Here is a 288,358-nt window from a genome sequence, read left to right on the forward strand (position 1 = left end):
GCATCCCATTGTTAAAGCGACACATGACTACGATTTGCCACAGCAGCAACAGGGAACGGATAGAGCTCTCTGATATTCCCCCAAAATGCCACCCTGTCACTCATAAAAAACATAAATGTCCCTTTTCCCATCTTCCCAATATAGGGTAACACAGAGGGGCTATCCCTCCAGAATTGTTTCTGGAATCCTTTCTATACATGTTACTTTACATCTTACCTTTTGACTCAATGCCATATCCAGGACCTCTTTACGGGCCAGAAGTTTTAGGTTGATTTCACTCTTTTTAAATCTGGCTTTCCCTTTGGGAGAACATTATGATTTCTTCAACCTATTTTTGATCCTTTTATAATGACCAAACACTAGCAGTGGCAGAGCTGGTTCCTACTTCCCTAAAAGGACTCTGAGGTCCCCTGAGAGGAGCCACTGCCCCCAAGCCCACTGTGTGTCCTATGGGGCTCTTGAGCCTTGGCACCCTTAAACACCCTCAAACAGGACTCAGATGACTGTTCTCTGACTTCCTTCTTGGCAAAAGAGACTGGAGACCAGCCATTCATGGCAGAATCACCATGATGGAGTAGGAGGCTCTGGGCCTGGGCCTGTCAGAGAGATACAAGGAGAGTGAGATGTGGTTTCATGAAAGTAAAGGTGGCAAGAGAACCAGAAAAGGACCCGCGTCATTCCTAGAGGCCCACTTCTGAAGATGACTTGATGGACTGCACCCTCTTCAGGGCCACCTTGGAAGGCTTGTGCTGAAGATGGCAGGGCCACTCAAGGAAAGAAGCCCTGATCACTATGTCAACCCAAGATACTCCCTCCTACCACCAGGAACAGTTGGATTGAACAGGAACATGTTGGCTCCACCAAAATCCATAACATTTTAGACTGACAGTTCTGATTGATTTCTTCTGGGTTGTGATGATTAGAATCCCACTCTTAGTTAGTACCTTTGGGAACACTCTTCAGTCTTGTGTTCCTGCTTGTCCTCAGTGACCAAACACAAGGAGAGAAAGAACTTTAGATTAGGAAGTTCCCTGGGAGCTTTGTAGGCAGTGCCAGGTGTCCCTGCAGAGAAGGGAAATTTAAAACAAGAGAATAGGCTTCACCCAGGGATGCTGCCTACCACTCTGCCTTGACTTGGTCTTTTGCACAGGAAGTGATATGGCCTGGCCCAGCTATGATCTCCTAGGTTGGCTGCAGGGCCAGGTTGGCCTAGAGTGGCAGAGCTCCAGGCTGCCATCAGCCCTGTCCACCTCCCCCAGTGCCTGGAAAAGTGAGATCCCTTTCTACTTTCAGAGCTCACTTAGAGCTCAGTTTCCTAGAACATGGCTGGCCTCCCTTCCCCCAACCAACTGATCAGCTCTGGTTGCTGGGCACCTGTTTACTTTCGAGATGGAACACTCCTCAGGGTTATGAGCAGTTGGTTGTGGCCCACAGGACACCAGCAGTTGGAGACAGAGCTATGGAGCCTTCCCAACCATGGAAGGCCTACTGCCTGACATCAGATTCACTTTCCAGCTGATCCTGGAGCACCTGTGGGGTGCTCTGCTGGTGATTTCTGAAAGCTTCAGACAAGTGCCAGCTCTCCCTGTGTTTGTCTGGGTGACCCTGGCATGTACTCTGGTGGTGATCATGATTTTGACAGTAAAGAGAGGACACATTTTAAGAAGTGGGAATGCCCTAGCCGAAAGGTGTTCTGCCTACAAAGAAGTCAGTGGAAAATGCTGTGAGAATCTTGTACCAGTGATACAAGACGATGAAGCCCTTGGGTCACCTGTGGTGGCGGCCAGTCCTCTCCCATTACAAACCTTGTGCTTGTCAGTGATGAATAGACACCTGAGCATCTTATCACTTCGGGACACTGTGGACTTTCTGTGAAAGGCATTGAAGAGCCAGCCTCCTAAAATTTCCCAACTGACTGATGAAAAACCTATCTTAAAAACATCAGAGAAGAATTAAGAACAACTTCAGAAAAACATAGCAAATGAATTGAATGAAAACGATAATGTTGCCAAAAGTCCACAAGTGCTCTGCCAAGAAATGTTGAGATGGAAGAAGAGAACACAGGAAAAGGAGGAGGAGAAAGAATGCCTGGAGCAGTTGAACTCAGGGATGCAGCAGATCCTGGAAGATAAGCTCAGTCAAACGCTATGAGTGATTGCAGACGTGCTGCAGACCATCTCTTTGCCTGACCTCCTTGGCAACCAGGCGGATGATGGGAATGTGGAAAGCCAGCAAAAGAGGGAAGCAGAAAACAGCAAGCACCCCATCCGTAGGTCAGAAGTAGATCTGAAGCGTGTCGCAGATGATGCTGACTTCAATGTGTCCCTTCAACATCAAGAAAGAGCCAGACAACGGTGGAAATTAGAGCAAATGAGGAGTTTACAGTAAAATTAGCTGGTCTCCAAACTGAGGAAGCATCTCTGCAGCAGGAAAACACAGAGCTTGAAAGTGAGATTCAGCAGCTGAAGCTGGAACTTCAAAATCTACCTGATCTACAAGACGAATGTGTCATGCAACTTCACAGAATATTGTTTGAGGAGGAAAGTCTCTGCTCTGAATTGGAGGAGAAACTCCTCAACGTGGGTGGTGATGTGAACTCCACATGTCTGCTTTGCAACCTCTACAAGAAGATGGCCGAAGACAGGAGCAAAGAAGTGGAGAGAAACACTTCCTGCTATTGCAAGGAGACCCTCTGCCACAAGAAAAGAGCTGAAGAAAGACGGAGGGTAGCTGTGGTGACTAAGAGAAAGCTCAAGGAGCTAAGGAAAGAAAATGAGCACAACAGGCAAAGGCTGGCCATGGTCAAAGCCAGGTTCTGGTCTTTTCCAAGAAGCCCTTTTGCTCCAGCTGCTCCATACAGAGCCCCCGGGGGTCCAGATATGTGGGGGATCCCCTGGGTCATCAGGTCCCCCCAGGAAGAAGGTGAGTCCAACCCTGAGAGCTCGGCGATCGAAGGTCACCTTCAGGTTTGACCCAGCTTCCACAACAGCTGGGGCCTCAGGACCCCAACCACAGCAGAACATCTGTATGTGTGTTCTCTTTTTAAAGATTGTTTATTTTTCTCTTTTAATTTAGCTACATTTACTTAATTGTTTTTATTCAAATTGATAAAGCATTTAATTTGTAAGATTTTATTTCAAATAAAGTTTCATTTACTGCAATTCTTATCAGTCATTTATTTCTTAGTCCTAGATCGTCTAGAATAAGATAGTATAAGATAGATTGAAATCAAAAGTTCCTATTACTTAAGCCGTCATTGAAGTTTGACATATAGCTGTATAAAAAAATAGAGACAATTTCTGTATTCTATGAGCTGTTATTAGAATTCTGTAAAATAATATTTGCCTGAATAAGTTAGATTGATTTTTAAGAAACAATGCAAAAAAAAAAAAAAAGGGAAACTTCAGCATTCCACCACTCCTACTGCATAATGCTTTTCTTTACTCCTAAATTCATAGGTTAATTTAGAGGAGTTGACATTTTCCACTCCTTTGTTTTCTGATTTGTAATGTTTTTTAATGTATGTTGTTTTGTTTAAGATCATGTTTGTTGTTTAAACATTTCTAAATCTATGAAGTCAAAATAAAAGTTTTCTCTTGTGGATATCACATGCACACAAACACACACACACACATACACACACACACTCACAAACCACAGTACAGACTTAGAGCACTTTGTTATTTTAGTACCTAAGTAAAATGAGAAATTAAGAAAGTCATATCTGAAAACATTTTTTAAATTTTTAATGAAGGACAAAAACTGTGAACACACCAACTGTATGTACAGAAAAGAATCCTAAATCATATACACAGAAAAGGAGCGTTGCCTGGTGTATCAGACAAAATTCCAGCTAGAAACATTTCACCCAAATGGTGCAGATGAAGAGACTGAAATGGAGTAGTTTCGAGAACTGAGACAGGGAGAAGGGAAGGACCAAGGTTGGGGGGCTCCCAGGTGCCAGGAGGAGGGAAGCTGTTCCCAGCTCTGCTTTGGAGGGAGCAGGGGGAGGTGGTGTCCTCTGGGCCCAGTGAGGGGCTGCCAGGGCAACAGAGAAAACTGCCCCCACTCTCTTTCCTCCTGTCCTCCCATTTCCTGCTGGAGCTTGGGGCAGCCCCCAGAGACCTGGGTAGTACAGGCAGAGGAGTCAGCCCTGGCCACAGAGCAGGCCAGGAAAGGGCCCAGAAGTAACCTGGAGAATGACTAGCACACTTGGCTCTGTTTGATCCAAATTGTGTGCATTTTATTGCCTTCATTCCCATTCACTCATTTAGCAGACATGGAGCTTCTACATCATCTTCAGCACTGGTCCGGGTGTCTGGGAAGAAGTGATGGACTAAACAGCTGAATGAGGACTGTGGACCCCAGAGCTTACATTCTGGGGGCAAGGTCAGGTAATAAAGAGAAAGAGACGGAGGATGGAAATATGTTCTCTATAGAGAATTCCTACAGAGGGATGCTAAGGCGGGGTGGGGAGGGGAAGGGTGGCACGGGAGTGACAGGGTAACACCCAGCTGGTGACATTTGTGCTGAAATGAAAGGTGAGAGGAATTAGCCTAGGGGGTCAGCAGCACAATGTTCCAGGCAGAGGGAACAAGAAGTATAGAGGCCTGAGCGGTGGGCTTCCGAGGCAGAGGAACAGGGACTAGGATGACAGGGAGGGGGAGGTGGGCAGGAAGCAAGGCCCATTGCACAGACCTCACTCTAGAGCAGGGTGGTGACACCAGGGGAGGGTGTAGACCTGGACGGGAGAAGGTGGGTGGCTGGGGACATAGTGTGATGTGTATGCTGCAGAGATCTCTGTGGCTGTGGAAAGAGTGGAAGCTGGAGTAGGGGGAGAGGGGAGGGGGGGGAGATTTGGGTGAGGGGGTCTCACAGGGGCCTGCAGGGAGCACTGGAGCTGGCACTGGGGTGTCATCAAAGAGATGGAGGAGGGAGAGAGATTGGGGCTGTGTATGGCTGCTGGGGGGTCAGAAAAGAGGAATGAAGAAAGACTCTTCAACGTTTCTGATAACCTTGTGTACTGTTTGCACTATAGTAAGTAAACCTTTGTGAAATTTCTGCAGAGAAACCTAAAAAAAAGCAGCGAGTTGTTGATCTATTACGACCAGTGAAAAGCCTGTTTTTCTATGGAGTAGAGCATGGCGCAGGTATGTCCATTTGGACATCCATGTGGTTTCTACCATCCCTGAAGGCCCTTAGGATCAGGTAGTCTCACTCTCACTTGCTCCCACCACAGGGACTCCAAGGGCAGCTCCAAGAGGGCTCAAGGGCAAGGTGAGAATTCCCCAGTGTGATGCACTTACTATCTCAGTTTAGCCGACGTGATGCTACTCTTGGAGATGCCAAGAGGAATACTAAGTGGACTCCAGCAGAGTGCAGAGCCAGGGGAAGAGAAAGACTCCTGGATTAGAACTGCTCATGAATGTGGAGTGTGTACCCATTGCTGGTGCTGTGCTGTGCTCTCTAACTGTCCCTGCAGCAGGCTGGGCGGTGGGTGGGAGGTCAGGGAGAGCTCTCTGGAGGAGGTGGTCCTGAACTGAATGCTGAAGGAGAAGGAGGAGTTATCCTCAGTGTTTTATACACTTTCAGGGGCATATGGATCACTTGGAGCTGTTGCTACGAAGCATATTCTAACTTGTCAGGTCTTGGGTGGCCCTGAGACCCACCAGAAGTGGAAAATAAAGGATATTTAGATGACGAGGAGGAAGGAGCATGGGAAAGATAAAGGGGACAGGGGTATTTCTGGTCCAGGTTCAGCCCAGGCACAAACACAAAGGCACAAACAGCCTGGCAGAGCTGAAGTTTAACTTGTGCAGGGGACCAGCTCCCAATTATCTTCTCAAATACCCCTATCTACCAGGAATGGATATTGTCCCGGGGACATGTCCTGTTTCAGAGGAGCATGATGAACCAGAGACTTGAGCTGTCCTGAGGAGGCCCACCACGGAGGACCCGCTTTATCTCCAGAATGCCCTTATCAGTCGATAGCCCCACATCCCCTCGCTTGCTCAGCCCACAAACAAAGGAACAGTTCCCGAACTGTCCTTGTCCTTCACTCTTTACATCAAATACATTGGGCAGTCCATAGATTATTTCTTCAAACTCCATCTGTTCTGTTCTCTCCATCTCTGCCAACACCCTCCATTGCACACCACCACTCTCTCTTCCCTGTGTCACTGTCACTCTGCTGACTGTCCTGCCTACTGGGCCCAGCTCACCATGCTTCCTCCCGTCGACCTCCTCTCAGCAGAGGCAGACTCTTTAACCCACAACCTGGGTATGGCCAGAACGAAGCTGGGCTTTGACGTGAGTGATGAAGGTGCAGCTGACTCCGGCTCTTTGCTATGTGATGCATTTTCAAGCTAAGGAATGCCAAGAACTGTTAGCAAGCACTAAAACCTAGAAAAAGTAAAGAGGTAGTCTCCCCTAGAGCCATTAGAAAGAGCATGACCTTGCTGAAACTCTGTCTCAGACTTCTAGCGTCCAGAGCTATAAGGCAATAAATTTCTGTTGTTTTAAGTCACCATGTTTCTGGTTCTTTTTTATGAATATCTAGAAAACTAGAAACAGTGCATTTTATCAAGGACTATTACGTATATTCTCATGATATAAAATGGTTTACACGTCTTGATAATTTGTTTTTTTTTGAAGATTAGCCCTGAGCTAACTACTGCCAATCCTCCTCTTTTTGCTGAGGAAGACTGGCCCTGAGCTAACATCCATGCCCATCTTCCTCTACTTTATATGTGGGACGCCTACCACAGCATGGCTTGCCAAGTGGTGCCATGTCCGCACCCGGGATCTGAACCGGTGAACCCAGGGCCACTGAGAAGGGGAATGTGCAAACTTAACCGCTGTGCCACTGGGCCAGCTCCTATAATGTGTTTTAAACTAATGTGAATGTTTGTGAAGTGTTTCTGAATTTGTGTGCATGCGTGTGTGTGAGCGGAAGATTGACCCTGAGCTAACATCTGTTCCTTATCTTCCTCTTTTTGCTTGAGGAAGATTGTTGCTGAGCTAACATCTGTGCCAATCTTCCTTTATTTCATGTGGGATGCCACCACAGTGTGGCTTGATGAGCACTGCTAGGTCCATGCCTGGGATCTGAACCTGGGAGCTCCGGGCCGCTTATATGGAGCATGTGAATTTCACCACTACATCACTGGGCTGGCCCCTATTTCTGATTTTTTTTTGTTTTTTTTAGGAAGATGAGCCCTGAGCTAAGGTCAGCTGCCAATTCTTTTTTTTTTTTTTTTTTGCTGAAGAAGATTGGCCCTGAGCTAACATCCATGCCCATCTTCCTCTATTTTATATGTGGGACACCTGCCACAGCATGGTTTGATGAGCAGTGCGTAGGTCTTCACCCGGGATCCAAACCAGCAAACTCTGGGCTGCCAAAGCGGAACATGCGAACTTAACTTCTGCACCACCAGGCTGGCCCCACTGTTTCTGAATTTTTTAATGATTGGTTGTTAAAATATTGCATGACTCATTCTTGAAAAACAGGAAGAATATTACCGGGATTTTCAAAGTTTTTTTTACCATTAATAACATTAATAATATTATCCTCACTTTCACTGCAAGTCCAGATAATACAGTGATAATTGAATTGAGGACTGAATTGATGAAATAAAAGAGCAGGTCTTCTCATGTAATATTTATGTAGTGAAGCAAATAATGAGAGACTGATTGATGTTAAAAGTCAACCTATATTTCATAAGATATATTTAACATGGTGGAATGTTTAGCATGTTTAATAAATATTTTTATAAAGTACTGTTTTTTCACATGATTTGCTTTTTTTTTTGTTTTTTTTTAGTCTTATATTTACCACATAGACAATTTATTTGCAGATGTTTTGGAAATCCCATTGTTTAATCTTATGATGCTTGTATGTCTAGGTTAATAAAAATGGGTTCATTGACATACACTAGCTGCAAATTTCTTGCCAACGTAATATATTAGGCATCAAATCATATTGGAAGCAACTATTAGAGATGAATAAGAGTCAGTTCTTTTTAGAGTTATGAATTTGCTATTTTTAAGATTTTTGCACAATTAAACCAAATTCCAATGTCATTAGCTACACTTGGCTTTTTGACTGATAATGGTTTCAAGTGTTAAATGATGGCTTTCATATTGTGATCCTTAATGTTAACTTGATTTTGGATAATTAATAAAATATGTTCTAGCCATATAAAAAAGAAGCAAATTGAATTTGTGCCATTTTTTTCTACCCAATCTATGTTGTGTTCCAACAAGACTATGTTGATTGTAGGAGTTTTGATGATGTTAAAAGTATTCTTTTGTCAATCATTTTTTCTCTCTTTTTACATCCAATTTTTAAACTTTATTTTTAATTTTGGTAACAAGCACATAACACTAAATTTGCCACCTTAAACATTTTTAAGTGTACAGATAAGTAGTGCTTAGTGTATTCACAATACTGTGCAATAGATCTCTAGAAATTGGTCAACTTACAAACTCTGTACTCATTAAACATTAATTCTTCCTCATAGCTCCCCTAGTCCTTGGGATCTTTCTATTTTATTTTCTATGGTTTTTATTACTTTAGATACCTCATAGGAGTAGAATCATACAATGAGTGTCCTTTGTAACTGGCTTGTTTTACATAGCATAGTGTCCTTGAGGTTCATTCATGTTATAGCATGTGATAAGATTTCCTCCTTTCTGTGGCCGAATAATATTCCATTGCATGCATATACCACATTTTCTTTATTTTCTATCCAATTTTTAAAAGTTTATTTCCATCAAATATGACACTGCTGTTTTTGAGTCTAGGAATCTTATGCAACGATTCTAGGGGCAAGCCTAGTGGCACAGCAGTTAAGTTTGCATGTTCCCCTTCAGCAGCCCAGGGTTCGCAGGTTTGAATCCTGGGTGCTGACATATGCACCACTTGTCAAGCCATGTTCTGGCAGGCATCCCACATACAATAGAGGAAGATGGCCATAGATGTTGGCTCAGGGCCAGTCTTCCTCTGCAAAAAGAGGAGAACTGGTGGCAGATGTTAGCTCGGGGCCAATCTTTCTCAAAAAAAAAAAAGAATTCTATTAGATTGTTTAATGAAATTCCTTCCAGCTTCCCTATATTTATTTATACAATTTTGCCATAAAATTCTTACCATACTCCTTAACTATCAACTTCACCTTGATAGTCTAGATAAAAGTACAATATAGGAATCTCCGTCCTGTATTGTCTGTCCTACAATCCCCCTAAAATACTAAGGAGCAGTGAAGATTTCCAAATTTAGAAAGAAAAATGTTCTAGAACCAGATATGAGCAAACCCAACGCTGAAATTTGCAGTGGGTGAGTGGTAAGCCATAAAACTATTAGGCACTGAGTCAGGCAAAAGTTATATACCCAAAACACTCTGAGGTTCACTCATATAAGTTGTCCCTAAGAGCAACCTGTATTAGTTAGGGTTCTGCAGAGGAACAGAACTAGTAGGATATAAATAAAACCAGTAGCATATATATAAAAGAAGATTTACTATGAGTAATTAGCTCACATGACTATAGAGGCCAAGAAGTCCCATGACCTGCTCTCTGAAAGCTGAAGACCCAGGAAAGCTGGTGGCATAATTCAGTCTGAGTCCAAAGGCTTGAGAACCAGGGGAGCTGATGGTTTATATCGCAGTCCAAGGTCCAGTGAAGATGAGATGAGATGTTTCATCCCAAGCAGGAAGAAGAAAGGGGACAAAGTCCTCCTTTCTCTGCCCATGTTCTATTCACACCCTCAAGGATTGGATGATGCCCACCCACATTGGAGAGCGCAGTGTGCTTTACTGAGTCTACCAGTTCAAATGATAATCTCATCTAGAAACAGCCTCACAGACACTTCAAAATGTTTAATCTGGGTACCCTACGGCAAGTCAAGCTGACACATAAAATTAACCATCACAAGGCCACTTCTTATTAACTTGGTAATCCTATGCATGACCTAAACCATACTTAATCTCCAAATAAAGACACTAACGAGGTCATAATTCTGCCTAACATGACACAGCTATCCTCTAGTAAAAAGGCCATAAGTATGTATACAAAAGTGTTGTTGTGAGGATTAGGTAAGACTCTGGTCGGAACGTAGAACAGTACCTGTCATAAACTAAAAATTAAGTAAGTATAAGTTATTTATTATTATTATCATTTAGTACAAAGGAAAGGTGTACGTTTTTTCTTAAACACTTAAAAAATGTCAATTGTCTGTGAATGATTATGCACAAGCTGAATCTGTAAAACATGATTTTCTATACTATGGAGAGGTTTTGAGAATCAGACTACACAAGATGAGAAAGGGCATTATAAACTACTGTATAACATATGGTTTTATTGCATTATTATCATTATCATGCAAGAATTTAAATAGGATTGCTTATACATTTCTTAGTGCATTTTATACTTCTTTCCTTCAAAGTTGCCTTTGGCATTCATTTGAGACTGTTCTCTCCTCATGAAAGTCTTCAGGAGCAAAAGAAAACTTCAGTGTAATTTGTTCTTGATCCCTTTGGCCCTCAGAAAACTCCCCAAGGAATGTAGAGATAAAACTTGAAATTTTCTTAGATACTACTGCACCCTGTTTTCATTCCACTGTAAAATGCTTATGGGTACAGCTTAAATTCTAGCTCATAAGCAGTGAGGATAATTCAAGATTTTGATATTTTCATGCCAAATATGCATGAGGTTTATGTTTTGGACCACAGGGACATATGGCTTAACTTTCATCCATGTTTTCTGGGGTCTCTCCCAAGGGTTAGAAAGTCTTGTTTTGGACACATCTATGTTTGGTAAATTATTTGTCATATTGGATTACTCACGTTGAATTAATAACATTAAAATCATAATTACAAATGGTTGCTGAAGTTAAAATACTTTAAAACTTTTAACTATAAAGTTAGTGCTTCCTGTTAACAAGTTGACAAATACTGGTCAAATAGCAACATTTCTCAAGACCCCTTTTTATGTAAAAAATAAGAGTAATTAAATAGTTAATATCTGAGCTTTACAGATAATGATATTCTTTCTTCCAAAAGCAAGACAAATATCGAAAAGAGGAATTTTTTTTGTTTTTATTTTTAAAACTAAATCACTTTGTTCTGTTACCCTTTGTAAGAGATTTGTTTATTTATAGATTTTAAAATATGCAGTGATACCTAAGATTATTTTATCTTTTTCCTTAGCATTATGGAAATATCTCTGTCTGCTCCTCATGCCCACACTCACCTCCAGTTGTTTACAAGAATCATCAACAGTGAGCCATTATGTCAAGCTCAACCAACCCTGTTCTTAAAAAGTTGAGAGGAGCGAAAAGTCCCCATAGTACTCAATGCTTTTATATGAAGCCTTTGCTTCTGAAGCTGAGCTACGGACTCTTGTCTGCTCTATCCTATCTTTTTGTTTCATGTGAACTTTTCTGGTTCCATGACCAAATGGAATCTCTTCTATCATTGCTAAATCATCTATATATGTTTAGGGGAGGGGAGACGACTTGTATTATACTCATCCCATCTTATTTGGTTCTCTGGTTATACTATTTTGCAAAAGGTCACTGCTTATTTAGCTCCTGAGTCTCATTTCCTTGGCATCTAGTGAAAATAGTTATAGGTTCTGGCAGCTGATGAAGACAGGCTCCTATGCCAGTTCTGCTACTTACAAACTCTGTGCCATTTGGCAAGTCCCTTAAAATCTCTGGCCCTTAATTTATTCCCTTATTAAGTGATTATATCAATCCAAAAATACCCAGGGTTGCTGTGAGGACTGCACTGGATACTACACATGAAATTGTGTATACTCTAGTAGGTCCTCAACAAATATTAAGACAGAAAAGGAGGAAGGTATCTTTTTTCCCAGTCCCAGATTTTTGGCAAATTCTCTTAGCCACTATAAGCCAGCGAGTTGCAGGCCACTAAACTCTTGTTAAATGTTTATATACAATATCAAACTAAAAAGACATAAATATACTAGGCCAAGTACTTTGTGATGAATCAATTATAAAGTTGGTAATCAATTTTTAATTGATATGTTTGTGTAAGTTTAGGTATTTTAAATCCAAGCAAGCGTTTGTTCATATAGAAACAAATCTCACCATCATGCAATTATGCCAAAAATCAGGAGTAAAATCTGAATGATAATTATATTGTGTGAAATAATTCTCATTATCCAAACTAGAAATTTGAATTTCTAGTTAAAAAGTCTCTCAGAGCAGCCCTTTTTCCCGTGGTCTAGTACTCACTTCTCCACTACTGTACGTCATGAATGTGACTCTCAGTTGTATGAAGGCCAGTTTTGCTCTCCCTCCCCCGCAACCCTGACATACATGCTGTCCTAACAATTGACTTTCAGCAATGGATCAATATCCTCTAGTCCATTCAATGCAATCACTAAGAGCAACTAGAGTAACACAGCTGGATCACCCAGTGGCTCTCAATGATCTAATGCTACACTGAGATTGACCACTGGATGGCTGTGTGGTATGCTCTATTCATCATGACTGAAGATGTACACATGGCTTCATGTCTCTTTTGTACCATTTCTAGACCCAAGAAATTCTCAGATTATTACTTTTCTTTTAGTCTGCCAAAAATTAAATTGATATGATTGGATGTTATCTAAACTGCTATTTAGAGTTTGCTGCATTTTAGATATGGTTAGTGTGTTCCATGTGAAAGTGTATGCCATAGTTATATAATTTAATCTATATTAATTAGAAAAATAAGGACTAAGAGATGGGATTTTAGATTGTCTTGTGCTGAAGAGGTAGTGTAATTTTAAAATACTAAACTAGGTTGATATCTGGAGTTGTGTGTTGTATTAATCATTTACCTCAGCACAATTGTTCAGATTTGTATATATGTCTCAAATATCCATATCCTATGAGACATTATCACTTATCAGATTTGAAAGCTGAATAAGAACCTAAGGGGAAAACAACTATAAAGAAACATAGATTTATAAAGACTTGGAACCTTCAAGTTGTAACAAATCTTTCTATAGAGAATTTGTAAACAGTGCTTAAGGCACTTTCCAAAAGTAGAGAGACTATAGAAACATACTAAATACAAAAGTTAGGGTTATATTTATTTTTCAGGAATAAAATTCTAGCTTTAATAAAATCTAATAAACAAAAAGAAATAACCTATAAAATTAAGATTCTGAAGTTTTAAAGTTTATTTTCAGATATCTCAGCAATTCTGAATTAATATAGGAGTGGCATCACCAATAACATCCTTACCACTTACATAGGACTAGAAGAAAAAAATGAGATACTTTCAAGTACAAAAGTCTATGTTAGCTAATAAATCCTACTTAGCTTTTCAATACCACTGTGTTAGATACTATTGGATGGTTATCAAGAAAGCCCTGTATTTCAATTTTCTCATCTCTTCCTCACCTCCACTATGAGGACTGTAAAAGCTAAGTATGCATGTTGTCAATCACTATTTGCAGGTAGCAGTTGCCATATAACACAAGTAGGAGTTATGTGTTATAAGGGGAAATATGATGGGGGGGCTTCTGGGAAAGATGCATTTCTGATAAAAGAAGTTTCTTCCTGTCTTAAATGATGGTTACAAAGTGTGAAGTCTCAAGGACTATTTTGTGACCATGAGAGACAGCTAAGGACGTCTTCTGAAATCTTGAGCTACTGAACTAACATCAGTAGCTACCTACCTTCCCTTCTTCTATTATCTTAAGAGAGTAATAATCCTCACTTTTTTAAAACCAATGTTAGACTTACTTTCTGTTATTTACTGCAGAAAAAAATTCTGGATTTCTGAATCTTCTTATCCTTGTGTACTAATTGTGATGAATAAGCATTGCTAATTTTTAATACATTACATTTATAATGAGCATAACTTGAAAACTCCTCCTACTTAAATTGTCAACCTGGCAAAATAAAATGTTTTGAAAGTTCTCCGCAAGCCCAAGGGATCTCCAGATACCACAAAACAAATGTTGTGGATATGTGGAAAGAACAGGAAGAATGATAGGTTATTTTGATTTTAATTAGAATAGTTCTACTTTTATTTATTAGGCTCCTATATTAATGTTCTTTTGAGAAAACAGTTATGTGGTTGAAACACTTCTGAAAACCACTAGTAGAAGGAAAAGAAACTGTCAGACTAAGAGTTGAAAATCCTGGGTTCCGCCCCCACTCCACTTTGTGACTTCTTAGCCATGTTGTCTCTGATGAAACAATTTTTCATCACTCAGATACACCCTACATTTATATGCAAAATTTCATTTAATGATTTGCTGAATCTAACAGAAATATTTACAGCAATGACTCACAAACTTTTAGGCACTGTTTCATTGTATTATTTTGGAGGATTTCTGTGTATGTGTAGGGGATTTAAAATTTGACTGGTGAGTTGCCTAATATTTATAATAAGTGATTACTCATTGAAGTAGGATTGCAGACAGACAGAAATGTCAACAGATGGATATTTTTGTGCAACACCACCTACCTCACATATAAACTGAAAACTGCATAAAGAGGATGATTCCCTACCTTAAAGTCAGGATTATATAGTGACATAATTTCACAAAGTAATGTTTTCTATTTATCTTTGTTTTAATAACAATTTCATGTTCTTTTATGTTCACATGACACTGGTACCCTTAAATAAACTCTAGTAAATACATATCAAAAAATAGAAGTTAGAAATAAATAATGAATATATATGAAAATAACAAAAAGTCATTCATTTGAGCACTAACAATATCTAATTGCTTCTTACACACTTTACTTGAACCTTAAAAGGATATGAAATTCAAAACAATCTTTTTCATATAATCAGTTTTAAAATCTTTCTTTAAATTACTTCTTGTCAATTTTAAACTAAAATTAAGTTGAAAACGGTAGGAAGATATAAAATTACCATAGTAACTGAAAATTTGAAAATGAAAACTTTAATAAGGAAGACTTTTATTTCTCCAGACAGAAAGAAAATATTTCCCCAAGATTAAACAATACTTATGCCATTACCACTAATTCTCATGGTAGGAAATGGGTGGAAATGTCAGTGCCTAATCTTTTGCTCATTCCATGACTAGATCTCAAATGATGGCTAGTGGGTGAGTACCTGTCCTGACAAAATAAGTCACCTTGGGATGATAACAGGAGGAACAGTCATCTTAGCTTCAAGATGAGTCTCATAATTTACAGTTCACTAAATATGGGATTGTACCAAATTTGACCTTTAAAAGGAAAAAAAATGCATTAGATGTAATCCATCCAAAATCTCTCTGTGCATTGTTAGTTTCTCCTTCATGTATCTGTGCCAGTTGCTGATAATGGCTCCTCCCACTACTATTCTCTTCCTCCTCCTCCTTTTTTTTTCTTAACAGTGTATAACATCTGAAGTCTTTAAGCAATCAAGTGTCCTAGAGCTGTAGTTTATCTGCCACTCCTTCTGGGTCTTTCCAGACATAATAACCACGGCATTGCTAGCATTGGCATTGCTTGAAATGATGCATTCTTAAACTGTTTCCTTTTGACTTTTTTTTTCACTCTGACATTTTCTCCTGTCAAGAATAGATCTTTCTAGTTAGCAAAGTTAACCAAGTGTTACAATGATCTCTGCTAGTGGTGACCATCAGTTACCATTTTGTTGGCACTTAAATTAAGTCTTGAATCTTCAAGAGTCTTTCGACCAAACTCTCTGGACTTAGGGAGGTCCTAAATGACATGGCACCAGTCATGACTCTTAAAGGTATCCATGTCTAAGCCCTTTACTAGAAATATTCAAATAATAATTAGCATGCATAAAATGCTTGTTTTCGTTTGGTACCTGCAAAACACCTTATGCCAATTGTCTCACTCACCTCTCAAAACAACATTTTGTTTAAAGAAAGCACCTCTAAGGAATTTGTTCAAAAGCCACTAGAACTGTTGTAGTGGAACAAATCTATGTAATTCCACGATCTCTCTTTCTTGGTTAGCTTACAGGTAAGCATAGTGCACTGACTCCCCTGGGCTTGGAGTCTTCATGTTTTGGAAGTAGGCATCAGGGACTCATTACATCTTCTGAGTACCATTGTAGCTGGAAGATTTCTATGAAAGCTCATATCCCTCTTCTCATGTTCTTTCTAAAAAAGGCACAGGCGTTTTTGCTCACCAAAAGAGATCTCAATACAGTAGATATCCAGGGTAGATTTATAGAGTATAGCATAGTGGATAGGTGGCTAGATAGATATTAATACACATATATAAATTTCTAAATTTAGAAATTTACAAATATATGGAAATTAAAATACATAACAAGAAATCACAAAGAAAATTAGAAATACTTTGAGATGAATGAAAATGAATACAATACATACCAAAATTTTGGGGATATTGCTAATACAGTGGTTAGAGGGAAGTTTATACCTGTAAACACTTATATTAAAAAAAAAGAAACATCTCAAATTAGCATGTTAATCTTCCACTGCAGAATCTCAAAAAAAGAAGAGCAAATTAAAAACAAAACAAATAGAAGAAAGGGAATAGTAAAGGTCAGAGATAAGTTAAAATGGAGAATTGAAAAACAAAAGAAAAATCAGCTGGACCAAATGTTGGTGTTTTAGAAAGATCAACCAATTTCACAAAAATATAGCTTGATTTGCCAAGAAAAATAAGAGAGAAGATCAGATTTCTAAAAAAGTGGATGAAAGAGGAGACACTACTACAGAGATGACAGAAATAAGAAAGGATTATAAGGGAATAATATGAACAATTCTATGACAAAAAATTAGATAACTTAGATAAAATAGACAAATTCCTTTAAAACTGCAAACTACTAAAACTGACTTAAGAAGAAATAAAAAATCTGAGGAGACTTTATGTAACAAGTAAAGAGACTGAATTCATAATTTAAACACTTCCCCCAAAAGAACCACCCAGCTCAGATGGCTTCACTGGTGAATTCTACCAAACATTCAAAAAGAATTAATACTAATTCTTTAGAAACACAAAGTCTTTCCAAAATTGGAAGAGGAAAGAACAGTTCCTAACTCCATATATAAGGCCTCTCAACAAAATTCAACATCTCTTCATGATAAAAATGCTCATCAAAATAAATATAAAAGGAAATTTCCTCAACCTTAAATAAGACAGCTATGGAAAACTTACAGGTAACGTCATATGTTATGGTAAATGCTTTAATGTTTTCTCCCTAACATGGAACAAAAGAAGGATGTCCACTCTTACCACTTCTCATGGCATTGTACTGGAATATTTAGCCAAGGAAATTGCTCAAGAAAAAGAAATGAAAGCATTCAAATGGGAAAGGATAAGTAAAATAATCTCTATTTGCTGGTATTATAATCTTGTGTATAGAAAATTCTGATGAATCCACTAAAATATTTTAGAACTAATAAATGAGTTCAGCAAGTTTGAAGGACGTAAGATCAATATAAAAATTAATTGTGCTTCTATACACTAGCAAGTGATAATCTAAAAATGAAATTAAAATCAATTCTATTTACAATAAAATCAAAAGAACAAAATACTCAGGAATAAATATAACACAACTTAATGTTGTTCGGATGACAGTACTCCCCAAACTGATCCACAGATTCAATGCATTCCCTATTAAAATTCCAGGTAGATTCTTTGCAGAAATTGGCAAGCTGATCTTAAAATTCATATGAAAATGTTAGAGACCCAGAAGAGCCAAATAATCTTGAAAAAATAACAAATTTGGAAGACTCACACATCCCAATTTCCAAATTTACTACATTGTTATGGTAACCAAGAGAGTGTGTTACTGGTATGATGATAAAATATAGTTAAATGGAATGGGATTGAGATTCCAGAAATAAGCCCATATATTTATGGACAATTGATATTTTTCATTTTTCTTGTGAGGAAGATTGGCCCTGAGCTAACATGCATTGCCAGTCTTCCTGTTTTTGCTTTAAGAAAATTGTCACTGAGCTAACATCTGTGCCAAACCCCCTCTATTTTATGTGGGGTGCCACCACAGTGTGGCTTAATGAGCAGTACTAGGTCTGCACCCAGGATTCAAAAGTGTGAGGCCTAGGCTGCAGAAGTGGAGTGCATGAACTCAACCACTACACCCCCAGGCTGGCCCCTGTGGACAACTGATGTTTGACAAGCATGTCCTGATAAAGCAATAGGGAAAAAATAGTCTTGTTAACAAATAGTGCTGGGACAGGTTGATATCCATATGCATAGGACTAAAATTGGACCCCCACCTCACAACTTACACAAATATGACCTCAAAATGGATCACAATCTATATATAAAGATAAAAATATATAATGTTTAGAGGAAAATATAGGAGTAAATCTTCATGTCTTTGGGTTAGGCAAAGCCTTAAAGGCTTAGATACCATACCAAATGCATAAGACAAAAGAAATCATAGATACATTGGACATTATGAAAATTAAACACTCCTGTGTTTCAAAGACTACCATCAAGAAAGTGAAAAGACAGCCTACAGAATGGGAGAAAATATTTGGAAATCATGCATCTGATAAGAGGCTTATATCTGGAATATATAAAGAACTCTTACAATTCAATAATAGAAAGATAAAATAACTGAATTTAAAATTTGTCAATGCATCTGAAGACATTTTTCAAAAGAATATATAAAAGTGGCCATAAGCACATGCCAAAAACCCTAAGATTATTAGCCATCAGGAAAATCAAAATCAAAATCACAATGAGAGAGGCTGGCACAGTGGCATAGCGGTTAATTTTCTGCACTCAACTTTAGTGGCCTGGGGTTCACAGGTTTGGGTCCTGGATGCAGACTACATGCCTCTTATCAAGCCATGCTGTGGCAGCACCCAAATACAAAATAGAGGAAGATTGGCATAGATATTAGCTCAGGGACATCCTTCCTCAAGCAAAAAGAGGAAAATTGACAACAGATGTTAGCTCAGGGACAATCTTCCTCACCAAAACAGATCGCAATGAGGTACCACTTCACGTCCACTAAGGAGGGTGTAATCAAAGAGACTTTAGTGTCTAGTTTTGTCAGGGATGTGGGGAAATGGTAATACTCATACATTGCTGGTTGGAATGTAAGTTGATGCAGTCAGTTCGGAACACAGTCTAGCAGTCTCTCAAAATATTAAACATAGAGTAACTAGGAATTGCACTCCTTAGATAAAAGCCCAAGAGAGATAAAAACATACAACTACACAAAAAAGTTGTATACACAGACAATGGAATTACTCAGTAATAAAAAGGTGTGAAGTACTGATACATGTTACAATGTGAATGAACCTTGAAAAAGTTCTAAGAGAAAGAAGTCAATCACTAAAGACCAATATTGTATGATTCCGCTTTTTTTTAACTGTTCAGACCAGCAAATCTATAGAGACAGAAAGTAGACTGGGGCTTGCCCAGGACTGGAGGATTGGGAGAAATTTGGAGTAACTGTTAATGGGTATGAGGTTTTATTTTAGGGTGATGAAAATGTTCAAAAAGTGATTGTTGTGGTGGTTGCAAAGGTCTGAAACCTTGATAAAAACCGTTAAATTGTATACCATAGGTGGGTATTCGCATGTTAATTGTATCTCAAGAGGTTGTATACATTTCAAAAATTTCATAATGACGTACCCAAGGTGTCAGCGACATTTATTCTCTCTCTCTCTCTGTCTAGCTCTCTGTCAATTTCTATCTTTTCTTTTCGGATATCTTGTGCAGTCTGAGGACTGATTAACTTCTGGAAGCATAATGTGCATCTTTGATATCTATCTCTGTGGTTTAGCAGTTTTCTTCCTAAAATTTACCTTTTCTAAATTCTATTAATTTTTACATTTTTATATTCATTTTTTAATTAACATCCTGTCCTTGTTTCATTGTAATAAATTTTTTTTCAAATCCCTCATTTCCTTTGCTCCTCAAGTTATCTCTTTCTCCTTGTTTTTTGTTTGGTTTTAGTTTTTTTCAGCTTGAATATACTGGCCTTTGTCTTCCATACTGCTATTTTCTTCAAATATCAGGCAAGCAACACAAAGTCTGTTCCCTTGAAGCTCTTCTTACTAGTGGGCTACTTTTAGGATGATGAAATGTGCATCGCTTTTTTTGCTGGAGCTTCTACAAATGCTAACGTGAACAAAATTTTATTCTGGAATCCAGTTCCTATATTTTCTCTTCAGTTCTCTTCAAAGAGATTATTGCTCAATTTCAATTTATTCAGAGGACTTTTATTTTTGGTGGCATTGTTAGTGAAGATATTCGTGATGTTTTGAATACAACCTTGGGATAAGGACAGCGGCTGACTTCCATACACGTCAATCTTCAATTAAACCTCAGCATTAAGTTTCACTTAATATTCCCAACCACAATTGGCCCAATCCGCTCTGAGAACAGATTCTCTCTTAAATTCTGTGGGTAGATTGTATTCCTCCTCCTTTAAATCCCTTCCACATGTGCTCGGGAAAACATATGGTCTTTTTCATCTCTCAATGTTTTTGCATCATCTTTAAGTCTTCAAAAGTGTACTTCAGTCTTTCCCTATTGATGTCCCCCATTTACTTTTTTATTTTATGAGTTTAAATATTGAATTTTCATAAATGAATTTGGGATTTTAGAAAATCATGGAAACTAGTATGTGTGTTCTCGCCACAGTATTAACTCATAGGTTTCTTCAGTTTTTCATCATAAAACAGGTCAATTGTTATGATCAAATTTATTTTGAAGTGGTTACTTTATGAGACTGAGAATTCTTATACTGGGCAAAAATAGGAATTGTCTTAATGTAAATTTCATAGCTATATATATCACAAGCAAGAAACTAAATTGGGGTAGACAATTGTATTTATCAATGCTGTTCCATAAATAGTAATCAATTGATATGACTGAATCAAAATTTTAGAAACATCTCTTAATAAAAATTTGCCATGACTTGGCTTTAATCAACACTTTAAATTTCAGACCTTGGGCACAAACCTGCACACTGCTCATCAAGCCATGTGGCGGTGTCCCATATACAAAAAATAGAGGACGGTTGGCACAGATGTTATCTCAGCAATAATCTTCCTCAAGCAAAAAGAGGAGGATTGGCAATGGATGTTATCTCAGGGACAATCTTTCTCACACACAAAAAAAGCGATATTTGTACAAGACAATTATCACACTCAGGTTAACACTTATTCTTATAATTACAACTGCCGATTAGAAAAGCATTACAAAGGAGGTGAACCAAGCCTTCTTTCAAACATTTTTCTCCCATATGGCACTCTTATGGAAAACAAGAAGCTTTAAAACAGAACAATTAAGGCAATATCAATTGTGGACTAGAAGAGGACCAGGTACCCATTATGTGTATTCCAACATCATAAGCATGCTCAACAAATATGAAGTAATGAAGATTTTCATTGAAGAACGGAAGCAGCAAATAGACCAGATTTTCTCCTGAGAAATGCTTGGAAACATTCTGTCCAACGTAGGCTTCCAGACCATCTGGGACTTGATGCCAGTATATAGGATCTCTTGAGGAATCTCTAGAAAATTCCATGGTAAAATAAAAATTGACAGTAAAAGTAGCTTATCACTTATTTTGAAATGATTGTATACTCATTTCACATAAAATAAGGCATTCATGCTGTTGTATCACATCTGGTTGCATGTTGTAAAACTATATTACTAACTGTTGAAATAATTTATTTGATCTTTCAGTCTATAATATAAATACCATAACATAAAAAAAAATTACTAAGTGAGTAGAGGGAAGAATTATATCTTTGGTAGTAATCTGAAAAATTATGACACAATTTACATTGTATAATTTACTATCAAACAATGCATTAGAATTATTTTTTAAAATAAGAAAATCTAGGGCTGGCCAGGTAGTGCAGCAGTTAAGTTTGCACATTCTGCTTCGGTGGTCCAGGGTTCGCTGGTTCAGATCTCTGTTGCGGACATGGCACTGCTTGGCAAGCCATGCTGTGGTAGGCATCCAACATATAAAGGAGAGGAAGATGAGCATGGATGTTAGCTCAGAGAAAGTCTTCCTCAGCAAAAAGAGGAGGATTGGCAGCAGTTAACTCAGGGCTAATCTTCCTCTAGAAGAAAAAAAAGAAAATATGAAGGAATAGGAAGATAATGATACTGTCAATGTTTTTTGATTTTTGGTTTATTATTGTTGTTTTAGAATTACACACTCATTTAACTTTATTGAACTGCAATTTTCCAATATTATTTGATCATAGAATCCTTTATAGGAATAAGTCACTAAATATAATATGAAAATGGAAACATATAAAATTATACCATGAACAACAATGGTTTAAAGGAATAAACCTCCTTTTCTATGTAATGTGCTTTTTATTGTGGTAAAATATATATAAAATTTTCCATTAGTAATTTCTAGTACATTCACAATATTGTTCAACCATCACAATTATCTAGTTTCAGACCACTTTCATTACTCCAAAAGGAAACTCTGTCCCCATTAAGCAGTCAGTCAATCCACATTCCTTGCTCCACCAAGTACAGAAAACTACTAATTTGTGTTCTGTCTCTATGGATTTGCCCATTCTGAATATTTCATATAAATTGAATCAGGCAATATATGTTTTTGCTGTTTTTCTATTTTTAAATATATTATTGCATTTTGTAATTATTCTGTTTTCAAATAAATATTTAGTTCAAGTCCTCTGAGAGGTAGAAATCTCTAAGATGAGATTAGATGTGCAATAGGTTTATCGGAGGAAACTCCTCTGGGGGCAGGGAGGGTGGCAGGAGAAAAGGAGAGCCAGGGACTGAGATGCCGTTCTGAACCTTGTGAAAGAAAGAGGGAGCAAAGGAGGGTTACATAGTTCGAGGTTGACCACAGTGCAGTTAGAATATTTTGGCTAGGCTGCTGGCGAGTCCTTAAAGCAGTCACCCATCAGAGGAGTCCTGCCTCTGGCAGGATTGAGCTGCCTTAATGCTTCTTTTTTGTAACTTCGGTGGAAAAGAAGCACCAAGGGATATAGTTAACAATATTTCATGAAAAAAAAACACTCTGGTTAAATTATTTCCCCATAATTGTCCTAAATACTCAAATAAAGGTAACCTACAATCAATGCTCTTGACCACAAGAAAGCAGTGCATTATAGGAAATTCCTCTTGAAAGCTGGCCTTTCACAACCAGGAGGAATGTCTCTGTCTTGATCATATTAATTGAAACTAGTAGGCTAAACAAAACATCTTTCATATCAAATGACACTATTTTTTACCTTTCTTAATATATGAGATTATAAAAGTGGGAGTAAGTTGAATATTTCAATCAAACATAATAAATATCTATAAAGAAAGGATAAGGCTACATTTACTGTAATGATACTTGCTGAGGGCATTACATTTTTCCTTCAAAAATGAGAAAGCTGCGGGTGTACTAATTAAAATCTGTTTGTCAAAATCTTATTGTGTGAAATATTTAGGAGATATGTTTTCACTTTCTGTCTAACACAGTCACAACCTTTTGAAAACACAAATGGTTGTGTGACGATTTGGATTTTGAGGGTATAGTTACCATTCCATGATGAAAAATATGCCATCTGAATCTGAGTACATGCTACCAACTGGCTTTCTATAATTTTTGGAAGGAAGTACTTGACTACATTAAGTAAATATTAAATTATTTTGTGATTAATATTGTTCATTTGTCCCAAAGATACAGTCTTGTATTAGTGCCCTTTATATTATATTTAATCATTTCTAAAATGCACATTTATTCTCATTTTAATATAGGTGAAATCATAATGTATTTTTATTGAATGGTATCCTAGATTTGATAAAATAGGGATATATTCTCATGAAGAAAAACAGCAAAGAGGTTTCCTTGGATCAAGAGACACTTTTCTCATCACATATGGATTCTATCTTCCAAGCTCTTGGTGAAGAATTAATCACAGAGCTGCTTTCTCAGGTGAATATAGCATCATGTCTTAAGGTAGCACATAAATGTTATTTTACTTTAGATTATACCATATTTTTCCTACTAGGGTAGGGAAAGGCCATGTTTCTAAAGATAGCAATCTATCCTAAAAGTACTTTCAATCCTCCAGCTGCAAAATATTTCAGATTTAAACTCTTTAAAGAATATTTATTTTCCAAAAAGACAAAATCAATTATACACTATATTTTTCTTTTAACAAAAAGTGACCATGTGAAGTGAACTTTGTCATTCTAGTAACATCATTTCTGTATGATCATAAAAATACCATTACTATTTTAACAATTTGTATTTTACAAAATTCTATACTGTACATATTAAAACCATTTTGTTTTGCAACTAATTTGTCAAAAGTCATTTTGACTGGTATATCTCAATTTGAGTATTGGATCTATCAAGTAAGTGGTATAAATTAGAGTTAAAGTGAGTGGGTTTGACATATATATCAAATCTTTTTAATGGGAAATGGAAAAGAGTGCTGTCTGCTTTAAGAAAATCTTCTCCATCAAATGTGTTGTTACCTAACTTGCATCCTCTAACTTAACTTCATGTTAGGGGATTTTTTCTAAAAGGAATCACTAAAGTTTTGAAATGTTTGAAAGCTCATGTTTTTATTGCATGTTGTTTTATGCGACTGATGACAAACTCTGCAGCTGGTATAGTAAATCAGTGAGAGAGAGAACAAGGATCTATTAAATCAAGGATTCTTCATCTTTTGTACATAGAAGATACCAGAATGACACATAGATGTAAAGTTAAAAATAAAAAAAAATATTTCCTAGATTATCACATTTTTAGCAGATTCTAAGTTGATAATATGGACTATCTCATGAGGCATACTACATACATTTTTTTCCTGAATTTTCTTTTACTGAGGTATAACAATACCTCAATAACTGAGATATGACATTATATTGATTTCGTGTATAATGTAATGATTTGATATTTGTATATATTGTGAAATGACCACCATAATAAGTCTAGTTAACATTTGTCACCATACATAGTTACAGAAATTTTTTCTTGTAATAAGAGCTTTTAAGATCTACTCTCATAGCAATTTTCAAATATGCAATACAATATTATTTACTATAGTCTCCATGATGTGCATTACATTCCCATGACTTATTTATTCTATAACTGGAAGTTTATACCTTTTGACTCCCTTCACCAATTTCTGCCCCCCACCAACAACTACCAATCTGTTCTCTGTTTTGCTTGGGTTTTCTTGTTGTTGTTGTTTTTAGATTTCACAAATAGGTTATATCATACAGTATTTATCTTTTTCTGTCTAACTTATTTTACTTAGCTTAAAGCCTTCAAGGTTCATCTCTGTTGCCTCAAATTGCAAGATTTAATTCTTTTTTATAGATAAATAATATTTAATTGAATATGAATCCCATAATTTCTTTAGCCCCTCATCCATTGACAGTCACTTAGGTTGTTTCCATATCTTGGCTACTGGAAACAATGCTTCAATGAACGTTAGGGTGCATATATCTTTTCCAGTTAGTCTTTTCATTTCTTTGGATAAATACTCAGAAGTGGAATTGCTGGATTATATGATAGTTGAATTTTTAATTTTTTGAGGAACTGCCGTACTGTTTTCCATAGTGGCTGCACCAAATTACATTCCCAACAACAGTGCACGAGTGTTCCCCTTTCTCCGCATGGGTTCCCTTTTCTCCACATCTTTGCCAACACTTCTTATTTCTTGCATTTTTCATAATAGCTGTTGTAACAGGTGATATTTCATTGTGGTTTTGACTTGCATTTCCATGATGATTAGGGATGCTGAGTATCTTTTCATGCACCTGCTGGCCATCTGTATGTCTGCTTTGGAAAATTGTCTATACAGATCCTCTGTCAATTGTTTAGTCAGATTGTTTTTTTGCTATTGAGTTTCATGAGTTCTTTATATATTTTGGATATTAACCCTTTATCAGATATAGTTTACAAATGTCTGTTATCAGTTGCTAGGCTGTCTTTTCATTTCCTTTATGGTTTCTTTTGCTGTGCAGAAGCTTTTTAGTGTGATGTAGTCCCACTTGTTTATTTTTGATTTTGTTGCCTTTGCTTTTGGAGTCATGTCCAAAAGCTCATTGCCAAGACTGATGTCAAGGAGGTTACTGCCTCTGTTTTCTTCTAGAAGTTTTATCATTTCACATCTTGTATTCAAGCCTTTAATCCATTTTGAGTTAATTTTTGTGTATAGTATAAGACAGTCTAGTTTCATTTTTTTCCACATGGCTATCAAGTTTTCACAGCATAGTTTATTGAATAGATTATGTTTGCCTCATTGTATATTCTTGACTTTTTTGTCATAAATTAATCAACAATATATGCATGGGTTTATCTCTGGGCTCTCCATTCTTTTCTATTGATGCATGTGTCTATTTTTATGTCAATACCATACTGTTTTGATTACTACATCTTTGTAATATAGTTTGAAATCAGGGAACATGATGACTCCAGTTTTGTTCTTCTTTCTCAAGATTGTTTTGGCTATTCAGTGTCTTTTGTAGTTCCATACACATTTTAGGATTATTTGTTCTGTTCCTGCAAAAAAATGCCATTGAAATTTTGATAAGGATTGTATTGAATCTGCAGATTGCTTAGGGTAGTATAGATATTTTAACAATATTAATTCTTCCAATCCTTGAGCATGGAATATCTTTCCATTTCTTTGTGTCTTCTTCAGTTTCTTTCATTTATGTCTTATAGATTTTAGTGTAAAGGGCTTTCACCTCCTTGGTTAAATTTATGCCTAGGTATTTATTCTGTTTGATGCAATTGTAAATGAGATTGTTTTTCTAATTTCTCTTTCTGATAGTTCATTATTTGTATAAAGAAATGCAGCAGATTTCTGTATATTGATTTTTTGTCCTACTATTTTACTAAATTCTTTATTAGTTTAACATTTTTTGCTGGAATCTTTAGGATTTTCTGCATGTAATATTATGTCATCTGCAAATAGTGACAGTTTTACTTCTTCTTTTCCAATGTGGATGACTCTGATTTCCTTTTCTTGCCTGATTGATCAGACTAGGACCCACAATACTATGTTGAATAAAAGTCATGAGAACTGGCATCCTTGCCAGGATCCCGATCTTAGAGGAAAAGCTTTCAGCTATTCACAATTGAGTATGATGTTAGCTGTGAGCTTGTCTTATATGGCCTTTATTTTGTTGAGGTACATTTCCTCTATACCCACTTTGTTAAAAGTTTTTATCATCCATAGATATAGAGTATCGTCAAATACTCTTTCTGCACCTATTGACATGATCATATACTTTTCCCCTTTATTTTGTTAATGTGATATATCACATATTTTTAGTCTCTATTTCATTTATTTGTGCTCTGATCTTTGTTATTTCCTTCCTTCTACTAACTGGGCTTCATTAGTTCTTTTTATATTTCCTGTAAGTGTAAAGTTAGTTTTTTTAATTTGAGATTTTGTTTTGTGCATTTGTCACTAAGAACTCTCTTAGAACTGCTTTTGCTGCATCCCATAAATTTTAGTATGTTGCACTTTAATTTGTCTCAAGGTCTGTTGTTTCTTTATAGGCCCATTATATGTTCAGTAGCATGTTGTTTAATCCCGACATATTTGTGAGTTTCCCAATTTTATTCTTGTTATTGATTTCTAGTTTCATACCATTGTAGTCGAAAAAGATGCCTGAAGTGATTTCAATCTTCGTAAATTTAAGACATATTTTCTGGCCTAACATATGATCTATCTTGGAGAATGTTCCATGAGTACTTGATAAGAATGTGTATTCTGTTGCTTTTGGAATGTTCTGTGTATGTCTAAGCCCATCTGCTTGAATGTGTCATTAAGGCTGTTGTTTTCTTATTGATTTTCCATCTGGATAATCTAACCATTAATGTAAGTGATCTATCCCTTACTTTAATTATATCATTATCTATGTCTCCCTTTAAATCTGTTATTATTTGCTTTATACATTTAGGTGCTCCTATGTTAGGTGCATAAATATTTGCAAATGTCATACCACTTGTTGGGTTGACCTATTTGTCCTTTTGTAACATCTCTTATTACAGTCTTTGTCTTAAAGTCTATTTTATCTAATATAAGTGTAGCTATCCCAGCTTTCTTTTGGTTTCCATTTGCATGGAAGAACTTTTTCCATCCTGTGACTTTCAGTCTGTATATGTCCTTATGTCTGAAGTGAGTCTCTTGTAGGCAGAATATAGATAAATCCTGTTTTTATATTCATTTGTCCACTCTATGTCTCTTGATTGGAGAATTTAGTCCATTTACATTTAAAGTAATTATTGATAGATATTTACGCATTGCCATTTTGTTAATTCTTCTCTAGCTGTTTTGTAGAAACAGATTTCTACAATCTTTCTTCTTTTCTTGCTTTCTTCCCTTGTGATTTGATGACTGTCTTTAGTGGTATGATTTACATTCCACCCTGATTATCTTTTGTATATCTACTATAGATTTTTGTTTTGTGGTTACCATGAGGCTTACATATAACTACTTGTATGTATAAAAGTCTGTTTTAAGTTGATAACAACTTAAGTTTAAATGCATTCTAAAACTGAACATTTTTACTCTTCTCACCATGCTTTGTTTTCAATGTCACATTTTACATCTTTTTCTCCTGAATGTTTCTTAAATAATTATTGAAGTTATAGTTATTTTTATTACTTTTGTCTTTTAACCTTTATAATAGCTTTATAAGTGATTAGTCAACTACTTTTACTATATATTTGCCTTTACAACTGAGATATATACTTTCATAAGTTTTCTTATTACTAATTAGTGCCCTTTCTTATCAGCTTAAAAAAAGTCCCTTTCACATTTTTTAAGGGCTGTTTAGTGGTGATGAACTTCTTTAGTTTTTGCTTGTCTAGAAAACTCTTTATACCTTTTTTGATTCTGAATTACAACCTTGCTAAATAGAATATTCTTTGTTGAATTTTTTTCCTTTTAGTATTTTGAATATATTGTGGCATTTCCTTCTGGCTTGCAAAGCTTCTGCTGAAAAATCTGCTGATGGTCTTATAGGGTTTCTCTTGTATGTAATAAGTTGCTTTCTGCTTGCTGCTTTTAGGATTCTCTCCTTGTCTTTAAACTTTTATGATTTTAATTTAATACGTCTTGGTGTGGGTCTCTTTGCTTCCTCTTGTTTGGAACTCTGTGGGTTTCCTGGATCTGGATACATGTTTCTTACTCCAGGTTAGGGAAGTTTGCAGTCATTATTTCTTCAAATAAGTTTTGTCCCCCTTTCTCTCTCTCCTCCATCTGGAATTCTATAATGTGAATTTTAGTCCACTTGATATTATTCCATACATCCCTTAAAGTATCTTCATTTATTTCATTCTTTCTTTCTGTCTGTCTTTTTTTGCTGCTCTGATTTAGTGAGTCCCTCTGCCCTTTTTTTGAGTTCACTAATTCTTTCTTCTGCTTCCTCTATTCTGCTGTTCAACCCCTCTAGCATATTTTTCTCTTCTCTTATTGTATTCTTCATCAGTGTGATTTCTGTTGGAACTTTCTTATCTTTTCTATCTCTTTGTTGAAGTTCTCACTGCATTTATCCATTCTTCTCCTGAGTTTGGTGAGCATCTTGATTACCATCACTTTGAACTCTTTATCAGGTAAATTACTTATCTCTGTTTCATTAATTATTTTTTTCTGAAATTTTATCTTCTTCTTTTATTTGAAACATTTCCCTTTGTTTCTTCATTTTGCTTGACTCTCTGTGTTGGTTTCTATGCTTTAGATGAAACAGCTACCTCTCCTAATCTTGAAGGGTTGGTCTTGTGTAGGATGTGAAGCTTGTTGCTCTACTATGCCCTAGCACTTGGTTGTCTATCAAACTTTTGTAATTGTCCAAGTAGCCTATTTTATTTTTAATATCTCACAGTAGTTGAGGGTTTGCCAAGACCAGTCAGTGTCCCAAAGGGGAAGATCTTAGCACCTTGATTCAGTCTGATTGGAAGCTAGACTCTCAGGCAGCAGCTTTAAAAGAATGCAAATATATCCACTCCTCTGGGACTGCAAGTGTAAACCCTGCTGGCCCCCAGAAGCAGGTGATCTAGAGGTATCTCATGAGCAGGAGTTGGAAAAATTGAGGCTCCAGACTAGTGCCTAAGCTCCTTTATGGGAGATATCAGTGAGGCAAAGGGAGCATGCAAACATGCTGATCCCAAGCCTACCTTCCCTGAGAGCACCTGAGAGTATTTGATGGACACTAATTATGTTTCTGAACTATAAATTACATTTCTGAATTATAAATCTTCTCATTTTATAAGATGAATTATGGTAGTAATGAGATGGTTAAAAATCATCTGCTTCTCTGACCACAATCCTCCTTTACCAGATTTCCAATTGTAAATATCAGATGAGGCAAAAACAGAGAATATGAGAGTATTTGGTAAGCTGGGTAAAGAGAATTGTCTGTAAAGACAACTTTGTAAATAGTTTAACATTTTACTAGTTTAGGACTGACACTTTTATTGACTTGTAAAATGGAAAACAACCAAACAAAAACCAATAAACTGAAAAACCAAAGTTGATAAAACTTAGACTTATTTTGGGACCTCAAAGTCATTTTCAACGAGGCAGAATTATTGAAAATAGCCATTGCCCATCAAGTGTGATAACTGTGCTATAAGGAAATGACTTCTAACTTAAAATTATATCTACAATTACAAATTACATAGTCTCAGAATCAAACCCAAATCAAAAGCTTGTACTCATTTAAAATGTATACAAGATAACCTGTTTGGTTTTACTGCCATCACCATGAAAGTTTATCTTGTAGACTGGAAGTTCTCAGAGGCCAAAGCTAGAACCTTCTACAAGTTTCATGTAATGGAACTTTTAGCATAGTATTACAGATAATTAGATAAATCAATGCCTTAATATCCTAGTAAGTTCTTATATTGCTGTTACATTACATAACATAAACTCATGGATCACAATTAAGATTCAAGAAATTTTGAGGAAGTGCATTTCTGCACAAAATAGAAAATCATTTAACTTGAAAGAATGGAAGGAAGAGCAGGGGAGGATGAGGTAAATAGTGTCAGCTAATTCCCACCTTTTGTACAGAAAGTCAATAGATAATGTCTATAGCAGATACATTAAAAATAGTGGTGATATAAATATAATTTAGATGTCTGGATGTAACTTTCAAAGAAGCCTCTTGAGAAACAGTTGAAAATAATTTTCTACAGAGTGGATTAGAGGGTGTGGAAGAGAGGATGTGAGGTCTGTCACATTTCACTAAAACCATTTTAACGTTATTTAGTTTTAGCAGCTGCATGTATTTCTTTGTTGAAAAACATAGTCTAAAAAATAAAGAAACAAGCAGGCAAACTAAAACACAGAAGATATTGCTAACACACATCTGGGAGATATAGAAATAAATATACCTTATGTAGCTGTGAACTGAAATCTAGTGAAATTTTAGATAGGAATGTTGAAATTATCTAATTAAAAATATAGTTAAAGAAGGGGTTGGCCCAGTGGGGCAGTGGTTAAGTTCGCATGTTCCACTTTGGAGGCCTGGGGTTCAGCAGTTTGGATCCCAGGAGGAAGATAGGCATGGATGGTAGCTCATGGCCAGTATTACTCAAAATAAAAATGTTTAAAAATATATATATTCAAAGAATATATGAGTAAATACTATATTTTAATACATCACCAGGTACTGATGATATAAAATGAAGTTTAATAGATAAAACAGAACATAGATGTAGAGAATAGCACACTTAAAGGCTATTGCAAGTTGTAACATATTAAGTTATCAAAGGAATTTTGGCATATGTCTGATTGGAGTAAGGAGTTGTTAGTAAATGAAGGAAGAGAAGGTTGGGAGGCAAAATTAAGATGAGGCCTGGGGTATTTCCAGGTTGTTCCAGGAAAGGGAGATGGGCAGAGAGAGGTGGAGTCCATACCAAGCTAGACAAAAATGGGTAACTCAAGAAAAAGTAGACCAGCTTACAACTATTCTTGGAAAAAGTACCCTGGAAATAAAACTGAAAACTGGATAAAAAGAACCCCCACAACAAGGCTCAGTCTTAACTGAGAGGGAAGAGGCAGCAATTCCTTCTGGAGAGAAAGAAAGCCACCTCTGTGAGGAGAGGAGCTTCACAACCAGCTGGGCAGGAGATGCCCTAAGGTATGCAGCCCACCCTGGAGAAGTGGGGGAACATTACCACTCTAAGCTTCCTTCAGACTAAGCACAACTGAGATAAGTGTCTTACTATCTGGCTTCACTGGCTATTAAGGACAACAGGGATTACTCCCAGAAAAGATATGGGATGAAAGCTGAAAAAACCCAGCTCTTAAAGGGTCTATGCACAAATTCACTTGTCTCAGAGAGAAACTTAAAATCACCAGAAAGGAGACTTCACAGGCTTTTGGTGAAAAGAGACTCACTTGGTAGGCTTGGGTGCATCTTTCTGAGAGGTAAGACCTTTCCAGAGACTGAGACATTGGTGGCCACCATTGTTGGGACCTAGTAAAGGCATGCTGACACAGACACTGACAGATGCCATTGAAATTCTCCCCCTGGCCTGTTAGTGCAGGGCCTACGACAGCCACTAGAGCCCAGATTTAATCTAGTTCAGCCAGGGCAGGCAGCATACCCTAGGGACCAGACCTACCCAACAGAAAGGGCTGAGGCTACTTGCCAGCTGTCATAGACTGGGTGCCTTTATCCTCTACAGGCAGGCAAGTGTGTCTGACTCTGTGGGGCAGGGCCTGTGTGAGGACCAGGTGAACTGTGGGGGTTGTTCATGAAGAAGTGGAGACCTCTGCAGTGGGGTGATGGTTCATGTTCTAGGGTTCAGGAAGTGTGCATGGACCAGGACCATGTTGATAGTGTGTATGGACCTGTGAGGGGTGGGGTTTATCAGCAGCAGAAGGAAATTGAAGGAGTTTATCTGTGGCAGAAGACCTGTGCTTCACAACCAGCCACAAAGAGGATTGACTCAACCTTCCAAAGCCTTAAACAATTTGGTGCTCCCATGCCGGGGGCCAGCCCCACTCAGCTGCTATCCTAAGAGAGCTGACAAGAGCCTTGCAGGCCTGAGGCTTACAGCAATTGTAAACTCTGGAACCTAGCAATCAGCTACATGGAATACTTGCCTAATTAACAGAAAAACTGCAACAGAAGTGTGCTATTAGACCTTGTAGCCAATGGCAGTGGGGTTCTCCAAAACCAATTTACAAACAGCTGGCCAGGGAGGAAAGACTAGACTCCCTGGGTACCTCCAATAATAGCAACCCTTACATAGCAGAGGTACACAAGTAGCCCACACAGGAGTCACTCCTGGATCATTTGTACTGGTGATGAGAAGGAAGCACACTACTGGACCTCAAAAGACATCTCTTATATAAGGCCACTTCTCCAAGGTCAGGAGACATAGCTGACTCAACTACTACATAGATATAAGCACAGAGAAAGAGGCATAATGAGGAAATAAAGGAATACATTCTAAGCAAGAGAACAGGAGAAAAACCCAGAATAAGAACTAAATGAAACAGAAATAAGCAATCTACCCAACAAAGAGTTCAAACAAAAAGTCATAAGGATGATCACTGATATTGGGGGAAGACTGGATGAACACAGTGAGCATATCAGCAAAGAATTGGAAAATATAAAAAAGAACCAATCGTAAATGTAGAATACAATACTGGAAATGAAAATTTCACTAGAGGGACTCAATAGCAGAGTAGATGATACAGAAGAAGGGATCAAAGAGCTGGAAGAAATACTAGTGTAAATCACCCAAGCTGAACAGATAAAAGAAAAAAAAAAACACTAGACAAAATGAGAACAGCCTAAGGGAACTCTTGGACAACATCAAGCACACTGACATTCATATTATAGATGTCCTGGAAGGAGAAGAGAAGGACAAAGGGGCAGAGGAATCTATTTGAAGAAATAATAGCTGAAAACTTTCCTAACCTAAGCAAGGAAACATCCAAGTACAGGAAGCACAGAGAGCACCAAACAAGATAAACCCAAAGAGACCCATAGCAAGAGACATTATAATTAAAATGTCCAAAATTAAAGACAAAGAGAACTCCAACAGTGGCAAGAGAAAGACAACAAGTGATATTCAAAGGAAAGTCCTTAAGGCTATCAACGGACTTCTCAGCTGAAATGCTGCAGGCTAGAAGAGAGTGATGTGACATATTTAAAATGCTGAGAGGAAAAAATCTACAGCCAAGAATACTCTATTCAGCAAGGTTATAATTCAGAATAGAATGAGAGGTAAGGAGCTTCCCAGACAAGCAAAGTTTAGAGGAGTTTATCACCAAGAAACCAGTTCTACAAGAAATGCTGAAGGGACGTTTTTAAGTATGAAAGAGGATACCCCAAATAGAGATAAGAAAATTATCCAAAAAAAACCAGGCAATAAAATCACTGGTAAGGCAAAAATTAAGTAAAAGTAGCAGGTCAACCGCCTATGAAGATAATATGAGGGTTAAGAGACGAAAATGTTAAAATTACCTATTTCAATGATGAGAAGATAATGGACAGACAAACAAAAAACAAGAGATTAGATATGATTTCAAAAACATAAAATGTGGGAGGAGGGGAGTGAAAAAGTAGAGCTTTTAGAAAGAGGTCAAGCTAAAGAGTCTACCAACTCAATATAGATTGCTATATATGTGTAATATTATATAGGAACCTCATGGTAATCACAGACCAGAAACCTATAATAAATAAACAAATAAGTAAGAAGAAAGAAATCAAACATATTACTGAAGAAAGCCATCAAACCACAAGGGAAGTGAGCAAGAGAAGAAGAAAGGAAAAGAGAAGAACTACTAATACACCCTGAAAATAAGAAGTAATAAAATGGCAAAAAATACATGTTTATCAATAGCTACTTAATTGTCAATGAACTAAATACTCCAAACAAAAGGCATAGAGTGGCCAATTGAATAAAAAAAACAAGACCCATGTATATAGTGCATACAAGAGACACACTTCAGACCTAAAGACAGTCACAAACTGAAAGTGAAAGGATTGAAAAAGATGCTGCATGCAAAGGGCAAAGAAAAGAAAGCAGGGTTAGCAATACTTATGTCAGACAAAATAGACTTTAAAACAAAAACTGTAACAGAGACAAAGAAGGACACAACATATTGATAAAAGGAACAATCTAACAAGGGAATATAACACTTGTAAATATCTATGCACCCAACAAAAAAGCATCCGAATATATAAAGCAATTATTAACGGACATAAAAGGAGAAATAGACGGTAACACAATAATAGTAGGGGACTTTAACACTCCACTTACATCAATGGATAGATCATCCAAACAGAATATCAACAAGGAAACATTGGCCTTAAACAACACATTAGACCAGATGGACTTAGTAGATACATATAGAACATGCCATCTAAAAACTACAGAATACACATCCTTTACAAATGCACATGGAACATTCTCCAGGATAGACTACATATTAAGCCACAAAACAAGTCTCAGTAAATTTAAAAATATTGAAATAATACCAAGCAACTTTTCTGAACATAAAGGTATGAAACTAGAAATCAACTACAGAAAGAAAATCAGAAAATTCACAAGTATGCGGAGATTAAACAAAATGCTACTGAACAACGATCAGGTCAATAAGAAATCAAAGAAGAAATAAAAAATTACCTGGAGACAACTGAGAATGAAAATATGACATGCCAAAATCTATATGATAGAACAAAAGTGACTCTAAGAGGGAAGTTTATAGCAGTTCATGCCTACCTCCACAAACAGGAAAAATCCCAAATAATAATCTAACAGTGCACCTAAATCAACTGGAAAAAGAAGGACAAACAAAGCCCCAAATCAGCAGATGGAAGGAAATAATAAAAATAACAAAAATAAATGAAATAGAGACTGAAGAAAGTAGAAACAATTAATGAAACCAAGAGCTGGTTCTTTGAAAATGTAAACAAAATTGACAAACCTTTAGGTAGACTTACAAAGTAAAAAGAGAGAAGGCTCAAATAAATAAAATCAGAAATGAAAGAGGGGAAATTACAACAGTCACCTCAGAAAAGCAAAAGATTATAATAGAATACTATGAAAAGCTATGCATCAAGAAATTGGATGATCTAGAACAAAGGGATAAACTCTTAGAAACAGACAACCTTCAAAAACTGGATCAAGAATGACTAGAGAATTTTAATAGACCAATCACCAGTAAGGAGACCAAAACTGTAATCAAAAACCTCCCCCAAAATAAAAGTCCAGAGCCAGACGGCTTCCCTGGTGAATTCTACCAAACAGTCAACGAAGACTTAATACCTATCCTTCTCAAACTATTCCAAAAAGTTGAAGAGGAGAGGAAGCTTCCTAAGTCATTCTACAAAGCCAAGATTATCCTGATACCAAAACCAGACAAGGACAACACAATAAAGGGAAAATTACAGGCCAATATCACTGATGAACATCTATGCAAAAATCCTCAACAAAATACTAGCAACTCAAATACAACAATACATTAAAAAGATCATACATCATGATCAATTGGGATTTATTCCAGGGATGCAGGGATTGTTCAACATGCGCAAATCAATCACCATGATACAACACATTGACAAAATGAAGAATAAAAATCACATGATCATCTCAATAAGTGCGAAGAAATCAATTGGCAAGATACAGCATGAATTTATCATAAAACTGTAAATAAAATGGTTATGGATGCAAAATACCTCAATATAATAAAGGCCATATATGACAAACCCATAGCTGATATCATTTTCAGTGAAGGAAAACTGAAAGCTATCTCTCTAAGAACAGAAACCAGACAAGAAAGCCTGCTTTCACCACTCTTATTTAACATAGTATTGGAAGTCATAAGCAGAGCAGTCAGGCTAGAAAAGGAAATAAAATGAATGAAAATTGGAAAAGAATAAGTGAAGCTGTCACTATTTGCAGATGACATGATTTTATATAGAGAAAGCCCTAAATAATCCACTAAAAAAATTTAGAAATAATAAATCGATACAGTCAAAATGCAGGATACAAAATCACCATACAAAAATCAGTTGTGTTTCTATACAATTACAATGAAGTAGCAAAAAGAGAAATTAAGAATATAATCCCATTTACAATTGCAACAAAAAGAATAAAAAAACTAGGAATAGACTTAACTAGAGAGATGAAAGATCTGTACACCAAAATCTATAAAACATTGTTGAAAGAAACTGAAGAAGACACAAAGAATTCAAAAGATATTCCATGCTCTTGGATTGGAAGAATTCATGTAGTTGAAATGTCCGGACTTCCTAAACCAATATATACATTCAATGCAATTCCTATCAAAATTCCAACAACACTTTTCACAGAAATAGAACAAAGAATCCTAAAATTTATATGGAAAAACAAAAGACCCCAAATAGCCAAAGTAATCTTGAGGAAAAAGCACAAAGCTGTAGATATCACACCCCCTGATTTCAAAATATACTACAAAGTTATAGTAACCAAAACAGCATGATACTGGCACAAAAACAGACACACAGACCAGTGGAACAGAATGGAGAGACCAGAAATAAACCCACACATATATGAACAGCTACTTTTGACAAGGGAGCCAAGCACATACAATGGGGAAAGGAGAGTCTCTTCCATAAATGGTTTTGGGAATACTGGAAAGCCACATGCAAAAGAATGAAAATAGACCTATATCTTACACCACACACAAAAATCCACTCAAAGTGGGTTAAAGACTTGAATGTAAGACGTGAAACTATGAATCTTCCACAAGTAAACATAGCCAGTATGCTCTTTGACATCAGTCTTAGCAGCATATTTTCAAGACCCATGTCTGACCAAGCAAGCAAAACTAAAGCAATGGGACTACATCAAACTAAAAAGCTTCTACACAGCAAAGGAAACCATCAACAAAATGAAAAGATAACCTAACAATTGGGAGAAGATATTTGCAAACCATATGTCAGGTAAAGGATTAATATCCAAAATATAAAAATAACTCATACATCTCAACAATAAAAAAACCCAACAACCCAATTAAAAAATAGGTTAAACATCTGAACAGACATTTCTCCGAAGAAGATATATGGACGGCCAACAAGCACATGAAAAGATGTTCAACATCATTACCTATCAGGGAAATCCAATGCAAAACTACAATGAGATAGCACCTCATTCTGGTCAAAAGGGCTATAATTAACAAGGCTGGAAGCTAGTTTTGGAGAGGATGTGGAGAGAAGGGAACGCTTGTACATTGGTGGTGGGAGTGCAAATGGGGCAGCCACTATGGAAAGCAGTATGAGGTTTCCTAAGAAAATTAAGAATAGATCTACCATATGATCCAGCTATTACACTGCTGGGTATTAATCCAAAGAACTTGAAAACACAAGTGCATAAAGATACCTGTACCCCTATGTTCACTGCAGCCTTATTCGCAACAGCCAAGACTTAGAAGCAACTTAGGTGCCCATCAAGGGATGAATGGATAAAGAAGATGTGGTATGTATATACAATGTAACACTACTCAGTCATAAGAAATGATGAAATCCAACTATTTGTGGCAACATGGATGGACCTTGAGGGTATTATGCTAAGTGAAATAAATCAGAAGAAGAAAATCAAATATCATAGGATCTCACTCATAAGTAGAAGATAAAAGCCAGGACAAACAAACACATAGCAACAGATATTGGATTGGTGGTTCCCAGAGGGGAAGGGGGGATGGAGGGGGGCAAAAGGGGGATTAGGGACACATGTGTGGTGACGGATTGTAATTAGTCTTTGGCTGGTGATCATGATGTAATCTACACAAAATTTGAAATATATTATGATGTACAACTGAAAGTTATATAATGTTATAATCCAATGTTACTGCAACAAAATAAATAATTAATTAGTTAATTACAATAAATAAATTTTAAAAGATTAAAAAATAGATGAGGCCCGATCATTAAGACTATTTTATGCCAGAATAAGGAGTTTAAACTATTTTTCTGGTGATGTATAATTGTCAAATGTATTTAAGATGGAGGAGTATGTGATCAGATTTGAATTACAGAAAGATAACTGTTGGTGCTGTATGTCAATGGAACAAATGCACTCAGGCCAATTAAAAAGCCATTGATGCCATTGCCCGCCCCGTGGGACTAGGGATAGCCGGAGATCTCAGAGAGGACTGGGGCTGGGGTGAGTTCCAGAGTCCCAGCTTCGTAGCCTAGGGGGAAACCCTACAGGCTCACAGCAGCCTTAGGGAAAGCCTCTGCACAGCACCAGTAGAAGGCACCCAGCCGCCAGCCACAAGGCTGGAAGACCCCAGGGCAAAACCAGCATAGCTAGGTGAACTAACCACAGACTGTAGAAGATGCCAATAGCTCTCCTGCGACCCATAAAGGACAAGTGAGATTTTGTGGGTGCCGACAGCAACGGAGTGACAAATATAAGTTATCCCACCCCTGGCCGCTGGAAAAGCCCATAACACCGTTGCAGACCCTAAGGAGAGAGCACATCTAGGTGGGCTGCAACAGTAGGCACCAGCAGCCTGAAGCCCCCCTGTGACAGCCCCCACGGAAGAGGAGGGAATCCAAAGGGCCACTGTGGCTACGAGGAGGGGCCCAGGCCCAGTTAGCAACTGCGGACAGGGTTCCTGGTTGGTGCAGTATAAACAGCTGCTCCCCCACCGCAGCAGCTGAAACAAGTGAAAGGAGCAACTAAACTCTATCTCCATGCGGAGGCACAAATCAACAACATCAAGCAATATGAAAAAATACATTAAATCTCCAGAACAGAAAGAAAGTAACAAATACACAGAAAACAATCCCAAAGAAAATGAGATATATAACCTAAATGATGATGACTTCAAAACAGCCATCATTAAAATTCTCAATGAGTTAAGAGAGAATTCTGACTGACAACTCAACGAGTTCAGGAGCTATGTCACAAAAGAGTTTGATACGATAAAGAAGAACCAAACAGAAATATTGGAAATGAAGAACACAATAGAGGAGATTAAGAAAAATCTAGATGCTCTGAACAGTAGGGCCGATAATATGGAGGAAAGAATTAGCAATTTGGAAGATGGAAATATAGAATTGCTGCAGGCAGAGGAGGAGAGAGAAGCAAGACTAAAAAGAAAAGAAGAAACTCTCTGAGAATTATCAGACACAATTAGGAGATGCAACGTAAGGATTATAGGTATACCAGAGGGAGAAGAGAAGGAGAAAGGGGCAGAAAGCCTATTCAAAGAAATAATGGCTGAGAACTTCCCAAATCTGGTGAGAGAGATGGATCTTCAGGTGACAGAAGCCAATAGATCTCCAAACTTTATCAATGCAAGAAGACCAACTCCACGGCATATAGTAGTGAAGCTAGCAAAAGTCAATGACAAGGAGAAAATACTAAGGACAGCCAGGCAAAAGAAACTAACCTACAAAGGAACCCCCATCAGGCTATCAGCAGATTTCTCAGCAGAAACTTTACAGGCTAGAAGAGAGTGGAATAATATATTCAAAAATCTGAAGGACAAAAATCTACAGCCGAGAATTCTCTACCCAGCGAAAATATCCTTCAAATACGATGGAGAAATAAAAATTTCCCCAGATAAACAAAAATTAACGGAGTTCATTGCCACAAAACATCCTCTTCAGGAAATCCTCAGGAAAACCCTCATTCCTGAAAAATCCAAAAAAGGAAAGGGGCTACAAAACCAAGAGCAGAGGAGATAAGTAGAAGGACAACAACAGAGAGTAGCAGCTCTACATCAGAACAGATTAAACCATGGGACGAGAAACAAAGGAAACTGAAGAAAACCGGAAAACAAGACACAAAATGGTAGTGGTAGGCCCCCACATCTCAATAATCACTCTAAATGTAAATGGATTGAACTCCCCAATCAAAAGACACAGAGTGGCAGGATGGATCAAAGAACAAGATCCAACAATATGCTGCCTCCAGGAAACACACCTCAGCCCCAAAGACAAACACAGATTCAGAGTGAAGGGATGGAGAACAATACTCCAAGCTAATAATGAACAAAAGAAAGCAGGTGTCGCTATACTAATATCAGACAAGGTAGATTTCAAAGCAAAACAGATAAAGAAAGATAAAGAGGGACAGTATATAATGATAAAAGGGACTCTCCACCAAGAAGACATAACACTTATAAATATATACGCACCCAACACAGGAGCACCAAAATTTGTAAAGCAACTCTTAATAGAACTAAAAGAAGACATCAACAACAATACAATAATAGTAGGGGACCTCAACACACCATTAACACCAATGGACAGAACATCCAGACAGAAAATCAACAAGGAAATAATAGAATTAAATGAAAAATTAGACCAGATGGACTTAATAGATATATATAGAACACTTCATCCAAAAACAGCAGGTTACACATTCTTCTCAAGTGCACATGGAACATTCTCAAGGATTGACCATATTTTGGGAACCAAAGCAAACATCAATAAATACAAGAGAGTTGAAATAATATCAAGCATCTTTTCTGATCACAAAGCTATTAAACTAGAAATCAACTACAAGAGAAAAGCAGAGAAAGGTGCAAAAATGTGGAGACTAAACAACACGCTTCTCAACAAACAATGGATCATTGAAGAAATTAAAGAAGAAATCAAATTTTATCTGGAGACTAATGAAAATGAGAACACGACATACCAAACCATTTGGAATGCAGCACAAGCAGTCCTAAGAGGGAAATTCATCGCAATACAGGCTCACCTCACTAAACAAGAAAAAGCTCACATAAGCAACCTCAAACGACACCTAACAGAATTAGAAAAAGAAGAACAAACAAAGCCCAGAGTCAGTAGAAGGAGGGAAATAATAAAAATAAGAGCAGAAATAAACGATATTGAAACAAAAAAGACAATAGAAAGGGTCAATGAAACAAACAGTTGGTTCTTCGAAAGAATTAACAAAATTGACAAACCCCTAGCCAGACTCACCAAGAAAAGAAGAGAGAAATCGCAAATTAATAAAATTAGGAATGACAGAGGAGAAATCAAAACAGATACCAATGAAATACAAGAGATCATAAGAGAATACTATGAAAAACTATATGCCAACAAATTGAACAACCTGGAAGAAATGGACAAATTCCTAGACTCCTACAATCTCCCCAAACTGAATCAGGAAGAAATGGAGAATCTGAATAGGCCAATCACAGGTAAGGAAATAGAAACGGTAATCAAAAACCTCCCCAAAGATAAGAGTCCAGGACCAGACGGCTTCTCTGGAGAATTCTACCAAACATTCAAAGAAGACTTAATACCTATTCTCCTCAAACTGTTCCAGAAAATTGAGAAAGATGGAGAACTCCCTAACACATTCCCCAACATCACTCTGATCCCCAAACCTGACAAGGACAACACAAAGAAGGAGAACTACAGGCCGATATCACTGATGAACATAGATGCAAAAATCCTCAACAAAATTTTGGCAAACCGAATACACCAATACATCAAAAAGATCATACACCATGATCAAGTGGGATTTATACCAGGGACACAGGGATGGTTCAACATCTGCAAGTCAATCAACGTGATACACTACATCAACAAAATGAAAAACAAAAACCACATGATCATCTCAATAGATGCAGAGAAAGCATTCGACAAGATCCAACACCCATTTATGATAAAAACCCTCAGTAAAATGGGTATAGAAGGAAAGTACCTCAACATAATAAAGGCCATATATGATAGACCCACAGCCAACATCATACTCAATGGACAAAAACTGAAAGCCATCCCTCTGAGGACAGGAACAAGACAAGGGTGCCCACTTTCACCACTCCTATTCAACATAGTACTGGAGGTGCTGGCCAGAGCAATTCAGCAGGAAAAAGAAATAAAAGGAATCCAAGTACGTAACGAAGAAGTAAAACTCTCGTTGTTTGCAGACGACATGATCTTATATATAGAAAACCCCAAAGAATCCACAGAAAAACTATTAGAAATAATCAACAACTACAGCAAAGTAGCAGGGTATAAAATTAACGTGCATAAATCAGTAGCATTTCTATACACTAACAATGAACTAACAGAAAAAGAACTCAAGAACTCAATCCCATTCACAATCGCAACGAAAAGAATAAAATACCTTGGGATAAACTTAACCAAGGAAGTGAAGGATCTATACAATGAAAACTACAAGACTTTCTTGAAAGAAATTGACGATGACATAAAGAGGTGGAAAGACATTCCTTGCACATGGATTGGAAGAATAAACATAGTTAAAATGTCCATACTACCTAAAGCAATATACAGATTCAATGCTATCCCAATCAGAATCCCAAGAACATTCTTCACAGAAATTGAACAAAGAATCCTAAAATTCATATGGGGCAACAAAAGACTGCGAATTGCTAAAGCAATCCTGAGCAAGAAAAACAAAGCCGGCGGAATCACAATCCCCGATTTCAAAACATACTACAAAGCTACAGTGATCAAAACAGCATGGTACTGGTACAAAAACAGGTCCACAGATCAATGGAACAGAATTGAAAGCCCAGAGATAAAACCACACATCTATGGACAGCTAATCTTCGACAAAGGAGCAGAGGGCCTACAATGGAGAAAAGAAAGTCTCTTCAACAAACGGTGCTGGGAAAACTGGACAGCTACATGCAAAAGATTGAAAATTGACCATTCTTTTTCACCACACACCAAAATAAACTCAAAATGGATCAAAGACCTAAAGATTAGGCCTGAGACAATAAGTCTTTTGGAAGAGAATATAGGCAGTACACTCTTGGACATCAGTTTCAAAAGAATCTTTTCGGACACTATAACTCCTCAGTTGAGGGAAACAATAGAAAGAATAAACAAATGGGACTTCATCAGACTAAAGAGCTTCTTCAAGGCAAGGGAAAACAGGATTGAAACAAAAAAACAGCTCACTAATTGGGAAAAAATATTTACAAGCCACTTATCCGACAAAGGGTTAATCTCCATAATATACAAAGAACTCACACTGCTTAACAACAAAAAAACAAACAACCCCATCAAAAAATGGGCAGAGGACATGAACAGACATTTCTCAAAAGAAGATATGAATATGGCCAATAGACACATGAAAAGATGTTCATCATCGCTAATCATCAGGGAAATGCAAATCAAAACTACACTAAGATATCATCTTACACCCGTTAGATTGGCAAAAACATCCAAAACCAAGAGCAACAAATGTTGGAGAGGTTGTGGAGAAAAAGGAACCCTCATACACTGTTGGTGGGAATGCAAACTGGTACAGCCACTATGGAAAACAGTATGGAGATTTCTCAAAAAGTTAAAAATAGAAATACCCTATGACCCAGCCATCCCATTACTGGGTATCTATCCTAAGAACCTGATATCAGAAATCTCAAGAGTCCGTTGCACCCCTATGTTCATCGCAGCATTATTTACAATAGCCAAGATGTGGAACCAGACTACATGCCCAGAAACTGATGATTGGATAAAGAAGATGTGGTATATATACACAGTGGAATACTACTCAGCCATAAAAAAAGACAAAATCGGCCCATTCACAACAACGTGGATGGACCTCGAGGGTATTATGTTAAGCGAAATAAGCCAGTCAGAGAAAGATGAACTCTATATGACTCCACTCATAGGTGGAAATTAGCATATTGATAAGGAGATCTGATCAGTGGTTACCAGGGAAAAGGGGGGGTTGGGGGGAGGGCACAGAGGGGGAAGTGGTGTACCCACAACATGACTAACAAAAATGTACAACTGAAATCTCACAAGGTTGTAATCTATCATAACATTAATAAAAAAAAAAAGCCATTGAAATAGAAGAGGTGAAATGAGGACTTGTGTTGTACATAGTGGCAGTAGAGATTGATCAGGAAGGAAGGATGGATATAAGGTAAGGAGGTAGAAATTAAGGACTTACCACTGAATAGTTACTATAGAGGAGAAAGAGGAAGATGTGGTAAACAGTTTAAGAGTTTCCAATTTCATAGTTGTGCAAAAGTGAACATCAATTGCTTTATTTAAAAACAAAGAAGCTAAAGACATTTCCAAGTTCCAAATATGAGATAATTATTTTACATAAAGTCCAAACAAGTAAACCTAAAATAAAAATTCCTTCAAATGGAATTATTGACATAGATGAAGTACTGTCAGTCTCTAAGAAAATATGTCTCTCAGATTTAAAAATTGGGCTACATGGATTATCACTTGAGCTGTTTTTATCCAAGGGTTGTCTGTATAGATGACGCCTTTGTTAAATGTTAGCGGGATTGCAAGAAACATCTATCAATACATTAAATCATCATGAAAGATCAGCTTGATTCTTCCTGAATGCAGATTGGATCACTTTTGTCAAGCCAATTCTCATAAAAGAGATACATCATAGCATAAAAAATGCATATTTATTATACACAAAAATGTAATAGAAAATGTTGTATATTCAAATGATAAGATTAGACTGGGTTTTGCCATATGGTTATACATTTTTTACTATTTAAAATGTTTTGATGGATAATTTAAAAAGTTAGTGTTATGGCGTATAATGTCTCTTAGTTTCAAAGAGACACAATTGTAAAATTCATCAATTACTGATATGAGGTCATGTTTACAACTTTAGTTGTATATGCATATTTTGCTTTTATTTTTATTGAAAAACTTGTGATTGCAATTAAAAATGTTTTGTAACTGCTTTATGTAATTAAGTATAAGATTTGTATGTATACCGTCAAGCTTAGATTTTTTAAAAAATGAAAAATTAAAATCTGATATGAAGCAAAACCTAGCTTGCATATTATTGAGGAGATTACCAGGCTCTTAAAGGGAAACTGAAGTGAATTTGGCTTCTTATTCCACATCCAATAGACATATTTTCTAAAAGAAGATTGTAGCAGGCGAAGGGGTACTTCAGTTAGACATTTTCGAGGTGAAGCAGTTACTAAACCTCAGAGTAGAAACCTGGCGGCTGGTTCTAGACATGGATTAGGAAAGTTCATTAGCAATGAAGAGGGCAAAAAGGATTGAAAATCAAGAATCACGGTGTTGGATGGAACATTAACATGGACTTTGGAATCACCCAATTTGCGAAGGCAGGGATTGGAAAGAAAGACAGTGAGCTAGTGACAAAAAACAAATAAATGAGGAGAAATGGTTGGAAGTTTAGACAAGTAGATGACAAATAGATGATTCTGCCAGACCTTCATTAATGAATAAGTATAATTTGTATTTTGCTCCTGTGCTATAAAAATAAATGCCACTCGATGTGTTCTATTACATATTATTAATAACGCTCATACAATTTTCACAACAAAACTTATTTTCTTAGGTTATAGAAGGTAATCTTTATTTGGCCCTTGTTTACAGTAAGATAAAACAAATATTTGTAAGGCCTGATATCAAGGAAATCCTTGAAAAACAAATCTAAGGCTTGAGATGGAGGTTATGATTTCAAACTTTCAAAACTCTTACAAAGGCCAGAGAAGGAGATGGCAGAGGCAGCTATTTTAAGAATGAGAAATTTTCTAGCCCCAAACTGTTGCAATGTGTGCTTGACACCATTTCAGAGAGCTACGTCCTAACTTCAGCAAGCTAGTGCATTTCAAAGGCGATATTAGAGAAGTTTAGTTAAATGGATTTTTAAAACTAAATAAGATTATAAAAATATTTGGCAAGATTAAGGATTGTACATGATGATGGTAAAGTGAATAATAATAATAATTTGGGACCCCCCTTAATGAAGACATTGCCCAAATCATTAAAGATTTTTTAGCAAGCAAGAAGAAACCCATATCTGTATGTGCTCTTGAAATGAACAATGATACAACAGAAGAGACTAGTAATTGTATTAAAATTTGATTTCAACACAAAATTGTTTTTCATTTAAATTTTGTTTATTGAAATCTATTCTAGCTCAGCTATGTACCAGGGAGAGTTTTGTGCTAGTTTCATCCTATTTCATTGTCTGCTCATAAAGACACTAAATATTTAGTATTTTCTTCTATAGAAGAGTTTAAATGAGACAAAGAGATTTAACATATTGCCTAAGGTTACACACCTAGTAAATAGTGGAGTCAGGAATCTTCCCCAAGAGTACAGCTTGCTTTCTGCTTAGATCATGGTGACCCAAAATGAGGTTGATGAATCCAGTGAAGTCATCTTTTTATTTGAGATTTATAAATTACATGACAGAAGCCTTCCTGAAGCAAATATGTTTTCAGGTATCTCAATAATTTTGTATTTCATCTTACAACATTTCATTATCATTTTAGCCTAGAGGTGAAAGATAATTTATGGAAATAGCCATGTGTGGACACTTTATGCAGGAAATTAAAAATGTTATCTTTGATATTTGGCATTTTTATGTTAATTTTATTGGTGAATGTTATTGGCAATAAGTATACTATAGTGATCTTTTTATTGTTGATTTTTACTCATTGATAAGAAGGTAAGTAAATATTTTAAGAATAATGTAAGTTGTTTGGGCTTTTTATAGTTGTTTGTTTTTGTGTAGGATTTTCTAAAACAGAATATGTCAAAGTACTTTTAGCTTCTCTCTTGAGAAGAAGCATCTTTATCCTTAATCCAAGTTTGATATGGAATTCTTTTACTATGTTTTGGGAATGTATAAGATTTTCATTCATTATTATAATATAGATAAGAAAATATATCTTTGTTAATAAATTAATTTAGATATTGTTGTTCAAATACTTAGGTTTTCTCTATGTACATTAAACTCATAGCCAATTACTTACATCAGTGTAAAAGATGGACTGACATGAAATTGTCATGTTTAGTGTATTTTTTAATCTAAAGTTATCAAACATTTGTTATGTGACAGGAGCTATGATAACTGCTGGGGATATAAAGGTAAATAACTCACATCTCTGTCCCCAATTAAGAGCTCACAATCTAGAGAGTGTTGCCAGAAATATACAATACCACACATGAGAAATTGAATCAAATGTTCTGAGAGCTCCAAGCATAGAAAAGCTGAATTCCTGGAGATATTAGGCAAAGCACACAGAGAGTGTTTTAAGCCTGGACTTGAAGAAAGAGGGGCCATTGCCTTGGGCATTCCAGGCAGAGGATGATATAGTCACAGAAGATGTGATTTTCGGTGACAACTTCAAGCTTATTGTGACTCTAATATTAAGTGGTGTAGTTAAGTTTGAGATATATATTAAGTTCTGTAGCTGCCAGTTAGCACAGATAACTGAATAAGAACGAAGAGGACAAAGAAAAGAGGAGAAGGAAAAAATGGTGGTGATGATTTTAAAAAACTATATGAGCATCATATTCTAATCTTTATTTTATTCAAATACCAATATTCTTTCCTGTATTTGATTGAAGTGAATGGATATACAGTCACGTGTCACTTAGCGATGGGATATGTTATGAGAAATGCATCGTTTAATCAGAAACCTAGATGGTACAGCCTACTAGACACCTAGGCTATATGGTACTAATCTCATAGGACCACCATCATACATGCAATTCATCATTGACCAAAATGTTATTATGAGGCACACGACTGTACTTTAAATATCTAGAAAGTTACTGTGTTCTTTTTAAGAGTTAAATGTATAAATTTAACAGTGTAAATCCTATTATCCTTCAGATTTCAAAAGAGGCTTCTTTATAAAAGGAAGTAAAAACAATGTGAAATAGTATCTCGATCTTTATTTAAAAATATTTCTGGAAGTTTTGTATTAATATCAGTATTTAATTATTATTATTGTACAAAGTAATGCCCTTTTATGGATATCTAAAAGTGTTCAGATAGGTGATAATTTTACCAATATTCTCTGTGCTTTTCTCATATGTGCTTTTGATTTATGGATACACAGTAAAGGCAGCATTTTTTTGTGTGTGAGGAAGATTTGCCCTGAGCTAACATCCACTGCCAATCCTCCTCTTCTTTTGCTTAAGGAAGACCAGCATTGAGTTAACATCTGTGCCACTCTTCCTCTATTTTTTGTACAAGGGATGCCTCCACAGCATGGCTGATGAGTAGAGTAGGCCTACACTCAGGGTCCAAACCCGCAACCCCGGCAACCAAAGCAGAGTGTGTGGAATTTTAATCACGTGGCCACACGCTGGCCCCTAGAATTTTTATTCTTAGTGATTGTTTATTATAAGTAATAATGAGAAACATAAGGTAGAACGTTGGAATATGAAGTTCACAGATCATTACAAGTCTATACATTTTAAAAATTTTAATGCATGATTAGTATGATTTAAATGTATGTGGAGACTAATTATACAAAAACATATAATTTTAAAATTGTTTAAATCCAAACAAGATAAATATGGCAAGTAATTGGAATATTATAATCACTTTCAGCTAACTTGCAAGTTTTAGGAAAAGTAATGATCCACATTAAATTCGAGTCAATTATAGATATCGCGAATGACAGCTAAAGCAAATAAGTTTTATTGGGTATTTATTGTATTTTGTATTCTTTAAATAAAAGCACAAAATTTGACTTTTAAGGCCTATAGGTCATAGATTAACCACATACTTCAGAGTGCCAAAAAATTGTTCTAAGAACTTTGCAAACCTTACCCTTTTAATTCTCATGTCTTAGTTCATTTGGATGGCTATAAAAAAATACGATAGACTGAGTGGCATATACACCACAGAAATATCTCAGTTCTGGAGCTTGGGAAGTCCAAGGTCAAGGCACCAGCAGATTCAGTGTGAAGACCTGCTTCTTGGTTCATAGACAACCTTCTTGCTCTGTCCTCATATGGCAGGAGGGGTAAGGGAGCTCTCTGGGGTCTCTTTTATAAGGGCATTAATCCCATTAATGAGAGCTCCACCCTCATGACTTAATCACCTACCAAACTCCAAATGCCATCACATTGCAGATTAGGTTTCAGTATATGAATTTTGCTGCCCAAACATTCAGTCTGCGGCACCTGCTACTAACACTATGAGGTAGTCCTCATTATCTCCATTTAATGATGAAGCGCACAGCACAAATAACTCTCTCGAGCTAGCATGTAACAGAGTCAGGATTTGAAACCAGACAGTATGATTCTAGATTAAGAGGTATCTTCGACCCTAGCTTATACATTTTCTTAACATACATTAAATCATTGTGTATTCACATGTAATAATAGATTAATAATACACATCATCACCTGCAGGTAAAGTAAGTATTTGCAATTTAGATTTCTTCCTTATCCTCCTTTCTCTTCATCCTTTTGACCCTGTCCTAGTCCCCAACATTAACCAAACACAGTTTACATTGTGTAGACAGAAAAATGCAAAATCAAAATACCCTTCAAGTTAATGCAATAGACTCAATGTAGCTGATCTGAAAAGTCCATGATTTCTTTATTAGAGGAAATGAATAGGAACTACAGAGAGAGTGAGAGGACAGCGTATCAACATACAGTGTATAATACAGTCTATTAAATGGTACAGAATGCTAAATAAGATTTATTAATTATTTTTATTTATAGAAACTTTAACTTCTTACTGTCTGAATAGGCTCTTAACATTTTCTGTTATTTTAAAACTACAAATATAATCCTAGGACTATCTTAGACTCTTGTTTATAAAAATCTTTTCAAATAATATGTGCCTGGAAAACTAGAAAACTTGCTTCTGATTTGCCATTCTTCTGTTTCTCTGTGTAGTATTGGGGCTTTATTAGCACCAGTAGCATTGTTCTCTTCACTCACCTGTAATCTAACTTATCTTTAATTTTCGTTTCCTCACTTTCACTTTCAAGATTCAAATCTTTATCTTGCTACCTTTCTTATTTTTTCCTGCCTAGGTCACAGAACTAGATTTACCTTGCCCCACACATGTCAACATCAGCGTACGTTTTCTTTTAACAAGTTGGCTTCTGCAGAGGATCGTCCTGTATTTTGCTTAGCAGGAAAATGCTGGGCATTCTCTGGAAACCACAGAGGAAAGGGTACGGGAGGTGCCCAGGTCCAGAATGCAGGCTTTGATCTAAAGTCCTGGACTTTTTGCTGCACCTCTCTCCCGCACTCGATGGAGCCTTGTGCCACCAAACGGTGTGGACTGTTTGGTTGTGTGGGCTGCAGGATTCTAATGACTCCTTTTATAATCATTCTATCTAGCTGACTTCCCTTACATAACAAAATTATTTCATATACTCTGCTTCATTTATTTTTTGTGTGTTTGAGGAAGATTGGCCCTGAGCTAACACCTGTTATCAATCTTCCTTTTTTTACTTGAGGAAGACTGTCCTTGAGCTAACATCCATGCCAATCTTCCTCTGTTTTATGTGGAACACCACCACAGCGTGGCTGATGAGTGGTGGTAGGTTTGTGCCCAGGATCTGAATCTGCAAACTCTTGTCTTCTGAAGTGGAACATGTGAAGTAGAGCATATGCCACCAGGCCAGCCCAAATCTGTTTATTTTTTAAATGTAAATAACATTTTTTCCTCATTGTATCAACTCTGATGAAGAAGCTCCTTTTTCTTCAACTATCCTTTTCTCCTGCTGTATGATAACTCAGATCTTACAAAGGCAAATCCTGAGTCTTCAGGTGACTTTTCAGGAGTAGTTGTGGGTGCTTTGTTTCTATTTTTATTTTTCTTAAGAATCACTACTCCCAATGCTCCTTTTCCCCATCAGTCAGCAGCTCACCCTTAGGCTGTAACACAGCAACGTCTCTCTAACTGCTCCCTGTTGAGGGCAAGCATGGTAGGCTGGGGCTCTTCTCTGATAAGTCTCAGCAAATGGCTTAACTGTTGGCAAATTTATTTTCAAGCCTCCATAACTTCTCGTAAGAGAAAGCCAACGCAGATAATATTTGTCTTTTTATCTTGTTCAGTGAGAAAACAAGAGTTTTAAGCTCCTAATTTCAGAAAGTACATATGGGATAATCGCTGAGCCTGTCGTACTTCGATCCCTTACAGTAGAAATGTCTGTCTGTAGTTCCCAGGGGATAGGCAGTCCTAGAAGCCACATTTGCATGTAAATTCTCCACTCCTTTAGTCCAACTGGATGTAGCTGGACCACTAGGAGATATCTGAGATAAAGATGCCATTCAATAGGCTTGCCAGATCCCTGGAGGGCACAGTGTGGAAATGTCTATTCCCAATTTGACTTAAGTTTCACTTTTCAGAACACTGTATTAGGAAATAAAGAGAGAAACATGTAGGTACAAAATAATGAATGGACAGATTGAAAACATAAATTAGATCATGTGCTCTGAGTAAACCAAAGTTTAAAGAGGCATAATCAATGATTTAGAAAATGCTATGACAAATAAATAAGCTATGTGGAATAGAAGCAAGGGGAAAAAATTTCAGAGGGGAGACCTGACCAGAAACAGGGGCCAAAACATGGTTGAATCTCTTTAATGAAGCAATACTATTACAATGATCCCAAAACACCTGCCCCTGATATTCTTCAAATGTGCAGTTTTCTCCTTTCATTTTCCTGAGATAGGCCACAGGATGATTTCAGCTTCAGCTTGTTGCTGTGGCTTACTGAATTGCTTTTGGACTAACCAGCTCACACAGAGGCATTTGCCTAAACTATTCTGAATGAGTGTCTGGCTCTTTCAATTCACTGGGAATGCTGTAACAAAAACTCATGAATTATGGACCTCAGTAGGGCCAGCCAGAAAATATATTCACACACACACACACACGTACACACACACACACTCCTGAGATTTATGTATGTATGTATGTAATAGGTATACATATTTTCCTTTTCCTATTCTTGCATTTTGAAATGCTCTACCTGATGAACAATTTAAAGCAAAAGATAAATTAACTTGATACCATAGGTGTATGAAATCCTGGTAAGTTTCACACATAGTATTTTTCTGTTTTTGGTTTATAAACATTTTAGAATCTTTAATGACAACATTATTAAATATGGTAGGAATGGTTATATATTTTTTAAAAATCCTACAAATGCATTTTATCCATAAGACATAAAATATTATCTCAAATACCCTTAAAATGTTTCTTTCCTTAAATTGAACTTATATGTAAAGTACCAAAATTTAGAATTCAGGATGATCCCCTAGAAAAGGCACTTGGGTTCCCCATGAGGCTGACTAATTTGAACAACAGCAGCTTTGGAAAGACAGCCACTGCATTTCTCTATGACCTCTGAACCAGGCACTGAATCTTGCCCGTGGCTATATTAGAGCAATTATGGAGAATTGAATCAGGGAAGGCAATGTCGCATATTTCAGGATTTAGTTTATTCTTATTAGACAAAATTCCTCTCCTCCCCAACCACCCACTGGAATTATTCTTTAAAACTGTAACTACTGTATGAAGAAATCACTTTTATTTACATGTTAAATTCTTATGAAATGTGTATTTATGCATATTAGGTATGCCTCAAATGAGCTGCTATTTTATAAGGTTGGAAAATCACCTGATTAAAATTGGACAAGTGTAGGAGGACTGGGATATTCATGCTTAAAAGAGATTGAGTTACACTGATATCATAATTTGACACAGAATAAACTTAATCACTAAAGAAAACTATTTTCTTTTTGGAAAACTTCATAGGTCAGTGCTCTTTATCTATTTTCCTTGTTAAATGATTGTAGGGAATCTGTAAATAGATATATTTTCTCCCACCAGTGCTAAATTCGCTTTATTTTTATGGTACATTGAGATATTTTCCTCGTGTCAGCTTTGATTTGGTTTTTGCCTTTCCTCAGAACATTTTGTAAAAGTGTAAGTTAAACTAAAAGGATAGACCTAAAGGTAGGACTTGTAGCGTAATTTCAAAAATTCATGTGATTTCATATATTTGGTATTGCAAAACCATGTGTTGAGAATTGATCTTGCTATTTAAATTAATTCATGGAACAAAATAAAGCATAAACTAAAAAATAAAAAACTTTTGTTTCACTAGAAAAATTTCGAGTAATCTATTGCATAAAATTAACAAAATGGCTAAGTTCAAATGATTTTAAGTGTAACAATTAAAAAAATGTGATACATTTCTAAGTTTCTGACTTCAGTGGCTGAAATAGCCTAAAGTGAAATAGAAATGTTAACTAATTCTTCAGTTTAAGAAATCTCTACAATTACGGTAAAATACTTTAAAATTTCAAATTCTCTTGATTGACTATTTCATATTGATCGATATGTTATTAATTTCAATAGCTTGCAATACATTTCTTACTTCATTTATTTGACATAGTTCCTGATCTTTAAATTTAAAATTTCCAGAGCGTTACTTGTGTACTTCAATCACTGTTGACAACATATGTATAAATTATCATGTAATTTGAGGCTACCACTATCAGGTTCAGCTGACAAACTGTAGGAAATAATTAGATTGGCAATGAACTGCTACATTTTAGTTGCTGCAAATCAATGTTTTAGATATAGAATTAACGCCTTAATTCTATATAATACATGTATACATATATATATATTCCTGGTACATTTTTGCCACAAAGTTAAAGCCATTATACCAGAAAAATTTAGAATCAAAACTCAGCCTTACTAGGGGCCGGCTCCTAGCAGTGGTGAAGTTTATACACTCCGCTTTGGCAGCACGGAGTTCCCAGGTTTGGATCCTGGACACCACTCCTAAGCCATGCTGTTGGCAGCATCCCTCATAAAATAGAGGAAGATTGACACAAACGTTAGCCCAAGGCCAATCTCCCTCACCAAAAAAAAAAAAAAAAAAAAAAACACAGCCCCTACTCATCCTTACTAAGGTCATGAAATAAACAGACATGTTTTTATTATTTAAAAAGGCAAAAAAAAAAGCACAAAATCTCATTTGCTGTGCTTGTGACAGCTACTAAACAAATACTGTCATATTTTATATCTTGCTGTATTTATCTTAAAATATATGTCAGAAGAAATCCAGGATACTATGGAATAAAAAATAAATCATACTTCAATCCTAGGATTTTAAAAACGAACAAATGGAAAGATACGGGTGAATTTTACTAACTTTCTTTTAAAAAGTAAATAAATTATAATGCCTTTATAGCACTAGCTCTGCTTTCAAGTATATAAGAAATAGTGCTCCCCAGTCTTTAAGGTAAATATATATAAATTGCAGTTATGCTATTTACTGTAGGGGAAAAAGTTTGAAGGAAATTTATCATTTATTGTGCCCAGAAATAATCTTTTCTTCACTACTGCTGATAAATGTTCTTCTGCAATTTTCCTAAAGCTTAACATGACAGAAGGTACAATATGTCATAAAGTGCCTATATCTTTTGAAGAGTAGCAGAATATACCACCCACCTATAATATGCTACTTTGGCATAAGGATTATTTTGAGCTGAAAGCAATCAAGAGGAAGCAGATACAGGAAAAGCTCTCTGCCCTCACCCATTTACCTAAAAGTAGTACATAAATTTGCCTAAGAACAGGACATAAATTTCCCCTCTCTACCAGGAAGGACAGAAGTTAATCACTAGAGATGACTCTAGACTCTTATCAGCTAGCTTGGAGATGTTACCACAGGAATCTACACAACAAATCTTGTTAAACCAGCCCTTATCTACCATTAGTTTCTCCAATATATTTGCCTTCCAACAATTTGCTGACCCTTGAAGCTGAAAGTCTTTTTGCTCTGTCTTTTTGCTTCTCTAAACACGTACTGTTCTTTTGTTAAGATGCTATATAAGCCCAAATCCTAACCATCCCTTTGAATTACTCATCTCTGAGTTCTCCCATATGAATGTAGGATGATGCATATGTTAACAAACTTGTTTATTTTTCTCTTGTTAACCTACCTTTTGGTAGTCTAATTGACAGGACCCCAGCTGGAGAACCCAAATGAGTAGATAATAAAGATTCTTTTCCTCCTCTACACTTTCATAAAGCGTTGTGTATTTCATGCACCATAGATGATGATATATACATATTATCAGACCTATCCCTCTTAAAACCTCAACTCAAATATAGAGAAAGGTTCTTGTTCCTTGATCAGGTCTTGGGCTGTCCTATTTCTTGGAGAATAACTAAGAGGAAAGTAAATACATCCACCTACTTAATGAAGAACAAATCCAAGGTGCGAAAACAGCTAGCACTGTCTAACAAGAGTGGGCATCTCCAGGGCAGCTTGTAGGAGTAAACAATCAGAAATTAGGGAAAAAGGAATTTTAAGTGTTAATCAGAATTATAAATTGAATCATTTTTAGTATTTTTCAAGTAATATAAGGAATCATTTAAAATTTTATTTGATACTAATTTTTTTTAAAACAAATTCAGCCTTACACCAAGGCTGGAAACAGTGGCCTATTTTTTTTTTAATTCAGCTTAAATGTTTCCTTTAAAATCTACGTCTATAGGAAATATTAATGTCTATTTTCTCACAATAGTTATTCAAATATTTGAACCCAGCTTTCACGCCCTTCAGACCTCTACTTCTCCGGCATAGTTTCCCTTCTCCTATTTAACATGTCTATCTTCTGAACTGCCCCACACACACATTGTTTTTCTAAGACTTTCATATCCATTTTCACCCCTTCTGAAAATACTCTAACGTGACTAAGACCCTCTCATAGCCCCATAACTGGAAGTGATTTCCAAATATCATCAGTCCTACATAGGCTCATTCCTTGTCTTGCCTGGGACACGCTGTACTACTTAATATATTCTGTACTAATAAACTCTGATTATACCATCAACAAACTACAGCACAGCAACTCCAACTATCTCATAAGGTGCTAGAGGTCAATTAAAATCCTCATTTTGTACAAACTGCTGTCAAACAAAATGTCCTCCATCCCATTTAATTACATCTTTAATTTATATGCAAGGACTTTACATTAATTCATGTTAAATCATTTAACTTGCCAAAATGATATTATATTATTTAAAAGATTTGGAAAATGAGCCATCAATTCCATTTGTGTCATCTGCCATTTCTATCATATTAGTCAAGTTTTATCTCTCAAGATGAAACAGATTTTCCATTTCCTCTACATTACCCAGCTCAGTTAATAGCACCACAATTCACATAATTTGCTAATTCCACACAATAGCACATAACCAAAATCTGGTTATACAATCTATAACCAGGATATAACCACTTCAAGTCATTTGAAGGAGGAGCTGAGTAAATTGAAATGTATAAAATGCTCTAGATGGGAAAATTTAGTATAATAAACATTTGATTCTCCTTATACTAATACAAGCATTTAATGCAAATTCTATTGGAAACTGAACTTTTTTTTAATTTGGACAAAATGAAATTTAAACTTTGAACAAAGGCCAAATACTAAAAAAGATAACTATAAAAACAGCAGTAATGAAAGACTTCCATATATCAGTGCACACTCAAATCCCATAAATGTAATTTTAGTATACCATACTAAATTTAGTATATTGTACTATACAGAGTCACAGAAAAGAGAAGTTAGATTAGATTCCCATGTGTAGGGCAAACTAATATATGGTAAAGCGATAGTTCAATTTCATCAGAAACATAATTTTTTAATAAGATATGCTGGCACAACTGACTATATAATGAAAATTTATAACATCCTATACCATTTTACACTTAAAAATGTATAATTGTCTTAATATTTCCTCTACATACATTGAGCATCACTTCAGATGCTGCTGTAATGTTTCTTACAATCATGAAATATAATTTGCAATTCTCATGAGACGTAAGATAGACTGTTCTATATACTACTATATATACTTATTCTGAACCTCCTTTAGCCAGTCATTAAAAATAAGTTTGGGACCAGCCCCCTGGTGAGTGGTTAAGTTCACACACTCCGGTTTGGCGGCCCTGGGTTCACCGGTTCGGATCCTGGGTGCAGACATGGCACCACTCATCAAGCGACATTAGCTTGCGTCCCACATGCCACAACTAGAAGGACCCACAACTAAAATATATAGCTATGTACTGGGGGGATTTGAGCAGAAAAAGCAGAAAAGAAAAAAAAAAAAAAGATTGGCAACAGTTGTTAGCTCAGGTGCCAATCTTTAAATAAAAAAAGAAAAAGATGAGTTTGCTAACACCAAATTCCCTAGCTTTCTTTCACCTGAGAATGTCTTTATTTGGCTTCATTCCTGAAGAGTACTTTTTCTAGATATAGAATTCATGTTTGGGAATTCTTTTCTTTTAGCACTTGAAAAATGTCGTGCTGCTTGCTTCCATCCTCCATGGTTCCAGAAGAGTAATTCATTGTCTTCCAAATGCGTCTTTCCCTACAAGTAATATTTAATTTCTGTCTGGTTGCTTTAAATTTATGATTTTGATTTTTCAGAAATTTAATTTTGATGTGTCTTGGAGTAGATTTCCCTGGTTCTATCCTATTTGGAGTTTACTAGGCTTCTTTAACTGTAGGTTTCGATCACTTGGCACATTTGGGAAGTTTTTAGCTGTTATTTTCTTTGTACTTTTTCAGCCCCACTCTCTTTCTGAGATCATGACTATTTAAATCTTAGCTTTTTTGTTATTGTCGCACAGTTTCCTGAGATTCTGTTTTGTTTTGTTTTTGTTTGTCTATTTTCCCTCTGTTCAGTTTGAGTAAATTCTATGGGTCCATCCTCAAGTTCAAAGATTTTATCTTCTGTCCTTTCCACCGTGCTATTGAGTCCATCCAGTGAGGTTTGTTACATCTTTTAGGTTATTGCATTTCTCAGTTCTTTGTGTCCATTAGTTCTTTTTATAACCTCTATTTCTTTCCTTATATTTTCCCATTTTTTCCCCATAATCATTTCAGATCTAGTCATTTTAAAATTTTTGTTATGTTTTCTCCTTAAACCACAACATATGTATTAGTATATCTTTTTGCATATGTATGCCTTCATTTCAAGGAAGTAGGGATTTTTGACTTGTTATTAATTTCTAACTTTACTGTTCTCAGATATCATGATGTATGATACTTATTTTAGAATTTTCTGAGTTTCTTTTTGGCATAATTTATGAATCTTTTGTATTATTTCTATGCACATAAAATATATATTTTTTAATTTATGGATGAGAACTCCCTTTATATCTAAAGGGAAAACTTGTTTATAATGTTGGTTATTTCAACTACATCATTGCTAATATTTAATCTACTCTACCTATCAATAATCAAGAGATACACACAGAAAATTCTTACTTTATGGGTTTATTACTTTTTATGTAATTATGTTAGTTTTCATTTATGTTACTGATTGTATTATTTTATTTTTGCATATTTTATATAAAATATTTTATGCTTCAATAAGGTAGTATTTTATTTTTTTGTACTTTGAAATTATTTATTTTCATCTGGCACCCACATATTTTAAAGAGTTACATCTTTTTGACAAATTGAAACTTTTAACATTTATTATTATGCAGTAACACTTTTAGCCTATAATTTTAATATTTTTCTTAAGGTATATTTTATCACATATTAAAATAGCTGTGCAGTGCAATAATGTTAGTTATTGTTTGGTGTGCTTTTCCCCCCTCATTTTTATTTTCAATCTTTTTATGTCCTTACAATTTTCATGTTTGTATCATAAACAACACATATCTGGATTTTGTTTTTTATGCAATCGCTGGCCCATTAATTTTAATTTGTGATATGTTTTTTTCCTTTCTAGCCTAATTATTCTTTCAGGTTGCCCCACTTATTTTTAGATTATTTTTTTGTTTCTATCACAAATTTTAAAAATTGAATGCTATTTTCTTTGTAAGGAAAGAAAAAGTTTATCTTAACCCACTTAGGTCCCTGGCTGAATCTGAAAACTTAACTGAGAAATATTAACAGGAGACAAGCATAAATTTATTTAACATAAATTCTAAGTGACACAGGAGCCTTCATAAAGAAATGAAAAGCCAAGGAAACACTTAGAACTGTGCATTTTTATGCTTGGTTTGATGAAAATGGTCAGTCGTGGTGGAATATAATAGGTTAAGGAATATGAGATAATCACAGTAAACTGGGGGAACTCAGAGAGGCCTGTTTGTTAGGATTCTTCTTGGGGTCCTTTTGCCTTTGGAGACGTGAGTGTTCCTTTCCTCCGGGTGTAGGGAGGGCCTCTCTCACATGAGGATTTTATGACCTGGTTCAGGGAAGAATGTGTCGGGGAGAGGAGGTCAGAGTGACCTTCATGCTTCTGCTGGTTTCTCAAATTTGGTCAGCTTAAAATATTCAACATGCCAAGGTGCCATATTTTGGGGTAGTGTGTCCTGAACCCAGTATCTTCCATCATGAGAAAAGAACTGAAGTCCACTTTTGCATTCCTTGGTTTCCCTTCTCTACAAAACTTCTCACATTGATAATATCTTGCCTTTAAATTTGGGGTTATAATGGACGTATTCTCTCTTGCTTTTTATTTTTATCTCTGTCTCATTTGTTCTAGCTATTTTATAAGCAGTAAGAATTGTATCAATATACATGATGCCTTTTACTTCATATATCTCACGTAACACATCCTGGATTTGTCTCACTTCTACTTTAAATATTTAAGTCCTGCTTTTGAAAGTTGTCTTTTGAGAGTTAATTCATATGAGACTTACTATGCCTGAGAATATTTTGATCATTCTCGCATATTTGAATTACTGGATACCAAATTGTAAGTTATGTGTGCTTCACTTCAATAACAAAAGCATTACTTGATTGGCCACCACACCCAATATTATGATTGAAAAATCAGATATCAGTGTAATTCTTGCTAGTTTATAAACGTATTTGCTTTGTATGTTTTCTTTTGGTACAATTTCACAGTTTTCATTTTAAATTTTTAAATAGTTCAATGTCATTACAATTATCTACATGGATTTTTTTCTTTCTTTCTCATATTGTGGCTTTTGCACTCTGCAAGATCTTTCTACATGCAATTTTTTTTTAAGTAGATGTCTAATGGTGGTCAGAGAAAAAGAAATACAAAGGAAAGGAATATTTGAAGGAAAATGGAAACAGTTTCCAATAAATTAAAACAAAAAGAATCATTACCATATTGGACCATAATTGCTGTATTTTCTGGTATATATCTTTTGCAAAGAATCCCAAGCCCAATCATAATTGAGCAGTATTTCTCAAACTCTTAGCCCCAATAGTTAGGCAGCTCTGACTGCGAATTTGGACTGAATAATAAAGCCATTTAAGCTTTCATTCATTGGTGTGCAGATATTTCTGAATGTTTATTCATGTAGTTGACATTGCTTTGGACCTTGGCTCTGCTTAGTAGCAAGGTCCCAGCCCCTCACCTAGACTTTTAGTCTCATTTCAGTTCTATCTTATTCCTTTGAGATGCAATTTTACTCATTATCATGAGTTTTCTTTTACTCTTTTTCTATTTCTCTTATGCAAAGTTTTCCTTTCCTAGTTTTTGAACATAGTTTTCTCATATGTATATGTATATATTTTTCCCCTATCTTTTTTAGGTATTTAGGGTAGAAAATATGGGTTTCACCATGAACTCAGTTCACTATCTTGATGTGTAAATCTTCTCTATATTTATATCTGATAAATTATATTTTGGACAGACCAAAAATGAGAGAATCAAGAACAAACCTTTGTGGCAAGAGAAAAGCAGGCTTTATCAATTGAGGTTACAGTTCTAGAAGGTCAAATTTAACATGACTAATTCTTTTTTTTTTTAAATTTGATTTCTTTCTTTCTTTCTTCTTCTTTTTTTTGGTGAGGAAGATTGACCCTGAGGTAACATTTGTTGCCAATCCTCCCCTTTTTGGCTTGAGGAGGATTATACCTGAGCTAACATCCATGCCAATCTTCCTCTACTTTGTATGTGCAACGTCTCCACAGAATGGCTCGATAAGCAGCGTATAGGTCCACATCTGGGATTGGACCCCATGATCGCCAGGCTGCTGAAGTGGAGCATATGAACTTAACCGCTACACCACTGGGTCAGTCCCTAACATGACTTACTGTTGATTAGGCGTTATAATCATTCTTGGAGCGTTAGAACCAGCATTTCCAAAGCTCAGAGTGAAGAAACTAACTTACAGAAATTTGGGGGTTTGGGTGAGGAGCAATTCTTCAGGACATTTTACATCATATACAGTTATCTCTGTACACAGGAACTAAGAATTTGAATGGATAACAGATCAATAATGATTGTGGAAAATGTACATGATGTTACACTTTTGAGAGTGAAGAGTCAAAGATCTTGTTCATGCAAATTTTACACTCTTGCTTAAGGCTTTTGATAATTTCACTGTCAACTTCTTTCTTTCAGGAAGCAAAAATGAAAGTAAACCTAAGTGAGATTTCTACTAGGAAGTTTATTAATAATAAAAATTATTTGATGTTTAAAATTATATTCTTTAAATATTTCATCAAGGGGGCTTTTGAATATGTATTCTCATATAACTCATATTTAGAAATCACTATGTTTAACTAAGATAACACACCCATATAAAGTTCCTACCCTGCCAAAGCCATTTTTTTCCTTTTTTTGGTTACATTACGTCTTATGCATTTTCTATATACTGATTTTTCTTGGTGTTAATGAATGTCATGCAAGATTTAGCACAAGTGTATTATAATGATATTGAGTGATGAAAAAAGAAAATATGAAGTTCAATTAAACATTTTCTTGTCTCCCAGTCTAGTACAAAAGTGTTCAGTTCTCTTAGTACACAATTATATTTGAAGATAGTGATATTTTGTAATTGTGTGCATAAAATATTCTAGGATAATTGGTTATTTGAAGCAAAAGACTTTATACCAAAATGGGACATTTTTGAGGCAAGCCCTAATGAATATGCTATAAAAAGTTGACAGAAGTTATTTCATTTAGAGAAAAGATGTCAACAAAGACTGAAAAAGAGTAGAAGTGCAATAAACTGTTGAATTTTATTGTATCTGATGGTGAACAAAGGAAACTAACAGTGAAGTAACTTTAAATGGTGGAAGACCTTAACTCTCAGGATAAGAATTTTTTATTTCTTTCTGAGGGTGGAGAGGCATTAACATTTCATCAAAACATGGCCTATTCCAACCTGGGTCTGAATAATAATTTGGCACTAGTTTATAAGATTAGTTGGCAGAAAAGGAAGGAGATTAGAAATAGAGATACTAGATACCATATATTACAATAGTCTACACACATGTGATTTGTGTTTTCACTAAAATAGCTGAGGTGAGAATGAGAATGGGCCAATATTTTCTCCTTTGCAATTTCTAAGAAACAAAAAAACTCATCAGAGATGAGTATTACTGTCCTGTTTTCACTAACATCAAGACAAAGACATAGACCTAGAGGCCTTGAGAGTGGTGGTAACATGCTCTAGTTAACATAGTCACTGCAAGAGCTGACAAGTAAACGCTTATCTGAATTGTCTTAAAAGCCATGCTTTTTTAGTATAGTAAGATACTACAAGAAAGAAATGGTTTGGGTGATATATTTACAGATATCCAAATTACATGTATGTTTTCTTCAAATATTCATGCATTTTATCTCATATCAATGATATCAAAATTGTGACATTATAGAAGTATATTAAGCCAAAATATTTGAGACATTTTACTAAAATATTTTATTAACAAAAGCTTGTCTTCTCCTTAAAGATATTATGAGGATTTTATAAATAATGTTTTGCTTTATATACTGAAAGCATTACGTTTACAAATGATTTTTGCAAATTGAATGGTTTTTCTGTTAGTGGCTTTTAATATCAATTATATTTCCCTTTGAAGTTATATTAATATTTCATTTTAAGTCACTGTTAACAACATTTGAAGGCAAGAACCTCTAATAATCATTTTGTCAACAGTTGAACATCTCTCAATCAACAATGTATAACTGCATTATCAAAGAGAATTGTGGAGAACACGTTTTGTAAAGGAATAATTGTAGACTCCAGCAATAATGGAATTGGTTAAGGGCCTCAGTGGTTATTTTCCCTAAGTATTTCATATTACAGCAAAGTAGCATCAATGGAACTAAGAAATGAAAGATTTTCTGAAGTGACAAATACCAGATCTAGAATCTCAGGTTTTGCCTTCTGTCTCAGTATGTTTTTTAACTACATTTCATCGCCTTCCTCAGTAACATAAATAAATGCATAGTATATACTGCACAATGAAAAATCTAAAGGCCATAAACATTATATTGGAAGTTTGAATTTTTGAATAGATTTTCATACAATAAAGCAAACTCAAAGAAACCCATCCTTACTACTTATGGCAAATACCTTTTATATATTTAACGTATGAGATGGGTTCCTGCTGGCTTATATATCAAGTAAATATCAAAATACCACATTTGTGAATCTAATTGTCAAAATTTAAAGGAAGATGCTTTAACTGAGAAATGGTTTTTTATTCAGCATTTTTCCTTATGTGTTATAATTAGTAACCCCAACACAAACTTAAGGCAACATTTTAAATATTTTTGAATTCTTAAAGAAATATTGCCATATGTACTGATGGAGTGCTAAGCATCAAATTTAAATTTTCACTTAAATTATTAAAATATTCTGAATTAACGAAGCTCATTTTTCATGTATTTTTTAAAACTTCTTATTCTCATTCTCTTTTATTTTTTATTTTTATTTCTTTGAGGAAGATTAGCCCTGAGCTAACATTCACTGCAAATCCTCCTCTTTTTACTGAGGAAAAGTGGCCCTGAGCTAACTTCTGTGCCAATATTCTTCTATTTTATATGCGAGACACTGGCCACAGCATGGCTTGATAAGCAATGCATAGGTCTGTGCCCAGGATCCAAGCTGGCAAACCCCAGGTCGTCAATGCAGAGCATGTGAACTTAACTGCTACACTACCAAGTCGACCCCTCTTATGGTGTCTTATATAATAGCTGTATCTCTATCACGGGACCCAACAAATAATTCGTTTGATAATTGTGCTCTGATATGGCCACAATGATAAATGGTTGATATGATCTTTGCTTATATTTAGTTTACCTCATCGTGATTACTTATGAACTTAATGAATAATATTATTTATCTATCTGAATCTACTTAACTAGATTGCTGTAACAAATACATTAAGAAATAAAATAAATTAATCTTTTGCACTAAAACAAACATTATCATTTTGGAGTCTTTTATAGATTCATCAACTTTTATGATTTATTTATATAGTTTATTTTCATCATAAATAAATTTCAAACTGTCTTTTCATATACCATGAGTTATAATAATGCTTGGTTTATTTAATAATCTAAACTTGTTTTAAACATTTATTTTGCCAACAGAATAATCCATTTATTGATTCTTTACAGATCCATTTTTTAAATATATAAAACATAACTCTAATTTCAAATATATCATTTAGCATATCACTTAACAAAATCAAATATCTATCTATACTTTACTTTACAAAGTATTAGACAAATCAGTGCACTTCACTTCATTTTTTGTGATGATTTCATTACTAGACTTCAAGATTGAACTCATTAGAGAAATAGGACTGTTTACAAGGAAAATTTCACACACATATCAGATCATTATCAGGATCATATAATTGTTAATATATTTAATACATACTTTGTCTAGCTTTCTTTTGAAAATTTAAATTAATATAAACCGTCTCACATTAATGTCCTTGACTTGGTTTTCCAAACAAATGTTTTTTAAATACCTACTGTTCTTATTCTAGCTCTTGACAAAATAGAAATGGCAAGCAATGGAGATATTGGAGTATATGAGAAAGCCATTTGGTATAAACCTAATCTGGCCTGACTTTGTTTTTTCCAAAAGGGTCTGACTGTGGCTGTTGAGCACTCATTGTATATCTGCTTTAGATATTCCCTATTCCAAGAACAAAGGCCCTTGAGATAAAGGTGAAACTTCCCTCCCCCTCCCAACGGTGGCATTTCCTTAAGGATTAAGCATCTTTCTTTAGGCTAGGAACTGGTTGCTGTGCTTACCTGTGACCACGCAGCTCAAAATGGCAGACCTGCCACCCTGCTGTGTTCACCAAGACAGCAGACCTACCCGCTGTTTCCATCAATCGCTGTGCCAACAGAGCAGTCTCGCGACTATTGTAAAAGGGACATTTCAATAATATGGGAAACATACTTTTGGGGGGTATATAACCATTCTGTGCACCCTAATTCTTCGGTGCCCTTTCTTCCTTTGGGAAGAAAGGCCCCCAGCCATGGTCTTCAGATTTCAGCTCAGAATAAACTCTCCCAAATTCTCATTTATAGATTGGTTATGGATTATTTTCATTGACACTCTGGTCATGATCCATTCAAATTAGTCATTTTCCTGTGATGCTTTGTCCTACTGTTTTAAATCCTCAAATAAAAAATAAAAGGGTATACATTGATTTTATTTAGGGATCACATTTTGAGTGGCACCAAATTTGGGCATAGTTAATTTAAAAAAAACTTGAAATTCTTTATCTTAATATTTTATCCTTACTCTTTAAAATGAAGATAAAATAGTATTAAACACTTTCATTATGTGAAAAGGAAAAAAATCAGATAAAAATTTAAACATGGATATTTTCCAATATTAGCATTTCCTCTTTAAAAAGTATATTAAATTATTCATGCTGATTTTATTAAAATTGTCTTCCAGGGTAATAAATCATTATGGCTTTGATTTTTCTGTTCATGATCATAGTGATCCTGGTGAAGACATAAAGGGACAAATAATGAAGGTTGTCATTTTAAATCAATCAGTAACTAGGTGTACATTCAGGGTAGACAAATATCTTCTCTTCTACAAAATAAAACATAAAAACCTTCTGTTGCTTGTTGTGTGACAATAAAAGGAGATAATAAAGAAAGAGCTCTTTGAAGTTAAAAGATTTTTCTGGATGCAGGATATGAGAAGACATGTATTTACAGAAGTAAATGCAGATGACTCAGACTCTAGATTTTAGAAATTGGTGAGAGAAGAAGCCAGAAAATCCAGCAGATGCCAGAATCTTGTAGTAGCTGCTAAGAAATTTGAACTTAGTCTTGTGAGTGAAGGGGCTGATTAAAGGCTTTTAAGCAGGGGAGTACGTTGGTCAGATTTGTATTTATGATAGATCATTCTGGCAGCAGTGTGGAAAATGGATCGGTTGTGGGCGTGACTGGAGACAGGAAAATTCATTAAGAAGCATTTGCAAAGACACCACTGACATGACACTGGGAATACAAAGCCCCCTTTCCAGCTTAGCCACTCATTGATGGTATTGACCTCCAGTAAGTCACTGAGCCTCGCTGAAGCACACAGATGCCCAGGGAAAGCGAGAGGTTGGACGGGATGGTCTCTAAGGTCCTTCCCACTCTGATGGTGAAAGGTTACAAAAGCTTCCACAGTATAATCCATACAGTATGAGGAAGAACCTACTTACTCAGTGGGCATTTGTGTCTTTTTCAAGATGATTGACATTATCAGCATTTGTACCATAAGCAGAACACAAGTTTTCATGTAGAAACGCGAAAGTCATTAATATGTGAGCAATATATCTGTATTGAATAACTAATTTGTTAGTAATCCCCTTTTGAGCCCCTGTTCGGCTCTTGTAATAAAATCTGGGGAAGAAAGATCTCGGTCTAAGATGGTAAAGCACAGTTAGTATTTCTTAGTTTTTAAGACAAGACAGAGAACGTCACTTATAATCTAACCCTTGTAATTCTTTAAGCATTATGTATTCATAGAACATAGTGATAGAGTGATATAATGCTCCTATTTATAAAACTACCAGGAAACATGTTGATAATAAGTTTTCAAACTCATCTCTGAATTTGAGTGATTTATCTTTAGCAGTTTACATTTTGAATCATATGGGCATATTCATTTTAACTTATTTCTCTTAAGTATGAAGTTTCCCTGTTGGAGGAGGTTAATGTACATAAATTAAATTCAGAATAATAAGACCTTAGACACCGTAGAACAGTTTTAGTAACAGTTGTCATTATCCTCATTAAAGTCACAGATACCAGTATAATGCATTCTTTGCTCATCTGTAAAGATTTGCTCATTAATATTTGTTCAATAAAAATGACTGTACGTATAATACTTGTTTTGAAAATATCCACAATTGTCTTGAATCACATTCTATGACTATTACACAAATTTGCATGCTGCTGATAAACTACTTTTAATTGTAACCACAATGTTAAACATGGCAGAATTTGATGCTATTTTTGTTTTATATTAGCTTTGATAGTCTTTGATATTTTTAACCTGGAACATTCTGTAGGAAAATTGTAACTGTTTCAAAATTTTGACTTTATTTTCTTGAGAATGTACATATTCCTCTTTATAATGCAACATATGCTTTCAAGGGCACAGTTTTTAAGGATTATATCTCCGCCAAGCTTAGAACAGCATCTTCTCTTGGTCTTGGGGTGTTTCTGGCTCTTCAGCGTTATTGGTTCTAGTTTCCCTTCACTGCCTGCCTCAGTTTCCTGTGGGAGCTACTTTAGGGCTGGTCTCAGCAGCTTTGGCTTATTATGGATTCTTTTAACTCCTGTTATTTTTTATTGTAATATTTGACCAGAATTAATGTGGTATACCATAAATTATATTCCACATATTAAAGTATGAGAAAATGAGTAAATATCTTTCGTATATCTTACATTTCTAATATATATAGCATATTCAATATCCTATGCCTGTAAAAATAGTTCTACCAGACTTGGGGACTATTTAGGGAGAACTATTACTGTGAAATGAATGGGGCTCTGGGAATCCAACTTTAGCCACCACTCTAGCATTAATGATCTGGAGAATCTCGGATGAATCTGTTCACTTCTCTGAGAGTGTGCTTGTCTTTAAAATACATAGGTTGGGCTAAATTTTTATTTTTCCTTCCATCTCTAAATATTTGATTCTGAGCACTTATATTCTAAAGCATAATATTTTCTCAGAAATTTACATTGGTAATTATAGTCATATATATTACAATTCAAATAAAGCATCTATAAGTCTCTTCATGTGTGCTAAATTTGAAATTTGGTTTACCGTAAGATCAATATTTAACTAAACAGTGTGGTGTGACTCCAAAAAGACCTAATGAGGTCCTTAGTTGCAGAGATGGTCTAGTAACTATCCTTTCGTCACTTCAAGTACTTCCTTCTTCTCCAACACCCCGACATTGCTTTAAATCAAGTCTCTACTTTTCTCAAAACTTTTGCTATTGCCCCTTAGCTCCTCTACTGCGCCCAGATTTGCTTCCTTCCAATCCTCTATGCTGGCAGTCATCCTCCTAAAAATAACTGCTCTTTTGCCACTAAAAATAATAAACCAACTTCTTTCAACCCTAAAGATTAAAGTCCAAGTGCAGTGGTCTCATGTGTAGGGTCCCGTTTGCTTGGATGGTCAGATTTCCCGTACGCCCTCCTGCCTATGGTCTGGTATAGTTCAATAGACACTTCACTACCCACCCCCTAAAATTCATCCTAAGTTTTACCACATCTAGGAAACAATTGTGAATCTTCTCTCCATCCAAAAAATATATGTATTTATGTCCTTTTAAGGTACACACGTATCCCTTATCAATATCTTCCTTAGACCAAGTCAGAAGAGGCTTGTGATATTGGCCAGTACATTAGAAGACCCACAGTTCATAAATGCATAGAAAAAATTAATTTAATAAAGTACGCTCGGGCACCTCTGTCACTCTGGATCCAATGTTCAGGGTTGGCACACAGTGACCATAACCCTGAATGTCTGCTCCTGTGAGTAATGCTATTCTGAACCTGGGATAACGCTTCACCACATCACTTGCACTTGTCCTTGAAATAATGGATGTCTGAATATTGAGAACATTTGTGGATTATTCTGCTGCCTACACTACAAAATGCACTGTGACAGAGTGTGGAGATGATTTGAGCAGTAGAAGCATTTAGGTAAGAGAAAAGACAAATTAATTAACTTGTCAAATCTTTCCTCTCAGCGTGAATGCAATAGATTCCTGCATAACCGAGTATCATTTCCCAGTAGCACTGTGTGACCTTTTATTCTCTCTTCACTTTTGTTTCAATTTGTGGTTCCAGAGATACTCTAGAATTACACGGTATTCAGAAGACCTGCATGTGGTGACTGAAGAATATATTGAAGTATTAAAGAATCTCTCTTGTTGTAAATATAAATATCATTCTAGATTAACTATATGTATAGCATGATATCAATTTTCTACAATAGTAACAAGATGAAAATTGACCATTAGAATTTTTAATAATTTTTAATAAAAATTAATGATTTAATTAATTTTTAAAAATTTAAATTACTAACTTGATATTTATATCCTTTTGAATTCAAAATGTTAGTTTTCTTTAATTCTAATTTTAGCCAATAACTATTTCTGTTTGAAAAGAAATTTTTTTTATTTTTTATTTCTTTATTGTGGTGACATTGGTTTATAACATTATATAAATATCAGGTTATATATATAAATATATATAAATATTATATAAATGTCAAGTGTAATCATTATATTTTGATTTCTGTGTAGATTGCAAAATATTCACCACCAAAAGACTAATTACCGTTCGTCCCCACACACATGTGCCTAATCACCCCTTTCGCCCTCCTCCCTCTTCTTTTCCCCTCTGTTAACCACCAATCCAATCTCTGTTTCTATGTGTTTGTTTGTCATTGTTTTATCTTCTACTTATGAATTAGATCATATGGTATTTTACTTTCTCTCTCTGACTTACTTCACTTAGCAATATGCCCTCAAGTTCCACCCATGTTGTCACAAATGGCCGAATTTCATCATTTCTTATGGCCAAGTAGTATTCCATTGTGCATGTATACCACATCTTCTTTATCCCTTCACCTCTTCATGGGCATCTAGCTTGCTTCCAAGTCTTGACTACTGTGAATAATGCTGCAATCAACATAGGGTGCATATATCTTTATGCATTCATAAGAACTATTTTTGAAAAGAATAAAATGTTTGAATTTTATATTTGAATTTTAATTTTGGAAAAATATATACAGATTGTACATTTAAGTACCTTATTTTTGATTCTTAGAACATTAATATCAATAGGATACAAATTTTGTGAAAATCATTATTATACCAAAAGAAGAGATTTTGCTACTGTGACATCAAAAAATAAATTTTATAAAATCATTATATACAGTAGTTCCCCTTTATTCTCAGTTTCACTTTCCATGGATTCAGTTAATTGTAGTCAACCTCAGTCTGAAAATATTTAATGGAAAATTCTAGAAATAAACAATTCATAAGTTTTAAATTGCACGCACTTCTGAGTAGTGTGATGAAAAATCATGCCATCCGACTCAGAAAGTGAATCATCGCTTCATCCAGGGTATCCACTCTGTATATGCTACCAGCCCATTAGTCATTCAGTAGCCCTCTTGGTTATTCAATTGACTGTCATGATATCCCAGTGCTTGAGTTTAAATAATCTTTATTTTACTTAATAATGGCCCTAAAGTGCAAGAGTAGTGATGCCAGCAATTCAGATATGCCAAAGAGAAACCATAAAATGCTTCCTTTAAGTGAAAAGATGAAAGTTCTGTACTTAATAAGGAAAGAAAAAAATTCATATACTGAAGTTGCTAAGATCTCTGGTAACTTTTATTGAGTATATAGCTATAATTGTCATATTTTATTATTAATGTTGTTGTTAATCTCCTACTGTGCCTAAATAGTAAATTAAACTGTGTCATAGGTATGTATGTATAGGAAAAAGCATAGTATATATAGAGTTCAGTACTATCCGCAGTTTCAAGCATCGACTAGTGGTCTTAGAAAGTATCCCCCGTGGATAAGTGGGGAACTAATGTAGTAATTTATTAATTATCTTTAAATTACTATTCATCCAAACTCTATCAATTAAACAATCAAACATGGAACATAAATAAATGGTCTCTGGTATTTTGCTGATTTTTCAGTCATATAAAATCACAGATTTTCATTCAATTTATTGGGCTTAAAGTATAATTATGACAGTAGGAGAGGAGAGAATATTTTAATAATTTTTATATGTATTTCTATCTCAAACATGTTTCATCCTCTTGACTTTGGCCCCATAAATGTAGTGAATAAGCATCTTCATTTACATTGAAATTATGTGTCCTTTCTTTTCCGTGTCCATTTCAATAGTGAACCAAATATGATCCCTGTCCCTGGTCAGCATTGGGAATGGAACATTCAAACAAAATGAGTTTTTCTAGGCAACTGACCAGCCCCAGGCCAAAGCTAGTTTACATGGAAACCTTTAATCTCATGTAGTTGGTTATCCTCTAGAATCCTACAGTCTAAACCCAGGTTTAATAACAATTTATACAGAAAAACCTCAAGATCTGCTTTTGCCTCACTGAACCTCAGCTCCCAGTGTTGAGGTTACTGTTTTCTAAGGCACTTTCTTTAACTCTGGCTCTAAGATGTCATATTGGACAAAGTTTATTCCTTGGCGTCCTTGAGGGTACAGGGGTTATCTGAACAGTTTCCCTACAGATAATGGCCTCTTTAAAGGGGGTGGTTGGTTCTAACTTATCTTTGTACCTCTAACGCCTAGCTTAGTGCTTGGCATACAATAAGCACCCAACACAGGCTTGTTGGATGAATAAATGAGTGGACAAATAAATGAATTAGAGGTGATGCTCTCAGTCTATTCTCCATTTAGGCTACATTTTCTAGAGATTTTTTTTGCTGTTTTAGAATCCACATTTTAAATGTGAAATACACACAAACATGTTGAAAGATTAATAGACAGGCTGTTTCAGATAATTAAAATGCTCTTCTATGATAAATGGCTGACAGAACAAAGTATGTCTGATGTAGAAATGGTGAAGAGCTTTGAAAGTCGCATTATTTTCTAAAAACATTTGAAGAATTCCCTTACATAAGGACTTCTGTGCTGTGTTTGTATTCCTTGTGTACAAATTTTCTTGGGTAATAATAACTAACAATTGTATAGCTCTCCTCAGTCCCAGGCACTGGTCTAAGCAGTTTTACAAATAATTCATTTCATTTGTATAACAACCCTTTTAAGTAGTTACTTTCATTATCTCCATTTTTCAGATGAGGAAACTGAGGTGCAAAGTGTATAAGTAACAAAGTTACATAGCTGGTCAGGGTCCGTGCTCTTAACCATAATGCATTTTGCGTCTCTTCCGTTTTTTCCTTTCTTTCTCTCTTCCTTTTTTTTCCTAGAAGTTATGGATATTACACCATTAGTCATATAGTGAAGGGGAAAGTATTAGACAATAAATAAGAATCAAGAGAGAAGGTGTTAGGAAAGAGGGGATGGAAATATTTGCCTCTGTCAAAGACTTGCATTCTTATATATAAGAAAGGCTTTGAGGAGCTAAGATGTCCCAGTATATCTTTTGATTGATAGGACCTTGTATGGCATCATAACATGTAGGCATAACAAGAGATCAATTAATATAGGGTGAGCAGCATCAGGATGCAAACAATTTCAGTTAAAAATCAGACTATCAAATTGTGTGTGCCCTGGTTCCATAGTTTCTGAGATTTTATTAAAATTTTCTTTGAGGGGCTGGCCAAGTGCTGTAGTGGTTAAGTTCACAAGCTCAACTTTGGTGGCCTGGGGTTTATAGGTTCAGATCCTGGGCATAGACCTAGACCACTCATCAAGCCATGTTGTGGTAGGATCCCACATAAAATAAAGGAAGACTGGCACAGGTGTTAGCTACAGTCTTCCTCAAGCAAAAAGAGGAAGATTGGCAACACTCAGGGCCAATCTTCCTCACACACACACACAAAATTTCTTTGAATATTTTAGCATTTTCCCCCGTGGGATAAATGATGTTAATGAGAAAGTTATGTGTCCAAAATTGTCCCATAGTACTAGTATGGCAGAGAATAATTAAGGATATATTTCTGCAAGGAAGATAAATCTTTGGACAAGAGGTATGGTTTGATACTGCGTAGAAATGAGTTTAAATCAGAAACAAACAGTTTTTTTAATATTCTAAGAAAAGTGTCTGCTCTCCTTATATATTGTTATACAAAAGAGATGAATAATTGGATGGATTTTATTTCTCTCCTATGTAGTTTCACAGGAGACAATATTCACAAACTAATTCAACTTCTTAATTATGAGCAATGTCTACTTAATAGTATTGGTGTCAGTGTCATCAGGTCAATTCTGATTCCTAGCAATCTGTGTACAGCAGAGCAAAACCCTGCTGGGTCTTTTTTGTGTGTGTCATCTTCTCACCTTCCAGTGCTATATCAGACAATACTCCATTGCTATTCATAGGGTTTTCATGGCCAAGTTTTTCTGAAGTAGGTGGTCAGATCCTTCTTTCTAGTCTATCTTAGTCTGGAAACTCCACTGAAACTTGTCCACCACCGGTGACCCTGCTGGTATTTGAAATACCTGCGGCATATTTTCAGCGTCACAGCCACACATGGCTGCTGCAGTATAACAACTGGCAGAGGGGTGATTTGGTTCCCTGACCAGGGAATGAACTAGCCATGGCAGTGAAAGCACCAGATTTTAACCACTAGACTACCAGTGCTGGCTATTTAATAGTATGGGGCCTTTTAAATGTTTTGGAATTTATTTTAAGAGAAATGAAAAAAATTAGAGAATATAAAGTAGGTGAGTGAAAGATAAAATTTGTGTAACAAACAACCTCTTTGTTTTGTGTAAACAGTGCTATATAAGGGCTGGCCATGTGGTGTAGTGGTTAAGTCCAGCACACTCTGCCTCGGCAGCTTGGGTTCAGATCCCAGGTGTGGACTTACATCACTCATCGGTGGCCATGCCATGGCAGTGGCCCACGTACAAAATAGAGGAAGACTGGCACAGATGTGAGCTCAGGGTGAAAAAAAAGAATACTGTACAGTGGCAACATTGGATGCAGGGAGTGCAAGTAGGAAGATTTGCTGTAAGCGGATAATGAAGAATGGGGTCTTAGACTAGAGGAGAGTAATAGGCATGCAGAGGAGTGGATGAACCTAGGCTACATTTAGGAAGAAGCATAGAATTTCACAATAAATTTGGTGTTGCAAAAGAGGAAGAATGAGGAGTAAGGACAACACAAAGTTTTATTGTTTGAACAATTAGAAGTGAAAATGACAAATATGTAGTTTGAAATTTCTATGGGACATTTATATGGAAATATTATGTCTGCTGTTGGAAATAGATTTAGGAGTAGTAAACATATAGATGGTCATTCATTTAGTAAGTAAGTATTGAGTGCTGAAAGTGTGTCAAGCCAGCTGGTTGTCCCTGAGATTACAATGGGATCCAAGTCTAATGTTGCTTCTACCTGGTAGTTGTGTCAATTTTCATGAGAAAGATACATGCTATAAGGTATTATCTAGCCTTGATGGTCAGGGAATTTTCCAGAGAAAGGAACATTAGGCTGAAACATGTCATTAAACTTAATGTTTGTTGGGTGAGGGGTGGAATTCCTGGAACAAGAAATGGCATATGAAAATGGGCAGGAACAAAGCCAGCACTGGAAATAGAAAAAAATACAATGTACAATGTGACTGTACTGTAGTTCAAAGGAGAAGAAAATAAGTAGCGTGATATATGACTACTGAGGATGGAAGAGGCCACATGACATAAGTTTTTGTGGGTCATATTAGTAGCCAGTGAGATATTTCAGCTGGATAAATTATTTTATTTTATATATTAAGACTGTAGCTGTTATGTGAAGAATATATTGAAGCCCTGAGTGAGTGGAGAAGCAATGTGGATATGGAAAACACATTTCATCTCTGTAGAAGATTGATATCATCGTTTGGATTAAGATATTTGCAGTAGATCTAAAAGGAGGTGGATAGAATTAAAGATATTTAATACACAGAATTTATAGGTATTTGAAATGTATTAGACATGGAGAGAGTTAGGACGACCTTTTAGAATTCTGTTAACTTGCATGTTGTCCCTTAGAGGAAAAGAAACATTCAAGCAGTTGCACATATTTGGGCCCTCGAGGAAAAAAGTAAAGGGATCCTCATTGAACATACTAAATTCATGAAACTTCAAGTCAAAAGTCTGATTATATAACTTGCTATATGAATCTATTGTTCAGTTTAAAAAAGGGGGGAGTAAAATAAAACGCATCAATAATGTGGGTGTCTCAATGAAGACATAAAATAGTTGGAGTGGGATTTATTTATCTTTCAAAGTATCACATGACAGAAGATTATAATTAGAGATTTAGAAGCTTGAGTTAGTAATCTCAGAGGTGTGATAATTTTCAGATGACTTTGTTCCTGGTTTATCATTGACTCTCAGAGTAAAGTAGGTGAAGAAAAGTAGAGAAAGAATGTAAAAATGAGAAGAAACTCAGGGCAGAATCCTAAGCAATTATAACCTAAAGTTTGTAGTTGAGGAGGAAAACTTGAATAGCAGATGCAAAGTAATTTAGACAATACAAACAAAACTGATGAAGCAAAAAGAAAAAAATGCAGACACATAAATAAAAAGGTAGTTATATTGCCATTCAAGACAAAGATAAAGAGATTTTAGCAAAGAAGAAAAATGGTCACTTATTTCAAATCTGGCCAAATAGACAAGCAGAAGAAAAATAGTGGAGTATAATTTGGATTTATGACATTGGTTTATGACTAATGAAGTGGATAAGAGGAAGAAGTGTAGATAACTAGTGTGAATAACAGAATGAGTTTCTGTCATTCGTTAATAATGTAACTACTATTATTTCGCTAGGGAACAGGAATATAACATTAAATACTACACTTGCCATTAAGGAACTTTAAGTCTAGGGTATTACGACCAGATCTTATTTATAAGAGCAATTGAAAGTTACCTTCATAAGACAGATTCTGAAGACAAGTTTGGTCTACTTAATATTTTGCTCTAGATATTGGAAATGTTTAGTGTAAGATATTTGAAACAGCACTATATCAGTATGTTTATGTTACTCCTACCACATAATCATACCACAAATCTTCTTTTCTGCAAATATACGTATTTCACTATTGATTTCTATCTAAAATATATAGTCATTATTCAATAAGTGTACATGACTGCAAAGTGCATGTAATAATATTTTTTAATATACCAATGTTTATAAGGTCTCTAATTAGTAAGAAAATTATAACAAGTGCTTCATATTTCCACAATGGAATGTGTTTTCCAAGACCATACAAGAAGTAAAGTGCAGTCAGACTTGTAAATAAAGTATAAGTGCTCTTGCTTACTTGAAAAACAGAGCACTGCCTTCAGTCTACATTTTTCATCAGGATGCAGTTGTTGCTTTTGCTCTCATCGCTCACTCTTCTTTACCTTGTTTTGAAAGTATTTGTTGGTATAAACTGTGTGTTTTCAGAGATGGTTAAGATCAATAAAGGCCAAAGAAAGAAATAAAGTCTCCCAAGAAGAAGCCAAAGACAATATTTAGTATTTTAGAGTCTCTTAGGTGAATTGGGAAATAAGACCACTCCAGGTAGCTCTTGAAGTCATCTAAAAGTTTCATAGTATGGCAGTGTGCCAAGAAGAAAACCATAAGAATTCAGTTCATACTAGATGTCTTTTTGTTTGCTAATCTTTTGAACATTCAGCCCATTAAAGGAGACTGTGTCACTTTTCATTTAAATGTTTAATAACAACCATCTGATAAAAATTCCACATATCCACCTGCAGTGAAAGTAATTTCTCATGTCTTCATCAACAGTGAAACTGTCAAAGAAGAAAATAATCTCACTGAAGAAGACAATGTATTTATTTACCAGTTCATAGTCTTTCTTCAGTTTTCACAATCTACTTAATAAAATTATTTTCACCATTTGACACAATTGTAGAAAAAACTGTGAAAAGCTGGAATATTTTGTTTTGGTCTTGTGAAAACTGTAGCTGTTACCAATAGTTTATTGTTATTATTTACTGCTTAATCTGTATGCTAAGGATTTTTCTTTTCTCTTTTCTTTTGGTAGCAGAAAAATATTTTCTTTGGGATTAAAGAGTTTGAGATAAGATTCACTGAGGATATAAAACGCGAAGAGAAAAATATCTCACTTAAACTTTATATATAATAAATATTTTTAAGATTTTTTTATTAAATAATGCAAAGTCTTGATAATGGTACTAACCAAGCTTTCCTTCATTTCAAATTCTAAAGTGTATTCTGACATTCCTGTAACCATCATGAGCTTCTCAGTAGACTCTTTAAGCAAAACAAATAAATAAAATTTTAAAAATGATAAGTTTTTAGTTTCTAATAGAACTTATTCATTGTCCTTCTTTCACTTCACTAATCATTCTCTACATACCATCATCAAAAAAGAGACCATTTCTTGATTATTTTCTGTCTTTATTTGGATTTTGGATGAGTCGGCTTATGGTTCTCATGTTTTTTCTTTTTTGCACATGCATCAACTCTCTTCTTCTCTTATATACACATTATCACAACATATTAAGTCAAATGAAAAATTTCGACAAATAGAATATTAACCATTTATCATATATTTGATAGTTGCTTATATGTGATATGGACATAATAGCAAAAACATACATTTTCATTCTCTGTGATAATTTTATATAGGAAAATGTTGGACATGCATATAATGGCAATAAAGCATTATTTAGGACAATCATAATAAAAGCATTGGAGTCATAACAACGTTCACTATGAGTATGTTACCATTTCAAGTGAACTCTACTTAATCAAGAACTATTTAAGATGTCAACCATTCTTAAGAAAATCCAAGATGTAAAATTACAAAGTGATAGAACAGAATTATTCACTCCATAGAGGATTCTTCTTTTATCAAATGCTTGTGTTAGTATCATCACCAAAACACCTTTGAATTTGGAAATCATATATATATATATATATATACACATACATATATATAAAACATATATTATACATATAAGCATATATAGTCCAGGAAAATTTATGCTAACAAAGCAAGATTCACATTACATAAAAACATGTACAAAGTAAATGTTTATCTCTTTTTACAACTATCAAGATGGAAAAGGGAGACGGTGTCAAGATGGCAGGACAGGCAGACTCTGAACTCATCTCCTCCCAAGTTCACAACAAATTTACAATTCCTCTTGGAAAATTACCCCTGAGAGAGAACTGAAAAGTGGATAAAAATAACCCCTACAACAAGGGACACGGCTGACTGAGGTGCAAGAGGCAGAAATTCTTTTCTGGAGAGGAAAAACACCACCTTCAGGAGCCACAGCACTACACAGCGAGCCTGGAGTAATCCTAAGGTATGAAGCCTTCCCTGGAGGAGCAGGGGATCTGAGTCTGGGAGCACTACCATTATAAGAAGCTTTTGGACTCAGTACAACTTAGATGAGTGTCATAATATTTGGCTTTGCCAGCTAATAACAACAATAGTGAATGCCCCCAGAGAAGATATCAGATATAAGGGAACAAATTCTGCTCTTAAAAGGCCCATGAAAAAATTTTCCTATTTTGGGAAGCTACCTGAAGTCACCAGGAAAAATGGTACACAGTCCTTTGGTGAAAACAGATTCACGTGATAGGCTTTATGTGCATCTTAGAGAGGGGTGTGACCTCTCCAGGGACTGAGATATTTGCAGCAGCTATAATGGAGACCTAGTATAGGCATGCTGACACACGCATTGATAGATGCCATTGAAATTCTTCCCCTAGCCTGTTAGTCTAGGGTCTTCCCCATCCACTAGAGTTCCAATTTAATCCAGCTCAGCCAGGACAGGCAGCCAGCCCTAGGGACTTGCCGCACCCAATAGCAAATCCTCAGGCAACTTGTGGACCTGCATAGTTAGGGTGCCTGGAACATTAGCAGCTAGCCAGACAAGTGAGTCTGACTCTGTGGCACACGCAGCCATGTTTTGGTGGAGTGTGTGGGGCCACTGCAGTGGAGCTACGGGGTTCACCTCAGTGGGTCAGGGTATGTGGATTGGGGAAGGACTGTGTTGACAGGCTATGTGGGCATGTGGTCGGTTGGGCTTGTCAACTACGGCAGACTTGTGCTTCCCAAATAGTCACATAGGGGATCCACCTCATCTTCCAAAGCATGAAACAATTGGGTGCTCCCACTCAACTGCAATCCTAACAGAGCTAACAACAGCCTTTCAGGGCAAAGGCCTACAGCAATTGTAAGCCCCTGAGCCTAGCAACGAGCCAAGCTGGTGGCCTATTCACTTAACTATTCCTGTTGCAACAGGAATGTCCTATTAAACCTTGCAGCCAACTCTGCTGGGGCTCCCCACACCCAATAAAGTGATTGAAGGGTCCATAGCAGACACATATAGCTGAAATTTACAACCAGCTGGCCAGGGGGACAGCCTAACCTCCCTGGACACCTGTAGCAAGTGCAACATTGCCACAACAGAAGGACACATGTAATCCACATAGGGAATTCTCCTGGAATATTTGGAACTTGTGACCAGGAGGACCTGGGAGCCCTGGGGCAACAATAAGAGTAGTGACATCCTTATTATAGGTGTAACAGGAGAAGAGAGAGACAGAGGGGCAGAGAATCTATTTTAAGAAATAATAGCTGAAAACTTTCCTAACCTAAGGAAGGAAAAAGACATCCAGATAGAGGAAGCACAGAGAGGACCAAACAAGTTAAACCCAAAAGACATTTTATAATTAAAATCTCAAAAATTAAAGATAAAGAGAGAATCCTAAAAGCCACAAGAGAAAGGCAACAAGTGAGATACAAAGGAAACCCCATAAGGCTATCAGCTGACTTCTCAGCAGAAACCTTACAAGCTAGAAGGGAGTGGCATGATATATTTAAAGTGCTGAAAGGTAAAACATCTACAGCCGAGAATACTCTACCTGGCAAGGTTATCATTCAGAATGGAAAGAGTGATAAAAGAGTTTCCCAGAGAAGCAAAAACTAAAGCAGTTTATCACCAAGAAGCCAGCCTTACATTAAATTCTAGAGAGACTTATTTAAGTGGAAAAGAAAATACCAGAAATAGAAATAAAAAAATTATCAATAAATCAATAAATAAGTAAGTAAAATCACTGTTAAAAGCAAATATACAGTAAGGCAGCAGATGAACCAATTGTGAAGCTAATATGAATGTCAAAAGACAAAAGTACTAAAATTATCTATTTCCATCATAAGATGGTAATGGATACTCATGCATAAAAAGAGAGGTTAGATATGATATTGAAAATATAAAATGTGGGTGAAGGAGAGTAAAAGAATAGAGCTTTTAGTAAAAAATCAAACTAAAGAGACCATAAATTTAACATAGACTGCTATATATGTAGATTATTATATGTGAACCTCATGGTAATCACAAACTAGAAACCTATAACAAATACACAAGTAAGAGAGAGGAGCCCAAACGTATTACTAAAGAAAACCATCAAAGCACAAGGGAAGAGAAAAAGAAAAGAAGGAGGGAAGAGAAAAAGAAAAGAAGGAAGGAAGAGAGAAGAACTACTAAAACACCCAGAAAAAAAGTAACAAAATGTCAATAAGTACATACTTATCTATACCTACTTTAAATATCAGTGAACTAAATGTTCCAATCAAAAGACATAGAGTGGCTGACTGGATAAAAAAACAAGACCCATGTATATGCTGCATACAAAAGACACACTTCAGACCTAAAGACATTCACAAACTGAAAGTGAAGGTATGGTAAAAGACACTCCATGTAAATGGCAATGAAAAGAAAACTGGTGTAGCAATACTTATATCACACAAAACAGACTTTAAAACAAAAACTCTAACAAGAGACAAAGAAGGGCACAACATAATGATAAAAGAAATAAGCCAACAAGAGGATACAACATTTGTAAATATCTATGCACCCAACATAGGAGCACCTAAGTATATGAAGCACTTATTAAGATACATAAAACGAGAAATAGACAGTGACACAATACTAGTGGGAGCCTTTAACACTCCATTCACACCCAATGGATGGATCATCCAAACAGAATCAACAAGGAAACATTGGCCTTAAATGACACATTAGACCAGATGGACTCAATAGAAATACAAAGAATATTGCATCCCAAAACTCCAGAATAGACATTCTTTTCAAATTCACATGGAATATTCTCCAGCATAGATCACAATTTAGGCCATAAAACAAGTCTCAATAATATTTAGAAGACTGAAATAATACCAAGCATCTCTTCTGAACATAACAATATGAAACTAGAAATCAACTACAGGAAGAAAATCAAAAAAAAAAAATAAGAAAAATCTCAAATAGACAATCTAACAGTGCACCCAAAGGAACTGGAAAAAGAAGAAATAGCAAAGTTCATGGGGCTGGCCCCGTGGCCCAGTGGTTAAGTTTGCGCGCTCCGCTGCAGGTGGCCCAGTGTTTCGTCGGTTCGAATCCCGGGCGTGGACATGGCACTGCTCGTCAGACCACGCTGAGGCAGTGTCCCACATGCCACAACTAGAGGAACCCACAACGGAGAATACACAACTATGTACCGGGGGGCTTTGGGGAGAAAAAGGAAAAAATAAAATCTTTAAAAAAAAAAAAAAGAAATAGCAAAGTTCAAAATCAGCAGAAGGAAGGAAATAATAAAAATCAGAGCAGAAATAAATGAAATAGAGACTAAAAAAATACAAAAAATCAATAAACATGAGATCTGATTCTTTGAAAAGATAAACAAAATTGACAAACCTTTGCTAGACTCACCAAGAAAAAAAGAAAGAAGGTTCAAATAAACAAAATCAGAAATGAAAGAGGAGAAATTACAACAGGCACCTTAAAAATACAAAAGATTATAATAGATTATGATGAAAAGCTGTACACCAACAAATTAAATAATCTGGAAGAAATGGATAAATTCTTAGAATCATATAACCTTCCAAAATTGAATCAAGAATAAATAGAGAATTTGAATACAACAATCACCAGTAAGGAAATTGAAACAGTAATCAAAAACCTCCCCAAAAATAATAGTCCAGGATCAGATGTCTTCCCTGATGATTTCTACCAAATATTCAAAGAAGAATTAATACCTATCCTTCTCAAACTCTTCCAGCAAATGAAGAGGAGAGGAGGCTTCCTCACTCATTCTATGATGCCAACATTATCCTGATACCAAAACTAGACCAGGACACCACAACAAAAGAGAATTACAGGCCAATATCACTGACGAATATTGTCGTAAAATTCCTTAACAAAATAGTAGCAAATTGAATACAACAATACATTAAAAAGATCATACACCCATGATCAAATGGGATTAATTCTAGTGATTCAAGGATGGATCAACATCTGCAAATCAATCAATGTGATACACCATATTAACAAAACGAAGGGTAAAGATCACATGATCTTCTCAAGAGATGCAGAGAAAGCATTTGACGAGATACTTCATCTATTGATGATAAAAACTCTGAAAAATATGGGTATAGAAGGAAATTAACTAAACATAATAAAGGCCATATGTGTATGGTGATGGATTGTAACTAGTCTTTGGGTGGTGAATATGATGTAATCTACACAAAAATCGAAATATAATGATGTGCACCAGTAATTTATATAATGTTATAAACCAATGGTAGCACGAAAAATGAATGGAGAACAATTCAATAAGAGAATTAATAGCCAAACATTCCAAAAACTTGTAATATTAGACAATTTGCCAATGCTTTACATGCATTAATTTACATAGCGGTTCTCAAAGTGCAGTTTCTATATCAGCAGTACGTCATTGAAAACTTGTTAGAAATGAAAAAATCTCACCCAGAACCCAGGGAGATTCTGACACAAGCTAAAGCTTGAATAGCACTAAGCTAATATACTTCACACAACCCTTGTCTGATGCATGGACCCTTCTTACCATTTTACAGAGTAGAAAAGGGTCTTGGCTAGATTATTTATTTTGCCCAGAATGACAAAGCACATTAAGTGTTGAGTTCGCCTCCAAACCCAGACAGCTGTTTTGACTACCTCCCTGTGCCTTATATCACTACCTCTTGAAGTATAGACAATAAAAAAGTTCTTAGGTCCTTTTAAGCACAGAATTAATAGTAGCAGAAGAATTACATATGTACCTTAGAATCATGTCTCCCAAGCATGAAATTTTTTTCACTCTCTCTCTGTCTCTGTTTCTTTCTCTGTGTAGACATAGTATTTTGCTGTGACTTTTAGATTAGAGGTCATATATAAAATACTTGACTCTTAAATATTAGTTGTATTTTCTCTATGGAAATAAGTCCAATGGAAGTTTTTCAATGATGCTTCGGACAGTCGTTAGTCTACGCAAAACTTTTTATTGATTCTCCTTGACTTTTTGCTTGCTCTGTTGAATCTATTTATGCAAAATTTACCAGGTCCATAGAAAGCATACCAGTCTAACATCCAATTAAAGTAGGCAAATAGGATCAAGGATGATGTACTCATCATAATATTTTTAAGTATGGTAAAGGATATATCTTTAGATATACCCATAAGCATATAACTTAGTATATCTCTGGCATTATATTTGGAGAATATAGGGCTGGTTACATTGTATGAAATACAATGGAAATTCTATATTACTTTTAAAAAAAAGTCTTTTCTTCCTCTCAAACTGCCAGAAATTTCAATACATTTGCAGTGTTTCCTTAAGAATATTTACATTATAAACTAATGTGCCAACCTATCCATTTTATTACATTAAATAGAATCATCTTAAGTATCTTTGCACATTGATGAATGAGAATTAGAAACACTTGTGGATAATCTAGTCACAGTTTCCTTTTGATTTAGTGAGAGACAGACAGCTATGTCCAGGGCTCAGTGGTCTTCAAAAACAGAGCTAGGTCTATGGATTCTAGCATGCTTTTATCTCTACTCAGCTAAGTGCAAATTGAAGATCATGGGTGGTAGGTGGTAGACTGAGTTGGAAGAGGAGCAAATATTTGGGAGAGCTATTTGGTTACATCACAAAATATACATAGAAAGTTTTTTTTTTTTAATCTCAAACTATTCTTGGCAGTGTCAAGAAATAGTACAACATAGCTATCTATCCAAGTGCAATGTTATTTGAAAAGTTGCCAAAAGACTCACACAAATGGAGATTAAAATGCCATCTTTATTATCAATAAAAACTATTTTTGGAGAACATGGCTTAAACGTGCATCCATAAGAAATTGCTAACATTCACTGAATTGATCCTGCACCTACATTTGCAGAAATCCATTATGAAGCACAGTCTGTCATGCGACCAAGAGATCATACCAGTGGGTGTTCTCTCTGAGGCAGGCAAATCAACAAAAAAGATCAGAGTAAGAGTTGAGATGAACAGGTCTGGGTTTCTCTCCTAAACTCACCATTAAAATAAATCCCTTTTCCTTGCCTAGGAAGTAGTGGCAAGAGGGACAATAGAAAGAGGTCAGAAGTTTTATACTTTTTGCAATATTTTCCACATGGAAACATGAAGAAGAGTGTATAGATTTTGTGCCCTATATTATTTGGTGTAGACCAAGTAGTTAAACAGTAATTCAGTGACTTAAGAAATATGGAAGTTTACTTCCCATTCATGAAGAATACATAGTGATGTTCTGGGTTGGTTGTGGCTGGGCTCTGGAATTGGACTGAAAGGCCTCAGCTAGCTTTACCAACTGTCTTTCAAGAAAAACCCAGCCCAGTGGAAGTAGAAAAGCATGGAGGAACACACGGAAGGCTCTCATAGGCCAGGGCTGACTTGGAAAGTAAACACACATCCTTATTCTCACATCCTGCTGGAGAGAAATTAATGGTTATGCCTCAATATGAGAGAGTCTAGCTAATGTAGTGCAGCCATGAGTCCAGGAAGAATAGGAGAACAGATTTGGATAGACAGCTTCCTCAGTGTGTTCTCCTTTGATCACCAAATATCTGAGGGCAGCTTTTGTCTCACAGAGAGAACACATCCTACATTCCCTTAATGTTGACAACCCAAAGTCCACTTGGTTGCTACATTCAACTCAAAGTCCAGGACCTCTAGATGGTGTGCGGTTCTGTTCACCAGGTCCAGCAGGCTCCTTGTGATCCACTGACCTTATAAGATAAAAGACAAACTATAATGCTACCCCCTCTTGCCAAACACACAATATACAAAGGTGGAGCAAGGAGAGCTTAAGCACAATAAAATTTGCCATTGAAAAGGAAAGACTAGAAATCACAGTGGTTGCTCTTCCATAGCAGCTACTGATGAAACTCTCGGGAGCATATGTAGTCAAGACATCTTGATCTGTTAGTTGAGAAAATTCCTTTAATAGACTCAAGTCCTACTCTCTGGGAGGAACTTTATTGACCACTATTTTTTATGGCTCCATATTTGCCCTCTGTGAAATTCCTTCTTGTCCAGTATACTCAGACGATCACATCTGAAGTGGGTGTTTCAGTTGATTTTCTAAATGAAGGATTGCATGTTTAAAAGCTGCTTCCTCCTGGTGCAAGTTTGCCAGACTGAGGTTTGTTTTATGGACTGCTCAGTCCCAGACTCTTTCAGTGCAGTTTGTGGTCAGCTTGCAATATAACTTCCTCGAAAACCTAGAGGGCTTCTGATTCTTTTGCTTCCAGTCATTCCCGTGTGTCAGCAGCCACATGGTAACCAAATCCTTTTTCCGGTCACAGTTATTATACCAGATTTATTTCTTTCCTTCCTTGCCTTCATGCCTGTCTCTTCATTTATGTCATTATCTTGAGTTCACTTGAAACAATAGGTTTCTGTGGAATGACAACACTCACGTTCCTATCTTTGCTAAAGGGCTATTGTCACCATAGCAAATATAGGCTATGTTCCTATATTTGTTAAAGTGCTATTTTTGTGTGAAAATTCTTAATGGATCTCATCGTTTAAAGCGATTTTCCGTTTTGTCTCATCTTTTCACGGTTCAGAAGCAGTTTGGCCCCTTTATGCAGTGAATAGGTTTGCAGGATTTAGCAAATAAAAATTCAAGATGCCCAGTTAAATTTGAATTTTAGATAAACATTGAATATTTTTTTATTATGTCCCATGCAGAAATTGGGACATTCTCATACTAAAACAATATTTGTTATTTATCTGAAATTTAAATTTAACTGAGAGTTCTGTATTTTATCTATCAAACCTATCTGTGAGGCCCTTAATCTTTGGATTTTCTGTATTTCTTCCAGCATCTCCTTGTTAACCATCTGATTCTGATCCATGCTGTTATAATACTTACAATACTTTCATTATTCTACTACATTGCTATAAATGACAAGGAACAACCAACACATGCTAACATTTTTGCACTTTTGAACAGTTTGGGCTGGATCTACAGGGCTGGTAAGTATGCAATCCGCCTTCCAAATTAAAACAGGCAATAATTTTGCCATATCGTAGCAAGGGTTTCCAGCTTTCCACCCTGTTATATCTGCTATGTCTGTCCTGCAGTGTCCATTACTTGGTTACTAAGCCAGTTGTACCTATACATGCAGTTATTTGTTATGGGAGAACAAGAGTACAATTTACTAATTTCCTTATTGGTTAGTATATACTAGCTACTTTAAAGACACAAATAACTCAGTTATTTGAAGATAACATAAAAATCCAGTAGAAAATTGGCTTTCCTCCATTTCATAGTGAAGGCTGATTCCTAGAATCAGAGTATCCCAGATATAGACATTTAAGTTTGTTTTCCCAGTCTTTGGACTAGCCATAGTTTCACTGAATCGTTTTACTCTGTTAACCCAAGAACACAGCATTATAGTGAGAGCCCAGATGACTTTTTATATGTTTATTAATCAAATATTTGCCCATCTATAGGTGAAACCTCAGTTGTTGTTGTTGTTGTTGCTTCCTGGATTGGAAACATTGATTATTGCTTGCGTATGAAATCCAGAGACAATTCGTGACTGTATGGTGGTTACTTTTATTTGAGACTGGACCAGCCACATGAATCCAAGATAAAGCCCCTAAGAGAATTCTGTCTCTTCGATCTAAAGTATAAAACAAACAAACAAAAATAAGCCCTATGATCCATATGGAACCTACACACTTAGCAGTTTAAGACCTTAGCCTGCGGACTTGATTGAGACACATAGTAAAAGCACAAGGCCCTGTTATAACTTCCAGATGAAGCTACACTGAGACTAAATGACTCTCTCTTCCAAGGTGAGACTCCTCCCTCAGTCTAACACGAAATGTAATGCTCAGCTGTGTCCACAGGCTGAGCTATACTTTCCTCAGGGATGGCTTTGGTAGGGTCTCCCTAACTAGTGCTTACCAAGGCCTGCCCCCTTTACAGAGAAAAGTAAATTTTGAGATAAAGAAAAACTGACAGATAAAAATACAGGATTTGAATATTATTCTAGCGACAAGTGGAAATTTTGTGAGGGAGAGTTGATACAAGATAATGCAAGCTTGAGAAAATAACTTTAGCACTACATATAGAATTAATTGAATGGGTCAATTATTTAAACAGTGACACCCTGTAGGAAGCTTTTTCAGTAATTCAGGTAGAGACATTTGTGGCTTGGGCTGGAAATGCTTCTGCGGAGAATGAGAAAAGATTAAAGTTGGAATAAATTCAGGAAGCATTACTTAAAGGACTTAAAGATGGATAAGATACGAGTTAAAGAAATTATAGAAGAATACTACCAGTTTTCTAGAAAAAAAAGTTTACTCTAAGTGGGATGACTGGAGAAGGAGCAGATTTTGCATGGGGGTACCTAAACTGAATTAATAGTTCTGTTTCAGGAGTGTTAAGTTTGAGATGGTTACTGGATATACAAACTGAGATGTCTAGGCAATTAGATATGCAAGTGTGAAGATCAGAGAATAGTCCAAGAGTAGAGATATATGTTTGAGGATCATCAGCACATAGATGCTTTTTAAAATCATGAGACTTGATGAGGCCATTCAGAGAAGGCATATGGGGAAGAAGGCCAGGTTACAGGCATGATAAATTCTAATGTTCAAGAGTCAGCTGTGGAATGAGCCAAGAAAGACCATTAAGAAAAAGCTGACAGTGAGGCAATAGGAACATCAAAACAGCATAGAGTCATAGAACTCCAGAGAATAACGTTTTTCATCTTGGGGCAATTGGAAAATGTATCAAAAGCTGCTTAATGTAAGATGAGGACAGGGAATAACTATGGGTTAGTCAAGATAAACATCAATAGGAACTTTGATTAAAATCATTTCAGAGTTGTGTGGACCAACAATCAATTGGAATAGGCTAGAGATAGAATAAGAGGTGAGAAGGTAAAATAGCAAGTGTAAACAAGATTTTTGTGAACATTTCTTTGTTTTATCTTTCTTTGATGGTTTGTATTGTTATGCTCTGTTTAGGAAATCTTGCTTTTTCAAAGGGCAATAAGATATTCTCATATGTTCCCTTGCAGAAGATTCATTGTTTTACCTTTGACATTCAGATATGCAAGCCATCCAGAATTAAATTTTGGGTGTAGGAGGAAAATTTGTGTTTAGAGATCATTTCTTTTTTACATAAGTATAAACAATTTTACAGTTGTGTATATTGCATACAATCTTATACATGTATTTAAGAATGACCAGTATTCTTTACTGAAGAGTCTCCTTACTCCAGTGGAACTTTGCCTTAGATCAAGTGTCCATTTATGTTTTGTTCTATATCTCACCGTTGTTTTGCTTTTTTCAGGGGGTATATCTTTTTCGTTCTTGCCTCAGACCGTAGTGTTCTAATTTCTCTAGCTTTATAGGATGTCTTGATATACAGTGTGGTAAATACTCCTGCCTTGTTCATCTTCTTCAGGAGTGTCTTTATTCTTGGCCTACTGTATCTTCATATACATTTTTAGTTTCATAAATCATATTCATAGTTGATATTCTCTCCTACCTCCTATGCCACACAAATGGTTTTGAGATATCCACATATGCACTATGCATATTTTATAGTTAAAACTTTCAAAGTAACAATGGCAATATCTACCTAATTATAAATACCTCAGATTACACAGTGCAAATCTTATGTTAAAGTCATTTATTTAATTATGTAAATTTTTAAGCTCCATTGAGTCTTATGCAAAGTTTAGAATGTGATGATCATTAGTAAAATTATTCCTTAGAACAATAAGTATATTTCCCAAATTATAGATGCAAAATTTGAGGATTCAAGGACTTACCTGAAACCCTTCCAAGAAGCTCTCTTAAAAAGATCTGTTTAAAGCAACCAATACGTCCTTCAGTGGGTGACTGGATAAATAAATCATAGTACATGAGCACAACGGAGTATTATTCAGCACTAGAAAGAGATGAGCTATCAAACTGTGTAAAGACATGGAGGGACCTGAAATGCGTGTTATTAAGTGAAAGATGCCAATCTGAAAAGGCTATGTGCTGTATGATTCAATGATGTGACATACTGGAAAAGGTAAAACTATGGAGACAGTAAAAAGATCAGTGGTTGTCAAAGATTCTGGGGCAGGAAGGGATGAATAGTGGAACACAGGAGATTTTTAGGGCAGTAAAAATAATTTATATGATACCACAACGATATAACATGTCATTATACATGTATTCAAACCCAAGAAATTACACCACCAAGAGTGAGCCCTAATGTAAACTATGGACTTGAAATGATTATGATGTTTCAGTGTAGGTTCATCAGTTGTAACAATTGTGCCACCCTGATGATGGAGGATGTGAATGATGGGGGAGGCTAAGTTTGTGTGGGGGTAGGGTGTATAGAGGAAACCTCTGTATCTTCCATTCAATTTTACTGTGACTCTTAAACTACTCTAAAAAAATAAAGTCTTAGTAAAAAAAAAAACAAAGACCTCTTTCATATTTATTTTTATGTGCCTCATTTCCTGTAATAGCAAATCTTTACATACTTTATCAACCATGTATGAAAGAGAGAATCTTGATTAATTTCTTGAGAATCTTTATTAATTTCTTGCCTATTTTTCTAACTGTGAATTTCACATTTCAAACAGCCTGCAACTCAAAACTTGATTCTAGGAGGGCTACCATATAGTTTTGATAAGTGTACAACAATAGAAAGAAGATATTGTAAGATGTAATATAGAAAAGCTGTTGTGTGTCAGTGTTTCCCCTGCAATTGAAGGGTCACTGGCTGTAATGTGCAAGAAGCTTCTCATCTTTGACAGTTCATATTGAAGACTCAGTGACAGTACAATACTATTATGCTGCTGGGCATCATATTAGGTGTCAACATTCCAGTAAAATTCAAAATTCTATGTACTATGATTATGAAGTCAGAGGTGCAATTACTTTCCTTAAGTCTTTCTGTTAACGTTACAAAGTTCTCTTTTTAATCTTCTAAATGTAGTAAAACCTAATTCAGACCTTTTCACTGTTAGTTTTAAAATTGTACGCAGGGCTTTGTTTTAACTAAACTAAGGAGTCAAAAATGTCAATTGTTTCCAATAGTGAAGAAATTGTTTATATATATATATATATATATATATATATATATATATATATATATCCAAATCATTCATCATTTGGTTTAAATCAATGTAGGTAAGCATTATAGAGTTTGACCAATAATGTCAGAATATATTTCCCATAGGTCGGGTGCTTTTAGGCCATGTATCACAGGTGTGATTGGTTTCTTCCCAACATAGAGTGGCCTTTTGACTGAGTTGACCACTAGTAGGAGTGAGCCAAATATATTCGCCCCAAATTTGATATAGTCCATCCTGTGTGTATCAATAAGTTGCTGACTTTACCTTTGGAACTTGTTGTTTATGATCCACCTGACAAGGCAAATCTAGTTAGTATTTGGGCAGTAGTTTTGAAGTAAAAGGTTTGATAGTGGCCAGGGAGATCCCAGGTATCAGAGATGGATGGCCACAAGGAGACATTATGATTAGTAATAGGTGAATCTTATAGAAGAGAAGAGCTAGAATCTAATAATTCCCTTTATATGTATTCTCAAATCATAGCCTTAAAAATACTGATGGGTCTGGGACTGACTGGCATAGGCAACCCAGTGTATGTTGGCTAGCCCCTAATGGCACTCAGTGGTTATGTGGCTCCAACTTATGGCCTTGGCTACCACCTGTATGGATTGCATGATGCACCCTAGGCTTCATCTGGATGCAAGGTAGAACTACATTTACTATAGCTCATCCTGTTAACCTACCCAACTTGCAACAGCACTGGACCTGCTCTGTCTTCCACTGGTATGACCACCTTGCCTCAATTTTCCTTCCCCAACTAGGAATCAAAAGTGTCATCTGGCACACGGAAGCTCTAAACAAACTTACTATAAAGGCATTAAATGATAGACAACATAGCCTTTTGCTGCTTTATTTAGAAGGATCCCAAATGCGTAGGGCAGTCCTCCAACACCGAATGGCACTGGACATCTTGACAGCAGCACAGAGGGGCACTTGTGCCATTATAAAAACTGAACCTTGTGTCTATGTTCCTGACTACCATCAAAATATCCCTGGCTTCCTATCTGATATGAGCCATCAAATTAAATCCATGTCTGACCCTACCCTATCCCTAAACGATTGGTTGAACTCCTGGTCAGGACCAGGTTTCTGGACTACTATCAAAACCTTATTCATTGGGTTAACCATATTGCTTATATTTCTTATTATAATTTGTTGTCTATTTCGTTGTTTGTCTTCCACATGTCAACAAAGTTTCACCTCCTTGGACCAGTTCTCATCAAATCATTCTCTCATCTCCAGAGGACCTGTATATCTTGTCAGCCTTGTACTCCATGGGTGCAAACTTCCAGTTCACTGAACTTCCTACCTGTACCTATGGCCCCAATTAGGGACAGTTCTACAACCTTGTACAGATGGAAGTAGTTACAGAAGACTGACCATCATCCATATCCCCCAAAAATTTGGGGGCCAAATGGGTTTGAGGGGGTTAAGATGAGGATTATTTTAAGCTGGTCACTTTTAAAAACTGCAGATGGGAAGGAGGCTCTGAGGAGTAGAATTTACTTACCCTTTGTTAAGAGACATTTGCATTGTAAAGGAAATTTCCATCTGTAAACGTGTCTCCTTCTCTGTACCAGGAAGAAGGGGGCTGACCTTATCTCTAGAAACTCTTACTCAATGCCGAAGGCAAGGACTTAAATCTGCATCTTGTTTACTGTACTTGTGCAGTAATCTCCCATGATCAACTCCCCCTCCATCCCCAACATCCTCCTTTGTCTTTAGCTAAAAATAATATTTAAGGTGGTGGCTTCTCACATTTACTTAATGCGGTTTGATTCTTATCTAAAAATTATAGGACCGCTCAATAACTGGACCCCACCTGCACTGATACCATTTTAACAACTTCTTTTACATATTCTTTCTTTTGTTTTGTAAAGATATAACTCACATACCTATGCCTTAAATTTAGCCCTACCCTCAACCCATGTTTGCAGCAACTCTTACTGCCCATAGGTCCTGTCCCCATGCTATTCCATGCTATTCTGTAAATAAAAGAGCACTACTGCCAGACCTTGAGAGTCCAAGAAATCTTTCTTACCACTACTTGGCTCACCAATCCCACATAATTAAATGATTTTGATCCTATTTTAAATGCCAGTGTTTGGTAATTTCATTTTTCAATTGTTTATTGGTAGTATGCTTAAATACAATTAATTTTTGCATGTTCACCTAGATTCCTGTGACCATGATAAATTCACTTACCAGTTCCAATTTTTTGTATATTCCTTTGTGGATTTTCTATGCACACAGTCCTGCCACCTGTGATTAAAGATAGTTTTGCTTCTTTCTTTCCAAAAAAAAATATAATGTCAGAATATATTAATAATTTATATCTGATCAATCGTTAAATATACTGACATCCAATGACAATTTTCTTAATGTAAATGCTTAAAAAGAACCACATTTAAAAGATTTAGATAACATGACAAAATGCTTGTGGGACTATAAGAGAGTGCAAAGATTGAGTGAGAAATTTTATTGTATATATAAGTATAAATCTATATGACCATATTTTTTTTTATTGTATTAAGAACACAGCGTGAGATCTACTCTCTTAACAAGTTTTTAAGCGGACAATGCATTATTGTTCACTGTCGATGCTGTGTTGTTCAGCAGTGCTCTAGAGCTTATTCATCTTGCATAATGGAACTTTATATCCATTGAACTCCCGATTTCCCCTTCCCTAGTTCTGGTTACCGTCCTCCTCTCTGCTTCTATGAGCTTGGCAATTGTAGATACCTCATATAAGTGAAATCGTGCAGTATTTTCGGTCTGAGACTGGCTGATTTCACTCAGCATAATGTCCCCCAGGTTCATCTAGGGCCAGTTTTCCTTTTTTGTAAGCCATATCATTTTCCATTACTTTTTATTTTTTAAATATAAAAGCAATTTCTAAGGCCCAAAAACAACAAACAAATAAGCAGTATTTAAAGCTATCTGAAGTAAAAACTTAATGGATTTCCTAATGGTCTGCCTCCCACCCTCTCCTTAGAGCAGAAACTGTTCAGAGTTGATGTGTCTCCTTCCAGACACTTTATGCACATAAATTTCTGTATATACTTTCATTATTTTAAAAGTCCTGTTTCATTTAATAATTTTTAATTATGTTGAAGAAAATATCACACCATACTTTTAGAGTAATCTTTGTGCTTATATGTGTATATGTTCATGTGTAAATGTATACTATATTTGTATTTTAATGCTTTTTTTCAGAGAAGTTTTTCAATGTTTCCAAAAGATTCTTTTGTTTCTTACCAAGAGCACATATTGGATTTACCAATTTTAATCTTTCAAGATATTAATATAATGACTCATGAATAAAATGTCTAATATTAAAATATCCTTTAATTCCCGTAGTAAACTATAATTAGGCAAAATGTATTATTCTTTTAATATACTGCTGCATTTTGTTAGAATTTATTGAAGATTTTTGCTTCAATATTCAAAACGAGATTTCTCTTTATGTCATTTGCCTTTGTGTGGTTTGTCAGATGTTGGTGTCTACGTTATTCTGACTTTATATGAAGTCTTGAAGTCTGTACGGGCTGCATCAGCTTAAATAGTTCTGTCAAAGACGGCATCTTGTATGCATACATGAAAATGTCTGGACTGCTCATTTTTGGAAGAGGTGATATTTTGATACTTTTTCTTTTTATTGTCATAGTAATTGAATGGTATGAGTTTCCTAGCTTCTTAGGGATCAAGTATTATGTTATATTTTCCTAAAGAAGATGCATTTCATTAAAATGTTCAAATTTACAGGTTTATTATATATGCTTCCTTTACCTTTCTACTTACAATTTTATGTATTATAACTTATATTCCCCCTTTTTAATTGATAGTTCTTAGCATATATATTTAATGTTTCTTTTTAAAGAGCTAGCTTTTGGAATTACTAATTCTCTTAGTTTGTAAGCCATTTCTTTATATATATATATATTTTAAATTTATCTCTGGATTATTTGTTTTTGTGTTTCAGATTTCTTAACTGTTTAATCAATTTTATCTTATTTTAAAATTTACATTTATTCTAAGAATTTTCCTCTCATTGTCTATGCAGACATAACATGTAGGATTCACATACAATGTTTTCATCCTTATTATTTCTTTTCCCCACTGGTAATACTATTTTCTCTTCTCTTCTTGCCACTCCTTCCCCTTCCCCATCCCTATCCCCTATTTCCTCCACCTCCCTCTTCCTTCTCCTTTTCCTCCTTCTCCTCCACTTCCTCCTCCTGCATTTCCTTCTCTTTCCCTTTCTCCTCTTTCACTACCTCTTATTCCACTTCCTCTTCCTCCTCCTCCTCTCTCCTATCTCCTTCTGCTTCTCCTTTTTCTTAGCCCTCAGATGCAGAGAAGTGAGATAATTCTACCTTGGTGTTCATAGATTACTATCATCATCAGTCTCTTCAGTTTCTTCTGGGTTTTTATTTTTGATGCATTTATTTATTCATTCATTTATTCCTGTTTTTTCACCACTTTCTTTTTACTTTCTCACTATGGGCAACCTGTGTTAATGCTTTTGATGAATATTTTAAAATTCATATGTATCTTTGAAAAAAAGTAGTTCTACTTTAACTTTCTTCATTCTTTGGCACTGAAATCTAGATTGCTTCTAATTCCCTGCAACCACACCTGATGCTGAGATAACAATCACTGGGCATGTGCATTTGCTAAAGTTAACAACACTTTAGGGTATGCAGTTGCTATGTAGATTGACCAAAGAGCTAAAGTAATACAGTGAGCTCCTACACAAAGACAAAGAATTGTGTATTGTTTAACAATTGAATTTATAAACATTATGAATATACATCATTATTTACTTTATAACCTATCATCCTCAGAGCTTTTAATAAGACAGTGCACATTGTGAAACTTCAGGAAATAGTATACTATACAGTATGTTGCAAATCTATTTGAACATAAAACTTTATCCAGGAAGCCACACGTGAGACCAGAATTGCATGGAGAAACACTTTTTAAAAATTATTTTTCTCAATTCTAATTTTCATTTTTAGTAACTTTATCTTTTTTTCTTCTTTATGTGGGTAGAGGCTAGATTATTTTGATTTTTCTGAAGAACCAATTAACAAATTAATGATTTCAACATTTATATATATACACGCACACACTTTCTTCACTCTCCCTTCCAATCATCTCAAATTCTCTTTAAGTCATTCTTTCGTTCTTTAAAGCAGTATGTTCAAGTATCCCCCTGCTGCTTGATTTCTGCCAGTAATGTAAGCTCACATGCACTGATGCTCTCTGAACTTAGATCACTGTGCGTGCTGCATTCTTGATGACATTTTTTATTTCTTCCTCATTGCTTTATTAACTTAAGGTTTCATCATAGATGTTCCTTATTTTCCAAAGTCTTTGTTGACTGTTTAGGCATATGTAGCTTTCTCTTCGATGATCTTCTGTGTTAAGCACTACTGAAGCATTTATCAATCGTATCATGATTATTATTTATTTCCATATTTTCCCTACCAGATTGTAGTTTAAGAAACTATGTTTAGATAACCATTGTACTTCCAGGACTCGCGTTTGTAGCACCCAATAAATGCTATTGGATGACTATCTGAATAAATGTATAAATAGCATATAAAAAACATGCATTCTTGTCTGATGACCACTCTCCCCCCTTAGCTAAAGGTAACCACTATTACTGGCATATTTTTACACTCTTCTAGAGATATAAATATTACATTTACAGACTATATATGGCATTTTGCTGGTTTTCTCTCATTTTATTCAAGTGTAATTATACCTTATTATTCTGCCACTTACCTTTTTTATTCAACATTATTTTTGAGTGGTCACTCATAAAATATGACTCTACTTCATTATTGTAACTACTGTACTATATCACATTGTATGACTGTGGCACAAATGATGTGTCTGTTTTCCTACCTTTAGACATTTGAGTTGTTTTGAATTTTTGATATTGTTTCCAATGGGAGAAAACATCATACATGCACATATATACATTCATATTCTTATAAATATAGCGATAGATAAATATTAATCTAGTTTAATATGGGGACATTTCCATCCATTACCATGGTCTGGCTATTCTTTTATTCTGTTCCTTTCTCTCTTTTTTTGGTGAGGAAGATTCACCCTGAGCTAACACCTGTGCCAATCTTCCTCCATTTTGTATGTGGGATGACTCCACAGCATGACGGATGAGTGGAGTAGGTCCATGCCCAAGATCTGAACCCTTCAACCCGGGAGGCCAAAGCAGAGCATGTGGAACCCTAACCACTCAGCAATGGGGCTGTCCCCTATTCTGTCCCTTTTTAATGTTTATTAATTTATAATAGCATTAAAAAAGTAAATATATTAATGCTAGAAAATAAAATTTTTCTATTTAAGAGAAAAATATGCAAATATCAAGTCATGTAACTTCAGAAACAATTCTTTACTTTTAACAGTAAACACAAAAGGTCAATATCAGTTTCTGCTTTTAAAAAATATATCACCTAATTGTGTTCACTAGTAGGACCCTAGAAGCATTGATACTCTAGCTGAAATGAACACTTATAATGCCCATTATAACAGAGGAAAAATTCTCCTTTTGTCTTTCTAGCTTCCTTTGGCTGGTCTAATCATTAAGTTGACATAAGACAGATTAACAGGAGAAAAATAAAGTTAATTACATACATATGGGAGTCCCATAATAATATGAGACCCATAGACAGTCAGACAACTAAGGTTTATATGCCATCCTGAGCTAGGGAGAAGGGAGCAGGGGTATGAGATTTTAAAGGGGAGGAAAACAATTCCTAGGAAGATAGGAAGAGAGAATTATTTTTGAACAAATGTTTGCCCTGCCTTTCAGAGACAGTGGGACACAGAGAGGACTTTGAATAAGCAGGCCTTGCTAATTCCCCCCTGTCTACCACACGTAGTTCATATTCTTTATAGTTTTCCCTGGTGATAGCTCTCTTCCTGGAAGAGACCCTCTACCTAAATTCTTTTAGTCAGTTAAAGGGGAGCTAAAAAGAAAACCATGTTGGGCCATTGCCATTAGGTAGTGGTTAAGTTTGGTGTGCTCCACTTCAGCAGCCCAGATTCATGGGATCAGATCTTGGGTACAGACCTACAACACATGTCAGCCATGCTGTGGCAGAGACCCACATACAAAATAGAAGAGTATTAGCACAAATGTTAGCTCAGGGCAAATCTTCCTCAAGCAAAACAAAAAAAAAAAAAGAGGAAGATTGGCAACAGCTGGTAGGTCAGAGCAAATCTTCCTCAGCAAAAAAAAGACAAAAAAGAAACCCCCCTGAGTCTTCTGTTTCTTGAAAATAATCAATCTAAAATGATGCTCATGTCAAAGAGACACATTTTGGGGTGGCAAGTTTTGCTTCCCTGCACCGTACCTTGATTTTTTTTTTTTTTTTTGCATGGGAAGATTCACCCTAAGTCAACATCTGTTGCCAATCTTCCTCCTTTTGTTCCTCCTCCCCCACAAAGCCCCAGTACATAGTTGTGCATGGTTTTAAGTTCTTGTGGTTCTTCTACATGAGCTGCCACCACAGCTACTGTGGCTACTGACAGATGAGTGGTGTGGTTCCATGCCTGGGAACTGAACTCAGGCTGCCAAAGTGGAGGTGCTGAACTTTTAACTACTAGGCCATCAGGGCTGGCTCCATATCTTGATTTTTAAAACATCATACCCTGGGCAAGCCCCTATGGCTTACTGATTAAGTTTGGTGTGCTCTGCTTTGGCAGCCCAGGTTTGGACCTATACCACGCATCAGTGGCCATGTGGAAGTGGCCCACATATAAAATAGAAGAAGATTGGTAACAGATATTAGCTCAGGGCAAATCCTCCTCAGCAAAAAAAGAGGAAGATTGGCAAAAGATATTAGCTCAGGGCAAATCTTCTTCAGCAAAATAAATATGTACATATATCGTACCCAATAAAAAGTCCAAATCTCCTTAGAAAAATGTCTGATTTTAGGTCTGAAGCAGTAGAAGTACGAGGTAAGATTGAGCATCATATGCCAAAAAGCAAAAAAGTGTTCAAACATAGAGATTGAATAAATAAAAATCCATGAGTCTATTATGTTACTCAGATAAGGGTTTACAATTTTAGATGTTCATACTTCAGATGATTATAGACCAACTCTTTCATCTGAAAATTGGTCCAATTTTCTGGTCCAATGGGGACTTTCCTGAATGGTTATGATATACTCAGTAACATAGAAGTAAAATTCCAAATATGAACAGTGTTAGGAAACGATAGGCAAACACATATTCTGCTGCTGCAGCTGTGCCTGAAATTTGTTCTCTGACGCCAACAAAAACTTCTCAGAGTCTTTAGAACCATAAGTAAATGTGTGTTTTTCATACTTTCTCTTTACACTGTGTGCTATCAGACAAGATTGTTACTTAAGAAACATGGAAAATGTAGAAATGACTGTAAAAGTTAAGGTGCATTTTTTTCACTATTTAAGTTGCATATTTCTTTACATTACAGAGACAAATTTTAGAGCTTTTCTGTACTAGAAAACACACACAATGTTTTCAAAAAAGCAAATGTATAATTATTTGAAATACAACAAAAGAAGGCAATGCATGGCTTTCCATGAAAAAAAATTTAAGAAAATTATCAGAGGAAAAACTATAGGTATATACTCTTCCATTTTATGAGAATTTTTGTCATTTCAGATGATAAGGAAAAGCTCTATTTTATAAAAGAATGCCAAATAATGAAGGTAGAAGAGGGTAAAAATTAACAGATAATTTCTCTGCATTATTGAATTGGTGTATGGAGAAGAAACACCAATGGGTGTTAAAAAATTAGATATAATATGCTAGGAAACAAGATATTTCCATAATGTCACCTTATCACCTAATGGATGATTGCAAATTGCATTCAAGATCAAACTTAGCATCGATATTGTGAGTAAACCCCGCTTATGTGTCTTCTGGTTGGATTCAATATGAAACATATAGCATCACAATATTATTGAAAAAACTTTTATCTGTATTTAACTAATTCTTTAGACATAAATTTCAGTCTACAGGAAATTCAAAAGATGGAACAGTTTACAAGAGAGTATCGGTGGTTTTATCAAAAGGTCAATGTTATATTAAAAAGGTGAGGAGGGAACTACGATTCTAGATTAAAAGAGATTAAAAAGACAACTATTTCAAGTAATGTGGGAAGCTTGATTGGATGTTTAGTTTAAAACCCAAAAGATGTATAACACACTTTGAGAACAATTTGGAGAATTTGAATATGATTAAAATGTTAAGTAGTAGGCATTTACTTAAGTTTGATAAAACTATTGTATTTATGTAGGAGAAATTCCTTGGGCTTAAGATATGCATGCTAAAATGCACTTTAAACGTAAAGACTCATTTTGCCTGCAAATATTTTCCACGAATATTTGTGCATGCATAGACAAACACATGCTAAAGCACTTGTATAGGTCTATGCGTGTGTATATATTTATGTATATTATATATACATATATACACACATGCATGACAAACTATTAAGAATGTCGGATCTAGGTGATTAGTATGTGGATGGCCATCCTTTTTACATTGAGTGCTTGAATATTTTCAATTTAAACATTGAAAAAATTATTTAATTTGGGCTAAAGTCATATTCTGAGCTTTTGTGGGGAAGCTTATCTTTGTTTGCATTAGATATTAGATTTCTTTGTATGTTGGGAATTGGGTTTTGCAGTCACTTTTTGAGTAAGTGGGAGGAATTTTTTTTATTTTATTTTTTGTTATTTTAGCTGTTTTCTACTATATCTATACCTTTTTCAAAGTTCTACACATTTGTGTTGCCTCTTCCTGGTCCTAAGCCTCCATCCGGTGCCCAGTGGTGTCCTCAAAGGCTGTTCGACTTTGTAGTGATATTTGGGATTGTAATTCATCTACGGGCCTGGTGGGAGAACTGGATCAGCTTCTGCTTGCAAAGCTTCTTGTCTTCCACCATTCAGCGGCTCACCACTTAGTCTAAACCCATCGCATCAGGCTTGGAGTAAGAAGCCTTTATCTTTCAGCAGGCGTTTAAGATAGACGAACCTCCCATCAGATGTTGGCTTTAACTCCGGGACTGGCTCCAGGCTTTCCTCTTACATTAGCATGTTCATGCTGACAGCTGAGTATTATGTTCCATCCTGCTACTATCTTTATTAATACCTAGAGCTCAACAGACTCACAGATGTTTTTCCTTACAACTTTGAATTTTGTTCCTTTTTTGGCAATAAAGATGTTTGTCTTCTTTTCAGTCTTGCATTGTCTTTTTCATATTTATTTATGTATTTATCTATGATTGCTCTGGAGGTTTCTCATTTAGTGGTCAACAAACAACAGCATTGGCATCACGTGGAAAATTATTAGAATTGAAGTTCTTAGGCCCCAGCCTAAGTGCATCAAAATTTGCACTTTTACTTTTCCCAAGTGATTAAAATACACATTAATTTTTAAGCAGCAATAGTTTAGGCTAGAAAGATGCATTGAAATGTGATCTTACCATGTCCTCCTGACCAAATATCTGGGAACATATCATAGAAGAGTCAAAGGTTATTATATTTTCTGAGTGGTTAGAACAAGTTACATTTCTACACAATTTTGATTGCTCACTGCAGTTCTTGAGATGCAAGCAAATGATGCTCGAACTTAGAACACATTTATTTATGCTCTTCTGGTTTCTAGTTTTGAGTATTACAGAGAATAGTTGTAAAATAGCTTGATAGTGTTGTTTTTGTGTTTAATTATTTTTCCTACCAGATATTTCTTCTTCTTTTTTTAGCATTAGAAAGTTTTATAATTTCATTATTTTTGCCTAATTATAGCGAAAATTGTCAATCTATAGGTTTATTTTTTCAGCACATAAGTGTATTTTACCATTGATTATTATCTTTTTTGTTGTAAATATATGCTCTAGAAGTTCAATTACTTTTTGTTTTTCTTATATCCCTCCAAACTTGAATTATAGAACAATATAAGAACTGCTAACACTTTTGTCAATTTTTTAAAATTATTTTATTGAAATCGCATTGCTTTATAACACTTTTGTCAATTTTTGAAAAATCTACCTAGAACGTGCATGTTTTCTCTCAAGTTGATGGCTGATTGATATGTAGATCATCAGTGACAGAATTATACAATACAATAAATTTATCTTTGGGAGAAAATTGTGTTCTTCAGGTGATATAGAAGAGTATGCTCTACTGGACTACATTTGAGTGTACAGACTCAATTGTAACTGTATAGATATGACACAAATTTATGTGAATGGACTAAAGAGAAAGATGGCTTGTAGCAACAAAATGTAAATGATCTGGCTAAGGGACCACTTGCATAGAAAGTGAAGCAATGATGTGATAAGACAGTGAAGTTTGTTCTGAAGCAAAGGACAACCTTTTATACTGAGCGATTCATCGATTCATTCACTCATGGCTGTGATTTTCAAATATTTATTGAGTTCCCACTATAGAACAGGCACTGTTATTGTGGACACAACATTGAACAAAATACTGAACGATCTTTATGTGCATGAAGCCTATATTTTAGTGAAAATAGGTGAAACAAATAATTAAGGAGTCAAAAGATACTTTGTCTAAAGGGAATGTAAGTGATATGGAGAATAATAGGCATTAAAGGAGAATAAGGAGGAATGATATAAATAAAATGGTCAAGGAAGTCAACGCTGATAAAGTGATATTTAGGAAACCTGCAGAAAGTGAGAATGTGAGGCATTTGGATATGGAAGTAACAAAGGAAAGAACGTTCCAGATGCACAGAATTACGAGGCAAAGGTCTTGAAGGAGTATAGTTCTGACATTTGTAGAAATAGTGAGGAAGTCATGGTAGAGATGAATAATTTGAGGTGAAATTGGAAAGATGTTGTAGGTGACAAATGACATAGTTTGGTAGGCCACTCTTAGGTCATTAGGTTTTACTATAAGTAAAGTAAAAAGTCATTGGAGGCTTTTAACTGATGTGTTGAGAATAAAGTTTAGGTGAACAAGTGTAGAGCAGAAACACTAGTTAGGAGGCTATTGACATACTTCAGGGAAGAAATGATCAAGGATTTGAGCATAGTGATAGCATATGATGTGCTGATTTTGGAGAATACACACACACACACACACACACACACATATATATTTTTATGGAAATGTGGTAGATAGAATAAGAAATCCCCAAATATGTCTACATCCTAACCACTGGAAACTGTGAATATGTTACTTTACACAGCAAAGGGACTTTGCAGACATGACTCAGTTAGGGAACTTGAGATGTCGAATCATACTAGATTATCTGGATATGTCAATATAATCACAATGCTCCTTAAAAATTGAAGAGAGAAAAAAAAGAAGAGACTCAGACGGAGATATCAATCCAGCAAGAAGACTTAGAGATAGGCAACATTCCTGACTTTGAAGATAGTGGAAAGGGATCCCTAGTATATGGAAAAGGCAAGGAAAATGATTCTTCCCTTCAGCCTTTAAAGGAATACTTCTTGAATACAGAGTTGAAATTATTTGCTGATAGATTAGAAGTGTGAAAGAAAGAAGGGAAAACTTCAGGATCTAGAGAGCTAAAGTAGGAGCAATTTTTGGAGGCAAGATAAAATATCCAGTTTTGGACATGATAGGTTGGTAACAACCCTTAACAATCCAAGTGGAGCTGTTGAGAAGGTTACTGGATATCTGACTGTGGAATACAGGGGCTGGTGCAGGTGGTGGGTGCACATGTGATAGTCCTCTTCTTCTATATGGCATTTCAAGGCATGAGAAAGGATGAGATCACCTGTGGAGTGAATGTGGAAAGAAAACAAAAGAGAAATAAGGTCTAAAGTCTGGGACATTCTAAAGTTTAGAAGTCAGGATTGTAGAGAGAAACCAGGAAAGATTGCTGAGAAGCAGTCAATGAAGTGGAAAAAGTCAATTTCCCAGAATTCATGTGAAGAAAGCATTTCAAGGACAAGGTTATGATCATCTCTGAACTGCTGTTAACATCAGTAATTCAGGACAGAGGATTGGCAATATATTTAACAACGTGAAGTTCATAGGTGACCATAGAAAGAGTAATATATGTGAGATGATAAGGGAAAAAGATCTGTATATATAAATTCTTACAGAGGCTCATTTGCTTATTTATGGGTGCAAAAAGCAGATTATTTTTATTTTTCTGACATTTTTAGAGATGTTTTAAAAGGAATCTAGATGCATGAATATTTGGTTCTTACATTCAGTGTTCATTTGCCATGAAATGGTTTATTCTATTAACAACAAATAGGATATTCAAACTCATTAATCAAATAGCATATGAACCATACATATGGTAAATGAACATTTGCTCTATCAGTAATCAACAAAATCAATGTTACAATTTCCATTAAATAATTTTTAAAAGTTAAGCCTAGCCTTATTTTTTAGTCATATTTTACTAGGAATGTTTGAACACATGACTTTAAAACTTTTTTTTTTCAGAATTTAACTTGCTTTCTTTTATAAAGATTGGTACCTGAGCTAACATCTGTTGTCAATCTTCTGGTTGTTTTTCTCTTCTTCTCCCCAAACCCCCCCCAGTACACAGTTGTTTATACTAGTTGTAGGTTCTTCTAGTTCCTCTATGTGGGATGCTGCCTCAGCATGACTTGATGAGCAGTACTAGGTCCGCACCCAGGATCCGAATTGCAGAAACCCTGGGCCACCAAAGTGGAGCACGCAAACTTAACCACTTGGCCATGGGGCCAGCCCCTACAGGATGTTTTAATGTAAAGGCTATTCCCTTAAAATAATCTGCTGACTGGCAGCTGAAAGAGAAATACATGGTCCCTTAAATACAAAGCAGATACCAGTATATCATGAAGTGGAACTGCTGCAACAAACACAAGAAGATGCTTGGAGGGAAGATGTGTTATTAACTTTTTTCCACCAATTCTATTGAGGAATGATTGACATACATCACCATACAAATTTAAGGTGTACAGCTTGATGGTTTGATTTACATATATTGTGAAATGATTACCACAATAGGTTCAGCTCATATCCATATTCTCATGTAGATACAATAAAAAGAAAAGAAAGAAGAAAAAAGGAAAAATTTCCCCTTGTGATGAGAACTCAAGACTAACTCTCTTAACAACTTTTTGTGTTATTAACTTTTGATGTAAGCTCTTTGCTTTCAACTTTCTAGCTTTCTGTCGCCTTCTAATAGATTTCTAGGATTTGGATTGGTGGGAAAAAATGTTCTTAAAACTGCTAAGGACCATCTTACTCTCAAGGACTTGGTGTCAGCAGGCTGACTATTACCTGAACTGACCTGACTTACTTATATTTGTTTGTGAAATTTATAGGGAATTGCTTGAAACTTCAAGTGTGATGTTTTATCTAATGTCACTATCATTAGAAGAATATATTTATTTTCAAAAATCACTGGAGTTCATTCTTAATCACCAAGATATTTTCTCAAATTTTAAACCTCATCAATATAATACAAATATCATCTGTAGAATTAACAACCAAGGAGCTGAATGAATAAATGCATAGGGATATATATACCCAAAAAGTAAGTTATTGAGAGAAGATAGTTTGATCACAGAAAATTAAAGAAATTGGTAACTACAATTATTATATTGATTGTAAGTAAGACAATGTGGGGGAAGGATGTCTAAAGAAAACAAACAAAAAATTGGAAAATTAATAGGATACTTTCCTACTATGCAGGTGCAATGTTCTTTTGCAGTTGGAGAACACAGTAATGTGGATGAAAAGGTTGACGAAATGGTAAAGAATAATTGGTATTTTAATTTGTAGAAAATCATATAGCTGTCCTTTAATCTTCAATAGGTTAGTTTTTGTAACTATTCCCTGAGTGCCTGAAGGATCGTAGTTTCTCTCCAACACGATACACAGATAGGGCACAACCCATTCCAAATTTATCAAGAAACAGTTAAGTGCCCTAATAACTTTGTTATTATTTCTTTTTTATTATTACTATCACTCTTTTAAATTGCTATCATTCTATCTTCTTCAATTTCAGGGAGCATTATTGGCCACATCCTTCTTTGTCTTTATTATTATTGCTTAATTTTTTTGGCCACAGATGATAAAAGCTGAATTATTTTACTGAAGTTTGAAAGTTCAAATATATCCTCATTAAATTTTATTCCCGTTATATAAGTCCCTAAAATATTGTAACACTATTGTTATTAAATTTATTTGTGGTATATGTTTGAATTATGTATTTTTATCTTATTTATGTTAATTGGGTAGTTTTGCTGGATTTTTTTCTGAAGGTTGAATTTTTTTCACGTGGTTGCTAAGTTACCTCTGGGTTAGTCTGATCCTTTCAGGACTTGTTTAAGTACGTTTAGAGTGAGTAATGGGCCATCTGTATTCTAGGGTTAATTTTGCCCCTCCTCTGAGGCATGACCCTACTGTGGTTTCTATTAATGCCATATTTATTCAATGAGATTTTTATCTCTCTTGCTGTATGGAACATGAATAACTTCCATCCTATTTGAGCTCTGGGAACTATAAGTCTTAACAGCTCCCACTGATTTGTTCTTCACGCAGCAGCTCTGTAGCCTGGCTTTTGAATTCCCCACAAATTCTAAATTACTCAGGCCCCCTCTGATTCTATCTCTGTCTCCTCAACTCATGGAGATTGCAGGAGCCTGGCTGGATTCACCTTCCTGCACAGTAGCCTAGAACTGCATGGAAATATGCAATTAGACCTTAACCTGCCAATATAAGATAGCTGATCCCTTCGTTATGACCAGTTATATTATTCCAATATAAAATGTCCAAGAAAGTAGTTAAAAAGAACTTATGATCATAGCAATAATGTAACATTATATTCTGGCCTTTTCTGTATTACGCAAGAGTCATGGAATCCCATATTCAAATTTTGTTCACTTTTTGGATTTGTTTAAAATGTTTAAGTATCTTTGAAACACCTAATTATATTAAAACATATAATGACACAATAAAAGTAATTACTATGGGGTAATCAAATCATGGTTTTAAAAATTAAAAATAGCTGTTCTGTATCAGGACATCTGGAAATATCATTTTTCTATTAAAAATTCTTGTTTAATGTCAAGTCTACACATACTAAATATGTTAGCAATATAAACACAAGAAGTCAAAGACGAGTTTTATAAATGCAAATTTCCTTCAATTTTGGGGGGGGGTTTGAGATGTCTTTGAGATTTTTTTCTGTTGGATCACATTGGTAATGAGAAGATCATATGGTACATCTCATAAAAGCAAGGGAAATTAATATTTTTGAATAAAAACTTTCAATATTATGTCAATATAAACTTCCAATATCCTGAATATAAACTTTCAATATGAACTTCGTTCCTCAAGTTTGCTAATGATAAATGACTAAAGCAATAGCTGCATTTTAGATAATAGATAGAACACATCTTATGGTGAGTTTTGTTCAATGCATCTGTTAAGTAATTTATGATGCCCTGTCCTAACTCTGATACTGGAATGCCACAGGAGAGAGGGAGAGGTTAATGCATACCTAAATAAGTTTTTTTGAAAAAGGTGAGAAACCCTTGGAAAGGCAGATATCATATTCCAGTTCAAATGAAGAGAGCACAAACGCTGTTCCCATCCTTCTGCACCAATACCTCGCACTGGCCTCCAGACTGCATTGGCAGGAGTGAAGAGGGGGTACCAGAACCAGGAACGCTCTTGAAAAACCCTCTCCTCAACCTATAGCACTCACAGCCTCATCAATATCTCTCTGGGTAATCAACTAGGTTATTTCCGTAATAACATTTGTCTCTTGTTATTTTGGTAAGCAGCCCCAATGCCAGGTTGTCTCAGATTCCCAAATCCACAACCCCAAATGACATTTAGCATCACTTTATCCGACCTCATTTTCCAATACACCCTTTCAACTCCCATAACTATTCCCCCAAGCCTACAGGCATGCCTTATCAGGTATCAGCAAAATACCTGCGTCATCGAACTTTCCTAAGAATATCCCCTTTCACATTCTGTTCTAACTGAAACCTGGTGACATACCTCCCCTGAGGCCATTTTACTCATTTACTTCTCTATCATAACCCTCATGACAACAGAAAATGAGATAGAGATATTGTTCTGATAGCTTCATCCAGATCATTGCTTTTCTCCCTTAGTAACAATAATAATAATAATAATAATAATGACAACAATAATATTCTGTTTTGAGGATTACGTGATCATTTTGTATGACCACCTACCCTCCTTGTTGTATCACTCACTGGAGATTTCAACCTTGCAATAACCACTATTCTCAGTTCCTAGGCTATCTTACCTCCAATTATCCTTTCCTTCACCCTACCCCAGCCACTCTTATTGCTATTACTTACTCTTGCCATTACTAAAAATTATACTTCTTTAAAAATTTCCACTTCTATCATTTCATTTTCTGGAACAAATGTTCTATATTTCCAGTTTCCTCTCACTAGTTCCTAACTCCAATAATTCTGTGACCTTAGAGGGACCTAGAGCCATTTCATCCTACCACTCCCTTGTAACCTAATTCCTGTCTTTACCAAACTTAAATTCTGGGGAGTGTTATTCAGAACTCTTATAAACACTCTTCTCTCACTTTCTCCACCTAACCTTCCAAGAAAAAAATGCAACTTCAGTTAAGTCCAACTCACTCTTACTCTTACTCTTACACTCTTACCACACAGTACTAAGAGAACTCTTACTACAAGTATATAGGAAGCTAGAACTGACCGGAGGAACCCATTGCTAGGCTGACTTGTCAATCAATCAACAACCTTAACTAGGTCCTTTATGCTGCTTAGAAAGCCCGCATTTATTCTTTTACCCTTCAACAATTGTTTAATGTTATCTCTTTGAATCTGAAATGAATCATTCATCTGCACTTTCAGGAGATAAATTTATATTTTTTGATGATTTTGTTAGTTCTATATGAAACAATTAGAAAAGAATCTCTGAACATCCCACCATCAGTTCTCCTCAACAGTTTACACCTGCACCAGTGTCATATTTGTCCCATATTGTGAATAAACTGTGCATTATCCTATTACTTACATAGTAATCCAAACCCCCCTTCCAGAGGGTCCTTTCAAGAATTTTCCACAGTCTTTCGTATATTGCCAGTTTTCTCTTCTCTTTCGGGTTATTCTTATAAGCACACAAATATGCAGTCTATTAAACTGGTTTTCCATTAATGATCATATTTGTTTTTTGATAGTACTTTGCTATTTTAGTAACAGATATCATTTATATACTTAATTTTTAAGATTTTATTTTTTTTCTTTTTCTCCCCAAAGACCACCAGTACATAGTTGTATACTCTTCGCTGTGGGTCCTTCCAGTTGTGGCATGTGGGACACTGCCTCAGTCTGGTTTGATGAGCAATGCCATGTCCGCACCCAAGATTCGAACCAATGAAACACTGGGCTGCCTGCAGTGGAGCGCGCGAACTTAACCACTTGGCCACGGGGCCAGCCCCATTTATATACTTCTTAAACCAAATAAATTATATATGCCTGTAAAATCTCTGAAATGGGATTGCTGAGTCAAAGGGTAAATGGATTTACATTTTGGTGAATATTGCTGAAAGGGCATTTATATGGCATGTATAAGGGTGCCTGTTCACACAGAGCTGTCCTAAGAACAGGCTATTAAACATTGCTCCCTTTGTCTGCCAATCTGGGATGTGAAAAATTTTATCTCAGTACAGTTTTGATTTGTATTTTTATTGTGGTAGAGTGATAACAAAAATGACCCTAACTTTCCAACTTCCCTGGATCCGTACTTTGTAGTGTGACTTTACAGTTATTATTCTGAAAAAGTAAAATCTCTTTCCTCACTTGTTGATTATAAGCTGGCCTGTGACATAGTCTGGCAATACAATTTGGCAGAGTGTAATGTGCGAGTTCTGAGCCCAGCCCTCAAGAGCCTGTATAATTCTGATCTCTCTCTTGCGGAACTCTTCTATCATCATGTGAAGAAGACTGGGCTAGCTTGCCGGGTGATGAGGCCTATTCACTTCTATTGCTGGAGCCAACCAACAGCGAGCCAGTAAATTACCAATCACCAGCCAAGTGAGCAACATAATTCTAGATGAGCCTGCCCCCGCCCCCTGCTGTCCAACCAGCTGACCACAGATGGATGAGCAAGCCCACCTGGGACCATAGATATGCACGGTTAATGTGTAGGCTTGTGAACAATAATAAAAGCATTTTTTTTAAGTACTGATTTTTGCTGTGTTTATTATGCCAGTACTAGATAATTGGCACACTTATTACTGAGTTTGAGCATTTTTTCACAGAAGCTTAAGATCCTTTCACATTCTTCTTTTTCTGTGCACTATTATATACTGAGCTTTTCTAATAGAATTTGTCTGCTCTTTATCAATTACTGAGAGCTATTTTTATATTAAAATTAGTCTTTTGCTATGAATATACTTCTTTCTCTTCTGTTTTGATATTGCTTATGGTATTTTCTGCCATGAAGCTGGTCTTATGTGTATATACTAAAAGTTTTTAGGCTTCTAGATGTCAACTACTTTTATAGCTTGAAAGACTTCTGTTTTCTCAGTTCATATGGCAATTTGCTCATGTTTTCTTCTAGTACTTTAATAATTTGATTCTTTTACATTCAATTTTTTCTCTTTCAGTTTGGATCTGAAAAGAAGCAAGAGGACATCACACTCACCCAAAACATGAAAGGAAACCATAAAGTCTTTAAAATTGGTGTTTCTGAGCCCATCACAGTGCAGAGTTCTCAGGGCAACCAGGTGAACTAAATTTAAAAGGGTGGAAATGCCTTCTTAGAAAAGACCAGACTCACAAACTGTTTTCCTTTTGTCAGAGTGCAAGAGAAAGAGGGTACTGCCAGATAAGTGGGTAAGAAGAGACCACTGGAATGTGCTTGGACAGATGGTGAATTTCAATGGAGATATGAAAGAGCAAAAAATAGAAATGCTAGAAATGAAAAACAAAATATTAGGAATGAAGAATATTTTTTTATAAACTTGACAAAAAGCTGAGAACAACCAAGGAAAGGATTCATGAAAGAAATGACAAGTCAATGGCAATTATCCAAATTGAAATACACAGAGATGGGAAAAAAAATCTGACTATCAGAATTTTGTGGAACAATATCAAACGGTCTAACAGTGTTTGTAGTCTCATAATAAAAAGAGAAAGGGAACAGAATGGAAACCTGGAAGCATGTTCTTTTGCCCCACTGAGTTGAGGTGTTACCTTATCATATGCAAAATTTCCAAATGTATTTACATTTGTCTCTGAGCTTTTTATTTCCTTTCATTTAGCTGTCTATTTCATGTTCACTAGAGCATTTCTTCAACTACTAAGAATTTATGTTTTAATATTCAATGTGAACATCCCTCAATTATTTCCCTTCTTTTGCATCGCTTTCCTTTAATATTGATTTTAACTTTTTTCCCCATGTGACATATAGAATCAACTTACCAAGTTTTAGGAAAATATATTAAAATTGGTGTAATCATTGGAATCACATTTCATAAATTAACTTAGGGAGGCTTGATGTATTTGATATAGAAACTTGCTCTTCCATGAATGATATGTCTTATTCTTTTAAAAGCTTATTTTACAGTCTGGCCTTGTGGCCAAGTGGGTAAGTTCATGCACTCTGCTACGGCAGTCTGAAGTTCACTGGTTCAGATCCTGGGTGTGGACCTACACACTGCACATCAATTCATGCTGTGGTGGCTTCCCACATAGAAGAACCAGAACGCTTTACAACTAAGATACACAACTATGTACTATGGCTTTGGGGAGAAAAAAATAAGAGGAAAATTTGCAACAGATGTTACCTCAGGGCAATCTTACTCACCATAATAATAATAATAATAATAATTAAAAGAGTATTTTAATGTATTTGGTAATGTTTCAAAATTTTTGTTATGTGGGCTTTGACATTTTTCACTAATGGAGGTTATTTCCACAAATATCTAGTGATTCTCAGCTACATGTTCATATTGAGATTAGGATTCTGAAATACTGTTTCACTCTATGGTGATTGGGTGAGGACCAGAAGTTTTGTTGGGAATTCTCAAAAGCATATCTCTTGTTTTTGGACATATGGTTTCCCCCAAAAAGGAATATTTTAGTGTCCTTCCAGGACTGTATAAAGTAGACTGCCAACATTCTGATTGTTGAATAAAAGAAAAAAATCTTGCATGTCTAAAAGTTGAGTTCTAGACTTTTACTTAAAACCTTCTTCTTTGATCTTTCATTCCATCTCTTGGTTTCTCCTTCTGAATCCAGAGACATTTGTCTCTATTCTGGAATAGGAAGTGATCTTGGGCTCTAACTCCTTCTTATAATTATGTCCAAATAACCCTTCTCTTTTCAGCCCTAGCCCTCATGCAGTCTTAGTGAAGGCTGATGTCTCCAATATTTAGGCCTTTGGGGTTTGTGCAATATGAACCCATCTCCCCTGCCTTGGATTCTCTCCATGAATTCTCTCTGCTCTGGTAAATCATTCACTACATTCCAGCTTTATCTCTTCTCCTTTACTTAGTATATTGTTCATTGCTTCTTACTCTCTACTGATGTTTTAGTAAAGTTTCAGGTGGAAATGGAATTAAATGTTCTTAAATGCATTGTATTTAACCTATGAAAATCATCAGTTGGAAGGCAGAGTAATTTTTAAATTTGGTGGTGTTTTAAGAAATGAATAGATGTTTGACTATTAAAAGATGTATGAATTAAAAATGATAGCACAGGTATTTTTCAAGGAAAAACATTTAAGGGAATTTACTGATGTATTAAAATGAATTGGGGGCATGGGGAAGGAAATAATGATTGAGATGAAGAGGAAAATATTACACTAAAGAACATCGAGAATGTTGCTGTACCAAAAAAGAAAGAAAAAAACAGTAATAATATGTTTTCTTATTTTTTTGCACATATGATTGGCAGATTATTGAAACACATATATAAACATTGCATTGGGCAATAGTTCATTTTAAATAAAATTGCATATATATATACATTGTTTTATACTTAAAATATCATAAATATCATACTACTTTTTAAGTTATACCGTGGATTTCTGTTTTTGTCTCTTTCACTTGTGCCTTTGCAATTGTTCAAAATATGATTGTCTTTTCTCTATTCCTTTTCTCTCATTCATTATCACTGTTGGTGATGAAATAGTGCCATGAATAAACTATTAAATTATATCCTATAAGTGAATATGTTAACTTGATGCTAAAGTGAATTTTTATGAAAATATTTCCCTCAGTTCTTATTCTTACGTGACAGTCTTCTACTTCTCTGAATCTTATATCAATTAGGGTCTGTACTCCAGGGTTAAGAAAACAATTTGGATAAATCTGATATAATGCCATTAAACAGCTCAGTGAGGCCTTTTTGTATAACAGATTATGCAGATGGTATGCTGACTCAATTATACTTTGAGATATTCATATCCTACCCTTGATTTCTTTCTTATAATATGAACATATCAGTTTTCCCATTTTTGTTTTATATCTCTATGCTAACTTTCAAAATTCTTTTATTTTGTATAAAGATCTTTTTTCTTTTCACTTTATTTGTTATTCAAAGCTTTATTTAGCCACATCAAATTTGAGTTAAGACTTTAAAAGTAACAGATATTTTCCCCTATTATATTACTTTGAATCACTAAAAAGAAAATTATGACAATCATGAGTTCTCAGACATTTGTTGGTTACAGGTATTTTTGACATTTTAGAAATAGAAAATTATTAGATTTTATTATCAAAGCAAGTTCAATCTTTTAGGACCATTAGTTTTCTCAAATACTAGTAACATGAAACCAAAGGCAGATTTCCTACAGCACCTTTTAAAAAAGGAATATTTTACATATGAAATTATTTTCTGGAAGTGTGAGACAGCATCTAACTTATGAAAAAGGAAACATTCAAAACGTTTGAATTGGCAGTTTACAATTGAAATGAATTTTTTGGTATATCTATATCTAAAATATTGAATAGAGCATTTGAATGTTTTAATCTTCATTGAATAGATCCTGGTTTAATTATCCCTTATAAGTTATCTGAATATCTTTATCATAAATTAAAAGTGAAATTTTATATTAAGTTCTTCTTTAGGAGAAAACTATTTGAAGAAATGGCAGCTTTTAAATTATTATACTGATATTTAATGTTAATAAATTTGTTACATGATAACTTTAATAATTTTGTATTTTATGTAGACCCTCCTGATGTAACACTGATTTACTGAATCAATGTAGCATTTGATGGCATGTCTCATATTTGTTCTTAAAGCATTCATGAATATTATTCGAAGATAAAGCATTTTGAATCTGTAAAAAAATCACATATTCCAAAAATTGATAGTATTTTGGGGACTTAAATTATACCTTTCCTTGGACATCATCAAATATAATTTGCAAACTTCCAAGTATCCTTTGAAATTATTTTTTATGGTTTTTAGATATAGCACATAACCAGCTAGTTTCATTGAGTCAAACAATACACATTACTGGCATTTTGTGATGTAAAGTACTTAAAAAGAACTGGCACAGAGACATTTCAGAAGTGAATCATTTACACCAGTAAGAAATGCCATTTTAGATGATTATAGTCATAGATTTTATATATATATATAAAGATATATTTATATATAAAAAGAGAGAGAGGGGACATATATTGTTCTAATAAAATTTTATGTTTGGTTTTGGCAATAGTTTGTGGACCAGGGAGCTAGACCCATCCAAAACAAAGCCTGCAATCCACATGAAAGTCCATACTCTAAAAACTATTTTGAAGAACATCATAAAAGGAGAAATACTACAGGTATTTTAACGAGCTAATAACCATTTCCTCTTGCCTAAACATTTTGTTTTTACTTTTTTTTAAAGATTTTTCCATTTGTCTCCAAAGCAAAATGCCTAAATTCCTCTATTTTCTTGTCCCTTAGACCACATCTGTAGTTTATACCTCCTGCACTCACTATCTTTATCTCATATTTTCTTCTCATTATGCCCATTAATTTTTTCAGAGATGAAAAATGCTTTAATGCTTCATTAAAAAATGAAGAGAAAAAATTAAATGATGGAAGTCATAGATATGGCTCTATAGCATTTTATCTTTTCTATTTCATGTCCTTTTCCCTCTTCTCATATTTATGCTTGCCTAGTGTTTCCAATAAAGCATCAAAGAAGACAGAACCTCAAATCACAGACTAAGGCACTAAGAAGGAGATGTTCAGAGACAATAAGCTTTATACTCCACGTCGAGTTGACACAGAGACCTGTTGGTCAGACCAAGATGAAATGATACACGTGTCAAAGTGGGCTGGCAAATAAGAAGACAATCTCATCCATAAAGCATTACTGGCATTTCTGGAGGTAGCGCACTGACCGTCAGAGACGCTGTCAGTCTCACTGTGAATGACTCTTTGAAATGGCCGTGTTTGGCACATATACACATCAGGGCAGCATAATTCTGAGAATTCTATTAGCTTAAAGGACTCATATCATAAATGCATGTTTCGAAGGATATGGTGTTTAGGTCAAAATGGCATTAAAAAAAGGGAAGATGTCAAAGAGTCTTTCAGGAGTATACAGAAATCCAAGCATCGATCTTTGTTCTTTTCTTAGGATTCTGAATCAACTTTGGAAAGCAGACTACTGATTCACCTACAGAAACAGAAATCTCACCAATGTATTAAATTCACTTTTATGCCACTGTAAACTTTTAAAAACTATGATTTGCACATACATTTGAGATATTCATGATGTGTTTATGTAACACCGAGTTCTACTAAATTTCAGGCAATTTATAGATATCATATTAACATATGCTAAACATTCTGTGTTGCATAACCGTTGGCTATCTGTTGCTCAGATTTAAGAAAATAACCAATGTCCAGAGTTCAAGAGAGATAGACAAATGTACAAAATCTTACATATTAAAATTATGAAGTATGTTTATATGTGTGTGTGTGTGTGTGAACCTGGTTGTAGTAATGTAATCATCCAGCAGGGCTTCAGAATAACTATTTAGGAAAAATTAAATGCAATATGTTAATATCCAGTTATCTTTGTTTCAATACATTCTAATGGAAATTTGTCAATATCTGGTTAAATAATACATAATAAAATAACCTTATGTTTCTTAAAAAATTAGTGTATGGTGATATTAAACCTGAAGTGAGTTTGCTCACCTGTTGCACAACAAGCCAATTTCTGACACTGGCTATAGTGGAAGAAAGTAGGAATTTTATTATTGCATAGTGCTGAGCAAGGAGAGAGCGCAGCTAACGCTGAAATCCGAGCCCCCCAGAAAGCTAAAAGGAAAGGTTTTTATTTGGGGTTTTAGGTAGGGGAGGGGGAGGATATGGCATTGCTAGCTGGAGCTTTCCCACCAGCCTGTCTTTGGTCTTGAGACACTTGCAGAGAGGAGGGAGCCTATGATCTTGCTGGTCAGCAGCTTTCCCACCAGCCTGTATCTCTTTGCCAGGAGGAGATAGTGAATCCAGGTGCCTGTCCTTGGCAGTGTCTGTCTCCATGGAGGATAGTAGATTGTGGAGCCAGGAAGCCAGGGAGTAAGCAGGGAAAGAGTGTTTTGGTTTTAACCTTATATATGCTGGGTATAATGTGGGGAAACTGATATCAGAGTCGGTATCAATGGTAAGCTAAATTTTTTAAAAAGAAATTTACAGTATATGCTGGAACTGACTTTATGAATTTAAAATAACAACAAAACTAGGGTAAGAACCTTTATGTAGGCATTATTCTTTTTCAAATATTAAAGTGCACTGACATGAATGGCTACATATAAAATAATTTAATTGAGTTAATCATCAGTAGAGATATCAACATGATATATGCTTTTTGCATAGATATTTGAATTTATAATTCACTATAATCAGTATTCCTTCTTATCAAAATAATTGGTATTTTTATATTGATTTTTAGCAGTTGGTGAATTCTGGGTTCACTGTGGCATGTGGTAACCAGAAATAGTGAGAGTCTCCATACTGAACAATCCATATGATAATATGTGTATGTGTTTGTAATTGTGATTAAAATAATTATTATAAATATTGATGTGTTAGTATGATTACTTCATACTTCCAAATATATACTTCAGCTTCAGAAAATCACATTAGTTCTTCAGATTCCTTGTCTTTAAAATAGGAATGATAAAAGTACCTACTTTAGAAGATCATTAGTATTTTTGGGCCATTTTGCATTTTTCTATTTTTAATCTGAGGGTTATAGTCAAAATACTGTGCTCAATAGCTATTGGAGTTAGTTTGCCACCTGCATCCCTAATCATTTGAAATATGATTGGGTTTATTTGGTTTTGTTCATTTTCCATTACAGATTTTGGTTTTCCCCAGTCTTTTTTTGAAACTTTTTCTGAATTAGTAAATATTGACATGATTCCAAAAGTCAAAACTGCAAAAATTTGTATTCAGAGAAGTATCACTTTCCTACATAAATTCCACGTCATCTTCACCATTTATTCTTTTACTTCACTCTCAACCATCTCCTGTAGGCAATAACTCTCAGAAGTTTCTGGCTTATCCTTCCTGTCTTTCTTTTGGGAAAAATAAGCAGATATATGCATTTATCCTTGTTTCTTATACAAAGAGTATTGGTTTCATACTATAGGTATCTTTTAAACTTTGTCATGCTGCCTTAAACCTACATCTTGGGAACTACTCCCTATGGGTTCAGTTCATGAAAGATATTTTACATATTTTCTTAACAGTTGCATGATATTTCATTGTGAAGATAGGCATGTACTCCAGTTTAATTACTTTCCCATGTTTGAATATTTATGTTATTCCCAATATATTGCCTTTATAAACAGTGGAATACAATTATAGGAGGATTACAGTCAGGGTAAATATTTACAATCATAGCTAGATCAGAAAGTGAGCACGTATATTTTACATGTATTCCAAAATTCTCCATGAATATACTCATTTCATCTTCCACGGGCCATACATGAGAGTGATTGTCCCCACAGCCTCACCAAAAGAATGTCAACTCTCGAGGTCATGTACACTTTTTCTAGTTTCCTCCATTGGGGAAAAAGTCCTGCTAAATTATAGAAAAAATATCTCAACCAGGATAAGGACATTAATATAATTCATGAATCACATTCAGATTTGTCAAGTTTTACTTCTCTTCATTTGTGTGTGTTTGAAGTCATTTCTACATAATTTTTGCATATTTGTGGGTTCATGGATTCACCAGCACAGTGTATATACAGAAAGAACTCCATCACCAGGGGGATCTTTGGTGCTGACCTTTTATAATGATACCCACCTCCATCCCCTACCCCCATTCTCATCACTAGTGCCTATAAACAAATAATCTGCCCTCCATTTCTACAATTTTGTCACTTCAACAATGTTGTGTAAGTGTAATCATACAGCATGGATTTGGCATCTTTCATTGAAGCAAGTTGACATGTGAATGAAAAATTTGTTCATTCATATTGCTTGCATGGATTCTGTGTGTTCCAAGGCATGGATATATCACAGTCTGTTTAACCTTTAAACTGTTGAAGGACATTTGGGCTCTTTCCAATTTTGAGCTATAACAAAAAAAGTTATAAAGATCCGTGCCCAGGATCTGGCATGGAATCAGGCCAAGAAGCAGAAGGCATGCACCATTAACCCACTCAGCCACAGGGCCAGCCCCTTGTGTTCACTTTTAGTGTATCAAAAGGTGACTGATTTTTATGTTTTGATCTTCTATCCTGTAACCTTGCTGAACTCACTTATTTTGGGAATGTTCTTGTAGGTTCTTGGAATTTTCTACTTAGACAATAATGCCATCTGCAATTAGGGATGGTTTTATTTTTTCATTGTAATCTGTATGCCTCTTATCAACCTTTCTTGTCTTATTGCAACAGCTAGAACTTCCAGAACTATTTGAGTAAGATGGTAAGAGTAGATATCCTAGCTCTTTCCTGAATGTAGGGAACAGCATATAGTCTTTCACCATTAAGTATATTGCGGTGTTAACTTTAAAGTTAATTTCTCTTCTTTTGAGTGTAAGTGATTTTTAAAACCCGTAATGGTCATTTCGATATTCTCTTGGGTGTTACTCTTCCACCATCTTTAATATTTTAGCTTTTATATATTAGTGCTATTACCTTTGTCTGTGATATAGTTTGCAAAATTTTTATTCCAAGTATCATTTGTCTTTGCCCTTTCTTTATGGTTTTTGGTGTTTGTTAAAGTGCAAAGATTTGAGAAATAATTTAAGTGGTCAAATTTATCAGTCTTTTCTTTCATTGAATTTGGATTTTGTCATTTTTATACAACTTAGCAGCAATTTATCCTGTGTAAATTAGTAAATTTACAAACTTACCAAATTGTATTATTTCTATTGTTTTACCTTTTACACTTGCATCTCTGATGTATTTGTGTACGGTATGTGGTATGGATCTACTTTGGTCTTTTTTCATATAACGGTCCAGTTTTTCCATAATTTATTTAAATATTTATCTTTGACACATTGGTATCATGTCGTGTTTATTATACGGTGCATTTCTCTATATATTTTTGTACAGTCCGATCTTTCTATTCAATTCACTCCATCTATTCATGTGTCAATGCCACACTGTTTTAATTATAGCGATTTTCTAGTATATTTTATATAGTATATATCATTTATATTATTATATTTTACTATATACATTTAAGCATACATGCTTCACTATACATTAATAGTACATTTTAGTATCTTGTGGTGCTAGTCCATCCCATTGTTTTTCTTTTTTAGGGGAACTAACATTTGTATGAACAAGAAAACAAATGTCTTTCCATTAGTTCAAGTCAACTTGTATTTTTTCAGAGGTATTTTGAAGGTTTTTTGATGGAAAGAACTCAGTTTATGATGTATTCTTCACATATTTACTTTACATCTTGTTTTCTAGGTCAAATTTGTTTTATCGCATTGTTTTTTGTCCTGGTTGTGTTGCAGCTATGGCTCTTGTTATTGTTAAAACTTGTTATTGTTACTATTTGTTGTTGTTATGTTTTGTTTTCTGTTTAGTTTTTTAGACAGAAGTCATTTAAGTACATAAGATATGGAATCATAGAATGTCCTTTTCATCCAGGCTGAATTGGTCTATTTTGGGCATTGACTTGGTAAATAAGCACAGTATTATTTCAATGAAAAATAACAACACTGGCATCATTAGGCCTTTACAAAAAAAAATTTAAGTTTTCAGGCATTTTTTTTTTAATATTTGCTATTTAACACCTTTGTCAGACTAGGGAATGTAATTACTTTCTCTTTATAAAGATTTTAAATCTAGAGAGGTTTCAAGGTTTCTTTATGCCAAGCATCAATATAGTGTATGGTTTAGATGGTCAACTTATTTCTTTAATTTTTTTTAATTTTTATTTTTTTCAGATATACATCATATTTCGAATTCTGTATACATTACATCGTGTTCACTACCCGAACACTAATTATAGTGCATCCCCTCACATGTGAGCCTAATCACCTCTTTTGCCCTCCCCCATCCCCCCTTCCCCAAAGGTAACCACCAGTCCAATCTCCAATGCTATGTGTTTTTTGTTGTTGTTGTTGTTGTTTTTATCTTCTACTTATGAGTGAGATCATATGGTGTTTGACTTTCTCCCTCTGACTTATTTCACTCAGCATAATACCCTCAAGGTCCATCCATGTTGTCACAAATGCCAGGATTTCATCATTTCTTATGGCTGAGCAGTAGTCCATCGTGTATAAATACCACATCTTCTTTATCCATTCATCCCTTGATGGGCACCTAGGTTGCATCCATGTCTTGGCTATTGTGTATAATGCCACAATGAACATAGGGGTGCAAGTATCTTTATGCCTTTGTGTGTTCAAGTTCTTTGGATAAATACCCAGCAGTGGGATAGCTGGATCATATGGTAGATCTATCCTTAATTTACTGAGGATACTCCATACTGCTTTCCATTGTAGCTGCACCAGTTTGCACTGCCTCCAGCAGTGAACAAGGGTTCCCTTCTCTCCACACCCTCTCCAACATTTGTCATTTCCTGTCTTGTTAATTATAGCCATTCTCACTGGAGTGAGGTGATACCTCATTGTAGTTTTGATTTGCATTTCCCTGATAGCTAATGATGTTGAGCATCTTTTCATATGCCTATTGGCCATCTGTATTTCTTCTTTGGAGAAATCTCTGTTCAGATCTTTTGCCCATTTTCTAATTGGATTGTTGACTATTTTGCTGCTGAGCTGTATGACTTCTTTGTATATTTTGGATATTAATCGCCCTCTCTGATATATGGTTTGCAAATATCTTCTCCCAATTGTTAGGTTGTCTTTTTGTTTTGTTGATGGTTTCCTTTGCTGTGCAGAAGGTTTTTAGTTTGATGTAGTGCAATTTGTTCATTTTTTCTTTTGTTTCCCTTGCCTGTTCAGACATGGGACTTGAAAATATGCTGCTCAGACCAATGTCATATAGCGTGCTATGTTTTCTTCTAGAAGTCTCACAGTTTCGGGTCTTACATTCAAGTCTTTAATCCATTTTGAGTTGATTTTTGTGCATGGTGTAATGGAATGGTCTACTTGCATTCTTTTGCATGTGGCTGTGCAGTTTTCCCAACACCATTTATTGAAGAGACTCTCCTTTCTCCATTGTATGCGCTTGGCTCCCCTGTCGAATATTAGCTGTCCATAAACGTGTGGGTTTACTTCTGGGCTCTCAATTTTGTTCCATTGATCTGTGTGTCTGTTTTTGTGCCAGCACCATCCTGTTTTGGTTGCTATGGCTCTGTAGTATAATTTGAAACTGGGGAGTGTGATACCTCCAGCTTTGTTCCTTTTTCTCAGGAATCCTTTGGCTATTCGGTGTCTTTTGTTGTTCGATATAAATTTTAGGATTCTTTGTTCTACTTCTGTGAAAAATGTTGTTGGAACTTTGATAGGGATTGCATTGAATCTATAGATTGCTTTAGGAAGTATGGACATTTTAACGATGTTAATTCTTCCAATCCAAGAGCATGGAATATCTTTCCATTTCTTTGTGTCTTCTTCGAATTCTTTCAACAATGTTTTATAGTTTTCCGTGTACAGCTCTTTCACCTCTTTGGTTAAGTATATTCCTAGGTATTTTATTCTTTTTGTTGCAATTGTAAATAGGGTTGTATTCTTAATTTCTCTCTCTTCTACTTCGTTGTTAGTGTATAGAAACGCAATGGATTTTTGTACATTGATTTTGTATCCCACAACTTGACTGTATTCCTTTATTATTTCTAAAAGTTTTTTAGTGGACTCTTTAGGGTTTTCTAGATATAAAATCATGTCATCTGCAAAGAGTGACATTTTCACTTCTTCTTTTCCAATGTGGATCCCTTTTATTTCTTTTTCTTACCTGATTGCTCTTGCTAGGACTTCCCATACTATGTTAAATAAGAGTGGTGGGAGTGGGCATCCTTGTCTCGTTCCCTTTTCTTAGAGGGATAGCTTTCAGTTTTTCTCCGTTGAGAATGATATTTCCTGTGGGTTTGTCATATATGGCCTGTATTATGTTGAGGTATTTTCCTTCTATACCCATTTTATTTAGAGTTTTTATCATAAATGTATGCTGTATGTTGTCAAATGCTTTCTCTGCATCTATTGAGATGATCAATTGATTTTTATTCTTCATTTTGTTAATATGGTGTATCACGTTGATAGATTTGCGGATGATGAACCATCCCTGCATCCCTGGAATGAAACCCACTTGATCATGATGTATGATCTTTTTAACATATTGTTGTATTCAATTTGCTAGTATCTTGTTGAAGATTTTTGCATTGATGTTCATCAGTGATATTGGCCTGTAATTTTCTTTTTACTTTTTTTTTTTTGTCCTTGTCTGGTTTTGGTATCAGGATAATCTTGGCTTTGTAGAATGACTTAGGAAGCCTCCCCTCCTCTTCAATTTTTTGGAAGAGTTTGAGAAGGATAAGTATTAAGTCTTCTTTGAATGTTTGGTAGAATTCACCAGGGAAGCCATCTGGCCCTGGACTTTTATTTTTTGGGAGGTTTTTGATTGCTGTTTCGATCTCCTTACTGGTGATCGGTCTATTCAAATTTTCTACATCTTCTTGGTCCAGTTTTGGAAGGTTGTATGCTTCTAAGAATTTATCCATTTCTTCTAGATTATCCAATTTGTTGGCATATAGCTTTTCATAGTATTCTCTTATTATCTTTTGTATCTCTGAGGTGTCCATTGTAATCTCTACTCTTTCAGTTCTGATTTTACTTATTTGAGCCTTCTCTCTTTTTTTCTTGGTGAGTCTAGCCAAGGGTTTGTCAATTTTGTTTATCTTTTCACAGAACCAGCTCTTGGTTTCATTAATTTTTCTATTTTTTTTTAGTCTCTATTTCGTTTATTTGTGCTCTGATTTTTATTATTTCCTTCCTTCTGCTGATTTTGGGCTATGTTTGTTGTTCTTTTTCCAGTACGTTTAGGTGAGCTGTTAGATTGTCTATCTGGGATTTTTCTTCTTTGTTGAGGTAGGCCTGAATTGCTATAAACTTCCCTCGTAGAACCGCTTTTGCTGTATCCCACAGATTTTGGCATGCGGAGTTTTCATTTTCATTTGTCTCCAGGAATTTTTTGATTTCTTCTTTGATTTCTTCATTGACCCAATCATTCTTCAGTAGCATTTTGTTCAATCTCCACATTTTTGTGGCTTTTCTGGTTTTCTTTCTGTAGTTGATTTGCAGTTTCATACCTTTGTGGTTAGAAAAGATGCATGGTATTATTTCAATCTTCTTAAATTTATTGAGACTTGTTTTGTGGCCTAATATGTGATCAATCCTGGAGAATGTTCCATGGGCATGTGAAAAGAATGTGTATTCTGTGGTTTTTGGATGGAATGTTCTGTATATATCTACTAAGTCCATCTGGTCTAATGTGTCCTTTAAGGAGAGTGTTTCCTTCTTGATCTTCTGTTTGGATGATGTATCCATTGGTGTCAGTGGGGTGTTAATGTCCCCTACTATTATTGTGTTACTGTCTATTTCTCCTTTTATGTCTGTTAATAATTGCTTTATATATTTAGGTGCCCCTGTGTTGGGTGTATAGATATTTATAAGTGTTATATTTTCTTATTGGATTGTTCCCTTTATCACTATGTAGTGCCCATCTTTGTCTCTTATTACAGTTTTTGACTTAAAGTCTATTTTGTCTAATATTAATATTGCTACCCCTGCTTTCTTTTCTTTGCTATTTGCATGGAATATCTTTTTCCATCCTTTCACTTTCAGTTTGTGAGTGTCTGTAGGTCTGAAGTTTGTCTCTTGTATGTAGCATATACATGGATCTTGTGTTTTTCATCCAGTTGGCCACCCTATGGCATTTGATTGGAGCATTTAGTCCATTGACATATTAAGTAGCTATTGATAAATACGCACTTATTGCCATTTTGTCACTTTTCCTTTTTTTGGGGTGTTTTAGTAGTTCTTCTCAGTTCCTTTCTTTTTCTCTTGCTCTCTTCCCTTGTGGTTTGATGGCTATCTTTAGTAATATTTTTGATTTCTTTTGTCTTACTTTTTTTCCTGCTGGTTATAAGTTTCTGGGTTGTGGTTACCATGAGGATCCTATTTAAGATGCTATGCATATAACAGTCTATTGACCTCTTTCTAAAAGCTCTACTTTTTCACTCCCCTCCTCCCACATTATATGTTTTTCACATCATATATAGTCTTTTGTTTAGTGTGTGTCTATCCATTACCCTCTTATCATTGATATAGGTAATTTTAGTACATTTGTCTTTTAACCTTCATATTACCTTCACAGGTAGTTGATCTGCTGCCTTTACTATAGTTTTACCTTACAAGTGATTTTATTGCCTGTTTTTTCTTGTTGTTTTGGGTTTTTTTGATAATTTTTTTTCTCTTATCTCTATTTGTGGTCATTACTTTCCCACTTAAATAAGTCCCTTCAGCATTTCTTGCAGAACTGATTTATTGGTGATAAACTCCTTTAATTTTTGCTTGTCTGGGAAGCTCTTTATCTCTCCTTCCATTCTGAATGACAATCTTGATGGATATAGTATTCTTGGTTGTAGGTTTTTTCCTTTTAGCACTTTAAATAGGTCGTGCCATTCTCTTCTCACCTGTAGGGTCTCAGCTGAGAAGTCCACTGATAGCCTATTGGGCTTCCCTTTATATGTCACTTGTGACCTTTCTCTTACTGCTTTGAGGATTCTCTCTTTGTCTTTAATTTTAGACATTTTGATTATAATATGTCTTGGTGTGGGGCTCTTTGGGCTTCTCTTGCTTGGAGCTCTGTGTGCTTCCTGAACTTGGATGTCTGTTTGTTTCCTCAGGTGAGGAAAATTTTCCTCTATTATTTCGACAAATAAATTTTCTGCCCCTTTGTCTCTCTCTTCTCCTTCTGGGACCCCTGTAATCCGAATGTTAGCACGCTTGATATTGTCCCAGAGTTCCCTTACACTGTTCTCATTCTGTCTAATTCTTTTTTCTCTTTTCTGTTCTGCTTGGGTGATTTCCTCTAGTCTTTTGCCTAGCTCGCTGATCCATTCTTCTGCTTCCTCTACTCTGCTATTGAGTCCCTCTAGTAAATTTCTCATTTCGAGTATTGTATTCTTCATTTCTGATTTTTTTTTATATCTTCCAGTTCTGTGCTGATGTGCTCACTGTGTTCATCCATTCTTCTCCACATATCTGTGAGCATCCTCATTATATTATGTTTGAAGTCTTTGTCCAGTAGGTCGCTAGTTTCTGTTTCACTTAGTTCCTTTTCTGGTGTTTTATACTGTTCCCTTGCTTGGAAAGTATTCCTTTGCCTCCTCATTATGCTTTTTTCTCTGTGCAATTTTCTTTGTACTAGGTGAGTTGACTATGTCTCCTGATCTTGGAGAAGTGGCCTATGTATGAGATGCCTTATGAGGCCCAGCAGTTTGCTTCCCTCTCATCACCAGTCCATAAGAACCAGGAGTGACTTTGTGGGCTACGTGTGTTCTTCTGCTGTGGCAGGGTTGCTCCCACTGCAGGTACCCAGGGAGACTGACCTTTCCTACCCTGGCCAGCTGTTTCTAAATATGTTCTTGGGGGTGTGCTCAGCACTGTTGGCTACAACGTCTATCAGCACACTCTTATTGCAATTGTCCACTTAATTGGGTTGAAACCCAGTGTAGCTTGTTGCTAGACTCAGGGGCTACAGTTGTGACAGGCCTGAGGTCAACAAGGCTGTTGTCAGTTCTCTTAGGAGTGCAGCTGAGTGGGGCTAGCCCTTGGCATGGGGGCACTCAGTTGTTTCAGGCTTTGGAAGGTGGGGCTGATCCTTTCTATGGCTATTTGTGAAGCACAAGTCTTCTGCTTCTGATAAGCCTCACCCCCCACCGGACTACATACACTGTCAACGCAGTCCTGGTCCATGCACACTTCTCAACCCCTTGGAGCATACCCCAATGCCACACTGCAGAGGCCCCCACTCTCCCCCAATGCCCCCCACAGTTCACCTGGTCCTCACACAAGCCCTGCCCCACAGAGGCAGACACCCTTGCCTGCCTGTAGAGGATCAAGGCACTCAGTTAATGCAGGCTGAAACTTAGCCTGAGGGCTTGCTGTTAGGTGGGGCCAGTCCCTAGGGCAGGTTGCCTGCCCCGGCTGAACTGGATTAAATCCATGCTCTAATGTGTGTGGCAGACCCCTGGGCTAACAGCCCAAGGGACGCACCTCAATGGCCCCCACAGGTGTCCAGTGTCTGTATCAGCACACCTGGACCAACTCAGAACAATAGCCCCCACCAATGTCTCAGTCTCTGGAGAGGACCCTCCTCTCACCAAGATGCCCCCAAAGCCAACCAGGTGAGTCTCGTTTCACCAAAGGACAGTCAGCCTTCTCTCTGGGGATTTTAGGTTGCTGCAATGAGTGAGTTTGTGCGTGGGCCCTTTAACACCTGGATCTTTTTGATTTTTCGGCTGACAGCTTCTCTGGGGGTGTCCTTGTTGCAGTTAATAGCCAGCAAAGCCAGACAGTAAGAACCCCGTCTCAGTTGGGCTGAGTCTGAAGGATGGTTACAGCAGTATCGCCCCTGCTCTGGACCTCACTCCTCCAGGGATGGCTCGTACCTTAGGGTGGCTCCCGCCTGACCAGCTGAGAAGCTCCACTGCTCCCAAAGATAGCTTTTTTCCTCTCTGGCCGGAGTGACTGCCTCTTCTGCCTTCATCAGGAGTGTCCCTTGTCGTGGGGGTTGTTTTTATCCAGGTTTCAGTTTTCAATCCAGGGTGATTCTTCCCAACATTGTTGTAACCTGGTTGTGTTCATGGGAGGAGGTGAGTTCAATGTCTGCTCACAGTGCCATCTTGACGAGATCCCTCACTTATTTCTTTATTCCCAGTCCATGTTTCTTCCTAACAGCTTGACCGATTATGTTATTCATGGCTGATCTATTTCAATCAGTTGGATTAATAATTTCATTTTAAAATTATCAATTTTATTGTGTATTATCAAATCAGACTATTTAACCTCTTCTTTAGGAAGTTATGAATAATTTTATGTAAGTCAAAACAATGCAAAATGATGTGCAACACAAAGCAATATCCCTTAATCTACATAATTTAAATTCTGTCTCCAAAAGCTACCACAATTAACACTCTCTTATCAACACATATAAGAGCATATACAGAAAGCTAGCTAGACAGAGAGAGATGTGGATACACAGGTTCATGTTGTATATATTTAGGTATATTTAATTCTACTTTAAAGACTGTATAGTGCTGAATTCTTCTGTTTTAAAACATTTCATATATTTCAATATTTTGAATACAACTTAGTCACAAACAAATGTCTAAACTAGTCAAGTAGCCCTTAAAAAACTGCCTGTTAATAAATAATTTAACAGACTGTTGTAATTAGTAATATTAACATAACTTTTCTTACCCTAAAAAGTACTTGTGTCTATTTACAGTTAATGGATTTCCTCCATCTGTAAAAATATTAGATTGCTCAATGACAATACATTTACTAAATATTTGTGAAATCTGAAAATGATAAAATGAGTCATAATATTGAATAATTATGTTAAGACAATTTTAAAAATATAATTGACTCCATGGGGCCGGCCTGGTGGTGCAGCAGTTAAGTTCACACATTCTGCTCCTGCGGTTCAGACCCCAGGTGTGGACCTACTCACTGCTTCTCAAGCCATGCTGTGTCAGGCATCCCACATAAAATAGAGGAAGATAGGCACAGATGTTAGCCCAGGGCCAGTCTTCCTGAGCAAAAAGAGGAGGATTGGTAGCAGATGTTAGCTCAGGGCTAATCTTCGTCAAAAAAAAAGAAAAAGAAAAAATTGACTCTACTAATATTAATTTTATTTTCAAAGAAATTTAGTTCTTATAATATGTAGAAATATTTATTTTAAAATATAAATTTGTAAAATTAGGGTAGTATATCAATATCTAATACCACCTAGAGAAAACAAAAATACACTTGAAAAAATATATTTGAATATGCTAAATATGATAGCTTTTCATGCTGCATTCCCATTGACCCCACTGCAAAATATTTAGATGAGAATTCAAAAAAACCCATTTAATTTCCTTCCGTAAAAACTTCACATTGTCTTCTTATAATATGTGGAAGAATTCCTTAAAATAATGAAATCATGCAATATTCTAGAAACAAAGCAATTCTATTTATTTTTTTCTGGATTAATATTGTATCTGCACCATAAAGTGTCTAGAATTGAACTTCTCCAGCTGCACATGATGGAAAAATGCACTTGTTCATGAGTGATTTTCCACTTTGAGAAAGGTGATCTCATTTGAAAAAGTAATTTACTTTTTGTGTCCTTTAATAGTTTTTGTGTTGTTATGCAATATTAGGCAATTAGTTAGCATTAAGTAAAGAAAAAATAAAATCTGTTATCTGAATATATAATAATTTTTTGAAGATTATTCATTGAGAAAATTATGGACGGAAGAGTAGTTGAAGCAGTCCTTATGCTGTAATATGCTCTGACCCATAAATGTCAATATGTTGTATCTCTGGGTTTTATTAATATAGCATTACACTTTAATGCTAAAGAGAAACAATAAAAAGTCTTTAGATAACCCTGATAATTTCTAGCTAGGTTAAAAAAGTGGAGATATTCTGGTTCCATTCTTTTCAACTTGTCATTAATGTCTTGATTGAAATTTTGCGTGAAATAGATGCGTTTATCTTTCTCTTTTGTCATAGAGAAAACAGAAATATAAATATTTTCCTCTCTGCTATTTCAAGAACTGTCAGTGGACTTTTTTTGATAATTCCTCAACTCCCTGATAATTATTTAATCAAAAGCTTCACAGTGTCACAATAAAAAGTCAATCTTTTCCTTCACCCAGAGGAAACTTCTTAAACATCTTATAAAAACCTGACAAATATCCCAACTAATGCAATTTGTTTCACATGACTGGAAGTCCAGCTAGAGGGTCAGTATCATTTGTAGTGTTATCAAGGCTCTGTTCGGTTTCTCCCAGTTTCCCCTCCTCATCTCTCTGATAGCACTGTAGCTTCCTTCATGATAATACCTGCCTCCTTTTCATGTCCAGAAGAGAGAGATTCTTCTCTACAAGGCTTGAATAAAAGTTCTTCCCTTTTCTGGCTTGGTTCGCTTTAGGCCACATGTCCGTTTACTGGCTAAAACAATCTCCAGATAAATATCATTTGTTGATGGGTTTAAGCTACATTTTCTGGACAAATCACCTGCAAGAGAGATCTGATGATAATTGACCAAAGATAATTAGGACTTACTCTTAGACCTGGATGAATGGTCAGTTTCTCTTCAGTCCTATGAATTGCATAGGCAGAGGTCGACTATCTAATTAAAAGTGAAATTCAGGGGCCAGCCCAGGAGCATAGTCGTTGAGTTTGCATGCTGTGCTACGGCAGCCTGGGTTTCATTGGTTCAGATTCTGGGTGCAGACCTACATACTGCTCTTCAAGCCACGCTGTGGGGGCATCCCACATAAAACATAGAGGAAGATAGGACATGGATGGTAGCTCATGGCCAATATTCCTCACCAAAGGAAAAAAAAGGAGAGGAATTCACCTGAAAATAAAGAAAGACAAGATAGATAGACAGTGGTGAGTAATGAAGAGTACATATACATCTTATGACCTACCAGTTCTTCTCCTAAGTATATACCCAAAAGAATTAAAAACAGGTACTCAAACAAATACTATACATAAATACTCATAGCAGCACTATGCACAATAGCAAAAGGGTAGAAAAAAAATAAATGTGCATAAAAACATAAATGGATAAACAAAATGTGGTATATCCACACAATGGAATATTATTCCACCATAAAAAAGAATGAAGCATGATACACGCTACAACATGGATGAACTGTAAATGTATTATGTTAAGTAAAAGAAGCCGGACACACAAAATCACATACTGTATGATTCTGTTTATGTGAGGCATCCAGAATAGATAAATCCATAGAAACGAAAGCAGATGGGTGATCGCCAGTGACTGGGGTAAGCTGGGAATGGGAAGTCCAGTTTTGTTTTGGGGTGATCAGAATGTTTTGAAATTTGTTAGAGTTGGTGGCTGTACAACACTGTGAATGCGTGCTAAACACCATTGCTTTGTAAGCTTTCAAGTGGTTAATTTTAGGTTATGCTAATTTTGCCTCAATAAAAATAAATAAAAATCTATAAATGCCCTACAAACAGGAGATATTTGATATTTTTTCTAGGCTTTTCAGGACCACACACCCAGTGTTGTCAATCTTTTTTACACTTTTAATAAAGTCAGAAATCTGTGTTATTATGTGAAATGTTTCAACACTGGAAATAAATCAAGTTCGAAGCACAGGGCAGGGCAAATAATTTCAGGACAAAGTTAGCATGTGGAGCAACCAGTTACAGCTCTACTCAAACTATCACAAAAGTAATTTTTGGATCATTTCGAAGCATGTGCTGTATTTACAGTACATTTTCATACCCACTTCAGTGCAGAGTAGTAGAAGCGAGATGTCATAGTTATGAATATGAGAGAGACAGCACTGGATACATCTCACATTAAATTTTTTGATGTGTATGAATGTGGGGAAGGAGTGTGTGTGGGAGGGGTGGCAGTGAGAGTAGAACCAGAAAGACAGTTTCATTATTTGGTCTTTTCCATACGTGCAAGCAAATAAAGAAAAGAAATGTGGGAAATAGAATGGTAGGGCAGGAGAATAGATATCCCTTCACAAATTAGAAATAATGGAGATAGAAGACCATGTAGATCAAATGGAAGAAAATATATATGAGCATAAAAATCATTCATTGTTAAGTAATTAAAATAATACATATTTATTATAGACATTTTGAAAGGAAGAAAGAAAACAGATCAGAAACAATGGCATCACCCAGCCATAGTGCCAATAATTTTCTTCCAGGTATATATTTGTGCACATTTTATATATGTGATAATATATGGCTATAAATAGAAATCAAGTTATATGTAATATTTTTAAGCTTAAACATAAATGGCTTATACAATATTCTTCTAAAATATGTTGTAATAGCTGTGAATTATTCATGAATATTTTATGGGTTTTAATTTAACAATATCCTCTTAGATTTTTAAAATGTTATCAGTATGTTAATGTTATGACTTTCAATAAACATTCTTCCTAAAATCTCTGTGTACAACTCTACCCTTCTCTATTTCCTTATTATATAGGAAGAAATTGAAATACCACATAACCAATAGGCAGGGTATTTTAATAACTTTTTAGAAATATTGTCAATTCTTCTTCAAGAAATATATAAAAACGTATACCCCAATGAAAAGAACATACCAATCCCCTTGTACTCTATCCTGCTAACGTTATGCATTTTTAATTTAATAATGTCTAATTTTATACATTTTAAAGTGGGACCATATTTTAATTAGCAGCTGTTGGATATGTGATGTGTAAGGTTGCCTTTTTTTCTTATGCTTATCAGATAATTATACTTTGTGTTATTTTTCACTTTGTGTTCTCTATCAATTTTTCTAATGAATAATTCATTTTTTAATTTTTCAACTTTTTCATGTTCTTTATAGCTAAGTTTTGTGTTATTACAGCAAATATTAATCAAATCAAAATGACGGTCAGTGCATAATATTGCTAAAGATGTGGCACAATTGCAGTTCTCCTACCTTGATAGTGGGGATGAAAAAATAAAACCTCCACTTTGGAAAACAGTTTGGCAGTTTCTTCTAACATTAAAAGCTTCCCTATCACACAGCCATTCCACTCTTAGGTTTACTCAAGAGAAATGAAAATATGTGTTCATAAAATATCTCATATAAAATATGTTAGAGGTAGCATTATTCTTAAGAATCAAACACTACCAACAACCTAAATATCCATGCACCTGACAGTGGATGTACGAATTGTGGTGTATATCCACACCATGCAGAACTACTCGGCAGTTGAGAAAGAACAAGTCACCAACACAGCAGGATAGATGGGTTTCTCAGATGTTACTTTGAGCAACCACTTGAGATGTTATTTTGCATTTGATACAAAAGAGAACATATTATTTTGTTTTCATGAATTTCAGGCAGAAACAAAACTAATGCATACTTTTGAAAATCACAACTGTAGATGGCTCTCATGTGTGGAACTTGACTTCAAAAGGGGCACAAGGAAACTTTCTGATGTGACGGGGATGTTCGCTTCTTGCCTTCAGCGTGGGTTATGTGGGTATACATATTTGTCAAAAGACATCAAAATGAACACAAGATTTATGTATTTCATTTCACTTATTATAATATTAAATTTAAAAATTATTTAATGTTCAGAAATATATGGAAAAAGTGGGCAGGGGGACTTCTTTCTGATTCCTGCATTTAGAAAATCTATTTCAGAAAGTTTTAAAGTTCTTCATATCTTTTATACGGAATATATCTTCTAAATCTCGCTTCTTGCAAGGTAGTGCCAAGAGAATTTTTTTAAAAAACAAAGATATATAGATAAAGCATTGGGAGCCATGCTTCCATTAATTCCTATTATCTCCTTCTAGTTTCATTTGATAATTTGTAGCTAAAAAAGTAGATCCTTGATAGATGGTGTGGATTATATCCATGGAATCATTTTGATCCCCTCAGTTTAGTCTCAAATAGCGTTACATTTCACAAATTACAATCATTTTAATTTTATTCTTAGATCAGTTTTGCAATCATGTTTGACACTTTCAGGACTAAATATAAAATTTCAAGCTCATCCTAACTTACTTCTTACATCATTAAAGCATAGAAATGTTGTAAAATTTACTTTAAACTAAATAGGCCTCTTTAATAAGAATGAGTATTATGGTAGGATATTTTTAATCTCAAAAATAAATTACTTGAGGAAGAAACAGGATGTATCTTTGACTTCATTTTCTTTTATTCTTTGGGATATCAAAATTTTAGTGCCTATAATATTAAATTTTAACTCATATGTTCTTTTACATTTTTGTTTTCGTCTATTTTACTACATATGTTCAAATAATCTTACATTTTTCCCACTATGCATTTCTTGTGTTTGACCATCTTAAGTCTAACATTCGAGTCTATTATAGTCAGAAACCCACAGATTAATACATAAAAACTCACTTGAACGCTGTTATTTGTTGTTAATTATGATGAAATATTTCATGACATTTCTGTTTGCAAGTAGATACAGCCACATTTTTCAGTAAAGCATAACAATAAGGAGAGAATAGACATATTTGAATAATTGTTCTGTGTCTGTCAGCGTTTCCACAGGAAGAACATGTACACTCAAACTGTCAACAATTTAATAAAGGACTGTTTTCAATTGTTTACACAAATTTAGGGAAACTGGAAGGGATAGTGCAGGATAGTAGGAGATAAGATGATCACTCTGGTGTAGAGAGCACAAAGAAAACCTGATGCTACCAGGACCAGAGAGGGGGGCTGAGTAGAAGATACTGCCTGACAGGAGTGGTAACTCTCTGAAGAGAGGCATGGCCAACCTGAGGCAACATGTTTGGTAGAGACCCTGGGAATAAATACCCTTCTCTCTTTCTACTCCCACCCTCTGATGTCCTGCAGGTTCCAATGAGGCAAACCCACCTTAAGTCCAGAGAGCAAGAAGTCCCTTGATGCTGCACATAATGTTTAGCTTCAAGCCACAGAGCAAGGTGGAGAAAGATGGAGAGTGGATAAGATGCAGCAAATAGATGATATCTAATCATTGGGTTTTTTTCCTCAATTAAGTAAATAGTAGTTCAGTTTTCAACTCAAATCTTTCTTCAGTCAAATACATTTCTATTACCTAAATTTGATATGAAAATAGATTAATCTTTGAATGAATGTAACTCCATTCACTTGAATTTCTGCTTAAAAGACACTAGAGAATCTATGCATTTCTTTTGAAGAAGCATTTCAGTTTTAGTCTAAACAACGTATATGTTATCATTCTTGATATACAACAGTAGACTCTGCCATTATTGTATACTTGTGGTCCAAATTCACTAGCCTAAATAAGGGGTTAAAGTTATATGAGCTTACTGAAAATACTTTTTCTTTGGCTTATACTATCACCAAAAGCTCAAAATAAATATAATGGACCTTCTATGGTAGACAACTAACTGCAGAATACAGTTTTATACCAAATAATCGAGTAAGAACTTTGGTCCTTGTTTGAGAATGGGAGATGGAGAGAAGACAGGAGCTAATCACCATTCACAATTTATTATAGACTTTTCCTATCTTCATTTATTCAAGATGTTTGTTCCTGACCTTTTCCTTTTTACTTTTATATATTCCCTCATAACAGAAATGTGGATAAAATAATGAGAAAATCATATCTTGGACTTTTATCATTGCTTTGTTTTATGAATCTACATGAGATTGGCAAATATACAAATAATATTGAAAAACCATGAAATATTCTAAGAAAATTAAGAATCTTGACTTTTCTTATATGATTTCCACTAGCAATTCAAATACTAATATTTAATTTAAAGTTTCAAGAAGTTTTTTAAATATTCCAATAAAACTAATATTTTTTCACATTGAAAGGAAATAAATGATTGTTTCTAATGAGTCTTATGAGATATAGGTTAGGAGGGACATACCATAATAAAATTTCACAGATTATAAATACAGTTTGGAAATAAATCAATTAAATAACTATTTATCATAGAGAAATCATGTAAAAACTTATTATCTATAAGAATTAGGTAAAGTATATAAAAATAAAATATACAAAAGCAATTCAGTAATTTAATAAATATTGACTGAAGTATGTCCTTGGTACATATTGTACAAGCAAGTCTAATTTGATAATATTTGTAAATGTTGATCATGATAGGTACATGCATGCATTCACACACACCCTTAGTATGTACATAAATTTATTTATTACAGCACCCAATAGTGCAGTTGCATGAGTACCATTTCATATTTTCAACCAATAAATGGCAGTGCCACATTGCTGTACTGCACTTTCCTTAGTATGAGTGCTATTTGACCATCTATGTCCTCATTCATGGTCTCTCTTGTTCACATTAATTGAAATTGTGGTGAACACTGACTGGAAAAAGTGAAAGTGGTCAAGTTGCTACAAAAGTGCTCAGGAAGAGTCTCAAGATAAAAATTAAAATGAGAACTTTATAGTTGCTTGAAATGGGTGAGCACCTACAGGATGAGCCAGAGTGAAAATATAATAAATTTTGGAAGTTGATTAGTAAGGAATCGGTGACAGTTTTTGAACAAGTGACCTGGTTAAGTAAACAGAAGAAACTATGGTTGAAAGCATATCACTACTGCAGTAATTTAAAAAGGAACATCAATCAACATTAGTGATTTACATTATTAGCAACACATGCCCGTAGGTGCTATGCTGTAATTTCAGATGTAGCTGAATTTTTTGTGTGTGTGAGGAAGATTGGCTCTGAGCTAACATCTGTGCCAACCTTCCTCTATTTTATGTGGGCTGCTGTCCCAATGTGGCTTGACGAGTAGTACTAGGTCCGTGCCTGGGATCTGACCCTGAGCACCCCAGGCCGCCAAAGTGGAACGTGTACTTAACCACTAAAGCCTCCACACCAGGCCCCAACATGTAGCTGAAATTAATTAGCACTTATTTTAAGTGAAGGACACCCTTACTTAACAGAGGGGAGATTTATCTCATAAAATCAACACATTTTATCGGAGGGAAATACAGTTATACTAAACAGAATTTATCACTCATCATATTGAATGAAATCTTGAAATATTTTTCAGAATATATTTAATATACCTTTTATATCTTATACACCACTGTTCTCTGGGATGAATTACTCTTGTAATCTTTACAAACTAAGATGTTCACTTTTATATAAATATTATTTATGCTTTGCACTTTTTAGTTAGTGACAACCTCTTCTCTTCTTTTGATAGTCCTCTGCCTAATGACAGTCTTTAGAAACACTATCTAAATTCATAAGCCAAACAAAACACATTTCTTCCTGACATTTTCCTATATTACTCCAATATTAGTGGTTTAGATCATTAGTGACTTAAGTTCAGAAAATAAATATATTCCTACATTTCGTATAATAAACAAAAAAGGTCATTCTTACATTATAATTTCCATCTTATGTTTACATCTTACCTTCCTTTAAAGACTCCTTCTAAATTCCTCAGGCCACATGTTGAGCGATGTGTGTTTTCCGGCTCATTGCATGGTGAATGCTGTACACACAGTGTGTGCTCATCGTGTTTAGCTGAGCAGTCATTTAAAGTGCTTTCAAAGGGAGGAGTCTAGTCAGGGAGCTGGAGTTGGAAATAATTGAGAGGGTTTAACTACTGGCAAAATGAGAAACTGAAGAGTAGGAAATGGTTTTGTATACTGAAAATAAAAGCTATCAAGTTTTTAAATCTTTAAATTCTAAAAGATCATATCTGTTTGATTCATCTTCCTTGGAGAGAAAATTTGAAGTCATGTTGGTTGAAATTTAGAGTAAAGAAAGTAAAACAAATAAGCTTGCCAATGTGCAACAGCCTTTTGAGTCTAGCTGTGAAGAGTGATCTCTGGGAATCCAGTGAAATGGCAGAACAAGTGGCTCAGAGTGGATGCGGCCTATTTCCTTTCTTGCCCATCCACATTTGATGGTCCTTGTGTCTGGCTGTATTGTCTGTTTGATGGACTCTTTGGTCAGTAAATCAATGCACCCTCAGATATAGGATTTAGAAATAGTTGTAAAAAGTTATTGCACTTTTAGACTCCCCTGTTTATTTTTCCCAATTAACATTCCATTAATATTGCGATTCAAGAATTTCCCTCACTGTCATGTTCTCAACTTATTTGTGAAGGAAAAAGAAAGACATTCTCAAAGATGTCAGGCAAAAGACTCCCAAAACCAACAAACAAAAGTGTATTACTTATGTATCCTTCTTAAACATAAATAAGTCTAATTTGATAATATTTGTAAATGTTGAACATAGTCCTTCTTAAACATAGTACTTTAAGCCAAAAACAGATCATTCAGAATTAGGAAAGCAAGACTGACATAATATAACATTGGATAAACGTTGGCCTGAGGGCAGATATATCTTGTAAATTTGAAGGGGAAATTGAATAAAATGTTAATAGCTATATAGAATATGATTTAATAATAGTTTAATAAAATAACATGGAATTAATATGTATGATTTATTTTTAAATTTATTTTAATTTGTTTTTTGGTGAGGAGGGTTCACCCTGAGCTAACATCCATTGCCAATCCTCCTCTTTTTTTATTTGCTTGAGGAAGTTTGTCCCTGAGCTAAGATCTGTGCCAATCTTCCCCTACTTTGTATGTGGGATGCCTCCACAGCATGGCTGATGAGTAGAGTAGGTCCACTCCTGGGATCTGAACCATGAACCACAGGCCACCAAAGTGATGTGTGCAAAACTTCAACCACTTGGCTACTGGACTGGTCCCCGTGTATGTGAGAAAATGTATTAAAATACATAATGAATTTTTAATTTTCTAGAAAGATTATTGCAAACTATTTTTTTCTATGAAATTATAAAAGATAGTTAAAAGTCAAAGAGTTTTTACAATGCTTGGAAAAAGGGAATTTTTATACATTGTGGTGAGAGTTTTAATTAGTAAAATGATATAGGAAAAGAGCTTTAAAAGATACGTAGCCTTCTACTTTTTAATTCTCTTTCTTGGGATACTCAGAGACACACATAATATTTGTAAAATGATGAATCAACTATGATATTCATATGATGGAAGGATTTCTAATCATGGAAATGATATTGCAGACAATATCATACAAAATCCATAATATATAAAAATAGAAAACCATGCCACAGATATGTACAAAGCATGCATATATGTTATTAGAATCAAATATATTTGAATACCTTTTTTACTTTTTTCAAAAAATAGTGTATATTATCCCACAATTAGAAAATAAAAATGTTCAATTAAATGATAATCCAATTCCTATACATATCCAGAATCAGAACATACTTGGAAGAAAATCATATGATGTGGAATTGTTTAGAATTATTTCTTGTTTGTACAAACATTTAACCAAGACAGCTTTTTGCTTCAAATTAAAGATTTAGGGGCTGCCCTGGTGTTATAGTGGTTAAGTTTGCGCACCCCACTTCAGTGGCCCAGGCTTCACAGGCTGGGATCCTGGTGTAGACGTAGCACTGCTCGTCAAGTCATGGTGCAGCGGCATCCCACATAAAACAGAGGAAGATTGGCAAAGAAGTCAGCTCAGTGACAATCTTCCTCAAGCAAAAAGAGGAAGATGGGCAATGGATGTTAGCTCAGGGCCAATTTTCCTCACAAAATAAATAAATAAATAAAAATTAAAAATTTAAAGATAAGTGGGCTGGCCCTCTGGCCTAGTGGTTAAGTTCAGCTCACTCTGTTTCAGTGGCCTACGTTTGGATGCCAGATGTGGACCTACGCCCCTCCTCAGTGGCCATGCTGTGCTGGTGACACACACACAAAATAGAGGGAGACTAGCTTGGATGTTATCTCAAGGCAATTTTTCCTCAAGCAAAACAGGAAGATTGGCAACAGATGTTAGCTCTGGGTGAATCTTCATCAGGAAAGAAAAAAAAAGTTAAAGATAAATCTGCGCTCAATAAATTTTGTAAATGGCATTATAAAGCACATAAAATTTCATCCAATGTGTAGTCACACTCCCAAGAAAAACAGTTATAGTTTTGTGTACCTTCCCTAAAATATTCAACTTTCATATCTTTTTAAATAGTAAGAATTTTCAACCTCTTTATACAAAATAGGAGCCTGAGATTTTCTTTTTTCAATTAAGTTATCACTGACATTTTTTTAAAAATGGCGTATGTATCTCTAACTCATTTCACTGTGGTTCATTTACAAATGCACCATATTTTATTAAATCAATCTCCTTTTGATAGAAATTCAGATAGTTTACTACATATATATTCAAGGAAAAGAACCTGTAGAATAAATTGCTAGAATTGGTATGAAAGAATAAAATAAGTAGAGTAGGAAAGAGACTTGATTATATTGATTATAATCTATCAATGCCTGATTTTGAGCAACTTTGCCAGTATTTGAGGCAGTGGTCAATATGACTGAGGTCACATTTAAGGGACCATACTTTTTTGTTCTGTGTAAGTGGATTAGGGAGTACAATATCAAGTTTTCTTTTGTTCCTCCATCCCCGCTCCTTCTTTCCTTCTTTCCTCCCATCCTTCCTGTGTCCCTCTCTGCCTCCTTGTCTCTCTCCCTCCCTCTTGCTTTCTTTCTCTTTCTCTATGTTTTTCTTTCTTTGATAAGTATATTTTTTTCTTTTAATTCAGTTTTATAGCATTTCAGAAAACCATAATTTTATTCTATTTGGTATAACAAATACACCTTTATATAATAAATATTACACATATAATAAATATGTAAATAAATCTTTCCCATAACAAAATGATAAATGGCAGTTCTTCCTTAAGGGACATATGTCGCTGCACCCAAATGTTAATAGAATTCAGTTGCAAGTTGGAGCACTGTCAAAATAAATTTGTAAATTTATCTTTACACAAATGATTTTATGATTTTAAGATACTATAACAGAGAGCCAACTCATTCATTTTTAAGTAACTGCTTTAAAAATACAATAATTATAAAGACCATTGGAATAATTTAGAAGATTATCAAAATGGAAGAAAGTAAAATATAAAATTATGTATGTGATAAATATTGCAATAATTCATATGGTAATGATCATAAGCTGTCACAAATATACAGGATTTTATTATATTTTATGATATTTCATATAATTATTTTGATGTAGAAAACTCGATTGACTTTTACTGGATCAAAATTTTCTGCCTGCATCATTTAATACTCTTTTTGTTGTTCTTGCTCTACCTTCATTGCCAATGGTATGAAGTAAGAGCACTCTCTATTTGCAAATCTTCCTATGCTGTGTGCATTTAAAAGTATATATTCTTCAGATTTTTGTTACAAATTCATAATAAATAACATTTTGCAAGAATCATTATCCCCAAAACAATGGCAAATTAGATCATGACCCCATATATTAGAATGTCAGCAGAGATAATTACAAGGAAGAAATATTTTTAAAAACACAATAAGCCAAGAGAATTATGTTTTTTTGTATGCAATACCATTTATTAAATAATGTATAGATAGGGCAATTACTACAAAGTGTTGGAATGGGTTTATTTTATCCAAGAATAGCGTAAAGTTGGTAATTTCTATGCAAAAAATAATTCCAGGAACATAGAAGACTACAGGCTTATAAAAATAAACTAGATTTTTAAAAATATTACATGCCTGCTTCTTATGGTGATTTATATTCTGCTTTAAATATCTATAATAGAGTTACTGATTTATACTTGTGTTAGCTGACTCAACAATGGAAAGATGCCAGTAGTGAATTATATAAGAAAGAGCAACTGCCTGGATAGTTAAACATTTCCTTAAAATAACCTAGATTTGGAAGCAATTATATGCAGTAATAGTTGTACTTTCTTCAAATCTCTAAAATAACCCTGTTAAAGCTTAACTGATTTAAAGACATTTTTCCATAAAAATAGAAGTAAAGCAAATATACCTTTCAGTGGAGAACTGAGCCAACCTAAGCAATTTTCAGCAGAGACGTGTTTGTATTCAGTTTATTTCTTAAGTTAACCTCAAGGGAGTAACTGTAGAATAGTTGACTCTGAAATTATTCTCTAAGGGCAAATTTTCTTCTTGTCTTCCACTTGGACTGAAATCCTTTTAGGTAAAAGGTCACCTCACCTTACTGCCTGCTTATAGTAGCACCTTTAAATGGGGTGTTCTATGGGATAAGTACAAGAGAGAATATCAGAAGCCAAATAATGGTTTCCTTTTAACTTAATTTTGTATGTGAATACCCTAGTGGTGAACTATTATAAAGAAAAGTAGAAATTTTAACAACCAGCAAAATATTCAAATTTGTAGCAATGTTTCCACAAAACTTTTCCATGCTTCCTCATTATTACAAGGTTTAGAACCTTTGTGGATTTTTATCTAAAATTAAATAAGCTCTGAGAACTCCAACATATAGTATTATAATAAATAAGACAGTGTTCAGTGTCAGAGTCAATGTGATTGCTTATAAAGGGAAATCTCCCTTCCCAGTGGAAAAGACTACCCAGAACATTAAAGTCATGAAGTTTAATTTTCATAGTTTGTATTCATACTGAGAATTAAAATGAGGTAATCTGTACTAGATTTCCTTCCTCTATCAGTTGGTCATGTGATCTAGAGTCATTCAATTTCCTGCAAATAGGATTAAAGATATTCTGTCTCCTACTCATGACAAATGTAGTCTGTTATTCTCATTTCATCAATCTCACATCTAAATTCCCTTATAATCTAAAAGAAAAAGCTATTTCCCTAAAATTTGTTATATTATGGTCTGTAAGAAAAAGAACTAGCACTTTCAGTTTAGCAAAAAAATATTGTAAGCAAACCATGTGCAAGGCAATCTATTGCATGCTGGGAATATGAAGATGAACCAAGCCAAGCTCCAGTCCCCAACAACTCTATAGTCAAACTATAATATGAGGATATACAACATTATAAGTCAGGCCTTTCCCTGTGGGAAAGCTCAAATAGCCCTTGATGGGAGTGCCAGAAAAGGATGTGTAAGTGACATTTAACAGGGGAAGAGGCATTTGTGCTAAATTATTGAGGATGTGTGAGATTGCACCAGGTCTTGATGTAGAGAATGAATGTTCTATAGAAAGGCAATGGGATAAAATACATTCGATAGTGATAGTGCATAGCTTATATTATTTGTTTTAGAAGTATTCATTGAGTACTTATTAGTTATTAGGGAATGGGCAAGACTTATGAACTGCAAATTCAGGTTACCTTTCCTCAAAAGCTTATAGTCAATTGGGGGAATATAGACAACCATTTGGAACAATCCAAGACAACCGAATATGATGAGGGCATATCAGAGCTGGGTGCCTGAGAGTATTAGAGAGGATGTTTAACCAGGTCTGAGTTAAAAATATACAGTTTTGTAAAGGAAAGGGCACCTCCAATGCACATAGAATGAATATAAAATTAATAAAAGTATAGAAACTTAGAGCAGATAAGCACTGCAATCCAAAAAAGTCTGTTTAAAGATATAACTATGTGTGACAGCACAGCGACATTGGGAAATTGAAATTAGTTGATTACTGCTGTTGCAGGGAAAGAGAGATACAATAAAGTCCCCAGTTATTTGAGAAAGTTCATTCATTATAAAAATATTTATTAATTAGCTGCTATGTGTCAGATTCCTTCTGTCAATGCTTGGGATACAGTGAACAATATGTTTTCTCCTTCGTCAAGGCCATTAAGAACATATTGGAGAGGGAGACAAGCACTCAGGAAAGTACAATTTAGAGTGATAATTTAACAAGTCTTTAGTATGGGAAAAGCTTAGTACAGAGGAAATGTTGTATTTAGTCTTACAGAACAGGTTAGTCAGCTAGTATACAGGGTGGGCTGAGGAAAAGAGACATTCCAGAAGTTAGGACTGTTTTTTTTTTTTAAAGGAATACAAGCAAAGAAAATGTGAAATTTTCAATAAACTATAAGGTATTTAGTATTGCTAGAAAAACTTGTGAAAATGTCCAGAGGAAGCTGGAGCATAATGAAAGCACATCCCAGAAATCGTTTTACATCTGATAAGGGGTTTGGGCTTCATTCTGAGGGAAATCAGAAGGCATGAATTATAGAGTGTTGTCTTCATATCTGGGTGCTAGAAAAGACAGTCTTCTGTAGTATGGATAGATGCTATTAATAAGGATAAGAATCATAATTGGGGACTATTGTAGTAATCCAAAAAAGAGAAGTTGTTGGTCTGGACTAAGCTAACGGGGTTTGGAATATAGATTTACCAATAGATTGTGGATACTGTGATTTGTTTAGCTGTTTAAAGAGAAAGATAAGCCTAAACTGTAATCAAGTTTAGGGCAACTTCACAAAGTGGTGCCACTAACTGTATATGTAACACTTGCAAAGAACTAGGAAGGAGTGAAAAATAATGGCTTTAGTTTGGATGTACTGTTTGAGAAGAATAAAGCACGAGAAGAAAACGAGAGAATACAAATAAAATAACTTTCAGGAGAGGAGTGCTATAGTCATAATGACATTTTACGATGATATTCAATGAGAATTTCAAAAATGAACTGAAAGAAGACAGTGATAGAAACAAGAAATTTTGATGTTGTGGATCAAAGTAGCACAGATAGTGATGGAGTAGTGGTCTACATATGTGAAGATTATTAATGAGGTTCCAATGACACAGTTTTGTGATGGGCTTATTATGAGGTGTAAGAAAGAGCAGCAGATAAGGTTGCCTCTCAGGTTTTAGTCTTGGAGGATTAAGAAGATGATGGAGACTAAGGAGATAAAATGGATGAAGAGAAAATTTGAAGAAGAAGATGAGGAGCTCCCATTTGACCCTCATCAATTGTCAATATCCTTGGGGCAGTAAGTAGTACACAATTCTAAATATCAAGAAGATTCCTGGGCTGAAGATTTATTGTGTTTAGTTACAAAGATCTTGGGGGAAAATGAAGTCAGTCAAGAAGCATGCATAGGTCACAATCCGAAGACAGCCTCAGACAAAATCAAAATTTGAGCAACCAATCATCCTGCTAGTTACCCGTGAAGAAAAGGAGAGAACTAGCAGCACTGTGCCTTAGAAGCAAAAGAGGCAGAGAGAGTTTCAAGAAGCAAGCAACAGGGCAAAAGCAGATGAAATATCTGTAAAGATAAAGACAAAAATATGATCATTGCATGAGACAAATTGGAAGTTATTGGTAACTTTGGCAAAGTAATTGCATTGGAGTCATGGGGGTAGAATTTATATTGAAGTTTAGTAATAAATTTGGCTATAAAGGGACAGGACAAGAATAAGGAAGACAGGAGCAGATAGAGGAGAAGATAGAGGAGAGAGATGTTGTTACATTCTAAATTATAGAAATGATTGAACATTTCTACATTCTGAGACAAAGATTCAAGAAATGTGAAGGGTTATTTTATGAATTCAAAAAGAAAACAAAATATACATGGAGTCAATCTACCTTAAATAAAATAGTCATTTGATTTTGTCATGCATCTTTTTTATTCTATTAATTAACTTCGAATGTTTTTCTTTGGACTAGATGAGCAAGAATTACATTGAAATGTGGAAAGAAAAATTATATATTGAAAATTTGTTTGGTGTTATGAGGAAAGTTTCTAATTTAAAGATGTTAAATGAGAAATTTAATGTGATTTAAATTTCAGTATCGACTTTAAATTTAATTTAAATTCTATTAAATGGAATTTAAATTACAGCATCAACTTGTATTATAAGTTGACTGTCAATATTTATGTAACAAAGTAGTAAAATATACTGTCCCAGAAACTAACAATATGTTAGTTTTTAAATTAACTTTCCCATCTTCAATGAATCAGGAGAGCTCAAAAAATTGCATATATGAAAGTTAAATTCTAAAAACTAAGTCCTGAAGTACTAATTGAAGTGTGTACATAAACATCTTTACTTGCCAAAATTAGGTAAAATTGTCATTCCCATTGCATAGATTAGAAAATTGAAACTTCAAATGGATAATAATTTTTCCATGGTCATGTCACTGCCATGTGGCAAGATTACATCAAGCACAGACTAAGGATAATAACTCTGCCTACTTCAATTCTGTGATCACGACATACTCCTGAAATGGATCTGTATTCTCTCCTTCTCAGTCCCTATGTATTTTTTATGCCATGCTCCACACCTAAAATGTGTTCTCATCTTAATTCCTGGCCAAAACTCTTGTAAGATCAGATATTAAATATGAAAACCTATGAAGTGGCAGGGATTTATAAAATACATGACTAAGTGAGAAGAAACATGACACCTGTTTTCACTTCTCAATAAAGATAAGTGATGACATTTGGGACCAAGTGTGAGTCACTTAGTAAATGTGAAAATTGTTCAATGTTGCTAGGAAAAGCTGTAAAAGGCAGACATCAGTATTGACTTTTGATAAGAATTAAGCCATGGACTTCTGGCAATTGATATTTTTGGAGCTGATCATATTTTCCATTGTTCATTTCAGTGACTTAATAAAAATATGAAAAATGTATTGGCTGTTCAAGAAAAGTACCTAAATCACAAACAAATACATTCATACATACAAATATGAAAGAAAGGTAAAAATAAAGAGATGTAAAGAATATAAAAAAATATTAAACAAAGGGGGCTAGTGTTGCAATATTAGTACTAGACAGAATTTAAGACATAAATATAAAGAAATTCTATACATAATAACAAAAGGAGAAATTCAACAAAAGAATTTAATAAAATTTTAAATGTCTTTGAAACATGAATTAAAAGTCAATGAATTTATGTGGACTCATTGAGTTATATAATATGCACTTATGTAAATACAAAATAAAAATGCACTTGACTCAAAGAAATTTAGAAAGAAGCTCAACTGAAAAATGTCAGTCATTCAATTCAACTAATTGAGGCAGTTGTGAGTAGATATCAAGAAAATAGCCTACTAGCTGCATTCGGGATGGTTTTAGATGTTTTACCAATTTGGTGAAAAACATTATTAATCCTGAAAGTCATTTTTTACAGGTTTGCTAAGAGAAATTCCAGGTTTTTTTGTAAACAGAAATATCATATATATGTAATTAACTGAATGAAATATGTGGGGCAGAATTTAACATTCTGTTCATAAAGCCCATTTTCCATTCCTCCTTGGTTCATAGCTAGACTACATTTTCCAGTATTTATTACAGTTTCGTTCAGACATGTAGCCAAATTCTGGCTGATGTAATGTTGTTGAAAGTAAGGTATACCAATTTAGTTCAGGCCTATAAAAACTCATTGTCTATTATCTGCATGGTGGTATTTAAGGAAATCTCAAAAGTAGTTGCATGTTTACTGTATGAGGATAGATAAGATAGATAGGTAAAAGATATTGTGTGTGTGTGTGTGTGTGATATATCTCAGAATTATAGATGTGGACCAGAATTTAAGTCCAGATATCTTCCTTGAAAATGTCTATTAAATTTTCTTATTCCATGAGTAGAGGTGCCCCAAAGTTTTTCTTGAATTCCAAAGCTCTGCCAAGACGTTGGAAGGGAAATATTGATTCTTACTGAGTTGGGCAAGACTAGGGAATTAGCAGCAGGAAGACTGGGAATAAAGACAGGAACTATCCACCTTCTAGATCTTAAGCCTATGAGATGCCTGTGCTCCATCACAAGCTCCATTAACACTTGTGGGTTTGCTTAGACAGAAAATATTATAAAGACACAACTCAGTCATTGGAATAAACAGCTTTGGGAAAACAAATAAAAAAAGGAACTCAGCAATGAGAGTAATAAAGACCAGGAAGACCACTTGGAGCAATCAACTCCTGGTAAAATAAAAGACTTGTAAAAGGAAGATCCAAGCCCAAAATTAAAAGAGTCAATTACAAGAAAATATTTCCTGGAAAAATGAATTTTGAATAAATTAACTCTAATTAATGAACTATAAGAAGATAATGATTGTTGAGTACTAAAATATTAGAATGGAATATCTAAAGAAAAAATATCTATGCACAAATATGCAGTGCAAAATCTAAATAAGATACATGAATATGAACGGAGAGAAGAGAAAATTTAAAAGAAGAAAAGGAAAGGAAAGGAAAGGAAAGAGGAATTAGGAGACTTAACTTGATGATAACACAAGTTCCAAAATAAGCAAGGAGATAGAGAACATACATCAACAAAAATGATAACAAAAACCATAGACATCTATAGATTGAAATAGTTCACTAAGATCTAGATAGGATGGATTAAAGGGAAACAAAGAAATTGCACCAGAAATGTCGAATGTTTCCTGACCTAGAAAATACATTGTGTTAAAGGAATACTTGGCATCTGATTTTTGATTTACAACACACTGCAGGGAAAACAGTATAATAGGAGCCAAAAATTACAGATAAAATTGTCTGGTGATGCTAACATCCTAAATATAACCAAACTATCACTTTCCTACTAGGGTTAAAGAAAGATATTAGCTGATAGCCAAGAATTGAGAGAGTAAATCATGGGCATATAGCATCTGAGGAAAGTACTCCAAACCAGAATCTAATGAGTAACCTGTGACATTTCAATATACAAGATTAATCGTGCAGGAGAGTAGCAACCAATGACCTTTATAATAAATATAGTTCTATATAAAGAGAAAATGATTGGCCATTGATATTTTTGGAATAAAATAGACCCATTGGAAGGAAAACATTATCACCTAACAGCCAGAGAAAAAGTATTAAAGACCGTGAACCTAGGTTTTGCAGAGAGAAATCTAAGAGGAGTATTCTAAGGGAGTTTGCAGGGTTAAACTACTTTCTAATGGTTTTGCTTAATTGGCATCAAAGAGGAAGAGTGTATAGAGAGAGTACTTTGGTGGTGATGGGATTAGGGGAAATTAATTCAGTATCTTATTTTTAATAATAACAATAATGATAGGGCAAGGATATATTTAATGTTTCTGAGACAGGAATATAGTTACTAGGAGAGTTGAAACATGGAGTTGAAATTGAACAGAACAGAAGACAAAGTACATAAGATCTTGTAAAACAAGTAAAAATAAAACAAAAGAAAAATAATTATTAAAAAAGTAGGAATCAAAAGTAGACTTCAAAGTAAAACAGGTAAAGAAAGACAAAGAGGGACAGTATATAATGATAAAAGGGACTCTCCACCAAGAAGACATAACACTTGTAAATATATACGCACCCAACACAGGAGCACCAAAATTTGTAAGGCAACTCTTAACAGAACTAAAAGAAAACATCAACAACAATACTATAATAGTAGGGGACCTCAACACCCCATTAACACCAATGGAAGGAACAGCAAGGCAGAAAATCAACAAGGAAATTATAGAATTAAATGAAAAATTAGACCAGATGGACTTAATAGATATATATAGAACACTTCATCCAAAAACAGCAGGCTACACATTCTTCTCAAGTGCGCATGGAACATTCTCAAGAATAGACCATATTTTGGGAAACAAAGCAGGCATCAATAAATACAAGAGAGTTGAAATAATATCAAGCATCTTTTCTGATCACAATGCTATGAAACTAGAAATCAACCACAAGAATAAAGCAGAGAAAGGTGCAAAAATGTGGAGACTAAACAACACGCAACTGAACAAACAATGGATTATTAAAGAAGAAATCAAATATTATCTGGAGAGAAATGTAAATGAGAACACGTCATACCAAATCATTTGGGATGCAGCAAAAGCAGTCCTAAGAGGGAAATTCATTGCAATACAGGCTCACCTCACAAAACAAGGAAAAGCTCACATAAGCAACCTCAAACGGCACCTAACAGAATTAGAAAAAGAAGAACAAACAAAGCCCAGAGTCAGTAGAAGGAGGGAAATAATAAAAATAAGAGCAGAAATAAACAATATTGAAACTAAAAAGACAGTAGAAAGGATCAATGAAACAGAGTTGGTTCTTCGAAAAAATTAACAAAATCGACAAACCCTTGGCCAGACTCACCAAGAAAAGAAGAGAGAAATCTCAAATAAATAAAATTAGGAATGAGAGAGGAGAAATCACAACAGATACCAAAGAAATACAAGGGATCATAAGAGAATACTATGAAAACCTATATGCCAACAAATTGAACAACCTAGAAGAAATGGACAAATTCCTGGACTCTTACAACCTCCCCAAACTGAACCAGGAAGAAATGGAGAATCTGAATAGGCCAATCACAAGTAAAGAAATAGAAACAGTAATCAAAACCCTCCCCAAAAATAAGACTCCAGGACCAGATGGCTTCTCTGGAGAATTATACCAAACATTCAAAGAAGACTTACTACCTATTCTTCTCAAACTATTCCAGAAAATTGAGGAAGATGGTGTACTCCCCAACAAATTCTATGAAGCCAACATCACTCTGATCCCCAAACCTGACAAGGACAACACAAAGAAGGAGAAGTACAGGCCGATATCACTGATGAACATAGATGCAAAAATCCTCAACAAAATTCTGGAAAACCGAATACAGCAATACATCAAAAAATTATACACCATGATCAAGTGGGATTTATACCAGGGACACAGGGATGGTTCAACATCCACAAGTCAATCAACTTGATACACTACATTAACAAAATCAGAAACAAAAACCACATGATCATCTCAATAGATGCAGAGATAGCATTCGACAAGATCCAACACCCATTTATGATAAAAACCCTCAATAAAATGGGTATAGAAGGAAAGTACCTCAACATAATAAAGGCCATATATGACAAACCCACAGCCAACATCATACTCAACGGACAAAAACTGAAAGCCATCCCTCTGAGGACAGGAACAAGACAAGGGTGTCCACTTTCACCAACCCTATTCAACATAGTACTGGAGGTGTTAGCCAGAGCAATTAGGCTGGAAAAACAAATAAAAGGAATCCAAATAGGCAATGAAGAAGTAAAGCTCTCACTGTTTGCAGACGATATGATCTCAGATATAGAAACCCCAAAGAATCCATAGGAAAACTATTAGAAATAATCAACAGCTACAGCAAAGTTTCAGGGTATAAAATCAACATACATAAATCAGTATCATTTCTATACACAAACAATGAACCAACAGAAAAAGAACTCAAGAACTCAATCCCATTCACAATTGCAATGAAAAGAATAAAATACCTTGGGATAAATTTAACCAAGGAAGTGAAAGATTTATACAACGAAAACTACAAGACTTTCTTGAAAGAAATTGATGACGACATAAAGAGATGGAAAAACATTCCATGCACAGGGATTGGAAGAATAAACATAGTTAAAATGTCCATACTACCTAAAGCAATCTACAGATTCAACACTATCCCAATCAGAATCCCAACGACATTCTTTACAGAAATTGAACAAAGAATCCTAAAATTCATATGGGGCAGCAAAAGACCGCGAATTGCTAAAACAATCCTGAGTAAGAAAAACAAAGCTGGAGGCATTACAATCCCCAATTTCAAAACATACTACAAAGCTACAGTGATCAAAACAGCATGGTACTGGTACAAAAACAGGTCCACAGATCAATGGAACAGAATTGAAAGCCCAGAGATAAAACCACACATCTATGGACAGCTAATCTTCAACAAAGGAGCTGAGGGCCTACAATGGAGAAAAGAAAGTCTCTTCAACAAATGGTGCTGGGAAAATTGGACAGCCACATGCAAAAGATTGAAAATTGGGGGCTGGCCCCGAGGCCGAGTGGTTAAGTTCGCGCACTCCACTGTAGGCGGCCCAGTGTTTCGTTGGTTTGAATCCTGGGCGCGGACATGGCACTGCTCATCAGACCACGCTGAGGCAGCGTCCCACATGCCACAACTAGAAGAACCCACAACGAAGAATACACAACTATGTACCGGGGGGGCTTTGGGGAGATAAAGGAAAAAATAAAATCTTTAAAAAAAAAATTAAAAAAAAAAAAGATTGAAAATTGACCATTCTTTTCCACCACACACCAAAATAAACTCAAAATGGATCAAAGACTTAAAGATTAGGCCTGAAACAATAAGTCTTCTGGAAGAGAATATAGGCAGTACACTCTTTGACATCAGTTTCAAAAGAATCTTTTCAGACAATATAACTCCTCAGTTGAGGGAAACAATAGAAAGAATAAACAAATGGGACTTCATCAGACTAAAGAGCTTCTTCAAGGCAAGGGAAAACAGGATTGAAAGAAAAAAACAGCTCACTAATTGGGAAAAAATATTTACAAGCCACTTATCCGACAAAGGGTTAATCTCCATAATATACAAAGAACTCACACTGCTTAACAACAACAAAAAAAAACAAACAACCCGATCAAAAGATGGGCAGAGGACATGAGCAGACATTTCTCAAAAGAAGATATGAATATGGCCAATAGACATGAAAAGATGTTTATCATCGCTAATCATCAGGGAAATGCAAATCAAAACTACACTAAGATATCATCTTACACCCCTTAGATTGGCAAAAACATCCAAAACCAAGAATGACAAATGTTGGAGAGGTTGTGGAGAAAAAGGAACCCTCATACACTGTTGGAGGGAATGCAAACTGGTACAGCCACTATGGAAAACAGTATGGAGATTTCTCAAAAAGTTAAAAATAGAAATACCCTATGACCCAGCCATCCCATTACTGGGTATCTATCCTAAGAACCTGAAATCAGAAATCCCAAGAGTCCCTTGCACCCCTATGTTCATCGCAGCATTATTTACAATAGCCAAGACGTGGAACCAACCTACATGCCCAGAAACTGATGATTGGATAAAGAAGATATGGCATATACACACAATGGAATACTACTCAGCCATGAAAAAAGACAAAATTGGCCGAGTCACAGCAATGTGGATGTACCTCGAGGGTATTATGTTAAGCGAAATAAGCCAGTCAGAGAAAGACGAGCTCTATATGACTCCACTCATAGGTGGAAGTTAATATATTGACAAGGAGATCTGATCGGTGGTTACCAGGGAAAAGGGGGGGTGGGGAGAGGGCACAAAGGGGGAAGTGGTGTACCCACAACATGACTAACAATAATGTACAACTGAAATCTCATAAGGTTGTAATCTATCATAACATTAAAAAAAAAAAAAACAGGTCCACAGATCAATGGAACAGAATTGAAAGCCCAGAGATAAAACCACACATCTATGGACAGCTAATCTTTGACAAAGGAGCTGAGGGCCTACAATGGAGAAAAGAAAGTCTCTTCAACAAATGGTATTGGGAAAACTGGACAGCCACATGTAAAAGAATGAAAATAGATCATTCCTTTTCACCGTTCACAAAAATAAACTCAAAATGAATCAAAGACTTAAAGATTAGTCCTGAAACAATAAGTCTTCTAGCAGAGAATATAGGCAGTACACTCTTTGACATCAGTTTCAAAAGAATCTTTTCAGACACTATAACTCCTCAGATGAGGGAAACAATAGAAAGGATAAACAAATGGGACTTCATCAGACTAAAGAGCTTCTTCAAAGCAAGGCGAAACAGGATTGAAACAAAAAAACAGCCCACTAATTGGGAAAAAATATTTACAAGCTACTTATCCGACAAAGGATTAATATCCATAATATACAAAGAACTCACACAGCTTAACAACAAAAAAACAAACAACCCAATCAAAAAATGGGCAGAGGACATGAACAGGCATTTCTCCAAAGAAGATGTAAGTATGGCCAAGAGACACATGAAAAGATGTTCATCATCACTAATCATCAGGGAAATGCAAATCAAAACTACACTAAGATACCACCTTACACCCGTTGGATTGGCAAAAATATCCAAAACCAAAAGTGACAAATGTTGGAGAGGTTGTGGAGAAAAAGGAACCCTCATACACTGTTGGTGGGAATGCAAACTAGTGCAGCCACTATGGAAAACAGTATGGAGATTTCTCAAAAAGTTAAAAATAGAAATACCCTATGACCCAGCTATCCCACTACTGGGTATCTATCCTAAGAACCTGAAATCAGCAATCCCAAGAATCCCATGCACCCCTATGTTCATCGCAGCATTATTTACAATAGCCAAAACGTGGAACCAACGTACATGCCCAGAAACTGATGACTGGATAAAGAAGATATGGTATATATACACAATGGAATACTTCTCAGCCATAAAAAAGGACCAAATTGTTCCATTCACATCAACATGGTTGGCCCTTGAGGGTATTATGTTAAGCGAAATAAGGCAGACAGAGAAAGACAAACTCTATATGACCCCACTTATAAGTGGAAGTTAACATATAGACATGGAGAACCGATAGGTGGTTACCAGGGAAAAGGGGGGGGTGGGGGGAGGGCACAAAGGGTGAAGTAGTGTACCCACAACATTACTAACAATAATGTACAACTGAAATCTCACAAGGTTGTAATCTATCATAATCTTAATAAAAATAAAAGTAAGAATCAAATAGGAAACATAAAGTAAATGTATTGAAAGCTAATAAAGTACATCTGAATGTTAAAGGACTCAGTTCATTTATTACCAAAGATAGATAGATTTCACAAACAGAATCAGACCACTCATTTTTTTAAAGACATATTCTGGATGATACGGTAGTTCCGTTTTTAATTTTTTGAGAAATCTCCATCCTGTTTTCCACAGTGGCTGCACCAGTTTTCATTCCCACCAGCAGTGTCTAAGGGTTCTCTTTTCTCCACATCTTCTCTAACACTTATGTCTTGTCTTTTTAATAATAGCCATTCTGAGGGGTGTGAGGTGTTATCTCATGATTTTGATTTGCATTTCCCTAATAACTAGTGACATTGAACACCTTTTCATGTGCCTGTTGGCCATCTATATATCTTCTTCGGAAAAATATCTGTTCATATACTCTGACTATTTTTTGATTGGACTTTTTATTTTTCTATTTTTGAGCTGTGTAGGTTCTTTAAATATTTTGGAACTTAACCTCTTGTTGGATATATGAATTGCAAAGTTTTTCTCCCAGTTGGTGGATTGTCTTTTTGTTTTGTAGGTTGTTTCCTTTGCTGTGCAGAAGCTTTTTAGCTTGATGTAGTCCCATTTGTTTACTTTTTCTTTTGTTTCTCTTGCTTGAGGAGACATCATATTAAAAAAAGGATGCTGCTAACACTGGTGTGAAAGAATGTGCTGCCTATGTTTTCTTCTAAGAGTTTTATGGTCTCAGGTATTACATTCAACTCTTTAATCCATTTTGAGTTAATTTTTGTGTATGGTGTAAGATAATGCTTTACTTTCATTCTTTTGCATGTGGCTGTCCAATACCATATGATCCAGCTATTCCTCTTCCAGGTGTTTATCCAAAGAACACGAAAATACTAATTCACCAAAGATATATGCAACCCTATATTCAATGCAGTATTATTCACAACAGCTAAGACTTGGGAGTAATCCAAGTGCCCATCAATGAATGAATGGACAAAGAATATGTGGCACATATATATACACACACACACAATGGAATGCTACTTAGCCATAAAAAAGACAAAATCATGTCATTTTCAACAACATGGAGGGAACGTGAGGGTATTATGCTAAGATAAATAAGTCAGATAGAGAAAGACAAATACCCTATGGTTTCACTCATATGTGGAAGATAAAAAAACAAACACATAGATAAGGATAACAGATTGGTGGTTACCAGAGCAGAAGGGGAAGGGGGGGGTGAAAGAGATAAAGAGTCATACATGTATGGTGGCAGATAAAAACTAGAATATTGGTAAAGATGATGCAGTATATGCAGAAGCTGAAATATAATAACATGCCCCTGAAATTTACACAGTGGTATAAACCAATATCATCTTAATGAAATAACTAAAAATCTGAAATAAAAAGAAATGTTATAAAAAGTATTGAAGAGAAGTTAAAAATGAAGAGATAGGCAGAAAGATACTACCAAATATTGACAACAATAAGAAAAGTGAAATATTATTTCCATGCTCACAACAGACAATGTGACATTTAATATTCAAAGCATTTAACAGATTAATGGGGAAAAATATGTTATGACCAAATTTGTAGAACATATAATATGCCAAACCATATTGACCTACAGAAAAACATTATTTAAAATAATAATGTGAAGCCTACTTTCATATGTCTGATTGATAAATATTTAGTTTTAAAAGATTGATAATATTTAGTGCCCTCATGTTGTGTGGGGAAATGCATGTTCTCATATAGTTTGTAGGACTGAATGGATGGCAAACTTGTTGGAACAGAATTTCAGAGTATAACCCTTGACTGAGCAATTTCCCTCTAATATTTTATAAAATAATTTCTACTCAGTATAATTATCCTCACCCTTGCACACAGGCTTGGACATTGATACACAGACATGTATTTTAATAATTCTACTCTGTATGTAGGATAATCTACTAAAGAAGAATAATACACAGACAACTTTATATGATTAGATAAAGTAGGAAGAGTTTAAGAAGTCTGGTAAGCTCAATATCAAGATATAATCTTTTTTTTACTGAGAATTTGTGGTCATTACCAAAATAATTTATTGAAAAAAGTTGTCTGATAGGTAGCACTTCTTTTGGGCAAAAACAGTTAATAGAATGAGGGGCAAGAGATAAGAATTCAAATGTACTTTTATGTATTAAATAAATCTGTATTCATAAAGAAATGTGTAGCAAATGGAAAGTATTTTTGGCGTACTCATATCCTCAATTAGCTTGATAACTGTTAAGAACCATATCTTTAAAAGTTAAAGTATAAGTATCCTACTCCACTTCTGCTGGCCTTCACTGAGGAGCCTCATATTTACCATGCCTTAAAAAAAAAGTGTTGCAGAGGATGTGGAGAGGAGAATCCTCATACATTGCTGGTGGGAATGCAAACTGGTGGAGCCACTATGGAAAACAGTATAGAGATTTCTTAAAAAATTAAAGATAGAAATATCATGTGATCCAGCTATCTCACTACTGGATATTTATCCAAAGAACATGAAATCAGTAACTCAAAAAGATATATGCACCCTTATGTTCATTGCAGCATTATTCACAACAGCCAAGACATGGAAGCAACCCATGTGTCTATCAATGTATGAATGAATAAAGATATATGTATATATATATATATATATATATATATATATATACACACACAACAAAATGCTATTCAGCCATAAAGAAGATAAAATTGTGCCATTTGTGACCCCATAGACGGACCTTGAAAGCATTATGCTAAAAGAAATAAATTAGACAGAGAAAGACAAATATCACATTATTTCACTCATATGTGGAAGATAAACAAATGGGTAAGGAGAACAGATTGAGGGTTACCAGAAGGGGAGAGGGTGGGGGGAGGGTGAAAGGGGTAAAGGGGTACATTTATACAGTAACAGATAAAAACCAGAATATTGGCAGTGAACACAATGCAGTCTATACAAAAACAAATATAATAATATACACCTCAAATTTATACAATGTTATAAGCCAATATGACCTCAATAAAATAATTTAAGAAAAATGTCCCTAGTAATGGGGCTCTGAGTGAGGCACCAATAATGTCCACTACAAGTAGCGTTTAAAGTGGGGATATAGCCAGTCTCCAAAATAAGTATCATAAAAGGTTTTACTATTTGTCAAAAATCATTCTTCTTAAAATAAAATGCATGCAAGGAGAGTAAAGGGCTTAAAATATTTGAGTTAATAATTTATCATACATTATTTAATTTCTTTCTCTTAGAAGACTGCTTATATAGTAACACTCAAAATATTCTGTTGTGTTTAATGCTCTTAGTCAGCAGTCATCTGAACATCATAGGAAGCATTTTACTCTATCCCCTATCATCACCATCAACACTGTTATCAAATATTTATTGAAATTACACAGGATGTACTTCACTCAAGTGTATGCCTTTATACGATATTCTTTAAGAAGTTACAGCAAATTTAAGGCAAGGTGCAGAGTCTGAGGATTTGTTGCCTTTACAACACAATTATTGAGAGAAAGAAACAGATGAAATTCTACAAACTTGTCTTTTTCTTATCTAGCATTCTTGTGCTATGTTGAAGTCCCACCAGGTGATTTACTCTTTAAATTCAGTAACAGGTATTTACCCTAGATTCTAAAATGATGTTCCTATTGAAAATAAAAACTAGAGGAAAACAAAAATTCTTTGGAAAGTTTTTCAAATGAAAAAGAGAAAAACAATTTCTTCGCAAAAAGGGAAGTAAGCCTGACAGTCTTCCAGCTTTTCTTTTTCCTGATTACCTATTTGTATATCTTTAAAAATATACATATAAACATTCCTAACAGAATATTAATAGAGTATAATTAACAATCGGTATTAGAGTTAACAGCACTGTATTATAGTCTTTATGACATATTAACATTGGGTAAAAAACCCCACCTATTTCAACAAAGTGAAGAAACCAAAACAAATTGCAGCAACATATTAAAAATCATACCAGAAAAATATATGTTCTTGTTTATTAACTTACTCCATTTCATAAAACCACCATAATATCAGTGATTTTGAAATATGTAATTGCAATTCAAAATATCCAGTAAAATATCCAGTAGCTTTTCCAGTACGTAATCAAAGCGGGGACATGAGTGAGGTCAGGATACTTATTTTCTCAGCTCTCTGCTTGCTGATTTGCCATGGTTGGCTCTCTTTCTCTACAAAAGCCATAGTTCCATTCACACGGCCCTTACACTATCTATAACCTCTTCACATTCTGGAATCTGATCTTGTTTCTCCAGGCCTTTGGGTGGAAATGGCCCTCCTCATATTGCTAGCTTCAGGCTAATTCACATTCCTTGTTGGTCTCCTTAAACTTGACCACATTTATGTGGTCAATAGTCAATTTATAAAAACTCCACAAATTGCACAGTTTGGGAAGCCCATTTGTTTGTTAATAGGAATATAACTGATATAGTTGAAGATTCCAGGTGGGAATGATATACAAATATAACTGAAAAATAATTGTAGCTAGATTTAACTCACTTTTTAGTGGGTTTGTTTCTAATGTTTTAAATGGATAATACAATACTCTAAATAATTATTGATCAGAAGCACTATGTAGACATTTTACCTCACAAAATTTTACTCTTCAACATTTTTTTAAATATTTACAGCAATGAGCATATTTTACATAAATAATATAACATTAAAGTCTGATATTGATCATTGAGAAGTGACAATATTTTGATAGATTAGTTTCTCTTTCCATTAGAATGAATTTTACACAAAGGTAACACTACTTCTATGAAAGGAAAGAGGAAACTACTAAAGATTATCATGCAAATTTCTCTACTTTGAAATGTGTCTTATGAAAATTATATTTGGAAAAAGAGTAGGCATTCATGAAGATAGGAGGAGGAACAATATTTGTTATTTTTGATTCATTTTCTATTCATGCTAAACTAATCTCTTAAATTGTTCAGATTTTTTTTAAAAAAAAAAATCAACCACAATCAAGCCATCATTATTATGTCATTCATTGTATAACTAAAATTCCTGTATGAAAAGTAAGGCTATCTAAATTTTTAGTTTTGACCTTATTTGAAAGAAAAAGGTGCAATTCTTAGAATGCTGTATCTTAATAGGTAAAACAACTATGCAGCTGTGATTAGTCATAGGCTAGCTGCCTCCTCAGAAGGGTTACATAATAAGTCTTTTATTCCTCATGTTTGAGTCATGAATATTCTGTTGAATGCCTTCATTGTGTGAGGTAATTTAGAAAGTAATGGATAGATTCTGTCATGCTGTATAAATATTCCTAGTGTGGTAGGTACTGAGAACTGCATCCTCAGAGTTTTAACAACTTACAGAAAATTGAATTGAATTTCTGAAGCCTGGGAAATGATAAGAGAGAGGTGAAAGAGAGATAGTGTGGTAATGAACCTCGAGAGTTTGAAAACATTATGGTCATGTCTTTCGAGAGAATCTCCTAGAAGGAGATAATGGTCATGGCTGAATCTGTAAAGAAAAGATCTTGCTATCAAGCGCCTGAGAGCAAGGCAATCAAGAGCTAGGGGCAGTCAGCCAGAACCTGAGTAAGTTATCCAATTCTTTCAGAGTGAGGCTGTGCCTATACTACCAGAAATGAATTAACCAGTTTCACTTTTTCCCCCTTCCACACTAAAATTAAGAGACATTCTTTTTTTCCTTTGTTCACTTTTTTGTACTGTGTAAGTGTTAAACTTATGCATCGTGAAAGATGTATGAAGGATATTTCATGAAGTTATCTGACATGATATTTTGGAAATGAAACATCAGATTTGATGATTCCTTAACATTGGAAATTCATATTTCTTTGACCTGTTCAATTAATGGCTTTAAATCTGTGTATTTTCTTTCTTTTTTCATTTCAGTCATGCATCAAAATACATACCCTATAGGCACTACTATCACCCAGAATTATGTTATACTTGATATCTTAAACTCTTGAATTAGTCGACTCCAATATTCCTATCTTTCTTGCCTTTTTATGCCAAATGTGTTCACTTTCCCCTATGTCTTCCTTTCAATCTTTGATTTTTCTCCCCATAATTATATCCTCTCTATAAAGACCAAATAATATAAGCAACCAAGCATACTGTTGAACTGCTGAACAGAAGTACCAATTTCTTAAAAAACGACTTTGTTATTGCACAATGGGCACGATCTGCTTCTGACAAGACAAAAGTCAATCCATCAAGAAGCAAGATGATGGCAGAGAAAAGGCATTTTACTAAGCACTGAGCTAGCTGATTGGAAGACAGTGGACTAGTGTCCTAAAGAACCATCTTAAACGGATGCAGAAACTTGAAGCAGTAACATAGGTCTAGTGGGCTATAAAGGAGGGCATCAGAAATGTTGACCCCCTGGCATTGCAGACTAGGAGTCATCACACCAGGCCTTTCAGCTGTCATCAGTTTAGAATCTGTCTGAGGGTCATTATGTTCCTAAGGAATGCAAAAGAACAAAGTTATCTTGTCGCAGCTGGGAGACACATACACAAGCAGAGGCCATAAAATCTACAGAGTATGTATATCTCCTGGAGGGTGCATATCCAGATGAGTTAGTTAATCAGAGGTCAAAATTATGATAATGCTTCCCTTATGTCAACCTTGTGTTGAGCTGGTATTGACTTTAGCTTCCACTATGGATTAAAACTGGCAATGAAATGTGAGGTACTCGAATATTATTTCACTCACCTAAATGGTGAATTCACTTAAGAGAATTTCCTCTTCACTCCTAATTTTCTTCTTGTCTCTGCCTTAAGAGAAAAAATCCATTCACTTATGTGTGGTAACATGCCAACATTGAGGGATGGGGGTATGAAGGAGTTGTAGATTTTAAACAATTAACTGGTGTTCCTTCAGTCTTGCATAAAATACTATTCAAAAGCAGTTTTAAGCATCCTTCTTAAATTACATTCCTGCTCCTTATAAAAATTTTAGTTCTATTGTCTTTCAAAACTAAAGTTTCCATTTTGAGCCATGTAGTTCATCTGTGCTTGCTTTCTCTTTCTTCATTGTCTTCCACTACATGGGCTATTAACACATTCAAATTTCCTCTTAAAAAAATGCTCAGCTGAATTTTCCCTTCAAATGACCAGTGATTTATCGACCATAATAATTAGCAACCTCTAACCTGTAACTCTTCTACCTCTTTTTGTAATCTTAAACTCTTGTCACCCTGGACTCTATAGGCATCATTCTTATAATACTGGTTCCTCAGAACTCACTAATGTTTTTCCTTTTTATGAATTGAAATTCTTATTGAGATAATAGTAGATTCACATGAAACTATAAGAAATAATACAGGGATATCTCTGTGTCCAGTTTCTCACAATGGTAACATTTTGAAATTAGTAATGTAATATCACAATCGGAATATTGACATCAATACAATCCACATGACTTTTTCACATTTCCCTGCTTTTATTTGTATTCATTTGCGTGTGTTAGGTTTTATACAGTTTTATCACCTGTGTAGGTTCTGTATTTGACACCATAAATAAAATACTGAATATTTCCAGCACTGCAAACATCCTTCCTTTAATAACCATAAGTACTTCCCTTCTGTATCCCACCTATGTCCATAACACCTGGTAATAATAGGTTCTTCCTGGTTCTTTTATATTTGAACAAAAATCTTCCTAGATGGGTCTGTTCTTGTATCTTTCCGAATGAGGATTTACAGCTGACTCTGGAGCATGGAATTCCTGGCTCTTTTATTAGGTCTTTTTGTTTCCTGACTTCTTATCTATGGATTGGGTCTTTCAGCTCTTCAACAAGGACTGTGTGAGAAATCCCTTTGGCTCCCAGACAAGGATTCTGAATGAGATTTTCTAGGAAGACTTTTTTTCTCCCTTGCTCCTTTTTCTACTTAATCCTCCTCCTCTCAGGGGTAACTCTCAATCTACTTGGAGTCTACCCTCCACCTCCCTTACTGACTATACGCTCTGCCCTTATGGCACTAATTTTGTCAAATGTCTCTTAAAATGGCAAAATTTCACAAAGGATAATTTGGAACTTTAATTATTTCTTTGGGAAATTTGAGATTTTTCCAAACTGTCTCATGTAAGACCTCCCTTCCATCACCCCTGCTCCTCCTTCCTACTTTTTATTGTCTTTGACTTTCCCTTCAGCTTCCTGGAATCCTTTGATATGTCCCCCTTCAGTAACCCTAGCCTCTCCACCTGCTTTTCTACTCCTGCCAGACCTTTCTATTCCCGCTCAAGCTCTTCAACTCCCTACAATCACTAGAATTTGAGGTGTCTTGTCCCCATTGGTGACTTTTGAGGGGCTAAGGGGCCCCAAAAGTAACCACTTGAGGTTGAAAAAGCTAATTGGAAGTGGACTACATATTTTATCCACAGAGATGACTTTGGAGACACCCAGATGGCCACATGGTGTCTCCTCCATCCCTCATCCAAAATTTAGTTCAAAACCTCCATAAGATCACACATCAGGGCAAAGAAAATCTTAAAAGTCTCCTTAAATATTGGTGGGCACTCTTCAGCCCTCAGGTTGAGCAAGTAACTTCAACTTGTTCCATCTGCCAAAAAGACAATCATGATAAAAATACAAATGTGGGACCAAGACAAGAGTCAACTCTTTGTTATAAACAAATGACACTTACATTTCTGTGGTTATGCCTGAGTTATGGCTAAAATTTTAGAGTGAAAGCTATAAGCTCTTTATTTGTGTCTGTATGCTTAGGTATGTATGTATGTGTGTATTTATGTATCTGTGATATATTCTTCCTTCCAGGTAGTATTACCAAAATAACTTATAAAATCCCTTAAAGTAGCTCTATTTTAATTGACTAGAATTAAATAAATGCTTAAATAAATTAAATAGACCTAAAACTCTCAGAAATGTTTTTTAAAAATAATGAACGTCTTATATTTCCAACGGGAAAAAACATTTATAAAAATTAATCTATATCTTTTTAAAATTCAAGTTTGTTTTCACATAAACTTTGTTAAATGTCATTTAATATTGTTGATTTAATGAAAAGAGTTATGTGTTGTGAGTTATCAATGTTAAGATAAAACAAATATATATATTTTTATGCTTCCTATATTTATACAGGTACTAGTCAAATAAGCTAGCATTATGCTGTATAGGATTATGAAAATGTAAATGTGCATTTAATTATATTGAGTCATTATTCTGACAAACTTTATTTAAACACAATTATATCTTATAAGATATCAGCTTACGGCAGTTTCCAAGATATTTTTGGTTACTTAAAATCTTAGACTTAGGTTAAATTAAGTATGCCGGGTATGCAAGATATATGTGTGTATGTGTTTAAGGAAAAAGATGAATTTCATCCTAAAGCAAATGATTGGTTGTTCTAGGGGAAAAAAAGGAAGTTATACAACAAAACATGAATGGATATGAAATGTTATAAAAGTTTCATAGAAAAGGAATTGTATTTGCCATGGTTAAAAAAAGGTAATGAGTTTATTTATAAGCTTCAAAAAAGTAGTTATACTATCAAATAATATATTGATACAGAACTAGAATTTGGTTTTCCCTTTGATAATATGACTACATTTTCTTGGGTTCTTGGTCTGTTCTTAAGAAGATGTTGTAGATTTTATTTACCTTCTGGGTAATCTGCCTAGAAGGCAAAGATTGTATCTGATCAGAATAATTTTCAATGTTTTAGGTTGACTTTATCTTGTCTTTAATTTCTTAAGAAAAGCAAGTCTTCTCATTTAAACAAATGTGAAGGTTTTTTTTTATTTTATAATCAGGTTATCTCATATATTTACTTTTAAAATTTTTATTGTCATTCTAATTAAATAGGTAGCCAAATATGGTTTCTCAGTGACCTATGATCCTATTTCACTGAGTGTTCAAACCTCCAGGCAACTTTTGATGTTTTTGCCTTCCCAAATTCTAATCCTGAATGATATCTTTTACACATGAATCTGACCTCAGTACTTTCCAGAGGGCCCCTGGAAAATCACAAAGCATTCATCATTTCACCTTGTAAAAAGAGAGTACTAAAAATATTTAGACTAATTTAATATTATATACATTGTGTAAGAAATGTCAAATTAAAAAAAGTTTATCTTTCCCTAGATCAAATTTGCATGAGTATTATTTTTGTAATGTTAATATAAATATTTATAAACATATATCATACCTAGAGTTTTGACAATGCCCTCATTGCCCATATATTTCAGTTTACCAGAGTTCTAATCCTTCTGTTTCTGACGTTGGACAATGCAATGTTATCGCTTATAATTTCCACTATTTTTTAAACTGTTAATTTGGTCACAATTTTAATTCTTTAATTTAACTCACTACTCTACACCAGTGATTTCCAACTGGAGATTCATGTCACTTACCTATGGAGTTTTACTAATATACAGATTTTTAAGACATCTTCTTCATTTGCATTTAGGTTTTATCCAGCTCTTTGTATCTATAGGTTATAGGATATAACTATATCTAACGGTTATAAATATGTTCTTACAATGTAACACACGTTCTCTCACTGCCTTAAAACTGGCCCTTGTAAGAGGGCTGTTGCCATTATTGCTGTTAAACTCTTATAAAAACAAATGTTTCCCACATGAGGAATTCTCTTTGGGAAAGTCATTCAAGAAATCTAACAATTCTCCCTTTGTCCTCCAAATTATATTATCCTTATCATCCTCAGTCATTTTAAGTAATAGAGAGAGCTAATAGATTAAAACTTGCTAAACTGACCAAAAAAATTCAATCTGCCATGACCTAAGATTTTACCCTTATTTAACTCTTAGCCCTGATTGCCCTCCAGTCCTCTCCTGCTTGATTATACCAACTGCCCCTAGAAAAATAATAACTTCATGACCCACAACCATTTCCTAGTCTCCCTGGCTCTTGAAGACTCTAATATGGCCAATTCAGATGTTCTAAAATCACGAGGGACTGATTAATTATATGCACTCTTACCATGAATAGATTGAGGCTGCTTTTTCTCCAGTATTAGAGCCTCACTTCTCTGGGAAAAACTCAGTGGAAAACGAATCTTAAATCCTTGTGGAAGGACCCTTACATTGTACTTCTTACACCTAACACAGCTGCCAAACCCAAGGGTCCAACACTGGATTCATGTCTCTCAAGTGAAAAGATAAAAAAGGTACTCTGAATAGAAGTCCACCTCAATTGGAGACCTGAAAGTGAGGCTCTCTTGAGAGTCCTGAGGAAACAGATGGCACCATGAAGTAGACAGCTTTTTGGAGAACTTTGGACCAAGAGTTGACATCACCAGGTGGTTCGCTTCAATCCAAGATGTTGAAACAAGACCCAAGCATTCTCTGTCTACTTTTTATCCTCATCATTTTTGTAGTCCTTCTTTGCTGTATCCTATTTCTTCTCTATTCCTTCCAGCATCACCTTCGCTATGTACATAACTCAACAATTACAACTATAGCTTTCCATAATGAGCTTTACTTTGTATTTTTTCCTTCCCCTCATCTAAGCTGTTCCTCCTGTAATCCCCATAACTATAAGGACCAAAGAATGGCATTCCTTCACTCAACTCACAGCACAATCTCACAATCCTACTTTTGATTGGCAAACATGAATTCCTGTTCCTTTGAAAGTCTCCAGTTTACCCTGAATTCCTATACCTGTCCCATAGATAAGGGCATTCTTTGTGTTATCACTTACAGACCCTTTAGCTTTTCTATTTAGACTTCAAAAGGAGCCTACTTCAATCTCGATCTTTTCAAAAAAGGACTCATATGAACTCCAAGATGCAAATCCATGAGACAATTAGTTCCTTTAATCCTGGATAACCCTAATGAGACATGTTTTATTCAGGGCAGCTGTGGCTATTGCTGAAGTGTGCCACTTGCTGTAGCTAGGTTTGTCTTCTTGTTCTGCCTGTCCACCTTTGTATCTCTTGCCAGAACATGAAAATTTCATGTTTGGTAAGGAAAAGCATTATTTCACCTGCACATTTATTTTTGGTGGAGCTTCCAATTCCACGTTGCCTGTGGTGTTGGTCTCATCCAATATTGCTAGAGGGACTTCCATTTCAATTCAGGGGAAGAATAAACCTACTTAGGCTGCCTTCTCTTGTTAGGACAGAAGTTGGGAAACACTGGGTTTGGGTGGCCACTTTCTGTTGGATGAGGAGATGCAAAGTGTGCTATTCCTCCAGTCTTCGGATCTACAATGTCTGACTTCTCCTTAACAACTTATAGTTTTCCTCACACCATTTTCTGGATTTATAAATGCGATTAGCATGTGAGAATAGGGAAAAATGGGTGTATATCATTGGTTTGGTCTCACTATGACTTTTTGATCTAAACAGCTTCTCTTAAGTCAGATTTTTAAAAAGAGCATTGTATATTTTATAGAGATGACTAAACATTCCTATCTGAAATTATTTTTCTTGTTTCTCTAGCACTGAAATGTACTTTTTTCTGTTGTCTTCCAAACAATCTTCCTTTTCCTTCTTGACGGATCTTCCTGTGCCCAATATTTAAATATAGGTGTTCCAGAAAGAATTGGTTTTCTTCTCTTCTCTATAATCATATTATATTTTATCTCTTGATTAACCACATTTTGTCCAGTTTTTTTTTATTTTAAGCATTTGTTTTTATTTCTTTTTTTTAAAGATGGGCACCTGAGCTCACAACTGTTGACGATCTTCTGTGTTTTTTTTCTGCTATATCTCCCCCAAAACCCCGTACATAGTTGTATATCTTAGTTGCAGGTCCCTCTAGTTGTGGCATGTGGGACGCTGGCTCAACATGGGTTGAAGATCAGTGCCATGTCTGAGCCCAGGATCGTAACTGGTGAAACCCTGGGCCACCGAAGCGGAGCGCGCAAACATAACTACTCAGCCACGGGGCTGGCCCTGTCCACAGTTTTTAACTATTACCACAATTTGCAATAATTTAGAACACCTTTTTTTTTCCAATCCCCAACCTTATATTTATAGTTTATTGCTAGACATAGTTACATGAATATGCTGAGGATTTGGCAAAATCAACATGATTAAAATTTAACTCAATAGCTCCCCTCCTGCTGGTGCTTCTCCTTAAGTTTCCTAATGTAAATTCTCAAAACTCAAATGAGTAATGTTCTTTATCTTTTGATTGCAACTTCTAATAATTCCTCACTTAAATTTATTCACTGGAGCAAGTCAGACTATCATTACCTTGTTCACGGAATATTACTACAATATCTTCCTAACTGTTCTTATTTTCATTCTCTTCCTCTTGTAATTCATCTCTCATCCTACCACCTAAATTAAACATTGACACATTTTCCCTTGGAAACTATATTATTCTTAAATCCCCATACATACGTCAGCTTTCCCTATCTTCACACTCTACTCAAATTATTTATTTCTAGTCCTTATCTAATTGATATATATTTTTTAATAGTGGAAAATTTTATGGATGAAATATTATTTTCATAATGGTGAGTACTATCTTTTTTTGTCTGTTCAATATAGCTTTCCTCATGATTGAGAGACATTTATATTTCATTTGCTGTGCCTGTTCAAAGCTTATATTAGTTTTTCTACAAGATTGTAAGTCATTCATACTGACTTTCAGAGTTTTTCTATATTAATGCAGTTAGTAGTTCTTTGTGCTTGTTTATGAGCTATAAATATTTTCCTCATTTGTAATATGTTTTCTGACCCTTTCTACTGTGTTCTGTTTGTTTCACAGTCCAGATCTTTTAGTTTTGTATACACAAAAATACCCATCTATATTTTCAAGTCAGCTGGGTTTCCATTATTTTTATGAAGACATTTTACATTCTTCTCTCCTAGCATAATACTTTTATGGTCTTATTTTCATTTTAAATTTTGAATCCCTCTAGAATGTATTCTAAGTTATCAGACCAGGCCCCAACTTTATTCTTTCCTCTTTTCCTAACTTTTTTAAATTAAAAAATGCATCCCTACTCATTGATTATGAATAATACTTTCAATATATATTATATTCTTGTATATAGTTGGAATTTTTTGTGGACACTATGTTCTACCAGTCTGACTACCAAAATTATAGTAGTTTAATGGCTTAAGCTTTAAAATTCAAAATAATGACAGATACTCTATTTTCTCAGAACTATTATCGATATTTTTATTTTCTCTCATTTTTAAAATAGTTTATTAAAAAATTGGTTTATGCATGTTATTTTATACCCAGCCAAATCATTGAATATATTGTATTATGTCTAATAGATTTTCACTTGATCCTGTTTGGTCTTCCAGAGAAACACTCCTGTCTTCCATAAATAGTAATAATTTTTACATATGGCATTTCTATATTTATCTACGGTTCTCTTTCTCTTATCTGATTGTATTGGTTATTATCTTGTTATTTAATATTGGTGTTTAATATTAGAGAATTATGGCATTCTTCTTGTCCCTCATTTTACTGTGAAAAATATTTTTAGACAATTTATAAATGTGAGGAAATTATTACTTTTTTATAGATAAAATTTTAGTAGAAATATTTATTGATTCTTTTATTTTATTTTGTCTTTATTATAAATGGAGATGTTCATCTTATTATTGTCTTTATATGTCAGTATTTTTATTTATCTTAATAGATTTCCTTATATTAGTTTTTATATTGTCTAAGAAAACCCTATTAGTCGTGTATTATTCCCTTAAATTGCTGCTTGATACTCTTTGATTATCTTTTCTCTAAGGTCTTTTGCTTTGTTATTCTTAAGTAAATTTGGTCACTCTCTTTTAAAATGTATCTTCTCTTTGCCTGGATTGTTCCCTTATATTTGTCTAGATTCTCACTCATTTTATGTATGCTTTCAAATTCATTTGCATATAGTTTTAAAATATAGTCATTTATTTCTTTCAGTGGTTAGATGTCCATTCTTGTTTCACTTTCTGTATCTGACAATTCCCTGCCTTACCATCGACTTAATTAGCTGAAAGTGCGTACATTTATTTTCCAAAGGAATAGCTCATGGCTTTATTTATTTATCAGGTTTTCTGCTTTCCTAAGTTGCTATCTTATGCTTTCTTCTCTGTTAAGTCCTTCCTTATGCTATTTTATTGGGAGGAGCTTCCTGCCTTATTGCATAAGGTACTCGTCCCTTTTTAACATTTTTTAATTGAATACTTAATTCCCTTATCTTTTCTATTTCATAGTTTGTTTTTTAAGGCTAAGTTTTTTTTGCTCTTAAAGTTCCCAATTTGAAGTAATTTTATCATTTTTCTGGATCAATATTCTAAAACTATGAATTGGATTTCTGCTTTTATCTCATAAGATATGTTTTTAATATTTGTTTGTTTCTTTGTCATAAGTTTCCAGGAGTTAGATACTTTTAGTCCAGAATATTTCTAGTTTATTAGTTTCCAGTTTTTCTGCTTTTACTATCAAGGAATTATTTCTACTATGTGCACTTTTTGGAATTTCTCAATTTTTTAGGCCAGTTATTGTGAAATTTTCACAAGAATTGTAAAGAGATGTATTTTCCGTTTTAAGGCATGTAATTGTCATACTTAATTTGAATTGGCTTATTGATTATGTTATTAATAGCTTCAATTTATTTATTCTTCTCCTTATTTATTGTTCTCCTTATTTATTGTTCATTAACTTGATCCATAATGAACTGAAAGAAATGAATTAATATTGTCTACTAAAAACATATTTCTAGTAATTTCTTTTCTTCTAACTGAATTTCTTGCTTTTTGAATAGTCTACTTTATTTGACCTACAGATAACATTTATAATCATAAGTGACTTCTTTATTTTGTTTAATGATTTTTGCTACAAGTTCAATGTAATCTGATAAAAATATTGGAATCCTCTCTTTTTTGAGTTGCGATTTTCAAATATGTCTTTGTCCATGCTTTTAATATAAATATTTTGGGTCGAAATTTTTGGTAGTCCCTTACATAATGCACATAGATGATTTTTGCTTACAATTCTATTTGAACTTCTGTTTCTTTCATTGTTCAACTCAGCAAAACACAAAACAATTTCAGCACTTGTTTGAAGTCTATTTAGAAAAAAAACCTTTTTTACTTACTGGCCTCTTCTATTTTAAAAAGTTTTAGCAATATTAAAATTCATAATCCCAGCCTTAAAATTTTAAAGTGCTACCTATAATTTATCATTTTATATTCTCAATATATGCCAAATTAAATCACTGTATAAATTATTGTAATTTCCAATCTAAAAATATTATTTTATAATGGTAATATAAGAAAGACTTAGTTTTAAAAAAATTACTTTGTTGAAGTCATATTGGCTTGAAACATTGTGCAATTTCAGGTGTACATTATTATATGTCAGTTTCTGTATAGACTATAGTGTTCACCACCAACAATCTAGTTTTTTCCATCACCATACATATGTGACTGTTTACTCCTTTCACAGATTCCTCCCGTTCTCCTCTGGTAACCATTAATCTGTTCTCCTTATGCATGCATTTGTTTGTTCACCTTCCACATATGGGTGAAATCATACAGTATTTGTCTTTCTCTGTCTGACTTATTTCTCTTAACAGAATACCCTCAAGGTCCACTCATGTTGTCGCAAATGGCATGATTTTGTCTTTTTTTTGTGTCTGAGTAGTATTCCATTGTATATATGTATATACCACATCTTCTTTATCTATTCATCCATTAATGGGTACTTGGGTTGCTGCCATGTCTCAGCTATTTTGAATAATGCTGCAATGAATATAGTGTTGCATTTATCTTTTTGAATTATTGAATTCATGTTCTTTGGATAAGTACCAAGTGGTGGAATAGCTGGATCATATGATAATTCTATTTTTAATTTTTTGAGAAAGTTCCACACTGTTTTCCATATTGGCTGCACCAATTTACATTCCCACCAGCAGCGTATGAGGGTTCCCCTTTCTCCACATTATTCTTTTCTTATTAATTACCAACATTCTAATGGGTGTGAGATGATATCTAATTGTATTTTTGATCTGTGTTTCCCTAATAATTAGTGATGACCATCTGTTCATGGCCCTGTTAACCATCTCTATGTCTTCTTTGGAAAAATGTCTGTTCATATCTTCTGCCCATTTTTTGATCAGATTGTTTATTTTTGTTGTCGTTATGTTGTATGAGTTCTTATATATTTTGGAAATTAACCCCTTGTCAGATGTATGATTTGCAAATATTTTCTCCAAGTTTGTGGGTTATCTTTTCCTTTTATTCATAGTTTCTTTCGTGGTGCAGAAACATTTTAGTCTGATGTAGTCCCATTTTTTATATTTTTTCTTTTGTTTCCCTTGACTTAGTAGACATGGTATTTGAAACGATAACTGCTATGATCAATGTCAAAGAATGTACTGTCTACATTCTCTTCTAAGAGTTTTACGGTTTCAGGTCTTACATTTAAGTCTTTAATCCATTTTGAGTCAATTTTTGTGTATGGTGTGAGATAATGCTCCACTTTCATTCTTTTGCATGTGGCTGTCCCGTTTTCCCAGCACTATTAATTAATTAATTAATTTAATTTTTTGAGGAAGATTAGCCTTGAGCTAACATCTGCTGCTAATCCTCCTCTTTTTGCTGAGGAAGACTGGCGCTGAGCTAACATCCATGCCCATCTTCTTCTACTTTGTATGTGGAATGCCTACCACAGCATGGCTTACTAAGCAGTGCCATACCCGCACCTGGGATCCAAACTGGGGAACCCTGGGCCACCAAAGCAGAACATGAGAACTTAATCACTGCACCACTGGGCCGGCTCCCCAACACTATTTATTGAAGTGAGTTTGCTTGTTCCATCGTATATTCTTGGCTCCTTGTGAAAGATTATCTATCCATAGATGTATGGCTTTATTTCTGGGCTTTCATTTCTGTTTCATTGATCTGTGTATCTGTTTTTGTGTCAGTATCATGCTGTTTCAATTACTGTAGCTTTGCAGTAGATTTTGAAGTCAGGAACTGTGATGCCTCCAGCTTTGCTCTTTTTTCTCTGGATTGTTTTTGTTATTCAGGTCCTTTTGTTGTTCCATATAAATTTTAGGATTCTTTGTTCTATGTCCATGAAGAATATAATTGGGATTCTGATTGAGACTGCATTGAACCTGTAGATTGATTTTGGTAATATGGACATTTTAACTGTTTATTCTTCTAGTCCATGAGCATGGAATATCTTTCCATTTCTTTACATCTTCTCCAATTTCTTGCAATAATGTCTTACAGTTTTTAGTGTATAGGTCTTTCACCTCCTTGCTTAAATTTATTCCTAGTATTATATTCTGTTTGTTGTGATTATAAACGGGATTGTATTCTTGATTTCTCTTTCTGCTAGTTTATTAGTGTATAGAAATGCAAGTGACTTTTGTATGTTGATTTTGTACCCTGCAACATTTATGTATTTTTTTATTATTTCTAATAGATTTCTCGTGGATTCTTTGGGGTATTCTATATATAGACTCATGTCATCTGCAAATAGTGACAGTTTTATTTCTTCTTTTCCAATTTGGATCCCGTTACTTCTTTTTCTTGCCTGCTTACTCTGACTAAAACTTCCAGTACCACGTTGAGTAAGAGTGGTAATAGTGGACATTCTTATATTGTTCCACTTCTCAGGAGAATGGCTTTCAGTTTTTCACCATTGGGTATGATGGTATTTGTGGGTTTGTCATATACGGTCTTTGTCATGTTGGTGTACTTTCCTTCTATACCCATTTTATTGAGAGTTTTTTTTTTTAATCATAAATGGATGTTGGACCTTGTCAAATACTCTCTCAACATGTATTGAGATGATCATGTGACTTTTTATTCTGCATTTTGTTAATGTAGTGTATCATATTGATTAATTTGTGAATGTTGTACCATCCCTTGAATAAATCCCGCTAGATTGTGGTGCATGACTCTTTTAATATATTGCTGTATTTGATTTGCTATTACTTTGTTGAGGATTTTACATCTCTGTTCATTAGCGATATTGGTCTGTAATTTTGCTTTTTGTGTTGTCCTTGTCTGGTTTTGGTATCATGGTAATGTTGGCCTCATAAAATCAATTAAGAAGCATCCCAGACTCTTCATTTTTTCAGAATAGTTTGATGATAGGTATTAAATCTTCTCAGAATGTTTGGTAGAATTCACCAAAGATGTCATCTGATCCTGGACTTTTGTTTTTTGGAAGGCTTTTGATTACTATTTCAATCTCTTTACTCGTGATTGATCTATTCAGATTCTCAATTTCTTCATGATTCAATTTGAGAGGTTGTATGCATCTAAGAATTTATCCAATTTTCTAGGTTATCCAATCTCTTGGAGTATAGTTTTTCATAGTATTCTCTTTTAATCCTTTGTATTTCTGTGGTATTCATTGTAATTTCCTCTCTTTCATTTCTAATTTTATTTATTTGAGACTTCTCTATCTTTTGCTTAGTGAGTCTGCCAAAGCATTTGGCAATTTTGTTTATCTTCTCAAAGAACAATCCTTTACTTTCACTGTTCCTCTCTATTCTTATTTTTAATGTCTACTTCATTTATTTCTGCCTTGATTTTTATTATTTCCTTCTTTCTACTCATTTTGGGCTTTTTTTGTTCTTCTTCTTCTTCTAGTTCTTTTAGGTATAGTGTGGGATTGTTTTTCTGAGATATTTCTTGTTTTATGGGGTAGGCTTGTATTGCTGTGATTTTCCCTCTTGGAACCACTTTTGCTGCATCCTATAAGTTTTGATATGATGTATTTTCATTTTCATTTGCCTCCTTATATATTTTTTTATTTCTCCTTTGATTTCTTCATTGATCCAATAGTTTTTCAGTAGTATGTTGTTTAGTCTTCACATATTTGTGACTTTTGAAGCTTTTTTCTTATAGTTGACTTCTAGTTTCAAAGCTTTGTGGTTAGAAAATATGCTTGATATGATTTCAATCTTTAATTTGTTGAGGCTTGCTTTTTTTCCCAACATATGGTCTATGTTTGAGAATATTCCATGTGCACTTGAGAATGTGTATTCTGGTACTTTTGGATAGAGTGTTCTATATATATCTATTAAGTCCAACTGGTCTAATGTTTCATTTAAGGCTGAGGTTTTTCTTGTTGATTTTCTCTCTGTATGATCTATCCATTGGCATAAATGGGTGTTAAGGTCCCCTACTATTATTGTGCTACTGTCAATTTCTCCTTTTTGGTCTGTTAATAGTTACTTTAAATACTTTGCTGCTCCGGTCTTAGGTGCATATATATCAATATGTGCTATGTCTTCTTAATAAAATGTCCCTTTTATCATTATATAATGCCCATCTTTGTCTCTTTTCTTTTTTATCTTGAAGTCTGTTTTCTCTGATATCAGTATAGCTATATCTGCTTTCTTTGGCAAGCCATTTACTTGGAGGATCAGCTTCCATCCCTCCCCTCTGAGCCTAAGCTTGTCTTCATAGCTGAGATGTGTTTCCTGGAAATAGCATATTGTTAGGTCTCGTTTTTTACTCCCTTCAGCCACTCTGTGTCTTTTGATTGGTGAATTAAATCCATTTACATTTAGAGTGATTATTGACACCTGAGGGCTTAATACCGCCATTTTATGTTTTGTTTTCCAGTTGTTCCATATTTCCATTGTTTATTTTTCCTTGTATTTCTGCCTGCCATTTCAGTTTTGCTTTTGTGATAGTTTTCTCAGTTTTCTCTTTATATATAATTGGTGACTGTACTCTGATTTTTCATTTAGTGGTTGCTATGAGCTTTGTATAAAGATGTCATAGATGAGATGGTCCCTTTTTTGATAGCCTCTTATCTCCATTAGCCTATACATATTCCATTCTTTTTCTCTTCCTCTTCTATGGTTTTGTTGTCACAAATTATTTTTTTTTCTCTTGTGAGTTTCTGACCAAATTGAAGAGGCTATAGTATTTCTTTTTTTATGCTTTCTTTCCCTTTATCCCTTATGTTATAATTAAGTGTTTACTATCCTATTCTACTACAGTGCTACCATTTTCTGACTCTGTCTATCTCCTTGCTCAGAGGTTTGTAAACATTTCCTTTTTGTTTCATGTAGGAGTGCTCCTTTCAACATTTCTTGTAAGCCAGGTTTAATGGTGATGAAGTCCCTCAGATTTTGTTTGTCTGGAAAGCTTTTATTTCTCTATCATATCTGAAGGATAATTTTGTTGAATAAAGAATACTCTGTTATAGTTTTTATCTTTCAATATTTTGAATATATCATTCCACTCTCTCCTAGCCTGCAGGGTTTCTGCTGAGAAATCAGTTGAAAGCCCGATGGTATTTCCTTTGTAGATTTTCTTCTTTATTGCTGCCCTTAATATTTTTTGTCTTCTTTGACTTTTTTAAGTTTTAGTATTATATGCCTTGGAGAAAATCTTTCCGCATTGAGGTAATAGGAATTCTATGAGCTTCATGTACTTATATGTCCAGTTCCTTCCCCAGGTTTGAGAAGTTCTCAGGTATTATTTCTTTCAATAAGTTCTCTGCTCCTTTCTCCCTCTCTTCTCCTCCTGGATAACTATAAATCCTTATGTTACCTTTCCTAATTGAGTTGGCTATCTCTCAAAGAATTACTTCATTAAAAAAAAAAAATCTTTGTTTTCTCTCCTCTATCACCTGAATTATTTCTAGGTTTCTATCATTGTGCTCACTAATCTCTCCTCCATATTGTCTGCTTTCTTTGTAATGCTTTCTACATTATTTTTCATCCCATTGATTGTGTTCATCTCCAGTATTTCTGTTTGGTTTTCCTTTAGACTTTCAATCTCTTTGGTGAAGTACTCCTTCTGTTCATTAATTCTATTCCAGAGCTCATTGAACTGTCTTTTTGAGTTTTCTTGTAACTCATTGAGTTTCTTTATAACAGCTATTTTGAATTCTCTGTGAATCAGATTGAAATCTTTTGTGATTTTAATCTTGGTTTCTGTAGAGCTGTCATTTTCCTTCTGTTCTGCCATGTTACTGTAGTTCTTCATGGTGTTGGTGAAATGACCCTGCCCTTTCAACCCTCCACTGCCTCTGCCAGAGGCATCATCAGTGCCCTCCTTGTACTGCTTGTGCCTCGGATGTTGCTGGTGCATTGCTGCTTATGGTGTGGCTGCTGTCTCAGATGTTGCCACCAGTGTCACCAGGTTGTGAGAACTGTGCTGCTTCTACAGTCATCTGGGTCTCATGTTTCTCCACTAGCAGTCCATAGACTCTCCACAGGCTCAGATACTGCTGCCCTGTGCATCAACTTTGGTGCTGCTCCTGGGTTGTCTGGGAGTGTTCATTGTAACACTGTCAGGGTTTCTGGATTCATGGGTATTGCTGTCTCTGGCAGGGGCCTGGGGACCCAGGGACTTTTATGCAGCCCCGGCTGCTGGTGGAGCTTGTGTTGGGGCTGCCACCTCTGGGGGCTGGGTGACCACTCCTGCTGTGGTTCTTGAAGCCTCTGATCAAAAGTTCCACCTACCATTGCTAGGGGAGAGCAGGGGTTAAGCAGGAAGTAGTTTTCATTGCTGCTCACTATACAGCCTTCAGTCTCTGGTGCTGGCTGGTGTGTTTTGAAAACTCAGCTCAGGGCACACTGTCCCAGCCAGGAAAATACAAATTTTGCACACTATCCTCACTGTTAGAAAGACCTGGCCAGTGACAGAGAAGGGGAAGGGGGGCACGTGTGCTGAATCTGCTGGAGACAGGCAGGGAGCAAGCTGTGTCTCTTTTTTTGTCTCTATTGTGACAAGTTGATGAGATGTGGTCTAGATCCACTGGGAGGTGGGCAGAGACCAAGCTGAATCTGTTTTTCTTTCTGCCCCGGCCACAACCACTTACAAGCCTGCAGGCCAGTGTGAGGATATGTGTCTTCTATTGCTTCTGCCAGTTGAAGGGGAGGGGCTGCTCCCCTACTTCCACTGCCTCAAGGGGTCTAGTCCACCCACCTTCAGATGTATAGACACATAGATCTCTTTGGTGTCTTATTGTCCTGTGTAGCTAGTCCTCTGTTGGTCAATGGATGTCTGAGTGTTTGTAACTTAAAGAGGTTAGACAAAAAGAACCAACTCAATCTGACATTGATACTGACATCACTCCAAGAATGACTTTTTCTTTTAAGTGACTACTGGCAATGGAGACAGAATTTTTCTTTTCTACAGATAATGGAAATGCAGGAAATTGAATGTCACCAAATAATCCTTGCCTTAATAAGAGATAAATAGGAAAGTACTATATTATTTTCTAATATATTGCAACATATTACTACCAATTAGAATTTATAGAAATGTATGTTCCATTCACACCATACAATACATACAATATCTAGGAATTAGCATATGTAGAAGTTTGGAGGATTTAAATGAAGAAAATATACTATTTTAGGGATTGGTATAAACATATAATTGCAAAATTGGTAAGACTTACAATTTTGAGGCTATAATACTACAATTAATATTATAAAGTTAGTAATTCTTTTTAAATTATGTTTAATGACTTTTAACCTTAAAACGTTTCTACAAATTATCTAGATTTTGGAATAATTAATATTGGAAAATGGCAGATTATTGCTGGGAGGAAGAAGGAGATATCTATGACATATTATTAATACAAACTAAATATATAACAATATAAATATTGTTGAAGACCAAGAATAAGCAGATTGACCAATGGAAGAGACTTGAAACCCTAACACTAACACTGACATTTATAAAAATTTCTATATGAAGCACTTATCACAATGTAAGGTGCTTATAATTGGTTAACCATGTTTTTATCTATCTGAGTTCACTATGAAGAAAGCATTTTCCAACTTAAAAGCAAAGAAAACAAAAACATTATTTAACATCAGCAGACTTGAGTACTTATAAATTAAAATTTCAATGTAGGTAAGTTCAAATATAGTGAACAAAATTTTCAAAAAACAATTGCAAAATGAGGAAATTATTGTTACTTTTATATATTTACTTTCTACCTCCTTATACATACACATTTATATGTATACTTTGCTTATAACAAAATTATATATGTGTGTGCACAATTTTACTGTAATTAAAACAATGTTTCTTTTTGAGGAAGACTAGCCCTAAGCTAACTACTGCCAGTCCTCCTCTTTCTGCTGAGGAAGACTAGCCCTGAGCTAACATCCGTACCCATCTCCCTCTACTTTAATGTGGGATGCCTACCACAGCATGGTGTGCCAAGTGGTGCCATGTCCGCACCCGGAATCTGAACTGGGGAACCTCAGGCCACCAAGAAGTGGAATGTGCAAACTTAACTGCTGCGCTACCGGGCCAGCCCTCACAAAAAACAATTTAAAAGAAAGCAAATGTGCGAATATCCATAAAGACCTTTAAATTTTTAAGGATTATAGACCTTTAATTTTTTGACAAATCAAAATTATTTGCAATGAAGAATACTGTGTCCAACAAAGTGGCTCTTCAGAAATGAAAGAGACATGAATACATACCTGGAGGGCCCTGCCCTGTGGCTGAGTGCCTAAGTTAGCATACTCTGCTTTGGCAGCCCGGGATTCACTGGTTCAGATCCTGAGTGAGACCTACACACCACTCATCAAGCCATGCTGTCGTAGCCCCCACATGTAAGAACTAGAATGACCTGCAATTAGGATACACAACTATGTACTGGGACTTTGGGGAGAGAAATAAAGGAAGATTGGCAACAGAAGTTAGCTCAGGGCCAATCTTCCTCACCAAAAAGCATACAAAAATATTCCCAGACACACAAAAGCTGAGGGAGTCCATCACCATTAGACCTGCGTTACAAGAAATGCTAAAGGGACTTGAAAAGAAAGGATGAAATGAAAGTTGAAATGAAAGGATGCCAAGTGACAACATGAAAATATATGAAAATATAAATTTCCTTGGGTAAAGCTGAAAAAAAAGGGATTTCCCATGAATAACTAATATGAACTCTAAAAGAATTTTAGCGTAATTCCATCTGAGGATTTACTTATTTATCATCTATAGAAGTATGTATTTTTCCCGGATGCCTTCCCAGATGAGGCACTCTTTCAGCTATAGTTCTATTAATCACATTTTTATATAAATACTAACTAAAATCTGTTCTCTCCCTTTAACTTACAGACACTGAGAATATGATTAGAATAACATACTATTTTCATTCTATCTTTATGGATTTTGCTATCTAATTTCTCACAGAGAATAAAAAGAATTTTGTTTTCCTATTTTAATGTATATGCCTCTTACTTCCATTTCTTTCCTCATTGCACTGTTAGGATTCCAGTGTAAGGGTGAATAGAAGTGGTAAGAATGTACCTCTGGAACTTATTCCCAATCTTAAATGGGAAAGTATTCAGTTTTCCATCAGTAAATATGTGAACTATACAATTTTCATAGATGCCCTTTATCAGTTGAAAAGGAGGTTTACATCCTTCTTAGTTTGCCTAAGTTTTTTTCATGAACAGATATTGAATATTATCAAATTGTTCTATTGCATCTGTTGAGATGATCATATAATTTCTCTTGTTTATATTGGTAATATACAGAAATACATTGATTTTCAAGTGTTAGGCAAAGTTGCTTTTCTGCGATAAAACCAATTTGCTCATGTTATATTTTTTTATTTGTTATGGGATTTATTGGCTAAAATTTTGTTAAGAATATATATATATATATTCATAAAGTAAACTTGTGTATAATTTTCTTTATTTATAATGTCTATTATTGACTATGGTGTCAGGGTAATGCTGGTCTCATAGTATGAATTGGGAAGTTCTTCCTTCTCTTTTATTTTCAAGTAAAATTGACATTTCATTCTTCCATCAATGTTTAGTAGAATTCACCAGGAAAGCCATCTGTGCCTGGATTTTTCTTTATCAGAAAGTGTTGAAACAAACATTCAGTATCTTAAAAGATATAGAGCTATTCTTATTACTGTCAATGGAGTTTCAGAATCTTTAAAAAAAATGTTCATTTCATTGAAGTTGCCAAACATATTATCAGTGAGTTGTTCTTAATATGCCACTAATTTTATTTTAAAGTTTGCAGGAATTTCTATTCTGCAACTCTTTTCACTCCAGTTTGTGGAATCATGAACTAGCCTCTGGCCCGGGTGTTTCCTAGTGATTAATATGTCTGATCCTCTCTGGTAGCCTCTCTATGGCCTTGGAAAGTTTTATCACATGTGAGCTCTGATCCATACTCAACTGAAGACCAGAGAAGAACCTTTCTCAGATATCCAGAGCCCTCTCTACAGGCAGCTCTCTTTTGTACATTAATCTGCTCCGGGAATTTTACCAAATTTGGCTTCCATGAACTCTGAACACTATCTCTTCTGCTCAGAGAGATTGCTTGTTTCTGTTTGAGTGTCCCTTCTCTGTATCATAGCCTGGAAATTCTCTCCACTCAGTAAGCTGGGGCCATTGTAAAGATTCCCTCATTTGTCTCCCTTCTCTCAGGGATAACAATCCCCTGTTGCTCAATGTCCAGTGTCCGAAAAACTGTTGATATAAATGTTTCCTGTCACTTCATCTTGACTGGAAGAGGAGGTCTGAAGGTTATATTTTTATAGAGGAGCAAGCAAAGTGAAGCAGTCTAAAATGAAAGAACATTATTCCAGAAATGTATCTGGAGACATTGAAAAACACTTGTGTTCTTTTCATAATTTTCTTAGGTTCCTCATTCATAGTAGTTTTTTTTTTTTTTTTAAAGATTGGCACCTGAGCTAACAACTGTTGCCTGTTACCAATCTTATTTTTTTTCCCTGATTTTTCTCCCTAAATCCCTCCAATATATAGTTGTACATTTTAGTTGTGGATCTTTCTAGTTGTGGCACGTGGGACAATGCCTCAGCATGGCCTTACAAGTGGTGCCATGTCCACACCCAGGATCCAAATCACCAAACCCTGGGCTGCCAAAGTGGAACGCGTGAACTTAACCACTCAGCCCTGGCGCCAGCCCTCATATTAGTTTTTATATTTAGTTTAGCTAGTTACTTACTTTGTTTTGGCTAGGATATGAAAGTTAACTCAAAAATAAATGCTATAACATAGAGGAAAGAAAAAGTAGTTTAAAATATCTCCCACTGTTTGAAGAAAAATACATTTTTTGATCAAGGAAAATATAATTCTATCTTAATATATAATGTGACAATTTTATAGCATATTTCAAAGCTTACTGGAAATATTGGAGACTGTTTGGTTCACTGATTTATATTACAGTAAAGAAGAAAAGTACAGATGCTTTGGACCTTAGTTCAGAGCTCAATTAACTTTGAAAGGTTTGAAAGTAATTTCCAAGGCCATACAAGTATCTAATGAATCAAGTGCCAGGGGAGGTGAGAGTGTTCGAGCAAGAGATCATAATAAACCTCCCTCTTTTTGACCCACAAATCATGGGTGACTTCCTGTAGCTTGGTAAGTAGGACAACAGATTTTTCAGCTCAGGATGAAGTAAAGCAAAGAAATATAAAGAAAATAAGAGTGCTCTTTATAAAAGAAACAAGCCTTAAATATAACAAATAAGTTTTGAAAAATTAAAATTACCGTTTATCAAACAGCTTTGCTCTGCCATTTCTTTATATCTTTTAGAATATGAAATTATTTTCCTGAAGGAGCTTCAATGACCAGTTTTTTTGGTCACTCTACCTCCCCCCAGAAAGTATGAATGACTTGTGAAAGTTACTTATTTTTATTATTTTGATGCTCTTTAAGTGACTTGACAATATCGTCCTATTGGCCCAGGGTGATTTAAACAAATCGTGTGTGTTCACTCCTCTCTGCTTAGTTTTTGCTACAATCATATACAGTATTATTTTGAAAATAAAACAAAAGCCATTTTTTTCTATGATATGAACCTATCCCAGTATGAAAACTCATGGGCCCATATGTCACATTTACCATGTTCTTTAAAGTTTACTATAGTTTTCTATATTGTTGTGATTTCTTGTAACATTGATAATGTTTGCCACTAAAAATCACTTGTACTAGAATATATAATAGGAGAATAACAGTGAATTTTAAAATTCCAATATAGTAAATTGGTTAATCTACCAGTCATTAGTCAGAATAATAAACATTTTGCCATCAAAAATTGCTTACATTGAAATACGTAATAGAAAATAAACAGGAATTTTTTCCAGTATAATACTTTAGTGAATACATTAATCAATAGTTAGAATTAAATACATTTAAGATCAAAGACCACCACAGATTTTTGAATCTCATTTAGAAATAATCAAATGTATGTCTGAGTAATTAATAATGGGAATCCAATGCTTCATCTTAGAATTGAAATATTGAAGGGTTGGAAGAGTGACTCGAACAATGTTAAACGTGCACCTTTTTTACAGAAGATTTTACTCTGGGCATTCACTCCTACACTGTAATTATTTCTAGCAAGTCCTCTTGGTCATGTACCATCAAAATTCATGACATTTAACTACAAAAGAAGTACGGGAAGAATCTCCATACCTCACCAGTGTGCAATCTAAGGGAGCCAATATACAATTTACTTTCAGAGTTCAAATCTTCTGGACTGAAGTTATCTACTACCTTGCTTTTAAAAAAAAATCTGGTTTACAATATTGTTTCCATAATGCATACATTTCCAAGGTTGTTAACATTACTATTGTTTTCGCAAGGTATTTGAATTTGGGCTAAACTAATCTCTACATTTTTAAAAACTCCTTACAGATCAAGAAATCTTCCTGAATACATAGTCAGGCCAAACATGTCTTTGAAACTCTGTCTTTGCCTCAGGTTTCACTTCACCTGCACAAACAGATATTTTTTCTTTTGTTATTCACACATCTCCCAGCTAAAATAATAGCAGTTCTAAAGTGTTGTTCACCTGTTGTTGTATTGCCCTTCAATGAAACTTAGACACATTAAAAATCAACTTCTGGGGCTGGCCCCATGGCGTTGTGGTTAAAGTCCGGCACACTCCACTTCGGCAGCCTGAGTTGGTGGGTTAGGATCTGGGGTGGACCTACACCACTCATCAGCCATTCTGTGGTGGCACCTACACACAAAGTAGAGGAAGATTGGCATAGATGTTAGCTCAGGGTGAATCTTCCTAAACCAAAAAGGAAGGTTGGCAACAGATATTAGCTTAGGGTGAATCTTCGTCAGCAAAAAAAAAAAGAAATAAAGAAAAAGAAAAGAATCAACTTCTTTATTGCTCTATAGTGAATGAAAGAAATTGCAAAATGGCATCCACCAAACACACTTGGAATTCATAGGTGTTCTACCCATCACCAAACGAAGTGTGAACATACATAGAAATCAAGTATATAATTAGAATAATTGAAAGAGTATAAATGGGAGATGTTTGTGGTTTCTTTCAAAATAAATAAAACAGAATGAATAAAATAGAATATTGGTCTTTTGGAAGATATTTTATTTGAGGAAAATTTTAAAAAATTGAGAAAATAAAATCTATGTTATAAACTTAAGGAAAAATTGATACTTAAATTTTATTAGATTTATGATATCAAGCAAGAAACTTCACTGAATGAGAGAATCAATTAAAACAGGTTTGAACACAATAATTTCTGAGAGAAGCTGAAATTACATATGCTTTTAATAAAACTTCCTTTTTGATGTACAGTGTCTCAAAATGAGACCTCAGAGGCTTATTGCAGTAGAGGCCCACTCTCTTCATTAACACCCATTAAGCATCAGTTATTAAAAATCCGAGCTTGCCATTGAAATTTAATTCAAATGTATGAAATTTTCTCACATTTGAGGAACTGCATGTATAGAATCTCAGCTTCTTTCAGCGGAGACACATCCCATGATTAGCCTTTAGTGATTTATTATATTAACAATATATTTATTGGTAGATGTTCAGAGATAGAGGTTTATATCATTTAGTTATAAATATGAATATGAGACTAACACTAATTATCACCCTTATGTGTGTCTTTTATTGGACTTGTAAATAAATACAATGAGAGTGAACTTAAACACAATACCTTAACCACACTGGTAAAAGGAAAGTTGGCCATATGACCCCAGTAGTAAATTACTGTATGTTTAATTTAGAGACTCAGGTTGGATCTTTGACATGCGTGACTGCTAGTCATATTTTATGTAAATAAACCCAATAACCTTTTCCAATACTTGGGCAGTAAATGAAAGAGGCACCGATTTTATAATGTTGACACCCTATGAGAAGCCAAGAAGTTGCTCCTGCAACTATCTCAATTTCTATAAAACCCATTTATAAAAATGTGTAATTTAGTATAAAGATTTAGAAAAGAATTTGCGTAAGATTATTTGAAGACTAATGTTTATTTCTGACTGCATCACATTTTGATCTCTACTGTTCACCTCATCAATGACCATATTATATTTTTGACATTGGAAAATGCAATATAGATCTCACCAGACATATAATAAACCAAACTTTCTTTAAGCTATTAAAATTGAAACATTTCTATAGTACATAAACACTATTTGTTGAATTGTCTATAGTAAATAGAAACTATCCTTATATTTAATATATTAAACATTTAAAAAACAAGGAAAACAGAATGATGGTATTACCAGGGTGTTTAATACATGGGGATCTAAAATCCATATCAAGCTGCCCAGGAAGTTATGTAGGAAATCTAGTCAAAGAGAGAATAAAATTACCTTGTTGATAGATTTAGTTAAATATTGCAAACAGAATTAAATCATAGCAAATCACTTCTTAAAATGTTTTGAATGCTATTGGTAGTAAGGGGAGGAAAATAAACAATCAAAAATTACTTTTGCAAGGTATACTTTTTAAAAAAGAATCTTTATTTTGTGTAAATTCTTCACTTTGCCTTTGAAAATATGACCCACATGTTCAAATGACTTTTTTAAAATATGAAAGAGTGCTCCAAATATCTTAAAGATTACCACCAGCAGTAAGCATGAGTTTCAATATGTCATAGATATTATTTAAAGATTTCCAAAGCCCTACAAATTACACGACAGATTACCCGATAAATAAAATAATTGATAGGAAGTAACTCTATGCACAGATAAAACTACAGTTTCTAATTATGAGGTGAAATAAACTGTCTATTTGATTTATTCATGTTAATATGAAAATTTTTGCCAGTGTTAATGGAAATATAAGGTCTCTCTGTCTCTTCCTCTAGGTTAGTTGTTTTTAAGACAAATAAACTGGATAGCAAGCTTACAATTAATTGCTATAATTATTATAATTAATATTAATTATATATGTTATACTTTATTTAATTTAACTATATGATAAGAGATGATCAATTCCTACTTTCTTTCACCGAAAGATATCTGTGTTATAAATATGCTCTTTAGATTGGCTGGCAATACTAATAGTAGCTATTAATCTCATTTTCTTCTTTATACTGGAAATAAAATTGAAGAACTACATAGTTTTATTTTCTTTTTAACAGTTGTCTGAGTCCGTTAGGGCTGTTATAACAAAACATCACAGACTGGGTAGTTTATAGACTACAGAAATTTATTTCTCACACTCCTGAAAGCTGGAAGTCAGAGATCAGGGTGCCAGGATGTTAGTTCGGGTAAGGGCCTTGTTCCCGGTTGCAGACTTCTCTTTGTGTCCTCACGTAGTAAAGGGACTGGGGAGTTCTCTGTGGTCCCTTTTAAAAGAATACTAATCCACCCTCAAGACCTAAGGTCTCCCGAAGGCCCTACCTCCTAGCACCATCCCCATTAGGTGATTGTAATCACTTCCTAATACCATTAGGATTTCAACATATGAATTTAGGAAGGGCCACAAACATTCAGACCATCGGAACTGTTTAAACCAATGCACTTAGTAGTTCTACTCTATCAACCCAAGTTTAGATAGATTTGACATATAATCACTTAGCAATGGTTTAAATAATAGGCTTAATTTAACTTAACGATTAACTTGTTAATAGGCTTACCAATTAACTTGTTAAGTATCATGACAAAGAGTATAAGTATGTTGAGTAAAACAGTGATCAAAGATTGCAAATTATATCTTTTCTTGACAACTTTAATTATCCATTGTTTATGCTATTTTTACTCTTACCTGCATTTTTTTAAAGCACAGATTCATAACACAATAAAGAAAAAAAAAATGTGAGTTTCATCCTAGATTGACATCTTAAGTGATGAAATCCCAGCTCACATAGTCAGAATTGGCATGTGGAGTTACTTGCTTGACAGTATCACCACGACATTTATAATAGCTCCACCTAGCAATTGGTAGGCAGGATACAGAAATGCCACTTTCCTGCTGATAACTATTTCAAATTTGAAGACAAAATACATTTGGCTTAAGATTAACACCTTGACAACACTATAGATATAACTTAATTTATAAATATGAAGTTATTTTTATTTTTCAAACATGAGAAGTTTGGCTTTCATTTCAGATTGAAGTTTTAAATTGAGAACTTGAGTAAAATTCGCATTTATTTTATCGACAAGTTTTTATGGAACTGCTTACATTTCACACTGTGTGAACCACGTAATGATTCAAATATTTCATATCCTACTTTCAGGGGTGGTAATATCATGCACCCAACAGTGTGCATTTGATTTAAACTGCAATTGAGCATATTTTAGAAACAATCTGTTTTAGAATCACATGTACAATTTCAGTGTTGAAAACTTTTATTTTTAGAAAAATATATACTTCATAGGGCCACAGCTTCAAATATAAAAGGAAAATTCAAGAAACTAGACGTGAGTACCGGCAAGTAGAGGATGTGTCTCTTATTTCTTTGAAGTTGTTATTTATATCACTAAAACTACTTCACTATTACAAAAGAAAGATAAGATGGAAAGTGATGCTCTGTAACATTTAAATTCAAAGGAAATTCATTTGAAATGGCCATGAAATTGAGGCAAAAGTGATATTTTGATTTTTGATATTGAAAGATTTTATTTCATGTCAAAATTTTATTTCTACTCTATCAACCCAAGTTTATAATGGGTTTGACGCATTACCTCGATATGCATTCACAAATTATCAAAGCACGTCTGAACATGAGTAATAGCAGACATTTAAAATATTAAAAATATGGCAATTTATTATTTCTTTCTGGGCCAAATATTTTCGTGTTGCTGTATGCAATGACATATAATATACATATAAATATAAATATGTGTGTAGATTGAGAGGAGAGAAAGCATTTACAGAAAAGATTATGAGAACAATTTCACATACCTCTTACACTTGGAATAATAATAATTGGATGTTTTCTTTGGATGTTAAGTTTTCTTAAAACACCATGGATTTTTGGACCCATTTCTTATATAGTCTATATTGAAAACTTATAGGTAAGTGTCTCAAATTAGTTTTATTTTTGGCCACGTGGAGATGCATGTTCACGTTCCTATGTATTTCCAGTTCTTTATCATTTGAATCAATTTTTGAAAGAAAAACAAATGGATAATTAGATCATTGCATTCTTGAGAGATGACTCCATAATAGCTCAAATTTACTAGTAAAACAAAATGTAGTATTCAGTTTTAAATACTGCAGTCATATAAAAATCTTTGATTAAAAAGAAACATGCAGAGTTGTTGTTTTGTTATATTAGTACCTTAGAAAATCCTATCTAAGAAAATGCATTTGCTAACTAGTAATTCTAAAAATAATTGCATTAAATTTGATCTCATGAAGAATTCATAAGATCTAATTTAACATTATTCCTGTTTTTGAAATGCAAGTTTTTTCATGCTGGTTTATAATAAGTTTGCAAAATAGAAATAATAAACTAATACATATTCACAGCTGAAATTAAAGTTTGAATCAATGGTTTTGAAGAGTAAAAATATAACATTTTATAGCCACTTTGAAACAGTGTACTTTTTTTTTTTTCTTTTTCTGCCTCTTGGTTTCTTGTTCTGTACTGAAACATGTACTAAATCTAAAAAAGGTACACTGGTTTTCTTGGGAAGATGTATGTATTATTGTTTTAAAATAACATTTGAAACACTTTAAAATGTCCTCTATAAGAGGTCATGAAAAACAAGATAACTAATTTACATTTTTTCATGAATTGTTCAACAAAAATTATCCAAAAAATTACAGATAGTGCTTTTATTTACTTATTTTTCGAAATAAAATTATTTTTAGTTTCTCCAAGTCTGTAGTCTTGAGCTCTCAAAGCATTTTAAAGTGTCCAGAGGACCCAAATGGAAAACATGTCTCACATCCTTGCTCTAAGTCCAAGAGATTTTTCCTACTTCCTTCCTACCCTCTGTTTTTAAAAACTTTTCTTCCTACCTGATCCTCCAGCCTTCTCATACCTATTCAGGAAAATATTCTGAAGCCCTATACTGTGCAAGCACCTAGGCGATGTCACATCACTGCCCATTAGAGATTTCTAAGATTTCTAAGATAATTATGCCACACTCTTTCACCAGGAACACCAGTAATGATCACCCTACATGAATACTTCCATTTCCACCTCTCTCCTACTTAGGAGAGGCATCATACATTTGCAAAGATAATCCCAGATTTTACACCTTTTATCATGCTTATATGGCTAAGATAGCTGTTCATAGGTCCAGATAGGGGAAAAGAAAGAACTTACAGTAAATGAAGTAAAGAAGAAGTCATACTATATGAAAAATTTAACATGCCATCAGAAATGACCTTGATAAGCATTTGGGTGCAATGCATCTTCTTGAGTGTAATTCTTCTTAGGTTCAACTTTGATTTCTGTAGGCTTTTCTGGTAGACATGAATTTTAAATGTGTGCCAAGAGCAGCTGGCACAGAGTTTTATGAAGTGGTTGGATGCTTTCACATTTTTGACTTGAACTCTCATTGTACCTTTCACAAATCTGTATTTTTCTTCCTTGGTTAGAAAACTAAAGAACCTAGTTCCCAAATTCTGTTTTTATCTTTGTATTTCCCCTCTCTTGAGGGTATATTGGTAGAGAGTTCTGACACCTTGTTAGTGTGGAAGAAATCACAATGAAATGATCCTGTAAGATACGTTTCAGGCTGTCTCCACAGTCCCCAGAGAATCCAGGTCTAAGGTAAGGATTCAAATTCAAAACTGTTAATGTTCCATAACATGATAAAATATTAAACCTAGAAGGGATCAGAAAGATAATCCTATCTTGATTCCCTTGTTTCGGCTGAAAGAAAATAGTTTCATAGTGACAGAGTCTAGCCCAAAGTGACAATGCCTGTTAGCGAGTTAAGACAGACAGAAACCTAGACCTGATCTAACATAAGCTTCTGCAGCTAATTGGATATGAAATGTTTCATTTGTTAGGGTAGCGGTGGTGTGATAATACATCATCTACCTTGATTAATGACAGTAATGACAGGCTTGCTTAACACAATGGAAGTAAATGCAGCAAGCAGATTTATTGAATTTTAAAAGCTGTAATGTCTTTCTATGTGTAGTCTGCATGTCACGCAACTGTGATCTCCTTAATCTGCTTTTGTTATAGTTACCTGGTCTATAATACCTGGTTATCCAGGTGGCCACGAAGAAGGAAATAAAAAAACAGCTCAAAGATTAGCAATGAAGTTGGAAAAGTGTGTAGTTACAGAGAAAAAAGTCACTCTTGTCAGGGAAAATGTGTCTGTGTTGTGTATGTGTTTGTGTTTACTTATATATGTAATAAAGGAAAATTCTTCCCATGTGTTCACTTGGAAATATTGAAAGAATAAAAAGTAAAGGGGGACTGAAAAGACAAAGCACTTCTTGGCTTTTTAAAATGAAAATAATATTAATTTTAGACATTTATGAGCACTTGTTAACATTTATGACTAATTATAATGGCCCCTAATCTTTTATTAGAACTTTTATTTTTCAAGAGGCTTTATAATCACCATTCTAATTTGTCCCCACAATAGCTATGGAAAACAGTCAAGGGAAATTTCATCTCCTCCATATTACTGATGAGATAACACGGTCAAAATGGTTAAGTGATTTGACTAAGATGAATAAACTAGGTTGTGTAGATCCTTGATTTGAAAACATCTATCATATATCAAAGTAACAGTTTCATTCACTTTCAATATCAAATTCTTTTTTTCCAAGTAATTTTATCGAGATCATAATGGCTTATAATATTGTGTAATTTAACGTGTACATTGTTATTTATCAATTTCTGGATACATTTCATTGTGCTCACCGACAGTAGTATAATTTTTATCCATCACCATACATATGTGCCCCTTCTTTGTCCCTTTTGCCCACCCCCAGATCACCTTCCTCTTTGGTAACCACTAATCTGTTCCCTTATCCAAATTCTTTATAGAAACACGATCATCTGGAGGCCAGCCCCATGACATAGTGGTTAAGTTCAGCAGCCAGTGTTCTCAGGTTCAGATCCTGGGTGTGGCCCTACACTACTCACCAGCCATGCAGTGATGGCAACCCACATATAAAGTGGAGGAAGACTGGCACAGATGTTTGCTCAGGGATAATCTTCCTTGGCAAAAACAAAAAACCAAAAAAACAAACACAATCATCTGTAACTCACCTGGTATGATTACCTGCTTACTGTTGTGTATTGAAAGAACTTCATAATTAGTTAATCTATTACATTTTCTCTATTCAAAGAAACCTTCCTTAGAAAGCAACTTTCACCATTAACTCTTAGCAAACCAATTTTATTAATAGCACAGAGTGACCTATAAAATATAGCCCAAATGACCTAAGGTCCTCCATACAGTCTGGGATCCAACAGGATAAGTGAAAACAGAATGATCTTAAAAGCAAAAAGTATCAGTTTATATCCAGGTTTACTGGATGTCAGAATATGCTACCCCTGACACCTTAGCAATAATCACTAATAAGATGATTTTATTTCATAGGCTAATCCCTCCCACATTCCCATGTCAGACCTTATACAGACATACAGTTGATTCCCAGAGTAGATAACCGATCTTGGATTAATCATGTTGCATTAATCCTAGTCCACGGTGTGAGTGCAGGGAGTCACTCTCACTACAATGTGGACCTGTAGCCACGTTCAATCATTCCACATGAGGGGGCACTGAATTATCAAGACTCAGCAACCTTTATGCTGCTAATTCTCAAATTCTTGAATCCTGATGGTAAAGATTATGGTTTCCCTTTCTCTCTACCTTAGCAAAACCAACTTTTTTTCTGTTTCATTATAGAAACTTTAGTTTGAATAGTTGAAATCCTTGCCACAGCATTAGCCCCTTCCATTTCAGTACTGTTCTTCCTCAAATCATCTCTATTCCTCCAGAATATATGATTTTAGAATGTTCATTGAAATTGCTGAATTCAATAGAGTGCATGCTTTAGGGCACAGATTTACATTTTTAATGTGGTTTCCCAGTAATTCTATTCACCTTGACAATACTTTATGCAGATTCATGGCTTTTACAATTATCTTTGGGTATTAAGATAGTTTTATTTTCAGACATCAGATTTCCCATCTGATTTAAATTTAAACATTTGTCTAAAATCTAATTTAATCTGTATCTCCTCCTACCAGTTCAGGCCTGTTTAGCAAAATACTGAAATCACTGCCAGTCTCATTAGTGGCCACAATGTTGTTAAACTAGAACTCAAAGACAGCAAGATAATTAGAAAATATCCAACTGCATGGAAATTTTAAGAAAAGATATAGGTAATCCATGAATAATAGAAGATATCAAAATGGAGATTAAAATGTTCAACTTTTCAAACAAGAAAACATTCATTGAGATAACAGGGTGTAGTTTTAATGTAGAGAAAGCAACAGCCCTCATTTACACAGAAAATAACCAGTAGAAGATATAATTATAGGGAAAGGTCATTTACATTAGAAATAAACAAGATAAACGTAGTTAGGAAAAAGCTAGTATAAAGAAAAAAACCCCAAAATATGTGAAACATATAGGGAAAACTCTAGGACACTCTTAAACAAGTAGAATTAAACAGAAAGATATACTTTTTGTAGATGACTAAGTGTTATAAAGATATGCGTTTTAATTAAATGAAAACAACTCAATTAAAAAAATAACCACAAGCTTTTTTATGGAACTACACAAATACTGCTTAATATAGACAATATTACTTAATATATACAAATAATCATGCAAGAATAGTTCAAAAAAAGAGAACGGACAAGAAATCTACAAGTAGGACTAACCCTATCACATGTTAACACAGATAAAGCCTTTATAATTCAAATTGTGTAGTGTTGGTACGTGAATAGACAGACACAGCAAATGGAATATAAGATCCAGAAAAAAGCCACGAGTATATACAATATTTAATGTAAGATAAATGTAATATATATGATAAAGCTGCCATCACAAATCATTTAGCTAAACAGAATTTTCAATAAATGGTTCTGGGACAGCCAGAGAGCTCTTTAGAAAAAAGATAAAAATAAATATATACACTATACATAAGAATAAGCTCTAAAAAAGTATCAGAGATCTAAATATTTCTAAAAGACATAAATTCTAGGAAATAAATATAGGTGAACTCCTGTAAAAACTGGATATAGAGAGGAACTTTCTTATGACTCAACATTTAGATGCAATGAAGGAAGATTGAAAAAATATGATAAACTATATACGCACACATTTTGTGTAAACAAAAATCATCATGAAAGATGTAAAGAGAATTTAAAATATTAGCAAAAATATTAACAAAATGTTAGCAAAATGTCACACAAAGGGCTAATATTCAAAATATATACAGGAGTTTGGATGATTGAAGGAAACAATACCAAAAGTAAACTGACTATAAGCACAGTAAACAAAGAAAGCTGACCCAAGTAACTTTACAGAATTTTTACTTCTTGTGATGAGAACTTTTAAGACTACTCTCTTAGCAGCTGTTAACTACATGCTGTACAATACATCTCCATGACTTACTTATTTTATAACTGAAAGTTTGCACGTTTTGACTCCCTTCATAAATTTTACCCACACCCACCTCTGGCAACCACCAATCTATTCTTTGCATCTGAGAGCTTGTTTTTTGTTTTGTTTTGTTTCTCGGTTCCACGTATAAATGAGATCATGTCATATTTGTCTTTCTCTGTCTGACTTATTTCACTTAGTGTAACGCCCTCAAGGTCCATCCATGTTGTTGCAAATGCAAGATTTCCTTCCTTTTTATGCCTGAAAATATTCCAACATAGATAGACAGATAGATAGATAGATAGATAGATAGATAGATAGATAGATAGATAGATAGAAAAAAAGAATGTTTTCTTCATCCACTCATCCATCCATGGACATTTAGGTTGCTTCCACATCTTGGCTACCATAAATAATGCTGTAATGAACATGAGGATGCATGTATCTTTTTAAGTTGGTGTTTTTGTTTTCTTTGGATCAATATCATGAAGGAGAATTGCTAAATCATATGGTAGCTCTATTTTTAAGTTTTTGAGGAAACTCCATACTGATATTCATAGTGGCTGCACCATTTTACATTCCCACCAACAGTGCACAAAGTTTATTTCTTTCTCCACATCCTCACCAACACTGTTATTCCTTGTCTTTTTGACAATAGGCATTCTAAAAGTTATGAGGTGATGAATACAGAGAACAGATTGGTGGTTGCCAGAGGCAAGGTGCGGGGAGTGGGCAAAATGGGTGAAGGTGGTCAAAAGGTACAAACTTCCAGTTAGGAAAAAAATGTCATAGGGATTTAATGTACAGCATGGCGACTATACTATATTGCATATTGGAAAATTGCTGAGAGTAGATCTTAAAAGTTCTCATCACAAGAAAAAAATTTGTAGCTAGGCATGGTGATAGATATTAACCAGACTTATTGCAGTGACTCTATCCTAAGATATACAAATATTGAATCACTGTGTTGTACAACTGAAATAGCTATAATGTTATATGTTGATTACACCTCAATAAAAAAAAGGAAGGGGAAAATATGGGACTCAAGTCTGTCAAGAGCCATCAAGTGAATGTCCACATTTCACCACAACTCAAAGATATATTTTAATATGAAAGAATAGATGTAGAATGTCCCCACGTATGCTTGTCATTAAAAAAAATCCACACACAAATCTACTTGAAGAATTACTCAAGCCAATGAAATATGAAAATCAGTGTTTCAAGAGGCTGATAATAAGCATTGAAACTAATATACCTAAAATTTAGTCTTGAAGGTTTACTATAAAGTCAAATATAAAAGAGTCTGCAACTAGAATGAGTAAATCTTGAAAAGAAAGAGATATTATGTAACATAACTTATGAATAAGCAACTTGGGCTTGAAAGCTTCAGAGTGCTAACTGAGATACCTTGAATGTTAGGATGTATATTCTCAAGGAAGATGACAATTAAGAAAAGTTTTGTCTGCCAATTTTAAAAAACAATTAATTTAATAATGAATAAACTTAACATATTTTCATGTCAATAAAATAGGGGAAAAAACTACGTATAACTACAGATTCAATCAAATAATAGCAGAAAGGTTTGAAAATTGCATTGTAATAACAGCTAAAATTGATATTAATTATAATAAAGATAATAATGATACATTTTTTATGGGAAAGATTGGCCCTGAGCTAACATCTGAGCTAACATCTGCTGCCAATCTTCCTCTTTCTGCTGGAGAAAGATTGTTGCTGAGCTAACATTTGTGCCAATCTTCCTCCATTTTATATGGGATGCCACCACAGGGTGGCTTCAAGAGCCACTCTAGGTGCATGCCCAGGATCCAAACCTGCGAACCCTGGACCGCCAAAGTGGAGCATGCAAACTTAACTACCACGCCACCAGGCCAGCCCCAATAATGATACATTTCATAATTACTTGCCATCTGCCAGGAGATGACCCTAATGCTTTATATACTTCAAATCTCTCATCCCTGACAGTAAATTTATTATGAAATTACACAGAATAGTGCTCTTGATTCCACTCTCTAAAGCCCCACCAATTTATTCCTAGCTCTAACTCTTATGCCCCAACAAAAGACCTTATATCCATTTAATTTCTGGAGCTGAAACCAAGTTCCCCTTAATTTCTCCCTTCAATAATCAAATCCATTATTAAGTACAACTGGTTCTGACCCTAACCTATTTTTCAAACCTGTTCACTTGTTTTTCCATGGCCCCAATTTTACCACAAGTCAAAGTCATGTCTGGCCTGGAGTACTGCATTTGCCATCTCAATGATCATTCTTCATAAAATATGTCAGAGATATTTTTTGCAATGTAAATTCGATCTTGCCTTTCCTCTATTTAAATCCTCTAATATCTTCCCACTGAAATTTCATAAAATTTAAAATCTATACCTTTGCCTTCAAAACCTTACAGAATGGGGTCCTAACCTCACCTTATGCAAATATCCTGTTCAATTCAGCCACACTGTTCTTATTCCTATTCCTCACTATAATAGGCAATTTTCCCATTACTTTGCATTTTCTGGTTCTTCACTTGGAAAGCTATTCCCAAGGTGTTTCAATTGCCCAGTACCTTCCATTTTTTAAGTACCTGTTCAAATGTCATTACCACAGAAAAATTTTCCTTAGGTATTCCATGTAAAGTAATGCTTCATTACAATCTGTCATCTACTTCCATTTTCTTCACAGCGTATGCACGTGTTGGAATGATTTTTATTTATTTTATAAATGTATTTGTTTATTTCTTGTCTCTTCCCAATAGGACTAAGATCCTTGATGGATCAGACATTGCCTATCTTTGTTTTAGTATCTCCTGGGTCTAAAACACTGCCTTGCATATAGAAAACAACAAACATGTAAAATGACATTTTTCATTGAAATTATATAAACGATGGAGTTGCATCTTCCATAGAGTAGGATTCTAATGTCAAATAGGCAAGTAAAATTACGTATAGTCAATGGGAAACTCAAATATAATTTCAATTTTCAATAATTACAGGGCAGACATTTTGTGTGTAGGAGAAACTCTCCGTAGATGACATTAGTTACTCCTCTAACTCTTCATTAGTCACATTTTCCCCATGGTAGTCAATTAAATATTTGATAAGTTTTTCCTGATCTTTTCATAATTTTCTTCAACTAGCACTGAAAATTTAAGATTTACTTACAAGCAATTTTCCAGTGCTTTCTTGTTCTCTTTCCTTTTTTTAATTAAGAGGAAAAGTAATTATTTTTACCAAATGACTATAAGCATTTTGAAAATTATCACTTTATTCATGATATATAAAGTTAAAGAAACTTTAAACAATTTCCCAAAAAACAAATCATGCCTCATTTTCTGACAACTTTGCACTAATGCAAAACACATATGTAAAACAAGATTAAAGAAAGTCCTAAGTATTAAAAAATTCTGAATAACTCTTGACTCATACAGGAAGGATTAGGATGAGGCAACTGAATGAGTGATTGTTTCATGGATACGGGGGACGAGCAGGTAATGGGTAAGAAAACCAAAAGGACCTCTGTTTTGGACAGGTTACAGCTGAGATTCCTTAAAGAATCCAAGCAGAATGTTGCAAATACAGTTCTATACATAAGTGTAAAGTCTAGGAGAGAAGTTTGGATAGAAATTAAAATTTTGTGTCATCACTTCAGAGGCAGTATATAAAATGTGGACATGGATGAGATAACGAAAGGATTGCATACAGAGAAAAATGAGAATTGACACTACACCTTGGACATTTCACAATTCAATATGTTGTGGTTGGAAAAAGTAGGAAAAGCTAGTAAAAAAGAATGAGAAGTAGTAGGCAGAAAACCAGGAGAGTGTGATATTTCAATGCAGTTGCTAGTGCAATGGTATATTTCTTCTGGAGCTTTCCTTGATGTGCATAATGAAAATGGATAACTTTCTATTTCTCCTCTCTCTCTCTCTCCATGTGTCTGTGTATGTGAGCATGTTTGTGCTGAATAACAATGCAAATGTTAATGTGTAACAGTCAAAATGTTGTATAAACACAAATGTACTTTTTCTTATTATTTTATCCTCAGTTTTCTTCCTACTAGATAATGGAATAAGTGAACATTGTTGGGTAATTTTGATACAATGTATCTCTCTCATTTTCATTTAATCAATGGGCATAAACCTAATGAAAGCGTTATTTTTATTGTTTCCTTCTTCATTTGTTTATGCCACAGGCTAATGTCCTTCAAAGTACACTTTTGCTTTTCCTTTTGTGTACCAGGGAGTAAATATCAAATGATATATATTCTTGCCATTTGTGTGTCTAAGTTGATTACATTTTCCAGAAAAGACAATTTAAGTACAAAATTAGTTTTAATGTTTTTATACAAAAAATATGCTATTGTATCTTTAGGAGCAAAAAATTATATTAATATTCTAAGTATTAATGTGTCACAGACTCTTCTCCAAGATGATCATTTGGGCATAGTTTGTAATAGACAAAATATTCAAGATCTCTTAAAAACAGTCTAAGAGCCTTCACAGGTATGCCACGCTCATATATATGCCAACTAATATTCTCAAATTAATCAGTATTTATCGAAGGACATTGTAAAATTCATTTTAGGGGAGCCTGCCCCATGGTGTATTGGTTAAATTTGGCTCACTCTGCTTTGGTGGCCTGGGTTTGTGGGTTTGGATCCTGGGTACAGACCTACACCACTTATCAGGCATGCTATGGTGGCAACACACAGATAAAGTGGAGGAAGATTGGCACAGATGTTAGTTTAGGGCTAATATCCCTCAGAAAAAAAGTCATTTTAGGTAAAATCAACAACAGAAAATTTGTCTCAAGGAAAAAATTATCTTGTGACAATTTCTTTTAAGCAGTTTAGAGATCTTGCTCCAAAAATAATATGACTTATATAATCTTTTACTAATTTTATATGGGTAATGTATGGGTATATTAGTTATAATCAAGATTAAATTAAATTTTTCAGCAGGAAATTTTTGTTTATATGTGTAATCTTATTTTTCATGGTGATTTTTATATCTGTAGGCATCTTCTTTATACCTCTAACGTTGAAATATTTTATATAGGTTGTAGAGTTAATATTAAATTGAAACGTGAAGCTAAACTGTCACTAAGATCCAAACTAATTGCCAGTTTCTATTTTTTATAGTCCTAGATACTTCCCTCTATATGCATATATATGTATATGAAATTTCATACAGTTTCAGAGATTATTTTTGTGATGAGGATAGAAAAACAGATTAAAATGAGTCACAAACATACGGATACTTTGACTACTAGTTTTAAAAATAAAATTGGCATTCAAACAATTATTGAATATATATTACATGTCAGTCGCAGTATTTTTGCTAAGAATACAAATACGGGTAAAATATGGTCCCTGATCTCAAGGACGTTAAACTTTGAGGAACAATGAATGTGAGTAACTAACTATATCTGATAATTATTAGGGCTGTACTAATGATATTAGGGCTGTACCATTGAACCTGTATTAAGGAATATAGATTCTCTCCTGTTGGCAACATGAAGTTCTGGAAAGTTTTAAAACTGTGCTTTAAGATGTTTAAATCTATGAAAGATTTAAGAAAATAAAGTGGCAACATGGTTTGCATATTACAAGAGAAAGAACTTGAGGTGTGATAGAGCTTATTATACTTCCAGTGTAAGATTAGGACAAAGTAAATGGGAAGACGATGGAGAAAGCAGATGCAATGCATGTATTTTGGGAGACAAACAAGAAGAGATTTTTGTCCAAAGCATTGAGTTCATTTATTTCACAAACATTTTATTAGTCTTTATAATACGCGAGAAATTATACCCTGCAGTGGACATATAAGATTCAACCAGTATCCTCAAGGCACTACCAATCTATTACAAATTTGTAAGCCAGTAATCTCAAATTTATCGTAAATTGAATTCAGTCAGCTATATTTTGAACTTCTGATACAAGGCATTTCTATTTTAAAGTCTTTGAGAATGCAGATTATTTCTTAAATTGTATTTCCTTTATGTACCTTGTCTTTAAGTTATATTTGCAGTCCTTCACAAATGCAGAAGCATAATATAATCATTACCCTATCCTTATAGCATATAAAGTAGTAAATAATAAAATTCCTTGTGTACCCACAAAGTTTTATATATATTATGTATATTTATATATATTTTTAGATATTATATATAATATACACTTATATATTATCATACATAATATATTATATAATTTTATATATATATATTTTATATATATATTACTTTGTGAAGAGATATATATATATGATCTATCCAATTGTCAATAAGGAAGCAAATCTGTTAATGATTTTTAGAGGTTTTGTTTATACACACCTAAAATGATTTTCTTTAGTGAACTCCCTTGCTAGTTTTGAAACAACACGTAAGATTGGCACCACTTAAGATATTAGAAAATTTAAAAATATTTGTACATAAATATAGTGCACATATTTATATTCTCATATATGTGTGTATATACATATTCAGTCAAAATATTATAAGATGCTAGTTTTTCTTTCAATAGTATTTTTCGTTCTCTATGTCCAAGCAAATGTGGACTTACAAATATGAAAGTTGGAAAATTTCTAGTTTTGTTTGGTAAATTATATCTAGATAATTTCCTATGTAAACTGCTTTGTATAATGATAATGCATTGGCATTTCTAGCATTTAAACAAATGTTAGTTATTCATTTGTTCTAGCATAGGCTCCATACAAGGATTTCTCAGGATCTGTTGTTTGACATGTGGGAAAAGACATTAAAATTTGACTTTATGGAAATTTGATTTTTATTGTATATCAGTTAAATCAAAAAAATATATACAACATTAAAAATAGTGATCTTTATATACTCTTCTACACAAAACTGTCAGTAATTTTTGTCTTTATTTCTAAGGATGCACGTGGCAATGATTCTGTAAATCTTTTTTAACTCCTGCAAGGATGGTTGATCTTTAGAAGGCCATTGAAAATGAACTTGTGGGACAGGTAATTCCTACGTGGCAAATCTATTTGCACACTACCATCAGCATGCAATGACAAGATATAACAACTGTCAGAGCAATTCATGTGAAGAACATCATGGCAAATAACATCATAGAGGACCCGTATAACCAAGAATAATACAGTTTCCCTGATCTCTTTAATGCCATACATGCAATAAATTATTCATCTGATTGTGTACTATAAAATCTACACTTTATTCAAACCATGTTGTGGGTTCCTATAAACAATAAACACACACACACACAAAGTTTCCAGTGCATTAAGTTCCAGTGAGAAGAAATATGAGACACAGGCAGAACTGGAGACTCCCGAACAGAAGCAAACCTTTATTAACCCAGGGCCTCGCTGTAGTACTTGCAGCCAGCAATTCCACAGACACTTAAATCTAAATTAGTTAATGGTTCTTGTGAGCTGCCTGCAGTTTCTAGGGATGCTGCAAAGTATTTCTTTCTTCCAGTCACAGAGAGCCTTGACTAGAGTGAAGGATATTGAGGAGTCAGGGCATGTGTCATCAATGAAATATACTGGATCTGTAATGTACATCTCCTTGAAACCGTTATTAGTTCCAAGTTTCTCAGACTGAAAGTCTAGTAGCTGCCAGAAGGAAATAGTGATAGTGGCAGTTACAGCCACTGAGGCTTAAAGGTAAATGTCTTCCAGGCATGGACAATTGACAGCTAGAGCTCAAACTAAAACTTCTACTTCTGAAAGTAAACCTATTTTAAGACAAAACTAAATTTCAAAAAGTGCAATGACTTTATTGCATTGCACAATCTAGTTACACACGTCTACCTACTGAGAAGAAGGTATTTATACACTGCGTGATCTGGAGCAAGCTAGCAAACATTTTTGGCTCCAGTTTCCTCTTCTCTAAAATGATGATTTAATGCATAACTGAAAGGATTGTTATGAGTAAATATTTTATGTACTTTTAAAGCTCTTGGAACAAAGCCTGGCACATAGTGGGCATGATATAAGTGGACAGTAAAAAAATTAAAGAGAGAGTTTTGAAAACTAATCACAGAAAAGTCAGCTTTTTTTCTAAGGAGATGGCATGAAGCAGATCCAGCCCTACCATTTACAGGCTCAAGGTTCTTGGACAAATTACCTAAACTTGCTAAACCTCATCTGTGAAATGGAAATACTACTTGTTTCATAGTGATAACTGAGAATTAAAGGAACAAGTGCCTGTAATGTAATAGATTGAACAAAATAGATGTTCAGTACAGAAGAGGTCATATTATCCAGCTTCTCCTGTCACTGGTCAGTGCTGGGCTCATCTCCGGGCTGCTTTCCACTTGTCATCCTTGTGACCCAGGCTGCACCTGATTCAAGCCTTTATCAACACTTTTATAGCAAAAGCGTTTCTAGGCAGTGCTTATGTGGTGCATGCCTAGTGGAAATGAAACTGTTAAAAAGAAAACCCTCGGAGTACTGTAGCCAGAGGAGTGGCTGAAAGTGTGACCCAGGAAGTTACTTAGAATCAATGACTTTTGAAAAGTGGAGAAGACTGGCTCTAGTTGGGTTCAACTTAAAAGTTATTCTTTCTCTATCAAAAGCAGGAGCCAAGGAAGATTTACAGAATGAATAAGATGCAGTTCTAGACAGCACAGAGGTGTAGCTGCTGAAGTCTGTGAACTTGAGTTTGGAAAGTGAGGAACTGCAAAAAGAGAGAATAAAGTTAGTATCAGAGCCCGACCACAAGAAAATGACCATTTTGTCTCAGATTAATTTGCAATGAAGAAAAAAGTCAGTTGATGACAGAGAACATGGATGAAAATAAGGTATTCCATAGAACGCTAGGTAAAAACATTGATCTGAACCACATCTGACTGAAGGGTATCAATTTCTTTATGCAAAGAGCTGCATGCTAACTTGATAGCCATGCTGGATATTATGCGGTATTGTTTAAGTGACAATATTTAAAGATTTTATTTTTATTTTTTTCCTTTTTTTCCCCAAAGCCCCCGGGTACATAGTTGTATATTCTTCGTTGTGGGTCCTTCTAGTTGTGGCATGTGGGACGCTGCCTCAGCGTGGTTTGATGAGCAGTGCCATGTTCGCGCCCAGGATTTGAACCAACGAAACACTGGGCCACCTGCAGCGGAGCGCGCGAACTTAACCACTTGGCCACGGGGCCAGCCCCTTAAGTGACAATATTTAGATGCATGAAACTAATATAGAGGCAAGCAAAGATGAAGTAATACATAAATAGAAATTTCTTTTAAGGGTTAAGGAGGAAAAGAAAAACATCGACAAAATGAAGGGATTGTTCCAAGGACATCATGAGTAAGGGACAAACGGAAGAAAGTATGACAACGCCTTCAAGAAAGTTAACTAATTTTCCTATTGACCCTTCAGTGGACTACAGGATAAAAGTTTGGAAATAAGCATAATAAAAATCTGTGTATGGGGGCCGGCCCATTGGCGCAGCAGTTAAGTTCCCACATTCCGCTTCGGCGACCCGGAACTGTTTGTCAGTTTGGATCCCAGGTGAGGTCCTACACACTGCTTAGCAAGCCATGCTGTGATAGGTGTCCCACATATAAAGTGGAGGAAGATGGGCACAGATGTTAGCTCAGGGCTAATCTTCCTGAAAACAAACAGAAAAACAAACAAACAAAAATTCCTGGATAAGTAGAAGTGGGACCAAGGATCCAGAAACAACCATGATAGCAAACATAACTGATTGTAGCATAAGCCTGCAGAAGCCCTACTTAGGAATATAATTTGCTATTGGAGAAAAGTCAATCATGGCATTAGCATATCAGCAACGGAGAGCTGCATCTGATCCCAGAGGACTCCTTGGTGATATGAATACATATACAGATCCTTAACTTCAAATATAAGATGTATGTGTCTGTATACACATACTTGAGATAGTCTTAGGTTAGCAATATATTAAGAACCACATAATTTCAAATATAATAATGCAAGAATACAATGACCTTATCTTAGGGAAAAAAGAGCAGGGGTTACAATCTGATGGAACTGAATTCAAAACATAACAATGCATTCTATTTTTTTTGGCCTTGAACACTTTAAGCTTGTAAGCCTCATTAATTTCTTTATTTATAAAATAATATATTCAGTGCTTATTATGTATCAAGATATACGATAAAGACATAAAAGCCACAGTTCCTGTTCTTAGGGAAATCTCTGTTTAGTGAGATGAGAGAACAGTGAGCAGGTATTTATACTAAAGTATTATAAATGCTAGAGGGAATGTGTAGAAAGGGCTTTGATCAAAGAGGGGGCCTAGGGGATTAGGATGTGGTTAGGTATTTAGGAGGAAATAAAATCTTAGCTAGACTAATAAAACTGAAATTAACTAGGTACCTAGATGGCAAAAGATTGTTCTTTGAAGATACAGCCATCTGGCTAAAAAGTGTACAAGTAAACGTAGAAGATGGCACTTTAAAAACTACAAATAGAGGCGCCAGCCCCATGGACGAGTGGTTGGGTTCACGCGCTCTGCTTTGTCAGCCTAGGGTTTTGCCAGTTCGGATCCTGGGCGCAGACATGGCACTGCTCATTAGGCCACATTGAGGTGGCATCCCACATACCACAACTAGGAAGACCCACAACTAAAATATACAGCTATGTACTTGGGGGATTTGGGGAGAAAAAGCAGAAAAAAAGAAAATAAGATAAAAATTACAAATAGATCCATATAGACAGAGTATAAGGATGGATAAATTGAAAAGGAACAAATGTATGCCATGATGTAATTTGGAATTAATATTGAAGCCACCCTTGGATTGTAAACAGAGGAGTTAATGGGTTTTAGAAAGTCATTTGGATCGTGTACTGATGTGGTTGGTGCTCTGCCCAGATAGCTTTTTCTGAGCCGTTGAACCTATTTCTCCTCAGAACTGCTGCTGCTGTTCTGAGTGTTGGTCACTCATGGCTCACAGTTGCTTCCCTTCAGAGAACAGCCCTCAGCACGATGACCTGCCGTAGCCAATGTGTTAGGTTCCTCCCTCTCTAGGGTTCTCCATACGCAAACTGACTGAATGACACAAGTATACAAGGCTAGCCCATGGGAGCACCAGCCCTGTGGAGTGTTCATGCTCCAGCACACGCTGAGAGATCATCAGGCTGAAATTAGGCTTGAGAAGTGGCCACATCCCGGCTTAGCTTTTCTCTCCCACTCTATCTTACATCCATCATTTCCCTTCTCTGGAGAGCATTCTCTCAGTGAAGTTTTTGCACAAGAATTTCCAAATAAGGATTAACTTTTAAAGAATCCAAACTAAGCCAGTCATTTATATACAGGAGGGGCCTGAATGGGAGATAGAAAATTGGGGAGAATAGTTCATTCTAAAATGTGAGTAATTACAGAGTTCTTATAAAGATAAGAAATAATCAGGACCAAGACTAAGGCATAACACTTAATATAGAGAGGATGGTATAACTGCCCGGGATATCGCAGGTGGAATTGACAGGACTTAGAGATACGGGATAATGGAGAAGGAACAACCAAATAAGTGTCTGGATTAGGGACAGGAAATGGGATCAAGGGTGAAGGAGAAAAATATAAAATAAAACAAGAGTATCTTGTATTAATGAATAATAATAATGGGCTATGACTTAATGTGTCTGATTAACTCAGCTTTCACTTTTCATACCATTGAAGTCGTAAAAATAAGAGAAGAGAACAGAACAGAATAAGTGGAGGGAATTTGATGGAGGAAGAGGTTATGCATTAAGCTTTGGATGTGTCCAGAAGAAAGCTGAAAATTCTGGACTGGACTTGAGAAAATTCTTGCCTCGTATATATTCATCTGCAATGAGAAAGCACTTACCACATATGGTGAGAAATTATTCTACACTGTATGCAAAAATACCAAGTCCTGCTCCTAAGACATACACTCAATAAATGTGTTTCCCTTATTGTGCCTACCTGCTTGTTCCTGAGATTGCATCTAATTGTACATTGGCAAGTTGAAAATTCTGCTATCATTTTGCACTATTTGCCTTATTCCTTAATATCAGTGTCTTTGAACTTGCTTTTTGGTATTGCTCAACTTTTCTTTTTACCTGATCCACTTCTAAATTACGGACTATTGGCTTTAGGCTCTCTGCTTTGCTATTATCTGATCATTTCAGCCAATTCACCAGAGGTTTCCTTTGTATCCTATCAATCACCAACAAACTATTTGCTTTAACTACCAAATATAATCACTTCATCAATCAATATATCCTATGTTAAGCTTACAAACCTAAATTCTTTGTGTTAATGAGGTAGAGTGGGGTGGTAGGGAAGCCTGCCATTCTCCATGAAATTCCCTAGCTTCTAGTCACTAGAATTTTACATCCTGGTTACTACTGAGAAACAAGCTAACAAACTATGATAGATATTTAAGATTGTTTTTAGTCTTTTAATATAAAGAAGAAGAAACCAGGTCCCTGATGAGTAATTGATGTATATATAGTACACATGACACTCAGGTGGAAAATAAAAAGTAACCTATTATCATGACATTTGGATTGCTGTAGCTTCCTGTTTGGTTTTTTGATGTCACATAAATGATGTTGGCCACAATTTCTCACAGAGGAAGATCCAATTCCAGTAGTGGCATTTCAGGCCAAAATGGCTTGTGGACTCTGTAGAAACAGTGACTTGAAGAAAGATATCAAACACGAGAGCCAGAAAGAGACTGCACAATTAATCACACAGTAGCCAAGTCTACCTTGAGAGGTCCCAGGCAGCCAGAACATGATGCCATGCTGTTTTCTTGTAATCTAGACCAGATGTCGTGAATTTCTCTTTCAAGCCAAATAGCTAAGGACAGAGACTGAAAATGCAACCTTAGAGAGAACAGGGAATGAGATTGGAATTAAGATGCTGATTCATCAATCCATCCTTCTACTTTGAAGTAAAGATGCCCATAAAGCCATGCCCATCCTCTGTGCGTACACACACACAAACATACAAACACACATCAGACAAGCCCTTCCTGGAAGAGAAATCTATCCATATTAACAAAAACTTGCCATGCCTATGTAATTTATACCCTTTGGAAAGAGAGAGGGCTAGTGCCCAGGTAGTAGCTTCCAAAGATTAAAAATATTTTTAAATTATTTTTTACTTATGACTGATATTAAAAAAGATATTCATATCATTACACAGCATAAGTATACAGAAATTCACATGCAAATAAATATATGACTGAAAGAAAAAATTGTTACTTATCCTAATATTTATATTTTATTTTTTCCTCCCTTCTTTTTTCCTTTTTCTTTATTCCCGCTTCAATCTTTCACTTCCTTCCTCCCTTTCTTTCTCTTTCTCTCTTTCTTGTGACCATTTATTTGTTCTCTCTTTTATTCTTTCTTTCTTCATTGTTTTTCTTTCTTTTAACTGAACAAACTAAATTAATTTCATGACAAATAGAAATGGATCATGACCCTCATGTTGAAAAAAACATTCTTCTGGGGACTTGATTGCATATAAAGTGACATTTTTACCCAACAAACAGGTAAATTAAGAAAAACGTGGAGTACCTAAGGAATAAAAAATTAGTTTGGGATAGACTTTGTTCCCACTTTATTTGGGGGCTATGATTCCTGAAGCTGGAGCAGAGAATTTGTAGAGATAGGAAGATTTACAATACAAAGAGAATAATTGAAAATATTAAATTGAAAATATCAAAATATCAAACACATTTTAATTTCATCCTTAATTAATGTCCCTTTGCACTCTTCCACTACTAAGACTAAATTATATCACCCCAAGCTGAAGGACATGGGATTGTGATGTTTTAACAAGAGAATAGACTTGAAAAATCTATATTTAAACAAAGACAATGTCTTTTCATTTACTTCATGCTTCCTTAGTAAATCTAGAAACAAATTTGAGGAAATGAGTTACAAATTCTTTACTAGAAGGAAGATAACACGTCTGAGATTCAGGATTAGTCACAGACTCCGAATGGTACGAAAGAAAGATCGAAGATAACACTTGATCCCGCTATACCTTTGGGGTAGGAAAAAAATGCTCAAATCCCTCCTCTGTGTGTCTTGGTTCTCAGAGAGGATATCTTTCTTCTTAGTGGTTCTATACAACATGGAGCGAATTCAAGAGAATCTGGATAACACAGCAGAAATAGGAAGGTGATGAAGTTTGCAAAGAAGTCATTGAGGACTGAGTAACATAATCTTGAAATCGTGTGTGTTCTAGGTAACTCAGAAGCTAAGTTTAGTCCCAGAAAGCCTACTATTTGAATTTTTATAAGTGAATATCCTGAACCAAGAGGATGAATGAAAAACATTATAATGTTCATATTAGAACTAAAGAAAGGCTATGCCTTCCAAGGAACAGCCAATGGACTCTATCTAGCTCAGGGAGATCAATTAACAGCAGTCCTGAATACTGAAAACGAATACCAAAAGAATGTCCTGAGAAGACCAGTCACCACTCGAAGGCAGTCAAACTGTCTACATGCAAGGACCAGAGTGAAGCCTTAAGCTCCTCCATCTCCAACATCGAAAGATCATAAAAGTCCTTTCTATAGTCCCTCAGAACTGTTTGGAAAAGAGCGGGAACAATTATTCTCCAAAGACTAAAGGTTATACAAAACAACAATTTAAATTCCTAGTGCTGACAAATTGTATATTGGTCACGACTAAATTTTACCCTGAACCCAAACATGAGGCTCAAGAATTTCCAATCAATTACATCAAGAGAAAGTACCAGTAATTTCTATTTATGAGTTGTAACATGATTCATTTTGAAACTTCACACGTAGTCAGAGGGTTAACTTTTGTAGATCACGTACAGAACTCAAACCCATAACTGAAACAAAGTTAATATTCCAGAAAAAGCATTTAGACCCATTGTCATTTTCAATTTCCTTTTGTTAATAAAGCTTAATACCACAGATGTATAAATTCTCCATTTAGCATGTTCTTCTCCCAAATAAAAAGGATTACTTTCAAGACTGCTCAGATGGGTAATCCACTTATGCTGGTTTTTGCTGCTAATCTTTCACTTATTTTCTTGCATGCTCTAAAAAGAATGCTACTTCATAGTACTATACTGATGGAAAGGATTCTAATCATAGATTTATTTTCTTTGCTTTCATTAAAGACTGAAAACCTATTATAAAACATAGCTTTTGGTCAGAGTTATTAAAATTTGCACAATATGTTTGTCAAAATTTGTGATCCATTAATTACGTTACTGAGTATGATTACAATCTAAACATAAGAATATTTGAAAGATGAGTACCCCCGCAATAGGCCCTTTACATCGTTACACATTTTTTACTGATTTATTAAAATAATAAATTTTCTAACTGGTGCTAAGCCAGTTTTTTAATATGTTTTACCCAAAAATATGAACTGAAAATGCATGCTATATTCTTCACAATGATTCATAGGATAAATTTGTGACTTGTAACATTCTTCTAAGACAGAAAGCTTGCAAGTGCGCACATGCAGACACATCCCTGAGAACTGATACACAAAATTTCAAAAGTTCACATCTAAATTAGTTGCGAGAGCAGGATTGTGTTATTAGATCATGTGGCAAGGAAAGGCAATATTAAGAAGGTCATCATTTGAGTAATGAATTGATGTTGATGAAGAAACAAACAGCAGACATTTGGGGCATACCAGGCAAGAGAAAAAACAAGTTCTATAGTCCTGAGATGAGAATGTAATTGCTGAGTTTAGGACTGGCAAGGAAGCCAATGTTACTGGAGTAGAATGATGGTTAGAGAAGTTAGAACAGAGAGGTGACTGAGGACCATACTGTGTGATCTTTGGCTTTTGCTTTGAGCGAGATGGGAAACCATTGACGGATTTTGAACAAAGTAACATGAATTGACTTATGTTTTATCACAATCAATGTTACTATTTTATTAAGATAAGATTGAGATTCAGAAGACAGGATACCAATAGGATGTTTTGAAGTTCTCAAATCATTGAAGAGTCCGTTGGGAAATTAGGGTGCTTGTTCTATAATTTTCAGCTTTTCTTTTTTTCAAAGTAAAATGTATCCATTCATTAAGTTAGATTTTTAAATTATAGTCTATATTTTGCTATGCACATACTTCTGAGCAGAGTGAACACGGGCACCAACCTTATTGACATTAGAGATTAGGAGAAAGAAAGATTTTAACAAGTATATTCATACTATGTAACAGGCAGGGGACAAATTTTGTGTCCAGGAGATCCTCTTCTGTAAGTAACTAAAATTAAGATGAGTAGGGGACTGTCAGGTTAACAGTGAAAGCAAAAAATAAAAATCAGTGAATAAAACGAGTAAGTGTGAAGACTCAGAGAGGGGTAAGATCCTGCTATACTCCAAAATTTTAAAGAAGGCAGTGACTATGAGCAGAGGATAGAATTACTAAAAGGCTGGAGATGAAGGCAGGGATTAGACAATGAAGGACCTTCAAACTATTGTGTTGATTTTGCATTTTATTCTAAAAGAAAAAAGACTCATTGAAAGATTTTAACTAAGGAAGTTATTTATTTTTAAATTTCTATCAGGGATTCCTGACAAATGGACCTGAGGTTAGGAGGCAAGAGTAGAAAAGAAGAAATGAATAAAAAGATCTTTGCAGTGGACTGACACTATTTGACTTCAAGATATTATAAAGCTACAGTAATCAAGACAGTGTGGTGTTGATGAAGAATAGACAAATAGATCAATGGAAAAGATGATAGAGCCTAGAAATAGACCCACATAAATATAGCCAACTGGTCTTTGACAAAGAAGCAAAGGCAAACAATGGAGAAAAGATAGTCTTTTCAACAAATATTGCTGAGATGGCTGGACATCTACCTGCAAAAAAAATTAATCTAGATACAGACCTTACACACTTCACCAAAATTAACCCAAAATGGACCACAGACAATGTAAAATGCAAAACACTAACACTTCTAGAAAATAACATAGGAGAAAATCTAGATGACCATGGGTATAATGATGACTATTTAGATGTGATACCAAAAGCATGACACATGAAAGAACTAATTGATAAGCTGGACTTCAATAAAATTAAAAGCTTTGGCTCTGCAAAAAACACTGTCAAGAGAATGAACAGATGAACCACCAACTAGGAGAAAATATTTGCGAAAGACTCATTTGATAAAGGACTATTAGCCAAAATATACAAATAACTCTTAAAACTCAATGATAAGAAAATGAACAACCCAATTAGAAACAGACACCTCACCAAAGAAGATATACAGATGGCAAATAATCATATGAAAAGATGCTCTGCGTCATATCATCAGGGAAATGGAAATTAAAACAACAGTGAGATATCACTGCACAAGTATTGGAATGGTGTGAATCTGAAACAATGACACCACCAAATACTGACAAGGATGTGGAGCAGCAGGAACTCTCATTCACTGCTGTTGGGAATACAAAATGGTAATTTGGGAGACAGTTTGTCAGTGTTTACAAATCTAAACATGCACTTGCCATATGATCCAGGAATCACATTCCTTGGTACTTATCCAAATGAGTTGAAAACTTACACACATACAAAACCCTATACACGATGTTTATAACACCTTTCTTCATAATTGTCAAACTTGAAAGAAACCAAGATGTCCTTCAGTAGGTGAACAGATAAATTAACTGTACTTCCAGACATTAGAATACTATTCAGTACTGAGATGAGCTATCAAGCCATAAAGTTATATGGAGGAGCTTCAAATGCATATTACTAAGAGAAAGAAGCTGATCTGAAAAGGCTACATACTCTATGATTCTAACTACATGACTTCTTGAAAAGGCAAAACTATGGAGACAGTAAAAATATCAGTGATTTCCAGAGGTTGAGGATGAAGAAGGGATAAATAGGCAGAGCATAGGTGATATTTTGAGCAGTGAAATGATTTGTATGATACTAAAGTGGTGGGTACATGTCATTATAAAATTGTCAAAACACGTAGAATGAACAACACCAAGAGTTACCCTGACATAAACTATAGACTTTGGGTGATTATGATGTATCAGTGTAAGCTCACCACTTGTAACAAATATATCACTCTGGGTGGAGTGCTGATAGTGGGGGAAACTGTGCGTGTGTGGTGTCAGGGGGTAAATGGGAGATCTCTACTTTCCATTCATTTTTTCTGTGAATATAAAACTGCTCTAAAAATAAATTCTATTAAAAAAGAAAATAAGATCATTGTATTCTTCTATGAAAGAAACAATGGTGACTAAAATTAGAATAGTAACAGTGGACATAATGAGAAGTAAAGGGATTGGAAATATACTTCTAAATAGAATCTAAAAGACTTGAATGTTGTTTGGATGCAGCAGGTAAAATAGAAATGGCTAAGGATGAACCATTTTTCTGTACAGTACACGTATTTGATTGTGATGCCATTCCTTGAGATGGGAAAAGTTGAAGAAAAAGCAGAATTTGAAGGGCAAGACAAGACTTCAGGTTTGAAGATGCTGATGAGACAATCAAAAGGCTATATCAATTGGTCAGTTGGCTCTACCCATAAAGGGAAAAAACATCCTAACATGGTCTTTTTACAGAGAGTATTTGAGAACATGAGATTGTTTACTATCCCCTAGGGTAATAATCTAGAGAGAAGAAAAAGAACAACAGGGTAAATCAGTAAGACATATCCACATTTTTGCAAGTATAAAGTAGTAGCTGGCAAACAAGTCTTAAGAAGAACACTGACAGAAGTTGGAAGAAATCCTACCATAATGTACGTTGAGTCCCCACAAGAAACAACTAAAGATTGTATGGTCACAATTCGTAAAAGCAAGAAATGATTAATTATTTTTTCCCTTTGGGGGTGAGGAAGATTGGCCCTGAGCTACCATCTGTTTCCAATATTCCTCTTTCTGCCTGAGGAAGATTGTCGCTGAGCTAGCATCTGTGCCAACCTTCTTCTATCTTGCATATGGACGCCTGCCACAGCGTAGCTTGATGAGTGATGTGTAGGTCTGTGCCCTGGATCTGAACCCCCGAACCTGAGGCCACTGAAGCAGACCACATGAGCTTAACCACTACGCCACTGGGCTGGTCCTCTAACTTTTTCAAATACAGCTAGAAATATGAGTACAACGACAAATTTAAAAGATCATTTTGGTTAGCACCATTCGTTGCTAATCTTAGCAAGAACAATTTCAGAAAATGTTGATGTTTCAGTGGGAGGATTCAAGACAATATTACAGACAAATTTGATACAGATGCACATCTTTTGAAAAACAAATAAAATTGTTGGGTAAGTTGCAAATTTAGTTAAATTCAAAAAAATAAAGGCATAGCCCTAATTACCAATTAGAAGACCAAATCAAAGCCAATGTGATAAGCTCAAGCTAATACTTTAATGGCCTAAGGTGAGGTCCTAGTATTGATATTGGCACTGATGTAAGAATCCAGGTTTACAAGTTTGATGCTCTCGCAAAATCAAGAGATGTAAATTTGCAAAGTAGCACTCAGATATTGATTAACGTAGATTTAAAAAATCCCACTGGCTAAAATGCATGCCCCCATGACTACTTAAAAAGCAAAAATTTCTACTTTTACATTGTAGATTAAAGTATGAGGGTTAAAAGAACACGATAAAATTGTTGTAGCTATACTTAAAGATAAAACAAACTGTAATGATTATCTATCAAGTAAGGTATACCTCAGTGCTATGAACTGAATTGTGCCCCTCCAAAATAGATAGGCTGAAGTCCCAATCCCCAGAGGCTTGGGATGTGACCTTTTTGGAAATAGGGCTATTGCAGATGTAATTATTTAAGATGAAATCATACTGGCGTAAGGTGGAAACTTTACCTAATATGGCTGGTGTTCTTGTAGTAAGAATGTCGTGTGAACAGACACAGACACAGAGAGAATGCCAAGTGAAGATAAAGACAGAGATTTCAATGAGGCATCCAAAAGACAAGGAATGTCAAAGATTGCCAGTAACCGCTAGAAGCTAGGAGAGAGGGAGGAAAAACCAAGGCTGACAGCAACTTGATTACATTCATCTAGACTCCAGAACCATGAGAAAATAAGTCCGTGTTATTTTAAGCCTCCCAGTGTGTGTTTCGTTGTGACAGCAGTCCTAGGAAACTAGTATACCACGTGTCAAACTCTTATCATCTAAGTTATTTCTGAAGTAAAAAATGCTATATGGATTCATAAATTTGTTGTCTTAATGGGTGTTACTTTAGTAGATGGGAATTTACATATTTCAAGTCTATGCAAAATATGATGAATACAATTTTAATAATTTTCAGTAAGGTCTGTATGCTTAAACTAACAGGATGTGAAAGAAAAAAATCACAAAGTTTATATATTTTAAACCAATTTTCACTATTCATGTGGTATAAGAATCACTAAGTCACAAAATTAACATAAAAATGTTGTTTTGATGTGAAACCCCCGCAAAAAAATCAAATTCAAAACAGTGTCCAAATAGTGAAGTTTTGCAATCCTGAGTTTGTATGATGCCCAAAAGAAAAACAAAACAGGTTAAAAATAATGATAATTAACAAAACCAAAAACTCAGCTAAAAAGGTCAGAATAAGAAGTTACCAAAATATTTACTTAACATGAGGGACACAAGACTCATCAGAGAGGATATTTAGCTCCCCAAGAGGTTGAGATATTATAAAATTCTGAATAAGATTTTAAAAGTTTTCTTTTAAAGTTTGAAATGATTAAAATAATTATGATTATTATATTATTAATAATTATAAGGTTATTGATTATAAGATAAACATGCAAAAATTGAATTAATTTAAACTAGATACAGCATATTAGAATATAGAGTTTTGAAAGATTACACTTATAATAAAATAATACACATCCAATGATAAATCTAAAAGCCAGTTGTAAAAGATACGCAAGCAGGAGATTATAAAATATTAAAGGATCCTGGAAAAAAATCTAAAAAAATGAAAAGTTGTATTCAAATTTTTGAAGGCTTTTCAGTTTGATCTATAGATTTAAAATAAATCCCATCTAGTTTTTCTTATTTGTTTGTTTTTTATGGGAACTTATAATGCATTTAAAAGATGCAGAAAAGCAAAAGCCAGCAATAGCTAGGAGGCTCCTGAAGAAGATATCAAGGAAATGTTCCTAACTAAATACAGATAATGATTATGATGCTATAGTTACTAAGGTACTGTGTTATTCACACAGGTATGGGAAAACAGAGCACCATAAAACAGATCTACTTGACATGTGGACATTTGTTTTGTGACAGAGGAATCATTAGAGATTAATGAGTTATCTTCTAATGAAGATACAAAAAGCAAATAATTTGAAGAGGCACTTCACAGATAACATTAATGGAAAATAAATATTTAAAATATGTTTAATTTCATTAGTCAGTTAGAAAACATAAACTGAAACTAATCTTACACCTCTTCAGGAGCACACACCTGTTCACAAATCCTAAAAGTATGAAAATATCAATGATAGTTAAGGATGGGGAAGAACAAGGCATTTATACACTTTGGGTGATGATGTGAATTTTTCAAAGTACTCGTTTTGTAGTAACTTGGACAATAAATATATCCCAAGACCCAGAAATTCCGCTATTCCATCTACACCGTAGTAAGACTTTTGCAGATTGCACCTGATGAACATAGATATTGTTCACAGTAGCATTATTTGTAACAGTAACAAATCATAAACAGCTCAAATATCCACAGGCATTTGAATGCATGAATTTGTTTTGGATGTATTTTTGAAACATGATATTATGAAACAATAATATCGTAAATATATCTTAAAAGGTAATATTTCAGTGAATAATACAAGTCATAGATGAATATATTTAGTCTGACTCAATGCTTTTATAAATTTTGAAACAAAATAATTAAATATGTTATTTAAGAATGCAAAATTTTGTGGTAAAGCTATAAAGAAAAGAAAGCAAATGACAAAATTTTTAATAGTGATCACATTTTTTTGAAATATAGCCTATATCATAAACTCCTTTCATTTTAATGTATAGTTTATGAGTTTAATAAATTTATACAATTGAGCTATCACTACCACAAACCAGTCTTAGAACTCATACGTCACTGCAAGAAGTCACCTTGAGACCTCTATGATCAAACCATATTTCCAACCACAGTCCCAAGAAACCGATGATCTTTTTTCTATCTCTATAGCTTTGTCTTTTCTATAATTTATATATAAATTACATGTAAATTGAGTCATATAATATGTTGGATTTTATGTTTGGCTTCTGTCACTTAGAATGATGTTTCTGAGATCCATCCCTGCTATTGTGTTTACCAGTAGTCCATTCCTTTTGTTGTTGTCAAATTCCACTTTACTAGGGGTTGCATCGGCTCTAAATCAGTTTTGAGATAATTTCTATCTTAATAATACTGGAATGTCCAATTCATAAAAAAGGTATATCTCTCCATTTGTTTATTTTCTTTCTTTTCTGTCAGTAATGTTTTATAGACATCATTTAGAGGTCTTGTATGCCATTTGTTACATTTATTCCTATACATATTTTTGTGGTGTCAATTTAATTATTTTTTATGTCTCTTTTATGCAATATATATTTATAAATTTACCACATATAACTTTTCTTAGCAGATGAATTTGCACTATTCATTTTTCTTGATATAACAGATATATTGAGTTTTTTGAATTTTTTATGTTAAGCTGTTAATGCTTTCTCCATAGTCTTTCTTTTACTAAATTGAATTTTTTTTGAGGTCCACATGTTTTTCTTTCTATAATTTAGGCAGTTTTTATCTATTTTAAAACTTCTTCTTACTTTATTTTTTAGTTTAGAAACTTTAGACAATACTGTTCCTTGCAGAAGGATATAAGAAAATCAGAAATTTACACTTTCTTTTAGCACTTTCCTTATCCCACCTTCCACATTCTTTTTCCAGTCACTTTTGGTAATTTCTTTTATATTTATATACAGTTAAACCTAAATTTATCAAATTTATCAAACATTTTTATTGACTAAGCAAGATGCTTAAAGTATAGGATTTATGCTTATTCCCATTTCCCTCCCAAATTTTTGCTTGTGATATTAGTCTTATAGTACCAAAACCTGAAGCACTAATTTTCTGCAGTCATATTTCCTATATTTCAAGTTATTTTTTATTTTAGTTTTTGGTTGTTTGTTACTAATATAATTAAATTCAATTGATTTCTATATATTTTGTATCCCGTAATTTACCTTAACTCACATATTAGTTCTAATGGATTTTTTTCTGCAGACTCTATAGGACTTTCCACATACAAGATGGTGTCATTTGGGAATAAAGAAGGTTTTTCTTCTTGATTTCCAATCTTTATGCTTTTAATGTATTTTTCTTGTCTTATTTTACTAGCTAGGTAGTTTAATACAGTGTTGCATAGAAGTGGCTAGAGCAGAAACCCTACCCTCGTTCTCAGTTTTAGGGGACAAGTAGTCAGTCCTTCATCATTAAGTATGATGATACCTTTAGCCTTTTTGTAGTTGCCCTTTATGAGATTAAGGAAATTCCTTTCTGTTACAAGTTTTATGAGAGTTTTTATCATGACTGGATGGCATATTTGTCAAATATTCTGTCTATTCATATTATTACATGTTTTATCTTCTTTATTTTCTCAAAATGCTACATTATATTAATTGAATTTTGGGATATAAATCCTATCTTACATTCCACTTGGTTAGAGTGTATTATTATGTTTACATATTGTTGTCTTTCTTTTTGATTTTTATTAAGAATTTTTGTATCTATGTTCATAAAGGATACTGTTATATACCTTTCTTGAGCAGTAATAGGCTGGCTTTGGTGTCAGAGTAATACTGATCTTGGATTGCCTATGAAATATCAGAAAAATTTTTTGTCTTTTTACTACACTTTTTCCATTTTTACCTTTTAAAAGTCATTATTAAAAGATGAGCTGTGGTGAGAAAAGATACTTGCAAACATATAGGTAAATCAAATAATCCTTGACTATTCAAAACAAATGGGATGACTACTTTGAATGGGATATTACAAAAGCAAAGGAATAAAACTATTAGAAAATGATCGTGTGCACCAATAAATGGGGGTGCTTGGTGTTAAAACACTCTAAGGCCCTTGGATTGATCGAGAGAAGGTTTCACTTCCTGGTTGCAAGCCTTTCGTCAGCAGGCTCTTGCAGCACAGAGCGATTCTCTAGCTTTACGCGAACAGCTTCTCCAGTGTTCTGCCTGCCCCGCACTATTCAGTGGGCAGCAGTTTCTCCCATCAACCTAATCTGGGTGGCTTATCAGTTCCCTAGGACTGCTATAACAAAGTACCAAAAACTTAGTGGCTTTCAAATAACAGAAATTTCACAGTTCTGGAGGCTAGACGTTTGAAATCAAGATTTTGGCAGGGCCATGCTCCCTCCGAAACCTGCAGAAGCAAGTTCTTCCTTGCTTTTTCTCACTTCTCATGTTAGCTGGCAATCCAGGGCATTCTTGTTTTATTTTTTTTAATTTCAGGTGTATATTATTATATATTTCAATTTCTGTGTTGAATGCATCATGTTCGCCACCCAAAGACTAATTACAATCCATCAGCACACACATGTGCCTTTTTTGCCCTCCTCCCTGTCCCCTTCCTCCTCTGGTAACCACCAATCCAATCCCTATCTCTATGTGTTTGTTTGTCATTGTTTTTATATCTAATTGTGAGTGAGGTCATATGGTATTTGACTTCTTCCCTCTGACTTACTTTACTTAGCATGATACCTCAAGATCCATCTATATTTTCACAAATTGCCAGATTTCATAATTTCTTATCGCTGAGTAGTATTTCATGTGTATATATACACATCTTCTTTATCCATTCGTCCCTTGATGCGCACCTGTGTGGCTTACAAGTCTTGGCTGTTGTGAATAATTCTGCCATGAATGTAGGAGTGCATTTTTTCTTTTTTGAGGAAGATTAGCCCTGAGCTAACTGCTGCCAATCCTCCTCTTTTTGCTGAGGAAGCCTGGCCCTGAGCTAACATCCATGCCCATCTTCCTCTACTTTATATGTGGGAAGCCTACCACAGCATGGCTTGCCAAGCGGTGCCATGTCCGGACCCGGGATCCCAGCTGGTGAACCCTGGGACACGGAAGCAGAACGTGTGCACTTAACTGCTGTGCCACCAGGCCAGTCCAAGGGTGCATATATCTCTATGCATTTGTGTTTTCAAGTTCTTTGGATAAATACCCATCAGTGCAATAGCTGGACTATATGGTAGATCTATCTTTAATTTTTTGAGGAATCTCCATACTATTTTCATAGTGGCTGCACCAGATGCACTCCCACCAGCAGTGTATGAGGGTTCCTTTCTCTCTACACTCTCTCCAACACTTACTGTTTCCAGTCTTGTTAATCACAGCCATTCTGATGGGAGTGAGGTGATATTTCATTGTAGATTTGATTTGCATTTCCCTGATAGCTAATGATGTTGAACATCTTTTGATGTGCCTGTTGGCCGTCTGTGTGTCTTCATTAGAGAAATGTCAGCTCAGATCTTTTGCCCATTTTTTAGTTAGGTTGTTAGATTTTTTTGTTGTTAAGATGTATGAGTTCTTTGTATATTTTGGATATTAACCCCTTATCAGACATACAGTTTGCAAATATCTTCCCCCAATTGTTAGGTTATCTATTTGTCTTGTTGACACTTTCTTTTGCTGTGTAGAAGATTTTAGTTTGATGTAGTCCAATTTGTTTATTTTTTCTATTGTTTCCCTTGCCTGATCAGATATAGCATTGGAAAATATGCTGCTAAGACTGATGTTGAAGAGTGTACTGCCTAGGTTTTCTTTTTTTTTTTTATTGAGTTATTGATAGGTTACAATCTTGTGAAATTTCAGTTGTACATTAATGTTTGTCACTTGTGTTGTAGGTGCACCACTTCACCCTTTGTGCCCACCCCCCACCCCACCTTTCCCCTGGTATCCACTAAACTGTTCTTGGTCCATAGTTTTAAATTCCTCATATGAGTGGAGTCATACACAGATTATCTTTCTCTCGCTGGCTTATTTCACTTAACATAATTCTCTCAAGGTCCATTCACGTTACTGCAAATGGAATGATTTTGTTCTGTTTTGCAGCTGAGTAGTATTCCATTGTATATATGTACCACATCTTCTTTAGCCATTCGTCTGTTGATGGGCACTTAGGTTGCTTCCACGTCTTGGCTATTGTAAACAGTGCTGCAATAAACATTGGGGTGCACAGGACTTTTGGGATTGCTGACTTCAGGCTCTTTGGATAAATACCCAGTAGTGGGATGGCTGGATCGTACGGTAGTTCTACTTTTAGTTTTTGAGGAATCTCCATACTGTTTTCCATAGTGGCTGCACCAGTTTGCATTCCCACCAGCAGTGTAGGAGGGTTCCTTTTTCTCCGCAACCTCTCCAACATTTGTTGCTATTAGTTTTAGATATTTTTGTCATTCTAACGGGTGTAAGGTGCTATCTTAGTGTAGTTTTGATTGGCATTTCCCTGATGATCAGCGATGATGAGCATCTTTTCATGTCCCTGTTGGCCATCAGTATATCTTCTTTGGAGAAATGTCTGTTTATGTCTCCAGCCCATTTTTTGATTGGGTTGTTTGATGGTTTGTGGTTGAGTTGCGAGAGTTCTTTATATATGAAGGATATTAAGCTTTTGTCAGATATAGGACTTGCAAATATTTTTTCCCAGTTAGTGGGTTGTTTTTCTGTTTCAATCCTGTTTTCATTTGCCTTGAAGAAGCTCTTTAATCTGATGAAGTCCCATTTATGTATTCTTTCTATTGTTTCCCTTCTCTGAGAAGGCATGGTGTCCAAAAAGATCCTTTTAATACTGATGTCAAAGAGTGTACTGCCTATGTTTTCTTCCAGAAGCCTTATGGTTTCAGGTCTCACGTTTAGGTCTTTAATCCATTTTGAGTTTATTTTGGTGAATGGTGAAAAAGAATGGTCAATTTTCATTCTTTTACATGTGGCTTTCCAGTTTTCCCAGCACCATTTGTTGAAAAGACTTTCTTTTCTCCATTGTATGCCCTCAGCTCCTTTGTCAAAGATAAGCTGTCCATAGATGTGTGGTTTTATTTCTGGGCTTTCAATTCTGTTCCATTGATCTGTGCACCTGTTTTTGTACCAGTACCATGCTGTTTTGATTACTGTAGCTTTGTAGTATGTTTTGAAGTCAGGGATTGTGATGCCTTCAGTTTTGATCATTTTTCTCAGGATTGCTTTAGCAATTCGGGGTCTTTTGTTGCCCCATATGAATTTTAGGATTCTTTGTTCTAATTCTGTAAAGAATATCATTGGGATTCTGATTGGGATGGCATTGAATCTGTAGATTGTTTTATGTAGAATAGACATTTTAACTATGTTTATTCTTCCAATCCATGTACATGGAATGTCTTTCCATCTCCTTATGTCGTCATCCAATTCTCTCAGAAAGGCATTGTAATTTTCATTATATAGGTCCTTCACTTCCTTAGTTAAATTTACCCCAAGGTATTTTATTCTTTTTGTTGCGATTGTGAATGGTATTGTATTCTTGAGTTCTTTTTCTGTTGGTTCATTACTGGAGTATAAAAATGCTACTGATTTATGCAGATTGATTTTATACCCTGCAACTTTGCTGTAGTTGTTGATTACTTCTAACAGTTTTCCAATGGATTCTTTGGGGTTTTCTATATATAAGATCATGTCGTCTGCAAACAGCGAGAGTTTCACTTCTTCCCTCCCTATTTGGATTCCTTTTATTCCTTTTTCTTGCCTGATTGCTCTGGCCAGGACCTCCAGTACTATCTTAAATAAGAGTGGTGATAGAGGGCATCCTTGTCTCGTTCCTGTTTTCAGGGGGATGGTGTTCAGTTTTTGCCCATTGAGTATGATGTTGGCTATGGGTTTGTCATATATGGCCTTTATTATGTTGAGGTAGTTTCCTTCTATGCCCATTTTGTTCAGAGTTTTTATCATAAATGGCTGTTGGATCTTGTCAAATGCCTTCTCTGCATCTATTAAGATGATCATGTGGTTTTTATTCCTCAGTTTGTTGATGTGGTGTATCACGTTGATTGATTTGTGGATGTTGAACCATCCCTGTGTCCCTGGTATGAATCCCACCTGATCCTGATGTATGATTCTTTTGATGAATTGCTGAATTCTGGTTGCCAAAATTTTGTTTAGAATTTTTGCATCTATGTTCATCAGTGATATTGGCCTCTTTTTTCGTGGTGTCCTTGTCAGGTTTTGGTATCAGCGTGATGTTGGCCTCATAGAATGTGTTAGGAAGTGTTCCATCTTCCCTAACTTTTTGGAATAGCTTGAAAAGGATAGGTATTAAATCCTCTCTGAAAGTTTGGTAGAATTCCCCCAGAAAAGCCATCTGGTCCTGGGGTTTTATTCTTTGGGATGTTTTTGATTGCTGTTTCAATCTCTTTCCTTGTGATTGGTCTGTTCAAATTGTCTGCCTCTTCTTGAGTGAGCTTTGGGAAATTGTAGGAGTCCAGGAATTTATCCATTTCCTCTAGGTTATCCATTCTGTTGGCATATAGTTTTTTGTAGTATTCTCTTATAATCTGTTGCATTTCTGCAGAGTCTGTTGTTATTTCTCCTCGCTCATTTCTGATTTTGTTTATTTGAGCTTTCTCCCTTTTTTTCTTTGTAAGTCTGGCTAGTGGTTTGTCAATTTTATTCATCTTCTCAAAAAACCAGCTCTTTGTCTCATTGATCCTTTATACTGCCTTTTTCGTTTCAATAGTATTTATTTCTGCTCTGATTTTTATTATTTCTCTCCTTCTGCTGACTTTGGGCTTCATTTGTTCTTTTTTCTCTAGTTCAGTTAGGTGTGCTTTAAGGTTGCTTATTTGGGATTTTTCTTGTTTGTTAAGATGTGCGTGTATTACGATGAATTTTCCTCTTAATACAGCTTTTGCTGTATCCCATATGAGTTGGTATGGCATGCTATCATTTTCATTTGTTTCCAGGTATTTTTTTATTTCTTCTTTAATTTCTTCAGTGATCCATTGCTTGTTCAGTAGTGTGTTGTTTAGTCTCCACATCTTTGTGCCTTTCTCAGCTTTTTTCTTGTAATTAATTTCTAGCCTTACAGCACTATGATCTGAGAAGATGCTTGTTATTATTTCAATTTTTTTAAATTTGTAGAGGCTTGCCTTGTTTCCCAACATATGGTCTATCCTAGAGAATGTTCCATGTGTGCTTGAGAAGAATGTGTATTCAGCTCCTTCAGTTTGGAGTGATCTATATATGTCTATTAAGTCCAATTGTTTTAGTTTTTCATTCAGCTCCACTATTTCCTTGTTGATTTTTTGTCTGGATGATCTGTCCATTGATGTGAGTGGGGTGGTGAGGTCCCCTACTATTATTGTGTTGTTTTTAACATCTTCCTTTAGGTCTGTTAATAATTGCTTTATGAATCTTGGTGCTCCTGTGTTGGGTGCATAGATATTTATAAGTGTTATTTCTTCTTGATGAAGTGTCCCTTTGATCATTATATATTGTCCCTCTGTGTCTCTCTTTACCTGTCTTATTTTGAAATCCACTTGGTCTGATATGAGAATTGCAACACCTGCCTTTTTTTCCTTGTTATTTGCTTGAAGTATTGTCCTCCACCCCTTCACCCTGAGTCTGTGTTTGTCCTTGGGACTGAGGTGTGTTTCCTGGAGGCAACAAATTGTTGGATCTTGTTCTTTAATCCATTTTGCCACTCTGTGTCTTTTTATTGGAGAGCTCAATCCGTTCACATTGAGAGTGATTATTGATGCATGTGGACTTAATGCTGTCAATCTGTCACTCATTATCTTGTTTTCCTGTGTTTATTTTCCTGTGTGCTTTAGACTACCCATTTAATACTGCAATTTCTTATGCTGGGTTTCTTAGATTTTTCCTTATCTATGATTTGTGACTCTGTTCTGTACTTTATTTTAGTGTCTACCTTTTACATTGTATTTAGAATCTCGTGTATAATATAGTCTATTCTCTGGTGGTCTCTTACTTACTCGACCAATACTGATTTAGACCCTTTGCTCTTCCCCTCCTAAATTATTATTTTCATTTTTTATTCCAACTCGTCTTATTAATTTGTAGTTAGAGTGCTAAGATCGTCCTTGCTTTGGTAGTTTCCTTATTTTTACCCTGATGCTATAGTTGAATATTTTCTATCCTGTTCTGGTTCTATCCATCGGTCTCCCTAGTCTGTGGATTGTGTCCCCTTTCTCCCCTTTTTCTTTTTTCAAGTATGAGAGCCTTCTTGAGGATTTCTTCTAATGGAGGGCTTTTAGTTACAAATTCCCTTAAATTTGTTTGTCTGGAAAAGATTTAATTTCTCCCTCATATCTGAAGATATATCCATTCTTGCTGGATAGAGTATTCTTGGCTGAAGGTTTTTATCCTTTAAAGCTTTGAATATATCACTCCATTCTCTCCTAGCTTGTAGGGTTTCTGTAGAGAAATCCGCTGACAGTCTCATAGGGGCTCCTTTATAGGTTATTCTCTTTTTTTTCTTACTTCCCTGAGTATTCTTTCCTTATCATTCCTATTTGCCAACTTTACTATTATGTGCCTTGCGGTGGGTCTTTTTACATGGACAAATCTAGGAGATCTAAAACCCTCCTCTACACACATTTCTCTGTTGATCCCTAGATTTGGGAAGTTCTCTTCAATAATGTCGTTAGGCACACTTTCTGCTCCATTTTCCTTTTCCATATTCTCAGGAATTCCTATGATCCTTATGTTCTTACTCCTCATTGAATCCATTATCTCTCGGAGATTTTCCTCATTTTTTTTAATTCTTAGTTCTCTTTCTTCCTCTGTCTGGCGCCATTCAGCCTGTCTGTCCTCAATTATGCTGATTTGCTCCTCTATGCTGTCTACACGGGCATTCAGGTAATCCATATTCTGTTTTATCTGGTCCATTGTGTTTTGCATCTCAATTAACTCTGTTTGATTCTTCTTTATGATTTCAATCTCTTTTGTGAAGTAACTCCAGAACTCGGCTTGTTTCTCTATCTTTCTCTCTACCTCATTGAGTTTTTTTATTATAGCTGCTCTGAATTCATTATCACTTAGTTTACCTAATTCCAAGTCCTCAGGACTTAATTCTGTGTTTTTATTGTTTTCCTTCTGGTCTGGGGCTTTTATAAATTGCTGGATGGTAGAGGAGCGGTTTTTTCGCATGGCGGTAGAATTCAGTTGCAGCTACAGCCTGTCGCCACTAGATGGGGGTCGAGAGTGGCGTGTTAGCTCTCTGCCTTGGGGCAAGATGGCTGCGCCCACTGGTTTTGTTGGGGGGGAGGGGCTGTTACTCACACGTGCGGGTCTGGGTTCAGATCAGTTCTGTTCTCTGGTCTCCCAAGGCCCTTGATTTATAGGGTCTCTGCAGACGGAAGCTTTCCTCCCGTCAGCGGGTCTCCAGTGAATCAGCGGCAGGAGTTCTGGATGATCCCCCGGTCGCGCGGCCCCTCCCCTGCTCCTTCCCGACACGCAGCGATCACAGACTCTAGGGGAGGGAGCGATGTTCTCTCCTACTGTTCCAGCGCCTCCGAGGGTGTTAGACCAGCGCCATCTGGTCTAATGTGTCATTTAAGGCCAATGTTTCCTTACTTCCTTTCCAAATTGGATCCCTTTTATTCCTTTTTTTTTGCTTGATTGCCCTGGCAAAGACTTCCAATACTATGTTAAATAAGAGTGGTGAAAGGTTATGATCTCCGCCTTCTTTGTATTCTGGGTCTCTAATGAGCTGGCATTATGTTTATTCTCTGAAATTCAGTTCTTCTAATCTTTTCTTGTATTTTGGAGGGGAGAGAATCCCGGGTCAGCTCACCCCGCCATTTTGCTCCGCCCACTCTCCTTAGGTTTTCTTCTACAAGTTTACTGGGTTCAGGTCTTATATTCAAGTGTTTAATCTATTTTGAGTTAATTTTTGTGTATGGTGTAAGATTATGTTATACTTTCCTTCTTTTGAATGTGGCTGTCCAGTTTTCTCAGCACCATCTATTGAAGAGACTTTCCTGTCTCCATTGTATGTTCTTGGCTCCTTTGTCAAAATTTAGCTGTCCATAGATGTGTAAGTTTATGCCTTGGTTCTTGATTCTGTTCCATTGTTCTCTGTATCTGTTTTTGCATCAGTACCATGCTGTTTTGGTTACTATGGCTTTGTAGTATGTTTTGAAATCAGAGAGTGTGATACCTCCAGCTTTGTTCTTTTTCCTCTGGATTCCTTTGATTATTCAGTGTCTTTTGTTGTTCCGTGAAAATTTTAGTATTCTTTGTTCTATTTCTGTGAAAAATGTTGTATCTTTGATAGGGATTGCATTGAATGTGTAGATTGCTTTAGGAAGTATGGACACTTTAACCATGTTAATTCTTCCATTCCAAGAGCATGGAATATTTATCCATTTCTTTGAGTCTTCTTCAATTTCTTTCAGCCATGTTTTATATTTCTCAGTGTACAGATCTTTCACCTCTTTGGTTAAGTTTATTCCTGGATATCTTATTCTTTTTGTTGCAATTGTAAATAGTATTGTATTCTTAATTTCTCTTTCAGTTACTTCACTATTAGTGTATAAAAACGCAACTGATTTTTGTATGTTGATTTTTGATCCTGCCACTTCACTGTGTTCGTTTATTATTTGTAAAAGATTTTTGGTGAATTCTTTAGGGTTTTCTATATAGAAAGTCATGTCATCTGCGAAGATTGACAGTTTCACTTCTTCCTTTCCAAATTGGATCCCTTTTATTCCTTTTTTTTTGCTTGATTGCCCTGGCTAAGACTTCCAATACTATGTTAAATAAGAGTGGTGAAAGTGGGCATCCTTGTCTGGTTCCTGTTCTTAGAGGGATAGCTCTCAGTTTTTCTCCATTGAGAATGATATTAGCTGTGGGTTTCTCATATATGGCCTTTATTATGTTGAGGCACTTTCTTTCTATACTCATTTTATTCAAAGTTTTTTATCATTAATGGTTGTTTTATCTTCTCAAATTCTTTCTCTGCATCCATTGAGATGATCATGTGATTTTTATTCTTCATTTTGTTAATGTGATGTATCACCTTAATTGATTTGCTGATGTTGAACTATCCCTGCATCCCTGGAATGAATCCACTTGATCATGGTGTATGATCTTTTTAATGTATTGTTGTATTCAATTTGTTGGGGATTTTTGCATTGATGTTCATCAGTGATATTGGCCTTTAATTTTCGTTTTTTTGTGATGCCCTTGTCTTGTTTTGATACCAGAGTAATGGCGGATTTCTAGAATGACTTAGGGAGCTTCCCTTCCTCTTCAAATTTTTGGAAAAGTTTGAGGACGAAAGGTATTAAGCCTTCTTTGACTGATTGGTAGAATTCACCAGGGAAGCTGTCTGGTCCTGAATTTTTATTTTGGGGGAGGTTTTTGATTACAGTTTCAATCTCCTTAGTGGCGATTGGTCTATTCAAATTCTCTATTCCTTTTTGATTCCGTTTTGGAAGGTTGTATGTTTCTAAGAATTTATCCCTTCTAGATCATCCAATTTCTTGATGTATAGTTTTTCAAAGTATTCTCTTATAATCTTTTGTATTGCTGAGCTGTCCATTGTAATTTCTCCTCTTTCATTTCTGATTTTCTTTAGTTGAGCCCTCTCTCTTTTTTTCTTGGTATGTCTCGCTAAAGATTTATGAATTTTGTTTATCTTTCCAAAGAACTAGCTTTTTGTTTCATTGATTTTGTCTTATGTTCTTTTAGTCTCTATTTCATTTATTTCTGCTCTCATTTTTATTTCCTCCCTTCTAGAGATTTAGGGTTTTGTTTGCTCTTCTTTTTTCAGTTAGGGGCACTGTAAGATTGCTCAATTGGGATTTACTTGTTTGTTGAGGGAGGCCTGAATTGTTATAAACTTCTCTCTTAGAACCTCTTTTGATGTATCTCATAGATTTTGGCAGGCATATTTTCATTTTCACTTGTCTCCAGGTGATTTTTTGTTTTTCCTTTGATTTCTTCATTGGCCCAATAGTTGTTCATTAGCATTTGTTTAATCTCCACATATTTGTGGCTCTTCTGATTTTCCTCCTGTAGTTGATTTCTAGTTTCAGATCTTTGTCATCAGAAAAGGTGCTTGGTAATATTTCAAACTTCTTAAAATTATTCAGACTTGTTTTTGGACTAATATGTGATTAATCCTGGAGAATGTTTCATGAGTATTTGAAAGGAGTGTCTATTCTGAGGTTTTTGGATGGCATGTTCTATATATATCTACTAAGTCCATCTGGTCTAATGTGTCATTTAAGGCCAATGTTTCCTTACTGATCTTCTGTTTGGATGATCTCTCCATTGGTGTAAGTGGAATGTTAAAGTCCCCTATTATTATTGTGTTACTGTCTCTTTCTCCTTTTGTGTCTCTTAATAATTGCTTTATATATTTAAGTGCTTCTATGTTGAGTACCTAGATATTTATGAGTGTTATATCCTCTTGTTAGCTTGTTCCTTTTGTCATTATGTAATGCCTTTCTTTGTCTACTGTTACCATTTTTGTCTTACAGTCTATTTTGTCAGATGTAACTATTTCTACCCCAGATTTCTTTTCTTTGCCATTTACATGGAGTATCTTTTTCCATTCATTCACTTTAAGTTTGTGGGTGTCTTTAGGTCTAAAATGTGGCACTTGTATACAGCCTATATATATGGGTCTTGGGCTTTTATCTAATCAGCCACCCTATGCCTTTCGATTAGAGCATTAGTCCATTGATATTTAAAGTAGCTACTGATAAATATGTACTTATTACCATTTTGTTACTTTTTTTCTGGGTGTTTTCGTAGTTCTACTCTTTTTCTTTCTTCTTCTCCCGCTCTCTTCTCTTGTGGGTTGATGCTTTTCTTTATTATTACATTTTGGCTCCTTTCTCTTAATTATTTGTGTATTTATTATATTATAGGTTTCCAGTATGTAATTACCATGAGGTTCATATATAATAATCCATGTATATAGCAATCTATATTGAGTTGATGGTCTCTTTAGTTTGACCTCTTGCTAAAAACTCTACTCTTTTAAACCCCACCTCCCACATTTTATGTTTTGATATCATATCTAACGTCTTATTTTGTGCATGTATATCCATTACCTTCTTATAATTGAAATAAGTAATTTCAGTACTTTTGTCTTTTGTCCTCCATATTATCTTCATAGGTGGTTGATATGTTACCTTTACCATATTCTTGCCTTTACCAGTGATTTTATTTTTTTTGATAATTTTCTTATTCCTATTTGTAGTCTTCTCTTTCCAACTTAAATAAGTCCCTTTAACATTTCCTGTAATATTAGTTTTTTCATGAAACACTCCTTTAATTTTTGGTTGTCTGGGAACTCTTTATCTCCCTTTCCATTCTGAATGATAACCTTGCTGGGTAGAGTATTCTTGGCTGTACGTTTTTTTTTTCCTTTCAGCACTTTAAATATGTTGTGCTACTCCCTTCTAGCCTGCAAAGTTTCATCTGAGAAGTCAACTGACAACCTTATGATGTTTCCTTTGTATGTCACTTGTTGCCTTTCTCTTGCAGCTTTTAGGATTCTCTATTTATCTTTAATTTTTGAGATTTTAATTATAATGTGTCTTGGCATGGGCCTCTTTGGATTTATCTTGTTTGGTACTCTCTGTGTTTTCTCTACTTGGATGTCTTTTTCCTTCCTTAGGTTAGGAATCTTTTCAGCTATTATTCCTTCAAATACATTCTTTGCCCCTTTGTCTTTCTCTTCTCCTTCTGGGACATGTATAATATGAATGCTAGTGTGTTTGATGTTGTCCCAGAGTTCACTTAGATGTTCTCATTCTTTCTTTCTTTTTATTTTGTTGTTAATTTTTTTAAAGATTAGCACCTGAGCTAATATCGGTTGTCAATCTTTTTCTGTTTTGTTTTTCTTCTTCTTCTTCCAAAAGCTCACCAGTACTTAGTTGTATAATCTAGTTGTAGATGTTTCTGATTGTGCTATGTCAGATGCCATCTCAGGGTGCCCTGACAAGAAGTGCCATATCTGTGCCCAGGATGTGAACCAGCAAAATCATGGGCTGCCAAAGTGAAGCATGCAAACTTAACCACTTGGCCATGGGATTGGCCCCATGTTTCTGTTCTTTTTAATTCTTTTTTCTTTTATCTGTTCAGCTTGGGTGATTTCCTTTAGTTTTTCATCTAGTTTGCTGATCCATTCATCTGTATCATCTACTCTGCTATTGAGTCCCTCTAGTGAATTTTTCATTTCAGTGTTGTATTCTTCTTTTCTGATTGGTTCTTTTTTATACTTTCCAATTTATTGTTAACGTTCTCACTGTGTTCATCCAATCTTCTCCCAATATCAGTGAGCATCCTTATGACTTTTTGTTTGAATTCTTTGTCAGGTACATTGTTTATTTCTCCTTCATTTAGTTCTTTTTCTTGGGTTTTCTCCTGACTGGGGTCCCTAACTTGGAACATATTCCTTTGACTTCTCATTTTGTCTCATTCTCTGTGCTTATATCTATGTATTAAGTGGATCTGCTATGTCTCCTGATCTTGGAGAAGTGGCCTTATGTAAGAGATGCCTTTTGAGGCCCATTAGTGTGCTTCTCTCTCGCTACCAGTTCCAGGAGTGTACCCTGTGTGGGCCACATGTGTACTTCTGTCTTGGCAGCAATTGATCTTGCTGCAGGTTCCCAGGGAGTCTAGGCTGTGCCCCTCACTGGCTGGTTGTAATTCTCACCTGTGTATGGCTGCTATGGATCCTCAATCTCTTTGTTGGGTTTTCAGAGCCCCAGCACAGTTGGCTGCAAGGTCTAATAGCACAATCCTGTTGACGTTTTTCTAAGTGAGTAGGCCCCCAGAATGGCTGGTTTCTAGGCTCAGGGGCTTACAATTGCAATAGATCTCCAATGTACAAGGCTGTTGTCAGCTGTCTCAGGACTGCAGCTGAGTGGGGCTTGACCCAAGCATGGAAGGACCCAATTTTTTTAGGCTTTTTAAGGCAGGGCTGATTCCCTTTGAGTCTCTTTGTGAAGCACAGATGTTCTATTTCTGATGAGCCTCAAGGCCCACAGGTCCACACACACTGTCAACACAGTCCTGGCCCATGCACACAACCTGGCTCCCTTGAACAGATATAGCCACCCCACTCTATAGGCCCCCACATACTCTTATCAACACCTCACCCACTCCACTGATCCTCACACACACCCTGCCCTACAGAGGTGGAGCAACTTGCCTGCCTGCAGTGGATTGAGGCACCCAATCTTTGTGTGTTTAAAAGTTGCCCAAGGGCTTGCTGTCAGTTGGGACCAGTTCCTAGGGCAAGCTTCCTGCCCTGGTTGAGCTGGATTCAATTAGTGCTCTAGTAGGTGGGGCAGACTTCTGGGATAAAAGGCCAGAGGAAGAACTCCAAGGACTTCTGCCAGCGTCTGTGTATGCACACCTGTACTAGGTCACAATAATGTTTGCCTCCAATGTCTCAGTCCCTGGAGAGATCTCACCTCTCATCAGGATGCACCCAGAGCCTATCAGATGAGTCTCTTTTCAACCAAGGACTTTTTACCTTTCCTTCTGCTGATTTTATGTAGCTTTCTGATATCAGTGAATTGGTGCATGGGCCCTTTAAGAGCAGGCATTTTTCTGCTTAAGTCTGATAGCTTTTCTACAGGTATGCCCCATTGTAGTTACTAGCCAGTAAGCCAGTTATTATCACACTCATCTCAGGTGTGTTGAGTCTGAAGGATGCTTGTCATGGTAATGCTCCCCAGTTCAGGTATCCTAGTCCGCCAGGGAAGGCTGCCTACCTTAGGCTTGCTCCCACCCAGCTCTGAAGCTCTTTGGCTGGCAAAGGTGGCATTTTTCTCTACAGAAGGAATTTCAGCCTCTTTCACCTCAGTCAAGATGGTCCCTTATTGCAGGGTTTTTTTTTTTTTTATCCAGTTTTCACTATGCTCTCAGGGGTAATTTTTCCAAAAATTGTTGTAGCTTTGTTGAGTTCCTGGGAAGAGGTGAGATGAGAGTCTGCCTACACCTCCATCTTGACACCAGCTCAAATCCGTGGTATTCTTTGGCTTTTATGCATCACTCCCATCTCTGCCTCCATTGCCACATGTCCATCTTCTTCCTGTATGTCTCTGTATCTTCATATGCCATATGCTTTGTGTCTCTCTCCTCTTCTTATAAGAATAACAATCATACCGAATTAAGGGCCCACCCTTCTCAGTATGCCCCCATCTTAATTTAAGTATTTACATCTGTAGGGACTCTATTTCCAAATAAGTTTGCTTTCACAGGTTCTGGGTGTTAGGTGTTTAACATATCCTTTTTGAGAACACAGTTCAACCTATAACAGGTGGCACCTTCAGTGAGACACTCCCCATAAATGTTTTTTTTCTGGTACCTTCGAGGGCAGATTTCTGAGAAGTTTTAGAAGGCTACTTTACAGCAAATTTATCCATGTAGTACCACACTGGCTTCTCTGCCTTTCACTGAGGGTCATGCCCTCTCCACAAAGTCTAAATCCCAGGTCTACTCACCTTGAACACGCCATCTCAGCCTTTAGCATAGTGGCTATTACATATAAGAATATATTGTATATGATATGATTAATATGATACATGACATGATATATTATACCTGCTATTCCTATATTCTTTAAAGTTCTATTTACTTTCTACTAGCCAATCTCTTGTAATTCTAATGCATTATTGTTTACATTAAACTTTTCCTGTTCAAATTACACTGTTTTGTCTCTTCAGATTATAACCAAACTTGTCTAACACAAAGAGGTATAAGTGAATATTCAACTTTTAAATAATAAAAGGGAAAATATGAATGCAGAAATATTATCTTTAGAACATTAAACAAAGGTAAAAAAGCATAGAAAAGAAAACAAATAAACCGTTTTATATATTGGGAGTGTTTAAGATGGTGGAAATCAAGGAAATAATCAGTAATGGCAATAGACGTAAACATTAAAAAAGGAAAATATATATTCTATTGGAAATTAAAACTAGAATAAATCAAACCAATATCAATGAAGTATTGACTTTCTATAGCAAGTGCTTCAATTAAAAATAATTTCAAAATAATAGGATAAGAAAATATATCTCAGGAAAAATATCTAAATAAAAGGTAGTGTAGTAAATTTAATTTGTTTATTACCCAGATAAAATAGTTGTTACATTGTACATATGAAGCACAATATAACCCCAAGGATGTATAAATTCATATCTTATAATCAAAGGAAGAAGGTGACAAGTTCTTATAATCAAAGGAAGAAGGTGACAAGTCCATAAAGAGAGTAGGAGCACTACTTTTCTCTCATCAACTGACACATCAAGTAAGATAGCCCTTGTGGGGCTGGCCCTTTTGCCGAGTGGTTAAGTTCATGCGCTCCACTGCAGGCGGCCCAGTGTTTTGTTGGTTCGAATCCTGGGTGAGGACATGGCACTGCTCATCCAGCCATGCTGAGGTGGCGTCCCACATACCACAACTAGAAGGACCCACAACTAAGAATATACAACTATGTACTTTGGGGAGAAAAAGGAAAAAAATAAAATCTTAAAAAAAAAGGAAAGATAGTACTTGCTAAGGATGTGTTTTATTAAAATATAATATACACCCAGGAAGCTTTAATTTTTATAAGTGAGCAGCTCAATAAACTTTCACAAGTGAATACACTTTTGTAAATACTACCTGGATCAAGGAGTTGAATGCTATGAAGACATCTGAAGGGGACTTCCTGTGTCACTAACCTCCGCAAGAATGATTACTACCCTGATTTATATGAGCATAGATAAGTTTTGCTTGATTTTTTTTCTCTATATAAAGGCATTCATAAAGGATATAATCTTTCAATTTTTGTCTCTGCTTTCTTTGACTCATTATACTTTTGTGATACATCTATATTTTTGCAAATAGTGGTAGCTCATTTATTTGCATTGCTTTACAATATTCCATTGCTTAAGTATATCATAATTACTTACCCACTTCAATCTTGAAGAACATTTGTGTAGTTTCCAGAGTTGTGTTTTGTAAGTATTATGTAAGTTGAAAATTTTATTATGTGTCTTTAGGGGAAAACCTGTGAGCATTCTGTCTAATCTACACCTAGTAATGATGTTCTTGGGCCATAGAGTATGCAGATGATCCACTTTAGGAGATAACGTCAGAGAGGCCTGAGGGCTCTGATTGATCCATACCCTTGCAACATTGGTATTTTGGGGTTTTGTTTAGTGTAGTCATGAATTTATAGTGGTTTCAAGTTGTATTTTATTTTCATTCTAGTGATGATTAATGAAGCAGAGCACCTTTATGGACATAGGGCATTGTCAATTTGGAGGTCCCATTTTGTGAAATGTCTGTTCAAATCTTTCCCTATTTTTCTACTAATTCATCTATTTTTTTCTCTTTAAATTGTATGGTTTCTTAAGAAACTCCTCACACAAAACCTTGTTTTCTGAATTATGTACTTAATAGGATCTTTTTGTGAGTAAACATTAATTTTAATATCGTTTAACTTATTTTTATTTTTCCTTTGTTTAACCCTTTTGTTTACTATTTAAGAAAACGTTGTCTACTACAAGATCACTATGATGTATTTTTCTGTCACCTAAATATCTGATTGTTCATTTTGCCTTTTCACGCTTAGATCTACAGTCCATTTGGATTTTTTTTAATGTTGTGTATTACAGGTCAATATGTATGTACATATTAATATATATATATATGACTATCCAACTGACACAGTTCTATTTATTGAAGATACCATCCACAACCACTCTTAATGACAGTATTATCTTTTTCATAATTCATGCTCCCTAGGGTCAATTTCTGTAGTCTCTCTAGTTCCATTGGTCAGATTTTATATCCGTGCACCAATGCCACCCCACCCTGCCTTCATTTCGATAGCTTTGTATTTGGTCTTGATCTCTGATACTATTGGATATAGAACAGTTGACCCACATGTTCAATAAGCTTGATCAAATGGACATATACTTATCCCTACGTCCAACATTAAAGAATGTGTATTAACTTTAAGTACACATGGAGAATTATTATTAAAACTACCAAATAATAATCTAAAGACAATTTACCAGGAATTTCAACAGACTGTATCATACGGAACATTTCTTTGAATGCAGCTCAACAAAGTTTTAAAGTGATAACAGAAAGAAAACCAGAATTTATTTTGGAGACTTTCAACCATAAAATTAAATAATTTAAGATGTGAAACATATCTTAAGAGGAAGAGTGAAATGTGTGGAGCTGAATGACAAAGAACAGAATAAATAGCAAAATGTATAGCATGCCTCTCAAGCGGTAGTGGTACTGAGAGACAAATATAAATTTTACATAAATAAAACATAAAAAATAAATTTAAATTAATTTAGAAAAGCATTGAAATAAATGTTAGAAAATCAAATCAAGGGGCCGGCTCCGTGGCCGAGTGGTTAAGTTAGCACGCTCTGCTGTGGCGTTCCAGGGTTCGGATCCTGGTCGTGGACGTGGCACCGCTCCTCAGGCCACGTTGAGGTGGCGTCCCACATCCCACAACTAGAAGGACGTGCAACTAAGATATACAACTGTGTACAAGGGGGATTTGGGGAGATACAGCAGAAAAATAAAATAAAATCAAGAAAATCAACCCAAATAAATTAAAAGGAAGGATAAAATAAAGACGAAGCAGTGATAACTTTGTAGGAAACCAAGGATCATTAGAGAAGAGGAAAGCAATCAGAAACAGATTTGTTTATTCAAGAAATCTTCACAAATCCTTGTGGGTTGTGTGTTATTAACCCCACTTTACTGAATAAAAATCTGACCTTCAGAAAGTGAAATAAATCTTTCAAATAGTAAGTGTAGGAGCTGGAGTAAAAACCCACCCCTAGAGTGAAAGCTCTTATCACTAAGTAGAAATTCTAAAAAATAAGAAAACAAAGTTTGCAGTAATATAAAATAGATAAATAAATACAAGGTAGCCAAGTACTATTTATCTGAGAGATGCAGAGATGATTTAATATCCATGTTGATATTAATGAAATTGACCTATCTCTACTTTATAATATGCTGTTAGATTGTTGTTATTGTGAGTACCCTTGAGTCAGAAACCCCTAGCAACCTTGTTTACAGAGCACAGAATCCTGCCTGGTCTTTTTTTTTTTTTTTTTTTACTTTTTAAAAATTTTATTGAGGTCATATCAGCTTATAATATTGTGTAAATTTTAGGTGTACATTATTATATTTCAGTTTCTGTATAGATTGTATCATGTTCACCACCAATATTCTAATTTTTATACATCACTATATGTGCCCCTTTATCCCTTTTGCCATCTGCCTACCCTCTTCTCTGGTAACCACTAATCTGTTCTCCCTATCTATGTGTTTATCTTTCACATTTGAGTGAAACTATATGGTATTTGTCTTTCTCTGTCTGACATTTCACTTAGCATAATACCCTCAAGGTCCATCCTTGTTGTCAAAAATGTCATGATAAAAAAGATGTAGTATATGTACATGATGAAATACTACTCAGCCATAAAAAAGATGCAATCCTGCCCCATCTTTTGGTGCCATCCTCTCACCTTCCAGCATTGTATCAGTCAACGCTCCACCTCTATTCATAGGATTTTCATGGCCATTTTTTTCTGAAGTGGGTCACCATTTCCTTCTTCCTCTTCTGCCTTAGTCTGGCAGCTCCACTGAAACCTATCTACCCTGGGTGACCCTGCTGCTATTTAAAATACCATAGGCAACAGGCAGCCATCACAGTATGATAACTCACAGATGGGTGATGTTTCCTGACCAGGAAATCAACCCAGGCTGCAAGTGGTGTTAACCACTAGACCACCAGGGCTGGCTATGCTCTTAAATACAATATTTCATTTAATCATTACTACAACCTTGTGAGATAAACAGACCAAATGATATCATTCTACAGTCAACTATATTTTTGTTGCAAGTGACAGAAAATTAATGTCAAAGTAATTAGATTAATGAAGGAAATTTCTTAACAAACATAAATGAAAAGTTTTCAGGAATGCATGTGTTAAGATGTAGTCTGGTCTAATCACTTACCTGATGTCTCCAACAACTACATTTCTCTCTTTGTCTCTGCTCTACCTTTCATTTTTTTTGTTTTTTGCTTTATCATCTGGCTCCAAAATGTTCCTTCTTCTGACAATACTAAGCTTTCTTTTACTGGAAAGGAAGATGCCTACATCTGTTCTGGACTTCAATTTCTCCGATTTGACTACCCAGGGAGAGTGAGAGGCATGTGATAAGCTGATGAGTTTTAGTCTATCCAGGTGAGATTCAAGGGCCAGAGATTGAACATTCCCAAATACTGAATATCTCTAAGTGAGTTCTCTCTCCTCTTTGCACCAAAAGATGAGTCTATTCTTTTGATGGCATTATTAGGATTGCGTTTGCTTAGAATCACCCAACCAAATTGATTACATGTAATACACTTTCCAAATTGAAAAGTACATATTACTCATTTGCCCTAGATAACTGAACAAATTCCTGTCATACAGAACCTGACTGGGGAATTTTTATTTTTTTTTTAAAGACTGGTACCTTAGCTAACAACTGTTGCCAATCTTTTTTTTTTTTTTTTCCTGCCTTATCTCCCCCGAATCCCCTCAGTACATAGCTGTATATCTTAGTTGCAGGTCCTTCTAGTTGTGGCATGTGGTACGCTGCCTTAACATGGACTGATGAGCGGTGCCATATCCATGCCCAGGATCTGAACCAGAGAAACCCTGGGCTGCCACAGAGGAGTGCGCGAACTTAACCACTTGGCCACGGGGCCGGCCCCAGGGAATCTTTAGAAGAAAAAAATCACTATTTAAAAATTTGGTGGATCAATATTTACTAAATTGTTATTTATTTTTATAGCTGCTTAAAATGGCTTTCTTCATGACGACAGTAAATAGTTGCTATAGATATATTCGTTTTGTATGTATGTTTACATATATATGAAAAACAGCAACCAGCAAATATCTTTAAATATACCTAAAATGAGAAGCTTTAAAAGCAAAATAGATTGGCAATGAAAAATTAAAATAAGACATTAAAAAATGAAAAATTGTGACTATATATTATTGATCTCAACTTAAACATCCAGTTCAATATGATATCTTGCATTAACATATTAATACCTGCCAATGTAACATAGTCTTTTGTGAGTCAACTATAAGCTATAGGAAAACCCTTATAAATGTGCTGCATATAAAACCTATCACTGATTAAATGAAAACACATTAAGTTTGTGTTCGAATGTAGTTTTAAAAACATAATTGATCATTTTGCTTATATCTGAGAATCATATTTCAATTTTATTATAAATTACAAAGTAGTTTATAGAGGTAGTAGCTATATTTATAGGCTTGTTTGAAGAGAATATTTAATTTGAAACCCCATTAATATCATTATTATATAATAAGCAGACATCACCAATATTTAACAAGTCCAGTTTTGGGGGATAAGAGTTAAGAAGGAAAAATTACTAAGATCCCCAAGAGTAAGAGTTATCAATGGTGATTCTTCTTTTTTAGAAGAATTCATCCTCCAGCAAAACAGAAGCTGTAGAAGTATCAAAGCAGTGCACACAGAGGCAGACATGCTTTTGGGTGAATACATGTGAAATCATCTCCCTGATTGGACTTCTTTGAACACAAAAACTTCTGATATGGGTGACGGTATTTAAACAAACATACAAACATTAATAATTAATGTCAAATAGAACACTACCAGAAAATAAATAGCTGAAACATTGTGTAAACACCCTTTTGCAAAGACAGGGCAAGCTTGCAAATGTTTCACTGAGAGACAAAAATTGAATGCCTACCATTTATATACCTACGGTAGTCAATGCATAAATAATAAGCAGTACTAACAAAGAGAATAAACCAGCCCTTTGCAGTTTGTAGGGACTAGAATGGAAATTCAAACAATACAAGTGTTAACCCGAGTGGATTAGATTATGCCCAGATTCCATAGAAGTTGGGTGATGTGAAGAACTGAATTTAAGCAAAAATCACTGAAACGTAAACACTCTAACACTGAGAAAAAAAATTCCCTCTCTCTCACACACACACATCGCATTTCTTTGGAAATCTAAATATTTCAAAGAATTTAATAAGCCCATTCAAATATTCTCTAAAATACAATCACTCAGGTAAAAGCAAATCACATATGTTGAAATATATGAATTCAAATTCTAGATCTATTTTCCAAAATGGAATAAATAGTTTGTCTGTTCAGCTTTCAAGGATCTGTCCTTAAACTAAATGAAGAGGAATAGTCATGTTTGAAGACAATTGCAAATTCTAGAATCTCATGGCAAAAAGTTCAAAGTACTTAGACAATTTCAATAAATAAAATGTGAATTAACGTTAGAGCTAGAGAGTAATTTACAGAGTCTCCTAAAATTCTCCTCAGAGATTCTCCTTCTCCTTATAGTCATTTTTATTTTGACTTTGACTTCTTTACTCTAGGCTATTAGTGCGTATTTGTTAAAGATTTGTTTAAATGTTTCCTTTAAAATTTGATGATGAGGAATTCAAATTAAAAATGTAAAATTATAAACCAATATACTTTAGATTATGACAGAGCATACCATTGAAAAATTTGGTCACTAAGAAGCCTATAAAAATAGAACTACCCGCTCATCGTTGTTCTTGAGTAAAGTTGCAAATTTATTCTCTTGTAGGAAAAAAAAAACAACGAATTTAATTCCTCTCCATTATTTGAGACCATACAAGTATAAGCTTTTTTTTATAATTATAGAGATGACTAAATGAATCTGTGATGCTAATTCAAGCATACAACAACAGAAATGGTAAATAATAAGTATGCTAAAATTTAAAATTATCAAGGGCAAATGTTAAAATAAAGTAAAATCAGCTTTATAATATTGATTAAAAGAAAACAATGGGAGTAGGGTAAAGAAATACTTCATCAGGTTTTACTCAGAAGGGTAGATACTAAAAAAAAGAAGAAGCTAAGAAGTTATTACCTTTCAGGTGCACACATCATAAAGCAACTAGGAATACACATCATAGTGTGTTTCAGAAAAGATAAGAATTAAAATACATTGAGGCACATAGTTAAAATGTCTATACTTACTAAAGCAACCTACAGATTCAGTGCAATCCTTATCAAAGTTCCAACAACATTTTTTACAGAAATGGAACAAAGAATCCTAAAATTTATATGGGACGACAAGAGACCTTGAACAGCCAAAGGAATCCTGAAAAAAAAGAACAATGCTGGAAGTATCACACTCCTTGATTTTGAAATATACTACAAAGCTATAGTAACCAAAACAGCATGACACTGGCACAAAAACAGACACACAGATCAATGGAAGAGCATCGAGAGCCCAGAAATAAATCTACACATCTGTGGACAACTAATTTTCGATAAGTGAGCCAAGAACATACAATGGAGAAAGGAAAGCCTTTACAGTTAACAGTGTTGGGAAGACTAGACAGCCACATGTAAAAGAATGAAAATAAATCATTATTTTATACCATACACAAAAGTTAACTCAAAATGGACTAAAGAATGTAAGACCCGAAACCATGAAACTTCTAGAAGAAAACATAGGCAGTATGCTTTTCAACATTGATCTTAGCAGCACATTTTCAAATATCATGTCTGGCCCAGCAAGGGAAACAAAATAAAAAGTAAACAAATAGTACTACTCAAACTATATAAAGCTTCTGTATAGCAAAGGAAACCATCAACAAAATGAAAAGACAACCTAACAATTGGCAGAAGATATTTGCAAACTATATATCTGGTAAGGGGTTAATACCCAAAATATATAAAGCTGTTTCTTAAGAAAAAAGAAACAACCCAACTACAAAAAGGGCAAAAGATCTGAACAGACACTTTTCCAAAGAAGATATGCAGATGGCCAACAGGCACTTGAAAAGATGTTCAACATCACTAATTATTAGGGAAACACAAATCAAAAGTACTGTGAAATATCACCTCATGCCTGTCAGAATGGCTATAATTAACAAGATAAGAAATAACACGTTTTGGCGAGGATGAGGAGAAAAGGGAACTCTCATATACTGCTGGTAGGAGTGCAAACTTGTGCAGCTACTATGGAAAACAGTACAGAGATTCCTCAAAAAATTAAGAATAGGACTTCCATATGATCCAGCTATTGCACTACTGAGTACTTATTCAAAGAACACAAAAAGAGTAATGCGTAAAGATATATGCACCTTTATGTTCATTGCAGCATTATTCACAATAGACAAGATTTGAAATCAACCTAAGTATCCATCAAGGGACAAATGGACAAAGAAGTTGCGGTATATACATACAATGGAATACTACTCAGCCATTTAAAAAAGATGAAATCTTGCCATTTGCAACAACGTGGATGGACCATGAGGGAATTACGCTTAGTGATATAAATCAGAAAACGTCAAATACTGTATGATCTCTCTCCTAAGTAGAAGATATTAACAACAACAACAAACACATAGATACAGAGATTAGATGGGTGGTTACCAGAGGGGAAGCAGGGAGGAGGGCAAAAGGGGTCATTAGGCACATGTGTGTGGTGATGGACTGTAATTAGTCTTTGGGTGGTGAACATGATGTAGTCTACACAGAAATTGAAATAAAGTGATGTACACCCGAAATTTATGTAGGATTATAAACCATTATTATCTAAATAAAGGGTAAAACAAAATACATTGAGGCAAAAACAAGACTTTATGCTTGTATGCCAAGGAGAAGGATGGGAAAGAAACTGGCCTTATAATGATGGAACTAAAAAGAAGATGGAGCCATTCAGGAACTCATGGTGCTACAGAGGAAAACATTTTCCTCTCACCTATTATAATTTCTGAAACTAGTTTTCTACAAGAGACGTGATGCATCCTCAGGAAAACTGCCCATTATTATTATACTCACTTTTCACTTTTTTAAACTTGATTTCTTCTGATAAAATTTTTCACTTTTGGATTAAGTAGGGTTAGCAAAGACATGACTTATGTGCCCTTCTCCTCATCCTTACCCATGTGAACATTCCTAACTGGATTGATCTTAGCATTCTTAAATAATGTGAGTGATGGTGATCCCAGAACCCTCAATATAGAGCTTCAGCCAACCAGCCCATGAGTTCCTTGGCAAGGCCACATAGGCGCTTATACCTGCTTCATGTTGCTACTCAGTCTGTCTCTCCAACTATATTGTAATGTCTGAGTGCTATGTTGACATCACATATTTATAGCTCAACGTTTCCTTTTCATGGATGTGCAATAAAAGTGTATTCATAATAAAGATTCTAGAAGGAATGAGCTAGGGCCCAAAAACAATCATATTTTTCTCATACTTCAACTTATATGTTTTCATTATTACTGTGCACCAAAAGTTTTGATTCTCTCCAGAGCACTGGTAGGCTCATACATCACTCCTCCTTTTAAGTTAGATTTAGACAATGTTTGCCTAATGCAGTGGTTCATAAACTTTACCATGCATCAGAATCTGCTGAAGGGTTTGTTAAAACACGTTGCTAGTCCCCAATTCAGTATACAGATGCTAAATGAATCTGCGATCTTCATCACCAAGGATTTAACTACCTTCATCACCCAGGGTTTAACTACTCACAGTATTTAAACCCAGAGTTTAACTCTGAGGGTAGGACCAGAAACTTTGCATTTCTAATATGTTCCTAGGTGATACTGATATTGCTGGTCCAGGGGACACATGTTAAAACAACGAATTTAATGAAAAGTCATTGGAAAAGGCTGAAATTTTAAGAGCCAGTGAGTGATTTGGAAATCTCTCTCTTTTTTTCCCATATACCATAGAAAGCTGCAATATCCACACACCAGCTTCCCTGTTAGCCTGGGTCCCAGATTGAGGAGACACAGAGGAGACTGCAGGTCATGAAATACACATAGTGTACATGTAACCTGACTGAGAACTAAACCTAGTTGCTTCAATAATTAAGATTTTCAGGTTGTTGGTTTCCCTAGCATGTATAACCTAACCTGATCTCATTGAAAAATATGCTTTGAAATTTTTTAAACATCAACATGTTTTTTAAAAATAAATACCTGATTATAAGCAAGAGAAAATCATTTCTGTATCTCTTCCCTTTCCTTGATTAAATGTCCCAGAATTAAATTTACACTCATTTCTTTATATTAACTAGATTAAACCACTTTCTATCCTAATTTAATTTAATTTTATTTTTTGTGAAGTAGATTGGCCCTGAGCTAACATCTGTTGCCAATCTTGCTCTTTTTGCTTGAGGAAGATCATCGCTGAGCTAATAGCTGTGCCAATCTTTCTCTATTTTATATGGGATGCTGCCACAGCATGGCTTGGCCAGTGGGGCTAGGTCCACACCCAGGATCCAAACCTGAGAACCCTGGGCTGCTGAAGTGGAGCAGGTGAACTTAATCACTATGCTACAGGACGGGCCCCTAATTTTAGCGTATATAAGAAATAGTTGAGTAGGTAATTATGAAAAGTAAGATGAACTATACATTTTAATAGATTAAGTTTGATAAATTCACTTTAGTAGTATCTGCTTTGGGATAACTAAAGTTTGTTGACTAGTTGCTTGCATTGGTTAGGATAATACCTGCTTAACAGAAAAAACAGGATAAAGGAGAACTATAATATATCAAATACGGAACTTGCAGGACCTAGGAAATAAATGAATACCATTGTAGTTCTCAAATAAGTGAATTTCAATTGATAAGTGAAATTTAATATTGAGGTTAGAGAAAGTTTTCCAATATTTTCTCTAAGTCATCATGTACAAGGTAGGGAGAATATTTCTCATTAATGAAATATATCCTAAAAAGAAGCAGCATTTTAAAATGACTTCAGAGTACTGATTATTATTTTTTCTATAGCCACAGGTCTTTTTACTTTAGAAATACAAAATTGAAGAATCCATCATATCTCATATTCTGTGTGCTGGCATTCAGATAGCAGTATTGGACACATTTGAGCTACTATATAGAAAACAACTTTAAACCAATTTTGTTTGACATATCTTGAAAAATTGAATTACACACACGAATCAGATTAATGTGTCTTAAATATCCTCCAATTTCTTATAAGATTATATCGGCACTATAAGATCATTCAATTCAAAAAGATTAAAGTACAAAGACCTACCAATTGAAAAGATAAGACAATTTTTCATTGTTAGATCTATCTGATTAGAGTACAACAAACTGCATATCAAACAGCTGTTGAAGGAAAGAATACTTTTGCTTTTCCTCTCAGTGATGTATTCAATTGCTTTATGTTTATTAAATCGTTGCTTAAGATAATTTCTATATATAAAAAGTTTTCTTTGTAAATTTCACTAAAAAATCTGATGTTAAAATACTATTGCCTATCTTAAATGGGAGAATATTTGGCCACACTGTGTACGTAGTATATACTATATGATATAATACGTATCATATAGTATATGATGTAGTACTCACCTAATACTTACCAAGTATTATGTAATACTTACCAAGTACCTAGTACTTACCAAGATATAATACTTACCTAAAAGTTTTATTGGGATAAAAACCCTTCTATCATGAAACATCATTCTTGAAATAAGGTAAGATCTTCAAATAACTAAGAAGACTTCAAGTACTTTGAATGTCTTGGGGGCATCTCAGAAACTCTTCTTGCTCACAGAGTTTAATGTTGGAGAAAGGGAAACTGCCCAACCTGACCAAGTTTTAAATATTTGAAATGTTTTTTTCTTTAGAATTTAGAGGTCGAGAAAACACTCATGAAATTTTATGTCATTATCTATTGTAGCCTTTCTATAGATCAATTATTTGGTATAAAGTACTGTTCTAACATAAAAACTTACTTTTATATCTGTAAGTGTGTTCTATGTTTTATTCACGATGCTCACACAGGACTATGTGTGAGTATAATTTCTGTGTTTGTACATGTATATATGCAAGTACATTATATATATGAATGTATACATAAATTTTATATACATAAACAGATACACACATATATGATTCTATTGGGTTTTTACTTGGCCTTTGAAATACATAAATCCTAATTTTCATATGTTTTTATTTGGATATATACTTTGAAAGTTTTGTTTGTTTCTTTGTTTTTAGCACTGGCTTATGTTTATCTATCCATTAGTTATTTTCTCAGTCAACTTGTACCCATTGTAAATATTCTCCATGGCAATTGGCCTAATATAGCTTGTCTAACAAAATTATGAATGTGTGATATGAATACAGCTAAAATTTCCATGTCATCTATTGTATATTCTTTCACTTTGTAGCCATTTCAGAAATTTTGTAATTTTTGGTCTTTTTCATTCTGGTTATTTGCTTAGCAATTTCATTTCACATGATTTGAATACATTTGTGATCCCACTCTTATTTAGTAAAGTGTATTCTTATCTTCTGATGTAGCCAGAACTTCCAGTAGACTAAACGGAGAATATGGAGAATCACCCCAGCAGTGTCCAGCAGAAAAGTGTCCAGAGTAATACTTTCGGGACCTCATTAGTGATTATAAGTATAATACAAAGAAAGTAAAAAAATCTTTCTTTTGACAGTATTAAATTTTGAACTACAGTAATAATGTTTGCACCTATAACTGACCAACATTGAGATTAAAAGCCCTAATAAATATTTCTGTTGAATTTATAAATGTAAATTAAATTTCCTGTTGATCTTTCAACATTCATGTTGTTGTAGCACAGGTCAGACATAGGTAGGTTTTTAAAGTGTATATTTACTCTTCTTGCTTACTTTTCAAACAAGTATTGAAATTATATATATACTATGTTATTTTATACAGTATATAGTACATATATGTGTAAATTGAGATAAGATGAATCTAGGAAAATCTAACCATTTCAACGCTGTATAAATAACATATATTTTATAAAATTTTTCAAAGGACTGAAGAACGAGTTTACTCTGAATCATGTTGAATTATACCCAGAAATTTTACACTCTGCATTGCCATGAATTCATTGGAAGAAACAATGATATTGTTTTAATCCTGCATTAGTTAGTAAACCACATATGTGAAAAGGAATGAAATGGAAATGAAAGAGAAATTTCCCAGTGAAAGGGAAAATGGACATTTGCCAAAAAAACCCTACACTCATTTATCTTAACAAATCAGTCATGTTGTTATGCTTTCTCTGAGATTTGTCGGAATTCATTGCTGCTAATTCTGCCAAAATAGTCCATAGTCAGGAGTAGATCCTGGGAAAAATTAAGCAATTGTGATTATCTATCTATCTATCTGTCTATGTTATTATTACTAAATGTATGCAATTAACAATGCTAAATACAACATTATTAAGGTCATTAAGCTTTTTTCCATAAGTCTAAATTTTACACTCAATTATTTATAAAACTATTTTTAAGCCATGCCTTTCATTCCCTTGAAGGTAAGATTTCTTATAAAATATTCTTGCTGTGGTTTTCAAGGTTTCATATTTTATAAATTTCTTACAGGTTTCAAGGACATGATTTATTTATGAATCAGGTTAAAATATTTATGTAGTTGATTGCTTTAATATCTAACGGTATTTTTAATTAAAGAATAAGCTTTATTTTGAAATGAATTGCAGTTTGAGTATTCCTTGACAATGAAGATATCAGTATTTTAAAAAATTTTGCCTTATGCATGGCAGTAAATATTTTCCGTGTGACGAATCTATCACTGTTATTACTGTTTCATCAGCATATCTATGTATTATGTGAAAATAAGATAATGAGCTTAATTTCCTAGTATCAACTACATGAGCTCAGAATTCTAAACTCACATGCCTATAGGTGCAATGTAGGCAAAATAAATTAATAAAATTGAATGATTTGCATATTAAACTGGTAGGAAGATTTTTTATTGCCACAAAATATTTAAACGCATAACCTCATACGTTATCTTCCATTTTCCCAATATTATTAGAAACATAAATACTAAAAATATTTATCTTGCCGTTTAAGTCATACCCTTTTGAAGCACTACCACAGGGCAATGACAAATGACCCTTGCATCGCTGGGAGAAAGTAAGAAATGGTGGGGAAGCAGTCCTACTTATCTTTAACTGTTTGCTTTCTTTTGGAATGATGCCCAGTTTTTCCAGATCTTTTATTACTAAAGAGACTCCAGAAATCTGGGTTTTGTTGATGGTAGTGGTATTGTTAAAATTTCTGATTTTTATTAGCAGTGACTTGTTTAATATACATCATTATGGATACTACATGGGTCAATACTGTAGATCACCTCAATACATCTGTAAGCAGAATACTGTAGTTGGAAGTCTCCTAATTGACACTTCCAGATATGTTGAGGAAAATGAGCATTATTTTTTCATAACACTTGGTGAACTAGAGTTTGGTGCTATTCCTGTTAATTATTTATAATGCTAAGTTATAGCTGGTACAGAGAACAGGTTACATATCAATTTTGTTTTTACTGAAGATGATATCAATAGTCATGAACATTATAATTTTAGAATTCTAGTTTTCTAGCGTTTAAATTCTCCGGCCATTTTAAGCAATGTACTCCTACTGTATGGAACTGGAAGATAAATAAAAAACAATAATTATAATGTCTGCTTGATTCATCTCATTACAAACACCTTTATAGCCCTGATCCTGCTGATACATTATTCAGCATTTAGCACTGAAAGAGTTTATCTTACAGCAAGGCTTTAATGATTGGAGATTCTTTGGCCTATTGTATTGAATAAAGTGATCAGCCATGGGTAATAGGTTTATCCTGAAGCAGCAAATAGCACACTACAGAGCTGTTCAAATTAGGATTAGACTAAAGAGTACTATAAATTGAATTAAATATACAATATTCTAAATGATAAAATGTATTTATTCTGGACTTGTCCACACACTTTACAAGTAACTTGAGAATTTTTAGTACGTTATATATTATATTTTTAAAAGTTATTTCATTCATTACTGCCCTGGCTTTTTGATTCATACTTCTGAGAGGGGACTATCATTATTTCAAATTGTAGTTTTGAAGCGTCTGGTGTATATCTTTTCACCTTGAAATTATTTTCTTAGGTAAACTGCGAGTTTATTATCTGTTTTGGCAAAATGCAGTTATTTACTGAATTGGCAGAGCATGCTATTAACAAATTTAAAAAATATATAAATGTGAACTTTTTATTTTTGAGACCTACAAAATCAGGATATGGTAGATTCCACCTGAAGGAAATGTTAACTTCCTCATAATTATACAGTTTCTGAATGATAAATGACATTTGATACTCTATAAAACTATTAATGTTGCTCTCCTTGATACCACATTGGACTTTTTAAGTTTTAGCTCATTTGGTACCAGTTTCTGCTTTAACCTTCAACCTTATCTGTGCCTAACGACATTGCATTTGTGAAGCATGGCTAGGGAATAGTTTGCAGTGTACTAACTGGAACATTTTAATCATTAGCAGATGTAATTGATTTTTTAGCATCTTGAAAGCAATCCCTCTTACTCTATTTTCTTACTTTTTTTTTAGTTCCATTGCATAGATTTCTATTTGAATTTTTCACTCAGTAGTATTATTTCATTCATTCACTGCTCAATGAACCTGCAGCTATTACGTTTGATTTACAGAACAATTGAAAGCAAATGATATTGACAGAGCCTTGTATGTAATTACTCGAAAGGAATTGTCCTGAATTAATTAATCATAGTTTAACTCAAATTTAATTTTCTGATGCTCCAAGAAAGTAACCATTCATAAGTTTTCAAAGATGGTGCACTCATATTTGTTTAAAATTTTTAGATCGTTTTGTTTAATTACATTGGCAAGTGCTTTATCTTTATTTGATTAGTAATACTAAAAATTGAAATTGTATAAATGCTAAATATATTAATATATGTAAAAAAACACTAATACCTCAATTTAATCACATACATCTCATGATTTATTTTGTCCTTCAATAACCCAGAAAAAACTTTTTAAGTAAAATTTAACACTTGAAATGAGACATTACTTAATGAAACTATGTAGATTTTATTACAAAATTAATACAAATAGTCATTCATACGTAAACATATCATTTTAAAATGTAATTTTATTACAAACACATATTCGATCATCAGAGTATAGTGGTTAATATAAATTTGTAACAGTAATATGCAAATCTAAGATTTTTCTTTCCTCCATTGCAAAACGGGTAAAAACCATCAAGTTTCTGACACCATCAGATTTCTTTATAACGGTGATGCTAAATAAACATTCATATTTGATCTATACATTAGCATGATTAGTATGATAAAATATTGTAGGTTTTTTCACAGGAAGATTCGCTCTGAACTGACATCTGTTGCCAATCTTCCTCTATTTGGTATGTGAGCTGCTGCCACAGCATGGCCACTGACAGACAGTGGTGTGGATCCAGGCCTGGGAACCAAACTCAGGCCACTAAAGTGGGGCACCCCAGACTTAACCACTAAGCCACCAGGGCTGGCCCTGAACATTGGTTTTTTTCATGTCCATAAACCAAATAAGCATTATTTACCTAAACTTGTTTTAAAGAGTTCTAAACTATTCTGTCACAGAATAAGAAGTCACCATCTTTTACACAAAAACAAAATAAAAATATAAAAACAGTAATGACAGCATTTTGTTTTCTTCACTGTGAGATTGAGGCAGTTATCAGAGTTTGATAAGTCAATTAAAAACTATAGACTTTTTGGTTCCAACTTAGTCAAATTATTAATAGAATTAGGCTTTTATGCATATCACCCATATTGTTTAAAATGAAAAGGTTAACTATTTTTTGATGACTAACTTCAATTTAATGGTTTTAAGTTAGATATTTCCTGAGATTTATAACAAGTAAAAAAATCAGACATGCATGTGTATAAACATATGGTAAACACATTTTTAAGAATTGATCACAATTTTTTTAATTGGTCTAAATTTATACGTAAAGCCAAAATGTATAGTGCCTCTGAATTAATTGAAAACTACAAGCAGGAGAAGCAGAGAGGTTTCAGGGTTATTTCTGGCATTCATAATTTCTGTTAGATATTTTAATACTCACAGATGTAGAGATAATTCAAAAAGAGTTGCATTGATCCCATTCATTAACCCTTTTTTTTTTTTTGGAAGATTTGCCCTGAACTAACATCTGCTTCCCATCTTCCTCTCCTTACTACGTGGGACGCCTACCACAGCACGGCTTGCCAAGCGGTGCCATGTCCACACCCGGGATCCCAACCAGCAAACCCTGGGCCCTGGAAGGGGAACATGCGAACTTAACCACTGTGCCATTGGGCTGACCCCTCATTAGCACTTTTCAGATTCAAAGCTTTTCGTTTGAAACTGAATAATAAAAACTCTTATGTTATCTTTAAATAAATGAGGAATTTTTTTCTGGGCTCCCTACCTAGTATAAAAAGTTTGTGTGTTTTAATTTAATCTCTTTAATATATTTTAAATTTAAATAAATTTAAACATTAAATTAAGATGCTTCCAATAATTCCAATATAAAATAATCCTTCCAATAAGCCTATCAATTATCTTTAGGCACATTTGATAGTTTATTGTGTAAGATATGCTCTTATTTATTCCCTACTGATATATTTATTTATTTTCTGTTGTATATTCCATGTATCATGCACTTCCTATGCGATAAGCACTATGATAAATACTTTCTATAGATGATTTCATACAATGCTTACAATAGCCCCGTGAGATAGCTGTCCTTACCCTCAGTTGGTATCTGGAGGATCTGAAAGTCAAGAGTTGTGTGACTTGTCCCAAATCACACAGTTATTAAGTGTCAGAATCAAGACTCAAACCCCACTGTCTTACTGCTAACGCTCATCTTTTTCATTGTAGAACACACAGCCAAGATTCTGAAGGGTTGTCAACATTTGCCACCTCCACTTGTTCACTTCCTATTCGCTCCTCAGTTCTTTGAACTTGGTGTCTATTTTTAGTAGTCAATGGCTAACATTCCTGTGTTGCTACACACATCAGCTTTGACAGGTGACCTCTCTGGTGCCATATCCATTAAATCTTATCTATTCATTTTTTGACTTAGCTGGCCACTCTCAAGAATAATTGTTTTTTAAGATTTGGTTATGTCTGTATTTTTCCAATTCTATTAATATATTGATTACCAGTGGGTCCCAAATAGTGTCCAACCAGAATTAAAGGAAATGCTTTCAACCTTTGTAATGTGGTTAATTTTATTTCTACAAAATCTTGCTTCATATAATTAATGCAAGAGTGGATTGGAAACCTGCTGTCCTAGAGTCTAATTTGGATACATTAGGAATGAATAGTTTAACAAGGGAGAAAACAATCTTTCATCTTGAAACTCAGTCTCCCCTCAGAAAAATAATATCTATGGAAACATCCAACTTTAAACCATATGTACAGTGTTAAGTACATACATACACATATAAGTGAGTCAAAGTATGGCAGTCTATTTGAATTTATCATAAAGTCATAAATTTTAGAATTTAGACAGCACCTGGAAGTGTCTAATTTTAGACACCCATGTATGTTTGTTGCTTAAAATATAGCAATAATAAAATATAGTATGGTAAAAATAAATTATTTGTCTTTAAATGACTATTTGCTTCTTTTCATATTTTCAATGTTAATAGTTATTTAGCCTCTCTTTAGAGCCTTCATCTATAAAATAGAAATGCCTTTGGGTTTATGTCTCCAATAAAGCTATTTGAAAAAGCATATACTCTCTCACATTTTTTCACTTTGCTTCTAACATTTTTACATAAATTTAAATAGAAACTGTGTAATTTGAATATATTTAAAAATGAATATTTGAAAATAAAACTATTATGTTACCCTTTTAACATAATTTTAAACCTACAAATAAACATTTAAAATAATATTGAAAAGCTCATCTTTGTGGAAAATTTTACTTTATTCAAAGATACTTATATGTATATTTCTATTCAACTATAACCAAAGAATTTTGTCACGGTATAGTTTGATACTTCATAGTATTTATTGATTTCCTTATCATAATTTTTTGTAAAAATACAGATTACAAATTAAAATTTATTAAAAAAAATTTTGGCCTACAGGTTCCAAGTTTTAAAGGTTTTAGTCACAAACGAGTTATCAAAATCACTAGTAAATAATTCATCAAGCATATAAATATCTCACAACAAAATAAAAATTAAACTTTTACTTCAAGTGCATTTCTTACAAGACAAATATTTTTATTAATTATTTTATTTTAATTTTTGATGAGGAAGATTGGCCCTGAGCTAGCATCTGTTGCCAATCTTCCTCTTTTTGCTTGAGGAAGATGGTCCCTGAGCTAACATCTGTGCCAACCTTCCTCTATTTTGTATATGGGACACTGTCACTACATGGCTTGATGGGCAGTGTGTAGGTCTGTGGTGGGAATCTGAACCCATGAACCCCAGGTCATGGAAGCAGAGCGCACAAACTTAAACCACTATGCCACCAGGCTGGTCCCTTTATTAATTATTTTAATTAGCTGTCTGTGGATGGATGTTATTTAATGCTAAACGTGACAGTATTCATTCTTTAATCCCATTTTTCATTTTATTCCAATTTTTCATTGTATCGTGTTAGTAAATGAGAAACTCTTTTTTACTTAAACAAGTATTCAGAGATTGAATTTTCATAGTACTGTTATTCAGTTCTTTGAGTTGATTCTGTAAAAAAAAACCCCAAAATATTTATATATTATATCTTTTATATATGTATTTCTTCATTGTATTAAAGGATAATATTACATAATATGTACAGGATTACATAATATGTACAGTGCATTGTAAACGTCATTAATATTTCATTAATATTATATTATGGAAACCTTTTTAGATCAATACACACACTCTTTTCTATGTATCCTTTTGCATTTCATGTTTTACTTTCCTAAAGCATCTTAAAGGTCTCAGAATTTAAGAAATTTGAATGTGAAGCAAACTTGATGTTACAATTCACTGCACTAATTTTTTAAAAAATTCTGTAGTGTAATTATTTCCCAGGGTAACTTTTCCTTTCATTTATTTCCTGAAATTCTCTAAATCACTTCTCAACTTACATTTATATGTTTATCATCTGTATTAGGATTCTCCAGAGAAACAGAACCAAGAAGATATAAATATATATTTATGAAGAGATTTATTATAAGAATTGGCTCACATGGTTATGGAGGCCAAAAAGCCCATGATCTGCTGTCTGCAAGCTGGAGAACAAGGAAAGCTCGGGTGTAATTCAGTCTGAGTCCAAAGGCCTGAGAATCTGGGGGCCAAACGTGCAAGTCTCAATCCCAGCCCAGTTCAGAGGCAGAAGACGGATCTCCCGGCTCAAGCAAAGAGAGCACATTTGCCCTTCCTCCACCTTTTGGCTCTGTTCCTGCCCTCAACAGATTGGATGATGTCCACCCACACTGGATCTTGTTTACCAAGTCTACAGATTCCAGTGCTAATCTCTTCCAGAAACACTTTACAAACACACCCAGAAATAGTGTTTTACCAGATATCTAGGCATCCCTTAGTCCAGTCAAGTGGACACATAAAATTAACCATTATATCATTCATTATTATTATCTCGCAATTCTTCTTTGACTATTTTTGCCTTGCCTTTTTTCTCTTTTATGTTTTTTAACATTAAGAAGAGCTATTTCTTTTTGAAGATTTATTCAGCTTCTAGAGCAAACTGTTTTCCAATAAGCATTCTTCATGTGAATCATTATTTAGATTCTATTTCCTATTTCTTATTCTCTTCATGTACAGGAAAGGACCAAAGAAATTATCAGATATTTTTGTGTCATTTATTTCCTTTAATATTTACTACAGACCCGTGTAAGCATTGCCAAACTATGCTTAATACCCCTGTTCTCCATCCTAACCCTTTCACATTTTCCTTTTAAGAAGGGAATAAAAGTTCATTATTTCACACTTAACTAGGAGACAAATATCTTTTTAACAATAAATATTTCTTGGACCTTTGAGATAGCATTAAATCATCCAGAGTCTTAATTATGCTGTAATATGTACAGTGCATTGTAAACATCATATTATTAGGAGTTTTTGCTAATTTCAAGATTTTTATATGATGCTATGGGGAAGTTTCACCATATTCCTATGAATACACTAAACAGGTGATGTTGTTCTTCTTTAGTTGACCCACTATTCAATTTATTTTGGGGAATTTAAAGACTTTATTTATTAATTTGTCTTATCTATGTTCTGTATTCACTCAGTGAAATTCATTCTGAGAGTTGTATCGTGAGCTATAGAAACACAAGAAGAATATGAGCTGACTCCCATCCCATAATCAACATTATTTGCTTTCTGGTTAGCCATAAAATATTAATATCATATAAATATTTATGCTCCTTCTTATTATAGTATTTTTTCTTACATACCATATTTTTAGTTTATCCTAATAAATGTTGTAGTAAGAAAATTTGGTTTATAACATATCAGTTATATTGCCAAAATTTAATGAAGATGATAAGAATAAAAGGCATAAACTGGCAGTTGTTGAGATTATGTGTTCCCTATTTTTCAAAAAGGTGTATTTTTCCCCCAATTAAATGAAGATTTACCCAAAGATATTTTCACTGGCTATTATCATAAGGCTAGTGTGTGTTACTAAGTAAAGTTTGTCAAAATAAGTTTTATATTCTTCATTCTATACGAGTGCTTGTTGTAATATGAGTGAGGATCAAAAAGTTTGAGAGAATGCTTCTTTTACAACTGTGGGTTTTAAAGTTTCTGAAAGAATAAATGAGGTTGCTACGTATTGCTTTAAATGCCTATAATAGATAAGAAATCAGTTCTAGTGTAACAAGTACATAACCAGCTCATCATATTTAGTGTGTTTATATTTCATTCTTTTCTCTTATTAATGCTCTGTTCATTTACTAAGAAAAAGTGTATTATTAAGTATTTATTTTATATACATCTTTATTATCAGAATTTATACACTCAAGGCTATTTCTCTGTTTAACAATATATAATGTCAGAATATTTTTAATAACACAGTTATGTATAATATTTTACTTTGCAAATGTTGCTATTTTATGAGAACTTTTATAGCATCTAATTCGGCTGCTCTTTTGTTTTAATTGCTTTTCTGTTATGCTAAATTTGTGATGTGTGGTGAGACAAACAGAAACAAATATATATTTGAATTCTGCAAAACGAATTTAAAATTCTTTAGAAGCACTATTACAACCTTGTCAAGTATAGAAAAATGAATTTATAGTTCACGCCCCACAAAAAAGAAAAGATTTTCTTAACCCAGTAACATATCAATTAATTAAGGCTCAGGTAAGTGTCTGAAGAAAACAGAGCTTTTCCAATATGGCATTATATAATGCTCTATTAGACCATAAAAAAGAAATAATGAAGGAGGGAGAAATTAGCACTAGGAAAGGAAAGGGTAGATCTTTACACATTGCTTAAAAATGTGAGATTAGATTAGCTTCTATGAAATTATTGCAGTTATGTACTTAAATAATTTTCCAGGTAAGGTACTTTGATCACCTATTTGTTCCCTCAGATATGCGCAGGGGACGGGGCATAAAGAGAGAGCGGGAAATCTTTCTGCAAACCTTTTAAGGATTTGTTGTGCCATTAATTTTTCAATCACCAAAGGATTTATCTTTATTTCCTGAATAAATGATACTCAAATGAATATTGTTAGAGGTTCCAAATAATATTAAGTACATATTTTAGAAATGATTGAATAGAATGAATGTGTTTATGAGAATAGACCTTTATATCTTGGTATTAAAATGTATTCCTTCATATAAAAGTGTCATTACGTATATTTGGTGGCTATATAAAATGATATAATGACTTTGAAAACAATTTTCTCAAGTGAAAAACATTTTGTGAATAATAAGTTCCTCATAAAATGAGAATACACACATCTTATGACCTACAAGTCCACTCCTAGGCATTTACCCAAAAGAAATGAAAATATATTTATTCAAATGAATTGTATAAAATATTTATAACAGCTATTTACCTACTAGCTCCAAATTGGAAATAACTCAATTGCCCAATACTGAATGAATGGATAAAGTAATTGTGGAATATTCAGGTAATTTATTATAACTTAAAAATAATAAAGAATGGAATAGTGAAACATACAACAACATGATGAATCTCAAAATAATTTTGTTCACAGGATAAAAAATCAAATACACATACTCTGTGATCCAATTAAAATTAACCTCTAGAGGGGCTGGCCCCGTGGCCGAGTGGTTAAGTTCGCGCGCTCCGCTGCAGGCGGCCCAGTGTTTCGTTGGTTCGAATCCTGGGCGCGGACATGGCACTGCTCATCAGACCACGCTGAGGCAGCGTCCCACACGCCACAACTAGAAGAACCCACAACAAAGAATATACAACTATGTACCGGGGGGCTTTGGGGAGAAAAAGGAAATAATAAAATCTTAAAAAAAAGAAAAATTAACCTCTAGAACAGACAAAACTAAGCTATGTTCATAGAAATCAGAGCAGTAATTGAATTGGAGTGAAGGGTTAACTGAAAAAGAGTGTGACAGAACTTACTGGGATGAGAAAAATGTTCCATACGTTAATTGGGATGAAGTTTACACTAATAGATACATAAGTCAAAATTTATCAAATTCCTTTCTTCCTTTCTTTATTCTCTCCTTCCTCTCTTTCTTCCTTCCTTTCTTCTTTCCATCCTTCTTTTCTTCATAATTAGTCAAAAAGCCATTGAGCAGAAATAAGTGGAGCAGCATCCCAGTAAGGTTCAGAGATTCTCATATCCAGGGGATTAAATGAATACACAAATTAATATGATGAAGATAATTAGAGCCAAGTTTCACACTTAAAGATTTTCAAATATGAAAATGGCGAATACTAGAGAGAATGAATCCTAAAGTAGTGTATTGAACTTTGAATTATAGGTGTGAACTCAGAGATATAGAAACAATTGTAGATGTAAGTTTCGATGTGTGTGTGAACCCAGATATATGAATATGCATGCGTATATTTCCTGACTTCATCCACTGACAGGGCCTAAGACCAGCAAATCCCCAGTAGAAATGAGAGTACGTAGATCTCAGATCTTGCTCTGTAAATATTCTGCACTGAAAAGAACCACCATTCTTTGGATAAATGATTGATTCCAGGGCTGGGCAGGAAAAGAACTTGATTGACTCTGGAAGATTATGCTGCACAACTAACAAAGTACTCAAAGAATGGAGAAGATATAGCATAAGGACATGGAAGCCAGTTTCAGAAGGCTGTCTCTGTCACTGGTGAAACTGCACAATTTGAGTGCCAAAATAAATAGTGATCATAATGGTATATGTACACACACACACATGCACATTTTTATCACGTCAAATAAAATAGAAACTCACGAGTCCACAAAGACATAAACAAATAAATGAATGGGAAAATAAAGATGTTTTCGTTGTAATAGAATGCAAAATTATAAATGTAAAATGCATCATGTAATTGGACAATTACCCTTGGCAAGCATGATCACAGCAATTAAATTCAGGCAAGTAGCATCATTTGATGCTAAAAGAGTGACTGGAACCTGGACGCGAAATAGGACATCTGCAAAGTTTCTGTGTGTTTACTGCCAAACTACTTATTTATTTTAAAAAAGGAAAAAGAAGCAATTCTGCAGTAGAGAATCTTTGCTGGTACCACCTCAAGTGATTGCATCAGACATCACAAATCATGGAACAAATTCACATCACATTGTATCTGTTGGAATGTAATGATAAGAATACCGCAGCATTCCTGTGATATTTCTGCACCAAAGGAGTAATGCAAATCTAATGAGGAAATATGAGACAAACCCAATTAAAGAACATTCTAAAAGAATACTGTTTTGTAACCTTTGAAAATGCGCAGGACATTAAAGTCAAGAATGACCAAAGAATTCTTCTGAATTGAACAACATGTAACACATCAACATGTAATAGCGTAACATGTGATCTTCGGTTGGATCTTTTTTTTTTTTGTTTTGAGGAACATTAGCCCTGAGCTAACATCTGCCACCAGTCCTCCTCTTTTTTTGCTGAGGAAGACTGGCCCTGAGCTAACATCCATTCCATCTTCCTTTATTTTATACACGGGATGTCTGCTACAGTATGACTTGAGAAGCAGTACATATGTCCACAGGTGGGATCCGAACCGGTGAACCCTGAGCCACAGAAGTGGAACGTGCGAACTTGACCGCTGTGCCTCCATGCCAGCCTTGGGTTGGGTCTTTTTCATGTAAATGATATTATTGTGAAAATTTTTAAAATTTGAATGAAGTATCTAGATTAAGGGCAAACGGGGTATATTTTACTCTTCTGCATTATTTTTTCTGTAACTTTAAAATGAATTCCAAATAAGTAGAAAAGAAAGAGACGGCAACAACTTACTTAACTGTGCATCTTGTTTCTATATATACCTGTAGTGTATATACCTCAATGTAAATTATAGCTTTTTATTTACACAAAAACAAATGGTAGAGCAGAAGACATCATGGAATTAAAAACTCAAAGAGAAGAAACAGTTCATGGAAATAAAGGACAGATGGCCAATACAAATGACAAGATATCCAATTTCATTCATACTTAAAACAATACGTCTGCTAACATTTACTGGATTGACAAATATTTTAAAATTTGTGAACATTCAATGATGTGAGGACTTAGATAAACACAAACTCTCCTATAAAATGGGTGAGTGTAACATGGAATGTTAAAAGGGAAGGTCAATTTGGAAAGAGCTATGACCAGTTGCTATTAAATTTGCGAGAATTTTTTTGCTTTGCAATTTTTTGTTCTAGTTTTCATTTTGATAACGGTGTCCTTTCTAACAAAACTACTACCTTCGTTTCAGTCTAATCAAAATCATCAGACATTTTCTTATTTTTTACTTTGTTTTGATTTAATGGTGAGTTAGAAAAATATTTTCCTTTACCTAAAATTTTTTAATTATAAAAATATATTTTGCTTAAAATTCTGACTGTGGATTCTGATTATCATTCCGAATTCTTATTCAGTAAAACCAGTGACACTCTTTATTTTCCATGTCAATCTTTTGCTACTGTATAAATTTTTCTTTTATTGTTATTATTTTTTTTGAGGAAGATTAACCCTGAGCTAACTACTGCCAGTCCTCCTCTTTTTTTGCTGAGGAAGGCTGGACCTGAGCTAACATCCGTGCCCATCTTCCTCTACTTTATATGTTGGATGCCTACCACAGCATGGTGTGCCAAGCGGTGCCATGTCCTCACCCGGGATTGGAACCGGTGAACCCCAGGCCGCCAAGAACTGGAACGTGCAAACTTAACAGCCAGTTATTTTTAATCTCATATATTTATAAGCTTTCCACTGTATCTCTCATGAGTTGATTCCTCTAAAGTTTTTACTGCTTCCAGAAATAGAGATTTTAATTTGTTTAGCTCTGAAAAACAATTTTGGTAAAATTCTGTTTATATACATATAAACACATATATATATACGCACATATATATTCAGTTGTTTTTAAGCATTGGCTTTTGCTGTTTAATTTCTCTTTAGATTGGTAATTATTTTTATCAGTTAAAATTTGTATGTACTTTTTAGAGCTCATTCATTCTTTTCCAAAATATTATTTGTTGCTATTGAAAGATGTAAGTATTAATCTAGAAAAGAAGATAAAATTACGTTTAATCACTATAACTGCTCCGAGGGCCTCAAGTTACTTCAATCTAGTCCACAAATCCAATGTGCAAGTTCAAGTGGAGACATTTTCTCATGTATGCCCACCAACTCAATTCTAACCAGATTCCAAACACACCTAAATTTCAATTTCTTTCTTTCTTTCTTTTTTTGCTTGAGGAAGATTAGCCCTGAACTAACATCTGTGCCAATCTTCTCCCACTTTGTATGTGGGACGACCCAGGATCTGAATCTGTGAACCCGGTCACTGAAGCAGAGTACAGAACTTTAATCCCTTGGTTACAGGGCCAGTCCCCCAAATTTCAATTTCTTACTGGTGTTCTGGTATGTTGGGTGGTTGAAAGAATTCACACAATTCACATGGTTCATGCAGTTGCTTAGAAAGACACCAAGTAAAGTCATAGGACACTGGTCATCATTATTACTGCTGGATAGTCACGAAGATAGTTTCCAGTTGCCGAGTTACACATTTTTTCTCAACTTTCTAATTGTAATTAAATACATGTAACATAACTTTAATATTTTAACCATTCTTAAGTGTTCAGTTCAGTGATATTAAGAATTCTTTTTATCTTGCAAAACTGAAACTCTGTGCCCATTGAACAACTCCCCATGACCACCTCCCTCAGCTCCTGGCAAACACTATCTTACAGTCTTTGTTTTTGCCTCCTCTCTCATTTACCTCCCAGTCTTTGGTGCCCACAATTCTACTCTCTGTTTATATGAGTCTAAGATGTTTTATTTTTTCAATTTAGATTCCACATATAAGTGAGGTCATGCAATATTTGTCTTGCTGTGTCTGACTTATTCACTTGGCAAAACGTCCTCCAACTTTATCCAGCTTGTTCCAAATGGTAGGATTTCCTTCTTTTCAAAGGTTGAATAATATTCCATTATGCATGAATATATGCCTCACATTTTCTTTATCCATTCATCCACTGATGGATAATTTGTTTTTTTCCATATTTTGGAAGAAGGCTCATAGTTTCTTCACTAGCGGCTGTGCAATTTACATTCTTGCCAACAGTTTACAAAGGCTCCCTTTTCTCTACCTCCTTGTCAAACCTGTTATTGTTTGACTTCTTGATAATAGCTATCCTAACAGGTATGAAGTGATATCTCATTGTGGTGTTTTTTTTTTTTTTTTTTTTTTTTTTTGAGGAAGTTTAGCCCTGAGCTAACTACTGCCGATCCTCCTCTTTTTGTTGAGGAAGACTGGCCCTTAGCTAACATCTGTGCCCATCCTGCTTTACTTTATATGTGGGACGCCTACCACAGCATGGCTTGACAAGCGGTATGAAGGTCCGAAGCCCGGACCCGAACCAGCAAACCCCGGGCCACCAAAGCGGAACGTGGGAACTTAACCATTGTGCCACCAGGCCACCTCCAGACTGATCTTGTTCTTGATTTGGCATGAACCAAAAGCTCCTCAATGGCTTCTTCGCATGCCACACTTTCCCTAAAGTCTCCAAACTACTCGATCATCCTTTCTTCTACCTGCAGCCAAAGAATCCCTCTTCTTAATTTACAGGAAACCATCTCTTGTCAACTTTGTTCCTTAGTAGACTTAAGCTTTTGGAAACAAGTATCTTCTAAGATCGTTCTTTGAGATAAAGAATCACAGAACTTGTTATCTGGTTAAATGGAAAACAGGGAAGGAGAAAATACAGAAAAAAAATTAACATTGAACAAAGACACTTTCCACATTTATATTAATGGGAATTAAGATGAGTCTGTGCCACATTATGACAACTTCCAATTTAGGATATATTTATGATATGTTTTATAATTTACAAAACGCTTTTAAATTCATTGACTCATGGAAGCACAGGCCAGTAAAGAATATTCACCTCACTAATGAACATATGTATAAAGTCCAGTCGGCATCTCGCATTGTAGGACCAGTTGTATTGATTCTCCAGTTTTTCACACGCAGTAAGCTTTCTTCATTATTATCAACAATTTTCACCCAGCTCTCCACATATAGCTGTACTGCTTAAAGAATTTTTCATGTTCCGTAACAAAAGTGCCTGCCTTTCCCTTATCACACATTATTTTACTGAACTACCAATTATGCCTTGAGGAAAGAAAAACTAATTTTATTATTAGTTTAGGTACAACACAACTAGGAAGTTAAATCTACTACAGAAAATCACTTCATATAAATTCTTTTAAAATTAACGGCACTTTTAGATTATTCATGCCACTGCTTCTCTCCAACAGCATGGATAAGTGAAAGTTGATGAAATTGCTAAATTGAGTTCTTCAGAAAAGCAACCTGGAAAGTTTCCAGGAAGTTAACACTTTTCTTGATTGAAGATCAAATCATTTATTTTAAGGAATAGTCTCTTCACAGTATCACCCAGGAGCATTTGAACTGGGGGTTTCAAAATCACAGTTTGAAGTTTCTCATCTCACCAACTCCCACATCAAAGCTGGGGTCAAATATGTTGAAGTTATGAAACAATATACTCTAAACTAGAACCAAAGAATAAAAGAAGTAGAAGTTGTAAGAAAGTCAAGCAAATGCAATCTCTTTTTTTCCCTACTGTCAGACTTTTAAACTTTAAGAGGAATCATGTCTTCTGAAATATTTATCTTGTTACATAATCATCATTTTTTAAAAAGACATCTAACATCCTATTTAGTGGGTATACTTATTTGATCATTTTGACAGAATTACATAAATAATTAAAAAATATTTGTTTACAATGTTGAAATGACTAGTTTGTTGAATGACTAGAAAAATTGATTACTTATTTTGAGACTATACAGCCAATCAGATCATAGTGCTTTTTATTGGTTCTTTTAATATTTCATGCAATACCCAAGTTTATCCTGCTCCCTTTAGTTTTTTCCAAGATCTTAGCTTCCAAAGAGTTTCAATAACCTAAATAATTAGTGTGGCCCACTGCCTTCTTGGTAATAAAACCTAAGTGCAATTTCCCTCTTGTTAGTTTCCTAGTGGAGTTCCTCTGATGATACGTGTCCTTGTGAAGAGCTCACTAGCATTTCCCACAGACTTGGTTTAATTGACTGGATAAGAGAGCATTTGGTTAGTAGAATTAGTAACAGATCAGGTAATTAAAAATGGCCTAATTAATTCTGGGAAAGACATCCACCTGAATAATTACTATGTATTTCCAGGGGTTTTTTCTAAGCACAAATCTAGGAATACATTTTGGAGAGGTATGTGTATTCAAGAATTTGGTAATTCTTTTTTAAACTTTATCATTACAAATTAACATGAATTACTACTGACGTGCAATTTAACTGTTGCACTAACTAGATTGCACATTCTCCAAGAACAGCTCTGAGTCTGATAAATTCTTCAAGGATCCCAATTCACTGTTAATTTTTCCATTCTTCGTGTACTGCTTTTTCAATAATAATGTAGTTGACTTGGTAAATTCTACTGGCCACTATATTCTAAACATTAAGTTTAATAGTACTCTTTCCGGAAAATAGTTCTTCAAATCATGTGGTTTTTAGTGAGAGTAAATCATAATATTAACTCTCCCACCAACTGCCATCTCCTGCCCTTGATTACCAAGATGGACATACAACACAAGGGGGCAAATAGAATTCTGTTCTCTTTCTTTAGGTTACGTTGATATGAGTACTGACTTGCTGGAAAGATTATCTTCTCTCTTATACTTTTTTACAGTTTAACCTAATTTCAGTTTGGTTTATATCATTTATAATGAAAAAATCCTGGCTGATGTAAAATCCAACAGTATCTTTTAATCACCATCTTCAATGACAATAATCTTTGTTTCCACTATATCCTCTCCCATGTTCCTATAAGACCTCCCACATTCCTACAGTTTCCATTGGTGTTAGTCAACACCAATGACACTAATATTACTGATAGGTCACTGGTTGTGGTGTTGGATTGATAGGAGGTAGGTACACAAAAGGGGGAAAAGAGCATTACACCTAAGAAGCTGTTATTTAGAGGGAGTAGCAGGTAGGAGTGTGCTTTGTGTATTCATTGTAAAGCAGCAAAGTGCCTATGAGCACACATAATTTAGAGGACTTTTAGTCAATACCAAGACATAAGGAAAATAGAGAAAACTATAAAAGCTGGAAAGATAAAAGCTTTCTCACTCTTCAGAATTTCCTAATCTTCACTATGCAAGAGGAAGAGACTTGTATAATATTAATTAATAATTAAATCAAGGGTTAAGAGCAGAAGCATAGAAGAAGCGATATATTGTTATCTAGTCCCACTGTATTTCCAGACTGGTGGTATTGTGAGGAATGACGTTTACAAAAGTTATCAATAAAAGGTCATTTTTTAATCCCTCTCAAGACTTTAGAGCATAGTGGTTTCCAATATAGTAAAGATTAGGCATAACTATACCTCTTTCTATGTTATTATGGTTTGCTACACTGTTCTCATTGACAGTTTGTTAGCCACCTTGAAGAGTAAGTTATATAAGTCTGAAACATTCTAGTGTCATGTCACATTTACAGATACTTAAGGTATAAAACTGGGTACATTAGATAAAATTTTATGAGTTCATGACTATAAAATTACTAATGGCATTTGTTAAGTAAAATTATCATATGTGACTTACTTCTGAACTTTGGCAATACTTGCTTTTAAAACATTAAAATACTTTAGTTTTGAAAGATCTAAGATACCATTTTACATTGGATTTGTATATGATCAGTACTGTTACTCATAGAAAATGTTGAATAACATTGTGTCAGATTATCATATTCCACTCATCTCTCAGGAATTGCAGCTCTGTTTTTATTTTAATGTATGTGCCTACAAACTTATGCATATAGTTACTGAGGAGGAAATAATAAAGCATAAAAGAACTAGTATTCCTAGTAAGGATAGTGTTTCCTAATAACGTCAGTTCTTGCGTATTATCTTAGTAAGTATTTACAATTTAATGCTAAAATTATCTACTAAGATTTCAAAAATAGTTAAAAACAAGTAAGCAAATGATGAAGCACATAGACTTTATTAAGATTATTTCAGTTATTCCTTTGGGATACATCTGTTCTTTAATACTGTCTCATTATTTTTGTTTGAGACTAAAAATATACCCTCCATTTCATTTGCTTGTTACGATGTGTGAGTTAATATTTTTCTTAGAATTGAAAAAAACTAAAGTGTAAAACATGTAATAAAAGTTGCCAAAAGAAATATAAACCCAAAATTTTTCTGCTAACTAAATCAACTAATTCTTAAATGTCTGTGAAATACTCTTTTCTGCAAACACACCCGGAAGAAACAATGAAATTTCTGATTAGGATGATTTAGGAATTATTTTATTTTTACTAGATAGCTGTTGGAATCTTACCACAACCAGAGTGAAAATTACACAAAATTGGTTTAGCCCAAACATGTCCATGATGTGAAACCAACACAGAACCACAGGATATGTGAGATTTATCATCTCACATTTGCCATGAGTCAGGAGTCCAGCACATTTTAGTTAGGTCCTCTGTTCAGAATCTGACAATGCTGAAATCAAGGTGTTGGCTGGATGTATCCTCAACCAGAGGTTTGACAGAGAAAAGTCTGCTTCCAACCTCCCCCAGGTTGTTGGCAGAATTTATTTCCTTGCAGTTATATGATTGACATTCACATTTTCTTAGTAGTTGTGAGCAGAAGACTGCGCTAAATTCCTAGAGACCACACCCAGGTCCTTGCCATATAGTCCCTTCCAGAGCTCCTCTCACACTTCCAGTATCTTCCCTCAGTAAGGGTTCAGTCTCTTTTAAGGGCTACTGATTGGATCAAGCCTACCCAGAATAATCTCCTTTTTGATTAACTCAAAGTCGACTGATTGGGGATCTTAATTGTATCTGTAAAATTCGTTTGATTCTGCCCACATTCAGAGGGAAGTAATAATACAGATTGTGCGTGCCAAGGGATAGCAATCTTGTGAGCCGTCTCATAATTCTGCCTACCACAGTAATTTTACTGATAGAGTATGAGTGGCTAAGGGAATCCAAAAGAAAAGCTCAACAAAATGCAGGTGCCTTTACTTCTCCATCATAAGGAATCCTATGCAGTAGTTTTGAAACACTAAAATACATGAAATATTTTAAATTATATTTCCCTTCAGTCCTGTGCAGTGCAGTCAGTTAGTCTTAGTGTTTTAAGATACACAGGTATCTGAAAGTCTTAATTCATGCCCTGTAAACCCTTTACTCAAAATAGAATTATGTGCTTGATCACTGTAATAAAAATTCCCCATTAGATGACAACAAAAGTGTCTTTCTACTTTGTTCTGATCTTCATTCTGAAAAGAAGAATATATTTAGCTAAGAATAATAATAATAAATTATACAATTTCATATTTTTGACTTTGCCCACAGAAAATTCTACCTCTCAGTACCTCTTATCTATTAAATCTCCAGTAGCATCTGACGAGATATTTACCTTTTACCCCCTTTATCTAATTACTATGCATTCAATGCCCTGAGCAACTCAGACTTATAAAAAGTTTAATGATTTACTAATATAGAAATGACTATTACTCTTTTTTCATGCACACCATTTTACTTTTCTTCCCATAGAAGTCTCCTACAAATTGTAGATAATTAATTCATATGCTGATCTCTGACACACCTGATTTTAACAGTAACTAAATCATCATAAATCACTTGACTTCTTAAAATTAATAATAGAGTCAATTATTAAAAACACATTATATTCCAGGTGTTATTCCAGCTATTGGGGATATAGTAGGGAACACAGAAAAGGTTCCAAACAGCATGAATCTTAGTTTAAACTTGGATGGGGAGAAAGGAAATCACTAAACAAATGTCTAAGCAAAATAATCATCAAGAGTAGCAGGGAAATTAAGTAAATAAAATCAAATTATGTAATCACTCACTCTAGCTTTATTAGATACAATTAGGAAAGTTTAGTCTTTTATTTAAATTTCTTTCCAAAATCTGGATAGTTTAAATGATTAAAATATTGATGCCCTTTAAATGAGAAAGAAATTAGCCACGAAACACTGTTCCAATAACATTAATTTAATGATATTTGAAATGTTTTCTATATTAATTGGTCTATGTAAGTTTCCTACTTCTCCTTGCGTATTCTTTGATAGCTTATATTTTGTTAGAAAAGAAAAAAATTCTGAAATCGGAGTTTTAAATTTGTCACTTGTAGTAGGTACCTTCTAAACATGGCTCCCAGTGACCCCTGCCTCCTGCCATTCATGCTCTGGTATAATCACCTCCTCTTGAGTGTAAACAGGACCTAATGCCTTGCTCCTAAAAAGTAGAATAAGACAAAAGTGATTGGATATCACTTCTGATATTAGGTTATAAAAAGACTGTCTTCCCTCTTGTTTCCTCTCTCTCTCTCTAGCTGTCCTTGTTTGCTCATTTAATGAAGCAAGCTTCCATGTTGTGAGTTGCCGGGTGAAGGGTCCCATGTGGCAAAGAACTCAGGAAGTCCACTAATTGACATTCAGCAAGGACTTAAGGCCCTCATTCTAACCTGGGAGGAGCTTTATCCTAACAAGTAATTGAGAATGGAAGTAAATCCTTTCACTTGAGCCGTGAGATAACTGCAGCCCTAGCTGAAGCCTTCACTGAAGCCTGTGAAGGACCCGAGCCAGGAGCACAGCGAAGCACACCTGGATTCCTGAGGCACCAAAACCATGAGATAATATGTGTAGTCATTTTAAGTCACTAAGTTTTGGGTTAATTTGTTATATAACAATAAATGATTATCACCATAGATTTGTCTATAGAATTCTTCTTCTATTGTTTTAATCTCTACTGACTGTATGCTTTTATTTCGCCTCTAATTACCAATCTGTATGTTTTGTCTCTCTTCTTTCCCCTTGAGCAAGCTTCAGAGGTGTTTGTTTTTCTTCCTTTTTTAGCATTTTCACAGGACTAGAGTTCAGATTTACTGTCTTTATGTTATTTATTTATAATATCACATTGATTTATTATATCTTTTAAAAGTTTAAGGCATTATTAAAATAAATTTCTAGCTTATTTTTGTGTTTATCCTGTGGACATAAATACAAAAGGTACATCTTTTAATTCTTTAAATAAAAGTTCTAAAGATATCTAACCAAACCGAGTTTCTTTAATTAAACTATTCTATAAACTCACTGGCTACTAGATATTTCTTATTATTAAAGAGATAAGTTACTCTTCCTGCCATAATTTCATTCATGCCAAATTCTTTTCATATCTAATACATTTTTCTTTATGTACTTAGTTGCCGTAGCATTTGACGCTATCAGTATATTTACCTTTGATCGTTGCCTAATGTCATTCTTTGTCCTATTTGTAATGTTAATTATAAATTTCATCTTGTATATATTTTGCCAGTTCTTGATTTTTGCATTAGTTAGCTTGGGCTTCCATAACAAAATGCCATCAAGTGAGTGTTTCAAACAATAGAAAGTTATTTCTCACAGTTTTGGAGGCTGAGAAGTCCAAGATCAAGGTACTGGCTGATTTGGCTCCTGGTGAGAGGTCCTCACTGGCTTGCAGATAGATAACTTTTCACTGCATCCTCATACGGCCTTTCTTGGTGCCTGTGAGCAGAGAGAGGGAGATCTCTCTTTTTCTCTTCTTATAAAGACACTAATCCCCGAGGGTTCCACCATTATCACTTAATCTAATTATCTCTTAAAGGTTCCATTTCCAAATACCATCACATTTGGGGTTAAGGCTACAACATAGGAATTTGGGGAAACACAAACATTCACTCCATTACAATTTTCAAACAGTTTTTCACCTTGTTGTTTTAAATACATTTCTAATAAGCAGCCTGAGTAAAGTTCTTAACTCAATCTGTCCCTTTCTAAAGAGAAGTTAGTACATTCCCTCTTTAAGGAAAGAATATATGATTTAATAATCGCATATTATATTTCGCAGAAAAGCTGATAAGATATGAAATAAAAAAGAGTGGAACAAAAGAGTGAAAGAAAAGCCCAGAATGTTTCACAAGCAATTTATTGCCAGCTGGTCAGGTAATACGATGGAATTAGTTGTACTTTCTAGTTGACCCTTGGAGCAGGAAATATTTCCATTGAGTATCCCTACTTTGGGAAATTTTATAAAACTTTTCATATTCTGCTCTGCTGACATCATTTCTTCCATGAAAGTTGTATTTTAATTAATAAAAATATGTCAACTCTGTTTTTATTATTAATGCTACTTTTATTGTAGTATAACTAGATGATATATTCTGTTTCACTTCTACTTTAAAAATCATGGAGCTGTCATTATGACTTAGTAAATTGTCAGTATTTTCTCAAAAGTATTTATTATGCAAAATTTCAAACATAAAGATCCATGGAAAGAATAACATAAGGAGTGTAATATTTAATTATTCACATTTTCCATGTGTGCTTTGTCTATTTATATCTATAGTTTTAGATGTAACTATAAAGATAGATATACAAAGATAAATAGCATAGTAATCACATGTGTAAGAATTGCTGTTTATTGGGAATTTGTTTGAGAACCATTTGAAAAAAATCATAATACTTTGCCAAGTATGCATCTATTTTTCAAAAGTACGTTATCCTGCATTCACATTATCAAATCTAAAACTACTTAAGAATTACTTCTTAAAATTATTTAATATCTAGTTCATAGTCAAAAGCCCTCAAATGTACCATTGTGGTAGAAATATTTATTACATCCATATATTTTCAAAGATGTTCACTTCTTGTGCTTGGTTGTTACATTTTGTTAACCTCACTTTTCTTAAAAGGAACAATGACGTAAAAAGACAAAGCTGGTTTAATTGATGGTAGAATGGCCCATGTTCTGGATTTGTATGATTATTTTTTCACAACATTATTTAACAGCTCTCTCCATTCCTTAGGTTTCCTATAAACTGGAAGTCAGATTGGTCTAATCTAAAGGACTGAAGGGACACAGGTATATATTTCTGGTAAGAGCACTTCATAGATGATGCCAGACACTTTGTGTTGAATCACACCAGAGGGGAATTGATACCAGGTTATCTCACTTTTAGTACTGCTGATTTCAACACCATTTTTTAAAGGATGTAACTGCCAGATCTCACTCCCTCACCACCTATAAGACCAGAGATCTGCCCTCTGTGCCCTGCCCTCTGGGTCCTAAGTCAGGACTTTAACGCGTCACAGCTGGGGCCACAGTTCTCTGCGCCGTGTCCCAGGGTCTTAAGTCATGGCTTTGACACATCATCACCTGGGCCCAGCTACTGCTGCACTGCACTCCACCTCTGGGTCCCAAGTCAAGGCTTTGACCCACCACAACTGGGGTGGTCTGCTCCTGCTCTGGCACCCCACTCTGGGTCATAAATCAGGTCTTCGAACAATCATCACTGGGCTGTGCTGCCACACCTCTGTGCTCTCTGCTCTGCCCCCTGCAGTTCTAAGTTACGCTCTTACCTGACATCACCTGGCTGAACTGCTGCTCTTGTGCAATTGCCCCCTGGATTCTTGAACTCAGCTTTGACCAGACATCACTGGGGAGTGCTGCCATTGCCCTATCCCTGCCCCTTGGGTTCTCACTCAGGAATTGACCCTCCATCAGTGGGGCCATGCTTCTGCTGCTGTTGCGCTGTGTCTTGACCAGTGGCTCTTAAGTCAAAGTACTGATCTACCATCACTGCATTGCACTGCTGCAGCTCTGTGCCCCATCCTCTGGATCTTCAGTCGGGCCATTGGCCCAGCATCACTGGGGCTGAGCTGTTGCTACTCTGCACTGTGATCCCTGGAGCCAGAGTCAGGACTTGGAGCCACTATTCCTAGGGTGTGCTACTGCTACACTCCCGCCTCCAGGGCCACAGTCACTGCTGTGGGACCCAGAGACTCAGACCCCAGTTCCATAGAAGATCTGCGCACACCTGTACTTCAAACACCAGTGCCACCACTGCAGCAAGCGGAGCTGTGCCCCAGGACCTAAGTGTGGTGGTGCTTCAGTGAGCACCTGATCCAGGACCCTGGCTCTGCTGCTGTTCTGAATGCCTGGGCACCAGACTTGGCACCAAGAGTGATCCCCTCAACTAGAACTTCCTCCCACAGGCAAGAAAGGAGAACAAGAAGACCCCAGCAGTCCTAGCCACCACTGCCTCCCACAGGACCTCCAGAGTCTTGACCAGCAAAAATTCTGTAGTCTTTGCTGAATGGATAGAAAAACTGGACCCTGTTGCCACCTAAAAGAGACATTTCAGCTTCAATGACACATATGGCCTCAAAGACACATAGGAAAAATAAATTCCACACAAATGGAAACCAAAAGAGAGCAAAGGTGGCTTATACTTTATCAGGCAAAATAGACTTTAAGTCAAAAGCTGCGCAAGAGACAAAGAAGGTCATCATATAGTGATAAAGGAGTCAATTCATTAAGAGGGTACAACAAATGTAAATATATGTGCACCCATATCAGAACACTTAAGTCTATTAAACAATTATTGACATGTGTCAAGACAGAAACAGACAACAATGCAATAATAGTAGGGGACTTCAATAGCCCAATTTCAACAATAGATGGATCATCCAGTAGAAAATTTGTAAGGAAATAACAGACTTGGGCTACACTTTAAACCAAATGGATGTAACAAACATATAGAACATTCCATCCAACAGCTGCAAAGTTTACATTTCTTTTCATGACCGCGTACGACATCCTCCAAGATAGAGCATATGTTAGGCCACAGAAAAAATCTTACCAAATTTAAAAGGATTGAACAGGGCAGAACGCCACAGACTGAAAGTCTGTACCCCCCTGCCCCAAATTCATATCATATATTGACGTCTAATCTCCAATGTGATGGCATTTGATGGTGGGCCTTTGGGAGGTGATTAGGTAATGAGGGGGGAGCCCACATTAATGGGATAAGTGCCCTTATAATAGAAACCCTAGAAAGCTCCTTCCTTCTGCCATATGAAAACACAGCAAAAAGATAGCCATTTTTGAACCAGGAAGCAGGCTCTCACCAGACACTGACTGTACGGACACCTTGATCTTGGACTTCCCAGCCTCCAGAACTGTGAGAAATACATTTCTGTTGTTTGGAAGCCATGCAGTCTATAGTATTTTTGTTCTCGCAGCTAGCTTGAATGGACTAAAATACTGTCTCTTTGTTGACTATCTCACTTTGTAAAGGTTTCATTTTCCCTATTTCATTGAGCTGTCTGTGCTCTTTTGTTGCTTGCTGAGCTTCCTTAAAACAATCTTTTTAAATTCTGTTGGGCGATTCGTAGATCATTTCTTTGGGGTTAATCACCAGGCAATTATTCTGTTCCTCTCGTGGTATCGTGGTTCCTTGATATTTTTTGTTCCTTGAAGTCTTGTGTTGCTGTCTTCACATTCGAAGAAGTAATCACCTCCTTCAGTTTTTACTGATTGGCTTCAGGAGAGACAGCCCTTCACCAGTCAAACAGGCTAGGGATTCTGTGGGGCCCTCAGATCTTTTCCATGAATGCACCCACTCCACTCCTTTTGTTCTCTCTTGGGATCCCATATAGCCAGGCTGAGTATTAAGAAACTTCGGCTTGTGTTGTCTTGGGAAGTGCCCTGAAGCATTCAAGGTTATGCACTGTCTCCCACTGTAAAAGAGATGATCCTGCAGTCTGCATGTGCTCATGCACAGTCTGTAGAGGCTTCTGCATGCCACCTTTGGGGCTGCATATGGGGTGCCAGTTATGGGAAGGTGTAGTAGGCATGTGTGGGCTAGTTGGGGTGGTCTGTAGGTGATGTACCTTATGAGGTTCATGAGTGGGCCTCTTGGTGGAGTCCACCCTTGGTGAAGGTGGTTAGTAGAAACCATGGGCATTTATTAACTTCAGCTCTCTGGTTGCTGTGAGCCCCTGACCCCTTCCCTGGCTCCCAGCTGTCCCTAGATTATTTAGCTGTGCTGATGTCCTCTGAGTTCTGAGTGGGGCAAGAAAGATGTGCACCTCTTGGGCAGCATCCTCCATAGCTGAGGAAAGCAACCATTATGCTCTCACTTTGCCCTGTAGGAGAAATCATGGGCCAAGGGGTGTGTCTCCTGGCACTGATCTGTGCTGCCTTTAGGGAGAGGTGACGTGAGTAAAGTGAAATTGTTCTTCTTATCCTCTACAATGCATCTATTCTTGGATTTTTTCTCCAGTCAGGTGCTGGGATCCTTCTGCTGCACTCCTTGGCTCCCACAAAGGTACTCTCCTTCATGGGTGATTGTCAAAATTGGAATTTCCATTGGGTGTTGAGGGGTAAAAACATCTCCTCTGCCATTTGCTGAAGTCACTCTCTCCTCCCTCCCTGCTTACTTTGACAGTGTGATTTTATATTGTATTTTCTTCCTTTCCTTTTCTGCTTTCCTTTTTCATTCACTCTTGCTTCCAAAAGTTTCCACCCATCTATTACTTGTTTCAGACACTATTTATGGGAATCAGTAAGAAAACACGGAGATATATTCAGTTTATGCTGGTGTATGGAGATGATGATATAATTTTTCTTATTATTTATTAATTGGTTTCATAAGACAGAGTAATCTCAGGATTTTTGGAATAAATACTAAAAGGTCATAGAATATTTTTAAAGTGCTGTGCTGTTGGATTCTGTTGTTATTTAATTCACAATATTCCATTTAAAATTATTGAGATTATTCTGTAATTATCTACATTGAAAATACTTTTTATCAAAACACCACATAATGCTAAGCTTTCTTTATAAAAAATTGGACATTTGCATTCTCTATGTTGTGGGTCAATTTAAGCATCATTGGAACCAGATGTTCTTTGAAGATGTGATAGAAGTCTACTGATCTGATGGTTTTTTGTATGAGTGGAGGAACTCTGACAGAGTGACTTGTTCAGTTTTTTCCTTTGGAAATTGCTCAGTTTAAACCTTTCATCTTAACTGCGGTCAAATTCTGTAAATTATATTTTCCTAGAAAGCCAATCATTTTATATAGCTTTCTAAAATTATTTTGATGGAATTATGCAAAGTAGATGCTCAAGAAATTTTTAAATGTCCTCTACCTAAACTTAATTGATCATTTCTTCTTGTCATTTTTTTTATTTGGTATTTTGTGGTTACTTCCTTATTTATGCATTATTGAAGCAGTGGCTAATCTGTTTTGCTGAGTTTTTTCAAAAGTGAAGCTATGTGATTTATTAGTCTAAATTTTTTTTCTGTTTTTAACTCACTAAATTGTACTTTTATAAGTATTTCCTTGCTTCTGCTTTCTTTATTTTTACCCATTAATATCTTTATTGTTAGATATTTACTTTTCAGCCATTCCTTTAGTTGATATCTTAATTAAGGCTATAAATTTTCCACCAACATAAACTGTATTGTGTCAAGTATTTTCCCCTTCCTTTATTTTCAGCCTTTAAAAATATTTTTAGGATATATCTCCCATTATATGATAAATTGGATTTTGCTTTGTTAAATGATCTGAAATGTTTTTTCCTCTAAATGAGTTAATACCATACTACTTTATGTTAAATTAAAATGTGTGCTTCTTTGTAAATACTTAATTTTCTTTAATATTTAAAATTTCTTCTGCTTTATAAAGATGTTTTGGGTTTTTTTCTTTATATATTTAGTGAGGTTTTGATATGTAATGCCCTTAGTCTCTTCTTTTTTCATTATAATCTTCTGCTATTTGGTTTGTGGATATAAATAATATTTCTTTACTTCATTCTCATCTATATAATAATCAATATATATTTGACTTTTCTCATTCTCTTTCCTATCTTCTCCCGTGTTTTCCGAAGTGTGATATTTCTATTCAGACAGACCCCATACTATTTACATAGCATTCTTCTACATTCTCTCCACCTTTGTTTCAGTCTCAGATCTTAAATATTTTCAGTGATCATCAGCAATCTTTTGTCAAGTTATTTTCAATAAACTCTCAGTTGTATAAAGCCACCTCTAGCAGACTGAACAGGAATGGTTCACAAATACAATATTCTCTGAGTTTTTGTATGTAAGATAATGTGAGTTTTCTTTAGCTCTGATAATGGAAAGATAAACTAGATGGAGAAAAATATCTTCAGTTCACCCATTTTGTCTTTGAATTTCTTGAAAACGTTGCTTTAAGATATTCTTGTTTTGTATGTTGCTTAAGAAAATTGTATCACCAGCTCTTTCCCTGCTTTTCTCATGGTTGTTATTCATGGAGGCCTAGATATCTTTTTTTTTTTTCTTTAAAGCATAGATATTTTATAGAATATATCTCAGAATTTACTCCCTGGGCCTTCTTCGGCCCAGGTAATTGGGGGTCCCTTTTAAGACACCGTTCAGTGCTTCTTTTATTTCACTCTCTCTTTTTTTCTTGAATTATTGCTTCAACATTAGTTCTTTTCCACTGTTTTGTTTCCTTTGTTGATGATTCCAAACATTGATTCTTTGTACCTTTTTTCCTGTCCTCTATGTTTATCAATTTCTAGATGTGTACTTTTGCTTCTTTAGCAATATTAATTTAATTTTCTGTCTTTTAATATATAAATTTATGTCTCGAACTAAACTTTCAGTAATATCTGCACTCTCTTGGCTATCCTGTAATTTTGTCTTGTTTGTGAGATTATGTTTTTCTATCCTGAGTTCAATCAACTTTCATTTCATATTTTCCTGTTGATTTTCTTCTTTTTATAGATGAAATTCTTTCATAATTTCTTTTATCTTATTTAAAGTTTGTGCCTTTGATATCTATCTTAATTATATTGTCACTCATTTTCTTTTTAAATATATGGGTCTGGTATGCCTTTCTATCTTTTAATATCCCTTATTTGCAAGATTTCTTTAACTTTTTCTTCTGTTTTTTTTTGTGGTTATTGTTAGAGAAATAGTATATTTATTTTTCCAGCAAAATCTCAACCTCCTTCTTTTAATTGAGGAATTTAAGTCATTCCTTTTTTATTGTAATTGTGACATATTTTGTGCATTTCTTTAAATTTTTTACCCAATTATTTTTGTTTGCTGTTTTTATTGTTTCTCTCCTTTTCCCTTTTTAACTAAACTAATCAAAATTTCTTCTCTCTTCCTCTTGCCCTCTAATGATATAAGACATTATAAATCCTATATGTTTATATTAGTTTTATCAGAAATAAAATTAGGAAATAAATAAAGTAAACCAGAGGAGTTCTGCCTCAGCTGTTCCCTTAATTTTTAATTAATTTCCCAGATGACTACAGTGACCCACTCCATTCTCCAGACTCTGCTTTTTGTACTTTCACAGAAGTTCCAGTATTCTCCTATTAAACTTACATTTTGGAGGTTTTTCCTGGCATGGAGTTGTAGGTTCTCAGTCATTTGCATAGAATCTTCCAGAAATTATTTACTCTCTTGGTATAATCATGAGACCTCTCTTGAATTTTCAGTACTGCTATAATCACATTTTTATTTCTTGTATTTTTCATGAAATTATAGTGTAAGTTGAGGTGGAAAGAGACATGAATGTGTATGTGCAGTCTGTCACGATGAACTGGAACACTTTTGTTTCAAGGTTTTTCTCAAATGTTATATTTCCTTTGTCAACTTTCTACAGATCTGACTCAAAGTATATACATTTTGATATACCGTTTAACTTTCTATAGATCTATATTTGTCCTTGTCTTATGATATGATAATTACATGCTTTCATGACTGTTTCTCTTATTTAGAAAACTGAGATCATATCTTCGTTACTTTTGAATCCTTGTAACATAATGTGGTTTAAAAATATAAGTTGAAATAATGTATGTTAATCTTATGTTCAATGCCCTGAATAGCATATCATTCTATACAGAAAAATAGCAGTGAATATTCACAGAAGACGCAGCTTTCAATTCTGGCGTATCAGCTCAATATATTGGTAAGTATAAGATAAAATGTCTTTAATAGGTGTATGTCTACATCAAATTAAGTAGTGTAAAAAACCAGAAATCTCTTGTTCCTGTTAAAGCTTTGAGCTCATTCATTGTATAGTAATTATTTAAACTCTCTGAGCCTTAGTTTATCTATCCATAATCTGAGAATGATGTGGGTCTTATTTCACTTATTTATATGCATCTGCTCATCAACAATGGAGCCAAACTAAGCTGGGTTATTTAACACTGACAAGATAATTGAGCAAGACACTATCACTACATGTAAAATCAAACAGTAAACTTTGACTAATAAGCATATGTAAGGCATTATTATTACATGCATATCTTTCCAAATATAAGTTAGAATATGAAGACACCCTAAGCTATACCTGGAAGAGTAACCTGACAAAACTGGAGCCAACAGAACCTGATATCAGTCAACACCAATAGTATCTGTTAGGGTATTTTGGTGTAGATATAAAATTCAATTGTAATGAAGACAGTATCTTCTCACAGGAAAGTACCGCTGTACTGTAAATTACATGTAACTTGACTTACAGTGTTGAGATGCAAATGCAATGTTTAAGGGAAGGAATGGCTCTCTAGGACGGGGGTTGGCAAACGAAGCCCTATAGATGAAATTTGTCCTGCTGCCAGCTTTTGTAAGGCCTGAGACCTAACAAGAGTTTTTACAGTTTTAAAAGCTCGGAAAACATTAAAAATAAGAATAGTCTCTCGAGACATTAAAATTATATGAAATTCAAGTTTCAGTGTTGTTATGAGCTGAATTGTGTTCCGCTAAATTCATACTTTGAAGCTTTATCTTCCAGTACCTCAGCATGTGACTGTATTTAGACATAGAGCCTTTAAAAAGAAAAGTGAGTTAAAATGAGGCTGTTAGGGTGCGTCCTAGTCCAGTCTGGCTAGTGCCCTTAGAAGAAGAGGAAATTCGTAGACAGAAAGAAACACCAAGGGAGCGGGCACACAGAGCAAAGTCCATGTGAGGGTCAGGGAGAAAATGACCATCTGCAAGCCAAGGAGACAGGCCTCAGAAGAAACTAAATCTGTTGACACCTTGATCTTGGACTTCTAGCCTCTGGAGCTGTGAGAAAATAAATTGCTGGTGTTTAAGCCACCCAGTATGTGGCATATTGTTATGGCAACTCTAGCAAACTAACACAAGTGTCCAGAGATAAAATAAACAGCCATGCTCATTTGTTTATGTTTCTCCTCTGTGGCTGCTTTCACACTCCAAAGGCAGAGTTGTAGTTGTGACAGAAATCGGATGGCCTGCAAATCTAAAATATTTACTATCTGGCTTTTTCAGAAACTGTTTGCCAATTCCTGGTGTAGGGATTGGAGAAGATGTGTACTTTAGCAGAGAAACTTATGTAGTGCTGTGATTTTGAAAAGACTTTCAAAAATATTTTAAATATTAGTTAGAGAAATGCTACCAACAGTAACTGTTCTCTTCACGTGTTTCTGTAGGATGAGAGATAGTAAAGAGAGGCTCCAAATAAATTAAGGGTGCAGTGCTTAAGCACCACATGTGTAAAATAATAACTTAATCAAAAGTGCCATTACATAGGGGCCAGCCTGCTGGTGCATCAGTTAAGTTCATGCGATTCGCTTCACTGGCCTGCATTCACCAGTTAGGATCCCAGGCACGGACCTACACACTGCTTATCAAGCCATGTTGTGGCAGGTGTCCCACATATAAATAGAGGAAGATGGACAGAGATGTTAGCTCAGGGCCAATCTTCCTCAGCAAAAAGAGGAGGATTGGCAGCACATGTTAGCTCAGGGCTAATCTTCCAAAAAAGTGAAAAACAAAAAGTAACATTATTGATAATAGTGAGAAACTGATTATTACATTCATGGTAAAACTGTAAGATTTTGAAAGGTTAAGGATAAAGATCCAGGAGATAATTTTCATGCTGACATATCTGGAATCATTAAGCCATGTAGGTTTGAGGCCATGAAGATTGTTATCAAGGAAAGACTCAGGGTGAAGCCAAAAGAAATACTTTAATAGAAGACAAAGAATAAGATAAGTTAGATAAGTCAGATTGAGTTGTGTTAATTATAGTAAAGAGTTAATAACAGAAGCAGTACTATCACTGGTATTTCTATCAAGTGGTTCTTATTTTCTTGAGAATTAGAAGAAGTGTGAAAAAATGTCAATTCAACTTTTCTCTTGAAATTTGGGAAAATAATGTATCTCGAGTGACAGAGTACGTGTAAAGAGTTGCAGATGCTTAAGCCATCCAAGGAGAGAAGAATCTCCAAGTCCCAAGGGAGGGAGGCTCATGATAAAGGTAGCTTCCTTGCCAAAAACTGTTGGATTGAGTTTCTGCAGCTTTATTCAGTACAAAAACAAATTGTAGGCAGTAACCTAGGTCTCCCAGCAACACAGACACACAAGAGGATGTGAGGTTCCATTCTGTGAACTCACACAATGAAGTGTTCTAAACAGTTGTGTTCATATTCAGTATGGAAGGCACAAAAGAAAACAAATGAACAGGTACAGTACCATTGTATTCTTGCATTCTATAAATGGATGCCCCTACTATGTGCCAGGTGCTCTCACTGGATCTGAGATAGAGAGGAGTATGAAGCAGGATCCTTGTGCTCTTACAGGTAATAAATTTATGGAGGCGATAGAGTTGTCCTGAACCAATAAATTTGCTAATGTAATCATTTCTTTAAAAATAAAAATCATAAAATTTTAGCTTGATAACAGTATTACATACAAGATAAATTATTTAATATTTTATCAAGAATTGTAGAAAAGCAAACAAAATATGTCTAACCTATTAAATCCCTTAATGGACACTCTTCTTTAGAATACCTACTTAAAAAGAATACTTCTTTTTAATACCTAGTTGAGAACTATTAAGAATAGAGCTATTAAAGACTAGCTTAGGGGTGGATGAAAATTAAAAGAAAACTACCAAATCATTGATTCAACCTATGTCATATGCTCCAGATTTTCAACAGATAGACATTCAGTGTGTTTGTGGGAGGACCGGAGTGCCATATGTATATCTAGATTTTTTCCATGTAGAAGAATTATAATTTGATAGGCGCCCTGCATGCAATCTTATATTTCATAAATGTACACTCTACAGATTCATCATCTGGAAGCTAGAATGTGTGAGACATATACATCATACAAAATGGAAAGTGCAGACTTGAATAATGACGACTTTTTAAACATAGAAATGCTGGTCAACATTAGCTTCTCATTTTCAATATGATGAATTCAAGAAATTTTAGCACTTCTATCTATTCAAAGTAAATTGTGTTTTAAGACTGAAGTAATTTTCTTCAGATTTCATCCTTTACAATGAAACAAATATATGTAGAGAAAACTTTCTTGGGAATTTATGGCACAAGTGTTGTAGTAAATGCAGACATTCTATCCCTTTGCATTCCTGGCTGGTGCAAGGTTGACAGTGACTGCTCTAATATCATGCTCTTTTTTTAATTATGATAAATTCATCTTTGGTGGGTTTGTTTTTTTGCCAAACCATAACAGTTTTCCACTACTTCTGACTCAGGATATTTGTTGGTTCTCATAGTAAGATTAAGTGTCAGATTCACCTGAAACAGAACCTATCCTCAAATCCTTAAGGTAATTCCATCAAATAAGGTTTATGTTCAGATGAAAGAACTCTGCCCCACCTCCTCTGCTACTGTATTCCCTAAGGCAACAGAATTTACCAGCTCATCATCTTTTTAAGCACTAAAAGCAATAACAGTTCATAAAAAACAAGTGGCTGTCTAATTTACCTGCTTTTTATTTCTAACTGTTTTCAGTTAATTTCACTTCTCTGTTTAATTATCTACCATTATTTAGGCATTTGAATTCATTTTGCCTCTTTTTATTTTGTTAATATATATAATAATGACAAAACTTTTAATAATAACCCTAACAAGACCTCCGATTGGAAAACCTGAAATCTTATCCAGTATTTATATTACATGTAATTAAAAGAAGGAAGATAAATAATGAAGGAAGGAAGGAGAACAGGCAAAAGAAAGAAAGAATAAAGAAGGAAAATGGGAGGAAATTAAGAAAGAGTCAGGGAAGGAGAGAAAGAAAAAGAAAGAAAAGAATGGGGAAGTTTAATATCTAGAGAAAATTAGCAATGCTCACAGAAGTAGGGTTCATTTGCATTACGACTCAAGAAAAATAAACAGTGGTAAATGGGTATATATGAGTGAGTTAGATGTAGATTAACCTATCAAGTGGGCCAGCCCTGTGGCGGAGTGGTTAAGTTCGTGTGCTCTCCTTTGGTGGCCCAGGGGTTTCGCAGGTTCGGATCCTGAGCATGGGTATGGCACCACTCATCAGGTCATGCTGAGGCAGCATCCCACATAGCACAAGCAGAAGGACCTACAACTAAAATATACAACTATGTACTGGGGGGGCTTTGGGGAGAAGAAGAAGAAAAAAAAATTGGCAACAGACGTTAGCTCAGGTGCCGATCTTAAAAAAAAAAACCTATGAAAAATATTCATTGGAACAAATTCGTTTATTTACAAAACACCGAGAACATTTACTCATTAAGATAAATATTCTAACATTTTAAATGCATATGAAACTTGGGTGGTTTAAAATCTTATTTACTCATTATAACACTTATACACATTTATTTTCTAATTTGTTACCAATATATAATCATATATCTTATATTGTAAAGTCAGTTTTTTCTCCTTCCCTCTCTCCCTTTCTCCTTTATTTCCTTCCCTTTTTCTTTCCATCCTTCTCACTGTCTCTCTCTTTCCTTTCTTTATTTTTATCCATTTCTCTTTTGTTCTCCCCTACATAAGATCATAGGGTTCATGGAAATTGCTTAGAGAACTATTAATAATAAGGAATAAGATATTTACTGAAATACTTATTTAAAATTCCCCCTATAATTATGGATTCAAGTTTAATTGTGTATAATATAGATGCAATGAAAATATTGCAAAATTTCCAAACATTAAACAGAAATATGGGTGGATATTTCCCTGGTTATTAAAAAATTAGTGTCATGTGCTATATAGTATAAACAGAGTTCTAGATTTTGCTCTTGATACAGGAAATTCTGAGTCATTCCTTGGGCGTAGATGGAAGATGTTTTCTTTACTCTTCAGGTTTATACCGAAAGGAAATTTATACATTATTCATCACTGCCAAGCTCCATTCCCCCAACTGTGTGGTAGAAGAAAGAGCCGAGCTTTGCCTACAGCATTTCGTAGTCTACCAGCCTTTGCTTTGCTCTAGGTCTACACAGTGGAAAAGACGTTTTTTTCCCTAAGGCACTATATTTCATGAAAAATTCATTTCTTCCATCTCCCACCTCTAAGTAACTCATTGTAAGAAACATAGACAAAAGGAAGTGACCTTGAGTCCACTTGAATGACTAGCCCTGAACTGCTGGCTTGCTGTTTTCTGTTTTCACTCTGAGTGTCACACTTCTGAGACTGAGTCTTGCATACAAATTGTGCTGCTATCTTCTACTGCACTTCACTCATACCAATTAGGTCCTCCAAACAGATCCGAGTCAGCTGACTATCATTGAAGTAGGTTGGGTTCAAAGTTCCTGAGGAGACAAGAGTACTAAAGTCTCAGTTTTCAAACTTGTTAAATAGAAGCACTGGAATGAGAAAAATACTGTTGTTCTTAAAAATAAAAGGAAATGCAATAAGCCAGGAAATTTTAAGTTAGGAAGCTGTCATCATGGTGCATTATTCTGTGTCTAACAATGATTACAATTATGAGTTCAGGAATGACTGACTAGGCTACAGCTCAATACATGAACAAAAAAAACCCCACTGTAGTATAATATTTGTGCAGAAAATAAAATAGATAAGAAATAATATTAAATGATGCTAATGTAAATTCCTAACATTTTAGATACCCTCTGTAGTATTCCTTGGTCACTGTCCCAAAATACATATGCTTATAATAATGCCAGTTATTTTCAAAGAATAAACCTGCATCTCAAAAAAATAAATGTTTTGTTAGTCAAAAATTATGAACATGAAATTTGAGAGACAGAAATATTTAAGGCAAGCTCACCAAACCTTTAGAAGGTTGTAGAAAGGCATCTGAGGAAAGAGTTGACAATAAAGATAAACAATCATTTTTAAAATCCAATGTGAAAGGGAAAGTCCTTTTCTTCTGTATTTTTCAGTCCTTTCATTACAAAAGTTGAAATCAGTTGATAATTCTTAGCCTGAAATAACTACTGATATCCTTTTCTTTTTTCCCTAGGATTTCTTGTATCGTTATTTTAAAGCATGAAGCAGAAGATGTTTCAGTTTGTTTCAGAATTTTTGTTTTAATATTATGATGTAGAACTAGTATAATTACTATTCATGGGTTAATCTAGCTGTTCAAAGGGTTACAGATGTGGGCTTCCTGGTATGACCATCAGATAACAAGATGAGCTTGATGTGTCATTTGACACATATAGTCATAGTATTTCAGGAAATAGATTTTGTGCCTATGACCTGTAGGCAAGTAACAATGGATAAATTTCACTGGCATCCCTTTGCTTAAGGATAAGTCCGAGTACCTCAACATGGTTCACAAGGTCCATCATGACCTAGCACCAGATGACCTACCCTGTCTTCTCTATTACCACTCTCATCACACACTTGAATGTCTCAAATACGAAGTTTTCACAAGGTGCTATTTTCACTCTCCATCCAAAAGATGTGCGCATTCTTTTCCCTTTGATAGAAAAGCCTTTCAATCTCAGCTTGGACTCCATTTCCTCAAGGAATTCTTCCTAAGTCTTTAAGGTTAGCTTTTTGCCCCTTATTTGGGTTCCCACAGCATCCTGAACTTAAGCCATAGTTGCTCTTCCTTATAACATCTACTGGAATATTTAATTGCATGTTATCATCACCAGTGAGACACGTGTTACCTGACTACATTACCTCTGATTTGTTTGTCCTTTACCCAAACATTTAGCATACACTTGGACCATATTCCTCTTGCTTATTTCCCATAATTCTGTTTCCATCAAGCCTGTGGATGACTTCCTCTCCTTATAGCACTCTATTCTGATCCTGGAACAATCTAGCTCCACCCCTCTCCAGGCCAACTGCATTCTCCCCGTTCCCATATAGCCGCCAGTAGGGTTCAATCGCTCATCCCTTGTTTTCTACTTCCTAACATATTTAGAATCCTCTTTTTTCAATGAGTAATCCTGATTAAGATCATCAAAAAGCAACAACAAGAACAATGATCAAGTAACAGAACTGAGAAGTGTTAGAAGGGAATCTCAAACACTTACATTAAAAAATAAAGTTCAGAAACTACAAAGAATAATTAAAGTAAAATAACAGGAGCCTTACTCTCAAGTAAATATTTCTATATATATTTTTTATCAAATTTTGACATGAAATAAATAAATTTTATATACAAAGAACCAAAACATCATAAAGGCTAATACATCCACGGTCACAGATTTGTGATTTGAATCCTTATCGTAGGTCCCAAAGCCCATGCTGTTCACATGAACAATGACAGAAAGGCAGAGAACTGTTTTCACTATACGTTTATACATGTGGAAACTTCGTTGTTGTGAGTGAACAGCTGTAAGTGGAAGTAGCACACATGGATTATTCTTTGAAAGAGTTCAGTGATGAAAAAGAACATGATGGCCTAAGGGTAGTAGTAGAGTTGAATGATACTCTATTTTTTGTACATAGAGATGAAAGCCCAACGTAAAGGGTAAATTGAATGGAGAAGAATGGAAAAGATTGAAAGAGCGAGAGAGTGAGAAAACAAGAGAGAGAAAAATAGGCAAAGCAAAGTGAAGGAAGATTCAGTTTTTAACCTGGATCTCTGATAGATTTTGGTTTTTGAAAGACTCAAGAGAAGTACAGGAAGAGAAGAGGAAGCCAGATGAAACAAGCCACCCAGTAGCTTAGAAATAGGGACGTGTTTATGATGATGTTTTTCTACAAGTAACAAATAAGGTCCTCCACTTTGTGAGAGGATTAGGGGGGAATTTTGGATCCTGAAAAGTTGGCAAAGTTTTGGAACATAGATCATAGCCCATGAGATATCCTGGAGACAGAAAACATTTTTAAACTTTGTTTAACCCACACGTCAGAAACTCTCTTTCCTTCTCTCTCTCACACACACACCTTCCAAAGAATCAACAGTCCATGAAATCCATTGTGAGAGATATTGGTATTAGTTTTATTGTTATGATTTTTTGTATTACAGTTACTTTTATAAAATAAATTAGAAAGCATTTCCTATATTCTAGAACAGTTGGAAAATGTTTAAGTTATCTCTGTATTAAAGATTTGATATCACTTATCTTAAGAATATCTGAGCCTGGGTGGAACCTTAAACACAAAACAAGAGAAGGGCGGAGCAAAATGGCGGGGTGAGCTGACCCGGGATTCTCTCCCCCTCAAAATACAACAAAAGATTGGAAGAACTGAATTGCAGAGAATAAACATAATGCCAGCTCGTTAGAGACCTACAATACCAAGAAGGAGGAGATCATAAACCTAGCTTTACACCTTCGGAGGTGCTGGAACGGTAGGAGAGAACATCGCTCCCTCCCCTAGAGTCTGCGGTCACTGCTGCGCGGGTCGGGAAGGAGTCGGGGAGGGGCCGTGCGACCGGGGGATCATCCAGGACTCCTGCCGCTGATTCAGTGGAGACCCGCTGACGGGGGGGGGGGGAAAGCTTCCATCCGCGGGGACCCTATAAAGCAAGGGCCTTGGGAGACCAGAGAACAGAACTGATCTGAACCCTGACCAGTGCATGTGAGTAACAGCCCCTCCCCCACAGCAAAGCCAGTGGGCGCAGCCATCTTGCCCCAAGGCGGAGAGCTAACGTGCCGCTCTCGACCCCCATCTATTGGCGACAGGCTGTAACTGCAACTGAATTCTACCACCATGAGAAAAAACAGCTCTTCTACCATCCAGCAATTTATAAAACACCCAGACCAGAAGGAAAACAATAAAAACACAGAATTAAGTCCTGAGGACTTGGAATTAGGTAAACTAAGTGATAATGAATTCAGAGCAGCTATAATCAAAAAACTCAATGAGGTAGAGAGAAAGATAGAGAAACAAGCCGAGTTCTGGAGTTACTTCACAAAAGAGATTGAAATCATAAAGAAGAATCAAACAGAATTACTTGAGATGAAAAACACAATGGACCAGATAAAACAGAATATGGATTCCCTGAATGCCCGTGTAGACAACCTAGAGGAGCAAATCAGCATAATCGAGGACAGACAGGCTGAATGGCGCCAGACAGAGGAAGAAAGAAAACTAAGAATTGAAAAAAATGAGGAAAATTTCCGAGAGATAGTGGATTCAATGAGGAGTAAGAACATAAGGATCATAGGAATTCCTGAGAATATGGAAAAGGAAAATGGAGCAGAAAGTGTGCTTAACGACATTATTGAAGAGAACTTCCCAAATCTAGGGATCAATGGAGAAATGTGTGTAGAGGAGGGTTTTAGATCTCCTAGATTTGTCAATGTAAAAAGACCCACCGCAAGGCACATAATAGTAAAGTTGGCAAATAGGAATGATAAGGAAAGAATACTCAGGGAAGTAAGGAAAAAAAAGAGAATAACCTATAAAGGAGCCCCTATCAGACTGTCAGCGGATTTCTCTACAGAAACCCTACAAGCTAGGAGAGAATAGAGTGATATATTCAAAGCTTTAAAGGATAAAAACCTACAGCCAAGAATACTCTATCCAGCAAGAATTTCCTTCAGATATGAGGGAGAAATTAAATCTTTTCCAGACAAACAAAAGTTAAGGGAATTTGTAACTAAAAGCCCTCCATTACAAGAAATCCTCAAGAAGGCTCTCATACTTGAAAAAAGAAAAAAGGGAGAAAGGGGACACAATCCACAGACTAGGGAGACCGATGGATAGAAACAGAACAGGATAGCAAATATTCAACTATAGCATTAGGGTAAAAATAAGGAAACTACCCAAACTAGGATGATCTTAGCACTCTAACTGCAAATTAATAAGACGAGTTGGAATAAAAAATGAAAATAATTATTTAGGAGGGGAAGAGCAAAGGGTCTAAATCAGTATTGGTCGAGTAAGTAAGAGACCACCAGAGAATAGACTATATTATACACGAGATTCTAAATACAAACTTCAAGGTAGACACTAAAATAAAGTACAGAACAGAGTCACAAATCATAGATAAGGAAAAATCTAAGAAACCCAGCATAAGAAATTGCAGTATTAAATGGATAGTCTAAAGCACACAGGAAAAGAAGCACAGGAAAACAAGATAATGAGTGACAGATTGACAGCATTAAGTCCACATGCATCAATAATCACTCTCAATGTGAACGGATTGAAATCTCCAATAAAAAGACACAGAGTGGCAAAATGGATTAAAGAACAAGATCCAACAATTTGTTGCCTCCAGGAAACACACCTCAGCCCCAAGGACAAACACAGACTCAGGGTGAAGGGGTGGAGGACAATACTTCAAGCAAATAGCAAGGGAAAAAAGGCAGGTGTTGCAATTCTCATATCAGACCAAGTGGATTTCAAAATAAGACAGGTAAAGAGAGACACAGAGGGACAATATATAATGATCAAAGGGACACTTGATCAAGAAGAAATAACGCTTATAAATATCTATGCACCCAACACAGGAGCACCAAGATTCATAAAGCAACTATTAACAGACCTAAAGGAAGATGTTAAAAACAACACAGTAATAGTAGGGGACTTCAACACCCCACTCACATCAATGAACAGATCATCCAGACAGAAAATCAACAAGGAAATAGTGGAGCTGAATGAAAAACTAAAACAATTGGACCTAATAGACATATATAGATCACTCCACCCTGAAGGAGCTGAAAACACATTCTTCTCAAGTGCACATGCAACATTCTCTAGGATAGACCATATGTTGGGAAACAAGGCAAGCCTCTACAAATTTAAAAAAATTGAAATAATAACAAGCATCTTCTCAGATCATAGTGCTGTAAGGCTAGCAATTAATTACAAGAAAAAAGCTGAGAAAGGCACAAAGATGTGGAGACTAAACAACACACTACTGAACAAGCAATGGATCATTGAAGAAACTAAAGAAGAAATAAAAAAATACCTGGAAACAAATAAAAATGATAGCATGCCATACCAACTCATACGGGATACAGCAAAAGCTGTATTAAGAGGAAAATTCATCGCAATACACGCACATCTTAACAAACAAGAAAAATCCCAAATAAGCAACCTTAAAGCACACCTAACTGAACTAGAGAAAAAAGAACAAATGAAGCCCAAAGTCAGCAGAAGGAGAGAAATAATAAAAATCAGAGCAGAAATAAATACTATTGAAACGAAAAAGGCAGTAGAAAGGATCAATGAGACAAAGAGCTGGTTTTTTGATAAGATAAATAAAATTGACAAACCACTAGCCAGACTTACAAAGAAAAAAAGGGAGAAAGCTCAAATAAACAAAATCAGAAATGAGCGAGGAGAAATAACAACAGACTCTGCAGAAATACAACAGATTATAAGAGAATACTACAAAAAACTATATGCCAACAGAATGGATAACCTAGAGGAAATGGATAAATTTTTGGACTCCTACAGTCTCCCAAAGCTCACTCAAGAAGAGGCAGACAATTTGAACAGACCAATCACAAGGAAAGAGATTGAAACAGCAATCAAAAACATCCCAAAGAATAAAACCCCAGGACCAGATGGCTTTCCTGGGGAATTCTACCAAACTTTCAGAGAGGATTCAATACCCATCCTTTTCAAGCTATTCCAAAAAGTTAGGGAAGATGGAACACTTCCTAACACATTCTATGAGGCCAACATCACGCTGATACCAAAACCTGACAAGGACACCATGAAAAAAGAGAACTACAGGCCAATATCACTGATGAACATAGATGCAAAAATTCTAAACAAAATTTTGGCAACCAGAATTCAGCAATTCATCAAAAGAATCATACATCAGGATCAGGTGGGATTCATACCAGGGACACAGGGATGGTTCAACATCCACAAATCAATCAACGTGATACACCACATCAACAAACTGAGGAATAAAAACCACATGATCATCTCAATAGATGCAGAGAAGGCATTTGACAAGATCCAACAGCCATTTATGATAAAAACTCTGAACAAAATGGGCATAGAAGGAAACTACCTCAACATAATAAAGGCCATATATGACAAACCCATAGCCAACATCATACTCATTGGGCAAAAAATGAACCCCATCCCCCTGAAAACAGAAACGAGACAAGGATGCCCTCTATCACCACTCTTATTTAACATAGTACTGGAGGTCCTGGCCAGAGCAATCAGGCAAGAAAAAGGAATAAAAGGAATCCAAATAGGGAGGGAAGAAGTGAAACTCTCTCTGTTTGCAGAGGACATGATCTTATATATAGAAAACCCCAAAGAATCCATTGGAAAACTGTTAGAAGTAATCAACAACTACAGCAAAGTTGCAGGGTATAAAATCAATTTGCATAAATCAGTAGCATTTCTATACTCCAGTAATGAACCAACAGAAAAAGAACTCAAGAATACAATACCATTCACAATCGCAACAAAAAGAATAAAATACCTTGGGGTAAATTTAACTAAGGAAGTGAAGGACCTATATAATGAAAATTACAAGGCCTTTCTGAGACAATTGGATGACGACATAAGGAGATGGAAAGACATTCCATGTACATGGATTGGAAGAATAAACATAGTTAAAATGTCCATTCTACCTAAAGCAATCAACAGATTCAATGCCATCCCAATCAGAATCCCAATGACATTCTTTACAGAATTAGAACAAAGAATCCTAAAATTCATATGGGGCAACAAAAGACCCCGAATTTCTAAAGCAATCCTGAGAAAAAAGAACAAAACGGGAGGGATCACAATCCCTGACTTCAAAACATACTACAAAGCTACAGTAATCAAAACAGCATGGTACTGGTACAAAAACAGGTGGACAGATCAATGGAAAAGAATTGAAAGCCCAGAAATAAAACCACACATCTACGGACAGCTTATCTTTGACAAAGGAGCTGAGGGCATACAATGGAGAAAAGAAAGTCTTTTCAACAAATGGTGTTGGGGAAACTGGAAAGCCACATGTAAAAGAATGAAAATTGACCATTCTTTTTCACCATTCACCAAAATAAACTCAAAATGGATCAAAGACCTAAAGGTGAGACCTGAAACCATAAGGCTTCTGGAAGAAAAAGTAGGCAGTACACTCTTTGACATCAGTATTAAAAGGATCTTTTTGGACACCATGCCTTCTCAGAGAAGGGAAACAATAGAAAGAATAAACAAATGGGACCTCATCAGATTAAAGAGCTTCTTCAAGGCAAATGAAAACAGGATTGAAACAAAAAACAACCCACTAACTGGAAAAAAATATTTGCAAGTCATATATCTGACAAAGGCTTAATATCCTTAATATATAAAGAACTCTCACAACTCAATCACAAAACATCAAACAACCCAATCAAAAAATGGGCTGGAGACATGAACAGACATTTCTCCAAAGAAGATATACTGATGGCCAACAGGG

The sequence above is a fragment of the Equus caballus genome, chromosome 26 (genome assembly GCF_041296265.1).
Source record: "Equus caballus isolate H_3958 breed thoroughbred chromosome 26, TB-T2T, whole genome shotgun sequence".
Lineage (NCBI taxonomy): Eukaryota > Metazoa > Chordata > Mammalia > Perissodactyla > Equidae > Equus > Equus caballus.